The 288,358-nt window shown below is 45.5% G+C and overlaps 1 protein-coding gene across 9 annotated transcripts; it reads left to right on the forward strand.

Annotated features, from left to right (window-relative positions):
* The first annotated feature begins 9,240 nt into the window (after window positions 1–9,240).
* On the forward strand, window positions 9,241–210,939 carry LOC147433375 (uncharacterized). 9 transcript variants are annotated; one of them, XM_086492959.1, is made up of 7 exons: window positions 9,242–9,528; window positions 9,763–9,886; window positions 64,309–64,429; window positions 99,564–100,752; window positions 156,322–156,690; window positions 184,600–184,859; window positions 210,139–210,939. In XM_086492959.1, the coding sequence occupies exons 2-7, from the start codon at window positions 9,877–9,879 to the stop codon at window positions 210,374–210,376; spliced, it is 2,187 nt and encodes a 728-aa protein (XP_086349085.1). In that variant the 5' UTR covers window positions 9,242–9,528; window positions 9,763–9,876; the 3' UTR covers window positions 210,377–210,939. The 9 variants fall into 9 exon arrangements, with proteins under 9 accessions (XP_086349091.1, XP_086349090.1, XP_086349089.1 ...); XM_086492961.1 differs by lacking the exon at window positions 9,763–9,886 and adding an exon at window positions 50,557–50,590; XM_086492965.1 differs by lacking the exon at window positions 9,763–9,886 and having other exon boundaries at window positions 9,241–9,528; window positions 210,195–210,331.
* The last annotated feature ends 77,419 nt before the right edge of the window (window positions 210,940–288,358 follow it).

A 288,358-nucleotide genomic window follows, 5' to 3' on the forward strand; every position in this document is an offset into this window, starting at 1 on the left:
AGGAGTTATAATGACTCAACAACAATTATGCTTAGTTAAGTGACTCTCTCTCTCTCTCTCTCTCTCTCTCTCTCTCTCTCTCTCTCTCTCTCTCTCTCTCTCTCTCTCTCTATTGTTCATTAGTTTTTACCATTACTATTCAATTCTCTAACAAAAAGAAGGAAGACCTTCTGAAAAGATAAAGGTCTTGGGCACCCAAATGTGGGTGCAAAAGGACTCTCTACTAGCACCAAAGAACTCTACCAAACTAAGACAATCAAAGATATGAGCTCATCTACGTAAATTCAAAAATATAGCCCCAAAATTCATTACAACTAAGGATAAAGCACGACCAAAGCAATTATAATGAAAAACTCAGATTGGTGCCAAAGAACACTCTCAAGGCACAAGGATACTTTGATGGCCAATAAGAAATTTGGCTTCCAAATTTGCATATCAAATGTCAAAGCAAGCACATGCCAAAGCTGTAAGAACGTAATAAACAATGAAGAAGACCCAAAGAAAGACAAATACTGCAAGTTACCAAGACAAAGAAGTTCTAAGCAAAAGAGTGCGTGTCTCAATGCAAGGTTTGCAATCAAAGCAATCCTCACAAGATGAATACCCAAGACAATGCTTCAAGTTCAAAGTCACTACTACTAGGGCAATAGGTAGATTTGGATCCTCAAGAAAAAATTTAAAGCACAAAGGTTGGCAACCCCAAAGGCACTTGTCAAAGCATCAATAATCTACCTTGGTATGGAGACCCAGCTTGCCCAAAGACCGTCAAAGATCTCACATACCTGCAAAATCAAGGTGGTAGCCTAAATTCAATCTCATCAAAAGCTTGTAGCTTAGGAAATAGATACTAAGGGGAAGACAAAGGGAACTAAAGGAGCTAGTCTCAAGGAGAAAAATTCTCAAAAACAAATCAAAATTTCCATAATGAAGGGGACAACTTAATGTGAGTTTTTACCCAATGAAGCAGCCTTCTATAAGAAATCCTGCCCTTGGGTTCTATACAAGAATTACGTATTTACAACTATCAACAAAAGAGATCACCTTCAAATGACACTTCCCATATCATGTGAATCTATCAACTAGAGGAGGATCTTGGCACCCTCTTAATGCTAGTTAGATTTCTAACCTTGAGTAGAGGGACTCAAAAATGCCTAGCATCTGGTGTTATCCTCAAGTAGAGATATCAAGGAGAGGGTGAGGAAGAAGAGAATATGATGAGAAGATGACTCACTATATGAGTCATGTAGTCTTTTTATTACATCCCAATAATAAATAAATAAAAGAAAATCTAAAGAATAAGAATCCTAAGCGTACAAAAGTGCATCTACCTCCGTAGTAGAGCACTAGAAGTCTCTTCATCAAGAGAAGGAGGCCTCATTAAGAAAGGGCATGGATTCCTTCTTTCACCCCCAAGGTTCACACTCGACATCATGCAAATAGAATGACTCAATTCAGATCAAAACCAAAACATTTTATGATCAAAATAGAATTTTTGAAACTCGCCTACTGTGTAGATTCTTGTGATATCTGAAATAATTTTATGTTTCCATAACCATTAATTTTTCTTGTCACTGTTTTCAAGACACATGAATGTTGGAATTAGGGTTGCAGAGAAACACACACAGCTTGGAGAAGACGAAGGAAGCTCAAGGCACACAATAGAGAGTGTATTCCTTAGTGTGCAATGGAAAGATAGATAGCCCTAGAGTGATGGGCGTATATACAATGCAAGGGGGAAAAAACCTCCTAAAGAGGGAAAAAATGCCCCGGCGGTCCTAGTGTGTTCACACACATCACTACCACATGTATATGGTAACAAATCCCCCCTGGAGTGATGCGGTGAACGAGAGCTGGCACATGAGTAAAGGGAAGTGCCATGCCCTGAGGACAGGATCAGTCCACAAAGGGGAGTAAGCCCAAAGCTTTGCGGAAAGCTTCAAGCTTCTCACGAGACAATGCCTTTGTGAAAAGATCTGCAAGGTTGTCTTGTGTTGGCACATAAGCCAAGCTGATCTCTCCTGCTGAGAGCCTCTCCCTGACATAGTGGTAATGCACCTCAATGTGCTTTGTGCGAGCATGAAAAACTGGGTTCCTCGCAACTGCCAATGCGCTCTGACTGTCAGTGTAGATAGTGTTGGCAGTGTCCTGTCCAACACCCAAGTCAGCCATAAGGCGTCTGAGCCATACACACTCAACCGTAGCTGTGAAGACTGCCCTGTACTCAGCCTCACAACTCGAAGTGGCCACAGTAGGTTGCTTCTTGCTCAACCATGATATACATGAACTGCCAAGCATGAAACAAAAACCACTTGTGGACACTCGCGTGTCAAAACAACCAGCCCAATCTGAGTCCGAAAAAGCATGTAAGTCTGGCGGCAATGATCCCCCCTTGGGATAAAACAAGCCAAGATGTAAAGTGCCACTAAGGTAGCGGAAAATCCTCTTGACAGCCTGCCAATGCTTAGACCCTGGGCTATGCATAAATCTGCTGACCTGCGAGACTGCAAACTGAATATCTGGCCTCGTGTTGCATACATAAATGAGGCAGCCAACAGCAATTTGGTAAAGAGTGACATCAGCAGGATCGCCAGCATCATGTAGACTCAACTTCAAACCTGTTTCCATGGGAGTGGCAATAGGTTTGCAATCCTCAAGTCCAAACTTACATAGCAATGTCTCTATGTAACTTTTCTGACACAAGGCAATACCACCATCACACTGCTTAAACTGTATACCCAAGTAATGATGCAACAGCCCCAAATCTTTCATCTTGAAAGTAGCATTCAAATCAGCCTTAAATTCAGCAATATGTCTCTCATTTGGTCCAGTGATCAGCAAATCATCAACATAAAGAACCACAATGAGAAATACATCATCCTCACGCTTTACATACAATGTGCTTTCTGTTGGACTGTTACGAAAGCCTCGTTTAACCAAATGAGTGTCAGCTTTCTCATACCAAGCACGAGGAGATTGCTTCAACCCATACAAAGCCTTCTTACATTTGCACACTTTGTCCTCTTGTCCTTTTATGACAAAACCGTGAGGCTGCGTTACATAAACTTCCTCAAATATGTCACCATTCAAGAAAGCAGTAACAATGTCTGATTGATGTACATCCCAACCAAAATGAGCTGCCAATGCACATAGAAAACGCACAGTAGTCATACGACAAGTGGGAGCAAAAGTCTCTTCATAATCTATGCCTTTTTGTTGTGCATAACCCTTTGCAACAAGTCGAGCCTTATGGCGATCGATCTCACCATCCGGCTTGCGTTTCAACTTGTAAACCCACTTGGTACCAATGGCCTTTTTGCCAGGAGGCAAATCACATAAAGTCCATGTGTCATTCTCTATAAGTGCATCATATTCTGATTTCATGGCAGCAATCCAATTTTCTGAATTCTGTGCTTCATCAAAAGACAGAGGCTCCTCAACATCATGTAAACTAGACACAGCCAAAGCATAACAATCTGATGCATAAGATGCATGGCGAGAGCCTGAACGAGTACGACTAGATAAAGGTGCATCCAATTTACTGTCACGCAAAGTGTGCACTAGCCATTTTGGCATACCTCTAGCCTGCTCATTTTCAGCCCTTTCCTCATCAAGTACATCATGTACATCTGCATCAGTAATAGGCTGTTCTAAAACATTTTCAGAAACCCCCATGGCTGTACATTTGCCTCATTGGAACTTACATTCGTATTTCCACCACTGAAAAGAGGCAACAAAGTGTCATAAATGTCCTGTGAGCTTACATTACTGTCTCTAGTACATGACAGCAAGGGCTGAACAGAATCTTCCACAAACACTACATCTCGTGAAACCAAAATACGTTTTGTTTGCGGATGATACAACCTGTAACCTTTGCTTTCAGCACTATAACCAACAAAAATACATTTGACAGCCTTATCATCCAATTTTCTGCGCTGCACTTGTGGCACTAAAGCATATGCCAAACAGCCAAAAACACGCATGTGCTCAATAGAAGGTTTTCTATCATGCCATGCTTCATATGGAGTAATAGACTGCAAAGCTTTCGTAGGACACCTGTTAAGTACATAAGTGGCACACATGATGGCCTCAAGCCAAAAAGAATGCGGCAAAGCTTGACTTTTGACCATACATCGTGCCATTTCCGTTAGTGACCTGTTTTTCCTCTCAGCAACACCATTTTGCTGAGGTGTATAAGGCACTGTACATTGGTGTTTTATCCCACGACTAGCCAGAAATGCATTAAATTCATGAGACATATACTCCCCCCCTCGATCGGAACGGAGGGTGCCCATAGTACATTTTGAGACATTTTCAGCCATAGCCAAAAATTGTTTGAAGCACATAAAAACTTCGGACTTCGCTTTAAGCGGAAATACCCACGCATGCCTGGAGTAATCATCAATGAAAGTCACGAAGTACAGGTAATTGCCCAAGGACGGAGTTTGCATGGGCCCACAAACGTCACTATGCACAAGCTGCAACCTGCATGTGGCCCTAACTGAATCATCCTTTGGAAACTTAGAACGCTGCATTTTACCTAGAATACAGCCTTCACAAACATGTTTGATAGGTGCTTCAAGAGGCGGCAAAGAAGCAACCATATCAGATTTCTGCAAACGCAGCAAACTGGCAAAATTCAGATGACCAAAACGTGCATGCCAAAGTTTTGCATCTGAAATAGCCCTTGAATCTACAACAGCATTTGCAAAATTTTGTCCACACTTGTCATACAAGGTGAGCTTATACAGCCCACGGCACAAAAGCCCAGATGCAACAATTTCATCACCAAAACTGAGATCATGAACTGTACATCTGTCATCCACAAATTTGACTACAAGTCCAAGTCTAGCAAGTGCGGATACAGACAAGAGATTCTTCTTGATCCCAGGTACATAAAGTGCATCAACAAGTGTGAAGGAACTGCCATTAGCAGCAGTGAGCACAATCTTTCCAACTCCCTGAACTGGATAAGAGGCGTTGTTGGCACAAGTGACTGAATTCCCATGAGGGACAGACTCGAGAGAGGTAAACAATTCACGATGTGAGGTAATGTGCTTTGTAGCACCACTGTCGAAATACCACACATGTGAATCTGCAGCAACTGACAAGCATGCATCATGGACAGCAGGATTGTAAGTGCACTCTGCGCTAAAAGCCCATTCTGCATCAACATCAGCATCACAATCTCCTTTCACAGAAGACTCAACAATGGCTGCATTTGTAGTGGAACCAGCATTTGTAGTGGAACCACCCTCTTTCTTCTTAGCCTCTTTGGCCTTCAACTTAGGACACGACTTGATCAAGTGATCATTGGCTTTACAATAATGGCAACGCATCTTCTTTTTGCCCTTATCACCAGAATTGCCAGACGAAGTGCTGCCAGCAGAAGCATTAGGAACAGAATTTTTGCCACTCGCAGCAGAACCATAAGAAGTGGCTGCATTATTGTTACCACCCTTTCTTTGAGAAGCAATAAAAGCCTGTTCAACTGCACGCTGCCTAGTCCTGTTTTTTCTAGAAAGTGACTCTTGCAACAGCAATGTGCATAATGCATCAAACTTGACAACTTCAGGATTTCCTTGGGTCATCAGTCTCCAAGTACTAGCAAAAGTCTGGTAGGAATCTGGTAAGGCATCAAGAACAGTCTGCACAAGGGAACTGTCCGAAATGACTTCACCTGCAGAAATGAGTTGCTCATTGATATCCTTGACACTAGCAAGGAAAGTGTCCATATCATCTTCCTCATGCATAATCTTCGACTCTAGCTCTTTATGCAGCAAAGCAATTTTAGCCTCATTGCGGCTTGCATAAAGACCTGCTAGAATATCCCAAGCCTGTTTTGCAGATTTTGCTGAACGGATGTGAGGAATAATGGTGCGCTTCACAGACAACGCAATCAATGCATGAGCCTGCGCATCCTTAACATCCCAACGAGCTTGTTTTGCTGTAGGCAAAACAACTCTAACAGCTGCAATCCTTGCAGCAAGACCTGCAACATCCTCAATATCGCCTACATCTTCAGAACCAGGACGTACATCAATGCCCTGCACAATGTTCCAGACACCTTTTGACACAAGAACGTGTTGCATCATATAAGCCCACATAGGGTAGTTGTCCCCATCCAACCTGTCCTCAGCAGCAAACATCTTGAACACATCTGTGTTGTTGTTGTCAGCCATGGTAAATGCTGCACCTGATGTGAAAACTGCCCGAAAATAGGAGAAATGGAGCGGGAGCAACTTGTGCTATATAGCACAAACCGTAGAAGACTATAAGGCACCTGTTATGCAGAAAACGGCACTGACAGAAAATCTGCACAAAATGACGAAATAACCTGTGCAGTACTGCCCGTAGTGGAAACGGAGGCCGAAATGAGCCCAAATCAAAATTCTGAGCAGACCGAGCTCTTTGAGCCCTCCCAAAATATTTGTCGACCTGCGAACGCTTGCCAAAGCTCACTGAAATCGGAGAAAGTGAGCAGGCGTGTGCTGGAGCAGCTGGCGACTAAGCCCGGGAGGACGTGACCTGCTCTGATACCAATTGTTGGAATTAGGGTTGCAGAGAAACACACACAGCTTGGAGAAGACGAAGGAAGCTCAAGGCACACAATAGAGAGTGTATTCCTTAGTGTGCAATGGAAAGATAGATAGCCCTAGAGTGATGGGCGTATATACAATGCACGGGGGAAAAAACCTCCTAAAGAGGGAAAAAATGCCCCGGCGGTCCTAGTGTGTTCACACACATCACTACCACATGTATATGGTAACAATGAATTATGATTTTAAAGTTGTACCTATTACAGTTTTTGCCTTCCGATCATTTTTGTGTCTTACATAGAGAACGTTTGGATAAATATGATAGCCAACATAAAAATCATAATAACTTATGAACTCATGGTTTTGTGTGAAATCAACATGTTTTTTTCACTTTTTGGTCACAAATTTGCATTAATACAGATAGCTTTTGAAACATATACCATTATCTATACATCGATGGACATTTGATCATTAAAAAGCACAAAAATCATAAAAACCAATAAGAAAAGCAAAAAGAAAATTATAAAACTAAACTCAAACTTTTATTAAAATAATTGGTTGCTTATTTGTAAATACCCATAATATTAAGGGTCTTACATACTATGGTTGCACACACTCGAATGACTTGCCTTATTGATCATTGGTTTTGCACCAACCTTGACACTAACTTCTTCCTTTTTCTTACAACATTGATTTCATCTACACTATGGCTTGAAAAATATCAATATTAGGTATCAATATTAACCCTACAAAAAAAGGAAAAACACTTTCTCATGGGCACCACGACGTGTCCAAGGACAAACACACATTAGACATGGGGCATTTGTTTAATATCTATTCCAACATCACTTGCCACATGTGGAGCATCATAAATGACTCCAACTATGACCACGTGAGAGCGCAATCTACTTGCATGAGGACCCAGCTTGGATTTGGAGTGTTGGTGCATATCACTTCTATCGATTTGTCACCTATTTTTGCTTACATTGTTATATACGGGGAATGCAATACATTGAGAAGACAATCAAGTGGCAATGTGGGTGAGCTTGGATATTCTAATGTTAGTGCAACCTCAATCCAATTGTAATTTCACATCTCCTAGAATTTACCTAGAGCTAGTTTTGTTAGTGTATGATCGCACAATGCATAAGAAAGCCCTAGGGATATATGCTATTTTTGGAAATATGAAAGGAATATTTGGCCTACCTCTAATTTAGAGCTCTCAAGCTGAAGCTTTCTATAGCTAGTGTGCATGTGTACTTGTGCAACGATTGAGCTATGGTTGTATTGGTCATGGGTTTTCTATTGATAGACATTTTCTTTGTTCTTTATTGATTTTAAGCTCTCCTTCTTTTTGTTTTCTAGAGTAAGTGCTTGTGTGTGTGTGTAATCTAAAGTGCATGTCCTTCTTTGCAATGAGCAAGATGATGTCTTTGTTGTGTGTCGGTGTACAACCGAGTGCATTCTATGCTTGATCAATCAGTGTGTGCACATGCTACGGAAGGGATTGTGTATATTGTAGCTTAAGACTGAGTGTGTGCATAGGTAGATCTCCCACTTTTTTATGTGTTTTGGTAGTTTGATTGAGCTTCGTTGCAAACATCAAGTGTGTGTATAAATTCCGATACTTGTTGTATGGTACCTCTATGCCCTAGTGGGGTTATGAGCTCACTAGATTGATATTTATTTGTGTTTGTCTTGTGTATGTAGCTCACCGCTATACTATGACTGGTTACACAATCACAATATATTTTCTCATAATAAAATGGGTGGAGGTGCTCTCAAACATGGCTAGGTGGGCAACTACATTTTCATCTCTTTGGTGTATAGTGTGTTCATTTTAGCACATATATACTTTTGAGATTTTACACAAATCTGTGCAAGCTGGTCACAAATTGGCAAAAATTAGGATTGCTTCTAGTCATTGAAGAAAATGTGGCCTATAAGAGACTAGAAAGGATGTGTTTTGGCATTTCTCTAGAGTTTACAATTGGGACACAAGGGTAGAGAACTAATAACACTTGACAATGGTAGTAACCTAACCCAAATTTTCACAGCTATTGGTACCTAGCATATAGACAACCTTGCCATTTTTGTTCTTATTTAGTATGGCTGCAATGATTATTTAGTCTAGTAAAAAATCATATACTTTTGAGGGCCATAAATTGTACATTAATTGTGTGCTAGCACTTGAAAATTGTTTTGTTCTTTCCATTAATGTTTGCTTCACTGCAACAATGTTAGTCTACATAGAGACATTTCAACTAAACGAGAAATTCTTGTTTTGCCCTGTCAAGAGAATAATATGAGTTTTACTTTAGTGCAATTTTTGCAAACATTGCAATTCTTTGGTACAAACATTCAAATAAATAATTGAGAGAGAGAGAGAGAGAGAGAGAGAGAGAGAGAGAGAGAGAGAGAGAGATCATGATATTCATAATGAGAAATTTAAATGTCACAAGAAGAATCCCAAGAGACCTCTTAGATGTATCCAATAGATCTTGAACTGAAGACACTATCACAAGAGACCCCCTAGATCTATTTGACCTAGAATGGGATAAAGTTTGTGATAGAAAGATTATTGAGAGAGAGAGAGAGAGAGAGAGAGAGAGAGAGAGAGAGAGAGAGCGAGCACTGTGAGTGTGATTGTGTAGTAAGTAAGGTTTAATCTTGTGAGTGAGATTGTGCAAAGCCTCACGGAAACTAGTGATAAAAGCGTCTGCGGCCCTAGGATCTGGTTTGGTGTATGAGTGCCCAACCCGACTGCTAGCCTAAAACAAAACAAAACAAAACAAAAATTGTGTAGTAAGTAGGCCTAAGGTTTAAGGCTTAAACCCACGAGAGGACCTGCACGTAGCGGCGAGTCTGCCTAGCCTATCGATGACGAGGAGAGCGTGGAGGTCAGCAACGACCTTCTTGCAATCCTGCCAAGCTGGAAGGAGTAGCTGGGGACTTGCAGAACCATATATCAGCAGACCTGCGCTTCAACGAGGTATGAGTCGCTAAATTAACAGTGGAACTGTTTCATAGACAACATGGCGTAGAGTTCAAGATTATTTTACCCAAAGAGAGTTAAGGGAGCCCCATTCACCTCCGCTTACACAAAGATTTTGGACCACTAAACCTTACTTAGCGAGCAGTATTAAACCATATTCTTTAATACACTCGTCTCTAAGCTCCACCTCTCCAAGAAGCTACTCTGATCCAGGGACGTTAGTTTTTTTAGGTAGCACACAAGGCAGAATGAGGTTATTATACTTACTCAACCAATGAGTACATGCATGAGGTCGAGGGAGTGTCATAGTTTTTTCCATCCATTTGCCGTACGTTTCCACGGCAAATGCAACCAGGTATGGAAGATTTGTGTATGCTTTAACCCTTGAACTTGAAACATATGGGGCCCTACTTTTATTTGGAAAATCACAAACAATAGACATAATAAGTACTCTTAGTCCCATAGTAATATGGAACTTACTTTAGTCTTGAAACTTATATGAATTTCAACCATCAATTATGCCCGCATCAACCTCACTAGCTTGAAGTTTTTTGCCTCTTTTGGCCAAGTAGGATATCATTTTTCACACGAATATGAAAACAATTGTCCATATGGTTATGGTTCACCTAACCTAACCATACGAGTATGATTCCAACCATCTAGGTATCTACCGAAATTGGTAGAGAGTAGATGCGCTCTCCTTTGTGGGACATTTTCTTCAAGGGCAGACATACAACACATGAGAGGATATGGGCTTATGCGAGGCATTTTGGACCTCAATGAGTAGAGCTACTTACTTGGTAGATGTCTAAATCGCCAGCAAAAGATGCGATGAAGCCATGGACTTGACTCCGACTCCGATTTGGTTGGACTCCGTTAGGATCCTCTGACACATGAGAACACCTGCAATGCCCACATACATATACATAACAATGTGGAGTCTATGTTTCTATTCGGATTCGGGACTCCATCATTGGTTTTATGTCAGTCTATGCACCCACTACTCCTCGGGAGAGGGCTACTTTTTGGTCCTCCTTGGTTGCTGTTCTACCTACTGTAGACTCTTGGGTTGTTGGAGGCGACTTCAACAACGTCGAGAGCGACTCTGATTGGCGATCCATCACACCTCCAGTTCTATCATCCATTTCTCCCGATGAGCAGCCAGCTTGGGATCGATTTCTTCTAGCTATTCAAGGTGTTGACGCCTGGCACATACCCTCTTTTGGTCACCACTCTGCTACACTTCATTGCTCGTGGGGGTTTCAGAGACAGCAGGGGGGATTATTAGAGCGACTTGATCGTTTTTACATTGGCCCTTGGGCAGCAGCTCTAGGTGGATTTACTACTATTTGGAGAGGGACCAGCCTCTTTGATCATTTACCCATCTCATTGTTTATCTCCTTCACTAGATCCTCTGCACAAGGACGAGGCTGTCGCATCCCTGACAGTGTTCTCACCACTGAAGTTTTACAGCAATAGATTCGTGACTTATGGTCCACGGGTGCTTCTTATTGTGGTCCCCCTGGAGAGTTCCTTGCTCATTGCATTACTCAGTCTAGTATTTACTGCCGTGATCAGACTGCTATTATTCATCGTCAGTTGAGAGTACGCGAGTTTGATCTTCACATTCCTCTTGGTTCCACTCAGCGCTTGCTTGAGGAGTGGCACTCAGCGCTTGCTTGAGGAGTGGCCTTAGGATGCTGATCTCGCTGCTAGACAGACAGAGCTCATAGAGGAGATTCGTCGCGTACAGGAGGCTAGGTCCGGGTTCACTCATCATGCTTCAGTATCTCATTGGATAGCTAAAGCTGATCGCATGAATAAAGACTTCTTCGCTGCGCATAAAGAGCGGCCTCCTGGCACCACCCTTCGGACTTTGTGCGATGCTCAGGGGACACTACATATGCATCTTGATGTTATTCTTGATATGTCTGCAGATTATTTTGAGACATTGTTCACTGCTGATGTATGCACTACTGAGGTTTTACTTGCCCGTGAACAGATCTGGCATCACACCCGACACCGTTGTACAGACACTATGGCAGAGATCTTGTTGGCATCCTTCACACTTGCAGAGCTCCATGCTGCTATCGAGAGTCTTGATCCATCCTCCTGTCCAGGAGAGGATGGCCTCACGAGAGCTTTCTTTTCGACTTATTGGGATGTATTGCATATACCACTACTTCGCGGTTGTTAGGACATCTTTGCATCAGGATATATGCATCCAGATCTTTGTTCAGGTCTCATATCTCTTATTCCGAAAGGGGGTGACACTACTCAGCTCCGCCAGTGGAGACCAATTACCCTACTCAATTCGGTCTATAAGATATTAGCGTTACTGATCAGCCAACGCTTGCGACCGTTCTTACCAGATATTATTCATACTTCTCAGACAGGCTTTGTCATGGATCGACAGGCTTTGTCATGGATCGCTGCATACTGGATAATATCTTCACTTTTTATGAGGCAGTAGAGTGGGCCAGATCATCTTCTAAACCTCTCGCTTTTTTCATCCTTGACTTCGAGAAAGCATACGATCGTGTTGAGTGGGACTTTCTCGAAGGATCATTAGCCAGGATGGGTTTCCCTTCGAGATGGATCTCAGGCATTTCCGCTCTCTTTAGGACTGCCAGCAGTGCTATTACTATTGGTGGCCGTGTCAGTCGCAGTTTTGAGCTTTCTCGATCTGTCCGTCAGGGATGTCCTTTAGAAGCATATCTGTATTTGTTTGTAGAAGAGACTATGCCCGACTTTCTTCGTGCTCAGAGTCATGCATTTCGTGGCTTGACCATGCCAGTACCTTCAGCTCCGGACCTTATCGATCAGGAGTTTACTGATGACACCATGTTGATGTTGCGCTATTTGCTACCTGCTCTTGATGCCATGCGGGAGGCCCTAGAGGTTTTTTGCATTGCCAGTGGTGCTCGCATTAATTGGCATAAATCCTATGGGTTACTGGTTGGCAGTGATGACATACCTACTTGGGGGGTAGCTGATGGTTTCACATGGCTGCAGTCGGGTCAGACATGCAGATATCTGGGCTTTTAGATTGGATTTGACGTTTCCTCACAGCAGCAGTTTGCACCCGTACTACAGTCTATTCGCAGGAAGCTATGTCATTGGTCTTCATGTCATCTGTCGTTGGCTGGCCGTGCATTGGTCGCCAACCAGGTCATTCCGGCCACAGTATGGTATACGGCCTCTTGTTGGATGCTTTATTCTGGTGTGATAGCTCAGCTCTGCCGACTAGTGCGGAACTTTTTATGGAGTGGCACAGATGGGGCTACTGATACTCGTGCTCGAGTTCGCTGGTCCACGATTATTCGTCCTAGGTCAGAGGGAGGCCTTGGCATTATTGATCCAGAATTACAGAGCCGCTCCCTTCTTACCAAGCTTATTGTTCGGGGTCTTTTTCCCGGCCAAGAACCTTGGAAGATGCTTCTTCAGGCCTTTGTTTGCAGCGCGACTCCACGCCTCGGCACTAGAGATGGCCATACTTGGCATACAGGGTATCGTTTTCTCTTTACAGATACCCCCTTGTTCACCAACACTCTCTCACCCTTCATCCGATCGCTCCTTCAGATTTGGGTTTCCATGCGACGGGCTATCATCCGCTCACCTCCCTCATGTCGTGAGCAGATTGAGCGCCAGCCTCTCATTTGGAATGATGCAATTCTTGATTCTTCGGTTACTCCACCTCGTCAGCTTGGAGAGAGGACTCACATTGATTGGGCTGCTTGGGACTTTGGCCCTGCTGCCTCTATGCGGTTGTTTCATGAGACACGTATGCTGGATGCAGATTTTGTGGCAGAACATAATGACATTGGTCGCGGGGTGACAGACAGACTGCTTGAGATTGACTCCGCCGTTCCTTCACAGTGGGATGCAGTCATGCGAGGCACGGTTCAGATGCCTCCACATTGTGGCTGGGAAGGCCTCTTTGCTCAGAGCACTCTCTTATTAGTTCGTTTAGACACCATGCTGTTCACAGTTGATACTGATTACTCTTAGGGGATTCATGCTAGATTGACATATGATACCACCTCTTCGCACCTTCTCTACCCCGGCGTGCGATGGGAGGCCATACGAGTTGTTGGCTCCCGCGGGAAGCGTCGTTGTGTTGATCCCCGTTTCGCTTCCGCTGATGCCGCACTTTGGAGGCTTTGGGTGTGGGAGGGTCGTGCCTTGTCTCAGCTTTATTGGGACCCATGAGAGTGGCATTGGCCTCACTCTAACCCCACCGGTGCACCTGTATCATTCTTTGAGTACAATGTCAGAATTGGAAGATTAGCATTGATGAGACAACACCCAGGTCACCCCACTCGTATGCGTTTCTGGTTACATTCAGGTCTCTCCCATGCCTATCTACAACAGTCTTGGTCAGCCATCTGGGATTTACATGCGGCTCGTCGTATTTCTTTTTTCATGTGGATGATTGTACATGCAGGACTTCCAGTTGGGACTTGGCTAGCTACTATGGGTCATGATCCGTTATGTACTCGCTGTCCTTTGCGACTACTTGAGTCACCTGCACACTGTCTTTGGTCATGCTCAACTTCTCACGTAGTGTGGCTACCAGTTTGCTTTTTACTTAGCAGAGCGGGTGTTCAACATGGATGTCTCACTTGGGGCTCTGTCTCATGGTTGATGCCGATGCCCAGACCGGATCTTTTCTACGAGGGCTCAGACACAGATCCAGCTCTTATGCTTACCTCAAATGGTTATCGGCGAGGGACTTTGGCTATGTTACCACAGATTGCTTGGCAGGGGGATCCTCAGACACGTGATGAAGTTTTCTCAATAATCACTAGCATTACACTATGGAGTGTTTGGAGAGCTCGTTGTCTTCACATTCTCAGTGCGGCTCCACAACTCCTTCAGGATACCCTCACTGCCATTTGGCTGGACATCATTCACACCCTGATTTGGTAGTGGGATTCTTCCTCAGGTACATCTCGAGCAGCCGAGGCTCGTCGCTTTGCCTTTCTTCGGCGTTGGGCCCGATCCCCACTCTTCTTCACACTCACAGGTGGCCAGATTACATGGCATTATGCCCCCCCTCGGTGGTTTCTCCTCCACTCATCACACAGATCACCATGAGATTGTTCTAGTCGAGTTGTCACTATAGTGGCTCTCACCCTTACATTCAGCTTGTACACCCCACGTGATAGGCTATTTTGGCATTCGCTAGGGATTATATTGTGCTCAGTAATATACAGCCCTGACTTTTCCAAAAAAAAAAAAAGAAGAGAGAGAGAGAGAGAGAGAGAGAGAGAGAGAGAGAGAGAGAGAGAGAGAGAGAGAGAGAGAGAGCTTTATTTACGTCTTCTAAAGGTTGAAGTCGGCCTATGAGACAAATCAATGTACATCTAGTGGTAGTCTGGGTGTCCGGAAAAGAAAATACTGAAAATAAAATGTTGAAATGAAAGCTAATCTAGAACCGGGATGTGCAGTGTGGTGGTATGATGGTAATGTGTGGTGGTATGGGTATATATGGCTCTGGCACCGCAGATATTGACCATATGAATATATGGTTGTGGATGTAGCTCTGTCACAACAGAAAATGACTACCTCGTGCTGAGTGAAAGTAAAAGTGTGAAGGCATACCCGTATCAGAGCTGGCTAGTAGTGTAATGGGTGATGGGTATAAAAAGTGGTACATGGGGGGGAGGGGCTGGAAAACCCGATTTAAGTGGGTGCTCGGAGAGAGAGTGCATTGGTCGGATGCTTGGCTGGTGTAGAGGTCATTCGTGCTACCCATGGGATCTGTAGAGGGGTTGTTGCCTGTATGAGAGATTGATGAGGCTATTCCTGTTGATTGGCATGCCTACAGTGAAAAGAACTGTTTTACCTTCTCATATGTTGGTGAGCGATTTTCGATCTTAACTTTGGAGACCTGATTGTTATGCAACAGGGGACTGTGGTGTTTGGCATTGCACGGACTGGCCATCATGGCTATCATATCAGATTGGTTTCTTAGGGTGGGGTGCCTCTTTATCAACGGTTGGATGCTCATTGGCAGCCTGTTTGAGTGGTGGGCTCTTTGGAGAGGCGTTTTTGTGTTGACTCTCTTTTCACTACTGTTTGCTCAAGCAGCGAAGTTGAGGTCACATATTGTCAAGTTTGGATCTTTGTATTTCTGGCAATACTGAGGCTTTCAAAACGTTGGATGGGGCTGATGATGGAAACACTGGGATGCTGCTAAAAACGCTAGGTGCTGCTGTACTGATGCTGATACTTGTTCTTCTTCTTGCCCTAGGAGTTGACCCCCCAAGCCACTTATATAGGAGATTCTTGCTAGGTCGAGCAGCCATAAATCCAGCCTCCACAATGATGGAAAATATAAACTAAAATGTCACTTATTATTAAGTAACCCTAAGGGACTGTTCCGATGTCTATATGCTGAACTGATTGTACTGTGCAAGAGAGGGTATGCAACTACGACTTGCGTGAACATGCATGTCTTGCTAGAGGCTTAGCTAGGTCTGTCACGTGACACATCCAACCGTATGTGTCCGTGGACAAGCTACAGCATGATCAGGGTTCAGTTCAGTCAAGTCAGTTTAGAATAGGAAGTGATTTAGCACTTTTGTGAGTTTGTTCGCAGACCGTGCATGTCCAGACACTTAGATTAGATGCATATCCTCTGGTTGCACACAACATGATCATCAGATTCCCATCAGAACCCATCAGGAGCATTTTTACAGTGCATAGACCTATTTTCCCTATTTTTGACATTTTTCACTTATTATTTTTAAGTGACTTTTGTTGGAAAGTAGGTAGGGCAAATTTACTAAGTTTGTATAAATAGAAACCTAGCGCTAGCACTATTTGGCAGAAGAGGTAGAAGGAGCATCGCTCAAGAGGCACCTTCTCAACAGGACCTCCAACAGCATGGCCTAGCGTTTTTGCAACTCAGCATCAAGCTAGCGTTTTTGCAAGACAGATAAGCCATGGCGATTTTGCATTGCAGAGGAGCTTCGACATTAGCAGACACAGCAGAACCACTTCACGACAGCAGATCTGCCCTAGCGTTAGTGGATTATCCCCCACTAGCAGAATTCAGCCCTAGCGTTTTTGGAGTAGTAGGCGACCTAGCGTTTTGCACTTTCTTCACGACGGAATCCACAGTAGCACCAGCGTTTTCAATTTTCAGCAGTCAGACTCCTCAGTAGAACCCCCGAACCTCGCAGATCTCACCTTCCCGCAACAGTTCGTCACCGTACGGTGGGATCCATCGAAGTTTGCAGTTTCAGCCCGGAAAACACAGATTTCAGCATCTGCGTTTTCAGCGCGTCATCGTTGCATCATCGCCATCGACATCGTCATCAACATAGAGTCAGAATTCAACAGATAAAGATTTGCAGATTTCAGCCCTTAGCATTATCAGATTTCAGCCCGTCTCGTCGTCGTCCTTATCGTTGTCGACATCGTCGGCAAGTCCAAGCATTGTAGAGATTTGTGCAATCATAAGTAGACTGCTCTCGCCATAGAGAGTGGGGCCTTCGGAGGAGGGTTTGACAACATCTCTGGTGTCGTATTCTCATTCTCTCTATCTCTCAGTCTCATGCACCTTCACGCACAGTGTCTTTCACTTTGTTCGTGTTCACTGCACTCTCTCATTAAAACGAAAGGCTCTCCCTTCCATAAGAAAAAGGAACCTTGAGCACAGTTCGGAGCACTCATCTTGAGCAAAGTTCAACATTCACTTCCGCTGCACCTTACAAGGTCCAAAGCTAAACTAGGACCGACGCTAGATTGTAGTAGAAGCATGTCCACGTGGCTCAAGTGCAATGCGCAGGTGACATGAAGCAAGTTGCTCTCCTATTGACATGTGTCCATTATGCCCCTTAAGGGTGAGTTTCCTAACCCCTCCCAGCTTATAAAGTTCAGTGACTTACTACGTGGCCTAGGTTCCATTTAGGTGCGCACACTTCCATACTCATCAAAATTTAGTGTTAACTGGTCCAGCGAGTCATCGATTGACTGACTTAGATTCTTGATGTATGAAACCTGTTTGGCTACAACCGTTTCACACTGGCCATGCGGGATCTTTGGGAAAACAAGTAAAAACACAATAAATAGAAATATGTATTAAATATTGACATGTGTCCATTATGCCCCTTATGGTTGAGTTTCCTAACCCCTCCCAACTATAAAGTTCAGTGACTTACTACGTGGCCTAGGTTCCACTTAGGTGTGCACACTTCCATACTCATCAAAATTTAGTGTTAACTGGTCTAGCGAGTCATCGATTGACTGACTTAGATTCTTGATGTATGAAACCTGTTTGGCTACAGCCGTTTCACACTGGCTATGCAATGTCCACTTGCACCTTTTCAAGGATCTTGGGGAAAACAAGCAAAAACACAATAAATAAAAATATGTATTAAATATATAGAGAAGGCAACATGAAAAATATACATCCTGGTAACAGGGATGTCCATTGGCTGAGTTGGATTAGGATCCGAGGGGGCCCCTCTTTCATTTTTTGAGTACACTATCTCCCTTGGAGGAGCATTATCTTGCAGACACGATGCTCGGCTCACCTTCCACGTCTGTCAGAGTTATGGGAGGATCAATACATTTACCTTGCTTTTCAGCAACAATTTTGATCATGCATTTGGACCCTCAGGATTAGTCGCAAGATATGTTATTTAATGTGGAGGATTGCACATGTAAGATTGCCTATTAGCACTTGGGTTGCAATTATTGCTCATGATCCGACTTGCCAGAGATGTACTGTACTGTAGATAATCGATGGTGGGTGCAAATGAGTTCAACGGAATTTGAAGCTCAAGGTAGCCATAGCCACACACACTGTCACGTGACACATCCCAACCCTATGTGTCGGTTGACAAGCTACACCACAGCAGGGTTCAGTAAGTCTAGTCAAGTCTAGATTAGCAATGATCTGGCACTTTTGTGAGTCTATTCGTAGACAGTGCATGCCCAGTCACTTAGCATAGATGCATATCCTTCGGTTGCACACAGCAGCGGAATTCCCATCAGAATCCATCAGCATCAGTTAGGGGAATTTTCCAGTGCATTTAGCCTATTTTCCTATTTATTGGGATTTTCACTTATTATTTTTAAGTGACTTTCCAACAAAAGTAGGTAGGGCAATTTTGCTAAGTTAATATATAAGCAAACCCAAGTTAGCACTTTCTGGCAGAAGAGGCAGGAGGAGCTTCCCGCTCAACAGGCAACTTCTCAGCAATACCCCCTCAAGCACCTTGGCGTTTTTGGAGATCCCATCCTCGCCGACCCGCAAGATCTGGCGCTTTCAGCCTAGCCTGGATCGTCAACACCACCAGAACCCTAGCGCTAGCAGATTACTGCCATCGCCAGCAATTTCACCAGCTTTGCTAGCGTTTTTCCACAGCAGCCTATTAGCGTTTTTGGTCTCCACAGCCAGCGTTTTTGGCAAGAGAAAAGGCAGCCCAGCGTTTTTCAGTTTCATCCCTTATCGCATCAGATCCATAGCATTTCCAGCCCTACGACACAGTAGCAGATCAGCCCCAAGTTGGTTGCAAATGTTCCCCCATTTTCAGCCACCAAAATAGTCCCCGAATTCAGCGGTTAGAAGCCTACAGATTTCAGCCATCGAGTCGTCGTCGTCATCACCGTCGTCGTCCTCGGCATAGTCCAACTTGCATCAGTCCATTGCATACGCATTGTACGCCTTTGTGCAATCAAAGTAGACCACTCTCGCCGACGAGAGTGGGGCCTTCGGAGGAGGGTTTTACAACCTCTCGGTGTCGTATCTCTTCTCTCTCCTTCTCTCAGTCTCATTCACTTGCACGCACAATATCCACTCACTTTGTTCGTGATCATAGCACTCTCTATAAGACGGAAAGCTCTCTCTTTCCCTAAGAACTAAAAGGAACCTTGAGCAATAAAGATCACTAATCTTGAGAAAAAACAACATTCATTCCGCTGCACCTTACATTGGTTTTAGAGCTTTGGAAGTGTTCTGCATTACTCAAGGAAAGGACCACAAGAATTTTTTTTGCTTGTTGCGATCGCACGAACCCAAGTTTACTTGGGCGTGGCGATTCCTAATCGTGTTTTGTTGAAGAGTGACAGGAATCCCAAGAAAGAAGGGCTTGTCCAGCCTCCCCTTGTGTCTCTTTTCACTCATCGAGAGCGGACCGTGCACTTAGCGGCCGGCCAATCGACGTGAGGTGGGAAAAAGCAACCTTGGTGTGAGCGCAAGGCCGCCAAGGGGTGCGCCCGCAAAAAAGGGTAGAACTCGGGTGAAGAGAAGATCCTTCTCCAACGCGATTTGCAAGCGAAAGAAAACCTCAAGAACCTCAAGATCCTTATGATGATGATTTGAATGACAAGTATGATGATTTGGATGACAAAGATAAGCATGATGATTTGAATGATGTTGCTGAGTATGATGATTGGATGCCAATGACAAGCATGATGATTTGCATGATGAAGATGTGATTTCTCACAAGCATGATGAATTACACGAAGATGATGTGATTGTTCACAAGGATGATGTGTTAGTTGATGCTTTTTCTAGCGAAGCTAACCTCGTTGTAGAATCGATCAATCACCAAGAATCGATCTTGGCTTTCAAGTTGAGGTCCACAGATCCCCCACAAGAAGATTCGATAGATCCCGAAGAAGCGATCTTGGCTCTCGAGCCTTGGCCCAAAGAACCATCACAGGAAGTATTGTGTGTTCGCATGATTGCTACGCACGCATTGTTCGAGTGTTTCATTCGTGAAGGTTTCCTGTATTTTAGTCAGCATCGTTATGTGATCCCTTTTCCTAGGCATGACATATTGTATGTTGAGCACGTTTCTATCATGGATGAGCATGAGTGTATGTGGATTGTTCATGAAAAGTTGAAAAGTTTGTATGTAAGGAAGTCACATTACATGTCTCTTTCTTGGCATGACACAGTTTCCGAAAGAGCACATGGTAGTATGAGCACCAAGCATGGGCATTTCCATTGTGATTTGCCACAGTTGATTGATTTCGATCAAACAGAAAAGATTTGTTTGCATGTGTTTGATGAACGGGTTGTCACTCCGTCTCTATGTTCATCTACATTGCATACACAGTCTTTAGAGAAGACATGATTTTTTTCCTTCACTCTACATGGAATGGGTATGTTCATGGTTTTGTGTTGGAGATGGTTTCAGGAATTTTCAGCCATGGAGATTCTTGAAGACGAAAGAAGCAGGACTCTAGACGAAGTTGAAGCATCAAAGGAGCCACAGAAGACTTTGTGTCGCTTTCGGCGCGGCCCAAAGAAGCAAGCGTTGTAGACCTTTATGAAGTTCCAGTACCGCACGACCCACACATCAAAGTGGGCCGGCGAAGAGTCCCTTCCAGGATTCCGGATGGTGTTGGCGATCTCCCTCGACGCCATACAGTTCGGTACCAGTACCTCACTTTGAAAAGGAGGGGATGTCATGTGACATCCCAACCCTATGTGTCCGTGGACAAGCTACACCACAGGAGGGTTCAGTCAGTCTAGTCAAGTCTAGATTAGCAGTGATCTGGCACTTTTGTGAGTCTATTCGTAGACCGTGCATGCCCAGTCACTTAGCATAGATGCATATCCTCCGGTTGCACACAGCATGATCATCCGAATTCCCATCAGAATCCATCAGCATCAGTTAGGAGAATTTTCCAGTGCATTTAGCCTATTTTCCTATTTATTGGGATTTTCACTTATTATTTTTAAGTGACTTTCCAACAAAAGTAGGTAGGGCAATTTTGCTAAGTTAATATATAAGCAAACCCAAGTTAGCACTTTCTGGCAGAAGAGGCAGCAGGAGCTTCCCGCTCAACAGGCAACTTCTCAGCAATACCCCCTCAAGCACCTTGGCGTTTTTGGAGATCCCATCCTCGCCGACCCGCAAGATCTGGCGTTTTCACGCGCCCACTTTCGATAGTGGCGACATGGTTTTGACCCGACTTCGGATGTGCTAGTAGAGGAGGCAGACATCCCTATCTCAGTCTGCTTTCCGGGTTTACGGAGGGAGTACCTACCACTTCTCTCCAGGATTGGCTCCACCATCGGGACTGTTCTGGAGACACCTCGTACGGCAGCATCAGTAGCTGCCAAGGCGGCTGGCATCTCCTCAGTTCGAGTTTTGGTCAGAGATACCCACACGCTCCCGAAGGTAATCCTTCTGCCTCGGGTGAGTGGGGGTTGGTTTAGACAGAGTGTGGAGTACTCGGATCTTCCGAACCAGTGCTTCATTTGCAGACAGATGGGCCACCTAGCGAAGGCCTGTCCACGAAGGAGGCCACGACCTGCACCTCAGCCTCAGCCCCAGGCTGCCAAGGCTGGGCCGTGGCCACAGCGAGCGGCACAGCGCACAAATTCAGAGTCACCCTCCGAGCCTGGGGCTCCAGCGGAGGAAGGGTGGCAGCAGGCCCGTGGTCGTCGACGCCAGGGGCAACAGCGACAGCCTGACACTCAGAGTGGCCCTCAGGTGCCTACTCAGCAGCAGTGGGTTCCCACGGGGAACCGCTTTGGTCCTCTTGAGCAAGAGGAGCCCCCTATGCCAGCCTCCACCTCCGCTTCATCCTCGCCAGCCGCCCCCCCTTCAGAGTTCCCCTCCTCCTCCTCATCCCCCCCCCCGCCCTCTGCTCCCGTCCACTCCCCACCTCGCCCCTCTACCTCTTTTGCCCCACCCCGCTTTTCCTCCTCCCTGCCCCCTCCAGCTCCTTCTTCCCCCCCTCCTGCTCCAGTTCCACAGTCGACTCAGGAGACTGGTCCCTCGCCGGCGGCTAGGAGATCTCTTGGCAGTGTCTTTGCCACGAGTCGCCTAGCGAGAGAGGGTCAGCCCTTCTTGCGGCCCCCTCTGCAGATTCAGACATCTTCCCTTGCAGCTATCCCTCGTGGTCTGACGAGCATTGACCTCCGACGTTGTTGGGATTTTTTCGACTATGGGTTCACTCGCTTTCTCGGCGATTCCGCAGCAGACCACGAGGTAGCCTGCTTCAGGGTCCATGCTTTGTTCCTCGCCGCTAGGGGGACAGAGGCCTTGGACTCAGCAGTTGCTTTCTCCTTCCCTCTCTGTGGTAGGACCGAGACAGAGTGGTCCCTCGACTCAGTGGTGGGATGGTTGCATACACAGGTTCTCGAGTTCTCTCACCATATGGGAGAACTTGGAGTTACAGATTTACTGCAGACGTTGTGGTCACTGGCCAAGTTTGCGGTGACACCCCCAGACTAAGCAGGATGTAGGCACATTGTGGTGTACTTTTTTGCTGATACGTAGTGTTTGCCTTGCTATGTATACATTCATGAGGACTCCTGGACAGAGGAGGTTGCTTTACGCACGGCTCGCTCTGCTTGGGCTTGGACTAGGCACTCACTACAGTCTCGCCTATCTAGAGGACGCTCGGATGCGGATTACTCCCCATCCAAGCCAGCCTCGAAGATAGCCCGTCTTGCTGCTGCGGCAACATGTGTTCTCTCTCGCTCCCCATGAGGATCGTTTCGTGGAACGTGCAGGGAGTAGGTGGGCCCCAGTTTCAACGACAGCGGGGCCGATTGCGGCAGGAGCTTCAGCGTTGCCTTGTGGGAGGAGAGATTGATCTCCTTATGTTATAGGAGCACCATCTGTCTGAGAGCCGCATTCGGCGATGTGGTCAGATTTTGCGTGGACGATATGATACCTTTTGGTCAGCTGCTTTTGGACCTGGAGGCATCCAGGGTGGGGTATGTATGACTATTGCGGACTCATTGCAACAGGCCATTGTGGGCAGAGGGATTATTGTGCCAGGCAGGGCTTAGTGGATTACTATGCAGGTTCAGGGTGGCCTTGTGGGCTTCCTGAACATCTATGCGCCCAATGTGGCGAGTGCTCGTGCAGAGTTTTGGTCACAGATTGTTGAGTCTTTGCCACAGGCTGACCATTGGTGTGTAGGGGGGGACTTCAACATGTTGGAGGACCCTTCTGACAGGATTGGAGGCAGCCATGCTACTGTGCATGGAGTTGAGTTAGCAGCTTGGGAGAGGTTGTGTATGACTTTGAGGGTCTCGGATACATGGCAGCACTCTGGCTTTGTGAGGCCTCCAGAGAGTCTTGCCTTCTCTAGGTCGGACCGCAGAGTGGGTGGAGTGAATCTATCGCGGATAGATCGCTTCTACACTAGTGACCACTTCAGTGACTTGGGGGGAATAGTGGGCATCCTGGCAGGGACATCCTTCTCGGACCAAGCACCAGTGATCCTCACAGTGGCAGACAGGCAGAGGAGTGGGAGCACGATGCTTCGCATCCCAGAGCGGGTCTTGTTGGACTCAGCACTGCGAGAGAGGGTAGAGGCTCTTTGGACAGAGGGCATGGACAGCCAGTCTCTACCTGCAGACAGATTGGCCTTAGGCCTACCTCAGCTTAGCCACTTTTTTCTCCAGGAGTCTCTGGCTCGACGGGCTGCAGCGAGAGAGGAGCAGCAGCGTCTCAGACGAGGCATTGCTTCACTACAGAGGATGCAGGAGCAGCATCCAGACAGTCCATGGTTGGAGGAGCAGTTACAGTAGGCTCGACAGGAGCTTGCTTGCACATAGGAGAGGCGTCATGAGTTTGCCTTTCACCGACAGGCATCTCAGTGGACTCACGTGGGTGACAGAGTGACAGGTGCTTTTTTTGAGACAGTGGGACCTCGGCACTCGCATGCCAAGGTCAATCAGTTGAGGAGACCCGATGGGTCAGTTGTTTGTGAGCCCGAGGATATGCGTGCAATTGCTACTGACTTTTACCGTGAGTTACTGTTGGCTGAGCCCCAGTCAGAGCGGCAGGATGCATGCAGAGAGCAGGTTTGGGCACAGATGCCTTGTCTTGTGACTGAGGAGATGCGCCAGAGGCTAGAGATGTCTCTTTAGCTTGAGGAGCTTCACGCGGCTCTTAGGGCCCTACCTCGTGGTAGCTGTCCAGGTGAGGATGGGTTGACTCCCAGTTTCTTCTTGGAGTACTGGGACCTGCTTGGCCCAGATCTTTGTAGTGCCTTTCAGTACATTCTGCACACAGGAGTGATGCCGGATAGCATGAGTGAGGGCCTGATTTGCCTCATTCCAAAAGAGGTTGGCTCCTTGGATGAGATTTGACAGTGGCGCCCCATCACCATTCTCAACTTAGCCTACAAAATTCTTGCCAAGTCTCTGAGTTTGAGGATTCAACCACTTTTGGAGAGCCTTATACATGGGACTCAGACAGGTTTTGTCAAGGCACACAGTATCCTTGACAACATCTTCACTTTCTGGGAGGGTTCTGCCCTGGCACGGCTCCGTGGGGAGGACCTTGTGATTCTTCTCGATTTTGAGAAGGCATACGACAGAGTTGACTGGGACTTTCTAGAGGGCACTCTACGCAGGATGGGCTTCTCAGATGCTTGGATCCGAGGGGTGTCAGCTTTGTACAGACAGGCTCACAGTCAGGTGCTTTTGGCATGAGGTAGAGGTGAGCACTTCATGCTCACACGATCGGTCAGACAGGGTTGTACTCTTGCCCCCTTTCTCTTTGTGTTCTATGCGGAGGCAATGAGCAGATTTTTGGTGTCACAGCAGGTTGGTCTGAGGGGCTTAGCACTCCCTATACGGGGAGATGAGCTTCTGGACGCTGAGTTTGCCGACGACTCAGCCTTGTACTTAGAGGGCCAGGAGGCCAATCTACACGGATGTGATCAGGCTTTGGAGACCTTCTGCTGTGCATCGGGCGCACTGATCAACTGGAGAAAGACAGTGGCTTTCTCGGTTGGCAGTGCTCCTGTGCCAGATTGGATGCCACGAGAGGGTTTCAGGTGGATTCCTCCAGGGACTGCAGTTCGGTACTTGGGTTGTCAGGTGGGCTTTGACTTGTCCCCCGAGCAGCAGATTACTTCTCTTCTCCTGTCCATCAGGAGAAAGCTGTTACATTGGAGCTCAACACGACTTTCGCTGGCAGGTATAGTAGTAGTTGCCAACCAGGTGTTGTTGGCGACTATGTGGTACATCACTTCTTGCTGGATTTTCTCGAGTTCTTGTATCAGCCAGGTAGAGAGGTTGATCAGGAACTTCCTTTGGTCAGGTCGTGACACTCAGATTGCCCGAGCCAAGGTGGCTTGGTCGGTCATCACACTTCCTTGTTCTCAGGGAGGGCTTGGAATCATTGATCCAGCACAGCAGAGCAGAGCCCTTCTTGGGAAGTTCGTCGTCAGAGGACTTCTTCCAGGCGAGGAGCCCTGGAAAGAGTTCTTGCTGCAGAGGCTTCGTGCCAGGGCGCCTCAGTCAGGAGGCCCTTGGCAACCTTCGACCAGATGGATCTTTACAGAGTTGCGTCGAGTTGGTTTGAGCAGGAGACCGGAGGACCGATTCGCTGTGAGTCTGCTTCGATCTTGGGAGCTCTTACGGTGTGGCCTAGAGCAGAGACAGCCGACGTGCAAGGAGGAGCGCCTATGGCAGCCCCTCGTCTGGAACCCCATGGTTAGCACTCAGAGAGGCCACTTGGTTGGGAGTCGGCCTCATGTTTCTTGGGGTCCCATGGCAGCAGGTCCAGCGCGCTTTCTAGGTGACTGGCTTGAGTTCACAGGTTTGTCAAAGGAGGTGCAGGGTGTCCAGCTACAGGGCATGAGAGGGTTCAGAGCATGTGTCAGGACATCTCAGAGGCAGTTCCAGCTGAGTGGCTCACGCCTCTCGAGCCAGTAGCACCCTGGTGGATGGGAGCCTTCACACGACTGGAGGTTCTCATTTCAGTCAGGGCCTGCTCAGAGACTGTCCCAACCCTGTTCTTCGAGCTTCAGGGTGGGGGACGATTACAGCGAGTTGCAGTAGAGGCCCCGCAGGTAGCAGAGTGCTGTTTCGAGAGGATCCGAGTTGTGGGCATATGTGGGAGGACTTGCGTCATAGACCCTGACCTAGCAGCTCTTGAGACTGGACACTGGAGGCTATGGGCTTGGGAGTGTTGTCCATTGGCACGAGTATAGTGGGATCCTGGTGAGTGGCTATGGAGGGACCCTTTCTCTTCTGCAGGCCGCTAAGGAGTCCCCTTCTTTCAGTACACTGTTCGGCTTGGACGTCACATACTTGCAGCACAGAGAGAGACCCGCCCCGCTGCAGCACGTCATTGGCAGGAGGAGGGCCTCACAGTCGAGTTCTTGGTAGCCTTTTGGCAGAGGCTGTGGGACTCCAGACAGCCGAGGCGCGTCACTTTGTTCCAGTGGCTGGTTGCACACAGAGCCACAGCAGAAGGGAGCTGGCTTGCGCATAGTGGTCTCTCGGCCGCATGTGCAGCCTGTGACCAGTTGGTGGAGAGTCAGCGTCACTATCTTTGGGACTGTCCCTCGGCCCAGCACGTGTGGCTACGAGTTCTTGGGTTGATGCCTGCCCTCTCCACAGCTCGGACAGTACACTTGGGGGACAGCGGCTTGGTCCACCCTCACGGGCCCGGCACTTCAGTTTGAGCTATCTTCCACCAGCAGGATGATAGTGATGCAGGGGGGCGACCTACACTCCAGCCTGCTACAGAGCTTACTCCACAGGAGTGGTGCAGTGAGAGAGAGGAGTGTTGGGAGCTCATCAGTGGCCTAGCTCTGTGGTTCATCTGGCGGGCCCGTTGTTTCTGCATCTTTGAGGCTTGCCCTGTGCCACCAGTAGAGACTGTTCGTGACTTTTGGCTAGAGCTGATCCATACTCTCAGAGGACAGCTTGAGGGACTACAGGGCAGCTCCGACTTCATGTGGGAGCGCCGCGAGGCTTTCTTTCGACTCTGGTGCCTTGGGCCTTTCTACACCATAGTCCAAGGGGTGCTCAGATGGCACTATTGTCCACCTGTGTGGCTCTTCCCTCCTCCCATCTCTTGATCTAGCCTCATTGTATATATGCTGTTTTTTCATTGGGATAGTCTCCCCATCATGCTTGTTGTAGCCCTCTCTTGCAGAGGTGGATGTAGCCCTATGGGCAGTTTTCAGTAACTAATAGAAGGATCTTTTTCTCGGAAAAAAAAAAAAAAGATCTGGCGTTTTCAACCTAGCCTGGATCGTCAACACCACCAGAACCCTAGCGCTAGCAGATTACTGCCATCGCCAGCAATTTCACCAGCATTGCTAGCGTTTTTCCACAGCAGCCTATTAGCATTTTTGGTCTCCACAACCAGCGTTTTTGACAAGAGAAAAGGCAGCCCAGCGTTTTTCAGTTTCAGCCCTTATTGCATCAGATCCACAGCATTTCCAGCCCTACGACACAGTAGTAGATCAGCCCGAAGTTGGTTGCAAATGTTCCCCCATTTTCAGCCATAAAAATGCAGCCAAAAACAGTCATTTTCAGCCACCGAAACAGTCCCCGAATTCAGCGATTAGAAGCCTACAGATTTCAGCCATCGAGTCGTCGTCGTCATCACCGTCGTCGTCCTCGGCATAGTCCAACTTGCATCAGTCCATTGCATACGCATTGTACACCTTTGTGCAATCAAAGTAGACAACTCTCGCCGACGAGAGTGGGGCCTTCGGAGGAGGGTTTTACAACCTCTCGGTGTCGTATCTCTTCTCTCTCCTTCTCTCAGTCTCATTCACTTGCACGCACAATATCCACTCACTTTGTTCGTGATCATAGCACTCTCCATAAGACGGAAAGCTCTCTCTTTCCCTAAGAACTAAAAGGAACCTTGAGCAATAAAGATCACTAATCTTGAGAAAAAACAACATTCATTCCGCTGCACCTAACACTCACACGCGTGCGAGCGCGCACACACACACACAGAGAGAAAAGAAAGAAAGAAAGAAAGATTTTTAACGTCTATGTCAGGCCGAAATCGGCCTATGAGACAAATCAAATGTACATGGTGTGTATGTCATCCGTCTATCGGAAAGACAAATGAAACAAAACTGATACAAAACTGAATTGAATGTAGGTAATGGAATAACTGAGGAGGGATGGAGCTCTATCTCTAGGGGTATATGCATGTCTATATGCTCAAGGTAGTACAATCATGAGAATGCATCAAGCTATCTAGCTCCATCCTGTACAAATGGGGGGATGTAAGATGTGGTACATGGGCGGGGCTGGTGCCAAGGCTACCCGGATGAAAGCTGTCGGGTCGGCCCTCATCTGAGCTACTCGCTCCTCAGTGGCACGGCGCTCCCGGGCTCGGATCTCCTCGATCTGTCGGTGGTGGGAGCTCGCGCCCCTGTAGCCTGTGACTCGTGGTCGTCGTCTAGCTCGGCTCACCTCCGCCTGTGGGAGTGTCACTCCTCTCTGAGTATCTGGTGAGGTAGGGGTGGCAATCCTCTGAAAGAAGTCTGTGAGCTGCGACTGTCTCCCCTCTGTCTGTGTAGCTGTGCGTGGCTGTAGTAGTGTGTCCCGATGGCTCTGTATCTCTAGTAAGAAACGTCCGAGCTGTCTCTGATCTCGAGAGTCCATGATCTCTCGGAGAGTGGGCTGTCCTCTGAATAAGGCCTCATACCTGCCTCTGATCTTAGTGTATGCTCTGCATCTACATACAAAGTGCTCCTCACTCTCCACCTCCTCTATGCAGGCTCTGCAGATTCGCTCCTCCCTGGGAACACCAGTATGTCTCTCGATCTCAATCTCTAACCTGTGTGAAGCCACTCTCAGCTGACCAATCGCCACCCGTGAGCTATGTGGCATATATGTGTCCATATAGCGTGGTCTCTGTATGAACCCCCCAAACAATATGGTGAGAAACTGGTCCCTGTAATCTGACATCCTCGTCCCCAAGCCAGGTGACTCCCAGACTCTCCTAGTGTATAGCTGCCACAGATCCTGTCTCAATACCAAGTTTCTCTCACTGCGAAGGAGGTGAACAGATGGTGAGTGGGGGTCGTACTGAAATGGTGGTAGGCTCTCCATGTCAAGACCGTGTCCCTCAAACCATGCTCTGACCTGTGAGTACCAAGCTCTCTCATGCCCACTCTCTGATAGCTGTATAGCTGCCTCAAATGCTCTACGAGTAAGTCTGTCAGGAGGTAGCTCTCTCATCCTCTGGATGAAGCAGACTGTCTGGAATAATGCCTCTACAACCATAGGTGGTGTGGCGAGCTCGGCTCTAATAATGTCATGTGGCACTGTCTTCTTGCTGCGGAGCAAGCGTGAGATCATACATACCTGTGGCCTCTCAAGCTGTGTCCACTGGTCAGCTGTCAATCTTGGTGCCCATACTGCCGCCGAGTACATCAGGGCCGGGGTGACTAAGGTGTCGAAAAGCCACCCCTTCGTGCGGGGCTCCTGAAAGTGTGCCTGGTGGCATCTCCGCTCTAGCATGGTCAGAGCTGCATATCCTCGGGTGAGCCTGTCAGCAGCAGCCTGCCTCATAGTGAAGGGTCCTGGTAGGCTGGTGAATGTGATGCCAAGGTAGACATAGGAGGTGACTACATCAACCTGTCCTCCTACTGCTGTGAAGGTGGCAGCGCTCCTCACTGCACTGGATGTGTGAAAGATCATGACCTTGGTTTTGCCAAGGTTCACAGTCAACCCCTTGTGTGTGCTGAATTCGTCCAAGCCCTCAAGATGGCGTTGCAAGCCCTCGGGTGACTCTGAAATCAACACAATATCATCAGCATATAACATGATGTGGACCGGAGTACCTGCCAAGTCGCTCCCCTCTCCCCCTGTTCGTAGTATGTAGTGGGAGATCTCGTCGATGTAGAGCCCAAAGAGTGTCGGGGAGAGTGGGCATCCTTGCTTAACACCAATGGTGCTAGCAATGGTCTCTGAAAAGCCGCCTGGGCAACGAACTCGACCCGTCACCCTCTCGTAGAGAGTATATATGGCCCAAATCATCTCTGTCGGTACCCCAATGCTGTGAAGGCGCTGGAAGAGTCTCTCGCGTGGGACTGTGTCAAAGGCCTTGCGGAAATCCACAAAGCAGCAGTAAAGCCTCTTCTTCCGCGCCTTTGCCCCATCAATGAGGCAGCGCAGAACGAAGATGTGGTCAGTGGTGGAGAAAGCTCGTCTGAAACCTGCCTGGCCTGGAGCTCGTAAACCCTCGGTCTCTGCGTAGCAGCTGAGCTGTGCCTCAAGTACTGCTCCATATAGCTTGGCCATCGTGTGGCCAACCATGATAGTCCTGTAGTTCCCTGGGTCCAAGGTGTCGCCAGATTTGTGGATAGGCACTATGGTGTGCTGTGTCCACTCCTCTGGGAAGCCCTCCCCTATAGCCCGGTTGAAGACATGTGCAATCAACGGGGCTATAGTGGAGGCCGCATAAATGATGTGCTCACTCTGTAATCCAGTGTGGTCAGCTGATCGTCTGTGCTGCATGCGGCGTATGGCCCTCTCTACCATCTCTGTTGTAAAGGAGGAGGAGCACGTGGGGCGTGGCTCATGTGGCTGTGGGATAGGAGGCTGCCCTGGCACCTCATAGAGGCGCTCTGCATAATCATGCCATATCTGTGGATCCTCAATAGCTATGGTCGGACGTGGCTCGCACAGGGTGCGCCATGCCGTCGCGTATCTATGCTCATGAATAGGCGGTATAGCTCAAGCTCCTGTGCCTCTTCGAATGCTCGCCGCTTTTGGCGTGTCAGCGTCTTCATATCTCGTCTGGCCTCTCTCTCTGTGATCTCTCCTAAGGCTCGCCGTGCACGGAGGCGTCAGTATAACTCTCTGCACTCATCATCATACCAGCGGTTCTGAGGCATAGTCCCGGGGGGGGGGAGTGCGTCCTGTGTGAGTGGTGTGTGGAAAAGAGCTAATAGCTGAGGTGTGGAGAACGGAAGAGATATGTGATGTGAGAACTGAGAGTGGTGTGGATGGGTGGAGGAGGCATAGGCCATGCTCGACCTCGGCTGAGTAAAGAGAGGCTAGCTCATGTGTGAAATGGATGGTGGTGTGTGGAGTGTGTGCTGTGGAGCTGTGTGGGATGGTATCTCCGGTGATGGAGAAAGAGAGGTATGTGTGGTCGGCTCCGATGGGTATGGGTGGAATGGTGAAGGATGTGATAAGGTGTGTAGCCTCCCTGGGTCCCAGAATATAGTCGACTGTACTCCCCCCTCCTTCTGTAACTCCATGTGGCATACAAGTCAAGCCCCCTGAGGTGGGCCACTGGGCCATCCCGTTATAAATAACGAGACGGTGCTGGGAGCCAAGTCGAAGTAGGTGTCGTCCGTAGGCTGTGACTGGAGCTCTGTCTGCTGTATCTCTCATAGTAGCCTCCTCATCTAGAGTGTGTAGTGCCTCTGGGTCCTCGTGGTCATATGCCTCACACTGCTCACTGCGCGTACGAGCATTGAAGTCTCCCATAAGGAAGACTTCACCCAGTGTGGAGTACTCCATAATCTCCTCCGTGAGGCATGCATACGGTGACTCCTGCTCAATAGGGGCGAATCTGGAGCCTGTGGGAGCAAAGTAGCAAAGGGCAATGTAGACGATCCTGTCTCGTGAGAGCTCGAGGCGAATCCACATGTATCGGGCTTGTGGGTCCCGGGCAACAATCTGTAGTCTGCTGTGAAGCCCCTGTCTAAAGAGTATGGCCACTCCTCCTGAACCGCGAGTGGTGTGCTGGCGCATACATCCCCGATGTAGAGACTCCCATTGGAAACCATGTATCCGTGGTAACCCTCTCTCTGGGCTCTCGTGTGTCTCTGTAAGTAGAATCATGTCTCGACCTCTCATCACCTCCTCAAGTCTCTCTGGGTGTGTCCATAGGTCTCCATTGCAATTCCAAACCGTGACATGAATCTCCTCGTGTGTCCCACAGGCCGCGAGTCCCTATGCGATGGTCCTGCCATCAATGATAACCCTACCATCTCGATATACTGCCTTCTTCCCTTCTTTGCGGGCTTGGTGGACTCTAGGCATGCACGTGCGGCGGTGATCTTGTTGCATCTTTGTGAGGTCATCATCAAGATAAATCGGGGGGCCTTCTAGCCCTCTCAAGATGACCGTCTTTCGGAGGAAAGAAGTTCGAGACTCCTCGGAGGCGAATTGGAGGATGCGAGCTCTCTTCTTTGGATCTTTGCCGGCTCTCCAAACTTTGGAGAAAGGGATCTCTTCTTCCTTGTATCCCACTTTCTTGCATAAGGCTTTCCCATCGCTCTCGGGTGTGGACCCTTCTTCTTCTTTGATGCCGGTCACTCGCACATTGAGACGGCGAGCTTGTCGCATCTTCTCCTCCTCGATGGTTGTGTGTACGATGAGTACCTCATCTTTTTGGGCTTCCTCTCTTGCTACCTTCTTGATATTCTTTTTGACCACTTCGACCCATCCTTCTTTGGTGGCTTCTAATTTGTCCTCAATGCTTGCGGTGAGGGCTTTGGTGATCTCCTCCTTGAGGGCTTCCTTAGCCTCCTCTTTAATCTCTCCTTCCTCGGGGGTGAGGGATGTGATGGAAGCATGAAGGAGGTCGATTTGTGCCTTCATCTCTTCTTGCTCTTTCCTCCATCTCTCCCTCTCCTTCTCGTTCTCCCGTGCCCTTCTCTCCTTCTCCTCTTTGAGGTTTTGGATTTCCGCTCTCATGTCCTCTTTTTCTCGTTCCATAGCTTGATGAAGGTGGCTTTCTCCTCCCTCCATATCTCTCTCTCCATCCACCATTCTTTCATGTCCTTCTCTAATTGTGCAAGCCTCTTGTTCGTGAGCATGAAGGTTGTCTTCATTGTCGATTTCGGCGTCTTGATGATGGGGGAAGACATGGTTGTATTCGGAGCTACCCTCTCTTCATATTGTGAAGAAGAGGGGAGAAGGGGAGTACGTGTGTGTATGCGTGTATGTGTGTAGTGTGTGTGTGGGTATGTATCCGTGTGTGTGTGTGTGTGTGTGTGAGAGAGAGAGAGAGAGAGAGAGAGAGAGAGAGAGAGAGAGAGAGAGAGAGAGAGAGAGAGAGAGAGAGAGAGAGAGAGAGAGAGAGAGAGAGAGAGAGAGATGGCTGTGTGATCGGGAGCGAGGAGGGGCTGCGTGAGGGGGAGGCTGGAGGGGGGCAGTTCAGCAGCAGCAGCAGGTTGGTATAACAGCGGTAGCAACAGGCGGGTACTGGGGGTGCTGTGCAGGTGGGGTGGGCGCGCTAAGCAGCTGGGGTGACACAGCAGCGCGCTGTACAGCAGTAATGTGCCTGGAGCAGGAGGAGGGCGCTGGTGCAGCAGGTCCGCGTGCTGGTGCAGCACAGCAGCAGGTCCGCGAGAGATGCAGCACAGCAGCAGGTCCGCGCGCTGGTGCAGCACAGTAGCACAGCAGCAGGTCCGCGCGCGCGAGAGAGAGAGAGAGAGAGAGAGAGAGAGAGAGAGAGAGAGAGAGAGAGAGAGAGAGAGAGAGAGAGAGAGAGAGAGAGAGAGAGAGAGAGAGAGATTTTTAACGTCTATGTCAGGCCGAAATCGGCCTATGAGACAAATCAAATGTACATGGTGTGTATGTCATCCGTCTATCGGAAAGACAAATAAAACAAAACTGATACAAAACTGAACTGAATGTAGGTAGTGGAGTATCTGAGGAGGGATGGAGCTCTATCTCTAGGGGTATATGCATGTCTATATGCTCAAGGTAGTACAATCATGAGAATGCATCAAGCTATCTAGCTCCATCCTGTACTAATGGGGGGATGTAATATGTGGTACATGGGCGGGTCTGGTGCCAAGGCTACCCGGATGAAAGCTGTCGGGTCGGCCCTCATCTGGGCCACTCGCTCCTCAGTGGCACGGCGCTCCCGGGCTCGGATCTCCTCGATCTATCGGAGAGAGAGAGAGAGAGAGAGAGAGAGAGAGAGAGAGAGAGAGAGAGAGAGAGAGAGAGAAGCACACACTCTCAAAAGGTACATTATATACAAAATGTACAATAATAGTTCTAGCATAGGATAGAATATGTACATTAAAGCCTCTACTTATAAGGTTGGAATTCTCTTCGGCTCAACCTTTGACTTTCATAAAGGCATAAAAAGATATTGCCTAATATCGTACCACGCAAGCACTTATCCTCCACATAAGCCTTTACAAGTAGGAGATGTTTCTCACCAAAGACTCAGACTAAGCTTAGGATGTGCCCACCCAACAATCCTATCCTAGGGCATGGCCTCTACTGAAGAGAGGTAGATCGAGACTCAATGCCACATAGGCTAATAGTCACTCCGACTAGGGTAGTCACACAGACTAGAAATAGGTCTCATCTGACATGGTGTCACAAAGACTTAAAGATTCCTCCCTTAAACAAATACGGCGGAGGACCATCCATACCTACAATATAGCTGCTAGTGTATACTCGTAGTTGCACCTCACCTTGCTCCTAGTCGTCTTCTCCTACGGTTTGCTGCTGCTGCCGCTGCCGCCGCTGCAGCTGCCGCCGCTGCAGCTCGGTCCATGCTTTGTCGCGATGATAGATCCTGCCTATGGATTTCTTCTTTGAAGAAGATATTTGGCATACATACCATGGTGTGAATGATGTCAGCACAAAGACCTCTCGAGGAAGGTCTTACTGTCACGTGACACATCCCAACCCTATGTGTTCGTGGACAAGCTACACCACAGTAGGGTTCAGTCAGTTCTAGATTAGCAGTGATTTGGCACTTTTGTGAGTCTATTCGTAGACCATGCATGCCTAGTCACTTAGCATAGATGCATATCCTCCGGTTGCACACAGCATGATCATCGGAATTCCCATCAGAATCCATTAGCATCAGTTAGGGGAATTTTCCAGTGCATTTAGCCTATTTTCCTATTTATTGGTATTTTCACTTATTATTTTTAAGTGACTTTCCAAAAAAAGTAGGTAGGGCAATTTTGCTAAGTTAATATATAAGCAAACCCAAGTTAGCACTTTATGGTAGAAGAGGCAGCAGGAGCACCTTGCTCAACAGGCAACTTCTCAGCAAGACCAGTCACCAACCCCCCGCGAGTATCTGGCGTTTTCTCCACAGAAGACCTAGCGTTTTTGCATCAGATCAGCCTTGGCGATTTGTGCACAGCAAATCAGCCCCGGCGTTATCACGACACAGCAGATCAGCCTAGCGTTTTTGCATTTGCAGAACCCCGACGACAGAAGGACCAATTTCAGCCCTTGGCGTTTTTGGATTTCAGCAGCAAATTAAGACCGGCATCATTCACCTAAAGTGTAGCAGATTCAGCCCGTAAAGACCATCAGTTTTCAGCCCTAAGAAACCTCATTTTTCAGCCAAGAAAATGCAGCCGAAACAGTCATTTTCAGCCACTGAAACAGTCCCGAAATTCAGCGATTAGAAGATCTCAGATTTCAGCCATCAAGTCGTCGTCGTCACCACCGTCGTCGTCATCGGCATAGCCCAAGTTGCATCAGTCCATTGCATTCGCATTGTACACCTTTGTGCAATCAAAGTAGACCACTCTCGCTGACGAGAGTGGGGCCTTCGGAGGAGGGTTTTACAACCTCTCGGGTGTCGTATCTCTTCTATCTCCTTCTCTCAGTCTCATTCACTTGCACGCACAATCCACTCACTTTGTTCGTGACCACAACACTCTACAAGACGGAAAACTCTCTCTTTCCCTAAGAACTAAAAGGAACCTTGAGCAATAAAGATCACTAATCTTGAGAAAATACAACATTCATTCCGCTGCACCTAACACTTACCGCCAGATATAATTGGGGTAGTGTCTAGTCCTCTCATATAGAGCACCATTATAAGTGTCAAACCCATAAATGGCGGATAATACATACATTTCCTTGTGATTTTGTGCATGATCGTCACCTCTATACATTGTTTTTAAAAGTGTGTATAAAAGCTCCACAATATATGTTCCATACATTGTCATAAATTGGTGTGTCATGCTTTGTGGCTTTGGCATAAAGCCTCCTCTTCAAGAAGAATGCTTGTGTGTGAACATACTTCTAAACGAGAAAAATACATATGTTTTCAAAAGTTCATTGTTAAGAACGACTCCGTGTAGGTGGGAAGACACTTATAATCATAGCATTAGTGCACCTTTGGTAAGGCGGAGACTCTGCTGCGAAGTCACCACTTGAAAACAAGCTTTTTGTGTAAATAGCTGCTTGCCGAGAAAGTAATTTTCAAAACTAATGAACAATAAAACTCTGTCGAGTCTGGACTTTGGCATTGAGCGTGCAGTTTATAGAAGGTAGATCGAATAGGAGATGCCGTTTGAGATCGTGCATTGGACTGGGTGGGCCATGATGTTGGAGCCTCTCTTGTGCTTGAAGCCCTAGACAATGGCGCCCATCGATGAGAATAGTAAGGTTGGAGAGGTTTGAGCTTCGTGCTCGGACGGCCAAGGCAATGATAGAGCAACATGTCGGTAGGTGGAGGGCTTCTCAGCACTGTGAGCGGCACTTCGCTACTGGACGCAGCAAGTAGGGCTGGGCGTGGTGAGTCGTGACTCGTGGATGAGTAGGCATTCACAAGTGCCGTCGCGTTGCAGCCAATGAGCTTGCTGGTCTGTTTACAGGGCCTGGCTGGACACCCTCGAGCCTCAAGAGCCAATTTGTTGAATTTGCTCACCGCTTTGATGATGCAGGTTGGGATTCGTTGGGCTGTAGTGCAATTTGGCGTGTAGTGAGACTGTCAGTGGGCTCGCAGAGCTTTGGCAGCGCTTCTTTTGAAAGCTTTTATTTATTTATTTATTTGCCTTATATATAGATTTACTTCTCTCTCTCTCTCTCTCTCTCTCTCTCTCACACACACACACACACACACACACACACACACACACACACACACACTCTTTGAAGCAAGGCTTCTACATTTGCTACAGTAGATACAAATGCGCACACACCTAAATCGGGAAAGTTAATTAATTGAGCTGATGGTGTGTAAATGAAGGGATTACGGGCTCAACATGAAGAGCTTGGACTATATTATGCACACACGCGATTGAATTGAGCTCTTGGTTTGAGCATGAGCCGAATCGTCAAGCATCGGATGAGGGGTTTCTTGAGCTCAAAGCCTAATTTGGTCAACTCAATGTTCAAGCAATCAACTGCATGATTCTAGGCTTAATGAACATGATTAATTGCGGTCGCAAAATATGCAAAGCAACACTTAAATGCAAATGCAATAATTAAAAAACACACACGTTAGATTGCTACTAATTCTTAATAGAAAACACCCAATTAATGAGCTTATTAGAGAGAGGTGTTCTATAATGAAAGATCAAAGCTCCTACACACGCACTAAACACACTTGCTTGCTAAAAAATATTTATAAAAAAAAACAAGAAATTAAATTTTACATTAAACTTAGAGATCACTTTCTTAATCAACAAACTTGATTAGTGAGAGTAGTGGTCCATGGGACTTAGACCCATGAGCTTGCTTATGACTAATTAGATTGATAATCAACGAGTAATGATAATTAGGAAGAGGACTAAGTAGAGACAAGAAATTAAACTCAATTGCACCTTAATATCCATCGCCCTGATACCACTTGCAAATGAGTTTTAAGGGGGACTTAAAGCTCAAGGTAGCCATAGCAGAGAGAGAGAGAGAGAGAGAGAGAGAGAGAGAGAGAGAGAGAGAGAGAGAGAGAGAGATTTTTAACATCTATGTCAGGCCGAAATCGGCCTATGAGACAAATCAAATGTACATGGGGTGTATGTCATCCGTCTATCGGAAAGACAAATGAAACAAAACTGATACAAAACTGAACTGAATGTAGGTAGTGGAGTATCTGAGGAGGGATGGAGCTCTATCTCTAGGGGTATATGCATGTCTATATGCTCAAGGTAGTACAATCATGAGAATGCATCAAGCTATCTAGCTCCATCCTGTACTAATGGGGGGATGTAATATGTGATACATGGGCGGGTTTGGTGCCAAGGCTACCCGGATGAAAGCTGTCGGGTCGGCCCTCATCTGAGCCACTCGCTCCTCCGTGGCACGGCGCTCCCGGGCTCGGATCTCCTCGATCTGTCGGTGGTGGGAGCTCGCGCCCCTGTAGTCTGTGACTCGTGGTCGTCGTCTAGCTCGGTTCACCTCCGCCTGTGGGAGTGTCACTCCCCTCTGAGTGTCTGGTGAGGGAGGGGCGGAAATCCTCTGAAAGAAGTCTGTGAGCTGCGACTGTCTCCCCTCTGTCTGTGTACCTGTGTGTGGCTGTAGTAGTGTGTCCCGATGGCTCTGTATCTCTAGTAAGAAACGTCCGAGCTGTCTCTGATCTCGAGATTCCATGATCTCTCGGAGAGTGGGCTGTCCTCTGAATAAGGCCTCATACCTGCCTCTGATCTCAGTGTATGCTCTGCATCTACATACAAAGTGCTCCTCACTCTCCACCTCCTCTGTGCAGGCTCTGCAGATTCGCTCCTCCCTGGGAACACCAGTATGTCTCCCGATCTCAATCTCTAACCTGTGTGAAGCCACTCTCAGCTCACCAATCGCCACCCGTGAGCTATGTGGCATATATGTGTCCATGTAGCGTGGTCTCTGTATGAAACCCCCAGACAATATGGTGAGAAACTGGTCTCTGTAATCTGACATCCTCGTCCCAAAGCCAGGTGCCTCCCAGACTCTCCTAGTGTATAGCTGCCACAGATCCTGTCTCAATACCAAGTTCAGATCCTGTCTCAATACCAAGTTCCTCTCACTGCGAGAGAGGTGAACATATGGTGAGTGGGGGTCGTACTGGAATGGTGGTAGGCTCTCCATGTCAAGACCGTGTCCCTCAAACCATGCTCTGACCTGTGAGTACCATGCTCTCTCATGCCCATTCTCTGATAGCTGTATAGCTGCCTCAAATGCTCTACGGGTAAGTCTGTCAGGAGGTAGCTCTCTCATCCTCTGGATGAAGCAAACTGTCTGGAATAGTGCCTCTACAACCATAGGTGGTGTGGCGAGCTCGGCTCTAATAATGTCATGTGGCACTGTCTTCTTGTTGCGGAGCAAGCGTGAGATCATACATACTTGTGGTCTCTCAAGCTGTGTCCACTGGTCAGCTGTCAATCCTGGTGCCCATACTGCCGCCGAGTACATCAAGGCCGGGGTGACTCAGGTGTCGAAAAGCCACCCCGCTCCTGAAAGTGTGCCTGGTGGCATCTCCGCTCTAGCATGGCCAGAGCTGCATATCCTCGGGTGAGCCTGTCAACAGCAGCCTGCCTCATAGTGAAGGGTCCTGGTAGGCTGGTGAATGTGATGCCAAGGTAGACATAGGAGGTGACTACATCAACCTGTCCTCCTGCTGCTGTGAAGGTGGCGGCGCTCCTCACTGCACTGGATGTGTGAAAGATCATAACCTTGGTTTTGCCAAGGTTCACAGTCAACCCCCTGTGTGTGCTGAATTCGTCCAAGGCCTCAAGATGGCGTTGCAAGCCCTCGGGTGACTCTGAAATCAACACAATATCATCGGCATATAACATGATGTGGACCGGAGTACCTGCCAAGTCGCTCCCCTCTCCCCCTGCTCGCAGTATGTAGTGGGAGATCTCGTCGATGTAGAGCCCAAAGAGTGTCGGGGAGAGTGGGCATCCTTGCTTAACACCAATGGTACACACTCTCAAAAGGTAGACACAATAGGCAAAATGTAAACATATATTTCTAGCATAGGATAGCATATGTACATCAAAGCCTTTACTTAAAAGGTTGGAAAGCTCTCCGGCTCAGCCTGACTTTCATAAGAGAGAGAGAGAGAGAGAGAGAGAGAGAGAGAGAGAGAGAGAGAGAGAGAGAGAGAGAGAGAGAGAGAGAGGTACACACTCTCAAAAGGTAGACACAATAGGCAAAATGTAAACATATATTTCTAGCATAGGATAGCATATGTACATCAAAGCCTTTACTTAAAAGGCTGGAAAGCTCTCCGGCTCAGCCTGACTTTCATAAAGGCATAAAAAGATATAGCATAATATCTTGCGACACAAGCACTTATCCTCCACATAAGCCTTTACAAGTAAGAGATGTTTCTCACCAAAGACTCAGACTAAGCTTAGGACGTGCCCACCCAACATTTGTAGCCTGAGTTTTTGAGGCATTGTTTCTAGGTTTGCCCATATGCTCAACGAGTGTAGAGGGCATTTTGTTGTTTGTTGATCAAAGTGGGCATTCATGATGGGTAGGTGACGTGGGGGGTAGTTGCATGGCTTTCACAATTTTAGGGATCAGACTCCTTTTTTTCAAGGTTCATCGACAAATCCGGTCTTCATGCTTACTTCCTTCGGTGTCAGGGGCAGCGGAATTGAAATGGTGAAGATCTAGTTTTACACTTTTACAAAATTCTTTTTTTCTTCCTTGTGTTAGTGATTCCTTTTTGCTTGAATGATGGTTCCTTTTAGTTTCACCGAAGAGAGGGAATGAGAGAATGCAATAGAGGTGTGTAGAGGGAGAGCGAAAGAGAGAGAAGAAGAGAATGATACCTGATGGACTCCCAACCAACCCTCTCAATGGCCCCCCACACCGTTGCTGATGTGGTATTTGCTTTAGATTGAGTAAATGGAATGTACACACAATGCAATACCTCAAGTGCAGACTCAAGTGACTCGAGTGACGACAATCACCACGGTAACTCCTCAAGACGAGGCACCTCTGGGGCTGATTTGATGCACCTTTGGATCCTTCTTGATGTGGGATTGCGGATGGCCACCAAGGGGCTGATTTGCACTTATGATGTGAGAGGAATGAATGGTTAAAAATGCAGATCTCGACGAGGCCGATGATGGACAACAATGGAGCACTTGATGCCGGCGAGGGAATGGCGGAGGGGAGGCTCGATGGGCTGCCAAAGTACCGGACCGCAACGGAAATGATCGCGAAGTCAGATCTGAGCCGCTTTCCGGCGAGGGAGTCGGTTGAAATCTGAAAACGTTGGCCTCTGGGCTGAAAACTGCTAACGGTAGGCTGATTTGCTTGTGGGATGATCGCCGGGCTGCAATGATGCAAAACGCTAGGGCTGGTTTTGCATTAACGTTGGCTCTGCTTTGCTGCTGTTGAAAACGCTAGGGCTGGTTTCTCCAAGCTAGCGCTAGGGCTGATCTGCAACTTGCTTCAAGTGATGCTCCATTGCTCCCTTTATAGGGTTGAAAGTGCACTCATGAATAAGTGTAGGCTTAGGTAGGGTAAACTGTCTTCTAGACCTAGAAAATTAAATCAATAAATTGATTTATTGAAAATTGAGCCAGGGGGGTTCACTTTGGGTGAAGCTGTTGCACATTTGCCCACCGGAGAATCTGATCGAGGTGAGAAATGGTTTGCTGGATTCTTCTAACCTAAAACTACATGCTCGTCATGCCAGATGCCCATCGTAGTGTAATAACATCTGTCAAAATGCATATGCAAACCATTTATGCAAGAGGGTTTCAAAACTTGGAAAACCTAATCTAATGGACTTGTCCGGACATGCAAGTCCTGCGAATAGGCTTACAAAATTGACAGTACTAATCCTCCTAGGATTCTAGACACTCCTATCTAGGAAGAAGGAAAAAATTTGCTCTCAAAGTCAATCAAGCATGTCCATGCGGCACATAGAGCCGTGTGCAAGTGACATCCCTTCTGCTTAAGGTGAGATACGGACACCAATCTACATAGCCTCCTTATATGAGGCTAGCAAATTTGGGTAGTCCATGAAGAACTCCTTGTCCACCCTTGTAGCTTCATGGGTTCTTCGATTGTCACATGCACATCTAACCCTATGTGTACGTGGACAAGTTACTTCATGACATGGGTTCAGTTCAGTTAGATTAGGAAGTGATCTGACACTTTTGTGAGTATGTTCGCAGACCGTGCATGTCCAGACACTTAGATTAGATGCATATCCTCTGGTTGCACACATCATGACCATCAGATTTCCATCAAAACCCATCAAGAGCTTTTTTACTGTGCATAGACCTATTTTCCCTATTTTAGCCATTTTTCACTTATTTTTTTTAAGTGACTTTTGTTGGGAACTAGGTAGGGCAAATTTACCAAGCATGTATATAAGAAAGCTAGTGCTAGCACAATTTGGGAGAAGAGGCAGCAGGAACCTTGTGTTCATCAGGCACCTTCTCAGCAAGACCCCCCCGACGGAACTCCTAGCGTTTTTAGCCACCAGAACAACCAGTGTAAGGTGCAGCGGAAGTGAATGTTAAACTGTGCTCAAGATGAGTGCTCCGAACTGTGCTCAAGGGTTCCTTTTACTTACGGAAGGGAGAGCCTTCCGTTCCTTTAGTGAGAGAGTGCAATGGACACAAACAAGTGGATAAACACTGTGAATGAAGGTGTTGAGACTGAGAGATAGAGAGAGAAGAATACGACACCAGAAAGTTGTCAAACCCTCTTCTAAGGGCCCCTCGAGAGAGGTCTATGCTATTGATTGCACAATCTGGTACAAGTGCTGCTGATGCAAATCTAAGTGATGCTATGTTGAGGTCGATGATGCTAAAGCTGAAATCTGAATGCTGTGAGTCGGATCCTGTCGCACCAAATTGGGGCTGTCCCGTGTACTTGATGCCTTGCTGAAAAACGCTGCTTTAGGGCTGAGACAAACGCTGATGTAGATGGCCTAATCTGCTGCAAGTCTTGGCTGAAAAACGCTGTTGTGCTGGATACAAAAACACTGAGTTGCAGGGTACAAAACACTGGTTCTGCTGCCTCTAAAAACGTTGGATTTAGGGGGCTGAAAAACGTCGAGATGTTGCTGTCCTATGCTGCTGAAACGCTGGTGTAGACGCGTGGATCTGCTGCTGAACGGGGCTGAAAACGCTACGTCTTCAAGGTTGAAAACGCGAGGTCTTCAAGGTTCTTGCTTGAGAGAGCGGGAGAGATGCCTGTTGCAAGTTTTTTGCCTGTGCACTTCCTCCACTTCTGCCAGATAATGCTAGCTCTGGTTTTCTTATATATTGTCTTATGCAGATTGCCCTACCCAATTTCCCAACAAAAGTCACTTAAAAATAATAAGTGAAAAATGGCTAAAATAGGGAAAATAGGTTGAATGCACTTGAAAATGCTCCTGATGGGTTCTGATTGAAATCTGATGGTCATGCTGTGTGCATTTAGAGGATATGCATCTAATCTAAGTGTCTGGACTTGCACGGTCTGCGAACACTCACAAAAGTGCCAGATCACTTCCTAAGCTAACTGAACTGAACCCATGTCCTGAAGTAGCTTGTCCACTGTAAGGTGCGGCGGAAGTGAATGTTGAACTTTGCTCAAGATGAGTGCTCCAAACTGTGCTCAAGGGTTCCATTTACTTTTGGAAGGGAGAGCTTTCCGTTCCTTTAATGAGAGAGTGCAAGTGATCACAAACAAAGTGGATAAACACTGTGAATGAAGGTGCTGAGATTGAGAGAGAGAGAGAGAGAGAAGAATACGACACCAGAAGTTGTCAAACCCTCCTCCGAAGGCCCCACTCTCTATGGCGAGAACGGTCTACTTATGATTGCACAAATCTCTACAATGCTTGGACTTGCCGACGATGTCAACGACGACGAGACTGGCTGACTTCGGAAAGGCTAATGGCTAAAATCTGCAAATCTTTATATGCGGAATTCTGACTCTATGCCAATGACGATGTCGATGACAACGGTATGAGGATGACGCGCTGAAAACGCAGATGCTGAAATCTGCATTTTCCGGGCTGAAACTGCGAACTTTGCGGGATCTGACTGTGCGGCGAGGATCTGCTACAGGAAGGTGAGATCTGCGAGGTTCAGGACTTATTCTGCGGAGTCTGACTGCTGAAAACTGAAAATGCTGATGCTTCTTGGCGTTCCGTCGCGGTGAATCTGCAAAACGCCGGGGCTGATCTGCAAACCAAAAACGCTAGGGCTGAAAACTGTTCTACTACTGTTGAATCTGCTAACGCTAGGGCTGGTCTGCTGTCTGCTATTGCCGTGAATGTGCAAGTGCGAAAATGCTGGCTGATCTGATGCAAAAACGCTAGGCCTTCTGCAATGCTGAAAATGCTAGAGTTGTCGCGGGGGTCGGTCTTACTGAGAAGTTGTCTTTTGAGCAAGGTGCTCCTGTTGCCTCTTCTGCCAGAAAATGCTAGCGCTAGGTTTCTATTTATACAAACTTAGTAAATTTGCCCTACCTACTTTCCAACAAAAGTCACTTAAAAATAATAAGTGAAAAATGTCAAAAATAGGGAAAATAGGTTCAATGCACTGGAAACTGATCGTGATGGAATCTGATGGGAATACTGATGATCATGCTGTGTGCAACCAGAGGATATGCATCTAATCTAAGTGTCTGGACATACACGGCCTGCGAACAGACTCACAACAGTGCCGGATCACTTCCTATTCTAGACTGACTTGACTGAACTGAACCCTTGTCATGCTGTAGCTTGTCTACGGACAACGGACACATAGGGTTGGACGTGTCACGTGACATCCCCTCCTTTTCAAAGTGAGGTACTGATACCGAACAGTATGGCGTCGACGGAGATCGCCAATAGCATCCGGAATCATGGAAGGGACTCTTCGCCGTCCCACTCTGATGTGTGGATTGTGCGGTACTTGAACTTCATAAAGGGCCGCGTCGAAAGCGACACCAAATCATCTATAGCTCCTTCAATGCTTCAACTTCGTCTAGAGTCATGCGGCTACCATCTTCAAGAATCTCCGAAGCTGAAAATTCCTGAAACCACTTCCATTACAAAAACATGAACATACCTATTCCATCTAAAGTGACTGGAAAAAATCTTGTCTTCCTCAAAGACTGTGCATGCAATGTAGATGAATAAAGAGACGGAGTGCCAAACCATTCACCACACATACGCAAACAATGAGATCGAATCTTGTCGTGCTGATCGAAAGCAATCAACTGTGGCAAAACACAATGGAAATGCTCATGCTTGGTGCTCATACTTTCTTGTGCTCTTTCTACTAATGTGTCATGCCAAGGAAAAGACATGGTATGTGACTTCCTTGAATGCATTCCTTTCAGCTTTTCATGAGAAATCCGCATACATCCGTGCTCATTCATGAGTGAGACATGCTCAACGTACAATATGTCATGCCTAGGAAAAGAGATCACATAAGGACGGTGATTAAAATACAGGAAAGCATCACGAATGAAACACTCGAACAATGCGTGCTGACTAATCATTCGTACACATAATACTTCCTATGGGGGTTCTTTGGACCTAGGCTCGAGAGCCAAGATCGGTTCTTCCTGAGGGGTTTCTTTGGACCTCAACTTGAGAGCCAAGATCGGTGCTTCGTGATTGATCGTCTCTGCAATGAGGTTAGCTTCACTAGAGAAAGTATCAACTAACACATCATCCTTGTGAACAATCACAGCATCTTCATGCAAATCATTATGTATGTCATTATCATGCAATTCATCATACTTGTGAGAAATCACATCGTGATCATGCAAATCATCATGCTTATCATTATCATGCAAATCATTATGCTTGTCATTATCATTCAAATCATCATGCTTGTCATCATGCAAATCATGTGTGTCATGCTTTGGAGAAGAAGAGACTGAGAGAGTCTCCTTTTCCCGAATCTCTTGCATCTGTGCCTGAACTTGAGAAAAGAGTCGACACATCTCTCGCATTATTGCTTTGTTCTCGCGATCGAATTGTGCTTCTCTTTCGTCACGCTCACGCGCTATGGTTGCCATTCTGTCTTGGTACCGACGATCAATTTCTGCCATTCTTTCTGCTGTTCTTGCTTCGCATTCTAACTTCTTGTCCATCATCATCTTGTCGAAAACTGCCATAGGATCTGGTGCAACCTTTGGCGTAGATGGGGAAGGGTCGGAAAAACTTCCTGGTGAGGAAAAATCTTCTTCGCCACTCCCATGCTCACCACCTCCAAGCGAAGTATCCATTCCGCTTTGAGTGATGACCATCCACTGAAGTCGTGGGTTCTTGTGGTCTTTGTTCTTAAGTTCACGAGGAACTTGGGTTCTTGTGGGTCTTGTGTTCTTGGATTCTTGGGGGTCTTGAGGTTTTTGAGGGTCTTGGGTGTCACTTGACACATCCAACCCTATGTGTCCGTGGACAAGCTACACCATAGTAGGGTTCCCGTCAGTCAAGTCAGTTTAGATTAGGAGTGATCTGACACTTTTGTGAGTCTATTCGTAGACAGTGCATGCCAAGTCACTTAGAGTAGATGCAAATCCTCTGGTTGCATAAGCATAAGCATAAGCATTTCCATCAGATTCCATCAGAGACAGTTTGGGGATTTTTTCAAGTGACTTTAGCCTATTTTTCCCTATATTTAACATTTTTCACATATGTATTAAGTGACTTTTGTTGGGTACTCAGTAGGGCAAATTGGGTAAGTTAATATATAAGCAAACCCAAGTTAGCACAAATTGGCAGATGAGCAAAGGCACAGTAGGCTTCCCCAAGCAACAGGTGTCCCTCCCTCTCTCAGCAAGACCCTCCCCAATATCCTTGGCGAGGCTACTCCATCCATTGGCGTTTTCCTCATCGCATGCATCTCCATCCATTGGCGTTTTCAGAACCAGGCATCGCCATCCCAAGTTCTCACTTGCCCTGGTGTTTTTACCTTCACTTGCAGCAGCTCCAAAGTCCTACTAACGCTAGCCAACAGTTGCAGATCCTCATCGATTTTAGCATCAAAACGCAGCAAGATTCAGCCCTTCAATCTGTATAGAAACCAGCGTTTATCCTCAGCGATTCAGCCATTAAAAATGCAGCAGACACAGCGTTTCAGCCGGCAGCAGTTCCTTAAAAAACGCAGCAGTACCCTAGACACATCAGCGTTTTTTTATCACCATTTGAGCCATACAAGAATAGTCAATTTCAGCCACAAGTCAACAGGGTAAAGCAGTCAATTCAGCCCCAAAGTAGCACCGATTCTCAGCCTTGCCCCTTTGTGGACAGCAGATACAAGAAGATCCAGATCAGCCCTAAAGTCATCAAAATCGTCGTCATCGGCATAGTCCAAATTGCATCAGTCCATTGCATTCGCATTGTACACCTTTGTGCAATCAAAGTTAGACCACTCTCGCCGACAAGAGTGGGGCCTTCGGAGGAGGGTTTTACAACCTCTCGGGTGTCGTATCTCTTCTCTCTCCTTCTCTCAGTCTCATTCACTTGTACGCACAATATCCACTCACTTTGTTCGTGATCACATCACTCTACAAGACGGAAGGCTCTCTCCTTCCCTAAGAACTAAAAGGAACCTTGAGCAGTAAAGATCACTAATCTTGAGAAAATACTATATTCATTCCGTTCCACCTAACATTGGTATCAAAGCTTTGCAAGTGTTTTGCATTACTCAAGGAAAGAACCACAAGAATCACAAGAATTTCTTTGCTTGTTGCGGTCGCAGGAACCCAAGTTTACTTGGGCGTGTCGATTCCTAATCGTGTTTTGTTGAAGAGTGACAGGGATCCCAAGAAAGAAGGGCTTGTCCAACCTCCCCTTGTGTCTCTTTTCACTCATTGAGAGCGGACCGTGCACTTAGCGGCCGGCCAATCGACGTGAGGTGGGAAAAAGCAACCTTGGTGTGAGCGCAAGGCCGCCAAGGGGTGCGCTCGCAGAAAGGAGTAGAACTCGGGTGAAGAGAAGATCCTTCTCCAACGCGATTAGCAAGCGAAAGAACACCTCAAGAACCTCAAGATCCTCAAGAACCCAAGATTCTCCCGAATCAAGGACCTCAAGAACTTGAAGACCCTCAAGAACCCAAGTTCCTCGCGAGCTTAAGACCCCAAGATTATAGTGCATGGTCATCACCCGAAGCGGAATGGATACTTCGCATACAGGGGATGAGCATGAGAGTGGCGACGACGACTCGTCCCCACCCGGAGATGAGTTCTTCAACCCTCCCCCTTCGCCATCTACGCCAAATCCTATGGAGGCAGTGGTCAAGCAGATGATGGCCATGATGGATAGACAAGAAGCAAATCTCCTTGCTTAGGACTGTGAGCGCATTGCTCTTGCCGCAAAACAAGAAGAAAATCGACTTTCTTTCGAACGCGAGCGCGATGAACGAGAAGCTCAAAGGGAGATTCGTCATCAAGAATTCATTTCCCACATGCTAGCCTCGAAGACCGAACCACCCAAAGATCGTGGAAGTTCGTCAAGTGGCGCAAGCCACGACGCGCATGCCAACCATCCAATCACAGAAAAGTTGACTTGCAGTAAGTATGACGGTAAGATGGATGCTACGGTGATTCATTCTTGGTTGCATCAATTTAATGCTTATTTTGCGACAACTAAGAAAACAGGAAATAGCAAAGTGTTGACGGCAGCTGTGTACCTTGCCGGTGATCCCATGAATTGGTACCATGCATGGCAAGAGGCACAGCTAGCCGCGCACCTAGAGACAACCGACGATTTCACGCCCCTCTCTTTTAGTTGGGCTGATTTCCAAGACAAGCTCAAGGCGCGGTTTATGCCACCTCAGTACCTCGCACGCTTGAAAGAGGATTGGCGTAATCTCAAGCAACATGGTATGCTAGTCATGTCTTTTTCTAACCGTGTTTTGCAGCTAGGCACTCAATTACGCAAGTCGGATGATGAGCGCAAAGAGGCTTTTCTCTTTGGGTTAGACGAATACATCAAGTTTGATGTTGAAGTCTGACCCCACGGATCTCAACAAGGTGGTAGCAATCGCTCTCGCCCAAGAGATGAAGCACAACAAGGGAAAGCCTAAGGAGAACAAGTCTTCTCAAGGGACATCTCAGAATTCTCAGAACACACAGAATGGTAAGAATGGTAATTGTTCTAGCCCTTCTTCCTCTAATTCCTCGGAAAAGAACTCTTAACAATGAATCTAAGGGTAAAGCTAAAGCACATGCAAAACCTAAGCTAACCCCTGATGAAAAAGCTTCACAAGGAATTATAGGAGGATACATCATGGCTGAAGAACAAGCGATTTATGCTAAAGAAGGTAGATGTTTTCAATGTCACGTTAAGGGTCACAATAAGAAGAACTGTCCTAAGACAGTCCCACCAAAAGAACCAAAGGCACCGGCAACTACCACAAACTCTGTCACAACACAACCTGCATCTTCTCATGACTCTGACACACACATTGATGAATCTCTCATGAAGTGTTATGGTCATGTAAAAGGACAACGTTTTGTCATATTGTTTGATTCATGCAGTATGCATGATGTGATTAGTCTCCCTCTTGTTGAGAGAGCCCGCCTAGAGGTTAGTCAGAAATCTCCTCTTGAGGTTTCTGGCTTCGCTCCTGGTATGGACTCTCTTATCACGAAGGAGTGCTTTGAGCAAGCTTCTTTTCGTAGAAAATTTCTTGTGTCTCCTCTTTCAGGATGTGATATGATTTTAGGCATTAAATGGTTTCGTGAACTTGATCCTGACATTAAATTTAGTGCTAATACGATCACTTTACATTCCGATACTGATTCCCCCCTCATGATTCGTGTTGAGGAGGGCTTGCATTCTTTGCCTTTCATCTCGCATGTGCAGGTAAAGCGTGAATTACGACGAGGAGCACAAGCGGCATTCATCTATGTTGTCCCAGTTTCCCAGAGCATTCAGGCTCCAGGTAGGTATTTGGAGTTGTTTACGAAATTTAAACATCTCTTTTTGCAGGATGATCTTCCACCTCGTCTCCCACCGGAGCGGCCGGAGGACCATCGCATCGAGCTTATGGAGGGAGCGCAGCCTGTCAGTAAGGCTCCCTACTGTTTGAACAAGTCACAGGAGGAAGAGTTAGAGCGACAACTCACGGAGTTGGTGGCTAGAGGATTCATACGTCCGAGTGTAAGTCCTTTTGCTGCCCCTATTTTGTTCGTTCGCAAGAAGGATGGTTCGTCTCGTTTGTGTGTAGATTACAGGGCATTAAACAAGATGACCGTCAAGAACAAGTTTCCGATGTCTCGCATTGAGTATATCCTCGATAGGCTCAATGGGGTAAAGGTTTTCAGCAAGGTTGATCTCAAAAGTGGATACCATCAGGTACGGGTATTCGAAGGCGACATTTTCAAGACCGCCTTTCGTACCGAGCGAGGGCAATGTGAGTATATTGTTATGCCTTTTGGATTGACAGGAGCCGTGGGTACGTTCAATCGTCTCATGGTAGGTCGTTTCGACGATATGGTAGGTGTATGTGTGTTCATCTTTTTAGATGATATTCTCATTTTTTCTGCATCGTGGGAGCAACATGAATTAGATGTTGAAAGGGTACCAACTCGCTTGGATGAGTGTCAGTTATACATTGTAGCTAAGAAGCCTGAATTTTTTCTTACTGAAGTCACTTATCTGGGTTATATCATTTCTGCAGAAGGCGTCAAGCTAGACCCGCGAAGGTGGAACAGGTTCGTAATTGGGATTTGTCCAAAACTGTATATGATGTGCGTTCTTTTCTTGGGTTATGTCAAGCATATAGTTTGCATATAGAGAATTTTGCACGCATTGTTGCACCTATGACTGATGTTTTGAAAGGGGTAAAGACTCGGTGTCGGCGCATAGACTTGCCCGAGGCAGCCATTGAGGCTTTCACAGCTCTCAAGGTTGCGGTGACAGATGCACCGTGTCTTATCCTTGCCTCTTGGGATGACCCCTTTGAGGTATGGACGGATGCGAGCAATGTGGCCATCGGCGCTGTGCTCCTGCAGCATGGTCGCCCAGTAGCTTTCCTTAGCCGGAAGCTCAATAGTGCGGAAAAGAATTATTCAGTTTATGATAAAGAACTTTTGTCCGTCATTCACTCTCTTAAGCATTGGAAGCATTTTTTGTATCGTAGAGAGTTTACAGTGCGCAAAGATCATCAAGCCCTCAAGTGGCTACAGTCTATGCCTAGTATACATTGGAGTGATCGCCAAGTGTGGTGGTCACAATTTTTTGAGCAATTTGGAGGTTTGATTGAGTATGTGCTTGGAAAAGCTAACCCTTTGCAGATGCGTTGAGTTGCAAAGGACAGATTTTGGCTCTTGAGTCAAGAACCACATTTTCTATACAGGGCGAGTCTTTTGATAGCATGAAGAATCAGTATGCAGATTCGGAGTTTGGTAAGTATTGGTTGCAGGCTCTTGCTTCCCAAGGGCCCAACAACTATCTCATTTGTGATGGATTGTTATTTTTTCGTCAGCGTCTATGTGTGTTGCTCTCTCTCAGGCCAACCATATTGCATGATGCACATGATTCTCTCACGGGTGGGCACAGGGGTATGAACACCACATTGGAAAAGATTGAACGATTTTTCTATTGGCCTAAAATACGAAAAGATGTGTTTAGTTATGTCACACATTGTACTATACGTCAAAAAGTAAAAGCTCCTCGGGATAAGCAGTAAGGCCTCTTGCTTCCGCTGCCTATTCCTGAGGGACCTTTTCAGGATATCTCTTTGGATTTTGTGACTAACTTACCACCAAGTCAGCATTCAAGGAACACTCAATGTTTTAACTATTGTTGATCGTTTCAGCAAATTTTGCATGTTGATTCCTTGTAAGGTCACAGTTACTGCACAAGATGTTACACGATTGTTCATAAAGCATTGGTATCCCCTCTATGGTTTGCCAAAGTCCATTGTTTCAAATAGGGATGTTTTGTTTACGTCCAACTTTTGGCGTGCACTCTTTGAAAATTTTGGCACAAAGTTGAATTTTTCATCTGCTTTTCATCTACAGTCAGATGGTCAAACGGAAATTTATAATCAGTTGGCTTTTGATGTGTTGAAGTCTTATGTTCATGATCAGCAGTCTCAATGGGAGCTCTATCTCCCATAGGTCCCGGCTATTCTCAATGATTCCTTCTCTTCTGCTATTGGTCGAACTCCGTATGAGGCAGCTTTTGGCCGCCGATTCCAATCACTGTTGACTAGATTGGTTAGTCAAATGCGTAATGCCAATGCTGAGAGTTAGTCATTGGATGAGATTTCTGAGAGTGTGAAGCTTCGGCTAAGCAAAGCTCAGGAATCTTATTCTAGACAGGCTAACAAGCATCGTCAGGAGGTCTCGATCAAGGAAGGAGATTGGGTGTATCTACGAATTATGAAACAGCGTCTTAAGCAAGTTGGAAAGAAATATCCTAAGTTATCTTTTCGTATGTATGGTCCATTTCCAGTCATCAAAAAGATTAATGAGGTTTCAATGAAATTAAAGTTGTCTAACTCATGGTCAATGCACAACGTTTTTCATGTTTCTTGGTTGAAAGTGTTTCAGGGAACACCTCCAAAGGACGTTTCGGAAGAAGAAGAACCGGAGATCATCGATGAAGCTGAAGTCATGAAGCCGGAGCAAGTTTTGTTGCATCGGTTTCGCCATGGTTCGAAGAAACAAGTACAACAATATTTTTTGAAGTTTAAAGATTGAGGAACCCACGAAGCGGTGTGGGTAGACGAAGAGTTCTTCACAGATTATCGAGAGTTATTGGCAGACTACAAGGAAGCCATGCAGCTCGGTACCAGTACCTCACTTCAAAAAAGAGGGGATGTCACGTGACACATCCAACCCTATGTGTCCGTGGACAAGCTACACCATAGCAAGGTTCCCGTCAGTCAAGTCAGTTTAGATTAGCAGTGATCTGTCACTTTTGTGAGTCTATTCGTAGACCGTGCATGCCCAGTCACTTAGAGTAGATGCACATCCTTTGGTTGCATAAGCATAAGCATAAGCATTTCCATCAGATTCCATCAGAGACAGTTTGGGGATTTTTTCAAGTGACTTTAGCCTATTTTTCCCTATATTTAACATTTTTCACTTATTTATTAAGTGACTTTTGTTGGGTACTCAGTAGGGCAAATTGGGTAAGTTAATATATAAGCAAACCCAAGTTAGCACAAATTGGCAGATGAGCAAAGGCACAGCAGGCTGTGTCCCTAAATCTCTCAGCAAGACCCTCCCCAATATCCTTGGCGAGGCTACTCATGCATCTCCATCCATTGGCGTTTTCAGAACCAGCCATCGCCATCCCAAGTTCTCACTTGCCCTGGCGTTTTTACCTTCACTGGTAGCAGCTCCAAAGTCCTACTAACGCTAGCCAACAGTTGCAGATCCTCATCGATTTTAGCATCAAAGCGCAGCAAGATTCAGCCCTTCAATCTGTATAGAAACCAGTGTTTATCCTCAGCGATTCAGCCATTAAAAACGCAGCAGACACTCGGTGTTTCAGCCGGCAGCAGTTCCTTAAAAAACGCAGCAGTACAGTAGACACATCAGCGTTTTTTTATCATCATTTCAGCCCTACAAGAACTGTCACAAGGCGGGCACCACGTGCCAATAGAAAAGAACAGACTGAACAGACTTTTAGCACTTCAATAACAACTGAACTGAGAGAGAGAGAGAGAGAGACGACACGCGACACGGAGTGACGGAATTCCACCCCAGAGAGTATTGGCCCCAAACCTTGGCGCCCCTTTCGGTATTTCTTTATATTGCATCATCAAAGTACAAGCCGGTACCCCAGACTCTGCACCTTCTCCAGGAAGCATGCCAGAGAATGAGCCCTAGCCTCATATTTAAAGGCCCTTGGCCTGAAAAGCAGTTTACATGAAAAGCTTTCAAACTCAAAAGCTTCTGGTCCAAAAAGCAGTTTACATGAAAAACTTTCAAACTCAAAAGCTTCTGGTCCAAAAAGCAATGCCAAAGCTGCCAACGTAAATCACGGAAATCTGTACAGCCTGCCACGTCATCAGCCAGTGCAAAACGTAGAAATCTGTCCTTAGGGTTAGGGTTAGGTTTTCTGCAGTTTTAGGGTTTCTGGCAACAGAATTAGGGTTTCAGTAGTTAGGGTTTTTGGCACAAATTAGGGTTTGCAGGTTTTAGGGTTAGGGTTTTCAGAATTAGGGTTTCAGCAGTTAGGGTTTTTGGCAAAAATTAGGGTTTAGGCTCCTCGGCCGACATCTGCAAGTTGGCTCCCTTCTTCAGGGCTTTGACACGTCAACAATTTGTTACATCTTCCCTTCTTGAAAGAGAGTAATTGTCCGCGATTACAGCATATCTGCAAAACAACTCAAGTTAGCTCAAAAATTTCCGAGGGTCATTCCGAGGGACAATCAATTTGCTCTTTTTATTAAGGAGTTAGCTTCTCCTTTCTGCTCTTTTGATCAAGGAGTTAGCTGCTCCTATCGGCTGTTTTGATCAAGGAGTTAGCTTCTCTTTTCGTCCATATCGGAACTCTTGATATTCCGGCGTAGTAAAATTAGCCATCTCACCCAGACCGTACTGATCTTCCTCGGGTGTCTTGATGCACTAAAATTACATACCTAGGCAATCTCATCCAATTAGGAATATTCAGTGTTTGGCACATCACAATGCAACACAAATGCTCACATATGCATGCTACAAGACATAGAAACATAAAGCCGCCGATGAACACTCCTCCCGCATAACCTAACAAGGTCCGGGCCGGGAGATATTCAACGACTCCCTCATCACTCCTCCCGCATAACCTAAAAAGGTCCGGGCCGGGAGATATAGAGGCCTTTTACAACCAAACGCCCCCCAGACCGCAGCCTGCGTCGTTTGGAGGTGCTGAGAGTAACCACTGCTCAGACTTCTTAATACTCCTCCCGCATAACCATCCAGGTCCGGGTCGGGAGTCACACCAACAATTATTTTACAAGTATACAACCAAACGCTCCCCAGGCATCGGCCTGCGTCGTTCGGAGGTTTTCAAACATATAACGAAACGCTCCCCAGGCATCGGCCTGCGTCGTTCCGAGGTTCAAACAATACCAAAACAGTATTTCTCACTTCTCCACCCAGGAGTAAAATCACCAATCATTGAAACCAGTATCAAACCAGAGTCAAACAATTCAAATCGGCACCAAAACAGGTTCAAAACAGATACCATCCATTTCAAACAAATTCCAAACAGGATCACCAAACAAGCTCAAACAGAACTCAAACTTAAAAAGCAATCTCGACATCAATCGACCTCGAAAAGTCGACTGACTTTCCATCCTGAAACCTGCACCAAAAATTAGGGTTAGGTTTCTTCCATAAGGTCGTAGCCGAGCACAGCATGGTCCATCAGCTCATGGACAAACAGTGTTTCTTTGGCGGCGATGGTAGTCCCAAGATAGCAATGGCACTCGGTCTCCAAGTTCATCTGCTCGTGAAGAGACATCTACTGGGAGATGTCGAGAAACTTCAAGTTATAATCTGCTAGGGTTTCCATGGCAAGCATTTCAGGATACCCCACTCTGCCAGAAGTTGCACTCTGAAGGAAGATGTCAGAAACCATATGTCAGAAACCATATAACTTCAGGCAAAAAATTTTCTTGAAAGCTTGCCAAGTACTTGGAGTATGCTGCTTGGTAGCTGTAGAAATCAACATCTGCATAGCACTGCTTCTGAGAAAAACAGTGACTTGAAACAAATCTGGATCCTTCTCTTGCAAGTGATCTTAAGTGGCTTATGCCCTGTAAGACACTGCGGTGAAGACGGGAGCGCGCTCGATGCGCGATGAAGTAAGGGTGGGAGTGGCTAATAAGTCTGGATTGGAGGGCGAAGATACCTCGAATCAAATTCCAATAGCTCTGTCTGCTCTTTTGTAGGACCGGCATGCTTTTAGAAAAGCACACGCCTGATGCTCTGATACCACTGTCACAAGGCGGGCACCACGTGCCAATAGAAAAGAACAGACTGAACAGACTTTTAGCACTTCAATAACAACTGAACTGAGAGAGAGAGAGAGAGAGAGAGAGAGAGAGAGAGAGAGAGAGAGAGAGAGAGAGAGAGAGAGAGAGAGACGACACGCGACACGGAGTGGCGGAATTCCACCCCAGAGAGTATTGGCCCCAAACCTTGGCGCCCCTTTCGGTATTTCTTTATATTGCATCATCAAAGTACAAGCCGGTACTCCAGACTCTGCACCTTCTCCAGGAAGCATGCCAGAGAATGAGCCCTAGCCTCATATTTAAAGGCCCTTGGCCTGAAAAGCAGTTTACATGAAAAGCTTTCAAACTTAAAAGCTTTTGGTCCAAAAAGCAGTTTACATGAAAAACTTTCAAACTCAAAAGCTTCTGGTCCAAAAAGCAATGCCAAAAGCTGCCAGCGTAAATCACGGAAATCCGTACAGCCTGCCACGTCATCAGCCAGCACAAAACGCAGAAATCTGTCCTTAGGGTTAGGGTTAGGTTTTCTGCAGTTTTAGGGTTTCTGGCAGAAATTAGGGTTTGCAGGTTTTAGGGTTAGGGTTTCCAGAATTAGGGTTTCAACAGTTAGGGTTTTTGGCAAAAATTAGGGTTTAGGCCCCTCAGCCGACATCTGCAAGTTGGCTCCCTTCTTCAGGGCTTTGACACGTCAACAATTTGTTACAAGAACAGTCAATTTCAGCCACAAGTCAACAGAGTAAAGCAGTCAATTCAGCCCCCAAAGTAGCACCGATTCTCAGCCTTGCCCCTTTGTGGACAGGAGATACAAGAAGATCCAGATCAGCCCTAAAGTCATCAACATCGTCGTCATCGGCATAGTCCAAATTGCATTCGCATTGTACACCTTTGTGCAATCAAAGTTAGACCACTCTCGCCGACGAGAGTGGGGCCTTCGGAGGAGGGTTTTACAACCTCTTGGGTGTCGTATCTCTTCTCTCTCCTTCTCTCAGTCTCATTCACTTGCACGCACAATATCCACTCACTTTGTTCGTGATCACAGCACTCTACAAGACGGAAGGCTCTCTCCTTCCCTAAGAACTAAAAGGAACCTTGAGCAGTAAAGATCACTAATCTTGAGAAAATACAACATTCATTCCGCTGCACCTAACATTGGGGTTCTTGAGGTTCTTCTTTCGCTTGCAATCTGTGTTAGAGAAGGATCTTCTCTTCACCGGAGTTCTGCTCTTTTCCGCGGGCGCACCCCTTGGCGGCCTTGCGCTCACACCAAGGTTTCTTTTTCTCACCTCACGTCGATTGGCCGGCTGCTAAGTGCATGGTCCGCTCTCAATGAGTGAAAAGAGGCACAAGGGGAGGCTGGACAAGCCCTTCTTTCTTTGGTTTCTTGTCACTCTTTAAAAACAAGATTAGGAATCGACACGCCCAAGTGGACTTGGGTTACGTGCGACCATAGTTGACACGTACGGTCACGGACGATGGTAACACGTACGAAGACGTGCGGTACTAATCGAACTAAAAGAAATTAGACGTACGTTGAAGTAACGTACGATGCAAAAAAATAAATCATATATCTTGTAGAGCCTATAGTTTTTTATGAGTCGTGACATAGACCTTAGTAATGTAACTACTTAGTATTAAGTACTTACAACTTAAAGGAGATGTCTTACAAGTAAGAACATTAAAGATTTGGCCATGGACATTGGAAACGGCAATGTTCGAAAAAAGAAGATCATGATTGCATTCGATTTCATTACATAAGTAGAGAGTCGAGGCTCGAGAGATACAAGTGACAAAAAGTAGTGACACAACTCATAGTCTCATGGCCCATGGGTGCAAATTTTAAAGCATAAAGAGAGAGTTCTAAGTGGTCATATCGCTCTCATCACCGGAGTTGTGGTCCGAGCTTGAGCTAGAGCTTGAGCTTGCGGTAGCTGCATCATCCTCATCACTACTTGCATCAGATACACTAGATGCAAGACCATAATCTCCCTCACCAAGGATGTTGCCCTCATCATCAAACTCTGGCTCTCTAGGATCCGCAGGCCTAGAAATGGACACATTCTCCAAAGTGGTGTCCGCCATAGTAGATCCGCTACCCGAGGCTCGCGGCACATAGGTCCTGGGTGTCTGTGCCGACTCTCTTCCACTCCCACGAGCAACCGGAGTGGAAGCTCCTCTACCTGTAGTAGTTGCCAAAGCTCGCACAACCACCTTCTTGCGGGACTGTGTGCGAGAGACACGGCGATTAGTCTCCTCCAACTCCAAGTAGAGGTCTCGAAATATTTGCTCCTCCTCTGGATCGCGATCTTTGTTGAGACTCTTAAGAGTCTCAATGGAGAGCTTGCATTTATCTACATTCACCTATTTTTCATTTACAACATGCAGGAAGATTAATGGAGTTAGCAATTTGGCAGGCCAAAAATATGAGTACATGATACATCATACATGTGAAAGCATAAATAAAGAGTATGATGTAGCCAACTCAATTACCTGCCTAGCCATTGGGATCTCATGCATGGACCGCAACATGCGTAAATTGGAGCGACAATAGATAAGCCGCTCCAATTGCTTCGTAGAAAGCTTGTTGCGGATCTTGGTGTGTATAAGAGAATACGCCGACCAATTCCGCTCACATGCACCCGATGAGCAATCCTAGAGCACATAGATGATAGAAGAGAGGCATGAGATTTGAATTGTGGGAATTGAGAGGTGATTCATGTCACATGAATGTCAAATGATGACATGATTGAGATTATAAATTTATAATTTATGGTATAATATATATGATATACCTGTCCAAGAACCCTCAATGCCACCCTTTGAAGGTGAGGCAATTGATAGCCAAAACATTCCCACCAAAAAAGAGGCTTCACTAACGAATCCCTCTTCCAACACACCGAGGAAGGGAATGCCGTGCCTCATTGGTCTCCATAGTTGATGAGCTCTTGGAGAAACTCTGCATGGTGTTCTTCATTGAGCATCTTTGGAAGGTACTTGTCGCGCTTCTCTTGAAGTGCTATTTCCGCAAAGATGGATGGCTTTTTGAAAGCCGGATGCAAGAGGGCGGCAAAGCCATGGATTGGTCGCCTCATCCAATCCCACCGCTTTTTAACAAGGAAGAGAATGTCATCTCTCTTTGGAGAGTCCTCCAACACATCACTACAAAGAGAGAGAGAGATAGTCAAGCATGGAAGGGGTAGAACCGTAGATGGAAAAAGACAACTTACAATGTAGATAAATCATAAGGTGAATTATTTACCGTGAACCATCGGGTGCTCTATGAAGAATGGTGGATCTCTCAATCTCCTTGTAAGCCTCCTCCATGAAGTGGTAAAGGAGACCTATGGTAGACCCTTCCATGTCGGTCATCCGAAGCACCTTATACAATGGCAATACCACCATGACAAGACCCTTGACCTCTTGCTAAAACTCCTCCTTCAAGCAAAGCCATTGGATGGCCTTTGCATCTTGTTGGGATGATTGGGTCTCTTCTTTCATCCATGCTTTGAACTCATCCAAGACCATTGTCTTTTGCAAGTTGGTTTGCACATCATAGAGGCGCTCAAGGAGGAGCCACATAGCGGCAAAGCGTGTTGCGGAAGGCTTCTTCAACTCCAAGCCGGAGTAAGTGCGATATATCGCAAGTACTCTCACCTTTTTGTTGATGAAGTTGACGATGGAGAGGGCTTGGGATAGAATGTCCTTCACCCAAGGTAGGTCGCCAATGTCCTCCAAGAGGAAGGTCAATGCAATGAGATGCACATGGAGTCCATACTATATGTGGATACTCCGCCTTTAGCTTTTTGGCCATGGAAGCACAATTGGAGGCATTGTCAGTGATTACTTGAATGACGTTGCTTGGACCGATCTACATATGGAGAAAAAGGGAAAGTGAGAAGAGCCAAGGCAAAAGACAAAATTGAAAATAATAGATACTTGAGAGTGGAATAAAATTTTTTACCTCTTTTATGGCTTGACGGATGTGGCGGAAGGCACCTGTGACCTTTTTTCCCCTTGCTCCTGCATCAACCGCTCGCAAGAAGTAGGTGCCAAGAGGGCATGCGACAAGGATATTAATAATTCCCCTCTTCCTACGGTCACTCCATCCATCGGTGAGAATAGAGCAACCATACTTTTCCCATCCGGCACGCACGGGGTCAAGAGACTTGTCGATTTGTGCCCTCTCTTCATCAAGCTTCTTGGTGCGCATGTCATGGTATGACACTCCCGTCCACCCCTCACATGGACCAACCGCGGCAATAGCCTTCACCATGCGTTTCCAACGGTCCGTGCAAAGAATATGAAAAGAGAGATTGCACTCAATGATGGTGCGTGCAATCTCTATCTCCGCTTGTCGTTGCCTATCTTTGAGGAAAGACAATGGACCGGAAGTTCCACCCACCGCTTGTGCAAGAGTAGTTAGGTGCAACGGAATGATTGCTTGCGCTTTGCTCAAGATGAGTGCTCCGAACTGTGCTCAAGGTTCCTTTTAGTTCTTATGGAAGGGAGAGCCTTCCGTTCTTAATGGGAAGTGCTATGATCACAAACAAAGTGAATGGACACTGTGCGTGCAAGTGTATGAGATTGAGAGATAGAGAAAGAAGAGAGATACGACACCAGAGACGTAAAACCTTCCTCCGAAGACCCCACTCTCGTCGGCGAGAGTGGTCTACTTATTGATTGCACAAAGTGGTACAATGCGGATGCAAGGGACTGATGCAACTTGGGACTATGCCGATGACGACGTCGGGGATGATGACGACAACTTTAGGGTTGAAATCTTTGGTCTTCTATCTGCTGAATTTCGGGACTGTTTCAATGGCTGAAAATGACTGTTTGGCTGCGTTTTTATGGCTGAAAATTGGGGTCTTCTGCAACCAACTAGGGCTGAATCTGTTGCTGTCCAATAGGGCTGAAAACGCTGACCATCTGATGCGATTGAGGCTGAAAACAAAAAACGCTGGGGCTGCCTTGTAACGCTAGCAAAAAAACACTAGGCTGTCTGGAACCTGGCGTTTTTCAGCCCTTGCATGGCGCTATGCAAAACGCTAGGGATCTGGTGTTGAGGGCGAGGACGGCAATGCTGAAAACGCTAGAAATGGGAAGGTACTGCTGGAGACCAAAAACGCTAGGGTTGACGGGTTCTTGTTGAGAAGGTGCCTGTTGAGCAGGGAGCCCCTGTTGCCTCTTCTGCCAGAAAGTGCTAACTTGGGTTTGCTTATATATTAACTTAGCAAAATTGCCCTACCTACTTTTGTTGGGAAGTCACTTAAAAATAATAAGTGAAAAATACCAAAAATAGAACTAAATGCAGTGGAAAATTCCCCTGACTGAATCTGATGGATTCTGAAGGAAATACTGATGATCATGCTGTGTGCAACCAGAGGATATGCATCTATGCTAAGTGACTGGGCATGCACGGTCTACGAATAGACTCACAAAAGTGCTAGATCACTGCTAATCTAGACTTAACTGGGCTGACTGAACCCTGATCATGCTGTAGCTTGTCCACGGACACATAGGGTTGGATGTGTCACGTGACATCCCTTCCTTTTCAAAGTGAGGTATTGGTACCGAAATGTATGGCGTCGAGGGAGATCGCCAATAGCATCCGGAATCTTGGAAGGGACTCTTTGCCGCCCACTCTGATGTGTGGGTCGTGCAGTACTTGAACGCCATAAAGGTCTGCAACGCTTGCTTCTTTGGGCCGCGCCGAAAGCGACAAAGTTTTCTGTGGCTCCTTCGATGTGTCAACTTCGTCGAGAGTCATGCTTCTTTCTTCTTCAAGAATCTCCATGGCTGAAAATTCATGAAACCATTTCCAACACAAAACCATGAACATACCTATTCCATGTAAAGTGAAGGGGAAAAATATTGTCTTCTCTAAAGACTCTGTATGCAATGTAGATGAACATAGAGACGGAGTGACAACCCGTTCATCAAACACATGCAAACAATGAGATCGAATCTTTCTCTTATAATCTAGAGCAATCAATTGTGGCAAAACACAACGGAAATGCCCACGCTTGGTGCTCATACTTTCATGTGCTCGTTCGGAAACTGTGTCATGCCAAGGAAGAGACATGGAACGTGACTTCCTTACATGCATACTTTTCAGAAATCCGCATACATTCGTGCTCATCCATGAGAGAAACGTGCTCAACACACAATACGTCATGCCAAGGAAAAGGGATCACATAACGATGCTAATAAATTAAAATATAGGAAACGATCACGAATGAAACACTCGAACAATATGTGCGTATCAATCATGCGAACACATAATACTTCCTGTGAGGGTTCTTTGGACCTAGGCTCGAGAGCCAAGATCGATCCTTCGTGATCGATCGAATTTGCAACGAGGTTAGCATCCACTAACACATCATCCTGGTGAACAATCACATCTTCTTCATGCAACTCATCATGCTTGTGAGAAATCACATCTTGATCATGCAAATCATCATGCTTGTGAGTGTCATTCAAATCATCATGCTCATCATTATCATGCTTATCATTGTCAATCAAATCATCATCATGCTTCTCATAATTATCCAAAACATCATGCTTATCATCATGCAAATCATTGTCATTCAAATCCTGTGTGGTATGCTTTGGAGAAGAAGAGACTGAGAGAGTCTCCTTTTCCCGAATCTCTTGCATCTGTGCCTGAGCTTGAGAAAAGAGTCGCAAGAACTCTTCCTTGCTTGCTTTGATCTCGCGATCAAATTTTGCTTGTCTTGCTTTGTTCTCTGCTTGTCTTTCTGCTTCGTCTTCTGCGTGTATGCGCTCCATTTCTGCTTTTCTTTTTTTGCATTCACGATCAAAGTTGGCTTGTCGTTCTTTGGCTTGGACGTCTGCACCTGTAGAGGGGGCGGCAAGAAAGGCTGTCCCTCTCTCGCCTAGCGACTCGTGGCAAAGGCGCTGCCAAGAGATCTCCTAGCAGCCGGAGAAGGCCCTGCCCCCTGGGACGACTGTGGAATTAAAGCGGGAGGGGGGGGAGAAGGAGTAGGGGGGAGCGGTGGAGAAGAGGGGCGAGGGGGAGCGGTAGAGGTAGAGGGGCGGGAGGAAGAGGCGGCGGGAGCAGGAGGCGGGGGGGAGGATGAGGAAGACGGGGGGAACTTTGAAGGGGGAGGGGTTGTCGAGGGTGAAGCTGGGGTGGGGGCTGGAGCAGGGACCTCATCCTGCTCAAGAGGACCAAACCGGTTCCCCGTGGGAACCCACTGCTGCTGAGTAGGCGCGTGAGGACCACTTTGAGTGCCAGGCTGTCGCTGTGGCCCCTAGTGTCGTTGACCACAGACCTACTGCCATCCCTCCTCCGCTGGAGCCCCAGGCTCAGAGAGTGGCTCTGCATGTGTGCAGTTACCGAGGTCTCACCTTACTTTTGAAGGGGAAGGACAAGATCTGGTTTTTTCGTTGACGGATCTTGGCTATTGACGGTGCACATTAAATATGTTTCTAGCTACTATACATGCTCTTGAGTCTCACCTCCACAAGCTGATTTTTGCTACTTTAGTTGGGGTCACCTTGTGGATGATTTGAAAGGCTAGATGCTTTCAGGTTATTGGTGGTCAGCGTGCCACTTCCGTAGATACACATTGGTATCTAGATTGAGCTATTTCACACTCTTCACACTTAGTGGGATTCTTCAATTGGTTGCTCTAGGTCAGCGGAAGAGCGCCACCATACTCTTTTCAGACAAAAGGCATGCACCACTACGTTCCTTACCTTGTCCCAGCACCATTTTACTTGGCATTGTTCTCTACCACCATGGTTCATTCTCTACAACTCGTACATACCACCTTGAGCTTTGAGTCCTTGTACACATGTTTTGATCTGTTCGTCTCCTTGAGGATAGGTTGACCTGAGCATTGTCAAGGACCCACAGTACTTAGAAATATAGACTTATCGACGGAGATAAAGAGAGTTGGGGAGGGGGGGGGAAGGGAAGCAGGTTTGGGAGACCACACAAAAAGTAAGGGGCAAGCATAGGGTGGAAGGGGGAGTGGAAGCACAGAGGGAGGGGGGCTAGCGGGCAGCAAAGGGGGGACTCAGGGGGTAGGGCGCAAATTGCAATGCAGCAACAATAGCTACACCGCGTTATGATGACGTAGAAGTCTTTTTTTTTCACTAACAATCGTTTCATGGACTTATTTTTTGACGTTGAGAATTTTGTAAACATTAAGTAGCTTTTTGCCTTGTCTCTGTTGTGTACAGTTTAGAGAGTTGCACCTTTATTATTGCAGGCAGCTCTCTATGGATCTTTGCCCCTAGATGTGTGCCCTCGAGGAGTCTGATTGCGTTCTTCGTTCCCTTTTGTCTGTTTTGTCTAGTGTAGTTGCATGTGTGTGGTCTGTTCCGCATGCTTATCTCTGCTTGCACATCTGTGTCTAATGTGTGGGTATGAGCCTTGTTGAGATGTGTGTATGTACTCAGGAGAAGCATGAACTATTATGAGGATCCCTTTTTTCATGATTGCAGCTCAGTGGGGATGCATGTTTGGCACTCTTGAAGGTAGCGCAGAGCAAGTTGGTGTGAGAAGAAGGAGAGAACACCAAGTCTATACTAAAGATACAGACTCAATCACCTCATTTATACAAAGGTTAGAAGCTATTCAGAGTTTAATACTTCAATGAGTCTTACGTTTGTATTGTTCTATGAGTTTGAACTGCAGGAATTATGTTTTTGTACTGTTTTGTCCTTTTCACGAGTGACTGTTAAAATTGAATTCCTGCGAGTTTCATTCACGTAAGCTTCTCTTACATATTTTGCCTATTTTTTGTCCAAGTCATTGCTAAGTATCTAACGTTTTGTGTTTATTTACATACTTGCTTTGCAACAAATAAGATGAATTGAGTTAGTGTTGCTTCATATCCTCTTTGTTTGAGTATCTTGCTGTTGTGTTTTGTGCAAGTTTTTAAGTGCCTTGTAGTTTTTAAGTTCAGAATTTTCTATATATGTAAAATCTCTTCCTTCTAATGTGCATATAAGTGATTACATACAAAGGAATGCGTAGAATTGTGTGACAAACTACAACAGACCAAAAGGCATTTTTCACTAGCAGTATGTCATGTGTATCCCAATCTAGTTGATACTTATCTTTAGATGAGGCACATTTTATGTGCAATATAACTTCACAAGTATGATATGATAGAAAGACCCTAATTTTCTTTTTTTTTTTGCAGCTGAGATTGTTTTGGAGCTCCCTTATCATAATTGCACTTTGACACCCCTCCTAGGGGAAAATGGGCCTGCTCAATATGTTGGCATAGTTAGAGTTCCCAAATTTTGCCTTGAACTCCCTCTATAGGCTTTTAGATTGTTTTGGAGCCCCTTGGTTTTTTTTTTGTACCAAAGTGTCCCCAAAATTACTTACCTTTTGAACACCTTGGATGTGAATTTTGAGTTGATTTGGGGTTTGGAATCCTCCTCTGTTGCTTAGATCGTTTTGGAGCCCCTTGGTCTTTCGTGTTTCACTGCTTTGAGATGTGTTTGGGAGGAAAGTGATGTGCTTGGCATGGTTTTTTTTACTCTTCATTCGGCAAAGATAATTTTGGAGCCCCTGGTGGCAAGATTTTGCACTCGGTGACTTTTTTGCTACAATTTGGTCTTTCTAGAACTTCATCTGGACTTCTCTCATCAAAAAGCTCTAGAATTTTGTGTTATTTCTAAAAAGCTTTAATTTCTCCACAAAAGTTATGTATAAAAGCTCCCTTTTTTATATTCCTCATCCTCACCTACCTTGGGCAATTTACCTATTCAAGATGGATACACTTAGAGAACTTCACAGGTGTGGAAATAGATGCACACTCAGTATTCATATCTCTCACATAAGTAAGCACTTTTCAAGGATTTTAAAGAGATTATTTAGTCAAACAAGCCTTGGGGCTCAATTTATACTTTGCTTTGCTTCTATGAGTAAATGCAGTTGGAGTCTTCACCAAAACGTTGCTTACCGTTTAAAGGAGAATTAAGTCCATGGAGGAGCTCACCAACTCATGATGCGGTTTCATGGTGAGTCTATTGGCTTGTTGAATGTCTATGCTTCCAAACAGTCCAATGCGACACGGAAGTGTTGGACTCAAATAGTGGATGGCTTACTTGCAGTTCAATATTGTTGTGGTGGGGGAGACCTCAACTTGCTCTGGGACCCTTTTGACAGGATTGGCGGTAACTATAACCGGCTTGGCACTGACAAGATGGTACTTTCATAGCAACACACGAACAAAATTGGAAAACTTTGACACTTCTAAGAGTTGCGATACAAAGCAGTGGAATTCCGCTTCCAAATGCATTGGCCCAAAGTTTGGCGCCCTTTACGGTACTTCTTATATTAGCAATCACAGAGTACACCTATGGGGGAGTTGCTTTGCAACTTTGCAACCATGCAAAAATAACCCCTAGGCTCACTTATAAAGGCCCTTGGCCCAAAGCACTGGCTACAAAAAGCTAGCACTAGGTCCAAAAGAAATTGTTTAATTAAACTGGCACCTCAAAAACAATTTCACTTTGTCCTCCCTTGGAAGGAGGATTATCTTGAGGACACAATGCCAACTCACAATCCAAGTCAGTCAAAGGTATGGTGAGATTAGCGCATCTATACGGCCTTTTAGCGACAAATTTGGTTATGCATTTTAGAGTATTAGGATAAGCGTTGGATATGCTATTTCATGTGGATGATTGCGCATGTAGGATCGCTTGTTGCCACTTGGGCTGAGATTTATGGTCATGATCCGACTTGCCAGAGATGTACTTTGCAATGAGTCCTTGAGGCACAATTTTTAAATTTGTCCGTATGCTTAGCCCGTGTGCTGATCAGAGTGGGAGTTCATGATGGTTTTGTGACGTGGGGGTAGCTACATTGCTTTTGCAATTTCTGGGGTCTCACATCTTTTCTAAGGGCTCTTCAAGTTTCCAACTCACCCGTTCTTCATGCTTACTTCATGGGAATATAGACCAAGCACTCTACAGATGATTCGAGATATAGGTATCAGTTGGAGAGGGATGATGTCTTTACTACAATCTGTAGTATCACTCTCTACACCATGTGGAAGGCTCGTTGTGTTCACATTTTGGGCATATTGTCTTTCCCTACATCTACCACTTTGACAACTGTTTGGAGTGAGTTGCTGCATACTCTTGGTAGCTAGTGGAATACTTCAACGGGCTCCTCCATGGCACTTTTTTCTTGGAACATGGGCGAGATCTTGAGTCCTTCTTAGTACGACAGGTACTGGCTACTGATGGGTCTATGTTGACGACGAGGTACTGTTGGGGTCTATGTCAACGACGACGATGACAACGATGTCCACGATGATGATGGTGTCGACGACGACGACGATGTCAAGGCTGAAAGCTGGAAACGCTGATCTGATCTGAATCTGAAAACACTGATCTGATCCAGTGTGACATTAAACGTTTCGTGGTTTTGGTCGTTTCGGGGTTTTGAGGTTTTGAAACGTTTCGTTTCATAGCATCAAAAACATGAAATAGGTTTCATAAACGACATTAAATTATATATTAATAAAATATGATAAATATGTATACAATGTAGCACACATGACTCTAGACTTTAATGTCCACAAGAGAGAGAGAGAGAGAGAGAGAGAGAGAGAGAGAGAGAGAGAGAGAGAGAGAGAGAGAGAGAGAGACATGCTCACTGCTTAGTGCTCGTTACTTAGAAGGGACTTCAAGCAAGCACGATCAAAGAGATGCTCAGTATTGATGAAAGTTAAAACACAGCCACTGGTTTCATGAATCGTAACTGATGCATCATTGATTCATTTAGCAAAGTACTTCTATTGAACAAAGTTCAAACTTAATTCAATGTCACAAACCATAAGTTTTAGGGACCACAATTATGTGTTAACTACAACGTTGGGTTTCTGGAAAAAAAGCCCCAATTTTAAACGTTTCATAAAAAATGCATGTCTGTTTCATGCGTTTCGGCAAAACTTTTCATAGGTTTTGGAATTTCGGGGTTTCATCTGCATGAAACGCGTTTTTATGTCACACTGATCTGATCTGAATCGGAAAACGTTGGTCGAATCTGAATCTGAAACGGTGTTCTGATTTGAATTTGAAACGTTGAACTGATCTGCGGCTGAATCTGGAAACGGTGATCTGATCTGAATATGAAAACACTGATCTGATTTGAATCGAAAAACGTTGGTCTAATCTGAATCTGAAACATTGATCTGATTTGAAACTGAAACGTTGAACTCATCTGCGGCTGAATCAAAAAACGTTGGTCTGATATGAAATGCTGGCTATCCCAGCTGAAACCGCTGATCTTGTCGTGAGAAAACGCTAGGGCTCCTAAGGTGCTGCATGCTGCTTCTTCTGCTTCTACTGAGCGCCCCATGATTTCTTTTATAGTTTCTTTAGCCATTTGCCCTACCTACATTCCAACAAGCAGTCATTTGTTAATAAATGACCTATAAGAGATGGTTTGCGCGGTAAAATGCCTGCATGATGAAATGTTGTCCTGTGCAAGAGAGGGTATGCAACTATGATCAGCCGGGACATGCACGTCTTACTAGAGGCTCACAAAAGTTCCAAGCTTAGTCCTAAGCTATTGGATCATACTAGACTGTGGCAGAACATGTCTACGTAGCGCAACTGAAGTGCGCATGTGACATCCCCCCGTGTTGAAGGTGAGGCACAACTGTCGAACTTCTATCTGTGTATTCTTGTTGTACTTCTGATGCTGACTTCTGATGCATGCGGATGCATAACCAATGAAAATTCCTCCAAACGGGTGGATACTGCGGATGTAGATCTGGTGCGATGTAAACACCTATCATACGAGTTGCTAGGTAGCCTTACTACTACTGTAGAATACCTGCCTTTGTACTGACTCTGCCTTGCAAGCAAATATGACCACTTGAATGGTCTTGTCGTGAAAATATTGTGGGTGAAGCTAAAAGATAAGGGTGCTCGTAGGTATTTCCAAGGGTTTCTTGTCGACGGAAGTGGATGCACGCTACATGCGAATGCGAATGCAGAAGAGGGTAAGGGATCCTGTTTCCAACTCCTTTCATACCCGCATAAGAGGCTAGTAGGTCTTGGTACTCAAGATCTAGGTTCTCGTGTATCCGATGTGGATCTTCCTTCAAAGACATGGCAATGAAGATTGGATCTGGTAAGTCCATGGTCGGGACTCAAAGACTCTCGGAGCAAAAAACATTGGGAGAGGTTTTTCGGGTTCTTGGTTCTGCTTGGGTTCTTGAGGTTCTTCCCTCGAGTTCGCGAAGCCGAAGCACTCACAGCGCTCTGATACTAATGTTAGGTGCAATGCACATAGAGCTCTGATACCAATGTTAGGTGCAACGGAAGTGTTTATGGATCTAGCTTGGATCTAATACTCCACACAAACACAAGGGACACTTTACTTCACTTGAAAGATTGAATTGAACTAAAAGAAAGAGAGAGATAAGAGAGAGAAAAGAGACGACACAGGGATGTCGGGTCCCAACCCTCAAGGGCCCCCTTGCTCTGTTGCCAGAGCAAGTACTTTCTTTATTCTTGCACAAATGCTCATACAATGATTGGATGTTGAGTTACTAATGCTAATGGGTACTGATGCTATTGATGTTGGGTACTAGCTACTGATGGGTCTACGTTGACGACGATGAGGTCGACGACGAGGTACTGCTAGGGTCTATGTCGACGACGGCGACGACGATGAGGATTGACGACGACGACGACGATGTCAAGGCTGAAAGCTGAAAATGCTGATTTGGTTTGAATCTAGAAACGCTGATCTAATCTGAATCTGAAAACGTTGACCTGATCAGAGACTGAATCAAAAAACGCTGGTCTGATCTGAATTTGAAACGCTGATCTGATTTGAATCTGAAATGTTGAATTGATCTGAGGATGAATCAGAAAACGTTGTTCTGATCTGAAATGTTGGCGATGCTAGCTGAAAACGCTGATCTTGTCTTGAGAAAACGCTAGGGCTTCTAAGGTGCTGCGTGGCTGCCTCCTTGTGTCCCTACTTCTTCTGCCTCTACTGAGCACCCCATGCTTTCTTTTATAGTTCTCTTAGCCATTTGCCCTACCTACATTCCAATAAGCATAAATGAAAAGTCACTTATTAATAAATGACCTATAAGAGGTGGTTCATGTAGTAAAATGCTTGCATGATGAAATGTTCTCTTGTGCAAGAGATGGTATGCAACTATGACCGGCCTGAACATGCACGTCCTGCTAGAGGCTCACAAAAGTGCCAGGCTCAGTCCTAAGCTATTGGATCATACTAGATTGTGGCAAAACATGTCCAGGTAGTGCAAGTGAAGTTGCACGTGACAACAAGAAACAACGAAAGGACCGTACATTTTATTAAAAAAGAAAGTACTTTTACAAAGCCAATTAGTATGATTTTCTTGACGACAAGGACAAAAAGGCCAAGGAATTGAAAGAGGGAGGACAAACAGTAAAGTTTGCGTACTTTTCAGGGTTTCGAGATGCTTCCAAGGCTTTAGCTTTTATCCAACAGTTTGATATAGCATTTTTTGGGGGCCGCTATACCAAGCACTCCGAGACTAGATGGGCCGCATCCTTTGTGAAAGGCAATGCACGGACATGGTGGTCCACTCTTTTGTTACGAAAAGAAGCACTGACAAAGTGGTTGAATTTAAGAAACTCTTTATTTCTTCATAGCTCTCTCAAGAATACGAATAAGACGTGATTAATGACTGGAATCATATTTGGATGGTCAAGGTCGAAACTTTGGATACTTATTGTGAAAGATTTTGGGATACCTTTCTACCTGCTTCATCCTCTAAGAAGATCAATTTTAAGGAGGTGATTGAGAGATTTTGCTGTGGACTTCCTAAAGAAATTCGAGACTACTGTCTTCAGAAGAAGTTAGAGTCCATACAACATTTGATGGGACATTCTAAGCGGAGATTCACTATGCATTCGAGTAACTTGACTTACCCACAATGAACCTTCAACAAGTCAGAGCAAAAACAGACGACAGAGAGATACATGATCCCGACTGACAGAAGAACAGAGAGATGAATATTTCAAAGCAAGAAAATGTTTTGAATGTGGAGAACAAGGACATATCTCTGCACGGTGCCCCAAAAAGGCACAAGAATAAAAATGATTGACAAATTGAAAATAGAACGGGGTGAGGAGATACTTGTTTCAGAACAGATATTAGATAAAAAATTGTGGATGAACTTAGCATTATTTTGCTTTATGAATAAAATAGGACTTTTGAAGATGATTTTTTGATTTAAGTATGAAACTAATGTTTTATGGAAGAACCTGCTATTTGTGAACTAATAACAGGATTAAGAATGGGATGATGATGATTTTGGAGCAGGGACAACTCCCGAATGAACCAGATATCGAATTATGAATTTTGAATCATCAATGATTCAATGGAACTATCATGTGCACATCAAGAGTTCCTGTGGGATGAGATGGCCACACAACTTAAACTAACGATTGGACAACTCTGTTCAGTATGAACTTAGTGATGGATTGGGATCCTTGGAAATGATTACTAGCACATGACAATGCTTGAGTGCAGATGGAATGATCACTCGCACACGACAATGCTTGAGTGCAAAAATCTATGCACATGATTGCAATATGGGATTAGTCAATTTGACATCAGTGAGATCTAGGATAGGTCTAGATGTGATTGCTAAATATGTTGCCAGGAATCATGCTCCTAGATTAGAATAGAATCCATGGACGTGATTGCGATATGGGATTAGTCAAATTGACATCATTGAGGTCCGGTGTGGATCTAGATGCGATTGCTAAATACGTCGCAAGGAATCACAGTCCTATATTCAATGTGATGTGATTTGAATGTGATTGTCGTCTTTGTACAAGTGCTGGATTTGTGTCGTCTAGTGCGTCGCTACTGAGAGTTAGTGTCTATTGAACTGGTCTATGGCTTATGTCTGATTTTGTAGGCGTAATCGAGGGCGATTACAATTCCTTCAAGAGGGGGGTATGTCACAAAATAATGACATGACATGACCACCAGCAGGCAGAGATGACGCGGCAAATTTACGACAGATGATGACGTGGCCGTAATCGTACGGATGTTGACTGTACGGACTGTCCACATATCAGGCTGACCGGTTGCTGATGTGGCAGTACGGACCTCCGCATAATGCGCTGCCAGGTTGCTGACATGGTAGATTGTAAGGAATTCCGCAAATTGCGTTGATGCTTTTTGGGGCTAGCTTTTTGGACCAGATGCTTTTGGGACTCCTTGCATTTGAGTTTAACTGCTTTTTGGGGCGTTGCTTTTGGCTTTGGGGCCTCACTCTTCAGAGCATCTGGACGCATAGGTTGAGAGCAGAGGACCCCTTCGGGAGTTGTACTATGCTCAAGGGTTAATATAATAAAGAAATACCGAAAGGGGTGCCAGGTTTTGGGGCCAATACCTTTGGGCACGGAACTACGCTGGGCCATGTCGATCAGATTGAACTGTGATTTTAAAGTTGTGAAGTATTGTAAGTGATTTTCTTGTGTGTCGTGTCAGATTCTTTGCTTGGGGTGCCCAAGGATGTGACAATATTTCTTTAGTCAATTGAAATAGATGATACAAACACTTTATCAAACTCTCACAAAGCTGTCCAAACTTGGCAAGGGCTGAAATTGCAGGTTTTTGACCTAATTTCGGCAACATAGCAACGCCAAAACCCTTGTAGGTAAAAAATGCACGTCTAGGATGAATTGCCTCGCAATTTAGAACCTTTTTGGTGAGCTGTGTAACAGAGTTTCAGCGTGCTGTAATTCCCTGTTTTGTCATTGCGAGGTGTCCAAAGCCTAGTCTAAGCATCTTGCGGCCTTCTCGAGGCCCCCCTCGTATTCTCTTGCAGATTAGGTGCGAAAGCCTAAACCTGCGTTATGCATTTTCAGCCCTTAGCCTTGCAGATACAAGCACCTACAGCAAGATCCCATCAGCATCTCAACATCTAGGACCATTGTATCAACATTTGTGCAATCTAAAGCAAGTACCTCTCTAGTGATAGAGAGGGGGGCCCTTGGAGGGGGGTTCGGGACACCATATGATGTTAGTCTCTCTCTCTCTCTCTCTCTCTCTCTCTCTCTCTCTCTCTAATCTTTGCACATCTCGTGAAGTAGAAGTAACTTTGAGTACGCACCGAGCATTCATCCTGAGCATTCGCCATCAATCACGTCTGCTGCTCATTACATTGGTATCAAAGCTCTTTGATTGTGTTTGGTATCATCGCTCAAGAAAAGAATCTCTCTAAGATTTGTTTCCTCAAAGAATCTTCGGGTCCTTGTCCTAGAATTATCAGCCACTCTCACACGCATCGGGCACGCTCCCGTCCTCATCGTTTTGTCCGAAGGGCCATTAAGCCATAAAGAACCAGAGGGATTTTTTTTGTGTGCTTGAGATTGTACGTAACCCAAGACCACTTGGGCGTGTTGATCTCTCTAATCTGTGTGTTTGAAGAGTGACAGGTAACCTCGTAAAGAAGGGGCTTGTCTAGCCTCCCCTCGTTCCTCTTTCAACTCATTGACAACGGACCTTGCAAATTGTGGTAAAAAGAACCTAAGTACCCTAGTACTCAGTGCATGGTCATTACCAAAAGCGGGATAGATACTTGCATGAAGGTGATGAAAGTGGAATTGGAGAAGAAGAGACCAATGGGACGATTTCCAGATCTCCCTTGTCCCCATCTTCGCCACATATTGCACCAAATTCTATGGAGGCTTTGATAAAGTCTATGTTGGAGATGATGCCACAATAGGGTACTCAGCGGGTTGCAGTTGAAAGGAAAAGAATGGCTCTGACACATGAAGCCCAACGTATAGCGGGTGAAGAAAAGAGGGCAGCTATGGAGCTAGAGTGTGAGGCGCTGCGAGACAAACGTATGCAACACTTGGTCTTGCAAGTGCTATCCTCGAAGAGCGACCCATTCAAGGAGGCCGGTAAGTCATCTTGTTGCCCAGATAGAGACGACGACTCCAACAATACAATCAGTGAAAAGTTTGATTTTTAGTACGTATGGTTGTAAGATGGATGCTTTTGTGATATATTCTTGGTTGCATCAATTTAAAGCTTCCTTTGCGACTAACAAGAAAAAACAGTAACAAGAAAGTTTTGACTGCTACCATCTATCTGTCAGGTGATGCCATTATTTGCTATCAGGTCTGGCAAGAGGCACAAATTGCCAAACATCTTGAGCGTGCCACGGATTGCGTACCCCTATCTTTCAGTTTGGTCCACTTTCAAGACAAACTTAAAGCTCGTTTTATGCCACTGTAGTACCTTGATCAGTTGAAAGAGGATTGGAGAGGCCTTAAGCAAAATGGAACTCCCATTATGTCTTTTTCTAACCGGGTGTTCAATTGCGTAAGTCGGATGAGGATTACAAAGAGGCTTTCCTCTTTGGTTTGGATGAGTACATCAAATACGATGTCCAAGTTTTTGACCGGAAGGACCACAATGACGTCATCAGAATCGCACAGGAAATGAAGCACACAAAGGTGTAAGGTGCAGCGGAAGTGAATGTTGAACTTTGCTCAAGATAAACTTTGCTCAAGATAATACTCCGAACTGTGTTCAAGGGTTCCTTTTACTTACGGAAGGGAGAGCCTTCCGTTCCTTTAGTGAGAGAGTGCAAATGATCACAAAACAAAATGGAAAAACACTGTGAATGAAGGTGCTGAGACTGAGAGATAGAGAGAGAAGAATATGACACCAGAATGTTGTCAAACCCTTCTGCAAGGGCCCCACTCTCTATGGCGAGAGAGGTCTATGCTTTTAATTGCACAATCCTCATACAATGGTCTTGCTGATGATGTCGACGACGATGATGGCGACGACGAGACGGGTTGAAAATTGAAAACGCTAAGGGCTGAAATCTGCAAATCTTATATCTGCTGAATTTTGACTCTATGTCGGTGACGACGGTGATGAGGACAACGCGACGACGATGCGCTGAAAATGCAGATGCTGAAATCTGCGAATAGCGGGCTGAATCTACAAACACTGGCTGATCTGACCGTGCGGCGAGGATTTGCTGCGGGAAGGTGAGATCTGCGAGGTTTGGGGTTTGCGGTGCGGAAATTAACTGTTGAAAACTGAAAATGCTATTGCAATCATGGGTTCTGTCGCCGGGAATCTGCAAACGCTAGAGGTAGTACGCAATTGCAAAAACGTTGGGTTGATCTGTTGTTTGATGCAAAAACTCTAGGGAGTCTTTTGTGATCTGTTGTCGCCAGGCATCATCTGCAACTGCAAAATGCTGGGTTGGTCTGCAAATGCTGAAAACGCTGGCTGGTATTCGGTGGCTGAAAACGCTAGGTTGCCTGCCAGGGGATCTTGTTGAGAAGGTGCACTGTCGAACACTTGGTCCCTGCTGCCTCTCTGCCAGAAAGTGCTAGCGCTAGCTTTCTTATATATTAGCTTGCCAAAGTTGCCCTACCCAGTTTCCCAACAAAGTCACTTAAAATAATAAGTGAAAAATGACTAAAATAGGGAAAATGGGTTCTATGCACTATAAAATGCTCCTGATGGGTATCGATTGTAATCTGATGATTATGCTGTGTGCAACCATAGAAAATGAAACTACTTTAAGTGTCTGGACATGCGCGGTCTGCGAACAGACTGACAAATGTGCCATAACACTTCCTAAGCTGACCTGAACCCTAGTCATGAAGTAGCTTGTCCACATGTACAGAGGGTTAGATGTGCAGGTGACATCCGCTCCATTTTAAAGTGAGGTATTGGTACCAAACTGTAGGGCGTCGAGGGAGATCGCCAACAGCGTTTGGATGAATCCTGGGAAGGACTCTTCGCCGGCCCACTCTGATGTGTCGGTCGTGCGATACTTGAACTTCATAAGGGTCTGTAATGCTTGCTTCTTTGGGCCGTGCGGAAAGCGACTCAAAGTCATCTATAGCTCGTCAAAGCTACAACTTCGGCTATAGTCGTGGATCTATCTTCTTGAAGAATCTTCGAGGAGGAAAATTCCTGAAACCACTATAAACACAAAAACATGAACATACCCATTCCATGTAAAGTGACTGGAAAAATTCTAGTCTTCTTTAAAGATTGTGCATGCAATGTAGATGAACAAAGAGACGAAGTGTCAAACCGTTTATCAAACACACGCAAACAATGGAATCGAAACTTGTCTTTCTGATCTAAATCTATCAACTGTGGCAAATCACAATGGAAATGGTGATGCTTGATGCTCAATCCTTCTTGTGCTCTTACATATACTGTGCTGCCAAAAAAGAGACATGGAATGTGAATTCCTTGAATGTAAACATTTCATTATTTCATGAGTAATTCGCATACATCCGTGCTCATTCATGAGTGGATCGTGTTCATCGTACAATATGGCATGCCTATGAAAAGGGATGACATAAGGATGGTGACGAAAATAAAGGAAACCACCACGAATGAAACACTCGAACAATGCGTACTGACTAATCATGCGTACACAAAATACTTCCTGTGGGGGTTCTTGGGACCTCGACTCGAGAGCCAAGATCAGTTCTTCGTGATTGATCGAATCTGCAATGAGGTTAGCTTCACTAGACAAAGTATCAACTAAACCATCATCCTTGTGAACAATCACATCTTTATCCTGCAAATCATCATGCTTGTGAATAATCACATCATTATCATGCAAATGATATGTGTCGTGCTTTGGAGAAGACAAGACTGAGAAAGTCTCCTTCTCTTGATTCTTTTCAATCTTCGCCTGCACATTAGAAATGAGAGATGAAGAATGAACAACTTGCTCTCCACAAATGGCAATGGGAGAGTCACTCTTGGCATTGAGAGTGAAAGTATTAGCTGCCCAATCAATGAGAGGGTTATGCTCACGAAATTATCGAATGCCTAAAAGCATATCACATCTTGAAAGAGGAGAGACTTCAAATTTTCTGTGGAAGGACGCTTGCTGAACAATGAATAAAATATTAAGGCACTCTTGCGTGATGAGAGAGTCCATAACGGGAGTGAAGCTCGACACCTCGAAATCGGATGTCTTACTGACCTCCAAGCGGGCTCTTTCGACAAGAGAGTCACTAATCACATCATGCATACTGCCTGGGTCAAACAATATGACAAAACATTGACCCTTCACATAACCATAACACTTAATGAGAGACTCATCAATGGGAGGATCATGAGAAACTTGGGTCACACTCGTGTTCTCATTTATTGCATTGACAGAAGATGTGGGTTCTGTGGGTTCTTTAGATTCGTCAGATTCAATCTTAGGACATGTTCTTTTTATGTGACCCTTGATGTGACCATGATAACATTGACCTTTCTTAGAATAAATGCTTTGTTCTTTTGACGTGATGTATCCTCCTAAAATTCCTTTTGTTGCTTTTTCATCTGGGGTGAGCTTAGGTTTAGTAATTGTGTTAGCTTTACCATTAGATTCATTTGGAGAGTTTCTTTCTGAGAGACTAGAAAAAGAGTGGTTAGAAGAGTTACCATTCTTACCATTCTGAGGGTTCTGAGAAGTCTGAGTGGTACTTTGAGAAGTCTTGTTCTCCTAAGGCTTTTCCTTATTGTGCTTCATCTCTTGTGTGAGAGCAATCGCTACCGGGTTGTTGAGATTGACGGGATTGAAGACTTCCACATTAAACCTGATATAGTTGTCCAACCCGAAAATGGAAGCCTCTTTGCGCTTTGCATCCGATTTGCGTAATTAACCGCACTAGGTACTGAGGTGGCAAGAACCGCGCCTTGAGCTTGTCTTGGAAGTCGGTCCAACTGAAAGAGAGGGGCATGCCTACCTTGGCTTCCTCTAAGTGCGCGGCCAATTGCTCCTCTTGCCACGCTTGATACCAATTAATGGCATCACCGGCAAGATACATGGCTGCCGTCAAAACTTTGCTATTCCTTGTCTTCTTAGTTGTCGCCAAATAAGCATTAAATTGATGCAACCAAGCATGGATAACGTTAGCATCCATCTTACCGTCATACTTACTGAATGTCAACTTCTCGGTGACGGGGTTGTTTGAGTCCGAATCTTGGCTTGCACCATTGGATGAACCACCAACATCTTTGATTGGCTCGGGTTTCGAGGTGAGTACGTATAGTGCGGATAGTGTGTCGTGCTCTCTGCAGTGGGTGCTCCTCAGTGCAATGTGCGTGACAATCTCACTCGAAACAGACTGAAAACAAAGGAACAATAGATAACAATTGAGCTCACAGAGACACAACAGCAGACGAGAACATATGACTCGACTATCTCAAAGAACCAGTACAAACTCTGGCGGGCCAGCACACTCAGCTCTAGCCCAGGACTCACAAGTACAATGGGGGTGTCGAGGCTCAGAAATGTTAGCCACCTAAGCCAATCTCCAAACTGAGTGGTGGTGGTGACCTGGCCACGATGTCCACTAGACCACCGTCCGTATCCTGCCACGTGTCACTGCCCAGCCCAGAGAGTCCGTCCAGTGTGGACCAGACCAGACCAACTGTACTAATTGTGTGTCTTGTGAAAGTGACACTGTAGCCTGCTACAGGTTGCCCGCCACAAGATGGCTCATCGTCTCGGTGAGAGGAAATACTAAAAAACCGAGAAACCACTAGGTACCGCATCTGTACGTCTTTCTTGAAGGAGGTGCTAGGCCCAACCATGACCTTACATGCCTCAAAAGTGGGGTTAAAAACACTGCATTGCTTGCAAACGCCTTAAGCCTTTGAATAGGCGGAACCCAATATGATTGCATAGTCCAAGAATCCCAAATTGGCAAAAACGAATAAGGCTCCACAACAAAGAGATATGCTCGGTTTGGATCCAGCTATGTATAACCTGGTCCATGATTGCATATGAATTTTGCAACACTTTCTGCAACAACACTCTTCTTGAAAAGAGGGATGACCATAAGCTGAGTAACACCGCAAATAAGGTTGAGCTCCATCCTGATGGCAGAACGAAAAGCATTAACAACGGGATGGCAACCAGGTGAATGCTTGTAAGCCACAAGGAAACAACCAAAAAGGCTCTTAAGCTTGCTCGTTTGCTGCGATCGGATTACAAAAAACTTGCTCTCCCTCTTTGTGTCTCTAGCCATCTCCCGTGAACAAGGAAACAAAGCTAGAGGGCCGCTTGATTATTAAATTGAAGGAGGTCTCCATTTCCTGAGGATAGACAGTGTGAGTGTGTGTGTGTGTGTGAGAGAGAGAGAGAGAGAGAGAGAGAGAGAGAGAGAGAGACGCACAAGCTTGACCCAAATTAAATAGTTGCTGTAGACAAGGTGGGGTGAGGGTTGTTAGGGAATAAAGGCCTAAGTGCCTTGTACTTACTAACTTATAAGTTAAAAGACTTATAAGTGAGGGGGCCCAAGTGTGAATGGCCCCCTAGTCACTTACTCATATATTCAAAGGTGAAGCCCAAATAATATACTAGCGTGGCTTTTTCCTAGATATCAACGAGCTCTCTCTCTCTCACGTTCATCTCTGCGTGAGCTTCTTCTCCACCTCTCTTCTCTTCTCCTTCACTCTCATTGCATAGGACAGCAAGTGGGCTCTCTCTCCTGCTCCCCCACACATGGTATCAGAGCTTTAGGGTTTCCAAGAGATCCATCTTCGCAACACAGATCAGAATTCTGTTTTTGCTCGCTGCGGGAAGGATATTCAACCGTTTTTGATCAACTCTGTCGCGAAGGGATCCTCTCACCGTGTAGAATCGACCTCCGGTGACAGTTTCCCCAAAATTAGGGTTTCAAAAACTGGCGAACAGCAGCCTATTTCTGCTGAAATTGACCAAGTTCGGGGTCAATTTGATGCAATTTCATTAGGGCAAGTCTCACAGGTCAATCTTACAGGTGTTTCCACCAACGAGGTTCTGAAAATTCAGCAAAACAGGTGTTTACAGGTCCGATTTTTGCCCTAAAACAGGGAATTTCAGCAAGCAAATGATGTATACACCTTGTGGAAACCTTTGGTAAGGGTTTGGCAGTGAATGTACGCCGTTTTGGGGTGATTTCGCGTGAAATTTGCTCGCTGTTTTTCTGTAACAGCAAGCTGTTTTTTGCCCGATTGCGCACATTTGGGCGTGTTTAGGTCGGCAAAACAGGGTTTCAGTGTTTGCAATCACTCAGAATGGCTTCTAGCAGTGAAAGTGGCAATTTGTTGCACATTCGCAAGCTTGAAGGTGCCCATAACTTTGCTATATGGAAGAAGCAATGTTATAATGTGATGTTGCAGAAGAAACAAGCGAAACCTATTAAGTTACAGGGTGTGAAACCGGTTGATATGGAGGTTGAAGAATGGGAAGAAGTGGACGAGTTGGCTCGCTCCACGATCATGCTTTCGGTGTCTGACAATTTACTCTTCAATGTAGAGAATGAGCAGACAGCATGGGGCATGTGGAAGCGTTTAGACGAGTTGTATGCACAACAGAGTGCTGCCAGTAAAGTGTATTGGCTTAAGAAGCTTATGGATCTCCGCATGAAGGAGGGCACGCACATGTCAGTGCACCTCAATGAATTCAATTCTATTTTCAGCCAACTGACAGAGCTGAAATTCACGATTGATGAGGAGTTCAAAGCTACTTTTCTGCTATGCACATTGCCCGAGAGTTGGGATGTATTCCGGACAGCTCTTAGTAACTCAAGTGCATCACTTAAGTATGCAGATGTAGAGAGTTCTCTCTTGATGGAAGAGATGAACAGGAAGAACACCACAGGTGGGTCTTCTAATGCATTGCACTTGAAAGGCAGGTCTCAACAGAGGGAGAAATCTGACAGTAAGGACAGGGCATGTAGCAATCTCGTAGGAAAGATGTTGTGTGTCATCATTGTGGAAAGAAAGGGCATTATAAACGGGAATGCTATGAGTGGAAGAAAGAGAAGAACAAGGGTGCTGAAACTGATGCAAAGGACAAGGGAAATGCCAAGAAGAGCACTGTGTTGATTGAGGAAATCAATGTTTCTAGTAGTTGTGACAGTGACAGCAGCACTGATGTACTCAATGCCTCTTCTGTGGATGCACATACCCTTGCTATGGGTTCTGATGTGGACATGCATACTTGGATTCTTGATTCAGGTGCCTCTTTTCATGTAACACCTCATAGGGATTGGTTTACACAGTACTCAGGTGAGGTGCAGGGCACTGTTTATTTGGGAGACAACGATGCAAGTGACAATGTAGGTATTGGCAGTGTCCAGTTTTCCTTTGCTGATGGTATGACTTTTGTTTTGCACAAAGTGCGTCATGTGCCACAACTCAAGAAGAGTTTGATTAGTACAGGGCAGCTAGATGATGCAGGCTATCACATCACTTTTGGTGATAGCAAGTGGAAAATTTGTAAAGGGCCCCGGATTGTAGCCAAGGGTTGTAAATCGGACACTTTGTATCCTTTGCATGTATCTAGTGTGCGTGACCATGTTGTCGCCGTAACCGAGCAGCCAAGTGTTTCTTTGTGGCATGGCCGGTTGGGACACATGAGTAAAAGAGGAATGGAAACTCTGTCTCGTTGTGGTTATTTGCCGTGTTTGAGGTATGCTGATTTTTCTCATTGTGAGCATTGTATTTATGGTAAGCACAGTCAAACACCGCACAAAAGGTTTATTTCTTTGAAGTCTGACAGGTTAGACTTAGTGCATTCCGATATATGTGAAATGCCACAGTTGTCCTTAGGGGGAAAGAAATATTTTGTCTCGTTTATCGATGATGCTACACGTAAGGTGTGGGTGTATCCAATACGTGCTAAGAGCGATGTTTTGGATACTTTCAAGAAGTTTCTTGCGTTTGTTGAGAATCAAACTGACAAGAAGCTTAGGTCTTTGCGCTCAGACAATGGGGGGGAGTATGTATCAAAAGCATTTATTGACTTTTGTGCTACTAAAGGTATTAAAAGAGAGCTCACGGCTCCTTTTAATCCCTCTCAGAATGGAGTTGCAGAGAGGTTGAACCGGACTATCCAAGAGAAAGTTCGGAGTATGCTGTCACATGCTGCATTACCTCATGGTTTTTGGGCAGAAGCTGTGCAAACAGCTATTCACTTGATTAATCGCTCACCTAGCAAGGCTTTGGGTGGAAAGGTGCCTGAGGAGGTGTGGTCTGGCAAGCCACCCTCATATGCACATTTAAGAGTGTTTGGTTGTGAGGCCTATGTTCTCATCCGGAGTGAACTGCGCACCAAACTAGAACCAAAGTCTCATAAATGCATTTTCCTAGGATATGGTGAGGATGGTGAAATGGGGTATAGATTATGGGATCCCGCATTACGGAAAATCATACGCAGCAATGATGTCATCTTCAATGAGAATTGCATGCACAAACAACCCACAAAGGTCGAGGAAGTGCGCCGGGTTGTTTTTCGTGAAGATGTTACATATGGACAGCCAAGAAGGCCCAATGTTCAGCAGCCTTTACATGCTGAAAATGGTGCTGAAAATCAGCCATTAGCTGCTGAAAATCAGCCCCAACAAGTTGCCATTGATGCACCACAGGTATAGGAACAGGTTGATGCTCCTAGACCGCCCGTTGTTGCGATGCAACCGGCTGAACAGTCTGCTGTTTTTGATGGTTTACAGGCTGAAAATCCACCTGTTATGGATCATTGGGTGCGTAGGTCTACTCGGGTGACAAGGCCCCCCGATAGATATGAACCGTCTTTGGACTATGTCATGCTTACTGATTGTGGTGAGCCGTCTTGCTATAAAGAGGCTATGCAACGGGAAGACAGTAAGAAATGGTTCAAAGCAATGGTTTCGGAAATGCAGTCTTTGGAGAAAAACCATACATGGGACTTGATTGATTTGCCTAAAGGGCATAAGGCTCTGCCATGTAAATGGGTTTACAAGACCAAGGTCACATCTGATGCTTCTTCTAAGTACAAAGCACGTTTGGTTGCTAAAGGGTACAAGCAAAAGCATGGTGTGGACTTTGATGAGATTTTTTCTCCTGTTGTAAAGCTTGCCACATTACGCCTTGTTTTAGGCTTGGTTGCTTCTGAAGATATGGAGTTAAAGCAAATGGATGTCAAAACAGCGTTTTTGCATGGCGATTTGCTTGAGATGATCTATATGATGCAGCCAGAAGGTTTTGTGTCAAAGGGGCAAGAGAAGAAAGTATGTAGACTCTTGAAGAGCTTGTATGGTTTGAAACAGTCTCCCCGTGCATGGTATCACAAGTTTGATACGTTCATGAGGTCTCAAGGATACAAAAGAAGTAATTCTGATCACTGTTTGTATATCAAAACGGCAAGTGATGGATCTCTTCTATTGCTGATTTTGTATGTTGATGACATGCTTATTGCGGGTAAAAATGTCACGGAGTTGGATGCATTACAGCAAAGCTTAAAGAATCGCTTTGACATGAAGGATCTTGGTAATGCTAATCATATTTTAGGCATGCGTATCTCTCGAGATAGACTCAACAGGCGTCTGTATCTATCTCAACGAGATTATGTTAATAAGGTGCTACATCGTTTTCATATGGATGGGGAAAGGCACTTGGTACTCGGGAATGCACTTGGTAACTGACGGCAATGATATGGCACAAACTACAATGAGATGCGGAGCTATTGGGATGTGGTCAAGATTCCTTGCATAGCCGTTGGCATTTGATGTATGCTATGGTTGCTACAACGTCCGGACATTGCATTTGCGGTGGGAGTGGTAAGCAGGTACATGAGCAATCCTGGCAAAAAGCATTGGGAAGCAGTGAAGTGTATCTTGAGATACTTGAAAGGCACTAAAGACTTGTGCATTTGTTTTGGGAAGAGTGAGACATCTGTGCATGGCTTTACAGATGCAGATTTTGCTGGACATCCAGATTGCAGGAAGTCTACCTCTGGATATGTGTTTACATTCACAGGAGGTGCAGTTTCTTGGATTTTCTAGACTGCAAAAATGTGTTGCTTTGTCTACCACTGAGGCTGAGTATGTGGCTGCCACTGAGGCATGCAAAGAAGCTTTGTGGCTCATGCGTTTGGTAGAAGAGCTTGGCATTAAGTCACCGTTCTGTGCTACACTGTGATAGTCAGAGTGCTATTATGCTTGCAAGGAATCCTGTTTTTCATGCCAAGACAAAGCACATAGAGGTGAAGTATCATTTTATCAGGAGTGTGCTTGATGACAAGAGCATTACACTTGTCAAGGTGCACACAGATGACAACCCTGCAGATCTTTTGACCAAGAGTCTTCCAGCAGAGCGGTTTGCATATTGCCGACAGATGATGGGTGTTGGATGAGTAAGTGCATGATCAGCTGATGTATTATAGTTAGTTGATTCTTTGATCTCCCAAGGTACATTGCCTTTAGGTGGGAGGTTGTTAGGGAATAAAGGCCTAAGTGCCTTGTACTTACTAACTTATAAGTTAAAAGACTTATAAGTGAGGGGGCCCAAGTGTGAATGGCCCCCTAATCACTTACTCATATATTCAAAGGTGAAGCCCAAATAATATACTAGCGTGGCTTTTTCCTAGATATCAACGAGCTCTCTCTCTCTCACGTTCATCTCTGCGTGAGCTTCTTCTCCACCTCTCTTCTCTTCTCCTTCACTCTCATTGCATAGGACAGCAAGTGGGCTCTCTCTCCTGCTCCCCCACAAGGGTGAGGGGAGTGGGCGAATTGGCACTAGATAGGGACAAGGGGTGAGTAGGCAGGGGCGAGAGGGTGCGAGGGGGTGGGTAGGGGCAAGGGGAAAAGGGTAGGGCGAGAGCAAGGGAGGGGGTGGGGCAAGAGGGTGTGAGGATGGTTAGGGGCGAGAGCAAATTGAGGGGGTGGGTAGGGCGAGTTGGGAGTGGCGGGGGGGGGGCGAGTTGGGAGGGACGAATTGGGGAGGGGGAAAGGGGACAAGTTGGGATTAAGGGGGTGAGGGGTGAGGGGTGAGTAGGAAGACTAAGGGCGAGGGGAAAAGGGTAGGGGCGAGGGCTGTTGGGGAGAGTGTAGGGGCGAGGAGGGATAGGTAGGGGGCGAGAGCTGTTGAGGGGGACTAGGGGCGAGGGCGAGTGGGTAGGGGGCGAGGGCTGGTTAGGAGGACGAGGAGAGAGTGCAGGGGCAAGGAGGGTGGTGAGTAGGGGGGAAGGGGGACGAGGGGGGGAGGGGGAGGGGAACGAATTGGGGAGGGGGAGGGGCGAGTTGAGAGGGGGTAGGGACGAGTTGGGAGAGAGGGGGGAGAGGCAAGTTGGAAAGGGGGGCGAGAGGTGAGTAGGGGGGAATGGGTGTGAGGGAAAGAGACTGGGGGGCGTGGGGAGGGTAGGGGCGGTATAGGGCCGAGAGGGTGTGAGAGGGTGGTAGATAGAAAATATACATCTTCAATGCCAAGAAAAGCCGGATGAATTCGAGTTTCACTGTAGATGAATTCCATGGTCCACTGGCTGAAAGAGGAGATGCTACAGAGAGCAGCAATCATGACCAAGACAACTATCATGAGCAGGGAATTCATCAAACACGACGGGCTTTGTGAAGGGAGCTATGTTCTGGTCGGAGAAGCAGACACCAATGGGGCTGATGTGTGAGGGTGGGTGAACTCCTGTCGAGGAGAATTCTTATCGTTTCTATGATCCTCCATAGGCTCATGAAATTCAAAGACCTCCACCAAGGGTGCATCCGGAGTACCTTCTATGACCGTCAACCTTTGAGCTGGCTCATGTGGCTCATTGGGTTTAGTTACTGTGGAAACATTGGAAGAGGGTGTACCTTTAGGCAAAGAGTGAATAGAGACTCCATAACAGGGCATAGATTTGGTAGCATCCAACCACTCCAATAGATCCTCGTTTGACCCGTCAGGTGGAGTAGGCTGTTCCAATTCAAGGTTGGTGCTAGGGACAAAGAACTATGTTGTACGACGGAATCCACGTCTCCTTCTAGGCGAATGGGTTGCACTTGGGAGCTAGGAGTATGTATCCACATGGCATCGTTTCCCCAATCTTGAAGTGCTTTAGTGTGTCGCAACCATGGTCTAGCGATGAGCAAGGGAAATCCGCCCTCCACTTGTGGAAGACGAATCACAACAAATGTCACGTGACACATCCCAACCCTATGTGTCCGTGGACAAGCTACACCACAGCAGGGTTCAGTCAGTCCAGTCAGTTTAGATTAGCAGTGATCTGACACTTTTGTCAGTCTATTCGTAGACCGTGCATGCCCAGTCACTTAGGATAGATGCATATCCTCTGGTTGCACACCGCATAAGCATAAGCATTTCCATCAGATTCCATCAGAGTCAATTTGGGGATTTTTCAAGTGACTTTATCCCATTTTCCCTATTTTTGACATTTTTCACTTATTTATTAAGTGACTTTTGTTGGGTAGTCAGTAGGGCAAATTGGGTAAGTTAATATATAAGCAAACCCAAGTTAGCATAATTTGGTAGATAAGCAAAGAGCACAACAGGCTTCCCCAAACAGCACGTGCTCCCTCCCTCTCTCAGCAAGACCCCCCCAAGTCACCCCCTTGGTGAGCCACCCCCAGCAGATACCATCGCCACCCTCACCCCATCCTTGGCGTTTCCTCCCACAGCAAAGCATCGCCATCAAGTCCCATTTGCCTGGCGTTTTTCCCCTCTACCACAGGCTGCCATGCATCGTTTTTGACTCAGCAACCTCAGCAAATTACTAACGCTAGGATGCTGCCCATTCAGCGTTTTTCAGCATTGGGATAAACTTGCAACTGCAGTGTTTTTTCAGCATTGAATAGACCTGCAAGACCAGCGTTTTCAGCCAACGATAATGACCTGAAAACGCACTTAGAAAGTGCAGATCTTCAGTGTTTTCATCTTCAGCATGAACCCCGACAAAGCCGTTCATTTTCAGCCATAAGGACAGCACTAAACAGTCATTATTCAGCCACCGAAACAGCCATGAAATTCAGCGATTCGAAGATCCCAGATTGCAGCCATCAAGTCGTCGTCGTCATCACCGTCGTCGTCATCGGCATAGTCCCATTGCATCAGTCCATTGCATACGCATTGTACACCTTTGTGCAATCAAAGTAGACCACTCTCGCCGACGAGAGTGGGGCCTTCGGAGGAGGGTTTTACAACCTCTCGGGTGTCGTATCTCTTCTCTCTCCTTCTCTCAGTCTCATTCACTTGCACGCACAATATCCACTCACTTTGTTCGTGATCATAGCACTCTCCCTAAAGACGGAAGGCTCTCTCCTTCCCTAAGAACTAAAAGGAACCTTGAGCAAATATAGATCACTAATCTTGAGAAAAAACAACATTCATTCCGCTGCTCCTTACATTGGTATCAGAGCTTTGGAAGTGTTCTGTACTACTCAAGGGAAGAAGCACAAGATTTTTTTTTTTTGCTTGTTGCGGTCGCACGAACCCAAGTTTACTTGGGCGTGTCGATTCCTAATCGTGTTTTGTTGAAGAGTGACAGGGATCCCAAGAAAGAAGGGCTTGTCCAGCCTCCCCTTGTGTCTCTTTTCACTCATTGAGAGCGGACCGTGCACTTAGCGGCCGGCCAATCGACGTGAGGTGGGAAAAAACAACCTTGGTGTAAGTGGAACGCCGCCAAGGGGTGCGTCCGCAGAAAAGGGTAGAACTCGGGTGAAGAGAAGATCCTTCTCCAACGCGATTTGCAAGCGAAAGAAAACCTCAAGAACCTCAAGAAAACCTCAAATTCCCTCAAGAAACTCAAGACCCCAAGAACCCAAGAACCAAGACCCTCAAGAACCCAAGTTCCTCGTGAACTTAAGAACCCAAGATCATAGTGCATGGTCGTTACCGGAAGCGGAATGGATACTTCGCATACAGGTGATGAGCATGAGAGAGGCGACGAAGACTCTTCCCCACCCAGAGATGATTTCTTCAACCCTCCACCTTCGCCATCTACGCCACCAAGTGCACCAAACTCTATGGAGGCAATGGTCAAGCAGATGATGGCCATGATGGATAGACAAGAAGCAAATCGCCTTGGTCAGGAACGTGAGCGCCTTGCTGAGGAACGTGAGCGCGATGAAAGAAACGCAAAACTTGCCGCAAAACAAGAAGACAATCGCCTTGCTTTAGAACGCGAGCGCAATGAACGCAAAGAACGGAAGCAAAGAACGGAAGCAACATAGAAAGGCGGACGAGGCGGCAAGACACGCGACCTTGGAGGCCAATCGTGTCGCTCATAGATTGGCCTTGGAGATCGAGCGTGAAGCTCAACGCGAGCTACGTACTCAAGAATTGCTTCGACAAGCACTAGCCTCGAAAACCGAACCACCCAAAGATCGTAGGAGTTTATCCAATGGCGCAAGCCACGATGCGGATTCCAACCATCCAGTCACCACAGAGAAGTTGACTTTCAGTAAGTATGACGATAAGATGGATGCTACGGTGATTCATTCTTGGTTGCATTAATTTAATGCTTATTTTGCGACAACTAAGAAAACAGGAAATAGCAAAGTTTTGACGGCAGCTATGTACCTTGCCGGTGATGCCATCAATTGGTACCACGCATGGCAAGAGGCACAGCTAGCTGTGCACCTAGAGGCAGCCGACGATTTCACGCCCCTCTCTTTTAGTTGGGTTGATTTCCAAGACAAGCTCAAGGCGCGGTTTATGCCACCTCAGTACCTTGCACGATTGAAGGACGATTGGCGCGCTCTCAAGCAAAATGGTATGCGAGTCATGTCTTTTCCTAATCGTGTTTTGTAGCTAGGCACTCAATTACGAAAATCGGATGATGAGCGCAAAGAATGATAACTCTTCTAACCAATCTTCCAACAGTATCTCATCAATAAATTCTTCCAATGAATCTAAGGGTAAGGCTAACATAATTGCTAAACCTAAGCTTACTCCAGATGAAAAGGTAGCATAAGGAATTGTAGGAGGATACATCACGTCGGAAGAACAAAGCACTTATTCTAAGGAAGGTCGTTGTTTGCATTGTCACATTAAGGGTCACATAAAAAGAACACGTCCTAAGCTTGAATCGAATGAATTTAAAGAACCCACAGCACCCACTACATTTGTCAATGCAATGAATGATAACACGAGTGTGCCCCAAGTTTCTCAGGACCCTCTCATTGATGATTCTCTCATTAAATGTTATGGTCGTACGTCGGGGCACCCTTTTGTCATATTGTTTGATCCAGGTAGTATGCATGATGTGATCAGTTCCTCTCTTGTTGAGAGAGCCCGCCTCGAAGTTAGTCGGAGATCTCTTATCGAGGTCTCTGGTTTTCGTCCCCGTATGGAGGCTCTCATCACGGAGGAGTGCCTTGATGTGTTGTATGCAATTCAACAGACTGCCTTCACTAGAAGATTTGTTGTTTCTCCTCTCTCAGGATGTGATATGATTTTGGGCATTCGATGGTTTCGTGATAATGACGCTCTCATGAAATTTGCGGCTAACACTATAACTCTCAATGCCGACAGTGATTCTCCTATTGTCATTCATGGAGAGGACATTGCTCCTTCTCCATCTCTCATTGCTAATATGCAAGACAAGGTTCAAAGGATTCGGGATAAGTAGATTCTCTCAATCTCTTTTTCTCCACAACATGACACACAGGATTTGCATGATTATGAGAAGCATGATGATTTGACGGATAATGATTTGCATGATGATTTGGATGACAATGACAAGCAGGATGATTTGCAGGATCAAGATGTGATTTCTCACAAGCATGATGAGTTGCATGAAGAAGATGTGATTGTTCACAAGGATGATGTGTTAGTTGATGCTTTTTCTAGCGAAGCTAACCTCCTTGTAGATTCTATCAATCACCAAGAATCGATCTTGGCTTTCGAGTCGAGGTCCACAGATCCCTCACAAGAAGATTCGATAGATCCCGAAGGAGCGATCTTGGCTCTCGAGCCTTGGTCCAAAGAACCCTCACAGGAAGTATTGTGTGTTCGCATGATTGATACGCATGCATTGTTCGAGTGTTTCATTCGTGACGGTTTCCTGTATTTCCTTTTTGTAGCCATGACATATTGTATGTTGAGCACGTTTCTCTCATGGATGAGCACGAATGTATGCGGATTGTTCATGAAAAGCTGAAAAGTGTGTATGTAAGGAATTCGCATTCCATGTCTCTTCCTTGGTGTGACATAGTTTCCGAAAGAGCAGATGACAGTATGAGCACCAAGCATGGGCATTTCCATTGTGATTTGCCACAGTTGATTGATTTCGATCAAACAGAAAAGATTCGACCTCATTGTTTGCATGTGTTTGATGAACGGGTTGTCACTCTGTCTCTATGTTCATCTACATTGCATACACAGTCTTTAGAGAAGACAAGATATTTTTCCTTCACTTTACGTGGAATGGGTATGTTCATGGTTTTGTGGTGGAGATGGTTTTAGGAAATTTTCAGCCCTAGAGATTCTTGAAGACGAAAGAAGCACGTCTATAGACGAAGTGGAAGCATCGAAGGAACCACAGAAGACTTAGTGTCGCTTTCGGCGCGGCCCAAAGAAGCAAGCGTTGCATACCTTTATGAAGTTCAAGTACCGCACGACCCACACATCAGAGTGGGCCGGCGAAGAGTCCCTTCCAAGATTCAGGGTGCTGTTGGTGATCTCCCTCGACGCCATACAGTTCGGTACCAGTACCTCACTTTGAAAAGGAGGGGATGTCACGTGACACATCCCAACCCTATGTGTCCGTGGACAAGCTACACCACAGCACGGTTCAGTCAGTCCGTTCAGTTTAGATTAGCAGTGATCTGGCACTTTTGTGAGCCTATTCGTAGACCGTGCATGCCCAGTCACTTAGGATAGATGCATATCCTCGGGTTGCACACTGCATAAGCATAAGCATTTCCATTAGATTCCATCAGAGTCAGTTTGGGGATTTTTCAAGCGACTTTATCCCATTTTCCCTATTTTTGACATTTTTCACTTATTTATTAAGTGACTTTTGTTGGGTAGTTAGTAGGGCAAATTGGGTAAGTTAATATATAAGCAAACCCAAGTTAGCATAATTTGGCAGATAAGCAAAGAGCACAACAGGCTTCCCCAAGGAGCAGGTGCTCTCTCCCTCTCTCAGCAAGACCTCCCCAAGTCACCCCTTAGTGAGCCACCCCCAGCACATACCATCGCCACCCTCACCCCATCCTTGGCGTTTCCTCCCACAACAAAGCATTGCCATCAAGTCCCATTTGCCTGGCGGTTTTCCCCTCTACCACAGGCTGCCATGTAGCGTTTTTGACTCAGCAACCTCAGCAAATTACTAACGCTAGGACTGCTGCCCATTCGAGCGATTTTCAGCATTGGGATAAACTTGCAGCTGCAGCGTTTTTTCAGCATTGAATAGACCTGCAAGACCAGCGTTTTCAGCCAACCATAATGACCTAAAAACACAGTTAGAAAGTGCAGATCTTCAGCTTTTTCATCTTCAGCATGAACCCCGACAAAGCCGTTCATTTTCAGCCATAAGGACAGCAGTAAACAGTCATTATTCAGCCGCCGAAACAGCCATGAAATTCAGCGATTAGAAGATCCCAGATTTCAGCCATCAAGTCGTCGTCGTCATCACCGTCGTCGTCATCGGCATAGTCCCATTGCATCAGTCCATTGCTTACGCATTGTACACCTTTGTGCAATCAAAGTAGACCACTCTCGCCGACGAGGGTGGGGCCTTCGGAGGAGGGTTTTACAACCTCTCGGGTGTCGTATCTCTTCTCTCTTCTTCTCTCAGTCTCATTCACTTGCACGCACAATATCCACTCACTTTGTTCGTGATCATAGCACTCTCCATAAAGATGGAAGGCTCTCTCATTCCCTAAGAACTAAAAGAAACCTTGAGCAAATATAGATCACTAATCTTGAGAAAAAACAACATTCATTCCGCTGCACCTTACAACAAAATCCAAACTAAAAGTGAAATCACGTACCTGTAGAGGCACCTTTTCCACTATGCCCACAGGGTATACTGTCCTTTGGTCGGCCAATGTTACTGTGAAAGGGGCAGGTTGAGTAGGCTGCATGCCTAAAGCCATCATAGTGAACTCAGACATCACATTGATGCCAGATCTACCATCCATAATTACTCCTGAAAATTGTTGCCCCAAGACGGACACTGTCGGGCCAGGGATTTTATAGCAGGGGATTGGATATCATATAGGATTTGATGGTCGCACTGGGAGGTGCCCGCCGCTAGGACTTGCTCCGGCGTAAAGTGACTGAATAACAGCAAGGGTGTCACTTCTAAAACTCGCATCTAGTCGCAACATGTCATAGAGGGACTCTTGTTGGAAGGTGTTGTTCAAGACTGTCTCTGCTGTAAACTTTTCCTGTTCTACCAGTGGTTTCTCTGGTACCTTGATCTTTTGTAGACCGGAAATTGCTTCCATGAAAGCTTCATCAATATCGGAGAGCAAAGATTTGGATTCTTTCATGGCACTGGGGGATAGCTTGTTAACAGGTGAAGCTGAAGGCAGGGTATTTATGGGTGTGAGAATGTGTGGGGGAGTTGAACTTGTTGGAATGCTAAGACCAAGAGCGGCTCTCTGGGCCCGGGTGAGGACGCCCGCTGGCTCCTCTACCAACTGCAACTTCTCTTGAGTGTTAACCACATGGGCGGAAGGGGGTGGTTGAGGAGTGGGGCTCACTGCTATCAAATTTAGCTTGGGAAAGGTAAAACTTATTTTGGCTTTGACTTGGGTTAGCAGCCGCTAATGCACGAAGTTTAGGGCAATCTTTACTGTAGTGATCCTTCGTTTCAGGGCAATGACGGCAGGGAGGGGACCCTTCTGGCAAGGGGCATTTCCTTTGGTAATGCCCATATTCCCCGCGTCTGTAGCACAAAATGGGCCGATGCAAAGGGCGAGGTGGTCCTTGCTCCTGGTGCATGGAGTTGGAGTTGGAGGCATAGAAGCTTTGAGGTGATGAGGGAGCATGGGTATGATAAAAGCTCTGAGAGGGAAAAGTACTTTGCATACCTTGCATAGGAGGGGCTGTCAGCAAACGTGGCATATGGTGTGGATGGCCACAGGGAGAAACCATGTTGGATGCAGGTGCTGGCCCTTGTTGAAGAGTAGGACCAAGAATTTGTTATATTTGTCGCAATCCCTTGAGGTAGTAGCAGTCCTTGTCCTCATGCCCAGACTTTTCACAGAAGTGGCAATAAGCCCGAAGGGGTCAGTCGTGTGGAGGGTGTCCTGGAGAGCGACACGAGCTGCACCATACCATAGCCTTAGTCTCTTGCTGAGACCGAAGCTCTTCTAGCTCCCTCTTGATTTGATCCAAAGCCTCGTGATGTGGAGCCTTCTTCTGTCTGAGAGAGATTGATTTCTCCTCTTGAAGAGCTCGCTGTAACTTAAGGGCTTCCAATTCCCTGCGTAAAGAAGTTAACGGATTAGAAGGACTTTTCGAAAACACTTAGGTGGTCTCTACCTGAGGGGAGTTTGTGAACAGCTTCCTAGCTCCCTCTATCCTAGTAGCACCCGCGACAAACTCCTCCAGAGTTGCGTCAGGTCGGAGACTCTCTTGGAGTTTTTGCTGGGAAGTTTTGGGAAGAACCTTCTCCACCCACTTCTTAACCATAAATTCCCCTGGTTCTTGAGGAAACTTGGCAACCAGAGACTTGGTTTTAGTCATGAGTTCTGCAAAAGTCTCCTTTGGCTTGAGCACCATGTTGGCCAACTCATCCAAAACCTTTTCCTGCGGAGAACTGTTGTCTTAAAGATGCACAAGTTGCAAAATGATTCTCTGCAAATTGATTGTACCATTTGTGTGCTAAGCCATCCAAGGTAGATGGAAAGAGTACCAAATAAGCATCTTCTCTATTAAGACCACGACCCCTACAGAGAGATACAAAGCTTCTTGCATGTTCGTCTGCATCTTTTGAAGAGAGTACCTTGAAGGTAGGAAACTTGATGTTTACCTTGGCCAATGCCTCCATGGCCTATTGCTCAGGAGCCCGTTGCTCAATAGCCTGCTGTAACAAAATAGGAGAAGGCTTTACTGGGGAAGGTGACCTGGAAGATGTGGAACCGGATGGAGGAATGGGTGATGTGGTATGTATGGGCGATGAGGTTGATTGACTTCTACTAGGTACCAAGGGTCATCTTTTGTTGTAGTAACTTCAGAGGACTCAGTAGTGCGCTTTGACGCTCTAATGGCCGCCTTGTATGTGTCATGCAGCGACCACAAATCCAACCAAAGCGCAACCAAGCTTTGGGAAAGAAGACCTTTAACTGCTTTATCTGGCTGAAGAACTCTAGTAGACCACGCAATTGACTAGACCCAGGCTGGACCAGGGACGAGGAGGATTGGGAGGACTAGACCAGGGACGAGGGCTGGTTGGACCAGTTGGACCAAGGCGAGAGAGGACCAGACCAGCAGACTATACAGTGCAAGGCAAAGTAGGCGAAGCTAGGTAAAAACCAACTAGCTTCACGGTTGGTATCTCACCAGAGAGTGAGACTTCAGATGAGGTCCCACCGTGATCGCCAAAATGAGAGCACCTGTAGCACGGATAGTGTGTCGTGCTCTCTACAGTAGGTGCTCCTCAGTGCAATGTGCGTGACAATCTCACTTGAAACAGATTGAAAAAAAGGAACAATAGATAACAACTGAGCTCACAGAGAGACAACAATAGACCAAAACATATGACACGACTATCTCAAAGAACCGACGTGGCAGCACACTCAGCTCCAGCCCAAGACTCACAGGTACAATGGGGGTGTCGAGGCTCAGATGTGCAGGGATGGTGAAGACGTGCTGTGTGTATAGACTCGCTACCCAAAACGACGACGTTGGACCATATATCTAGAAGATGATCCACCAACAGCTCATATGGTAGCCACCTAAGCCAATCTCCAAACTGAGTGGTGGTGGTGACCTGGCCATGATGTCCACTAGGCCACCGTCCGTATCTTGCCACGTGTCACTGCCCAGCCCAGAGAGTCCGTCCAATGTGGACTAGACCAGACCAACTGTACTAACTGTGTGTCCTGTGAAAGCGACTTTGTAGCCTACTACAGTACGTGTAGGACCAACTCTTGCATGCGTTGGTCTCTCTACGCCTCACGCTCTAACTCCAAGGCCGCTCATCTCTCTTCAGTAACCAAGTGCGCTTGCTCGCTCTCACACTCCAAGGCTAACCGTCTTTCTTCGGCCACCAAGCGCGCTTTCTCACGCTCACGGTCACGCTCCAAGGCTAACCGTCGTTCTTCGCGCTCGCGCTCTCGCTCCAAGGTAGCGCATTGCGTCTCTTGTTGTAGCATCATGTCCATCATCGACTTGACCAAAGCCTCCATCGGATTTGGTGCAAACCGTGGCGTAGATGGGGAAGGGGGAGGGTCGGGAAAACCTCCATTCTTCTTCACCTCCTTCATGCTCATCACCTTCATGCAAAGTATCCATTCTGCTTCCTGTGATGACCATACACTGCGATCTTGGGTTATTAAGTTCACGAGAAACTTGGGTTCTTTTGATTCTTGGGTTCTTGAGTCCTTGAGTTCTTGAGGTTCTTCTTTAGCTTGCAATCTGTGTTAGAGAAGGATCTTCTCTTACCCGAGCTCTTCTCTTTCCGCGTGCACCCCCTTGGCGGCCTTGCGCTCACACCAAGGTTGCTTTTTCCCACCTCACGTCGATTGGCCGGCCGCCAAGTGCACGGTCCGCTCTCAATGAGTGAAAGGAGGAACAAGAAGAGGCTGGACAAGCCCTTCTTTCTTGGGTTTCCTGTCACTCTTCAAAACACGATTAGGAATCGACATGCCCAAGAGGACTCGGGTTACATGCGACCGCGACAAGCAAAAAAAATTCTTGTGGTTCTTTCCTTGAGTGATACAGAACACTGCCAAAGCTCTGATACCAATGAAAGAATGTTGAACTTTGCTCAAGATGAGTGCTCCGAACCATGCTCAAGGGTTCCTTTTACTTACGGAAGGGAGAGCCTTCCGTTCCTTTAGTGAGAGAGTGCAAATGATCAAAAACAAAATGGAAAAACACTGTGAATGAAGCTGCTGAGACTGAGAGATAGAGAGAGAAGAATACGACACCAGAATGTTGTCAAACCCTTCTCCAATGGTCCCACTCTCTATGGTGAGAGAGGTCTATGCTTTTGATTGCACAATCCTCATACAGTGGTCAAAATGCAATGGTCTTGCCGACGATGTGGATGACGACGAGACGGGCTGAAAATTGAAAACGCTAAGGGCTGAAATCTGCAAATCTTATATCTGCTGAATTCTGACTCTATGTCGGTGACGACGGTGATGACGACGACGAGACGACGATGTGCTGAAAACGTAGATGCTGAAATCTGCGAATAGCGGGCTGATTCTGCAAATGCTGGCTGATCTGAGCGTGTGGCGAGGATCTGTTGAGGGAAGGTGAGATCTGCGAGGTTTGGGGGTTGCGGTATGGAATCTAACTGCTGAAATTGAAAACGCTGATGCAATCATGGGATCCGTCATCGGGAATCTGCAAACGCTAGAGGTAGTCTGCTATTGCAAAAACACTGGGCTGATCTGTTGTTTGATGCAAAAACGCTAGGGAGAATGCTGTGATTTACTAGCATCATCTGCAACTGCAAAATTCTGGGCTGATCTGCAAATGTTGAAAACGCTGGCTCGTATTTGGTGGCTGAAAACACTAGGTTGCCTGTCGGGGGGTCTTGTTGAGAAGGTGCACTGTCGAACACTTGGTCCCTGTTGCCTCTTCTGCCAGAAAGTGCTATGGCTAGCTTTCTTATATATTAACTTGTCAAAGCTGCCCTACCCAGTTTTCCAAGGAAGTCACTTATTAATAATAAGTGAAAAATGGCTAAAATAGGGAAATTGGGTTCTATGCACTATAAAATGCTCTAGATGGGTACTGACTGTAATTTGATGATCATGCTGTGTACAACAAGAGGAAATGCAACTACTCTTAAGTGTTTGGACATGCACGGTTTGCGAACAGACTCACAAAGGTGCGAGAACACTTCCAAAGCTGACTTGAACCCTAGTCATGAAGTAGCTTGTCCACATGCACATAGGGTTAGATGTGCAGGTGACAAAAGGTAAGCCGAAGGAGAAAAAGTCAAGTACCCCTCTGAACCAACAAAATCAGCAGAATGGAGAGAACAATGGTAAGAACCATATCATGTCTCCTCTCAATCTTCCACTACACGTAGAGCACAACATTCTTCACCTAACAATGATTGTAAAGGAAAGACTAAAACTCAAAAAACCCCTAAATTGACACCTGATGAAAAATCTGTATAGTTGAGGTAATGTGTCGTGCTCTCTATAGTGGGTGCTCCTCAGTGCAATGTGTGTGACATCTCAATCCAACAGAATAACAACGCTTGAAGCAGGAAACAACAGAGCAACAACACAGAGACATCAACAATAGAACGTGAACATATGGGACTCGACTAACTCAAAGAAACCCGTACAGACTCTGGCATGGCAGCACACTCAGCTCTAGCAAAGAACTCATAGGTACAATGGGGTGTCGAGGCTCATATGTGCGGGGATGGTACAGGCGTGCTGTGTAAAACTCAAGATGATAGACTCTAGACGATTGACCACACAAAGTAGATGATACCGCGTACCCCCGCCCGAAACCAACTAGTTAGCCCAACTGCAACTAATTGCTTGTCCCGTGCCAGTGACACTGTAGCCCTGCTACAATCTGCTAAAGGAAGAGTAGGAGGTTGGTTAAGTCTTGAAGAACGAATTGAGTATGGCAAGGAAGGAAGATGTTTTCAGTGTCACACTAAAGGTCACATGAAGAGAGATTTTCCCAAGAAAGAACCCGCAAAAGAACCCACAGAACCCACATTGTTTGCTAGTGTCATAAATGAGAAAATTACTGTTCCCCAAGTTTCACGTGATCATCTAGATAAGTCTCTCATGAAGTGTTATGGTCATGTGAATAGTGAGCGCATTGTGATCTTGTGTGATCCTAGCAATACATGATGTGATTAGCGTGATCATCTAGATGAGTCTCTCATGAAGTGTTATGGTCATGTGAATAGTGAGCGCATTGTGACCTTGTGTGATCCTGGCAATACATGATGTGATTCGCGATTCTCTTGCGAAGAGCGCATGTTTCAAAGCTATTCCAGTGGACCTGATAGTTGTTTTCGGATTTGCTCATGGCATGAACTCTTCAATCATGCATGATTGTGCTAAAGTAAGTCTCAGTTCAAGACATCTTGTTTCTCCTCTCTCTTGATGTGATATGATTTTCGAAAGTATTTTTGCGCGCTTCCCCAAGTTGATTGGGAAGAAAACATGCTCACTCTCTCTAGTGAAGGTGCCTCTCCCGTGGTTATTCGTTGTGAGCCAGGGTAGTTTTCGTACGACGTACAGAACGTCTTGTTCCGTACTGCAGGTCACGTACCGTCCCGTTTGTTTAGTACGTTCTTTACGTTTTTTTTTTTTTCTTGGTAAAAGCAAAACTCACAATTGTGAGTGGATTATATTGAGCAGCCAAGGCCGTTTTGGAGCGCCAATTCAAGCCCTAGCCACATTCAAACATTGGATTCTATGTGCTAGGGCTCCACTTCTCTTATGCTCTCCCTCTCCCCCACGCTCCCCCTCTCTCATCAAGAGTCATCCTCCATGCTCTCTCTCGAGTCTCTCTCATGCTCTAGCCTCTTCCTATTTAAGCAATGCCTCTCCATCTTGTTCTCCAACACTCCAAGCTCTCAATGCTCATTGCTCTCAAGCTCTCAATGCTCTCAGCCTCTCACTGCTCAATGCTTCCATGTTCTAGCTCTTAAGTGACAAGCTCTAGAGACTAGAGTCTTGCCTCGCCATCTTCTCTCCATTGGGTCTCTCCCTCTCAAGCTCCCATTGAAGATCTCATAAGGTCAAGTTTCTTTAAGTGTAAAGTTTAAACCCAAGGGCCTAAGCCTTAGATGTGAGAATTCTTTGTTTTCTTATTTTGAACGTACGTAACGTCATCGTACATCTTAATATTTTTTAGTTCGTTTAGTACCGCACATCATCGTACGTGTACAAAACGTACAAGACCACTATGTTGTGAGCATAGTATGCCCTCTTTGTTATTAATTTCTCACTGTCATGCTTTGAACGAGGATAGAACACGTAGTCCAATAGCAGCACTCAAGACACACTTCAAAAATGAATGAGTCATTGCATGAAAAGGAACCTCTTTCTGTCGTTCATTCTCCTAAGCATGAGAAGCATTTTTTGCATGATAGAGATTTAATTGTTCGTAAGGATCATCAAGCCCTCAAATGGTTCCAGTTTGTACCGAGTACACCTTGGAGTGATTGTCAAGCTAGATGGTTCCAATCTTGTAAACAATTTGGTGGTTTGATTGATTATGTTCCTAGTAAAGCTAACCTAATTGCAGATACGATCAGTCACGAAGGACAGATCTTGGCTCTTGAGTCGAGGTCCACAACACCGATTCAAGAAGTTTTTAAAAAAACTTTTGATAGTCAGGACCTTCCAAGTGAAATGTGTCGCCTTAAGTCTTGCCTCCACCCTCTCAAATGGTTTAAAGTTATCCCCTGTTAATCAGACCCTGCCTTTGTGATAGATGTGGTGCACAGAAGACGGAATCATGTAGTGAATGGTATGGATTTTACTTGGCTGAGGATTAGATCTTTCTGCAAAGTTGAAGACGATGATGTTAGAAACCACAATTTTAGTAATGGAAAGTAATGTTGTTTTAGTCCAGTGTGTTTTTGAGCTTCTATGCTGCTTTCGTTTGGCATGAGCTCCTCACAGTCTCTCAACAATCTTGGAATACTTTAACCCTTCTTCCTATGCAATTTCTAAGTGATGGTTGGTAAAAGCAATGGTATTGCTACTTTAAAGTCTTTTTCAATTGATATCTTAATTTGCTTATACTGGATTTCTGAAACCAGCTACTTTGCAGCCAATCAAAAATATCCTACAATCTCTTTGGTTGTTCATGAAACAAACGGAGCCAGAAAGACAGTAAAGAAATTACTCGATGATGTGAAACGTGGCCAATCATCATCAGTGGTTGGAAGTGATGCAGCTGAGACCTTGTTTCATTTCATGGATTCAGAAGACATCATATCGCTTGATAAGTTGAGAAGTGGCCAATCGGCACCATTGACTGAAAGGGATGCAGATGAAGCCTCGCTTGATTGCATGGATACCGGTGACATGAAATCATTTGATGATTTGAAAAGTGACCAATGGGCGCCAGTGGCTGAAAGTGAATCAGTGATCGGAAGGGATGCAGATGAAGCCTGGCTTGATTGCATGGATACTTGTGACATGAAATCATTTGATGCTTTGAAAAGTGACCAATGGGTTCCAGAGGCTGAGAGTGATGCAGCTGAGCTTGGTTGCATGGATGCCGAAGACAGTAAATCAGTTGAGGACTTGAATCCTGGTCCCTTGGCATCAATAATTGGAAATGATGCAGGTGAGGCTTATTGCATAGCTAATGAGGACATCTTTAATTTGACAGATACTCTCAGGAAGAAAGGCAAGCAAGATGCTTCGGACCAAGAATTCTTAGAGTTGCTGGAGCAGACCAACAGCAAGGAAACTGCCATGAAGAAAACTGCTCCTCTGATAGAATTGCTCCAGCAGACAGCAAGTGGCAGCAGACGAGTGCATCTGTCAGCTTGGAAAGGAGTCGAGAAAGACGTATCCTGGGCCAATACTCTTCTTTCTATCAGGCCATCCTCACTCAACAACAAGCAGGAAGTTATTAATGATGATATGCAAAGTTGTACCAATTCAAATTCTTCAGAGATTGGAAAAGCTCTTTCAACTTCTTTAGAGATTGGAAGTACTCTTTCAATATCTCCGAAGATGGAAGCAAATTCAAGTACTACTTTGACTTCTTTATCTTTAACATCAACAGAGGTCATGCAAGATGTCCATGGTGCTCATAAACTACAGTATGGTGTCAAATTGGTGGCCAAAATACGTGGGACAGTATTAACCCGCTTCTCATCATCAAAGTTAAGAGCAGAACTGAAGCGTACCTCCATAGTGTTTTCAGATTTGCAGGATAAGGTTGACCGGATTCAAGCCAAGGATGCTCCAATTCATGCAATTCTTTACTTCAAGGTGTGTACTTCTTCCTCAGATTGTGAGGAGCATCAAGCATACTCATGGATGTGGCTCAGGGCTTGGTTCCATGCGCGATTATTACATTCTTTCACAGGTCTGGTGTAGCGTGGATAGTGTGTCGTGCTCTCTACAGTGGGTGCTCCTCAGTGCAATGTGCGTGACAATCTCATTCAAAACAAACTGAAAAAAAAGGAACAATAGACAACAATTGAGCTCACAGAGACACAACAGCAACAGACCACAATGTATGACTCGACTATCTCAAGAACTGATACAGACTTTGGCGTGGTAGCACACTCAGCTCCAGCCCAAGACTCACAGGTACAATGGGGTGTCGAGGCTCAGATGTGTAGGGATGGTGAAGACATGCTGTGTATAGACTCGCTCCTCTAGACGACGATGCTGGACCATATATGAAGAAGATGATTTCTATGACCCAACAACTACTACTCATGTCCCACCATAAAGAGCCACCAACTGCTCATAAATGTCAGCCATGTAAGTCTATCTCCAGACTGAGTGGTGGTGGTGACTTGGCCACGATGTCCACTAGAACCACCGTCGTATCCGTGCCACGTGTCGTTGCCCAGCCCGGGTAGCCCAGAGAGTCCGTCTAGTGTGAACCAGACCATACCAACTATACTAACTGTGTGTCCTGTGAAAGTGACACTGTAGCCTGCTACAGGTTGCCCGCCACAAGACCGCTCATCGCCCCGGTGAGAGGAAATACTAAAAAAACCCAGTAGGTGCCGCATCTGTACGTCTTTCGTGAAGCAGGTGTGAGGCCCAACCATGACCTTACATGTCCCAAAAGTGGGGTTAAAAACACTGCACTGCTTCAAACGCCTTAAGCCTTTGAATAGGTTGGAACCCAGTATGATTGCATAGTCCAAGAATCCCAATTGGCAAAATAGAATGAGGCTCCACTACAAAGAGATATACTCGGTTTGGATCCGGCGCATCTTTATCTTTGATAACCATAGTGAGAGGAAAATGACCTGGTCCATGCTTGCAGATAACCTTGCAACACTTCCTTCACAACACTGAGGGCGAGGGGTAGGTAGGGGGCGAGGCCTAGGTAGGGGGAGGAGGGGTAGGTAGGGGGTGGGTAGGGGCGAGGGCTAGGTAGGGGGACGAGGGTTGGTGAGGGGGAACTAGGGGCGAGGGTAGGGAGGGAGAGAGGGCTAGTGAGAGGTGAGGCTGGAGATGACACTTCAAGGGTAATGGGTTCTTGTACGTGAATAGGTTGGAATGACGTTGAGCAGAGATATATCATGAGCATGAGCATGAGCAGGGAATATATCACGCTTGAAATGAACATCTTTTTGGTTGTATCCCATCTTGCGGAAGCTCTTTGAAGGGAGTTCGCTAGACACAAAGGAGAGCTTTGTTCTGGTCGGAGAAGTAGACACCGATGGGGCTGATGTTGAAGATTGTTGAACTTCTCTTTCTTTTCGCTTCTGTGATTCTTCATAGGCTCTTCAGATCCAAAGGCTACCACCAAGGGCACAATGGGACTAGCTTCTGTGACCTTCAACCTTTGTGCTGGCTCAGGTGGCCTATTAAGTTTAGTTACTGTGGAAACATTGGAAGAGGGTGTACCTTTAGGTAAAGAGTGAATAGAGACTCCATAACAAGGCATAGATTTGGTAGCGTCCAACCACTCCAACAGATCCTTGTTTGACTCGTCAGGTGGAGTAGGCTGTTCCAATTCAAGGCTGTTTGCTAGGGACAAAGAACTATATTGCACGACGGGATCCATGTCTCCTTCTAGGCGAATGGGTTGCATCAGAGAGCCAGGAGTATATATCCACATGGCATCGTTTCCCCAATCATGAAGTGCTTTAGTGTGTCGCAGCCATGGTCTACCGATGAGCAAGGGAAATCCCCCCTCCACCTGTGGAAGACGAATCACAACAAAATCCAAACTAAAAGTGAAATCTTGTACCTGCAGAGGCACCTTTTTCACTATGCCCACAGGGTATACTGTCCTCTGGTCGGCCAATGTTACCGTGAAGGGGGCAGGTTGAGTAGGGTGCAGGCCTAAAGCCAACTCAGGCATCATATTGATGCGAGATCCACCATCCACAATTAATCCTGAAAATTGCTGCCCCAAGACGGACACTGTCAGGCAAGGGCTTCTATAATTAGTGAGGGGAGCAGCGGGATTGGATATCATATAGGATTCTGATGGTTGCACTGGGAGGTGCTCGCCACTAGGACCTGCTCCGGGTTAAAGGGATTGAATATCTGCAAGGGTGTCACTTCTGAAACTCGCATCTAGCCGCAACATGTCATAGACGGACAATTGTTGGAAAGTGTTCTTCAAGACTCTCTCTGCTGTAAGCTTCTCTTGTTCTACCAGTGGTTTCTTTGGTACCTTGATCTTTTGTAGATCTGAAACTGCTTCCAAGAAAGCTTCATTAATATTGGAGAGCAAAGATTTGGATTTCTTCATGGCACTGGGGGATGGCTTGTTAATTGCTGAAGGCAGGGTATCCACTAGTGTGAGAATGTGTGGGTGAGTTGAACTTCCTCGAATGCTGAGACCGAGAGCGGCTCTTTGGGCCCGGGTGAGGATGCCTGATGGCTGCTCTACCAACTGCGGTGGCTTATTTTGAGGGGTAACCACGTGGGTAGAAGGGGGTGGTTCAGGAGTGGTGCTAACTGCTATCAAATTGAGCTTGGGAAAGGTCAACTCATTCTGGCTTTGACTTGGGTTCGAAGCCGTGGATGCTCGAAGTTTAGGGCAATCCTCACTGTAGTGATCCTTCATTTCAAGGCTATGACGACTGGAAGGGGACCCTTCAGGCAGAGGGCATTTGCTTTGGTAATGACCATATTCCTCGATCTGTAGCATAAAATGGGCGGATTCAATGGGCGAGTCGAAGGGCGAGGTGGTCCTTGCTCCTGGTGCATGGAGTTGGAGGTGGAGGCATAGAAGTTTTGAGGTGATGAGGGAGCATGGGTATGATAAAAGCTCTGAGACGGAAAAGTACTTTGCATACCTTGCATAGCAGGGGCTGTCAGCAAAGGTGGCATATGGTGTGGATGGCCACATGGAGAAACCGTGTTGGATGTCGGTGCTGGCCCTTGTTGAAGAGTAGGACCAAGACTTTGCTGTATTTGTCGCAATCCCTTGAGGTAGTAGCAGTCCTTGTCCTCGTGTCCAAACTTTTCACAGAAGTGGCAGTAAACCCGAAGGGGGCATTCCTGTGGAGGGTGCCCTGGAGAGCGACATGAGCTACACCAAACCATAGCCTTAGTCTCTTGTTGAGACTTGAGCTCTTCTAGCTCGCGCTTGATCTGTTCCAATGCCTCGTGATGTGGAGCTTCTCCTGTCTAAGAGAGAAGGACCTCTCCTCTTGAAGAGCTCGCTGTAACTCTAGGGCTTCCAATTTCGTGCGTAAAGAAGTTAAAGGATCAGAAGGACTTTCCAAAAACACTGAAGGGGTCTCTACCGGAGAGGAGTTGGTGAACAGCTTCCTAGCTCCCTCTACCCTGGTAGCAGCCGCGAAAAACTCCTCCAGAGTGGCAACATGTCGGAGACTCTCTTGGAGTTTTTGCTGGGAAGTTTTGGGAAGAGCCTTCTCCACCCACTCTTAACCATAAATTCCTCTGGATGTTGAGGAAGCTTCGTAACCAGAGACTTGGTTTTAGTCATAAGTTCTGCAAAAGTCTCCTCTGGTTGGAGCACCATGTTGGCCAACTCATCCAAAACCTTTTCTTGGTAGTCACCTGGCCTGAATGCTGCACAGAACTGTTGTCTTAAAGCTGCTCAAGTTGCAAAATGGTTCTCTGCAAACGGACTGTACCATTTGTCTGTTAAGCCATCTAAGGTAGATGGAAAGAGTACCAAATAAGCATCTTCTCTATTAAGACCACGACACCTACAGAGAGATACAAACCTCCTTGCATGGTCATTTGCATCTTTTGAAGAGAGTCCCTTGAAAGTAGGAAACTTGATGTTTACCTTGGCCAAAACACTAGCCAATGTCTCCATGGCCTGTTGCTCAGGAGCTCGTTGCTCAATAGCCTGCTGTAACAAAATAGGAGAGAGCTTTATTGGGGAAGGTGACTTGGAAGATGTGGAACCGGATGGAGGAATGGGTGATGCCGTATGTGGAGGTATGGGTGATGAGGTTGATTGACTTCTACTAGGTACCAAGGGTCGTCTTTTGTTGTAGTAACTTGAGAGGACTCAATAGTGCGCTGACGCTCGAATGACCGCCTTGTAAGTGTCATGCAGCGACCACAAATTCAACCAAGCTCTAGGCGAGAAGACCTGTATAACTGCTTTAACTGGATGAAGATAGGTCTAGACTCTACTAGACCAGCATTTACTAGACGAGCAAGTGACTAGACCCCGGTTGGACCAGGGACGAGGACGGGTGGACCAGGGACGAGGAGGGGCTAGACCAAGGACGAGGAAGGACTAACCTTGGGACGAGGAAGGACTAGACCAGGGACGAGGACGAGAGAGGACCAGACCAGTAGGATACACAGTGCAAGGCAAAGTAGGCGAAACCAACTAGCTTCATGCTTTGTATCTCAACAGAGAGTGAGACTTCAGTTGAGGTCCCACTGTGATCGCCAAAAATGAGAGCACCTGTAGCGTGGATAGTGTGTGTGCTCTCTACAGTGGGAGCTCCTCAGTGCAATGTGCATGACAATCTTATTCAAAACAGACTGAAAACAAAGGAACAATAGACAACAACTGAGCTCACAGAGACACAACAGTAGCACACCACAACATATGACTCGACTATCTCAGCTCCAGCCCAGGACTCACAGGTACAATGGGGTGTCGAGGCTCAGATGTGCAGGGATGGTGAGGACGTGCTGTGTGTATAGACTCGCTTCTCTAGACGACGATGCTGGACCATATATGAAGAAGATGATCTCTATGACCCAACAGCTACTGCTTATGTCCCACCAGAAAGAGCCACCAACGGCTCATAAATGTCAGCCATCTAAGTCTATCTCTAGACTGAGTGGTGGTGGTGACCTGGCTACGATATCCACTAGAACCACTGTCGTATGTATCCCTGCCATGTGTCGCTACACAGCCCGTGCAGCTGAGAGAGTCCGTCCAGTGTGAACCAGACCAGACCAACTATACTAACTGTGTGTCGTGTGAAAGTGACACTATAGCCTGCTACATTTGGTCACAGCTTATTGTGGCATCTCCTATTGCTCGGGGTTGGTGGCTTATGCTGGTTTGCTTGTGAATCTTGATCCATGATCCCACATGCTTGTGATGCCATTGGCATGTTCTAGAGTCATAGATTTGTTGTTTGTGGGTATGCCTATAGGCTCACATGGTATGATGAGCAGTATGCACACTTGATTCATGCTGGCCTTCATGATGACTTTGCTACCTGGGCAGCATTTTGTTGGGTTTTGCGGTTTCCGGGTCCTCATCTCACTTTTGAGGAGGATAGATGATGTTTATCTTAGTCTTATACGTTCCTTGGGTTGACACCCATTGTAGAGCATATCTAGGGGCTGTTCCGAAATCATAGCATAGCAGTATCTTTCTTGCAAAAGAAAAAGAGAAACAGAGAAAACAAAGCAAAGCATATCTAGGGGCTGTTCCGAAATCATAGCGTAGCAGTATCTTTCTTGCAAAAGAAAAAGAGAAACAAGAAGGCTTGTATTAACGTTTTGGGAGAGAGAGGAAGAAAAAGGTTGTCCTAGTGTTCCTTAAGAAGCCCTACAACACAATTGTTAACGAGAATTACTTGAACAAACTTTAAACAAGAAATGGAATAGAAATTGAAACCTCAAACTTGAACACTTGAGACTTGGAGATGACATGGAAGAGGGGTAGTTCTTGTATTGAGAGTGTTGGCTCCTCAACTAGGCGCCCTTGGAGTACTTTTTAATTTATTGACAGACTATCAAGTCACAATGGCTTGAGCGCGCGCGCACACACACACACATTTTTTTTTTCCTGTAAATCTCTTGGATTAGTTACAAGTGGGAAGCCTCAGCAGGAGGAAAACCCACCAGAAAGATCATATATAACATGAACTCGAAAGTTGTTCTAACGTAGAAGCAAATTTCCAAACTAAAAGCAGTTAACACACACACACACACACACACACACACACACACACACACACACACACACACACACACACACACACACACACACACCCCCCTATCGCTACAGGCCTTGTTTAGCAAAACTCTGCCCTCTGTTACCCTAAATAAACAACCCCTGATCTTGCTTATGGTTTCTTTACACTCAGATCTCCCTTATAGAGTCTTGCCCTCATTTAATAACACCTCACCTTTTTTTTTTTTTAATCGCTGATGGCTAGTTGCTGGCAGTATTTACTCCCCGTGGGAACTTTCCCTTAGGTGGGCACAAGTAAAACCCCTATGTGCTAATAAACTCGCATGGGACATGGCACTACAAATGGGTTGCGACTCCTTCCTGTAAAAATAAAGGGTTAATTCACCCCATAAGGGTGCCTGTCTCATCTTGATTACTGTGATACTTCATTAGGGGGTGGACATCATAGTTACCGGGGAACGCGTTCCGCAGGCCCTAGAAGGCCGGAACGCTGTTCCCTCCCCCTCTGCCAAGCTGGAACACCCCGGAACGTTTTGCCGTTCCGGGTGACCACCTGATACCGGAACGGCTCGGAACGGCCCGGAACGGCCAACTCTCAAAAATGGGAAGAAATAGGCAGTTTTTTGCAAATTTGCAATGAACATTAGGTGTTTTTTTAGTGTGCAAGGACTCAAAAATTAAAATGCACCCCCTCACACCCATTCCCTTCTCAAGCATTATTTGGGTGTTTTTTATGCCTCCCGTTCTGCGCCGTTCCCGTTCCGGACCCCTGGCCGTTCCCCCGTTCCACGAGGGTCCCTGTCGCCGTTCCCGTTCCGCGTTCCAGGTAACTCTGGTGGACATGAACCATTCACGTCCCGTTGCCTCCCTCTTGGCCCATTTTCCAAGTTGCGCTCTATTTGCCTTACCTATATGTCCTCTGCGTATTTGGTTCCACCGCTCCCCTGTCTTCTTCTCTGTGATAATCAACACGGCGGCTGCCACCTATGTGCCTTGAGACTCGATGAGCAGATTTGGGAAGGATTTACCTTGCAAACACTCAATACAACATTGATGGTCGTCTTTCACTATAAATATAAGGTGAGGGTTGCTCTATGCCCCTCACTTATTCTTGTCTTGAGCGTTTTGTGTGTGTATTTGCAAGAGAGTGTGAGGGCTTTCAGATCGTTTGCTTACTGTGTTGATATGGATTTGATGCAACACAAAGGGGCTTCTCAGGTACATAAGGTCAATGATACATAGCTTCATTGTTTGGCCGGTTCTATGATATGGTACATTAGGTCAGTACATATTTGTTGGTTTGTCAAAAAAGGGTAGCAATGAGTCCACACCCATATATATTTTTTTGTGTCATAAGGAATTTTGGTAGTTTGATGAACATAACTGTGTTCATACCGAAACCAAACTAAAGGTTGAGATATTTTATGACTGTGTGATTTTGGAAAGAGGAATAATGATACCCCTTACATTTGCTTGGTCTTGGAGGATTTCTTAGACTAATTGTCTTGCATTCTGGAAAGTTCATAATAAACATTTACTTTGTAAAACCTAAAAGTGTGGAATACCGTATAGAAGGACTGGTATAAAAGTACAAGATGATTCGGATCTTAAATGGGGAATAAGACACTTAGATTGGAAAGGGTGGTGGCCTTCCGATCAGCATGATAGTATATAAATAGCTAAACCTGCGAACATATCCTCTCAAGTCTCCCCAATGCTGCGTAGGCTCTGGTCAATTGCGTATCTGCTTCACGCCTCAGGGAAAATACTGGACCACTGAAAACTGCCCCGAGATAAGTGTATGTATCTGTATACTCCACAGTGTCTGGACCATATGTAAAAGTGGGGGCGGACTTCCTTGCCCACTGTGCCGTGGTGTTAAACACCATTACCTTGGTCTTACCAAGGTTCACAGACAATCCACTGTCTCGTGCAAATACATGCAGTGCATCCAAATCACGCTGCATTCCCTCTAAGGAATAGGAGATCAACACAATATCTTCAGCATATGATAGCAATGGAATCCATGTCCCTGCAAGCTGAGCACCTCTGTCACCCTCTGTATGCACGTAATCTGAAAACTCATCTACATATATCCCAAAGAGAGTCAGAGATAGGGGACAACCCTGGTTCACCCCAATGGTGGAGTGAACCATGTCGGACATGCCCTGAGTAGTGCGTACCTATCCTACCACTGTCTTGTATAAAGCTAAGATCCCCAGATCAGCTCTGTGGGCACACCCATGTCTTGGAATCTGCGTATGAGTCTGGCTCGTGGCACTGTATCAAAGACTTTGCGGAAATCCACAAAGCTACAATATATCCTCCTGCCATGGTGTCTACCCTCCTCAATAATGGCTCTGAGTGTCAAAATCTGGTTAAGAGAGGAGAAATCTCTCTTGAACCTTGCCTGTCCTGCTACCCGTATGGCCTCTCTCTTTGCCCATCCACTGAACTCTTGCTCGAGAATTGATGCATATAGCTAGCCAGACCGTGACAAACCATGATGGTTTGGTAATTTCCGTGAAGTATAGGATCTCCCTACTTGAGGATAGGCACAATAGTGGACATACTCCAAGTCTCAGAGGGAAACCCTCGTACATGGCTCTATTAAACATTATAGCAAGAGGCTCTGTAAGCATATTTGTGGCATGCATAAAGTGCTCTGCTACCAGACCATCATGTTCCTATGCTCTTCGTGTCTTCATCTTGTCAATGGCTTTCCTATCCTCTCAACACTAAAGAAAGTACATGTTTCCGGGCATGCCTCTGGAGGGTCAGGCAAAGGTGGCTGCCCCCATGCTATAGAGAGAGATGTAGCATAATCCTCCAATGTCTCCGTGGAAGTGATGGCTGGCAGTGGAGAGTGCTCATTGAAAAGCGTCCATGCCTCACTAGAGTCCTGACTCATAAACAACCGATACAGATCACGCTCTAATTGAGATAGGTAAGCCCTCATCTTTCGTCTCACTAAGCGGCGGAAGATAATACGTGACTGTCTATGTGTAGTAGTACCCATGAGCACCTCTGTTTGTAATCTGATCCTCGTCTCTCTACACTCCTCATCATACCAACTGTTTTGAGGCATGCTCTCAGATCGTCTGCAAGTAGGCTGGCTGTGGGGATATGCCTCTGATGTGTAGCAGGCTACAGTGTCACTTTCACAGGACATAGTTACAGTTAGTACAGTTGGTCTGGTTTGTTCACACTGGACGGACACTCTGGGCAGTGACACGTGGCAGGGATACGGATGGTGGCCTAGTGGACATGTGGCCAGGTCACACTTAGCTGGCTGACATTTATGAGCCGTTGGTGGCTCTTTATGATTGTATCTATGAGTAGTAGCCGTTGGGTCATTATCATTATCTTTCATGGATGGTCTGGTCGTCGTCTTGATAGCGAGTCTTACACAGAGCACCTCGGCACTCACCCTGCACATCTGAGCCTCGACACCCCCATTTGTACCTGTAAGTCCTGGGTTGGAGCTGAGTGTTGTGCCACGCCTGAGTCCGTACATGGTTCTTTGAGATAGTCAAGTCTACATGTTCTGGTCCACTGTTGTGTCTCTGTTGTTCTGTTGTTATCCATTGTTTCTGTGTTTCATTCTGTTTGAGTGAGATTTCCACGTACATTGCACTGAGGGGCACCCACACTGTAGAGAGCACGACACATTATCCGCGCTACATGATGCTGCCATTTTGTTTGAGTGAGATTGCCATAATGTAGAGAGCACGCTACATTATCCGCGCTACATCATTTTGTTTGAGTGAGTTTCCATTTGTTTGAGTGAGATTGCCACGCACATTGCACTGAGGGGATCCCACACTGTAGAGAGCACGACACATTATCCGCACTACAGGTGCTCTCATTTTGGCGATCACGATGGGACCTCAACTGAAGTCTCACTCTGTTGAGTAGCTGGTTTTCTTTGCGTCGCTTGTGCAGCCTGTTGGTCTGGTCCAGTTTCACCCTTGACAACTTAATCTAGCTGGTTTAGTCTCTCGCTTTGCTGGTCTGGTCCTCTCTCGCCCTGGTCCACTTAGTCCTCGTCTTGGTCTAGTCCTCCTCGTCCCTGGTCTAGTCCTTCCTCGTCCTGGTCCAGGCCAGGTGGTCTAGTCACTCGCCCTGGTCTAGTAAAGTCTAGACCAATGTTCAGCCAAGTGAAGGTCGTCTTGCCCAAGTGAAGGTCTTCTTGCCCAAAGCTTGGTGGGGTTGGCGGTTACTGCATGACACATACAAGGAGGTCATTGGAGTGTCGAAGTGAACTACTGAGTCCTCTGAAGTACTACCACAGACGGTGTCAACCCTTGGTGCCCAGTAGAAGCATATTAACCCCATCACCCATACCTACTCATACGGCTACCTCCATTCCTTCGACCGGTTCTACATCCTCCAGGTCACCTTCTCCGGTAAGGCTCCCCCCCATTTTGTTACAGCAAGCTAGTGAGCAACAAACTCAAGAGCAAGAGGCCATGGAGGAGCTCACAAGTGTTCTGGCAAAGGTGAACATCAAGTTCCCTACCTTTAAGGGTCTCTCCACAGAGGATGCAGACGACCATGCTCGGAGATTTGTCTCTCTTTGCAGAGGTCGTGGCCTCAATAGAGAAGACGCATACCTGGTGCTCTCCCGTCCACCTTGGATGGTCTTGCAGATAAATGGTACAGTCAGTTTGCTGAAAACCACTTTACTACTTGGACCATGTTAAGTCAGCAGTTCTGTGAAGCTTTCCGACCAAGGGATTATCAAGAGAAGATTCAAGATGAGTTGGCCAACCTGTTGCTCCAGCCCAAGGAGACATTTGCAGAGCTCATGACTAGAACAAAGTCCCTGGTCGCCAAGCTGCCTTAGCAACCAGGGGAATTCATGGTGAAGAAGTGGATAGAGAAGGCTCTGCCTAAGACTTCTCAACAAAAGCTCAGAGAAAGTCTCCGTCCTGAAGCCAGTCTGCAGGAGTTTGTTGCTGCTGCTACTAGAATAGAGGGAGCAAGAATGCAGTTCACTGACTCTCCTCAGTTAGATACTGCCCCTGTACACGTGGACAATCCATCAGACCCCTTGAATTCTTTACGAAGGGAATTGGAAGCCCTAAAGTTACAGCGGGCCCTTCAAGAAGAGAGATCCTTCTCTCTCACACAGGAGAAGCCTCAACATCAAGAGGCTTATGATCAACTTAAAAGAGAGTTAGAAGAGCTCAGGTCTCAGCAGGAGACTAAGGCTATGGTATGGTGTAGTTCATGCCGCTCTCCAGGACACCCTCCACAGGACTGTCCCCTTCGCTCTTATTGCCACTTCTGCGAAAAATCGGGTCATGAAGATAAGGATTGCTACTATATAAAGGGATTGCACAAAATACAGCAAAGTCTTGGTCCTACTCTCCTACAGGGGTTAGCACCAGCATCCAACATGGTTTCCCACTACGGCCATCCCAACTACATGCCACCTTTGCTCAATACCCCTGCTGTCCAAGGTATGTCAAGTACTTTCCCGACTCACAGTTTTTATAATGCTAATGCCACCTCAACCCCTCAGAGCTTCTACACTTAAGTCTCCAACTCCATGCAGCGACCACCTCGTCCCCCGTTTCGTACTTCCAATCGGCCCATACTCTGCTACAGATGCGGAGAATATGGGCATTATCAGAGCAAGTGTCCTTTACCTGAGGGGTCCCCTCCTTGTCATCATTGCCCTGATTTGAAGGATCACTACAGTAAGGATTGTCCCACGCAAAGGGCATCCACGTCTTCAGGCTTGACTCAGAACCAGCAAGAATTCACCTTCTTGAAGATAAACTTGATAACTGTGAAAACCGTGTCTCAACCATAACCTGCTACTCATGTGGTTAAGCCACTGCAAGTGGAGGAGCCTACTAGTGTCCTTACACGGGCACAAAGAGCAGCTGTTGGTCTCAGTCTGCCCACAGGTCCACCTCGCCAGTCCCCACTTCCTCAGTCTGGTCTACCTGACCCAAAGGACGAGTCCTTCAAAATTGCTCAGAGCAAACCAACTTCCCTGTTATCTGACATTGATGGAGCCTTCTTGGAAGCAGTGGTTGTCTTGGAACAGATTAAGGTCCCAAAGGGAGGCAAGTTCGAAGGCGCCAAGCCCACAGCAGAAGCCATCTTGAAAAATACTTTTCAGCAGGTGTCACTATACGACATGCTAAGGCTCGACGCAACACTCAGAAGTGACACCCTGTCAGTCATTCAGTCTGTGTACCCGGGGGTTGGGCCTAGTGGCAGGCGCCTCCCTGTACAGCCCTTAGAGTCTTATTTGATTTCCTATCCAACTGCTCCCCTCACCGATTATAAAAGTCCTCGTCTCACTGTATCAATTCTTGGGCGCCAGCTATCCGGCGTCATCGTTGATGGTGGATCTGCAATCAATGTGATGCCCGAATTCACTATGATGGCCTTAGGAATACAGCCTACCCGACCTGCTCCTTTCACTGTTACATTGGCCGATCAGAGAAGAGTCTACCCAGTGGGCATATTCGACAAGGTGCCTCTTCAACCCTTGCCAACAGATTCACCATCTCCCCTTGATCCTACACCTGAAGCTACACCTGAAGCCAGTAATCCCAGTCAGCCAAGTGCGCTAGAACCAAGTGGACCGGTTTCTGATAACCATCCTTCAGAGGGTCCTTTGATGGAAACCGTCGGCCTAGGTGAGCCTATAACCCACCATAGAAGGGGAAAAAAGTCTCCCTTGCAATAGTTGGCCAACACCCCAGCTCCTTCCTTAGCCTCCACTCCATCTGACTCTCCACCCATGCCGGAGCACTTTGAGGTATCTGAGGATTTACCATTCGTAGAGCTTCCATTAGGATGGTTGCAGGAAGAGTATGCTGATTTCAACATTGATCAGACGCCAGCTCATAATGTCCAGAAGCTCACAGAGGTGGCACGGTCTTCTCTCCCTGACGCAGCCTCGCCCACTGCACCGCTTGACCCAGTCAGAGAGGCCAACCTAGGCGGCCTTGACAACCATCAACCCATCTTGTTAGCCGCTTGGTTATGGGATCACCCCGCTCTACTCGACCAGGTAATCTCTTTTATGCGCTCTTTCAAGGATGTGTTTGCTTGGTCTTACCGCGATTTGGAAGGAATTCCAGCAGAGCTAGGAGTCCACACAATTCCTCTAGTTGAGGGGGTAAGCCGGTCAGAGGACGGGCTTACAAACTGAATCCCAAGTATGCAGAAGCACTCAAAATCGAGTTGGAAAAAATGCCAGAGGCAGGTATTATTGTACCAGTAGAGCAGTCAGAATGGTTGTCCCCTATGGTTATTGCCCCAAAGAAGCAGTCCAACAAAATTCGAGTTTGCGTCGACTACCGGGCTCTGAATAGGGTCACAATCCCGGATGGATTTTCGACCCCTTTCACTGAGAGAGTCCTCGAAGATGTCGCTGGCCATGTACTGTATAGTTTTATGGACGGGTTCAGCGGCTATAATCAGTTAGGAATACATCCTGATGACCAAGTCAAAACAACTTTTGTGACTCCCTTGGGTATTTTCATCTACACTACAATGTCTTTTGGGCTTAAAAATGCACCGCCTTCTTTCAATCGCACAATATATCTCATCTTTTGTCCTTTGCTTACTGATCACCTTCGCATACTTATGGACGACTTTTCCACCTTCTCGGGTGCTCAATGTTCGACCCCATTAGAAAATCTAAAGGAGCATCTTGCTCAGCTCTCTGCAGTCTTCCTCAGGTGCAGAGAGGCACGTTTGAAGCTCAATCCGAACAAGTGTCATTTTTTCGTCACAGAGGGCACATTGTTGGGCCATGTGGTGTCTGCTCAAGGTTTAGCACCTGACCCAGAGAAGATAGTGGCCATCTTAAGATTACCTCCTCCCATAAATCCCAAAGGTGTTCAGAGCTTTGTGGGCCACACCGGCTATTATCGCAGGTTTATACGTATGTATGCACAGGTGGCTCAACCATTGACCCGGCTCACCAGTGCTGCTATTCCCTTCCAGTGGTCAACACCTGAGGCCGAAGCATTTGCATACCTCAAAAAACGCCTCACTGAAGCGCCTATTCTAGTTGCCCCGGATTGGGCACTACCTTTTCATGTGCATACAGATGCCAGTCTGCTGGCTGTGGGTGTTGTGCTTACTCAGCCTAGCAAAGAGTTCAACTTGGATCGCCCTGTACATTACGCAAGTCGCCTGCTCACCAAAGCAGAGCGCAACTATAGCACCACAGAGAGGGAGGGTTTGGCTATAGTGTATGCTCTACAAAAATTTCGTCACTATTTGCTAGGGGCCACTTCACAATTATTACTGATCACCATGCCTTGCGCTATCTGCTTAATAAGCCACACGTCGCAGGTTGAGTATGGCGATGGCTTCTCCTATTCCAAGAGTTTGATTTTGAAGTGGTACTCCGTCCTGGTAAGCATCATGTAATGGCTGACCACCTCTCTCGCATTCACACAGGTGAAGAAGCTATCGGGATTGATGATGACTTTCCAGATAGCAATCTTTTTAAAATCGATACAACACCGGAATGGTACGGCGAGGTCTTACATTTTCTATCTACTGGGCTGTACCCAAAGAAGGCATCTCCACTACAGAAGAGAAGATTGCTGTTAAAGTCCACGCCTTTCACTCTGATTGGGGGCCACCTCTACAAATCGGGACCAGATGGTGTTCTGAAGCGTTGTGTCTCGCCTCATGAGGTGGAGCATATTCTGGAGGATGCCCACAATGGTCCCACTCGTGGCCATTACCCTGGTCACATCACTGCCCAAGAGATTCTACAGAGTGGTCTATGGTGGCCCTACGTTTTTAAGAATGCAATAGCATATTCTAAGGTTTGTGAGGTGTGCCAGCGCTGTGGGCCGAAGCCAAGTAAGCAATCCAACCATCCTCTGCAAGTTTCGATGGCGTGGCTACCTTTTGAGAGATGGGGCTTGGACTTTGTGGGTCCAATATATCCCCCGGCTCAACCAGGTAATCGCAAATATCTGCTAGTGGCTACAGACTATGCAACAAAGTGGGCAGAGGTACTGGCGACAGTAGATTGCACTGGCAATACAGTAGGCAAAGTTTTATATGAAAATATTTTATGCAGATTTGGATGTCCCTTAGAGATCACCAGTGATAGGGGCAGTCATTTTGTCAATGACATTATCTCAACTTTGCTGGCTAATTACAAGATTTTTCCTCACAAGTCGTGCTCTTATTGCCCTAGAGCCAATGGGCAGGCCGAGAGCACCAACAAGGTTCTGATCGCCCTCTTGTGGAAAGCATGTCATCTCCATCCAGCATCGTGGGCTCAGGTTGTGCACGAGACTCTTTGGGCATACCGCACATCTCTCAAAGCAACAACGAATCACACGTGTTTTCAACTCGCTTTTGGTTTGGAAGGCATAGCTCCATTTGAGTTCAACTCCGTATCCCCTAGGGTGGGCAGTCTGTGTGCAAGTTGGGGCATGGAATCTGCTTCTATATCTCGTCTCACCTTATTGGATGAAAGCCGTCGTTTAGCTTCACATGCTCTGCAAGCGGAGCAACTTCGTGGGAAAGCGTGGCATGATCGCCACCTCAGAAAGCCGAAAATAACGCAAGGCACACTGGTTCTACTCTATCAAGCAAAATATTTGAAAAAAGCAAAGAAGCTGGTTCCAGCTTGGCAAGGGCCCTTCGTGGTGGAAGAGATTTTACCACAGGGGGTAGTCCAGTTAGTCACTCTAGAAGGTGTCTCCCTACTGCTGGTAAATTGATCCAGACTCAAGATTTACCATCACTAGAGCTGACTTGCCATCATCACTGGCCCGGGTGATAGTATACTTCATTGAATCTGGTGGTATTATCCCTTCATCAGTAGCCTTATTATTGTTCCTCTTCATGATTCCCGTTTTTCTACTATTTTCCAACTGTCACCGAGTCTTCTCCATCCCATCTAAGTTGTAAGCCAAAATCAATCCTCTCTCTGATCTTCTAATTCCCTTTTTCTCATCTTGACTGTACTCCTAGTAAGGATCTCGGATCTGCTCTCATTTCATTCAACATGTCACTTGATTTTGCCCTAGGATTTAGCGTGTCTTTTGATTTATTTTAACTCGGAAACATCTCCACTCTTTCCAATCCACGGTTATCCAACTGTCTCATCTCCACTCTCAGCATCTTTGCTTCTCTGTATCAGTCTCTCTCTTCCCTTGGAGTTCTTCAAACGAGGCAATCCCATCTCTACTCTTTTCTTTGATAAGGCTGTTCTTTTGGAATATTATCAGCTCTGTTCTGAGTAGGAACATTCACTTTTCGTAAGTTCAACAATCGGTTAGACCAATCTTTGAGTTCTATTGGGCTGATTTTTAAGTAAAACTCCTTAAATCTATGGAAGCATATGATTTTTGAGTTCTCTTGGCTAACTCTCTAACTCTCTAACTCTTTGAGAGAGTTCTATACGTAAGAGTGCATCTGATAAACTTAACGTCCCTCGCCTCCACCCACTTTTGCCTGAGTTTCTGCCCTAGCCCCTAACTTTTGCCTGAGTTTCTGCCATCGTCCCTACCTTGTAAAACTCGCCTCAGCCCACCCTGCCTAGGCACACCCATCTAACTCGCCCCTACCCACTTCAATTCGCCCAATTCAATTCGCCCCTACCTTGTTCCCTCTCAATTCGCCCCAGTCCTATTGGAATCACCCCACCCAGTTCCCTCTAAATTTGTCCCAGCCCAAGAAAATTCGCCCCAGCCTCAGACTCACTTACTCGCCCCTACCCTATTGCATTCGCCCCAGCCCTAACTTCATTCGCCTCTAACCTCTTGATTCGCCCCTACCTACCCAATCGCCCCTATACCCTAAACTCGCCCCTACCCCATTGATCCGCCCTTACCCAATGCCCCTAGACCCTAACCAATCTGCCTAGCCTCAGTCGAATCCTCTTGCCCAGTCCCACCCTAATTCGCCCCAGCTCACCTTCTGTCCAGCCCCTCTGCCTAGCCCAATCCCAAATCTGACTCAATTCCAAATCGTCCCTACCACTGGCTTTTCTAGTATCCTCGCCCCCTACCTGAGCAGCTCCCTACCATCACCACTACTAGTGTTTTTCGTCCCAGAGTTTCTATACTCCGCCTTGGTCTGCATCTGACTGATCCTTGGTGCTTTTCCATCACGTGGTCTACGAATTTGCTCATTGTTTTTTCATCCACCCGGATCTCACCATGGCAGGAGGTAGCAAGAAACAGGAGAAACAGCGAGAAGGAAGTAGCAAGAGAAAGGTAGAGTTGAAGAAGAGGAAAGCTTTGGTTGCAGAATCAGAGAGCGAAGCAGAGGAAGTATCTGCAAGCAGCAGCCATGGCATAGATGACTTTACCTCCAGTGACCCAAGTGATGAGAGCTACAAAGCAGACTCAGCAGCATCTTATGATTCAGAGGTAAATTCCGAGTTAGGTGCTTCCAGTGATCAGGAGGAACATTCAAAAGTGGCTCTGAAGAAAGGAAAGCAGCCGATCATCACTCATGAAATCAAGAGGCCTGCTTCTTCGAAAAATCGCACAGCATTCTCATTAAATTGTTATATGCAGCAACCTCGACCATCTCTCAGTGAGGTGCTTTCGACTGGTCAGCTACGGACTTTGGGTCTCATAGCATTGGCTGATGCAGATTTACCTGATACGGTTTCAGCAGAGATGATACATCAACTGTTGAAAGAATTTCCAAAGATCCGGGGCCACAAGCTAACAGCTACAAGGCTTGGCCATGCCATGGGTATGACTAACTTTCCAGTTGTGAAGCCTACTACTCACACTTTCTCTTTGCTGTCCAAGGATGCGACAATTCAAGCATGTCAAGAGCTACTGAGTTCGGATCACCCGGATTATCAGCGAAACAGACGGCTTCTCGCAATCTTCAGGTATTACTTTCTGGCTCGAGATGCCAAAGAAGACAAGGAAAAAACTGATCTTCTCACTACCTTCTCCCACTGCGACGGGCTCTACTGTTTAATCCACACTATCCCTTGTGGATTCCACCAGATTCTCTTCAGCTCTTTGCAGACTAGGGCTAAAAGATTTCGGGCCCAAGTGCAGTTTGTGCAGTTAAGTTTAAATGTTTTGCGGCACCTCTCTTGGCATGGGTCATAAACATACCTATTAACCCAGATGAAGTGGATGAGGAGCAGGGAACCTCGAAAGGGAAAAGGAAATTAGTGAGCATGCAGGTTGACCCCACAGTCACCAAGAAAAAGAAGATCAAGGCGAAAGTGGTGAAGGATACAGTGAAGTCTCTACTCTCCTTGCCAGTTTCTGAGAGCCAGCAGACTAGGGTACATCTTCAGCGTCACACGTCTACTTCTATCCCTGGTTCTGCTGTGCCGGCGCGAGTGTCTACTGTCGCGCCTCAAGATAGGATGGTCACTTCACCCATACAGGATCCTCTTCCTTCTTCTCCCATCTTCACTCATACACCGGTCAACATATCTCTCTCCACCTACAACAACAATCTGAGAGGCAACTACTACACCAGCTGTACCTACTTCTAGCTCGCCGGTTGTGCCACATGTGCGCCCTCCAGCATCACATGCATCTGAGGGATCTTCAGGTAGGACCGACTCCACTTCTCTCTTTCAGCTTTCAGAGAAGTTACTTCAGGACTCCAGAGCTGCTATTGCCACCATCGAGCTAGGCGCAGAGCAGCTAGCTGCAATGCACCAGCGTCACTCCGCCGCATACGCAGCTATGGAGGGATCTCTGCGAGGTTCCGAGAGTGCCATCGCAGATCGAGATGCAACGATTTTTGCACTACAGCAAGCATTGAAGATAAAGTCAAGGATTATTGATGACCTAAAAGCATAGGTGCAGGGATTTCAAGAAATGCTTATGTATGGTAACAGGCCTACCCAGGCTCCTGTGGGATATGGATGGACTGGGCTAGGAATATTGGTCCAGAATCTAGCAGGCTTTGCAGCACCAACAGGTCCCTCTCAGCCCTCTCAGCAGTTCATGGAACAATACCCACAACCCCAGTTCTAGTACTTTACTCAGCAGGGGTCTCAGGTCCAGATGCCACACATGCAGAGCCAGAGTGTTTCTTGCTGTGACGGTGTTGCTGGTGCACACCGCCATGGTTGTGTTACTAGGCGTCCGGAGTTCACTTCAGGGCAGGTGCTTCCATCCGCTGTGCAGTAGATGGCTGCTCCAACCACGGGAAGCCAGGTTATGCAGAGCACAATCCAGCAACCGCATCGTTACACAATCGATCTGATGGCTCCTCCCGATTCGGATACTTATGGAGCAGCAGTGGCGACGACACTTTCCCTTGGGTGACAGGACTGTGCTCTTGCCCCACCTTTCATTGTACATATAGTTACTTTTGCAGTTTCATTCAGTGTTTGGCTCACCGAGACGGTGACTAGTCTTGTGGCGGGCAACCTGTAGCAGGCTATAGTGTCACTTTCACAGGACATAGTTACAGTTAGTACAGTTGGTCTGGTCTGTTCACACTGGACGGACACTTTGGGCAGTGACGTGGCAGGGATATGGATGGTGGCCTAGTGGACATGTGGCCAGGTCACACTTAGCTGGCTGACATTTATGAGCCGTTGGTGGCTCTTTATGATTGTATCTATGAGTAGTAGCCGTTGGGTCATTATCATTATCTTTCATGGATGGTCTGGTCGTCGTCTTGGTAGCGAGTCTTACACAGAGCACCTCGGCACTCACCCTGCATATCTGAGCCTCGACACCCCCATTTGTACCTGTGAGTCCTGGGTTGGAGCTGAGTGTTGTGCCACGCCTGAGTCCGTACATGGTTCTTTGAGATAGTCAAGTCTACATGTTCTGGTCCACTGTTGTGTCTCTGTTGTTCTGTTGTTATCCATTGTTTCTGTGTTTCATTCTGTTTGAGTGAGATTTCCACGTACATTGCACTGAGGGGCACCCACACTGTAGAAAGCACGACACATTATCCGCGCTACATGATGCTGCATCATGCAGCGTCTCTGTCAGAATCTGGGTGAGCTCACCTAGTGGTCGTCCTGGCTCCTAGTGCATTGTTGCGTGTATATCTCATCAGTGTACACGTGATCCGCCTCCCTCGTGAATGTATATACACGTGATCCGCCTCCCTAATTGCATTGTTGCTTGTATATCTCATTAGTGTACACGTGATCCGCCTCCCTCGTGAAGGTATACTGAGTATGTGTGGAGGCCTCTCCCAATGGAGCTGTGTTGAACTGGAACGATAGAGTAAAAGACAAGATAGCATGATCGACTGCTACCCCAACCGGTCTAGTTCCCACTAGGAAATCCTGAAAGAAAGGTATGAGTCTTGGCGGAGCCATAACATAATTCACTGTACTAGCGCCATGCTGATTTGGAAAGCATGTAAAACCACCAGCTGCTGCAGGGAATCTATGTAGGCCATTCAAAATGGCCAATCCATGTGTAGTCCCCATATCAATCAAGTATCTGCCATACTCGGTGTCCTCCTCATCCTGTGATAATCTAGACAGGCCCATTTCTGTAATATTAAGCTCCTGCATCAACTCCTCTGAGGTATTATAGAATACTGTCTGGTGGTGGGCAATCCTAGCATTGAAATCCCCCAAGATAATAATGTCTCCATCTTTGGAAAACTCCCATATATCATCATCTAAAATAGAGAAGGGGGACTGTCCTCTAGGTGATTGCATGTACTGACGCTATAGGAGGAAAATAGCAAATAGCGATGTAGAGATATCTGCGTGTCTCTGCCTTTAGTCTCACGCACATGTACCTTGCATGCTATTCCTCTGAGCTATATGTATCAGAGACTGTAGCTCCTTCCTGAATAAGACTGCCACTCCTCCTGAACCTCGTCTTCTGCCCTATGATCGATTCTCCTGTTTGGAAGTTGTCTCCCATCTATATCCGCTCACATGGGGCATGGACTGCCCCGGGGCTTGATGCGTCTCAGAGTAGAAATTGATGTCTCTCCCTATGAAACTATCCTCAAAGGCCCCTACATCAAGGCGCGAAGATCCATTACAATTCCATGTAGCCACTCTCTGTGAGGTCCCACAGGTCTCGCGCCGTCATGCGGGGTGCTTCTCCAGAATAACCACTCGTCCATCGCTGTAGAAGGCCACTTTCCCCTTCTCTCCAGCTGTCATTATCTCGCGCATAACTTCTTTCATTTGAGCAAGCTGTGTGAGTGTGAGGTCATCTCCAAGGAATATGCCCGTTTCTTTAGTGTAGGACGCTTCTTCAAGAAGTCCTTCTTTGCCTCCATGGATGGGAAGCACATGATTAGAGCCCTTTCTTATGAAGTCTCCCCATTTCCTTGTGTCTTCTTCCCTACCCTCCATGCCTTTGTATGAGTAGCCTCACTACCCATCATGCAGAGAAGTTCTTTGACTTCCCCTTCCACATCATCTTGGTCTTTTAGACCGGTTATTCGTATGTGCAAAGCTCTAGTCTTCCTTCGCTGCTCTTCTCCTAAAGTCATGTTGATGATTATAGTAGTGGGGATAGATGTGGTTTCTTTCCCTTTTCCTTTCTTAGCGACTTCTATCCATTTCTCGGCCTCATCCGCCTTCTTCTATGTCTTCGTGATTACATCCACCCACGAAGACGTCTTCGCCCCATTCTGTTTTTTTTCCTCTTTGATCATCCGTACCTGTTCCTTGATGACCTTGATTTTCTCTATCACCCAGGGCTGGAACTTACTTTCCTCTAGTCCATTGCTTGTTTAATCAGCAAGCTCTCGCTTGAGGGCGGAGACCTCTTCTTTGAGTGTTTGTGAATCGGCCTTAAGTGCTTGTATCACTATGTGCAAGTCCTCTTTCTCCTTCTTCCATTGCGTGCCTTTGTTGAGGAACATTTGAAGAAGGTTGGCCTTCTCCTTCCACCATCCTTCCATCTCTGCTTTCCATTCCTTCATCTCCCTTTCTACTTGTGTTATCCACTTGTTTGTAAGCATGAAGGTCGCCTTTGTACGGGACTTGCAAACTGGTGAAGCGCTCATGACCTCCATCGTAACGGCCCAGCAAGGCTGCGCGAACCAGCAAGTCTGCTGTTGTTTGCTGCCTTATTACTGCCAATTGTCAAAGCAACGACAATCCCATCTACGAGTCTCCAATCTGGTGATGGTCCCAAAGTATCACAAATACAAAGGAGTAACAAACTTGTGCAACTGATGGAGATGATGTCCTAAAGAGATGTGCTGCGACCCATTTTGTGTAATGGAGCCAAAAAGGGACTGAACTCGCCCCGTCCTTGCCAATTTTGCAGCTTTAATAGAGACTCGTAGAGAGAGAGAGAGAGAGAGAGAGAGAGAGAGAGAGAGAGAGAGAGAGAGAGAGAGAGAGAGAGAGAGAAGGGGCGGGGGGGCGCTTTACATTTTGTGATACAAGCTGTAGTCTATTCTCTTGCTTGTTCCAGCCAAACAGCCCCTAAGCAAGCAGCCCCTTAGTGTAATATTTTGAGAATGTCGTGTGAGCAGTTCCTTGCTGCACCAACTACGCGAAGGTCTAATGACTTGCTGCACACACCCTAAGTGATGCGCTGTCTCATTACGAATCCCTCTACGACCTGATGTCTGCCCCATCGTGCAGTCCAACACGCATACGTGGCCCACTGTATGGGGGTGAGGGATCGCGAGGGGAGTGGCTGTGCTGGGTGGGGTGGGCTAAAAGGGGGGGACGTGAGGGGACGGGCTGTGGCGGGGGGAGTGGCCCGGGGGGGGGGGGGGGTGCAGGGTTGAGAGAGAGAGAGAGAGAGAGAGAGAGAGAGAGAGAGAGAGAGAGAGAGAGAGAGAGAGAGAGATGAATGAAATGAAATGTAATATTAACGTCTTCAAAAGGCCAAAATGACCTATGACACCAAAAGGTTACATGTGGTGAATCTAATACCAGGTCTGGGTACAAAAAGTAGAAAGAACTGAAAAGAAAATAGTGGGTAGGGGTGGGGTGAAAGCTGATACAAGGGGAATACAAAGGGACTAGGGTGAGCTGATACAATGGAGCTCTCTGACAATCGAGGCATCATATACATATACATCAATGTCCAAAAGGCTATAGATATTCAATGTCCTCCAAGGTAGGCACTTTGTCGGGATGGCTCCTATGTCCCGCCAGTATGGTATGGATCCTCTATCGCAATCTGCGTTGAAGACGAGAGGGCCCCCTTATCCGTGGGCGACGGGATCGCCCCAAGTCTATCGCCCGATCAAGCAGTATGCCTCTGGTGTTGTTATGCTGTTGGGGTTGCTCGGACTCCTCTGTCTGTGACTGAAAGTAATCTGTAATCTTCTGCTGTTGCTGGATCTCTCTCATTGTGCCCCTCTTCAAGAGGTCATCTCCGTGTTTGCGAATCTCCAGTAAGTATAATCCGAGGCATCTCTGATCCTGGTATCTCATGACTCTAGAAAGAGGCCCAAAACCCTCTCTGAATAGACAGTGAAAGCGGCCTTGTATCTCATAGTATACTGGGCAGTGACATATCTAATGTAGTTCTGTCTCTGGCTCTATGTGGCACACCTGACAAATCCTGAACTCAGCGGGTACTCCTCTAAATTTGCTTGTGTCGATCTCTAGCTGATATGAGGGTGTGCGTATCTGACCAATAGCACATCGGATCCCGTGGGATAGATGAGTGTCCATGTATCCTAGTTTGATCACAAAACCATCCTCCGTGAGTTGTAGAAGATGCTCTCTATAGAAAGTTATCTTCGTACCTAGCTCATGTGTAGGTTGTATCCATGTCCTCTTTGTATCTAGGTGAATCAAGTCTTGTCTGATGAGCCAGGTAATCTCTGCCCTAGTGAGGGAGATGGAGGGTGCATCTAGAGAGTTATGAAATGGGGGTAGCCGATCCATACTAAGGCCATGTAACTGAAACCAAGATGCCATCTCTATATAGCATCATGATCTATCTCTGCAATGCTAGCTGTCGCGAAGACTCTAGTGCTAATTGAGCCTATCTATCTCTAGGGAGAGCCCAACTGCTATGAATAAATGAAACTGATCGAGTGAGTGGCTCCACTCAGAGTTACCGGGGAACGCCCCCTAGCCTCCGTTCCGGCGTTCCAGGGGGCAGTTCCCTTCCCGAACGTTCCGAAACGTCCCGGAACGTCTTACGTTCCGGATGGCCAGTGCAAACCGGAACGGCCGTTCCGGAACGCCCCCGGAACGTTCCGGAATGCCCCTGGAACGGCCAACGGCTACAAACAAATTTGGCAAAAATTGAAGTAAATGTTTGGGCTTCTGTTTGAAGTGTGCAAGGCCTCAAGGACTCATAAAATGCACCCCCCGCCCCCTTTCTCTCCACAAGCTAATCCTCAAGGCTCAAGCTCTCTCCCTCTCACTCTCTCAAGATCTCTCCCTCTCAAGACTCACTCTCTCAAGGCTCAAGGCTTCAAGCCTTCAAGCTCTCTTCCTCTCCCTCCCACTCTCTCAAATCTCTCCCTCTCCCTCTCACTCTCTCGAGTCTCTCCCTCTTCACTCTCTCTCTCTCTCTCTCTCTCTCTCTCTCTCTCTCTCTCTCTCTCTCATCATCTAGTCATAGCAAGGTTGAATGGTCTTCAAAACGAGTTTTTTGTGAGTATTAGAGTCAAAGCACTCTAATACTCCTTGTATGTAAACACAAGGAGCTAAAAAATGCACTATTTGGGTGTTTTTTATACCTCCCGTTCTGCGCCGTTCCCGTTCCGGACCCCTAGCCGTTCCCCCGTTCCGCGGGGATCGCGTCGCCATTCCCGTTCCGTGTTGCGGGTAACTATGGCTCCACTACCAATGGAGGAGCAACGAGCTCCGCCCTAATAATGTCATGTGGAACTGAGGCCTTGGCCTTAATCATCCGAGAAATCATAGACACCAAGGGCTTCTCCATACATCTCCATCCATCAGTACTGCCAGTCCCATATCTCCACTCCGTGTAGCATGGCCGAAGTGACCAAAGTGTCAAAGAGCCAAAGCTTTGTCCAAGGTTCCTGGAACTAAACTGCGAACATATCCTCTCAAGTTTCCCCAATGCTGCGCAAGCTATGGTCAATTGCGTATCTGCTTCACGCCTCAGGGAAAATACTGGACCACTGAAAACTGCCCCAAGAAAAGTGCATGTATCTGTATATTCCACAGTGTCTGGACCATATGTAAAAGTGGTCTCACCAAGGTTCACAAACAATCCACTGTCCGGTGCAAATACATCCAGTGCATCCAAATGATGCTGCATTTCTTCTGGAGAATAGGAGAACATCACAATATCATCAGCATATAATAGCAACGGAATCCATGTCCCTGCAAGCTGAGGACGTCTATCACCCTCTGTATATACATAATCTGAAAACTCATCTACATATATCCCAAAGAGAGCCGGAGATAGGGGACAACCCTGCTTCACCCCAATGGTGGAGTGAACCATGTCGGACATGCCCTGATTAGTGCGTACTTGTCCTACCATTGTCCTGTATAACTTGCTAAGATCCCTCATATCATCTTTGTGGGCACCCCCATGTCTTGCAATCTGCGTATGGTATTGGCTCGTAGCACTGTATCAAAGGCTTTGCGGAAATCCACAAAGCTCCTCTTACCATGGTGTCTACCCTCATCAATAATGGTTCTGAGTGTCAAAATCTGGTCATGAGTGGAGAAACCTCTCTTGAACCTTGCCGTCTCTCTCTGATCATCCACTCAACTCATGCTTAAGAATTGATGCGTATAGCCTAGCTAGAGTGTGACCAACCATGATGGTTTGGTAATTCCCCAGAAGCATAGGATCTCCCAACGAACGAGAGAGAGAGAGAGAGAGAGAGAGAGAGAGAGAGAGAGAGAGAGGGAGAGAGGGAGGAATGGGAGAATGAAAGATCTAAGTCGGCCTATGAGACAAATCAGAGTACATGAGGTAGGTGTCCGATGTGTATTCGTAAAGGATAAAAGGTACAAAAGTAAAGGTGACTATCCTGTATGATGACTGGGGGAGGAAAGCTATACAAGGGTGGGGATGGAGCTTTAAAACTGAGGAAAAGATGCAATCCTTTATGCTGGGGTAGAATGTAGAATCATAAGATGGATTGCTATGCTATCTCTAGCTCGATCCAGTAACATAATCATGGTGTAGTACATGATGCATGGGTGGGTAGGGTGTGAACAGTCCTTGTAAGATGGCTGCTGGATTTGCAAAAGCCCGGAGGCATCTGGTTTCCAAACATCTATAGTAGGCTCCTGGATCTCCCTCTGATGTAGGCGAGGCGCCGTGCGTCCATGGGTACGTGGGCGTCTGCGATTTCGGGCCTCCTCAGCCTGCTGTAGAGTCACTCTTCTCTGGATGGTCGGAGGTGGTGGTGTTGCTATGGTCCTCTGAAAAAAATTTGTGAGCTGTGTCTGGTGCTCATCTATCACATTTGATGCTACTTGGAGGAGGGAGTCCCAATGCTGTTATATCTCGACTCAAATGAGGTAGGTGTCCGATGTGTATTCGTAAAGGATAAAAGGTACAAAAGTAAAGGTGACTATCCTGTATGATGACTGGGGGAGGAAAGCTATACAAGGGTGGGGATGGAGCTTTAAAACTGAGGAAAAGATGCAATCCTTTATGCTGGGGTAGAATGTAGAATCATAAGATGGATTGCTATGCTATCTCTAGCTCGATCCAGTAACATAATCATGGTGTAGTACATGATGCATGGGTGGGTAGGGTGTGAACAGTCCTTGTAAGATGGCTGCTGGATTTGCAAAAGCCCGGAGGCATCTGGTTTCCAAACATCTATAGTAGGCTCCTGGATCTCCCTCTGATGTAGGCGAGGCGCCGTGCGTCCATGGGTACGTGGGCGTCTGCGATTTCGGGCCTCCTCAGCCTGCTGTAGAGTCACTCTTCTCTGGATGGTCGGAGGTGGTGGTGTTGCTATGGTCCTCTGAAAAAAATTTGTGAGCTGTGTCTGGTGCTCATCTATCACATTTGATGCTACTTGGAGGAGGGAGTCCCAATGCTGTTATATCTCGACTCAAAAATTGCTGGTGTCTGGACTCAATAATCTTATGTAGAGTGGGTTGATCTGCAAAGCGGGTCGGGTATCTGCCTTTGATCTCTTCATATGCTCCTACATCTGGAAACATAGTGCTCCTCGCCTCAATCTCTGTTGTGCAAAGTCTGCATATCCTCTCTGCTCTGGGGACGTGTAGCTCGCCTTGCCTTAATCTCTAGCTGGTGTGATAATACTCTGAGCTGTCCGACGACGACCCGTGCTCTATGTGGCATGTAGATATTCATGTATCTCGATCTCTGGATAAACCCATCTGCTAGGATGGTCAGGAAGTGATCTCTGTAGTACTGCCTCTTTGTGGGAGAGGCTCTCTGGGTGTGATCCATGTCTCCCTAATGTAGAGCTGCCAGAGGTCTTGTCTGAGAACACGATTCCTCTCAGTGTGTGAGAGGTGTATATGAGGAGAGTCAGGATCAGATTGAAAAAGAGGTAGGTCTGTGATGTCCAAACCATGGGATGTAAACCACCCTATGACCTGTGAGTACCATGCTCTCGTATCACCCTCGTGATGCAGATGTATTGATGCCTCAAAGCTCTACGGGTGAGTGTGTCTGGTGGGAGCTCTCGCATGCGCTGAATGAAACAGATCGTCTGAAAAAGGGCCTCTAGTAGCATCGGTGGTGTTGCTAGCTCTGCTCTGTCGTGTGGTATTGAGGGTTTGCTATGGAGCAAACGAGAGATCATAATGATCTGTGGGTGCTCTATCTGTGTCCATGGAGGCACTGAGAGTCCTGGTGCCCATAATGCCGCTGCATACATCATGGCAGGTGTGACTAGAGTGTCAAAGAGCCATCCGTTTGTGCGGGGCTCTTGGAAGTGGGCCTGATGGGATTTGCACTCTAAGGTGGCCAACGCTGCATATCCTCGTGTAATCTGGTCTCGGGCTGCTTGGTCCATGGAAAATCTGCCAGTGGTGCTAGTAAAAGTCACCCCCAAGTACACATATGAATCAACCACCTCGACCTGTCCGCCTGCTGCTGTAAGTACTCCTCTACTACGAATTGTCCTGGAGGTATGGGAGATCATGACCTTGGTCTTGCCAAGGTTCACTGTGAGCCTTGTGTGTGTGCAGAAATCATCTAAGGCTCATAGGTGACTTTGTAATTTCTCTTGTGTCTCAGAAACAAGGATGATATCATCAGCATAGAACATGATGTGGAGTGGTATACCTGCCAAGTCTGAGCCCGCACCACTTGCTCGTAAGATGTAATGTGAAGTTTCGTCGATGTAGAGACCAAATAGAGTTGGGGAGAGAGGGCATCCTTGCTTCACACCGATGGTGCTAGCAATGGGATCCGATAGTTCACCAGGGCATCGCACTCTATCTGTGACCTGTGCATACAAAGAATGAATGGCCCATATCATGTCAGAGGATATCTGTAGCTCCTGAAGGCGCTGAAAGAGTCTGTCATTGGGGATAGTGTCAAATGTCTTGCGGAAGTCCACAAAGCAGCAGTAGAGTCTCCTCTTCCGTGCCTTTGCTTCGTCTATGAGACAGCGAAGCACGAAAATGTGATTGATAGTCGAGAAAGTGTGTCTGAAACCTACCTGTCCTGGTGCCCCTATCCCTGATGCCTCTGCATGTGTGCTAAACTCTGCCTCAAGAACTGCCCCGTATAGTTTGGCCAGTGTGTGGCCAATCATGATATTCTTATAGTTCCTTGGATCCAGGGTGTCGCCAGATCTGGCCAGAGTGTGGCCAATCATGATAGTCTTGTAGTTCCCTGGATCCAGGGTGTCGCCAGATTTGTGGATAGGCACAATGGCGTGCATAGTCCACTCCTCTGGTAGTCCCTCAACCAATGCGTGGTTGAAGAGACGTGCTATCAGGGTGGAGAGAGTGTCTGTCGCATGGATCAGGTGCTCGCTCTGTAGGCTGGTGTGATATGTTGAGCGGCCGTGTTGTAGGCGCCAAATGGCCCTCTCCACCATAGTAGATGTAAAGAAAGTCGAGGTGGTAGGGATAAGTGGCTGCCCAGGTATCTGGTTTAGGCGCTCGGCATTTGCTTTGGTAATGACCATATTCCCCGCACTTGTAGCACAAAATGGGCCGATTCAATGGGCGAGTCAAAGGACGAGGTGGTCCTTGCTCCTGTGCATGGAGTAAGAGGTGGAGGCATAAAAGCTGTGAGGTGGAGAGGGAGCATGGGTGTGATAAAATCTCTCAGAGGGAAAAGTGCTTTGCATTCCTTGCATAGGAGGGGCTGACAATAAAGGTGGCATGTGGTGTGGATAGCCACAGGGAGAAACCATGTTGGATGCACGTGCTGGCCCTTGTTGAAGAGTAGGACCAAGACTTTGTTGTATTTGTCGCAATCCCTTGAGGTAGTAGGAGTCCTTGTCCTCATGCGCAGACTTTTCGCCGAAGTGACAATAAGCCTGAAGGGGATAGTCCTGTGGAGGGTGTCCTGGAGAGCAACACAAGTTGCACCATACCATAGCCTTAGTCGCATGCTGAGATCGAAGCTCTTCTAGCTCTCTCTTGATTTGATCCAAAGCCTCGTGATGTGGGGGCTTCTCTTGTCTAAGAAAGAGTGATTTCTCCTCTTGAAGAGCGCGTTGTAGTTTTAGGGCTTCAAGTTCCCTATGTAAGGAAGTCAACGGATCAGAAAGACTTTCCGAAAACACTGAAGGGGGTCTCTACCTACAGGGAGTTGGTGAATGGCTTCCTCGCTCCCTCTATCCTAGTAGCAATTGCGACAAACTCCTCCAGAGTGGCGTCAGGTCGAAGACTCTCGGAGTTTTTGCTGAGAAGTTTTGGGAAGAGCCTTCTCCACCCACTTCTTAACCATAAATTCCTCTGATTGTTGAGGAAGCTTTGCGACCGGAGACTTGGTTTTAGTCATGAGTTCCGCAAAAGTCTCCTCAGGCTGGAGCACCATGTTGGCCAACTCATCCAAAACCTTTTCATGGTAGTCACCTGGCCTAAATGTTGCACATAACTGTTGTCTTAAGGCTGCCCAAGTTGCAAAATGGTTCTTTGCAAACTGACTATACCACTTGTCTGCTAAGCCATCCAAGGTAGATGGAAAGAGTACCAAATAAGCATCTCCTCTATCAAGGCTATGACCTCTACAAAGAGATACAAACCTCCTTGGATGGTCGTCTGCATCTTCTGAGGAGAGTCTCTTGAAAGTAAGAAACTTGATGTTTACCTTTGCCCAAACACTCGTCAATGCCTCCATGGCCGCTTGCTCAGGAGCCCGTTGCTCAATAGCTTGCTGTAACAAAATGGGAGAGAGCTTTACTGGGGAAGATGACCTAGAAGATGTAGAATTGGATAGAGGAATGGGTGATGCCGTATGTGGAGGTATGGGTGATGAGGTTGGTAGGTACCAAGGGTCATCTTCTACTGTAGTACTTCAGAGGACTCAGTAGTGCGCTTTGACGCTATCAGGACCGCCTTGTATGTGTCACGCAGCGACCACAAACCCAACCAAGCTTTGGGCAAGAAGACCTTTAACCGGCAAAACACAGATCTAGACTCTACTAGACCAGGGAAAGTGAGTAGACAACCAGGCTGGACAAGGGACGAGGAAGGACTAGACCAGGGGCGAGAAAGGACTAGACCAGGGACGAGGAAGGCCTAGACCAGGACGAGAGCTGGTTGGACCAGGGCGAGAGAGGACCAGATCAACAGGGCGAGAGGGAACTAGACCAACAGGCTCACTGGGCAAGGCGAAGGAGGCGAAGCTAGTTAAAAACCAGCTAGCTCCTCGATTTGTACCTCAACAGAGTGAGACTTCAGTTGAAGTCCCACCGGGCGTGCCAAAAATGAGAGCACTTGTAGCACGGATAATGTGTCGTGCTCTCTACAGTGGGTGCTCCTCAGTGCAATGTGCGTGACAATCTCACTCAAAACGGACTGAAAACAAAGGAAACAATAGATAACAACTGATCACACAGAGACACAACAATACACCAGAACATATGACTCGACTATCTCAAAGAACCGATACAGACTTTGGCGTGGCAACACACTTAGCTCCGCCCAAAACTCACGGGTACAATGGGGTGTCGAGGCTCAGATGTGCAGGGATGGTGCAGACGTGCTGTGTATAGACTCGCTACCCTAGACGACGACCTTGGACCGTATATCAAGAAGATCCAATAACGGCTCATAAATGTCAGCCACCTAAGTCTATCTCCAAACTGAGTGGTGGTGGTGACCTAGCCACGATGTCCACTAGACCACCGTCGTATCCCTGCCACGTGTCACTACCAGCACAAAGAGTCCGACCAATGTGAACTAGACTTGACCAACTGTACTAACTGTGTGTCCTGTGAAAGTGACACTGTAGCCCTGCTACACAATTCTATGGAAACACACCCCAATGCCTACGCTTAGCAGGCACTGGCTATGCTCATGTGCAATCAGAGGGTATGCAACTATTTTAGAGTGTCTAGACATGCACGTCCTGAGTACAGGTTCACAAGGGTGCCAACACACTACCTAGGCTGTGCTAAACCTAGCAATAGGAGTTACACCTTACCCACATGCACATAGGGTTAGATGTACACGTGAGATCCCCCCTTTTATAGGGGAGGTACGGGTACCGAGCTGCATGGCTTCCATGTACTCTACCAACAACTATGGGGAATCTATGAATAGAAATCTTCATCGGCTGATACTTGAACTTCAAAAAGGACTCCAATGCTTGTTTCTTTCGGCTACGTAGAAAGCGATTCAAAATTTGGTCCGACTTTATGTCTTCAACTTTGTCTGCGATCTCGGGTTATAAAAGACTGTGAATGGAATGCAAAGGAAAAGTGTGATGGAGTGTCAAACCTTTCAACAAGTATATGCCAAAAATGTGATCTAAACTCGACTTTTCTACCTAAAACTATCGGCATTGGCAAACGATAAAGGGAATACTAATGCTTGATGGACAATTGAGCTAATGCTTTTGTTGTGAATGTGTCTTGCTAAGGAATGAGCTTGCAAAATTTATTGACATGACCTACAATGAGGAAACATTGTGTATTCCTTAAATGCAAACTTACTATCTTTTCTAAAGTGATCTTCATGCTTTTGTAATCATCTGTCAGTGAATCATGTGCTTTGTGCAATATGGCATTCCTATGAGAAGGTAACACACAAGGACGGTGACGAAAATACATGAGACCGTCACGAATTGGCAATGAGAGACTCAAAAAATGCATACCGACTCTTCATGCTATCGAGAGATTCTTCTTGAATGGGTCCTGTGAACCTCCACTTGAGAGCCAAGATTTGTCCTCTGTGATTGATCATATCTACAATTGGGTTGGCTTTACTAGAAACATAATCAATCAAACCACCAAATTGCTCACAAGACTAGAACCATCTACCATGACGGTCACTCCAAGGTGTACTCGGTACAGATTGAAGGTCGCCATGGGCCTCCAGCCTGAGGCATTCTAGCACTAAGCCACTGAAGCAAAAACTCCTTCCAGGGCTCCTCCCGTAGAAGAAGTCCTCCGACGACAAACTTCCCTAGAAGGGCTCTGCTTTGCTGTGCTGGGTCTATGATCCCCAACCCTCCCTGAGAACAAGGAAGAATGATGACCTGCCATGCCACTTTGGCCTGGGCTATCTGAGTGTCACGCCTTGACGAAAGGAAGTTCCTGATCAGCCTCCCTACCTTGCTAATGCAGGAACTCGAAAAGATCCAACAAGAAGTGATGTACCACAGACTAGCCAACAACACCTGGTTGGCCACTATAACTCTGCTTGCCAGAGAGTATGCGGAGCTCCAATGTAACAACTTTCTCCTGATGGACATAAGGAGTGGAGCAATCTGCTGCTCAGAAGACAAGTCCATGTTGGCCCAAGTATCGAACTGTAGTCCCTGGGGAAATCCATCTTGAACCCTTACCTAGCAAACAATCAGGCGTAGGAGCACTACCAACGGAGAAAGCCATTGTCTTTCTCCAGTTGACCAGTGTGCCTAATACACAACAAAAGGTCTCAAGAGCCTGCTCACACCTATGAAGGTTGACCTCCAAGGCTGAATCGTCTGCAAACTGAGTATCCAGTAGCTCATCTCCTCGAATAGGAAACGCTAAGCCACGTAGACCAACCTGCTGTGAGACCAAAAACTTGCTCATCACCTTAGCATAGAACAGAAAGAGGAAGGGGACAAGAGGGCAGCCCTATCTGATCGAAAGTGTGAGCATGAAACGACAAAAGTATCTAACTCCTGACAAAAGTACTTGACTGTGTGCCCGTTTGTAAGAGCTGACACACCTTTGATCCAAGCATCTGAGAAGCCCATCCTGCGTAGAGTGCCCTCCAAAAAGTCCCAGTCAACTCTATCGTAGGATTTCTCAAAATCGACAAGAAGTATCACCAGATGCTCACCACAAAGGCACCCAAGGGTAGATGCCTCCCAAAAAGTAAAGATGTTGTCAAGGATACTACGCTCCTTGACAAAACCTATCTGTGTCCTATGTATAATGCTCTCTAGAAGTGGCTCAATCTTAAAACTCAAGAGCCTTGGCAGAATTTTGTAGGATGAGTTGAGGATGGTGATGGGCCGCCATTGTTGAATCTCATCCAAGGAGCCTCCCTCCTTGAAAATGAGGTAAAGCAGGCCCTCACTCATGCTGTCAGGCATCTCTCCTGTGCACAGGATGTACTGAAAAGCGCTACAAAGATATGAGCCAAGCAAGTCCCAGTACTCCAAGAAAAAGCTGGCAGTCAAACCATCCTCACCTAGACAGCTACCATGGGGAAGTGCTCTAAGGGCCACGTGTAGCTCCTCTAGCTGAAGAGGCAACTCAAGCCTCTGGCGAATCTCCTCAATCACAAGACAAGGCATCTGTGCCCCAACCTGCTCTCTGCATGCATCCTGATGCTCTGACTAAGGCTCTGCAGACAGTAGGTCATAATAAAAGTCAATAGTAACTGCACGCATGTCCTCTGGCTCTGAAGCAACTCACCCGTCAGGCCTCCTCAACTGGCTGACCCTGGCATGCGCATGACGAGGCCCCACTGTCTCAAAGAAAGCCACTATCACTCTGTCACCCACCTGGGTCCACTGCGATGCCTGTCCATGAAAAGCAAACTCATGGCGCCTCTTCTCTGTGCTGGGAAGCTACTGGTGAGCCTACTGTAACTACTACTCCAACCAGGGACTGTCTGGATGCTGCTCTTGCATCCTCTGCTAGGAAGCAACCCCTCGTTCGAGGCGCTACTCCTCCTCTCTGGCTGCAGCCAGGCGGGCCGTAGACTCCTGGAGAAATAGCTGGCTAAGCTGAGCAAGTCAAGAAGCCACTCGGTCAGCAGGAGAGTCCTGCATGTCTAAGCCCTCTTTCAAAGAGCCACCACTCGCTCTCTGAGCGCAAAGTCCAGCAAGATCCTCTCTGGGATGGGTAGCATTGTGCTCCTCCTCCTCTGTCTATCTATCACTGTGAAAATCACTGATTCATGGTCCGAAAAAGAAGTTCCGGCGTCAGAATGCAAACTGTCCCACCCAAATCACAACAATGGTCGCTAGTGTAGAAGCGATCTATCCGAGATAGATTCGCTCCTTCCACTCTGCGGTCCGAGCGAGAGAAGGCCAGGTTGTCTAGGGGCCTTACAAAGCTAGAATACTGCCACACATCTGAAGCCTGCAGAGTCAAACATAACGTCTCCCAAGCTGCCGATTCAATTCCATGCACTGTAGTGTGGCTACCTCCAATCCTGTCAGAGGGGTCCTCCAACATGTTGAAGTCACCCCCAATGCACCATTGCTCTGCCTGCGGCAGAGACTCTACAATGTGAGACCAAAACTCTGCACGTGCACTCGCCACATTGGACGCCTGGATGCCACCAGGTCCAAATGCAGCTGACCAAAAAGTCTCATATCTTCCACGCAAAAGCTGACCACAACCTCTAATGCAAATTGGACCCTGCCGCATAGGGGAAAAGAGAAGCCAACCGCTGAGTCCAAGGCCTCTATCCCCCTAGCTGCAAGAAACTATATATGAACTCTGAAGCAAGCTGCCTCAAGGTCTGGTGAGGGGTTGCCAAGAAACTGTGTAAAGTCATAGGCAAAGAAATCCCAACGACGACGAATGTCGAAGCTCGTCAATCCACGAGAAACTGCTACAAAGGGGGACGTCTGCACGAGAAGAGGGGGTCGCAAGAAAGGTTGTCCCTCTCTCGCCAAGGCAAAAGCGCTGCTAGGAGATCTCTTAGCAGCCGAGGAAGGTCCTGGCCCCTGGGACGGCTGCGGGGATGGAGCTAGAAGAGATGTGCGAGCAGGGGGCTCGAGGGAGAAGGGGGAGAGGGGGGGCTTGGGGGAGCGACAGAGAGAGGAGGGCGAGATGGACAGGCAGAGGAAGGAGATGGAGGGGGAGGGGGAGGGGAGGAAGAGGGGAACTCGGGGGTGGGAGGGGCTGTCAAGAGTGAGGCTGAGGTGGAGGCTAGAGCAGGGACCTCGGAATCGGTTCCATGTGGGAACCCATTGCTGCTTGGCAGGAGCCTAGGGACCACTCTGAGTGCAAGGTTGGCACGGTGGCCCCTGTCGACGTCGACCACGAACCTGCTGCCAACCCTCCCTCGCTTGAGTCCCAGGCTCAGGGAGTGGCTCTGCCTGCGTACACTATGCCTCTGTCTGCTGTTGTTGGCAAGCCCTTGAAGACTGGGGCTGGGCCTGTGGTGTAGGTCGGGGTCTCCTCCGTGGACAGGCCTTCGCAACATGGCCCATCTGTCGACAAATGAAAGAATGGTTCGGGAGGCCCGAATACTCCATACTCAGTCGGAACCAACCACGGCTCACCCGAGGTAGTAGGATGACCTTCGGGAGAGTGTGGATGTCCTGAACCAGAATACGTACTGTGGGGATGCCGACCGCCTTGGTAGCTACAGAGGCTGCCGTGCAAGGTGTCCCCAAGACAGTCCCAATCGATAAGCCTATCCGGGAAAGTAGCGGAAGGTACTCCCTCCTCAGGCCGAGGAAGCCGACGGAGATGGGCAGGTCTGCCTCCTCGACAAGAACGTCGGTGGCTGGGTAGAAACCGTGGCGCCACTGTCAAAAGAGTGCTTGAACTGCACGGATGGCCAGGGCAATCATCGCAATGACCTTGGACGCCATCTCGGGAGTCTCAAACTCTATCTAGTAGTAGCCACGTCCGAGAAGCTGAACATCGAGAATCTTACCTACCTCTGCGAGAACGCGGGCCTGAAGAAGATCGCGCACTTCCTCTCTGCCGGGTCTGGTGCCGAGAATCTTGCAAATAACAGAGGTGACCGAAAGGCGCTCCACCTTTGCCTCTAAGCTCGCTTGCTTTGTTGGCAAGAGAGCAAGTCAGATGGCGGGTTCTGCGGGGTCGGGCAAGGGGGCTGCAGTGGAGTCCCTCTGTGGCGGAGCAGAATCCTCCATCTGTGTCTGCTGCTGCAAAGGCGAACGGTGGGGAGTCGGAAGGCGACGAGAGTCGAAGCCGCTGTGAAACCGGTTTTGACAGCGACAGAGACTCGAGGTGGGGAGGATGGCACAAGCAGGAGAAGCAGGGGGGAAGGAGCGAGATGACCAGTAGGGGTAGCGCGAATAGGGCGGGAGGGGGCAGTGAGGGATAGTGGGAGGGGCAGCCGGAGAGGGTGGGAGGGGGTAGCAGGACAGAGGGGGAGGAGGCAGCGAGGCGGGGCGATAGAGGAGGGCAGCGAGGGGGGAGCGTTGTGAGGGGGGGGGAGGGCTGGGCTGGGCTGGGCTGGCGATGGCGATGGGGGGCAAAGCAGGCGAGGCACGGGAGCAGCAACAGCGAGCGATCCTCGAAAGTCCACAATGTGTTCGTTTAGGTAATCACACAACAGGGAGTTACCCTCCAGAGAGCAGAAACACTCATAGCTAGCACAAGTCAATACCTCGATTCCGACACCTCTTCTCTACAAGCAAGAGATGGCAGAGATCCAAAACCAATTCTAGTGCGAGACTGCAAAGCGCCAGAGACTCGAGGTGGGGAGGATGGCACAAGCAGGAGAAGCAGGGGGGAAGGAGCGAGATGACCAGCAGGGGCAGCGCGAATAGGGCGGGAGGGGGCAGTGAGGGATAGCGTGGAAGGGGCAGCCGGAGAGGGTGGGAGGGGGTAGCAGGACAGTGGGGGAGGAGGCAGCGAGGCGAGGCGATAGAGGAGGGCAGCGAGGGGCAACAAGGCGATGGGGGAGTGTTGTGAGGGGGGGGGAGGGCTGGGCTGGGTTGGCGATGGCGATGGGGGGCAAAGCAGGCGAGGCACGGGAGCAGCAGCAGCGAGCGATCCTCGAAAGTCCACAATGTGTTCGTTTAGGTAATCACACAATAGGGAGTTACCCTCCAGAGAGCAGAAACACTCATAGCTAGCACAAGTCAATACATCGATTCCGACACCTCTTCTCTACAAGCAAGAGATGGCAGAGATCAAAAACCAATTCCAGTGCGAGACTGCAAAGCGCCAGGCAGACTCAGATCAAACCCACGCATATTCTTGAGCAAGGTGTCCATACCATCATCTTTGATGCATACCATACTACACCCACACCAAGGACAAGCAATTCACCATCATAGTCACCATGCCTTATATTGCCGAGATTACCAGTCGATCAATTAGCGTTAGCTATCCTCTTTACTTTAAATTCATTTTTTTCTTTTCTGACATGAGAGAATGTATAATGACATTTATATGTTGATTTTCCTCATAGACTCGACCTTTCAAAGACATTACTAAACAACCACCCCCCCCCCCCCCCCCCCCCCCCCCCACCCCACCACCACCTCACTCTTTTGACCATAACTTGCTCATCCGAACTCCGATTTAGGTGATCTATAGCCTCAATTGAAGAGCACGAAGCCCTCTACGCATTGATGTAAAGACATAATTTTTCTGTGTAATGGAAGGCTTTGCTGTAACAGCATCTCAGAACTGAAAAAACTGTCAAAACTTTGCGTTTTTGTTGCCGACTTGAAGGCAATGTCAGACAAAACTCGCAAGGGTGGAAAAGCCACACTCGCCATGGAGAATGATGCAAAATCTCCAAGGAATTTGGATGCTAATCCAACCACATCATCTACAACAACGGAAGCAATGATCATGGCTTACTTGATCTCGTTACAAGAAACCGTCAACAAACAAGGTGAAGAGTTGCGCGCACTTGCAATGGAGAATGGTACATTAAGAGTTCTCGTTGTGGAGAATGAGCACCTCAAGAAGGTTCTTGAAATGCAAACAACACGCTTGATGCATCTTGAGAATGAAGTTCAAGAATGTAAACGCTCTCTTGTTGACATGAATGTATTAAAAGAGCGCTTGAGCAAAGTTGAGAGTGATCATGTATTGAAAGAGGAAACAATAGATACAATACGACATGATGTGTGTGAGATGAGAAATGCATCCAAATCATGGATTGATATATGTAAGGATAATGTGGTTTCTACATCTCCTATCACGCAAGCCGTTGTCCAAGCAAAGAATGTAGAGAATGTGGACACTCAAGAATTGCACGAACGACAAAAACGCTCAAAGAACATCGTCATTCGTGGAATCAAGGAGGAAAGCATGGAAACATCCCAATCTCTTGCAGTTGCTATTGAAGAGTTTTTTGCTACACACTTTGGCATGTCAGGAATCATGGCTTATGGTGCACATCGAGTTGGAAAACAAGGAGTCCCTCGCTCGGGAGAAAGACCTATTGTATGTACCATGGCTGATGAGATAAAGAGAAAGATCATCCTTGACAATGGTTGGATCTACCTCAAAGGAACAGGTTGTAATGTATATGAGGATTGTACTCTTATGCAACAAAATGTACGTCGTAAAGCATATGAGGAAAGAAGCAAGAAGGTTAAGGTATCACCTCAAGAAGAAAAGCCACTCAAGGAGGATGCAAGTCCACCCAAAAAATAGGGACACATGATCTATGAGACCAACTCACGCTTGCGAATAAGCTTTTGGAATTGTAATGGGTATCCATGGAATGCAGGAATTGGCATTGATGAGCTTACCAATGACTCCGATGTGATACTTCTTGTCGAAACATGGGAGCATGATGCGCAACGAATTCTTGGATTTGACAAATACGATGTGCATTCTTTGACGTGGGCCAAAAATGCAAAGCAACGAAGAGGCCAAGGAGGCGTAGCATGTATGACCAAAAAGCGTTTGAAAGATGTTTCCATTGTCAAACAAGATAAGTATAAACGCTTCTTATGGCTGAAAATCAGCCCACCAAATGGTCAAGTCATGTTTGTGGCCGGTTGCTACATTCCTCACTATGACTCCAACTTTTATGCTTGCTTGAATATGGATAGAGATCAGCCCTTTGTTGAACTAGAGGAAGACATTGCTCATTACAAGGATCAAGGTGAAGTCATTGTATTTGGAGACATGAATGCTCGCACAAATATGTTACAACACGACACACAACAAGTAGACATGCCGCATGTCTCAAGAAGAATGGATGATTCATACATGTATAATCGAAGTTCTAATGATGCAAAAGAAGTGGATCACTATGGAAAGTCACTTCTACATATGTGCAATAGTACCGGAATGCTCATTGCAAATGGTGTATCTCTATGGCAAGGCACCAATGACTTTACATGTAGAAAGCACAACGGTGCTAGCGTGATTGACTATATGTTGTTCTCAGAAGCCACTCTAGAATGCATACAAAGCTTTACACTTGGTGAATGGAATCCGGAATCGGATCATAGGATGTTATGTATTGACCTCAAGTGTGGTAAACGGCCCGAGCATGTAGGCTCCAATCATGATGTAAATCATTTGTACCTACATCTAGACTTCAAACGAGTACTTATATATACTGATATGGTGGACCAAATGTTAAGCATGATAGAGCATCAAGAGAGCCTAACATTAGAATGCAAGTGGAAAGTTTTCAAAGAAGTAATTTTCTCTTGTGCGAAGGAATGCTTTTCGGTGAAACACATGTCTTGCAAAAGGTCTAAGAAGGGTAGCACCAAGAAGAAATGGTTTGACATGGAATGTAGTCAAGCCCGAAAACACTTGCTAAGATTGGATGCAATCAAAAACAAGGAAGTTTACTTAGAATGTTCACACACATACAAAGCACTTGTTTAAAAGAAGAGGAGAAGGTGGGAAGTCGAAAAACAACTTCTTTTAGCACAAGAGAAAGCACATGCATGTGGCAAGTTTTTGCAAAATCTAAAAGGCAAGCGCGTTGAGAGCTTTGGTGACTTGACTCTTGAGGATATGTATATGCATTGTAAGAACCTCTATGAGCAACGCAATGTTGATAAGATGGAGTGTTGTAGCTCCCTTCCGTTTATGTCTCCCTTCTTTACCATTGAAGATGTATGCTGCGCGCTTGAGAAACTTGCTACTCGCAAGGCAGGTGACCTTCAAGGTGTCAAGGCTGAAATGATTAAATGGACAAGCAAGAAAACACGATATTGGATATGCGATATGTTTAACCTTGCACTTCAGTATGGCATGCCTTATGATTGGAGTGCAAATTGGATCAAACCTTTGCACAAAGGAGGAGATGTAAACAATGTGAACAACTATCGCACTATAATGGTTGGTTCTTTAATGGCAAAGTTATTTGGATGTATCATGGAGATGAAGATAAGTGAATGGGCTGAAAAGAATGGCAAACGTGCACTTGGCCAAGCAGGTTTTCGAAAGCATCATAGCACTATTGATCACCTTGTCACTCTTCGAGTTCTTATGGAAGCGTCTCGATTGAAAGGAAAAAAGTTGTATTGTTGCTTTGTGGATTTCAAGAAAGCTTTTGACATGGTACCACGAGGAAATCTTTGGAGACGTATGCAAAGCCTTCAAGTGCCGAGAGAATTTATGCATGCAGTCTTTCGCATCTACCAAAAAGTGATATGTCGATTACGTATGGGAGATGGAATTTCAGAATTTTTTGCAAGCACTATTGGTGTCAAACAAGGATGCCCACTTTCCCCAACCCTCTTTGGGCTACTCATTGATGAATTGGAATGCATGGTTCTTGACTTTATGCAGCAAGAAGGCATAGAAGAGGTTAAGATTGGAAATGCGGTGATCATGCTTTTGCTTTATGCCGATGATGTGGTGCTCTTGGCACATACCTTAGAAGATGCACAAAAGCTTATGAGTGTCTTGGAACGCTTTTGCCTACATAGCGGGCTGATCGTGAATGGATCCAAAACCAAGGTTATGCTTGTAAAGATCCTCAATGATGAAAATCCATGCATTGTATATAACAATGAGAAACTTGAAGTGGTAGATCACTTCAAGTACCTTGGCCTTGAGGTTCCATCCAATCATAAATGGAAGGATTGTGCAATGCGTCGCTTGAAAGCCGGAAAGAGGGCCTATTATGCATTTGAGAATATGTGCAATGCAGGAGAGATCAAGTGTTGGGCTCTCAAAAAGTACCTCTTTGACACATTGGTGACACCGGTGCTTCTTTATGGAGTGGAGGTGTAGGGTGGAAGCATCGGGAAGTCTACTTGGAAAGAGTTTGAGAATGTCCAAAAGCATTTTCTCACCAACTTTCTCCAAGTCAAGACACAAACACCCTACATGCTCTTACTTCTTGACTCCGGATTGCTTCCCATTGAGGTCTTGGGCATGCAAAGGGTTGTGGAGTACATGCGTAAGACACAACGTAGCCCTTTGCATCGACTTCCTAGAATCGCATATGAAGCAAGTCAAATGGTTCAAAAGACATGCAAGAGCAAAATACTAAGTTCGGGGTGGATGCTTGATATCAAGAAATGGTTTGGAAGATGGGATGCATGTCACTTGGTCAAGGATGCGTCGATCGACTCTCAAGTTAATGAGGCCTTCTTACAACGCCAATGTATCACGGCTTGGGAGAAATCCGGAGGTTCTCGCTTCAGCCATTACACCACACACGTTGCCCCAAACTACAAATCTCTCTTCTTCTCGGAACGAGGTAACCGAACCCATTCCTACATCCTTGAGCCCATCCCGTTGAGTGCGATCCGCACCATTGCCTTCATTCGTCTTAGCTCCCATTCTCTACGATGCGAGACAGGACGTTGGGGCACTGGCGAGGAGTGTCATCGACTTTGCACCTTATGCCCTCGTCAAGTGCGAGAGAGTGAGTACCACACACTACTTGAGTGCTCAGCTTTTGACCACATTAGGTCCTCGTTTGCCCATATATTCAGCCATGATCTCTCCCTACATACCTTCCTCTCCCAACCACGATGTGGACTCTCTATTGCGACGCTCATTTCAACCATTTTTGAGCATCGAGAGTCACTTATGAACTCCACTCACACCACGTGACATGTTCATTTGGTCCCATAGGTCATATTTGACCTCCCAGGACGATAATAGAACTATCTATCTATCTATCTCTCTCGTGGGTGATCCCTTTCATCAAGTTGGGAGAACCAATGCATGTGGAAGTCAAAGGAAAACAGGCAAAGGTCTTATATTATGATATGAAAGAAAAGATAGCAGTCATGAAGTAGACAAGGTCCTTAAAAGGTACATCAGTTTGGATACCAGACGAGCTAACACCTACCCAACTAAAGAACAAATCAGTAGAATTAAAGAAGGTACAAGAAAGAAGGGAAAGTAGGCATTCTAGAGAGGAGGGAAAGTCATCATTAGAGACTTTGTCGACAAATCGCCCCCAAAACATGATACATGATCAAAGAAACATGGTTGTACATCTTTTTTCTTTTCATGGAAAGCAGGAGTGATACATGTTTGTAACGGTAAGCTCATGAAGATGGAGCTTTGAGCTACTGAGGTTGTCTTAGTTTATTTTCTTCTTTGTTGAGCTGAAAGACAATGTAAAAGGTCTACTTTGATCTGTTCCATAGGTCAGTTTCGGCCTCTAGTGGATTTTACTCTCTCTCTCTCTCTCTCTCTCTCTCTCTCTCTCTCTCTCTCTCTCTCTGTGCACAATGTATGGGGCGCTTCCACTATTTATTCACAGAGGGCTTCGGACCCTTCTCCATAGTCATGAGCTATTAGGACTACTTGAGTTACACAGACACAGAGATAGTTTACTGAGGAGATCAGCAGAGAGACATCTTAGAGACAGATTATTGATTTCTTCATACCAGACACTAGACAAATAGAGGAGCAGCCACCATACCCGAAGTACTCTCATTGACCATACATTTCACAGAGCTTGACAGAGTCTATTCATCACATGTATATGAGAGTATCTATGCTCTCGATCCAAATACACCACTCTCTACACTCACTAACCAGCTCTTTGCAGTTCTTCACACTTCAGCCCTCAGCTGATTCGCACACACTACTCACAGTGGCCGACCCCCACCCTCTCGGACGATGCCCCACAACAGATGGTATGACCGGGAGTGCAGAGACTTATACAGACAGCTACAGGCTCGACGAGCCTTAGAGGAGATCCCGGAGAGCGAGGTCAGGAGACAGATGAAGGCTATTACACGCTGTAAAAGGCGGGCCTTCGAGGAAGAGCAGGAGCTTGAGCTATACCACCTTCTCATGAGTACAGACTTCCCAGCAAAAACTCCAAGAGAGTCTCCGACATGATGCCACTCTGGAGGAGTTTGTCGCGGCTGCTACCAGGATAGAGGGAGCTAGGAAGCTGTTCACCAACTCCTCTCAGGTAGAGACCCCTTCAGTGTTTTTGGAAAGTCCTTCTGATCCTTTAAATTCTTTATGCACGGAATTGGAAGCCCTAGAGTTACAACGAGCTCTTCAAGAGGAGAGGTCCTTCTCTCTTAGACAGGAGAAGCTCCACATCACAACGCATTGGAGCAGATCAAGCACGAGCTAGAAGAGCTCAAGTCTCAACAAGAGACTAAGGCTATGGTTTGGTGTAGCTCATGTCGCTCTCCAGGGCACCCTCCACAGGAATGCCCCCTTCGGGTTTACTGCCACTTCTGTGAAAAGTTTGGACACGAGGACAAGGACTGCTACTACCTCAAGGGATTGCGACAAATACAGCAAAGTCTTGGTCCTACTCTTCAACAAGGGCCAGCACCGAGGACAAGGACTGCTACTACCTCAAGGGATTGCGACAAATACAGCAAAGTCTTGGTCCTACTCTTCAACAAGGGCCAGCACCGACGTCCAACATGGTTTCTCCATGTGGCCATCCACACCATATGCCACCTTTGCTGACAACCCCTGCTATGCAAGGTATGCAAAGTACTTTTCCGTCTCAGAGCTTTTATCATACCCATGCTCCCTCATCACCTCAAAACATCTATGCCTCCACCTCCAACTCCATGCACTAGGAGCAAGGACCACCTCGCCCTTCGACTCGCCCATTGAATCCGCCTATTTTGTGCTACAGATCGGGGAATATGGTCATTACCAAAGCAAATGCCCTCTGCCTGAAGGGTCCCCTTCCTGTCGTCATTGCCTTGAAATGAAGGATCACTATAGTAAGGATTGCCCTAAACTTCGAGCATCCACGGCTTCGAACCCATGTCAAAGCCAGAATGAGTTGACCTTTCCCAAGCTCAATTTGATAGAAGTTAGCACCACTCCTGAACCACCCCCTTCCACCCATGTGGTTACCACTCAAGAGAAGTTGCAGGTGGTAGAGGAGCCAGCAGGTGTCCTCACACGGGCCCAGAGAGCCGCGCTCGGTCTTAGTATTCCAACACGTTCAACTCCCCCACACATTCTCCCAACAATGGATACTCTGCCTTCAGCTGGCACCAAGTCCTCACTCAGTAACAAACAAGAATCCAAATCTTTGCTCTCCGATATTGATGAAGTCTTCTTGGAAGTAGTTGCTGATCTATAGCAGATCAAGGTACCAGAGAAACCACCTAAAGAAAAAGAAAAGCCTACCGCAGAGACAATCTTGAAGAACATCTTTCAACAAGAACATCTTTCAACAAGAACATCTTTCAACATCTCTCAATCACCTCTACAAGAGTTTAACCCCCCTCAAACATCAGCCCCAGTGGTGTCTGCTTCTCCGACCAGAACAAAGCTCTCCTCTGTGTCTAGCGAACTCCCTTCATAGAGCCCGTCCTGCTTGATGAATTCCTTGCTCATGATAGTTGTCTTGCTGATGGTACCTCCTCATGCTCTCCATCAACTGCTACGCTCCGTAGCATCTCCTCTTTTGGCCAGTGGACCATGGAATTCATCTACATTGGAACACAAATTCTTCCGGCTATACTTTGCATTGGAGATGAATATTTGCTATCTGCCACCCCCTCACACCCTCTCGCTCCCATCTACCCCCTATCCCCTACACCCTACCAACCCCTCTCTCTCACTTGCTCCTACCTCCTTAGTCTCGCCCCTACCCACCCCCTCCCTTGCCCTCGCCCCTACCCTCACTCCCCCTCGCCCCTACCCACCTCCTCACTCTCCCTATTCGCCCCTACCCACCCCCTTAGTACCCCTCGCACCTACCCTCCCCCTACTCGCCCCTACCCACCCCTTCACTCCCCCTCGCCCCTACCCACCCCCTCCCACTCACTCGTCCCTACCCACCTCCTCCCAGTGACCCAATGCAACCACCTCCCCATCTCGTGCATATCTACTCCCTCGGCCCGGCCTACCCCCTCTTCCCTAGCACTCACCTACGTCGGCGTTCCAGATAGATTTTGAGCATCGCCTTGAGGAAATTAGGCATTGCTTCATTGGTACCTCCTCCTTAGGAACTCGAAATCTTTTCCAACATCACCTTCTTTAGTCCGAATGTACTGCGCTTTTTCCCGGTTTTTCCTGGTGTTTCAATGTTCTCTCTAGTCTCACTGTTTTGTCTCACCGAGACGGTGAGTGGTTTTGTGGCGGGCAACCTTTAGTAGGGCTATAGTGTCACTTTTACAGGACACACAGTTAGTATAGTTGGTCTGGTCTGGTTGACACTGGACGGACTCTCTGGGTTGGCAGTGACATGTGGCAGGGATACGACGGTGGTCTAGTGGACATCGTGGCCAGGTCACCGCCACCACTCAATTTGGAGATAGACTTAGGTGGGTGACATTTATGAGCCGTTGGTGGATCTTCTTGATATATGGTCCAACGTCGTCGTCTAGGGTAGCGAGTCTATACACACAGCACGTCTGCACCATCCCTGCACATCTGAGCCTCGACACCCCATTGTACCCGTGAGTTCTGGGCTGGAGCTAAGTGTGCTCCCATGCTAGTGTTTGTATCGGTTCTTTGAGATAGTCGAGTCATATGTTCTGGTCTACTGTTGTGTCTCTGTGTGATCAGTTGTTATCTATTATTTCCTTTGTTTTCAGTCTGTTTTGATTGAGATTGTCACGCACATTGCACTGAGGAGCACCCACTGTAGAGAGCAAGACAGATTATCCGCGCTACAAATTGCAGTAGTACCAAGCCTAGGTAATAACTGCATGTGAAGCACCTCTTATTAGTAGTTCATTAACTTATTAATAAGTGACATTTTAGCATCATTTAAAGAAGTCGTGGGTTCAATCTGACACTGCTCGACTCAGCTTTAATTATCTATATAAGTGACCCTACTACCTAGGGGTCACTTCTCCAACATAAGCGAGTACCCTCAGTACCATCACTCAGTACCCGCAATACCATCAACATCCATGAGGTTTTTGCATCAGCGTTTTCAGCCATGACCAGCAGCATTTTCAGCCATCGGTAGCAGATAACATCACCATTGGTTTTCAGCCCTGGCATTTTTCAGAAGTTGCAGATTTCAGCTATATTCCCAGCATTTCCAGATTCAGCCTCAGATCAGCAAGAATTTTCAGATTTTAGCCCTAGCCTTATCGCCAAATTGTAGTTCCATGTCAGATCAGCCCTAGTGTTTTCAGTTTCCAGCCCTTAGCCTCGCAGATCCAAGTATCTACAGCAAGATCCCATCAACATCTAGGACCCTTGTATCAGCATTTTGTGCAATCTAAAGCAAATACCTCTTGAGCGATAGAGAAGCGGGGGGGGGGGGGGGTGTTGGGAATCCATCTGATGATAGTCTCCAGTGTCTCTCTCTTTTCAACAGAACCTTCATTCACAGTATCATTCCCTCTCTCTCTCTCTCTCTCTCTCTCTCTCTCTCTCTCTCTCTCGCACAGGATCATGAGGGTTTGGTAGCAGAGCACATTATACATGCTGAGGATCTGTTGGCAGAGATGCTTGCACGGTTATTCAACCGTGTCACGTGTGAGGGCTTTCATGAGTCTTAGAGATTATCTACTATTGTACCTATCTTCAAGACAGGAGACCCCACAGTGCCGGGGAATTACCGTACTATCATGGTAGGACACATTGGCACGGTTGTATGCATCCATCCTTGAGCATAGGCTGAGCAGTTGGGCAGAGATTATGGGCATACAAGCACCTGAGCAGGCTAGTTTCAGGAGGGGTTTCTCCACACTAGATCATGTCTTTACACTTAGAGCTATCATTGAGGAGGGTCGAGCACATGGTAGACGGATATATTGCAGCTTTGTGGACTTCCGCAAAGCTTTTGACACAGTACCGAGGGTCAGATTGATGCGCCGACTTATGGAATTGGGGGTACCCACAGAGCTGATATGGGCGATTATGGCATTGTACAGTTCAGTGATTGGTCATGTACGCACATCAGAGGGGATATCTGACATAGTTCACTCCACTATCGGAGTGAAACAGGGATGCCCATTGTCCTCTACTTTATTTGGTATGTATGTTGATGAGGTCTTTGATTATATTGAGAGAGGAGGAGATAGAGGTGCTCAGCTTGCGGGGACATGGATCCCTCTTTTATTGTATGATGACGATATCGTGTTGATATCAGACTGACCAGAGTGTATGCAGAGACGATTGGACGCATTGCATAGTTTTGCAGGGGATAGTGGATTGTCTGTCAACCTTGGTAAAACCAAGGTCATGGTATTTAATACCACGCCACAGTGGGTTAGGAGATCAGCACCTACATTCACATATGGGCAGGACAATATGGAGTACACTGATGCATACACATATCTTGGGGTGGTCTTTAGTGGACCGAGGTTCACACTGAAAGTGGCAGCAGACACTAGATTGACTCGTGCCTATGCAGCCCTAGGCGGTTTATAGAGGATTTGTTCGTAGGTTCAGTTCCAAGAACCTCGAACAAAGCTCTGGCTTTTCGACACTTTGGTCGCTTTAGTTATGCACTACGGGGTTCAGGTTTGGGGACCGTCTGTTGACAGTGCTGGATGGAGTAATAAGGAGAGACCCTTGATATCTATGATTTCTAGGCTGATTAGAGCCAAGGCCTGAGTTCCACATGACATCATACGTGCGGAGTTGGCTGCCCCACCCATGGAGGTTGAGGCACTCACCAGATCAGTATCATTTGTACACAGCTTATGGGACACCACCAGGGACAGGTATGCTAGGCTTGCTTTTGAGTCATCCAGATAGCTGGCATTATAGGGAGATACATCATGTTGGTATGCACAGATGAGCTCATGGTTTCAGAGGCATGGTTTCCGCATGGACAGGCTGCCCCCTTTACAGTATTCCCTCCTACACGCTGCTCCCTCCTATGCGCTGCCCCCCTGTGCGCTGCTCCCTCCTGCGCGCTGCTCCCTCCTGCGCGCTTCCCCCCCCCCCTGTGCGCTGCTCCCTGCACGCCAAGACGGCCAGCGCACTACCTCCAACCCATCCACTGAACACACACACCCCATCCCCATCCCCTGCCCGCTGGCCCCTGCTCTCTGACCGTCTTGCTTATTGGCGTACCCGCAGCCATCTCTCTCTCTCTCTCTCACACACACACGGATACATACCCACACACACACTACACATATACACACGTACACACACGTTGAGTGCTCTCTTCCCCTTCTCCCCTCTTCTTCACAATATGAAGAGAGGGTAGCTACGAAGACAACCATGTCTTCCCCCATCATCAAGACGCCGACGCCGACAACGAAGACAACCTTCATACTCATGAACAAGAGGCTTGCACAACTGGAGAAGGACATGAAAGAATGGCGGATGGAGAGAGAGATATGGAAGGAGGAGAAAACCACCTTCATCAAGCTATGGAACGAAGAGAAGGAGGACATGAGAGCGGAAATCCAAAATCTCAAAGAGGAGAAGGAGAGAAGGGAACGGGAGAACGAGAAGGAGAGGGAGAGATGGAGGAAAGAGCAAGAAGAGATGAAGGCACAAATCGATCTCCTTCATGCTTCCATCACATCCCTCACCCCCGAGGAAGGAGAGATTAAAGAGGAGGCTAAGGAAGCCCTCAAGGAGGAGATCACCAAAGCCCTCACCGCAAGCATTGAGGACAAATTAGAGGCCACCAAAGAAGGATGGGTCGAAGTGGTCAAAAAGAACATCAAGAAGGTAGCAAGAGACAAAGCCCAAAAAGATGAGGTACTCATCGTACACACAACCATCGAAGAGGAGAAGATGCGACAAGCTCGCCGTCTCAATGTGCGAGTGACCGGCATCAAAGAAGAAGAAGGGTCTACACCCGAGAGCGATGGGAAAGCTTTATGCAAGAAAGTGGGATACAAGGAAGAAGAGATCCCTTTCTCCAAAGTTTGGAGAGCCGGCAAAGATCCAAAGAAGAGAGCTCTCATCCTCCAATTCGCCTCCGAGGAGTCTCGAACTTCCTTCCTCCGAAAGAGGGTCATCTTGAGAGGGATAGAAGGCCCCCCGATTTATCTTGATGATGACCTCACAAAGATGCAACAAGATCACCGTCGCGCGTGCATGCCTCGAGTCCACCAAGCCCGCAAAGAAGGGAAGAAGGCATTATACCGAGATGGTAGGGTTATCATTGATGGCAAGACCATCGCATAGGGACTCGCGGCCTGTGGGACACACGAGGAGATTCATGTCACGGTTTGGAATTGCAATGGAGACCTATGGACACACCCAAAGAGACTTGAGGAGGTGATGAGAGGTCGAGACATCATTCTACTTACAGAGACACACGAGAGCCCGGAGAGAGGGTTACCACGGATACATGGATTCCAGTGGGAGTCTCTACATTGGGGATGTATGCGCCAGCACACCACTCGCGGCTCAGGAGGAGTGGCCATACTCTTTAGACAGGGGCTTCACAGCAGACTACAGATTGTTGCCCGTGACCCACAGGCCCGATACATGTGGATTCGCCTCGAGCTCTCACGAGACAGGATCGTCTACATTGCCCTTTGCTACTTTGCTCCCACAGGCTCGAGATTCGCCCCTATTGAGCAGGAGTCACCATACGCATGCCTCACGGAAGAGATTATGGAGTACTCCACACTGGGTGAAGTCTTCCTTATGGGAGACTTCAATGCTCGTACGCGCAGTGAGCAATGTGAGGCATATGACCATGAGGCCCCAGAGGCACTACACACTCTAGATGAGGAGGCTACTATGAGAGATACAGCAGACAGAGCTCCAGTCACAGCCTACGGACGACATCTACTTCGACTTGGCTCCCAGCACCGTCTCGTTATTTATAACGGGATGGTCCAGTGGCCCACCTCAGGGGGCCTGACTTGTATGCCACATGGAGTTGCAGAGGGAGAGGGGAGTACAGTCGACTATATTCTGGGACCCAGGGAGGCTACACACCTTATCACATCCTTCACCATTCCACCCATACCCATCGGAGCCGACCACACATACCTCTCTTTCTCCATCACCGGAGATACCATCCCACACAGCTCCACAGCACACACTCCACACACCACCATCCATTTCACACATGAGCTAGCATCTCTTTACTCGGCCAAGGTCGAACATGGCCTATGCCTCCTCCACCCATCCACACCACTCTCAGTTCTCACATCACATATCTCTTCCGTTCTCCACACTTCAGCTATTAGCTCTTTTCCACACACCACTCACACAGGACGCACTCCCCCCCCCCCGGGACTATGCCTCAGAACCGCTGGTATGATGATGAGTGTAGAGAGCTATACCGACGCCTCCGTGCACGGCGAGCCTTAGGAGAGATCACAGAGAGAGAGGCCAGACGGCATATGAAGACGCTGACACGCCAAAAGCGGCGAGCATTCGAAGAGGCACAGGAGCTTGAGCTATACCGCCTATGCATGAGCATGGATAGCGCGACGGCATGGCGCACCCTACGCGAGCCACGTCCGCCTACAGCTATTGAGGATCCACAGATATAGCATGATTATGCAGAGCGACTTTATGAGGTGCCAGGGCAGCCTCCTATCCCACAGCCACACGGGCCACGCCCCACGTGCTCCTCCTTCTTTACAGCAGAGATGGTAGAGAGGGCCATACGCCGCATGCAGCACAGACGATCAGCTGACCATACTGGATTACAGAGTGAGCACATCATTTATGCGGCCTCCACTATAGCCTCGTTGATTGCACATGTCTTCAACCGGGCTATAGGGGAGGGCTTCCCAGAGGAGTGGACACAACACACCATAGTGCCTATCCACAAATCTGGCGACACCCTGGACCCAGGGAACTACACTACTATCATGATTGGCCACACGATGGCCAAGCTATATGGAGCAGTACTTGAGGCACAGCTCAGCTGCTACGCAGAGATCCGAGCCCGGGTCACAGGCTACAGGGGTGCGAGCTCCCACCACCGACAGATCGAGGAGATCCGAGCCCGGGAGTGCCGTGCCACTGAGGAGCGAGTGGCTCAGATGAGGGCCGACCCGACAGCTTTCATCCGGGTAGCCTTGGCACCAGACCCGCCCATGTACCACATCCTACATCCCCCCATTAGTACAGGATGGAGCTAGATAGCTTGATGCATTCTCATGATTGTACTACCTTGAGCATATAGACATGCATATACCCCCAGAGATAGAGCTCCATCCCTCCTCAGATACTCCACTACCTACATTCAGTTCAGTTTTGTATCAGTTTTGTTTCATTTGTCTTTCCGATAGACGGATGACATACACACCATGTACATTTGATTTGTCTCATAGGCCGATTTTGGCCTGACATAGATGTTAAAAATCTTTCTTTCTTTCTTTCTTTCTTGATGCACCATCTTTGGCTCTCACACGGCTGGAGACTACTAGACTCATTTGGCAGGATTAGGTCACATGTCTTAGTATGTTTTACATCAACTCACACATCGCAAACTTACACTCAGTGTGCCCAAGGATCTTACTCACATTACCGTCTATGAATAGGCATCCATAGCCTCACATACATCTGTTACTGGCTCGAACTAAGTTTGGTTGCACCACCGGCCACTGGCCAAAAGAGCTGTAGGTATAAAGTTCAAAGGTTTAAGCTTGAACACAACCTTTTTGTATCATCATCTAAAGTTCGGAGAGTTGTTGGGCGTACGATTGATAGCAAGAGGACGTGGATAGAGCCATCACGGGAGTTGGGTACGAAGAGGGCTTTCTATAGAGAGCATCTTGTCCAACTCATGATAGACGGATTTGTTACACGGCCCAACTACATGGACACACATTTGTCTCATGGGCTACGATGTGCCATAGGCCAGATTTGTACATCTTCACACCAGCTTGGGATTGAGACAAGTAGATTCAGAGGCATACCAGCAGACAGTAGGATATGTCAGTTATGCCATGCAGAGCCAGAGACAGAGTTTCACTACATATGTCACTGCACAGTCTACTATGAGATACGGGGACGCTTTCATTGTTTATTCAGAGATGGTTTTGACTCATTAGATAGAGTCATGAGATATCAGGATCAAAGATGTCTCAGATTATTTCTACTTGAGATACTGAGACATAGAGACACTCTATTGAGAGGGCAAAGACAGAGACAACCCCAGAGACGCATCTCAGATTTGTTCAGTTTGAGTACCACAGAGGTAGAGGGGCCACCACCATCGCACCCATACACACACCAGCGGTACTCTCATTGACCGAGCTATAGAGTTGGGGAGATCGAGACGACCGCGACTGAGGAGGGGAGCCACGCAGCACCGATGGAGATTGCGGTAGAGGATCCACAGGATTCTAGCACGACACCCAGAGTGTCGATCAGGATAGGCCTCATGCTACTGCTATATTATATCATTGTGACACTTATCCCCACTTTGTACCTTTGTGGCATGATACCATTGCTCAGCCTACCAGACACCCATAGGAGTCGGTAGCACTCCTATCTCAGTTCTTTGTTTGTATCCAGACTTGGTACTCATCATTGTAATCAGTTGGTCTCATAGGTCATTTTGGCCTTTTGTAGACGTTAAAATATCATTTCATTTGATTTCTCTCTCTCTCTCTCTCTCTCTCTCTCTCTCTCTCTCTCTCTCTCTCTCTCTCTCTCGTCTTTGCACATCTCTCATGAAGTAATAGAAACTGTCTCAAATAAAAGGAACCTGAGTACGCACTGAGCACTCATCCTACGCATCCATCCTCAATCACTTCCGCTGCACATTACAACAATGAAAGGGGCATGTGTATCCACAGCATAGATAAGACGCTCCCCCAGTAAGTCTCAATGGTCTATTGCTCGTCCGTGTTGAAGGCGGCATGTAACTTCCTTTCCTACCGAGTGGGTAAAGAAGCTCGTGGAAGTGGGCTTAGGCCATTGTGGTTGTGGTATGGGTGGTTGCTCGGGAAGATTGTACAATCCCCGAGCATATGTGTGCCAAGTATGTGAGTTAGTGATGGTGTCGGGGTTTGTGCTCTTGAAGTTCCGCCATGAGATGAAGCTATCTTTGCTCTAAAAGTGGTACTTTTGGAGCTCCTTTGTCTCTGTGAAAGTCTGCCTTTTACAACAGTTGAGTCCTCACCTATCCCCACCTTTTGTGTGTGATTTGTCTCCAAAGCTCTCAGTATCTCGAGGGGTTCTTGTAGGTCTCGAGAGTCATTGTCCGCCATGAGATGAAGCTATGTTTACTCAAGAAGTGGTACTTTTGGAGCTCCTGTGTCTCTGTGAAAGTCCGCCTTTTACAACAGTTGAGTGCTCACCTCTTCTTGCCTGTGTGTGTGTGTGTGTGTGTGTGTGTGTGTGTGTGTGTGTGTGTGTGTTTGTGTGCGTGTCTCCAAAGCTCTGAGTATGCCGAGGCGTGCTTTCTGGTCTCGATAGTCATTGCCAAAATGGGCTCGATGGTGGAAGCTCTGCATTGTGGCTGTATGTAGCAATATGGCCAACCATGTGGTGATAGTGTTCATAGGTACTAATGGGTCCAGGAGTAGTAGTCCATCATGTTTTCTGCTAGTGTATATGTTAACCATGTCATGTGTGAATTAGATGGGGTTGGTATATGAGGTGTTGGTGTCACTCGTGCCCTAACTAGTGAGAAAGCCAAGTATGTATGATCGGTGCTGAGAGGACGTGTTGGAACAGAGAATGAGGTCATTAGATGTGATGCCACTAATGGCCCCATAATGTTATCCACCAGCGTGCGTACTGTGAAAAACATGTCACCCTCCCCGAAGCACGCCTCTGTGTGAAACCGTTATAAATAGCAAGACTGTGCCATGGTCCCAACTCTAGTAGATGTTCTCCATAGTGGCCTCTTTTTGCCCCAAGTCCTTGGATGTGCGGGCTGTCCCCACCTCTGCTGGATTAAAGGTTAGTGTCTTTGTATCCTCATAATCATATATATCACCCTTGCAACTTTGTGTATGGGCGTTGAAGCTTACTGCAAAGAAGACCTCTCCCCGTTGAAAATAATAATACATAATCTTCTCCGGTAGGCGTGCATGTGGTGATGCCTCCCATCTCTTCGTCTGGCATAAGAGCAGCTTGTCAGGCGTAAGTAACTTAAGGCAATGGAAATGGCCCTATTTTGCATGAGCTGTATACTTATCAGTGATCCATATGTATAGAGCCTTTGGGTTTTGAGTGATCACTCTAAGACTTCCCGGGAGCTCTTGCGGAAAGAGTGCCACACACCAGATCCTCTCGAAGTGCCCTTAGGCGTAGTCCTCTTGTATGCTAACTCCCATTAATAGCCTTGCCCTCGGCTGTGGTCTCTCTATGGTGTGCCTTTTCTCGGCTTGTGTGGTTGGTCTATTTTAGGCATAGATGCCTCCTATGCTCAATTGGCATCCTGGTAAGGGCAACATCAAGATAGATAGGGGGGACCATGCGCCCTCGCAGAACCACACACTTGCGGATGAAGGTGGTTTGAGTCTCTTTGGTGGCAAATTGTTTTATTAGAGCCCTCTATCTAGTGAGGTCTTTGATGGCTCTCCAAAGCTTTGGCAAAGGGGAGAGGCTCTTCCTCTTTGTATCCAAGCTGTAGGAAGAATGGGAAGTTGAAAGTCTTGTGACAATGGGGCTGGCATTACCATCCATGAGCTTCTTGTTGTGGTTGATGGTGGACATATGGAGCTGGTCAACGTGGATGGTAGGACAAGACCCCGTGGCTTGTGTGTGTGTGTACGGGTTTAGGTATGTGTGTACATGTGTGGAAGTTAAATGTGTGTGCATGTACTGTGTTGTATGTGTATGTGTGCTTGTGGTCTGTGTGGGTGGTATGGAGAGCTAGGGGTTCATCTGACTCACAAAGCCCCAAGTGCTTACTCCTTGTGCAATCACCACCCGTGCTTAAGCTGCCCCTTTCTTCTGTTATTACACATCTTAGCTTAAGAAGATGATGGAGAGGAGTACCACTTTGTAGACAATTTTTCGTTGGTGTAGTTTATTACAAGCTACAACAGAGCTCATTTTTTAAAATTATGCAGACAGAGAAAGGCAAGATGGACGCTTTGAACCTAAAGACTTTGGTGATCCAGGACGAGACACTATTTTTGGAGGGTCTAACAGGGGTAGCAGTGGAAGAGAAGTCACGGGCGGACCTCGGTTCTGCTAGTCTTTCGAAGGAAACATCTATTCCAGATCTTCCTGCTCTGGAGAATAGCACAAGTGATGTTACTGCTGAATGCTTTGATTTTTCCAAACAACGACACTTTTGGAATTTAAGTGTTCAAAATTCTATCATAATTGAGGATTACCCAATGAAGGTTCCTTTGAAAAGCATTTATGATTTCTTTTCTGTCTTTGGAGAATTGCAGATGTTTTATGGCAAAGGGACGATCTTCATAAAGTTCAAGGTCTGTTGTTTTATTTGTTTAAGTTCCATCCTTCTATGTGAGTCTGCTGGTTGAAGTTATTCTTCGTTGCATTGCATCTAAAACACACACTAGTATACGTTTTTGTCCGAGTCTAAGGGGGCAAGTTATCACACTTCTGTCCTGAAAAGTTGTTTATTGTCTGGTCCCCTGCAATGTCAGTATCATATGCAATGTTGTGCCATTTCTGTGTTACGTATGTGCACAGTTTCAAGGGAAAAGTGCATGGTTGCAGGGGAAATGTATCTGTTGATTGTTACTGCTTGGTTGTGTTAAATAGATGTTATGTATGGGTATTTCAGGACTCATTTTGTAGTATGTAAGGTTGGCACAGAAAAGGAATAGACAGTAAGCATCTCTGGAAATCTGATTAACTGGTCGGCTTTCTTAACTGTATAGATTTGGCTGTGTAATGGCTTTTATTTTCTAACTTATGCCATCCCCTTCTCCTGGGTCCTGACATCAGTTTGCATCAATGTTGCACAGTAGGGGACTCTTCAAGGCCCAAAATAACAAGGTGTCTGGAGACAGACGTTGGCATTGCCTTTCACTGTGATTGAAGAAAGAGAGAGAGAGAAAGAGAGCCCACGCATGAGAGAAGGAAACGAAGAAGAAGAGAGACTATAGATTAAAGAGAGAAATGAAATGAGAGAGAGAGAGAGAGAGAGAGAGAGAGAGAGAGAGAGAGAGAGAGAGAGAGAGAGAAAGAAAGAAAGAAAGAAAGAAAGAAAGATTTTTAACGTCTATGTCAGGCCGAAATCGGCCTATGAGACAAATCAAATGTACATTGTGTGTATGTCATCCGTCTATCGGAAAGACAAATGAAACAAAATTGATACAAAACTGAGCTGAAAGTAGGTAGTGGAGTATCTGAGGAGGGATGGAGCTCTATCTCTAGGGGTATATGCATGTCTGTATGCTCAAGGTAGTACAATCATGAGAATGCATCAAGCTATCTAGCTCCATCCTGTACTAATGGGGGGGTGTAAGATGTGGTACATGGGCGGGGCTGGTGCCAAGGCTACCCGGATGAAAGCTGTCGGGTCAGCCCTCATCTGAGCCACTCGCTCCTCAGTGGCACGGCGCTCCCGGGCTCGGATCTCCTCGATCTGTCGGTGGTGGGAGCTCGCGCCCCTGTAGCCTGTGACTCGTGGTCGTCGTCTAGCTCGGTTCACCTCCGCCTGTGGGAGTGTCACTCCCCTCTGAGTGTCTGGTGAGGGGGGGGCGGAAATCCTCTGAAAGAAGTCTGTGAGCTGCGACTGTCTCCCCTCTGTCTGTGTAGCTGTGTGTGGCTGTAGTAGTGTGGCCCGATGGCTCTGTATCTCTAGTAAGAAACGTCCGAGCTGTCTCTGATCTCGAGATTCCATGATCTCTCGGAGAGTGGGCTGTCCTCTAAATAGGGCCTCATACCTGCCTCTGATCTCAGTGTATGCTCTGCATCTACATACAAAGTGCTCCTCACTCTCCACCTCCTCTGTGCAGGCTCTGCAGATTCGCTCCCCCCTCGGAACACCAGTATGTCTCCCGATCTCAATCTCTAACCTGTGTGAAGCCACTCTCAGCTGACCAATCGCCACCCGTGAGCTATGTGGCATATATGTGTCCATGTAGCGTGGTCTCTGTATGAACCCCCTAGACAATATGGTGAGAAACTGGTCTCTGTAATCTGACATCCTCGTCCCCAAGCTAGGTGCCTCCCAGACTCTCCTAGTGTATAGCTGCCACAGATCCTGTCTCAATACCAAGTTCCTCTCACTGCGAGAGAGGTGAACATATGGTGAATGGGGGTCGTACTGGAATGGTGGTAGGCTCTCCATGTCAAGACCGTGTCCCTCAAACCATGCTCTGACCTGTGAGTACCATGCTCTCTCATGCCCACTCTCTGATAGCTGTATAGCTGCCTCAAATGCTCTACGGGTAAGTCTGTCAGGAGGTAGCTCTCTCATCCTCTAGATGAAGCAAACTGTCTGGAATAGTGCCTCTACAACCATAGGTGGTGTGGCGAGCTCGGCTCTAATAATGTCGTGTGGCACTGTCTTCTTGCTGCGGAGCAAGCGTGAGATCATATATACCTGTGGTCTCTCTAGTTGTGTCCATTGGTCAGCTGTCAATCCTGGTGCCCATACTGCCGCCGAGTACATCAAGGCCGGGGTGACTAAGGTGTCGAAAAGCCACCCCTTCGTGCGGGGCTCCTGAAAGTGTGCCTGGTGGCACCTCCGCTCCAGCATGGCCAGAGCTGCATATCCTCGGGTGAGCCTGTCAACAGCAGCCTGCCTCATAGTGAAGGGTCCTGGTAGGCTGGTGAATGTGGTGCCAAGGTAGACATAGGAGGTGACTACATCAACCTGTCCTCCTGCTGCTGTGAAGGTGGCGGCGCTCCTCACTGCACTGGATGTGTGAAAGATCATAACCTTGGTTTTGCCAAGGTTCACAGTCAACCCCCTGTGTGTGCTGAATTCGTCCAAGGCCTCAAGATGGCGTTGCAAGCCCTCGGGTGACTCTGAAATCAACACAATATCATCAGCATATAACATGATGTGGACCGGAGTACCTGCCAAGTCGCTCCCCTCTCCCCCTGCTCGCAGTATATAGTCGGAGATCTCGTCGATGTATAGCCCAAAGAGTGTCGGGGAGAGTGGGCATCCTTGCTTAACACCAATGGTGCTAGCAATGGTCTCTGAAAAACCGCCTGGGCAACGAACCCGACCCGTCACCCTCTCATATAGAGCATATATGGCCCAAATCATCTCTGTTGGTACCCCAATGCTGTGAAGGCGCTGGAAGAGTCTCTCGCGTGGGACTGTGTCAAAGGCCTTGCGGAAGTCCACAAAGCAGCAGTAAAGCCTCTTCTCCCGCGCCTTTGCCCCATCAATGAGGCAGCGCAGAACGAAGATGTGGTCAATGGTGGAAAAAGCTCGTCTGAAACCTGCTTGGCCTGGAGCTCGTAAACCCTCCATCTCTGCGTAGCAGCTGAGCTGTGCCTCAAGTACTGCTCCATATAGCTTGGCCATCGTGTGGCCAATCATGATAGTCCTGTAGTTCCCTGGGTCCAGGGTGTCGCCAGATTTGTGGATAGGCACTATGGTGTGCTGTGTCCACTCCTCTGGGAAGCCCTCCCCTATAGCCCGGTTGAAGACATGTGCAATCAACGGGGCTATAGTGGAGGCCGCATAAATGATGTGCTCACTCTGTAATCCAGTATGGTCAGCTGATCGTCTGTGCTGCATGCGGCGTATGGTCCTCTCTACCATCTCTGCTGTAAAGAAGGAGGAGCACGTGGGGCGAGGCTCGTGTGGTTGTGGAATAGGAGGCTGCCCTGGCACTTCATAAAGTCGCTCTGCATAATCATGCCATATCTGTGGATCCTCAATAGCTGTAGTCGGACGTGGCTCGCGCAGGGTGCGCCATGCCGTCGCGCTATCCATGCTCATGAATAGGCGGTATAGCTCAAGCTCCTGTGCCTCTTCGAATGCTCGCCGCTTTTGGCGTGTCAGCGTCTTCATATGCCGTCTGGCCTCTCTCTCTGTGATCTCTCCTAAGGCTCGCCGTGCATGGAGGCGTCGGTATAGCTCTCTGCACTCATCATCATACCAGCGGTTCTGAGGCATAGCCCCGGGGGGGGGAGTGCGTCCTGTGTGAGTGGTGTGTGGAAAAGAGCTAATAGCTGAAGTGTGGAGAACGGAAGAGATATGTGATGTGAGAACTGAGAGTGGTGTGGATGGGTGGAGGAGACATAGGCCATGTTCGACCTTGGCCGAGTAAATAGAGGCTAACTCATGTGTGAAATGGATGGTGGTGTGTGGAGTGCGTGTTGTGGAGCTGTGTGTGATGGTATCTCCGGTGATAGAGAAAGAGAGGTATGTGTGGTCGGCTCCGATGGGTATGGGTGGAATGGTGAAGGATGTGATAAGGTGTGTAGCCTCCCTGGGTCCCAGAATATAGTCGACTGTACTCCCCCCTCCTTCTGCAACTCCATGTGGCATACAAGTCAGGCCCCCTGAGGTGGGCCACTGGACCATCCCGTTATAAATAACGAGACGGTGCTGGGAGCCAAGTCGAAGTAGATGTCGTCCATAAGCTGTGACTGGAGCTCTGTCTGCTGTGTCTCTCATAGTAGCCTCCTCATCTAGAGTGTGTAGTGTCTCTGGGTCCTCATGGTCATATGTCTCACACTGCTCACTGCGTGTACGAGCATTGAAGTCTCCCATAAGGAAGACTTCACCCAGTGTGGAGATCTCGTCGATGTATAGCCCAAAGAGTGTCGGGGAGAGTGGGCATCCTTGCTTAACACCAATGGTGCTAGCAATGGTCTCTGAAAAACCGCCTGGGCAACGAACCCGACCCGTCACCCTCTCATATAGAGCATATATGGCCCAAATCATCTCTGTTGGTACCCCAATGCTGTGAAGGCGCTGGAAGAGTCTCTCGCGTGGGACTGTGTCAAAGGCCTTGCGGAAGTCCACAAAGCAGCAGTAAAGCCTCTTCTCCCGCGCCTTTGCCCCATCAATGAGGCAGCGCAGAACGAAGATGTGGTCAATGGTGGAAAAAGCTCGTCTGAAACCTGCTTGGCCTGGAGCTCGTAAACCCTCCATCTCTGCGTAGCAGCTGAGCTGTGCCTCAAGTACTGCTCCATATAGCTTGGCCATCGTGTGGCCAATCATGATAGTCCTGTAGTTCCCTGGGTCCAGGGTGTCGCCAGATTTGTGGATAGGCACTATGGTGTGCTGTGTCCACTCCTCTGGGAAGCCCTCCCCTATAGCCCGGTTGAAGACATGTGCAATCAACGGGGCTATAGTGGAGGCCGCATAAATGATGTGCTCACTCTGTAATCCAGTATGGTCAGCTGATCGTCTGTGCTGCATGCGGCGTATGGTCCTCTCTACCATCTCTGCTGTAAAGAAGGAGGAGCACGTGGGGCGAGGCTCGTGTGGTTGTGGAATAGGAGGCTGCCCTGGCACTTCATAAAGTCGCTCTGCATAATCATGCCATATCTGTGGATCCTCAATAGCTGTAGTCGGACGTGGCTCGCGCAGGGTGCGCCATGCCGTCGCGCTATCCATGCTCATGAATAGGCGGTATAGCTCAAGCTCCTGTGCCTCTTCGAATGCTCGCCGCTTTTGGCGTGTCAGCGTCTTCATATGCCGTCTGGCCTCTCTCTCTGTGATCTCTCCTAAGGCTCGCCGTGCATGGAGGCGTCGGTATAGCTCTCTGCACTCATCATCATACCAGCGGTTCTGAGGCATAGCCCCGGGGGGGGGAGTGCGTCCTGTGTGAGTGGTGTGTGGAAAAGAGCTAATAGCTGAAGTGTGGAGAACGGAAGAGATATGTGATGTGAGAACTGAGAGTGGTGTGGATGGGTGGAGGAGACATAGGCCATGTTCGACCTTGGCCGAGTAAATAGAGGCTAACTCATGTGTGAAATGGATGGTGGTGTGTGGAGTGCGTGTTGTGGAGCTGTGTGTGATGGTATCTCCGGTGATAGAGAAAGAGAGGTATGTGTGGTCGGATCCGATGGGTATGGGTGGAATGGTGAAGGATGTGATAAGGTGTGTAGCCTCCCTGGGTCCCAGAATATAGTCGACTGTACTCCCCCCTCCTTCTGCAACTCCATGTGGCATACAAGTCAGGCCCCCTGAGGTGGGCCACTGGACCATCCCGTTATAAATAACGAGACGGTGCTGGGAGCCAAGTCGAAGTAGATGTCGTCCATAAGCTGTGACTGGAGCTCTGTCTGCTGTGTCTCTCATAGTAGCCTCCTCATCTAGAGTGTGTAGTGTCTCTGGGTCCTCATGGTCATATGTCTCACACTGCTCACTGCGTGTACGAGCATTGAAGTCTCCCATAAGGAAGACTTCACCCAGTGTGGAGTACTCCATAATCTCGTCCGTGAGGCATGCGTACGGTGACTCCTGCTCAATAGGGGCGAATCTGGAGCCTGTGGGAGCAAAATAGCAAAGGGCAATGTAGACGATCCTGTCTCGTGAGAGCTCGAGGCGAATCCACATGTAGCGGGCCTGTGGGTCCCGGGCAACAATCTGTAGTCTGCTGTGAAGCCCCTGTCTAAAGAGTATGGCCACTCCTCCTGAGCCGCGAGTGGTGTGCTGGCGCATACATCCTCGATGTAGAGACTCCCAGTGAAATCCATGTATCCGTGGTAACCCTCTCTCCGGGCTCTCGTGTGTCTCTGTAAGTAGAATGATGTCTCGACCTCTCATCACCTCCTCAAGTCTCTCTGGGTGTGTCCATAAGTCTCCATTGCAATTCCAAACCGTGACATGAATCTCCTCGTGTGTCCCACAGGCCGCGAGTCCCTATGCGATGGTCTTGCCATCAATGATAACCCTACCATCCCGATATACTGCCTTCTTCCCTTCTTTGCGGGCTTGGTGGACTCGAGGCATGCACGCGCGACGGTGATCTTGTTGCATCTTTGTGAGGTCATCATCTAGATAAATCGGTGGGCCGTCGATCCCTCTCAAGATGACCCTCTTTCGGAGGAAGGAAGTTCGAGACTCCTCGGAGGCGAATTGGAGGATGAGAGCTCTTTTCTTTGGATCTTTGCCGGCTCTCCAAACTTTGGAGAAAGGGATCTCTTCTTCCTTGTATCCCACTTTCTTGCATAAAGCTTTCCCATCGCTTTCGGGTGTAGACCCTTCTTCTTCTTTGATGCCGGTCACTCGCACATTGAGACGGCGAGCTTGTCGCATCTTCTCCTCTTCGATGGTTGTGTGTACGATGAGTACCTCATCTTTTTGGGCTTCCTCTCTTGCTACCTTCTTGATGTTCTTTTTGACTACTTCGACCCATCCTTCTTTGGTGGCCTCTAATTTGTCCTCAATGCTTGCGGTGAGGGCTTTGGTGATCTCCTCCTTGAGGGCTTCCTTAGCCTCCCCTTTAATCTCTCCTTCCTCGGGGGTGAGGGATGTGAGGGAAGCATGAAGGAGATCGATTTGTGCCTTCATCTCTTCTTGCTCTTTCCTCCATCTCTCCCTCTCCTTCTCGTTCTCCCGTTCGCTTCTCTCCTTCTCCTCTTTGAGATTTTGGATTTCCGCTCTCATGTCCTCCTCCTCTTCGTTCCATAGCTTGATGAAGTTGGCTTTCTCCTCCTTCCATATTTCTCTCTCCATCCGCCATTCCTTCATGTCCTTCTCCAATTGTGCAAGCCTCTTATTCGTGAGCATGAAGGACGTTGTCTTCTTTGTCGGTGTCGGCGTCTTGATGATGGGGAAAGACATGGTTGGCTTCGTAGCTACCCTCTCTTCATATTGTGAAGAAGAGGGGAAGAGAACACTCAGCTTGTGTGTATGCAGGGGGCAGCGGGCAGGGGATGGGGATGGGGTGTGTGAGAGATTTTTTAACGTCTATAAAAGGCCGAAGTCTGCCTATAAGACAAATCAAAGTACATGAGGTGGGTGTCCTCTGTGTATCCGTAAAGGATAAAAGGTACAAAAGTAAAAGTGACTATCTTGTATGATGACTGGGGAGGAAAGTGATACAAGTGTGGGGATGGAGCTCCAAAACTGGGGAAAAGATGTAATCCTATATGGTGGGGTAGAATGTACTATCATAAGGTAAAATGCTATCCTATCTCTAGCTCCATCCAGTACCATAATCTCGGTGTAGTACAGGATGCATGGGCGGGTAGGGTGTGAGCAGTCCTCATAAGATGGCTGCTGCATCTGCAAAAGCCCGGAGGCATCTCTCCTCCAAAGATCTATAGTAGTGCTCCTGGATCCCCTGGATCTCGCTCTGGTGTAGGCAAGGCGCCTTGCGTCCATGGGTACGTGGGCATCTACGAGCTCGGACCTCCTCAGCGTGCTGTTGAGTCACGCCTCTCTGGATGGTTGAAGGTGGTGGGGCTACTATGGTCTTCTGAAAAAAGTCTGTGAGCTGTGTCTGGCACTCATCTCTCCCTACTGGAGGAAAGAGTCCCGATGCTGCTGTATCTCGAGGAGAAAGCGATCGAACTGTCGCTGGTCTCTGGACTCAAAAATCTGATGTAGAGTGGGCTGATCTGCAAACAAGGTCGGGTATCTGCCTCTGATCTCCTCATGTGCTCCACATCTGCAAACATAGTCCTCGCTCTCAATCTCAACTGTGCAAAGTCAGAGAGAGAGAGAGAGAGAGAGAGAGAGAGAGAGAGAGAGAGAGAGAGAGAGAGAGAGAGAGAGAGAGAGAGAGAGAGAGAGAGAGAGAGAAATGAAATGAAATGAAATGATATATTAACGTCTTCAAAAGGCCAAAATGACCTATGAGACCATCAGATACAAAGTGGTGAATCTAATACAATGTCTGAAGTACAAGTACAAAAAGTACTGAAAGTAAAAATGAAAACTGAAATGAAGTGTGAAATGTGAAATGTGAAAATGTAGAATAGGCCCTCAATGACAATCAGGGTGTCGTGCTAGAATGCCTCTGATCCTCTGTTGGAGTCTCCGTCGATGTAGTGTGCTCCTGTGTGTCGGTCGTGGTCGTCTCGATCTCCCGAGCTCAATTGCCCTGTCAATGAGGGTGCCTCTGGTATGAATGCGGGTACAACCCTGTGCTGGTGGTTGGTCTCTTGGCTCCCTCGATCCAAAGAAGTCTGTGATCTGTCTCTGCGATTGTCGTACTCCATGTGTCCCCAACAGAGTGTCTCTATGTCGGTGTAGCTCAAGTAGATAAAAGCCAAGGCATCTCTGGTCCTGATACCTCATGACTCTATCTAGGGGTCCAAAACCCTCCCTGAATAAGCAATGGAAGCGCCCTCGTATCTCATAGTACACAGTGCAGTGGCATATGTAGTGTAGCTCTGTCTCTGGCTCTCTACCGCATAGTTGACATATCCTAGACTCTGGTGGTATCCCTCTGAATCTACCTGTCTCAATCTCCAGCTGGTGTGAGGATGTGCGAATCTGACCAATAGCACATCGCAGACCATGAGATAAATGAGTGTCCATGTAGTTCGGACGAGTCACAAACCCATCCCCTGAAAGTTGGAGAAGGTGCTCTTTGTAGAAAGCCATCTTTGTGTCCAACTCCTGTATCGGCTCTACCCATGTCCTCCTGGTGTCCAATTGTATAAGATCCTGACGAATGAGTCTAGTGATCTCCGTCCGTGTGACTGGCAGGGAGGGTGCATCCAGGGAATACTGAAAGGGAGGCAATCGATCCATGTTGAGACCATGCCTCTGAAACCATGAGGCCATCTGTGCATACCAACATGATGCATCTCCCTGCATCGCTAACTGTCTAGAGGACTCAAGAGCTAGTCTAGTATATCTTCCTCTATGTGTATCCCATAGACTGCGCATAAAGGACACCGATCTGGTAAGAGCCTCAATCTCTATAGGAGGGGCGGCTACCTCCGCTCGAATAATCGCATGTGGTACAGAGGCCTTGGATCTAATCATCTGGGATATCATAAATACCAAGGGTCTCTCCATGTTCCTCCAATTGTCATGATTCACAGATGGTCCCCAAACTTGGACCCCATAAAGCATAGCTGAAGCAACCAAAGTATCAAAGAGCCATAGTTTTGTTCGTGGTTTTTGAAACTGAACCTGCGAACACATCCTCTCTAGCCCTCCTAATGCAGCAAAGGTTGTGGATAGAATAGTCTCAGCTGCTCTCCTCAGGGTAAACCTCGGTCCCATGAAAACCACCCCCAGATATGTATACTGAACAGTGTACTCCACAGTGTCCTGGCCATATACGAGTGTAGGTGCCGATCTCTTGACCCACTGCGGTGTGGTGTTCACAGACAGTCCACTATCCTCTGCAAATTTGTGCAATGCATCCAACTGTCTTTGCATGCCCTCTGGCGACTCTGACATTAACACAATATCATCAGCATATAATAATAAAGGGATCCATGTCCCTGCCAGCTGAGCGCCTCTGTCACCCTCTCTGTCAATGTAGTCAGAGACCTCATCTATATACATACCAAAAAGTGTAGGGGACAAAGGACACCCCTGTTTCACTCCAATAGTGGAATGAACAATGTCAGAAATCCCCTCAGGAGTGTGTACCTGGCCAGTCAATGAGCCATATAAAGCCATGATCCCCCATATGATCTTTGTGGGTACTCCCAACTTCAGTAGCCTGTGCATCAATCTGGCCCTCGGCACCGTGTCAAATGCCTTGCGGAAGTCCACAAAGCAACAATACATCCGTCTCCCATGTGCCCGACCCTCCTCAATAATGGCTCTGAGTGTAAGAATATGGTCCAAAGTGGAGAAACCCCTCCTGAATCCAGCCTGTCCTGCTGCTCCTATGCCCTCATTTTCTGCCCATTTACTCAATTGCTGTTCAAAAATGGATGCATACAACTGTGCCAATGTGTGCCCTATCATAATAGTACGGTAGTTCCCTGGTTCCGTGGGGTCCCCTGCCTTGAAAAGAGGTACAATAGTAGATAATCTCCAAGACTCGGGTAGTCCCTCACACATGACACGGTTAAACAACCGCGCAAGAACCTCTGACAGTAAATCTCTAGCATGTATCAAGTGCTCTGCCACCAAACCATCATGATCATATGCTCTCCTAGTCCTCATCCTGTCAATGGCGTTCTTCACCATCTCAGTGGTAAAGAAGGTACTAGTGGCTGGACATGGCTCTAGAGGGTCTGGTAATGGTGGTTGCCCAGGTACTGTATATAATGATGCTGTATATTGACCCCAAATCTCGGGAGAGGTAATCACTGGAGGAGGTGAGTGCTCATGGAAGAGACGCCAGGCCTCACCTGAATCTCGGCTCAAAAAGAGCTGATACAAATCACGTTCCATCTAGGCTAAAAAGGCCCGCTTCTTCTGTCGCACTAAACGCCGAAGGGCAATCCGAGACTGTCTATATGTAATGACTCCAAGTATAAGCTCGCTCTGAATCTCAACTCTCATCTCTCTTCACTCCTCATCATACCAACTATTTCTAAGATATCTAAGAGAGAGAGAGATATGAAATGATCTATTCATATCTCTATTAACGTCTACAAAAGGCCAAAATGAGCTATGAGACCAAACTGATTACAATGGTGAGTCTAGTACCAAGTCTGGTTACAAACAAAGAAAACTACAAAGTAGAAACTGAGATAGGAGTGGTACCGACTCCTATGGGTGGCTGATAAGCTGAGCAATGGTATAATGCCACAAAGGTACAAAATGGCAATACGTGTCACCATGATACAATATAGCAGTAGCATGAAGTCTATCCTGATCGACACTCTGGGTGTCGTGCTAGAATCCTGTGGATCCTCTGCCGCAATCTCAGTGCTACGTGGCTCCCCTCCTCAGTCGTGGTCGTCTCGATCTCCCCAACTCTATAGCTCGGTCAATGAGAGTACCACTGGTGTGTGTATGGGTGGGAATCGAGCTCTGTGGTGGTGGTGGCTCCTCTGCCTTTGTGGTACTCGGACTGAAGAAATCTGGGACTGTCTCTGTCTATGCCCTCTGAATAGAGAGTCTCTATGTCTCTGTATCTGAAGTAGAAATAATCCGAGACATCTCTGATCCTGATATCTTATGAATCTATCTAATCCTGATATCTTATGACTCTATCTAACGAGTCAAAACCATCTCTAAATAAACAGTGAAAGGGTCCCCGTATCTCATCGTAGACTGTGCAGTGACATATGTAGTGAAACTCTGTCTCTGGCTCTGCATGGCATAACTGACATATCCTACTGTCTACTGATATTCCTCTGAATCTACCTGTCTTAATCCCAAGCTGGCGTGAAGATGTGCGTATCTGGCCTATGGCTCATCGTAACCCATGAGATAGATGTGTGTCCATGTAGCTGGGTTGTGTGACAAATCCGTCTGTTGTGAGTTTGAGAAGATGCTCTCTATAGAAAGCCCTCTTCGTACCCAACTCCCGTGATGGCTCTATCCATGTCCTCCTGGTATCAACCTGGATAAGATCCTACCGAATGAGTCTAGTAATCTCCATCCGTGTAAGAGCCAAAGATGGTGCATCAAGAGAATATTGGAAAGGAGGCAGCCTGTCCATGCCTCTGAAACCATGAGCTCATCTGTGCATACCAACATGATGTATCTTCCTGTAATGCCAACTGTTTGGATGACTCAAGAGCAAACCTAGCATATCTGTCCCTGGTGGTGTCCCATACGTTGTGTACAAATGATACTGATATGGTAAGTGCCTCAATCTCCATAGGTGGGGCAGCCAACTCCACTCGTATGATGTCATGTGGAAGTGAGGGCTTGGCTCTAATTAGCCTAGAAATCTTAGATACCAAGGGCCTCTCCATATTACTCCATCCAGCACTGCCAACAGAGCTTTGTTCGAGGTTCTTGGAATTGAATATGCGAACAAATCCTCTCTAAAAAAGAAGTTTTTGATCGCTCGCTACTGCTGCTCGCCCCTCTGCACCATCGCTCTTCCCCCCCCCCCCCCCCCTGCCTCCCGTCCCCTGCCTGCCCCTCGCATTGCCGCCCTGCCTGCCCACCCGCTTGTGCGCTCTAGCCACTCCAGCCCGCCCCTCCTGCCTCTGCTTGCAGCCGCCTGCTGCCCTGCCTCCCGCTGCCTCCCTGCCAGCCCGCAGCGCCCCCCCTTCTCACGCCCCCCCCCCCCCCCCCCCCCCCCCCCCCCCCCGCCCCTTTTTTCCTTACTTTGCTGCCTTTTTTCTCCCCCCCCCCCCGTTTTCGACAATCCTGAAGGACCTGCACTTGGCTCTGCATCTTTGTTACTTTAAGCAGTGCTCGGAGTGCTCGGTTGCAGAGTGCCTTCATCGACCGCTTCTTCGCCACAGCAGTAGACACAGATGGAGGCTCCAGCTCCGCCACAGAGGGACTCATCCGAAGCCCCCTCGCCCGACCCCGCTGAGCCCACCATTCGACTTGCTCTTTCGTCGACATAGCAAGCGAGCCTTGCCGCAGAGGTAGAGCACTTGTAGGCGACTTCTGTCATCTGCAAGGTTCTCGACACCCGTCCTAGCAGAGGAGAGCTGCGAGACCTTCTCCAGGCCCGCCTTCTCGCAGAGGTGGGCAAGTTTGTGGATGTCCAGATCCTCGGACGAGGGTACTACCAGATCGAGTTCGAGATTTCCGAGATGGCTATGAGTCCACTGGCCATCCGAGCATCACGCGCCCACTTTCGACAGTGGCGACATGGTTTTGACCCGCCTTCGGATGTGCTAGTAGAGGAGGCAGACATCCCCATCTGAGTCTGCTTTCCGGGTTTACGGAGGGAGTACCTTCCACTTCTCTCCAGGATTGCTCCGCCATCGGGACTGTCCTGGAGACACCTCGTACGGCAGCATCAGTAGCTGCCAAGGCGGCTGGCATCCCTTCAGTTCGAGTTTTGGTCAGAGATACCCACACGCTCCCGAAGGTCATCCTTCTGCCTCGGGTGAGTGGGGGTTGGTTTAGACAGAGTGTGGAGTACTCGGGTCTCCCGAACCAGTGCTTCATTTGCAGACAGATGGGCCATCTAGCGAAGGCCTGTCCACGGAGGAGGCCACGACCTGCACCTCAGCCTCAGCCCCAGCCTGCCAAGGCTGGGCCGCAGCCACAGCCAGCGGCACAGCGCACAGATTTTGAGCCACCCTCCGAGCCTGGGGCTCCAGCGGAGGAGGGATGGCAGCAGGCCCGTGGCCGTCGACGCCAGGGGCCACAACGGTAGCCTGGCACTCAGAGTGGCCCTCAGGTGCCTACTCAGCAGCAGTGGGTTCCGACGGGGAACCGCTTTGGTCCTCTTGAGTAGGAGGAGCCCCCTACGCCAGCCTCCACTTCCGCTTCACCCTCGCCAGCCACCCCACCTTCAGATCTCCCCTCTTCCTCCTCCTCCCCTCCCCCGCGCTTTGCTCCCGCCCACTCCCCACCTCGCCCCCCTGTCTTTGTCGCCCCACCCCGCTTCGTTTCTCCTCCGCCTCCCCCAGCTCCTTCTCCCCCCCTCCTCCTTCAGTGCCACAGTCGACTCAGGAGACTGGTCCCTCACCGGCGGCTAGGAGATCTCTTGGCAGCGCCTTTGCCACGAGTCACCTAGCGAGAGAGGTCAGCCCTTCTTGCGGCCCCCTCTGCAGATTCAGACATCTTCCCTTGCAGCTATCCCTCGCGGTCTGACGAGCATTGACCTCCGACGCCGCTGGGATTTCTTCGATTACGGATTCACTCGCTTTCTCGGCGATTCCGCATCAGACCACGAGGCAGACTGCTTGAGGGTCCACGCTCTGTTCCTCGCCGCTAGGGGGACAGAGGCCTTGGACTCAGTAGTTGGTTTCTCTTTTCCTCTCTGCGGTCGAACCGAGACAGAGTGGTCCCTAGACTCAGTGGTGGGATGGTTGCATACATAGGTTCTCGAGTTCTCTCACCACATAGGAGAGCTTGGAGTTACAGATTTGCTGCAGACTTTGTGGCCACTGGCCAAGTTTGCGGTGACACTTCCAGACTCAGCAGGATGTAGGCACATTGTGGTGTACTTTTTTGCTGATACGCAGTGTTTGCCTTGCTATGTATACATTCATGAGGACTCCTGGACAGTGGAGGTTGCTTTACGCATGGCTCGCTCTGCATGGGCTTGGGCCAGGCACTCACTACAGGCTCGCCTATCTAGAGGACGCTCGGATGCAGATTACTCCCCATCCAAGCCTGCCTCGAAGATAGCCCGTCTTGCTGTTGCGGCAGCATCTGTTGTCTCTCGCTCCCCATGAGGATTGTCTCGTGGAACGTGCAGGGATTAGGTGGGCCTCAGTTTCAGCGACAGCGGGGCCGATTGCATCAGGAGCTTCAGTGTTGCCTTGTGGGAGGAGAGATTGATCTCCTTATGCTTCAGGATCACCATTTGTCTGAGAGCCGCATTCGGCGATGTGGTCAGATTTTGCGGGGACGTTATGATACCTTTTGGTCAGCTGCTTTTGGACCTGGAGGCATCCAGGGTGGGGTATGTATGACTATTGCGGACTCTTTGCAGCAGGCCATTGTGGGCAAGAGGATTATTGTGCTAGGCAGGGCTTAGTGGATTACTTTGCAGGTTCAGGGTGGCCTTGTGGGCTTTCTGAACATCTATGCGCCCAATGTGGCGAGTGCTCGTGCAGAGTTTTGGTCACAGATTGTTGAGTCTTTGCCACAGGTTGACCATTGGTGTGTAGGAGGGGACTTCAACATGTTGGAGGACCCCTCTGCCAGGATCGGAGGCAGCCATGCTACTGTACATGGAGTCGAGTTAGCAGCTTGGGAGAGGTTGTGTATGACTTTGAGGGTCTCGGATACATGGCAGCATTCTGGCTTTGTGAGGCCTCCAGAGAGTCTTGCCTTCTCTAGATCGGACCGCAGAGTGGGAGGAGTGAATCTATCGCGGATAGATCGCTTCTACACTAGTGACCACTTCAGTGACTTGGGGGGAATCAGTGGGCATCCTGGCAGGGACATCCTTCTCGGACCATGCACCAGTGATCCTCACAGTGGCAGACAGGCAGAGGAGTGGGAGCACGATGCTTCGCATCCCAGAGCGGGTCTTGTTGGCCTCAGCACTCAGAGAGAGAGGGTAGAGGCTCTCTGGACAGAGGGCATGGACAGCCAGGCTCTACCTGCAGACAGAGTGGCCTTTAGGCCTGGCTCAGCTTAGCCACTTTTTTCTCCAGGAGTCTTTGGCTCGACGGGCTGCAGCGAGAGAGAAGGAGGAGCGTCTCAGACGAGGCATTGCTTCACTACAGAGGATGCAGGAGCAACATCCAGACAGTCCATGGTTGGAGGAGTAGTTACAGCAGGCTCGATAGGAGCTTGCTTGCACAGAGGAGAGGCATCTCAGTGGACTCAGGTGGGTGACAGAGTGACAGGTGCTTTTTTTGAGAAAGTGGGACATCGGCACTCGCATGCCAAGGTCAATCAACTGAGGAGACCCGATGGGTTAGTTGTTTGTGAGCCCGAGGATATGCGTGCATTTGCTACTGACTTTTACCGTGAGCTACTATCGGCTGAGCCCCAGTCAGAGAGACAGGATGCATGCAGGGAGCAGGTTTGGGCGCAAATGCCTTGCCTTGTGACTGAGGAGATGCGCCAGAGGCTAGAGCTACCTCTTCAGGTTGAGGAGCTGCACACGGCTCTTAGGGCCCTCCCTCGTGGTAGCTGTCCAGGTGAGCATGGGCTGACTCCCAGCTTCTTCTTGGAGTACTGGGACCTGCGTGGCCCAGATCTTTGTAGTGCCTTTGAGTACATCCTGCACACAGGAGTGATGCCGGATAGCATGAGTGAGGGCCTGATTTACCTCATTCCGAAGGAGGGTGGCTCCTTGGATGAGATTCGACAGTGGCGCCCCATCACCATTCTCAACTCAGCCTACAAAATTCTTGCCAAGGCTCTGAGTTTTAGGATTCAGGCACTCTTGGAGAGCCTTATACATGGGACTCAGACAGGTTTTGTCAAGGAACGCAGTATCCTTGACAACATGTTTACTTTCTGGGAGGCTTCTGCCTTGGCATGGCTCCATGGGGAGGACCTTGTGATTCTTCTTCTCGATTTTGAGAAGGCATACGACAGAGTTGATTGGATCTTTCTAGAGTGCACTCTACGTAGGATGGGCCTCTCAGATGCTTGGATCAGAGGGGTGTCAGCTTTGTACAGACAGGCTCACAGTCAGGTGCTTTTGGCAGGAGGTAGAGGTGAGCGCGACAGGCTCAGACGATCGTTCAGACAGGGTTGTCCTCTTGCCCCCTTTCTCTTTCTATTCTATGCGGAGGCGATGAGCAGATTTTTGGTGTCTCAGCAGGTTGGTCTGAGGGGCCTTGCACTCCCTATAGGGGGAGATGAGCTGCTGGACGCTGAGTTTGCCGACGACTCAGCCTTGTACTTAGAGGGCCAGGAGGCCAATCTACACAGATGTGAGCAGGCTTTGGCGACCTTCTGCTGTGCATCTGGCGCACTGATCAACTGGAGAAAGACAATAGCTTTCTCGGTTGGCAGTGCTCCTGTGCCAGATTGGATGCCAGGAGAGGGTTTCATGTGGATTCCTCCAGAAAATGCAGTTCGGTACTTGGGTTGTCAGGTTGGTTTGGATTTGTCCCCCGAGCAGCAGATTGCTCCTCTTCTCCTGTCCATCAGGAGAAAGTTGTTACATTGGAGCTCAGCACGACTATCGCTGGCTGGTAGAGTAGTAGTTGCCAACCAGGTGTTGTTGGCGACTATGTGGTACATCACTTCTTGCTAGATCTTCTCGAGTTCTTGCATCAGCCAGGTAGAGAGGCTGATCAGGAACTTCCTTTGGTCAGGTCGCGACACTCAGATTGCGCGAGCCAAGGTGGCTTGGTCGGTCATCACACTTCCTTGTTCTCAGGGAGGGCTTGGGATCATTGATCCAGCACAGCAGAGCAGAGCCCTTCTTGGGAAGTTCGTCGTCAGAGGACTTCTTCCAGGCGAGGAGCCCTGGAAGGAGTTCTTGCTGCAGAGGCTTCGTCCTAGGGTGCCTGAGTCAGGAGGCCCTTGGCAACCTTCGACCAGATGGATCTTTACAGAGTTGCGCCGAGTTGGTTTGAGCAGGAGACTGGAGGACCGATTCGCTGTGAGTTTGCTTTGTTCTTGGGAGCTATTACGGCGTGGCCTAGAGCAGAGACAACCGACGTGCATGAAGGAGCGCCTACGGCAGCCCCTCGTCTGGAACCCCATGGTTAGCACTCAGAGAGGCCACTTGGTTGGGAGTAGGCCTCATGTTTCTTAGGGTCCCATGGCAACAGGTCCAGTGCGCTCTCTAGGTAACTGGCTAGAGTTCACAGGTTTGTCAGAGGAGGGGCAGGCTGTCCAGCTACAGGGCATGAGAGGGGTTCAGAGCATGTGTAAGGACATCTCAGAGTCAAATCTAGCTGAGTGGCTCACGCCTCTCGAGCCAGTAGCACCCCGGTGGATGGGAGCCTTCACACGTCTGAAGGTTCTCATTTCAGTCAGGGCTTGCCCAGAGATTGTCCCAACCGTGTTCTTTGAGCTTCAAGGTGGGGGATGATTACAGCCAGTAAAAGTCGAGGCCCCGCAGGGAGTAGAGTGCTGTTTCGAGAGGATCCGAGTTGTGGGCATCTGTGGGAGGACTTGCGTTAAAGACCCTGACCCAACAGCTCTTGAGACTGGACACTGGAGGCTATGGGCTTGGGAGTGCTGTCCACTGGCACGAGTACAGTGGGATCCTGGTGAGTGGCTATGGAGGGACCCCCTCTCTTCTGCAGGCCGCTAAGGAGTCCCCTTCTTTCAGTACACTGTTCGGCTTGGACGTCACATACTTGCAGCACAGAGAGAGACCCGCCCCGCTGCAGCACGTCATTGGCAGGAGGAGGGCCTCACAGTCGAGTTCTTGGTAGCCTTTTGGCAGAGGCTGTGGGACTCCAGACAGCCGAGGCGCGTCACTTTGTTCCAGTGGCTGGTTGCACACAGAGCCACAGCAGCAGGGAGCTGGCTTGTGCATAGTGGTCTCTCGGCCGCATGTACAGCCTGTGACCAGTTGGTGGAGAGTCAGCGACATTGTCTTTGGGACTGTCCCTCGGCCCAGCAGGTGTGGGTACGAGTTCTTCGGCTGATGCCTGCCCTCTCCACGGCTGGACAGTACACTTGGGGGACAGCGGCTTGGTCCACCCTCATGGACCCGGCACTTCAGTTTGAGCTATCTTCCACCAGCAGGCTGATAGTGATACAGGGGGGACCTTACTCCACAGGAGTGGTGCAGTGAGAGATGAGTGTTGGGAGCTCATCAGCGGCCTAGCTCTCTGGTTCATCTGGCGGACCTGTTGTTTCCGCATCTTTGAGGCTCGCCCTTTGCCACCAGCAGAGACTGTTCGTGATTTTTGGCTGGAGCTGATCCATACTCTCAGAGGACAGTTTGAGGGACTACAAGGCAGCTCCGACCGCATGCGGGAGCGCCGCGAGGCTTCCTTTCGACTCTGGCGCCCTGGGCCTTTCTACACCATGGTCCAGGGGGTGCTCAGATGGCACTACTGTCCACCTGTGTGGCTTTTCCCTCCTCCCATTTCTTGATTTAGCCCCATTGTATATATGCCGTTCTTTTATTGGGAGAGTCTCCCCATCATGCTTGTTGTAGCCCTCTCTTGCAGAGGTGGATGTAGCCCTATGGGCAGTTTTCATTAACTAATAGAAGGATCTTTTTCTCGAAAAAAAAAAAAAAAAACAAATCCTCTTCAAACCGCCTAGAGCTGCATAGGCACGAGTCAATCTAATTTCTGCTGCCACTTTCAGTGTGAACCTCGGTCCACTAAAGACCACTCCTAGATATGTGTATGCATCAGTGTACTCCATACTGTCGTGCCCATATGTGAATGTAGGTGCTCATCTCCTAACCCATTGTGGCGTGGTATTAAATACCATGACCTTGGTTTTACCAAGGTTGACAAACATTCCACTATCCCCTGCAAAACTATGCAATGCGTCCAAATGTCTCTGCATACCCTCTGGTGAGTCTAATATCAACACGATATCGTGAGCATACAATAAAAGAGGGATCCATGTCCCTTCAAGCTGAGCACCTCTATCTCCTCCTTTGTCAATATAATCAGAGACCTCATCAACATACATACCAAATAAAGTAGAGGACAATGGGCATCCCTGTTTCACTCCGATAGTAGAGTGAACTATGTCATATATCCCCTCTAGGGTGCGTACATGACCCATCACTGAACTGTACAATGCCATAATCCCCCACATCAGCTTTGTGGGTACCCCCAATTCCATAACTCGGCGCATCAATCTGGCCCTTGGTATTGTGTGAAAAGCTTTGCGGAAGTCCACAAAGCTGCAATATATCCGTCTACCAATTGCTCGACCTCGTCAATGATAGCTCTGAGTGTAAAGACATGATCCAGTGAAACCCCTCTTGAAACCACCCTGTCCAGGTGCCCGTATGCCCATAGTCTTTGTTCATCTGTTCAGCCTATGCTTAAGGATGGACGCATACAACCGTGCCAATGTTTGTCCTACCATGATAGTACGGTAATTCCCCGGTACTGTGGGGTCTCCTGTCTTGAAGATAGGGACAATAGTAGACAATCTCCAAGACTCACGAAAGCCCTCACACATGACACAGTTGAACAACCGTGCAAGCATCTCTGCCAACAAGTCCCCAGCATGTATAATGTGCTTTGCTACCAAACCCTCATGATCCTGTGCCCGTCTGGTCTTCATCCTGTCAATCGCCTCCTTTACCATCTTAGTGGTAAAGAAGGTGTTCTTAGCCGGACATGGCTGTGGTAGATCTGGTAGTGGTGGCTGTCCAGGTACAATGTATAATGATGCTGCATACTGCCCCCATATCTCCGTGAAGTAATCACTGGTGGGTGAGACTGCTCATGGAATACACGCCAAGCCTCTCCTGAAACTCTGCTAAGTAAGAGCTGATATAGATCCTTCTCAATCTGGACCAAGAAAGCTCGCTTCTTCCGTCGTACTAGTCGTTGTGTAGCAATTTGAGACTGTCTATAGGTGATCACTCCCAATGCAAGCTCCCGTTGGATCTGAGCTCTTCTTTGTCGACACTTCTCATCATACTTCTTGTTCTGAGGAATGTGCCCAGAACGACATCTCTGACTAGGCTGAGTGTGTGGGTATGCCTCTGTCGTTGCTCCATTTAGTGTCACTGTCAGCATAGATGTGATCTCCTCCACTGTGTATATTGGCTCTGATGTGCATAAAAGTCTACGTATCTCCTTTGCATAGACTGAGTCAGTCTGTGGTGTAAAAGTATAGCGTGGATGTCTACCACCCCGTGAGGCCTGAGATGTATTGTACTCAAAGGAGACTGATAATGTTGAAAGTGCATGAGTCTACTACTATCCCAACAGGCCTGGGCCCCATTGTAAAATCCTGAATGTGAGAGATAAAGCTTGGGTGTGTCAGAACATAGTCTACAATATTGGCCCCATGTCTATGTGGAAAGCAAGTAAAACCTGTAGATGATGGGAAGGTCGGTAAGCCATTCACTATGGCTAAACTGTGAGTAGTCGTCATCTCCTTGAGGTATCTTCCATACTCTGTATGCTCTCTGTCGTGTGAGCATCTCTGAAGCCCCATCTCCTCTGGCTTTAGCTCTCTGAGCATCTCCTCTGAGGTGTCATAGAAAACTGTCTGTGAACTGCCTGTACGGGCATTGAAATTCCCCAATAGTATGATGTCTCCATCCCTGGAGAACTCCCAAATATCATCATCAAGTACAGAGTAAGGAGACTGTGCTCTAGGGGAAGCATATACTGAAGTGTTGTGGGGCTCTACTGAGACTCTACATAATTGACCATCACCCTGTAGGTCGAAAAACATGGAGGGTACAGTCTCTGAGCAAGCCCGAACTGTGTTGAGGACCTCTAGTTGCGTGAAGGCCCCCATCTATCTGGGCGTTGCTGATTCGAGAGGTGTAAGCCACTCAGCTGGTACTACCTCTGTGATGTCCTGGCAAATGCTCTGCACCCCTCTCATGCCCTGTAGAGCTGGATGCTTTGAAGCTCCTTTGACAAACGTTAGAATTGTAGCAAGTCACCTAAAGTGTGTGTTGGATCATTTGCCATGGGACCCTAAGAGACATGAGACCTACTACCAACCAAGTGGCCTCTCTGAGTGGTGACCATGGGGTTCCAAACAAGGGGTTGTCTTAGGCACGCCTCCGTGCAAGTAGGCTGGTGCTGCTCCACGCCTCTCCGTAGGTGCTCCTAGGTCGAAGAAGGTTCACAACAAAACGGTCCTCCAGTCTCCTGCTCAGGCCAACTCTGCGCATCTCTGTGAAAATCCATCTGGTGGAAGGTCTCGAAGGGCCTCCAGCTTGAGGCACTCTAGCTCTAAGCCGCTGAAGCAAAAACTCCTTCCAGGGCTCTTCTCGCGGAAGCAGTCCCATGACAACAAACTTCCCAAGAAGGGCTCCGCTCTACTGGGTCTATGATCCCCAACCCCCCCTGAGAACAAGGTAGAGTGATGACCTGCCAGGCCACTCTGGCGCGGCTGTTTGAGTATCGCGCCCTGACCAAAGGATCATAGGCCTTCTCAAAATTGAGAAGAAGAATCACTAGCGAAGGTGTCACAAATTGGTGACGTGGCATTGCGCCAAATACACACACAGACATGGACAAGGCTGATACGTGGCACCGTATGGAAAACCCCCGCAAAACGTATTGACATGCTGACGTGGTAGGCCGTACGGACAGCTGTACGGATTTCCGTTTTTCACGCTGACTGCCGTACGGATTTTCGGAAATTATGCTTAGGTGATTTTTGGGGTTTGAATGGTTTAATTCCTAAAATCTTTTGGTTCCAATGCTTTATGTCTAGAAGCTTTTCACTTAGGGAAGGTCATCACTCTTTCTTGCTCTCAGGGAAGGTTGGGGATCATAGACCCTGCACAAGAGAGCAGAGCCCTTCTTGGGAAGCTCATCGTCAGAGGACTTCTTCCAGGTGAGGAGCTCTGGAAGGAGTTCTTGCTTCAGCGGCTTAGTGCCAGGGTGCCTCAGGTTGGAGGCCCTTGGCGACCCTTGACGTGATGGATTTTCACAGAGATGCGCAGAGTTGTCTTGAGCAGGAGACTGGAGGACCGCTTCGCTGTGAATCTGCTCCCGTCTTGGGAGCAACTGCGGCGAGGCCTGGATTAATGTCAGCCTACTTGCACGGAGGAGCGCGTGAGACAGCCCCTTGTTTGGAACCCCATGGTTAGCACTTAGAGAGGCCACTTTGTTGGTAGTTGGTCTCATGTTTCCTGGGGTCCCATGGCGGAGGGTCCAACACGCTCTTTAGGTGACTGGTTGCAGTTTTCAGGCTTGTCAGAGCCTAGAGGAGCTTCAAGGCATTCAACTATAGGGCATGAGAGGGGTGCGGAGCATGTGTCGGGACATCTTAGAGGCAGTACCAGCTGAGTGGCTCACACCTCTCGAGTCAGCAGCGCCTAGATGGATGGGAGCCTTCATGTGAGTGGAGGTTCTCATCTGAGTTCGAGCTTTCTCAGAGACTATACCCTCCCTGTTTTTCGAGCTACAAGGTGAGGGACGTTCACACAGAGTTGCAGTAGAGGCTCCACAGGTGGCAGAGTGCTGTTTTCAGAGGATCCGAGTGGTGGGTATCTGTGGGAGGACTTGTGTCATAGATCCCGACCCAGCAGCTCTTGAGACTGGCCACTGGAGACTGTGGGTTTGGGAGAGCTATCCATTGGCACGAGTACAGTGGGATCTTGGAGAGTGGCTTTGGAGGGACCCTTTCTATCAACAGACCATCCAGGTGTCCATTTCGACTAGAACGTCACATACTAGCAGTGCAGAGAGAGACTCGTCCTGCTACAGCACCTCATTGGCAGGAGGAGGGTCTCACAGTTGAGTTCTTCGCAGCTTTTTGGGAGAGGTTGTGGGACTCCAGACTGTGGAGGCGAGTCACTTTGTTCCAGTGGTTGGTTGCACACCGAGCTACTGCAGTTGGGAGTTGGCTTGTACATAGCGGTCTCTCGGCCGCATGCGCAGCTTGTGACCATCCTGTGGAGCGTCAGCATCAGCGTCAGCGTCTTTGGGATTGTCCTTTGACACAGTAGGTGTGGCTTCGTGTTCTTCGACTGATGCCAGCTCTTTCCACAGCTCGACAATACACATGGGGAGTATCTGCTTGGTCTACACTCACGGGCCCGGCACTTCAGTTTAAGCTATCCTCCACCAGCAAGATGATAGTGATGCAGGGAGGTCGACCTACTCTCTACCTTGCTACAGAGCTTACTCCACAAGAGTGGTGCAGTGAGAGAGAGGAGTGCTGGGAGCTCAATAGCGGCCTGACACTCTGGTTCATCTGGCAGGCCCTCTTCTTTCGCATCTTCGAGGCTCGCCCTGTACCACCAGCAAAGATTGTTTGGCTAGAGCTGGTCCATACTCTCAGAGGACAATTCGAGAAACTCGAGGGCAACTGTAACCGCACGCGGGAGGAGCGCAGAGAGGTGTTCCTTCGACTCTGGCGTCCTGGGCCTTTCTTCACCATGGTCGAGGGTGTGCTCAGATGGCACTACCGTCCACCTGTGTGGCTCTTCCCTCCTCCCATCTCTTGATTTAGCCTCATTGTACATATGCTGTTTTTCATTGGCAGAGTCTCCCCATCATGATTGATGTAGCCCTCTCTTGCAGAGGTGGTTGTAGCCCCATGGGCAGTTTTCATTAACTAATAGAAGGATCTTTTTCTCGGGAAAAAAATGTCCATAGGCCTTCTCAAAATCGAGAAGAAGAATGACCAACGAAGGTGTCACAAACTGGTGGCGTGGCATTGCCCTAGATACACACACAGAGACATGGACAAGGCTGACACGTGGCACCGCATGGAAAACCTCTGCAAAACGCGCTGACATGCTGATGTGGCAGGCCGTACGGGCAACTGTACGGATTTTCGCTTTCACACTGATTGCCGTACGGGATTTTTGGAAATGTCGGGGCTTGAATGCTTTAATTCCTAAAAGCTTTTGGCTCCGATGCTTTATTTTTAGAAGCTTTTCACTTATTGCTTTTGGGGCTTTGCTTTTGGGCATCCGTTGTACCAAAAAATAAGTGGGCTAGGCCTCACTTCTCAGAGCATCTGGACGTAGAGTCTGAGAGTGAGCACCTACCCACTCTCTGGTACTACGAACACAAATTAATACAAAAAGAAATACCGAGAGGGGCACCAATCTTTGGGGCCAATATCTCTAGGCACGGAACTACGCCTGGCCGTGTCGACTCAAGTCTGAATTTTGGGCTGTTTTGAAGTGAATCTCTGCTGTGTCGCGGTAGAATCTTGAATTGGGGTGTCCAAGTTTGTTAGAGTGGTATGAGAGCATGGTCGATTTCTCTTCTACCGGGAAATCCGATCATTTTTTCGCGACACTTATGGATTCCAATAGAGATCAGTTGACTTCTTCTGCATTTGGGAATGCGGGAGGAGATCACAAAGAAGATTCGCATGAAGAGTTCGGCCCTCCTCGACCTACTCAGGTTGAGATTGAAGAGATGGAATGTCGACAATTGGTTGACGACGCAACAAAGAAGATGATCAACATTGCAAAGGATCCAAAATTTACAAAATTTTTGACTCAGCAATCCTTTGAAGAAGTGCACACCCCGTGGCAGGCCACAGAGCCTCCCATCAAACCGGCACTCAAGAAACCTCCTGCTCCGAGGATATTCATAGAGCAAGAATTGGAAGAGGTGGTTGATACACGGATTAGTCGGCTTTTGAATGCGAACAATAAAGTCAAAAAGCACGACAAAAAGCAGAAGAAAGGAACTGACTTTTTTGGTTATTTGGGTCGCCAATCTACTTTTGCCTCGGCAAGAAAGCCGAAGAAGTGTGGACGATTTGACGGACTACCCAGTTCCTCTTCTTCTTCTTCTTCTGACAGTTCTTCTAGCTCTTCTGACTCGAGCGAAGAAGACAGAAAGGGAAAAAAGGGAAGCAAAAAGCAAAGCTTCGGAAAGGGCAATCTGACGATCGCAGGTTTTATGCAAAGAAGAAGCATTTCTATAAAGCCAACAAGTATGAGTTCCTAGAAGATAAAAGCATGAAAGTTAGAGAATTTAAAGAAGCTTCGAGGGCTTTGGCCTTCATACAGCAGTTTGACATAGCTTTCTCTGGAGGCATTACTCAGAGCACTCCAAGATTCGGAGGGCCACCTCTTTCTCCAAGGGAAATGCTCAAACATGGTGGTCCACCCTTCTATCGAACAAGGAAGTTCCGATTGAATGGTTGAAATTCAAAAGGCTTTTTATTTCTTCTTGGCTGACTCGGAAGTACGAATGAGATATACGAACTGCTTGGAATCATCTTCGGATGACCAAGGGAGATTCTTTGGACGCTTAATGCGAGAGATTTTGGAACTCTTTTCTACCAACCTCTTCATTTAAGAAGGTCTCGTTTAAAGAACAGATTGAGCGGTTTTGCTGCGAACTTCCTATAGAAATCCGAGACTACTGCTTGGAACAAAAGTCAAATTCTATTCAAGAATTGATAGGTCAAGTTAATTGGGGTTTTGCGATACATTCGGGAAATTTGACTTACCCCATTGATGAGATCTGGACTCAGAGAACCCAACAGACCTCTCACAATGAAAGAGAAAGAGTTCCCAGGACAAAGAAAAGAAAGATACACGTCCTCGACAGACTCTTAAGAGAAAGGGCTATCGATCTCAAAGAGAGGAAGTGTTTTGGTTGCGGGGAATTGGAACACATCTCTGCAAAGTGCCGCAAAAGGCACAGCAAGAACAGAGTGAAGACAGGCCAGAGAGTTCTAGAGGCAGCAAAGGCAAATGAAAGCAGAACTGATACCACATTGCATGGGGCCCGAATCAAATTAGATGAACAAAAGTACACAACTTTGCCAATCTTAGGGCAAAGTGAAAGATTAGGAAGCCCTCATTTTCTTTGATGGAGGAGCCAAGGCCAACTTCTTTTCACTTGAATTGGCGGCTCGATTAGGCCCGACAGGTTGAGGCTACAAGCAGGGGGAGTTCTATTGGCACCCAGACGGGATGTTTCCATTACACCGATCATTGGCAAACTTCGTTTGCAATGTCAGGGTGTTTTAGGGCACGAGGATTTCTACGTAATGCCCTTGGGAGGTTGTGACATCCTCCGTGTAGTCTCAATCTTGGCCGGGTCCATCTGCACTCCTGCTGTTGAGACGATGTGTCCCAAAAAGTGTATCTCTGATAAGAAAAATTCACTCTTCTTTGCATTGATCACCAACTTGTGATCTCACAATGCCTGAAAGACTTGTAGCAGATGTTCTCTATGTTTTGCCTCATCCTTGGAGAAGACTATAATATCATCAAAGAAAGTGCCAACAAAAGATCTGTACTGTTTGAAAACCCCGTTCATCATTCGGATAAAGGTCGTTGGAGCATTGGTAAGGCCAAAAGGCATCACCAAAAAATCATATAAACCGAAGCTCGTCCGAAAGACCGTCTTGTAGACATCCCCTAGCGCGATTCGGATCTCATGATATCCGCTCTTCAAATTGATCCTGCTGAAACAAGAGGACCGTTGTAGTCGGTCAAGAATATCATCGATCCTCGGAATCGGAAATCTGTCCTTGATGGTGATTGTATTGAGAGCTCTATAATCAATGCACATTCTCCAAGATCCGTCTTTCTTCAAAACCAACAACACCGGAGAGTAGTAAGGTGAAGTACTCGGTTGGATAAGAACCTTTTCCAAGAGGTCTTTCACTTGGTTCATAATCTCTTCATTCTGGGCTCGGCTCACGCGGTAAGGTGGCCGGCTCGGTGGTGTGCTTCCAGGCATCAGATCAATGGTATGATCCTCAGGACGAGCTAGTGGCAACTCGCCTGGCAAGCCCTCTGAAAAGCAATCGGCATGAGTGTGGAGAAAATCTTGGCGTTCTTTATCAAGGTCAAAACATATTTGACCTTCAATCATCATTCAGTTCTCTCCAGAAAATCGAGTAAAGAAACTGACTTTCATCAAGTACAATCTCTTTGCCCTTCATTTGTCAAATTCGCTTTCTCAGCCCGATAGTCAACCACGGCGTTGTTCTTGTGGTACCAAGGGATTTGGAGGAGACTTTGAAAGAGAAATTGGCTACGGGACCAATTTTGACTTTGCCGGATTTGCAAAGTCATTCAAAGTATATTGTGATGCTTGTGGTCGTAGTCTGGGTGGTGTCTTAATGCAAGAAGAAAGCTGCACTGTTGGATCAGCTAGAGCAACATGCATGTCTGGTATGAACTATGAATGTGTTAACAGCATTCTGCGAAGCTGCTTTCTAGTGAAGCGTGCACTGTACAGTAAGGCACATATACATGGTTCTCGGAACCCTTACGGAGACGATCCTCATGTTTTTTGTTTGTTTGTCTTTTTTAATGCGGGGCGTGCAAGCTGACCTACCAAGGATACTTTTTGTGGTGTGTGTAGACAACAGTTTTCATAATTTTGTGGCTAAACTGGCCGATTTTGAATGAAAAATGAGTGCTGGTGGTTGACAGGATGAATGTGACAAGGAAAAAGCTTTGAAGGTCCATCAGTTTGTGGTGGATGGATGCTCTTTTCGGATCAAAACAGATGTGTCGTCTGATGAACTGGTGATCCGATTATATTCTGTTAAAGTTGAAGCAGACAAGATGAAAGCTATGAATGCTTGCTCGAAGTATGGTTCCATAAAGTACATCAATCATGATAGAATAGGAGTACTATTTGCACACTACAAAGTTACTGAGAAGCAAAGGGCCAAGGAGATTTTAAACAGGTATGCATATTCAGCTATAACACAAGAGTTTTTTGTTTTTGTTTTTCTTAATTTTTTTCCAGTTCTACTAGATTTGGGAGCTTGTTTGTCCAAGTGTTAAAAGATGTTTATAGGTGGATTTTTAATTGGGTTGTAGTTCATGTTTTATTTTCAGAAAATTGCAGGGCAACTTAGCCATAAGAAGTTAGTTTTGTGTGTATGCTCGTATGACTTGCATTCTGAGCTACAAATGACCCAGAAGAAATAATTTCAACCACAACCCAACCCACCCCCCCCGCCCCCCATCTTCCCTTTTCGCACTGTTTCTACTGAATCCAATGTGAGTAGGCATCATCCTTTTGTGCGACAATTGTGAAGCAGCGCTTCTCGAGTTGTGGTTCAGTCAAGATCCAGTTTCTCCATCATTTAGGTACATCTCTCTCCCCCCTCTCAAAGGTGCTAGAGGATTGGTGTGTTTTGATACTTGTCCTCAAGGACACTGTTTGGAATATGCTTTTACAAGACACATTGGAGACATAGATGCAGATGCTTCAACGGCTCATATCATTCTCCATATTTTTGTTGTACCAACCAGGGGCGACATGGCTATTGACTCACCCATTGGTTTCTAATAACAATTGCGAGGGGTGAGCCAGCTGGAATGGATTATTGGGAGCAGTTGGGTGCTAAAGGCATTTGTGAAAAAAAAAACACACACACACACACACACACAGCGCTACAATTTCACCCTAGCCTCCGCCTCCTCTCCTCCTCTTATGGAGGGGAGTTTTGTGTGTGCGTGTGGTGTTTGGAGCATCACCCTCGACATCGGCACCCCTGCCTTCGGCTTCCGACCCCTCCCCCCGCTACAATTTCACCCTAGCCTCCACCTCCTCTCCTCCTCTTATGGAGGGGAGTTTTGTGTGTGCGTGTGGTGTTTGGAGCATCACCCTCGACATCGGCACCCCTGCCTTCGGCTTCATACACAAAAGGAGTCTCCTCTCCCGCCTGAGAGGGACTCAGACAACGCCTCCAAGTCGAGCTCAGACAACGCCCCCTCGCTCGACTTGGAAGAACCCACCATCCGGCTTGCTCTTTCACCGACAGAGCAAGCGAGCCTTGCAGCAGAGGTGGAGCACCTTTAGGCCATTTCTCTCATCTGCAAGATTATTGGCACATGGACCATTAGAGGCCAAGTGCGTGATCTTCTCGAGGCCGGCTTTCTCTTTGAGGTGGGAAAGATCATTGACATACAATTCCTTGGGTGTGGCTGCTACCAGATCGAGTTTGAGACTCTTGAGATCGCGACCAACGTCATTTGGATGAGCCCGCCCTCAGAAGACACATTGGAGACATAGACTCAAATGCTCCAGCGGCTTGTAGCATTCTCCATGTTTTCGTTGTACCAACGAGCGGCAACATGGCTATTAACTGAGCTGTGGGTTTCTCAGAACGATTGTGAGGGGTGATTCAGCGGGAATGGATTATTGGGAGCAATTGCTGGGTGCGAAAGGCATTTAGGACTCTAGCAGGTTTCAATTTATGAGCTGCAGGGTACTCAGTTTCTGAGAAACAACAGAACGCTTGCTGAACAGCCCCCCACCCCCCCCCAGCCCCCCGCTTGCTGAACGCTTGCTTCAGTCGCTGACAGCAGGTATGCGTACAATACACATTTTGGTTCCAGATATCCGCTCTTTAGAAGGTAATTCTTCTGCCTAGAGTGAGTGGTGGAGGGTTCCGCCAAAGCATGGACTATTCAGGATTCCCGAAACAGTGCTTCATATGCAGACAAATGGGCCATCTTGAAAAGGCCTGTCCTCGCAGGGGAACCCGACCCAAGACACAAACTCAGCCTACCAAGGCTGGTCAGGCACATTAGAGTCCAAACAAGGTGCACCGATTGGCACCTCTTAGAGACGGGTGCCTAGTTAGCCGATGGCTAGCAGCATGTGCATGACCGTCGTCGCTAGAGTACGGCATGCTAGATAGGCCTCCCTGGTCGTGAACACGTGACAGGCCAGCAACATCGGGTTCCTACAAGGAAGCGATTTGATTCCTTGTAGCAGGATGTTCCTAAGGAGACTCCTTTGATCTTAGCCTGCAGTTTGGTCTCCTGGCCCTTTCATACCCCACCACTAGCTCAGCGAGCAGGACACTCCTCTGTAGCTCGAAGATCTCTTGGCAATGCTTTTGCCACAAGCCGGCTAGCTCGGGAGGGACAACCGTACACGAGGAGGTCACTTTTGGTGCAGGCTTTCTGTTTTTAGTTAGTCCTGCGAGGCTTGACCGGTTTTTTGACATTCTTCGGTGATGGGTTTTTTCTTAATACGACTTTGCACACTTTCTTGGCGACCTATCTCTTGACCTTGAGGCAGCTTGCTTCAGACCTCTTTTCTTCGCAATGAGACATGGAGATGCCTTGCACACAACGGTTGGTTTCTCTTTTTCGTTGTGTGGCAGGGATCACACAGAGTGGACTATGCATACAATGTTGGATTGGCTCTATGTGGAGGCTCTTGAGTCCTCACCACACGGGGACTTGGGAGTGATAGACTTGATACAACCCCTATGGCCACTTAAGTTCTCAGTGATGCCACCTGATGTAGTAGGTTGTAGACACATTGTAGTATACTTCTTTGTAGACACACAAAGTGTGACTTGCTTTGTATATGTACATGAGGATTCTTGGACAAAGGATGTAGCTCCACGGACTGCATGCTCATCGTGGGCATGGGTTGGACAGACACTCAGGCACGTCTATCTCAGGGTCCCTCGGTTGTGGACTACTCCCTATCCAAGGAGGCCTCAAAGATTGCCATGTTGGCTGCTACGGCAACATCGGTTTTCTCTCATTGACCACATGAGGATTGTCTCATGGAATGTGCAGGGACTTGGTGGACCGTAGTTTATATGCAAGAGGGGTAAGACTGACATGGAGCTTCAGGGGTGCCTTGTGGGTGGTGGGGTAGATATACTTCAGGAGCATCACCTATGTGAGAGTCGTATTCAGTGTTGTGGACAAATCTTGCATGGTCGCTATGAGACATTTTGGTCAGCTGCCTTCGGGCCTTGAGGCATTAAGGGAAGTGTATGTATGACTATTGCGGACTCATGGCAGCATGCCATTGTAGGCAAAGGTATCATTGTGCTAGGTAGAGCCCAATGGGTCACTATGTAGGTCCAAGGTAGTCTTGACGCTTGTGGGCTGCTTGGACATTTTTGGACAAATCAAACTGGAAGCTTGTGGCCCCAATTCAATGACAATGGCTCGTGTATACATTCAAAATAATAAAAATTTAGAAGTGAGGATGAAAAAACTAAATGGCCAACATTATATAATATTGGAAAAGTTACAAAGTATTGTCACATGATCTTCAGTTGGCACCATTTTTTACTCAACTTATGCGCCCAACCATGTGAGTGCACAGGTCGAGTTTTGGTCACAGATTGTGGAGTCATTACCTCAGGCAGAGCAGTGGTGCATTGGGGGTGACTTCAACATGCTTGAGGACCCTACGGATAGGAAGGGGGGTAGCCATGCCATTGTACACGGAGCTAAGTTGGTTGCTTGGGAGCGCCTATGTAGACTTTGAGGATTTCGGACGTAAGGGAGCATGCAAGCTTTGTGCGGCCTTCTAACAACCTCTCCAAGGCACCCCCGCATGATAGCTACCTAGGGGAGGATGGTTTGACGCCAAGTTTCTTCTTGGAGTATTTGGAGCTTCTTGGTTGAGACTTACGTAGTGCATACCAACACATTCTGCTCATTGAGGAGATTTCAGATAGCATGAGTGAGGGCTTGATTTATCTTATCCCCAAGGAGGGGTCTCATTGGATGAGATTTGGTAGCGACGGCCCACCACTCGTGACTATTCTCAACTTAGCCTACAAAATTCTGGCAAAGGCTCTGAGTTGGAGAATCTAGCAACTACCTGAGAGCATTATACATGAGACACATAGGTGTTTTGTAAAGGAGCGTATCATCCTTGACAACAATTTCACCTCCTGGGAGACGATTGTGGCATGCGTTTGTGCCCTTCGAAACCTCGAAATGGCCGAAACAGAACGTTTCTCTGAGCTCCGAAACGAAACGTTTTAGAAACCTCGAAACGCTGAAACGCACGAAACCCTTCATGTCACACTGACTCTCCAAGGAGAGGATTTTGTGGTGCTCCTCGACCTTGAGAGGGCCTATGATAGAATTGGCTCGGGACTTGAGGGCGTATGCGCCGGATGGGCTTTCAGATGTGTGGATCAGAGGGCTATCAGGTCTCTAGAAGTGTGCGCACAATCAGGTGTTGTTGAGAGGAGGAAGAGGGGAACGTTTCATGCTAACACTTTCAGTACGACAGGATGCCCTCTTGCCCCCTTCTTGTTCCTTTTCTATGTTGAGGTGATGACTAGATTTCTGACTTCATAGGAGGTTGGTTTGTGTGGATTATAGCTATCTATTTGGAGAGATGAGCTTTTGGATGCCGAGTTCGCTGATGACTCAGGCACATTCCTAGAGGGCTTGGAGGCCAATTTACATAGGTGTGAGCAATCTCTTGAGGTATTGTGTTGTGCTTGATAAGACTTCTTTAGTGAAATTTTGTGATTTTAGTTGAGGTGCATCTTTGTCTCCGTGTTCTTTAAGAGCACTCTTCATGTTGGTGCCTCCACCTTTACCCCGACTCAGCCCGAGCTACGCCACCAGGTGCAGCTCAATCAGCCTCACTGTTGCTGGTAGGTTTCCCTCTTTATCTCAGCTTTCGTGCACACACATGCACACAAACACACTCTCTCTCTCTCTCTCTCTCTCTCTCTCTCTCTCTCTCTCTCTCTCTCTCTCTCTCTCTCTCTCTCTCTCTCTCTTTTCAAGCAGAAATTCGAGAACTCAAAGATAAAAACATGGAACTCAAGGTGTGCCTTGCGGCCTTGGAGACCCGTCTCACCCTCTTGGAATCACAAAAGCAAGTCAACACTGATCATATTCTTACCAAAGAAAAGGAAGTTGAGCAAACTCTCATCACAAGCGTGGCGAACCTTGCCACTCAAGTCAATGAAGCAACCGTCGCCGTCTCTTCCAAGGTAGAAGAACGCATACAAGAATGCCGTCGACGGGAAGGATTGGTGCTATCCCTCCGCATCGGTGTCTTTCTCTCTATGTGGTGAGGGGAGAATGATGGTTACACTTGGACCCTAACCAAGCTCAACCAAGCCATTCACCTAACTAAGTTTGATCCCAATACAATCGAGAAGGCCATCATGACAACACAATCAAGAAGGGCCATCATGACCACTGCACCAACAAAGGCACCCTTGTCTTCAAAAACAAAGAGGCGCACATAGCACTTCTACAACAAGCTCGACTACTCAAGGGCTCGAAAGTGTGGATAAGTGAGGCCTTGACCCCCGCTCAACTCAAAATCAAGAAACAAGAACTTCAAAAGGTGTAAGATGCTCGAGAAGCAGGTAAATGGGCCGTCTATTGAGGTGGCAAGACAATTATTGAGGAATTTCAAATTTCAAGAACTCCGAGACTACCCCTCCTATCCACCCTCTGATCACTCCCTAAGTGACATATGTCACAATTTTGTTGTATCCGCATGTAGTCATGTATTCAATGTACCCTCTTGATAAGAGGCACCATGTATGTTTTCTTGGTCCCATAGGACCTACGAGGACGATAATGAAATCTCTCTCTCTCTCTCTCTCTCTCTCTCTCTCTCTCACACACACACACACACACACACACACACACACACACACACTTTTTTTTTTTTACAATAAGTGCATTTGATTAATTTATAAGTGGGAAACCTCCAACGAAGGAAAACCCACAACAAGAAGTCGATACATCAGGGTGAACACCAATGTGTTCAAGTATGAAAAGGCTTTAAAAGAAAACATAAGGAAGGTGATAAAGGTCAGGCGATAAATCTTGAGCAGCGACGGCAAAGCGCAAGGATTCCCGAAGTGACATCTTGAAGTAGGGGAAAGGGTCGAGATCAATGCGGTCAAACATGCAGGTGGTGCGTTGGCACCAAGAACTCTAGAAGTTTCAATATCTGACCCATGTGAAGAAAGTAGCAAAAGGCTTTAATGCTGGTGACATGAATCCAAAAAGCCAGAATTTCTTCTGAAACGCCGTTGCGGGAAAACGGAGACGCATGAGTGTAGAAACCCGAGCAATAAAGACTCTAGTACAGCGACAACCTCAAAGCAAGCGTTGAACAGATTCTTCGGAAGTAGAGCGTAGACTTTCAAATGGCAGTAAGGCATTTCTGTCACCACCGAATGGAACGCTGTAATGACTATAGGGCATTGCAGTGGTCCGCAAGCTAGTCAATGTTATCAAACACCTCATCAACGATACCAAATAGAGTAGGAGACAATGGGCAACCCTGTTTCACCCCAATGGTGGAGTGAACTAAATCAGATATCCCCTCTGGGGTGCGTACATGTCCCATCATTGATCTGTGTAGAGCCATAATTCCCCAAATCAACACTATGGGCACCCCCATCGCATGCAGTCTACGCGCATCAATCAAGCTCTCGATACTATGTCAAATGCTTTGCGGAAATGCACAAAGCTACAATAAATCCGTCTCCCATGTGACCTGCCCTCCTCAATGATGGCTTTGAGTGGCAGAATATTATCAAGAGTGGAGAAACCCTTCTTAAAACCGGCTTGGCCCTTTGCCGTACACCCTCATCCTTTGCCCAATTACTCAACTACTGCTCAAGAATGGATGCATACAATCGTGCCAATGTGTGCCCAACCATAATAGTGCGGTAATTCTAAGGCTCTGTAGGATCACCTGCCTTGAAGATAGGCACAATAGTAGACAACCTCCGAGTCTCAGGTAACCCCTCACACATGGCACGATTGAACAACACTGCAAGAACCTCTACAAGCATATCTCTAGCATGTATAAAGTGCCATGCTACTAGACCATCATGATCATATGCCCTCCTGGTCCTCATCCTGTCAATGGCTCTCTTTACCATCTCATCTCAATGGTAAAGAAGGTGCTTGTAGGTGGACATGGCTTTGTAGGATTTGGAAGGGAGTCCTATCCAGGAACTGTATATAACGATGTCGCACACTGGCCCCACACATCAGGAGAAGTAATCATTGGGGGAGGGGAGTGCTCATGAAAGAATTGCCATGCCTCTCTTGAGTCTCTACTCAAGAACAACTAATACAAGTCTTGCTCCATCTGGGCCAAATAAGCTCGTTTCTTCCGTCGCACAATGCTCCGGGAAGCAATCCGAGACTGTCTGTAAGTGATGACTCCTAAAAGAAGATCTCTCCGGAGCTGGGCTCTCATCTCTCTGCACTTTGCTCATCATACCAACTATTCTGGGGCATGCTCCCAAAATGTCGCCTCCAATCCGGTTGAGTGTGTGGGGATGCCTCTGATGTTGCACCATGCAGTGTCTTAGTCAGTAAAGTGGTGCACTCCTCCACTGAGAGACCGGGACTAGCTGTGCATAGACGGCTATAGATCTCCTCTCTATAAACTGAGTCAGTGTCTTGTGTAAATGTATAACGGATATGTGACCTGCCTCCTGATGTTTGGGCTGTACTATTCTGAAATGAAACGGACAGTGTCAAAAGAGCGTGATCCACGGATACACCTGTAGCGCGGATAATGTGTCGTGCTCTCTACAGTGTGGGTGCCCCTCAGTGCAATGTGCGTGACAATCTCACTCAAACAAATGGAAACTCTCTCAAACAGAATGAAACACAGAAATAATGGATAACAACAGAGACACAACAGTGAACCAGAACATGTGGACGCGACTAGCTCAAAGAACCATGTACAGACTTTGGCATTGCAGCACACTCAGCTCCAGCCCAGGACTCACAGGTACAAATGGGGGTGTCGAGGCTCAGATGTGCAGGGATGGTGAAGCGGTGCTCTGTGTAAGACTCCCTCTAGACGACTACGTACAAGATAATAGAACTGGTCCAAAACGACTACTCATATGTACAACCATAAGAGCCACCAACGGCCCATAAATGTCCAGCCAGCTAAGTCTATCTCCAAACTGAGTGGTGGTGGTGACCTGGCTACGATGTCCACTAGATCACCGTAGGTACCCTGCCACGTTTCACTCCCAGCCCAAAGGGTCCGTCCAGTGTGAACCAGACCGACTGTAGCTAACTGTCCAACTGCCTGTCCTGTGAAGTGACACTGTAGCCCTGCTACAGGTTGCCCGCCACAAGACCGCTCACCGTCTCGGTGAGAGGAAGAATGAAACTGTGAAAGAAAACTACTAGTATGTACAACGATGAGTTCCTGAATCTGTCATCCAAGAGATAGAGTGGTGGCCATTGCTGCATCCGAAGTATCAGCCTCTGGAGGTTGAGCCATCAAATCGATTGTGGGGCCTTGCTGTATGCGAGCTCTCCTGTCAGTAAGTGTGTTTCCTGAGAAATGATCAGCCACCTGCTGCTGAGCAGATGGTAGCACTTGTCCTGTAGTGTATTAAGGACGTCAAGTAGCACAGCCATGGCGATGTGCTCCAGCAACTCCATCACAACAAGTCATATTTTGCATCATAGAGCTACATCCATTGTCTGCTCAATAGCTTTCCCTTTTCCCTTAGAGCTTTTACGCCGCATCGTCGCATCCACATCCATAGGACTAACAGGTATATTAATGACCCAGGCCAACATTGGAGCTACGAAGCATTGAAAGCTAGATTGCACAGATTGCACCTGAGCTCTGAATCTTTTTGCCCGCGACTGTAAAGAGGTAAATAAAATTTGATGAAAGCCACACGGGATGGTGTGGATGAGGCAGTATAGGCCTTCGCAGTGCGAGAATATAGTAGGCACGTCACATCTGGCCTTGCCTTTGCCCTGGCTGACTTTAGGATCTCTGACCAAAAAGTAATACTTGAAAATGGCCCAGAGCTTTTTATTCCTTGCATAGTCAGCATGACTCGTACTAAGTAGCTCTTTGCATGCCTCGATTCCTTACTTGTTTGCTTGTACCAGCCATCGTAAAGCTAGCTCCCTGGCTTGGTCAATGTGCAGTGTGCAGGGTGAACTCTGGAACGCCCAGATGCAGAGATGAGAGATGTAGCGCTGTAGTTGGAGTATACTATTTTCCAAAAGCTGTACCTGGAAAAGCTTGATTAAGCAAGAAGCGAGAAGCCTGTTCTTTCAAAAAGCGATGGCCTGTATTGTCTCAAGCGATGGAAAAAGCAAAGCTGACGATCAGGCAAAGCGATCCCAAAGCTGACGATGCTTTAGTTTGGGCGAGGGGATTTGGGTAGGGTAAGGGCGAGGGAAATAAGGCGGGGGTTGGGTTGGGTAGGGGCGAGGGTTGCAAGAAGGGGGGTAGGGGCGAGGGTAGAGATTGGATAGGGGCGAGGGAAGAGGGAGTGGGTAGGGGCGAGGGGTTGAGTGTGGATAGGGGCGAGGGCTTTGGGTGGATAGGGGCGAGGGGATGAGAGTGGATATGGGCGAGTGTATGTGAGAGGGTAGGTAGGGGCGAGTAGTAAGGGGAGGGTAGGTAGGGGCAAGGGGGTTGGGATAGGGTAGGGGCGAGGGGGTGTGGAGAGGGTAGGGGCGAGGGGAGTAAGTGAGGGTAGGGGCGAGGGGGTGTGAGAGGGTAGGGACGAGGGACAGGGGAGGGTAGGTAGGGGCGAGGGGGTTGGGAGAGTAGGGTAGGTAGGGGCGATGGGGTTGGGAGAGTAGGGTAGGTTAAGGGCGAGTGAGCGTGAGCAGGTACAAAGTGCGAGCAGATACAAAGAGATGACAATTTTTGAGCAGGTACAAAGTTCGAGCAGATACAAAGAGAGGACAATTTTGACTCCAGATAAAGAAGGGTATTAGTAGATTAAGGTTCGCAATAATGTTTACGTAGCAAGCTTTGGAGCACAAAAGCACAGAACTCTAATGGCCCCTTCTTACAGCAAAGCTGAAATTTTACTGGCACCAAAGGTTTTCTGCTGCTATTGGAATCAAAAGTTCTTTGACATAAACTCTGCCATATTCTTCACATAGACATTATTGCATTGGGAGTCTCATCAAGTCCTTGATTACATATTGTTCACTGTCTCAATCGCCATCTAAGCAGATTCCACTTTTTCAAACTGCACAAAACCACTCCGACTAGAAGCTTGACTGAAAGCTTAACTAGAAGGACCTTAATACTTAAAGACATAGCAGATGCTGAGACAGTAACAGAACATCCACTCTGGTGGAAAGCTAGTGGGGAGGAGAGCAGAACTGAGACAGTAGCAGAACACCCGTTCTGATGGAAAGATAGTGGGGAGGAGAGAGATGGGACATAGAACCTACAGATGGCGGAATAGTTGTAGACCCTTTACTCAGAGGAGTAATAGCACTTGATTCTGGAGCCATTTACCAGTGGCAAAGGAACGCCTTCCAAAGTGACTAACTCCACAGCCCCCTGTGGCAAAATCTCCTGTACTATGAAGGGCCCTTGCCAGGCTGGAACCAGCTTCTTTGCTTTTCTCAAATATTTTGCCTGATAGAGTAGCACTAGTGTCCCTTGCGTTATTTTCGGCTTTCTGAGGTGGCGATCATGCCACGGTTTGTGACGAAGTTGCTCCACTTGCAAAGCATGTGAAGCTAAACGGTGGCTTTCATCCAATAAGGTGAGACGGGATATAGAAGCAGATTCCATGCCCCAACTTGCACGCAGACTGCCCACCCTAGGGGATCCAGAGTTGAACTCAAATGGAGCTATGGCTTCCAAACCGAAAGTGAGTTGATAAGGCGTTTGATTCATTGTTGCTTTGAAAGATGTGCGGTATGCCCAAAGAGTGCCGTGCACAGCCTGAGCCCACGATGCTAGATGGAGATGACATGCTTTCCGCAGGAGGGCGATCAGAACCTTGTTGGTGCTCTCGGCCTGCCCATTGGCTCTAGGGTAATAAGAGCACGACTTGCGATGAAAAATCTTGTAATTAGCCAGCAAATTTGAGATCATGTCATTGACAAAATGACTGCCCCTATCACTGGTGATCTCTAAGGGACATCCAAATCTGCATAAAATATTTTCATATAAAAATTTGCCTACTGTATTGCCAGTGCAACCTACTGTCGCCAGTACCTCTGCCCACTTTGTTGCATAGTCTGTAGCCACTAGCAGATATTTGCGATTACCTGGTTGAGCCGGGGGATATATTGGACCCACAAAGTCCAAGCCCCATCTCTCAAAAGGTAGCCACGCCATCGAAACTTGCAGAGGATGGTTGGATTGCTTACTTGGCTTCGGCCCACAGCGCTGGCACACATCACAAACCTTAGAATATGCTATTGCATTCTTAAAAACGTAGGGCCACCATAGACCACTCTGTAGAATCTCTTGGGCAGTGATGTGACCAGGGTAATGGCCACGAGTGGGACCATTGTGGGCATCCTCCAGAATATGCTCCACCTCATGAGGCGAGACACAACGCTTCAGAACACCATCTGGTCCCGATTTGTAGAGGTGGCCCCCAATCAGAGTGAAAGGCGTGGACTTTAACAGCAATCTTCTCTTCTGTAGTGGAGATGCCTTCTTTGGGTACAGCCCAGTAGATAGAAAATGTAAGACCTCGCCGTACCATTCCGGTGTTGTATCGATTTTAAAAAGATTGCTATCTGGAAAGTCATCATCAATCCCGATAGCTTCTTCACCTGTGTGAATGCGAGAGAGGTGGTCAGCCATTACATGATGCTTACCAGGACGGAGTACCACTTCAAAATCAAACTCTTGGAATAGGAGAAGCCATCGCCATACTCAACCTGCGACGTGTGGCTTATTAAGCAGATAGCGCAAGGCATGGTGATCAGTAATAATTGTGAAGTGGCCCCTAGCAAATAGTGACGAAATTTTTGTAGAGCATACACTATAGCCAAACCTTCCCTCTCTGTGATGCTATAGTTGCGCTCTGCTTTGGTGAGCAGGCGACTTGCGTAATGTACAGGGCGATCCAAGTTGAACTCTTTGCTAGGCTGAGTAAGCACAACACCCACAGCCAGCAGACTGGCATCTGTATGCACATGAAAAGGTAGTGCCCAATCCGGGGCAACTAGAATAGGCGCTTCAGTGAGGCGTTTTTTGAGGTATGCAAATGCTTCGGCCTCAGGTGTTGACCACTGGAAGGGAATAGCAGCACTGGTGAGCCGGGTCAATGGTTGAGCCACCTGTGCATACATACGTATAAACCTGCGATGATAGCCGGTGTGGCCCACAAAGCTCTGAACACCTTTGGGATTTATGGGAGGAGGTAACCTTAAGATGGACACTATCTTCTCTGGGTCAGGTGCTAAACCTTGAGCAGACACCACATGGCCCAACAGTGTGCCCTCTGTGACGAAAAAATGACACTTGTTCGGATTGAGCTTCAAACGTGCCTCTCTGCACCTGAGGAAGACTGCAGAGAGCTGAGCAAGATGCTCCTTTAGATTTTCTAATGGGGTCGAACATTGAGCACGCGAGAAGGTGGAAAAGTCATCCATGAATATGCGAAGGTGATCAGTAAGCAGAGGACAAAAGATGAGATATACTATGCGATTGAAAGAAGGCGGTGCATTTTTAAGCCCAAAAGACATTCTAGTGTAGATGAAAATACCCAGGGAGTCACAAAAGCTGTTTTGATTTGGTCGTCAGGATGTATTCCTAGATGATTGTAGCCGCTGAACCCATCCATAAAACTATACAGTACATGGTCAGCGACATCTTCGAGGACTCTCTCAGTGAAAGGTATCGGAAATCCATCCGGGATTGTGACCTTATTCAGAACCCGGTAGTCGACGCAAACTCGAATTTTGTTGGACTGCTTCTTTGGGGCAATAACCATAAGGGACAACCATTCTGAGTGCTCTACTGGTACAATAATACCTGCTTCTTGCATTTTTTCCAACTCGATTTTGAGTGCTTCTGTATGCTTGGGATTCAGTTTGTAAGCCCTTCCTCTGACCGGCTTAGCCCCCTCAACCAGAGGAATTGTGTGGACTCCTAGCTCTGTTGGGATTCCTTCCAAATCGTGGTAAGACCAGCCAAACACATCCTTGAAAGAGCGCACGAAAGAGATTACCAGGTCGAGTAGAGCGGGGTGATCCCATAACCAAGTGGCTAACAAGATGGGCTGATGGTTGTTAGGGCCGCCTAGGTTGACCTCTCTGACTAGGTCAGGCGGTGTAGTGGGCGAGGCTGCGTCAGGGAGAAGTCCGTGCCGCCTCTGTTAGCTTCTGGACATTATGAGTTGGCGTCTGATCAATGTTGAAATCCGCATACTCTTCCTGCAACCATCCTGATGGAAGCTCTGCAAATGGTAAATCCTCAGATACCTCATAGTGCTCCGGCATGGGTGGAGAGTCAGATGGAGTAGAGGCTAAGGAAGGAGTTGGGGTGTTAGCCAACTCTTGCAAGGGAGACTTTTCCCCCCTTCTATGGTGGGTTATAGGCTCACCCAGGCCGATGGTTTCCATCAAGGGACCCTCTGAAGGATGGGCACCAAAGACCGGTCCACTTGGTTCTGGCTCACTTGGCTGATTGGGATTACTGGCTTCAGCTGTAGCTTCAGGTTTAGCTTCAGATGTAGGATCAGGGGGAGAGGGTGAATCTGGTTGAAGAGAGACTACATAGCATGGCATCGAAGAGGTAGCTTCTAACCACTGCAGTAAGTCTTCATCGGACCCATCACGAGGGACCGGTTGCTCCAAGTCAGGGTTGGACTCGACTGACAAAGAGCTATGTTGAACGACCGGATCCATACCTCCTTCGAGACGAATTTGTTGCATTGGAGAGCCAAGAGTATGTATCCACATGGCGTCGTTTCCCCAGTCGTGAAGTGCTTTCGTATGTCGCAACCATGGCCTACCAATCAGCAAGGGATAACCTCCCTCTACCTTGGGAAGATTAACTACCACAAAATCCAAGTTGAAAGTGAAATCTTGTACCTTCAGAGGCACCTTGTCGACTATGCCCACTGGGTAGACTGTTCTCTGATCGGCCAATGTAACAGTGAAAGGAGTAGGTCGGGTAGGCTTTAGACCTAAGGCCATCATAGTGAATTCGGGCATCAAATTGTTTCCAGATCCACCATCAACGATGACGCCGGATAGCTGGTGCCCAAGAATAGATACAGTGAGACGAGGACTTTTATAATCGGTGAGGGGAACAGATGGATAGGAAATCAAATAAGACTCTGAGGGCTGTACAGGGAGGTGCCCGCCACTAGGCCCAGCCCCCGGGTACAGAGACTAAATGACTGTCAGGGTGTCACTTCTAAGTGTTGCGTCGAGCCTTAGCATGTCGTATAGTGACACTTGCTGAAAAGTATTTTTCAAGATGGCTTCTGCCGTGGGCTTGGTGTCTTCGAACTGGGTTCCCTTTGGGATCTTAATCTGTTCCATGTCCGCCAACACTGCTTCCAAGAAGGCTCCATCAATGTCAGATAACAGGGAAGTTGGTTTGCTCTGAGCAATTTTGAAGGACTCGTCCTTTTGGTCAAATAGACTAGCTTGAGGATGTGGGGACTCGCGAGGTGGACCTGTGGGCAGACTGAGAACAAGAGCTGCTCTTTGTGCCCGAGTAAGGACACCAGCAGGCTCCTCCACTTGCAGTGGCTTAACCACATGAGTAGCAGGTTATGGTTGAGACATGGTGTTCACAGTAATCAAGTTTATCTTCGGGAAGGTGAATTCTTGCTGGTTCTGAGTCGAGCTTGAAGACGTGGATGCCCTTTGCGTGGGACAATCCTTACTGTAGTGATCCTTCGAATCAGGGCAATGACGACAAGGAGGGGACCCCTCAGGTAAAGGACACTTGCTCTGATAATGTCCATATTCTCCGCATCTGTAGCAGAGTATGGGCCGATTTGAAGGGACGAAACGGGGGACGAGATGGTTGCTGCATGGAGTTGGAGGCTGAAGGGTAGAAGCTCTGAGGGGTTGAGGTGGGATTAGCATTATAAAAACTTTGAGTCGGGAAAGTACTTGACATACCTTGGACAGCAGGGGTATTGAGCAAAGGTGGCATGTAGTTGGGATGGCCGTAGTGGGAAACCATGTTGGATGCTGGTGCTAACCCCTGTTGGAGAGTAGGACCAAGACTTTGCTGTATTTTGTGCAATCCCTTTATATAGTAGCAATCCTTATCTTCATGACTCGATTTTTCGCAGAAGTGACAATAAGAGCGAAGGGGACAGTCCTGTGGAGGGTGTCCTGGAGAGCGGCATGAACTACACCATACCATAGCCTTAGTCTCCTGTTGAGACCTGAGCTCTTCTAACTCTCTTTTAAGTTGATCATAAGCCTCTTGGTGTGGACGCTTCTCTTGTCTGAGAGAGAAGGATCTCTCTTCTTGAAGGGCCCGCTGTAACTTTAGGGCTTCCAGTTCCCTTCGTAAAGAAGTCAAGGGGTCTGATGGACTGTCCACGAGTACAGGGGCAGTATCTAATTGAGAAGAGTCAGTGAACTGCCTTTTTGCTCCCTCTATTCTAGTAGCAGTAGCAACAAAGTCCTCCAGACTGGCTTCAGGACGGAGACTTTCTCTGAGCTTTTGTTGAGAAGTCTTAGGGAGAGCCTTCTCTACCCACTTCTTCACCATGAATTCCCCTGGTTGCTGAGGCAGCTTAGCGACCAGGGACTTTGTTCTGGTCATGAGCTCTGCAGATGTCTCCTTGGGCTGGAGCAACAGGTTGGCCAACTCATCTTGAATCTTCATTTGATAATTCCCTGGTCGGAAAGCTTCACAGAACTGCTGTCTTAACATGGTCCAAGTAGTAAAGTGGTTTTCAACAAACTGACTGTATCATTTATCTGCAAGACCATCCAAGGTGGACGGAAAAAGCACCAGGTATGCGTCTTCTCTATTGAGCCCACGACCTCTGCAAAGAGAGACAAACCTCCGAGCATGGTCGTCTGCATCATCTATGGAAAGACCTTTAAAGGTAGGGAACTTGATGTTCACCTTTGCCAGAACACTTATGAGCTCCTTCATGGCCTCTTGCTCCTGCTCCTGAGTCTGTTGCTCACTAGCTTGCTGTAACAAAATGGGGGAGAGCCTTACCGAAGAAGGTGACCTGGAGGATGTAGAACCGGTCGAAGGAATGTAGGTAGCCGTATTAGTAGGTATGGGTGATGGGGTTAATATGCTTCTATTGGGCACCAAGGGTTGACGCCGTCTGTGGTAGTACTTCAGAGGACTCAGTAGTGCACTTGGACGCTCCAATGACCTCCTTGTATGTGTCATGCAGTAACCGCCAACCCCACCAAGCTTTGGGCAAGAAGAACTTCACTTGGGCAAGACAACCTTCACTTCGCTGAACCTTGGTCTAGACTCTACTAGACCAGGGCGAGTGACTAGACCACCTCGCCTGGACCAGGACGAGGAAGGACTAGACCAGGGACGAGAAGGACTAGACCAGGACGAGGATTGGGGGACCAGGGCGAGAGAAGACCAGACCAACAAGGCGAGAGACTGGACCAGCTAGATTAAGCTGTCAACGGTGAAACTGGACCAGACCAACAGGCTGCACAGGCGAAGCGAAGAAACTAGATACTCAACAGAGTGAGACTTCAGTTGAGGTCCCACCGTGATCGCCAAAATGAGAGCACCTGTAGCGCGGATAATGTGTCGTGCTCTCTACAGTGTGGGTGCCCCTCAGTGCAATGTGTGTGACAATCTCACTGAAACAAATGGAAACTCTCTCAAACAGAATGAAACACAGAAATAATGGATAACAACAGAGACACAACAGTGAACAAGAACATGTGGACGCGACTAGCTCAAAGAACCATGTACAGACTCTGGCATGGCAGCACACTCAGCTCCAGCCCAGGACTCACAGATACAAATGGGGGTGTCGAGGCTCAGATGTGCAGGGATGGTAAAGCGGTGCTCTGTGTAAGAATCCCTCTAGACGACTACATACAAGATAATAGAACTGGCCCAAAACGACTACTCATATGTACAGCCATAAGAGCCACCAACGGCCCATAAATATCCAGCCAGTTAAGTCTATCTCCAAACTGAGTGGTGGTGGTGACCTGGCCACGATGTCCACTAGACCACCGTAGGTCATAGTTACATGGGACGGCGGGTCGGGGTCGGGAACGGGGTCGGAACGGCAAAAGTCAAGAAACGGGGACGGGGTTGGAACGGCAAAAAAAAAAAGAGAGTTTTTTTGGCATTTTTTGACCTACACACATGCCACACACATAGAGCATCACTTTGACCATAAATTTACACTAAATAGACCAAAGAACACGAGTCATATAGGCTGAAATGTGCTAATAAAACACGATGATCGATGGATACAAAATGAGAAGTGCATGCCACAAGGGCTCAAGAGTCAAAAAGCCTAAAGGACTTAGGACAAGCCTGAGGCCTCAAGGATAACAAAAAGTACAAAGGACTATGTAGTAGGTAGAGTCGTAGACTCAAGAGTCTAGACTCGAGAGTCCAGTGATCAATGATCATCAAACTCAAGAAGTGCTCGCCTGCTGAATCTCCACATCGTGGTCGTAGTCGAGGTTGTCAGCGATGTATGAGGGCTCGGGAGGCTCGCATTGAGCCTTGAAATCCTCCTCTAGCTCCTCCAAAAGAGGGTCGGCCATAGATGGATTCTCTTGTGCCATCTCCCACTTAGTGAAAGGATCTGCCTTGTGTGTGACGCACTTGGCAAGCATGCGCAAGTTAGCGCTCACAAACACCAAATCATTGGCCCTCTGAACCCCAAGGCGATTCCTCTTCTTAGAGGCAATGTGGCTGTACACACTCCATAGTTGCTCCAAGCAACTAGTGGTACATGCTTGGCTAAGGACACGAACATCCAAGCGCTGCAAATGTGGGCCATCTCCTCCATAGTCCTCCCACCACAAAAGCGAGCCAATCTTGTTGCGATAAAGCTGTGCATCTACACATCCATAGGAGCCCTTCTTTTGTCTGTAGTTGAGTAGCTCGTCTCTAATCTTGCGCCTAATGTCACTGCTAGGCTCAAGGTGCTCCAATGCAAGCCGCCATCCTTTGCTCACCTCCTTGTCGGTCTCTTGACGCCTTCCTTGAAACTCAGGGTCAAGCACATAAGCTGCCGCATGAAGTGGAGAGTAGTATCGATTCCACCTCGACTCACACAAGCCATGAATCTCCGCATATTGAACAGGGTCAGGCACAAGCTTCTCAAGTGCCTCTATCATCCGATCCATGGCTTTATACACTTTGCCAATGCATGGCTGCAAGCCATCCACCACTCGAAGTAGGTGTAGAATAGGCTTGACCATGGCGTTAAGAGTCTTCACCTCCTCCCACCAAGAGGCGCCGTCGGCCCATTCTCGGCATTTCAATCTTGCTGCTGATGTAGACTCCGGCATGGCCTGGAACTCATCACTAAGAAAGAGGCCCCTTAAGGCTCTGCCACATGTAGACAAGCGGCCTAGCATAAGCCAATTAAATGCAAATCTTGTCTCTGAATATTTGAGCAAGGACAAGTGGCTCCTCTTTGAGAATTCATGGCGCACTTTTTGATGGTTGAGCACAAAGGAGACAATTCGAGAGGCGTCACCAATGGTGGGTGAAATCCATGACAAGTTCCCTATGTCCTTGAGGAGGTTATTGAGGCAATGCGCCATGCAAAATGTGACATGGATGCTGGGATACATGCCCTCAATGATAGCTCCGACTGCCCTATTTGACGCCTCTCCATCTGCAACCATACGAAGGACATTCTCCGGGCCGGTGATCTCTATGGTGCTTGTCCACTCTGCAGCAAGCATCTTGGCGGCCTTGCCACTATCGGATGCATCATGTGACTCCACAAAGTACATCTCCCCCTGAGAGTAGGCCACCACCGCGTGGATGGACCGCTTGCGGGTGTCGCTCCATCCATCTACAAGAAGAGAGACGCCATTGGTCTCCCACAAATCCTTTGTTGCTTGGGCTGCTTGCTCCACGGCAAGCTTCTCTTTGTCAAGGAGGGTGGTGCGAAGCCTCTCCGATGAAGGTGGCACATAAGAGGAGCCATATTCCCCTATTTTCGTAACCATGGTTCGAAAGTATGGAGACCTATCCACACAAAATAGAGCATTTTGTGTTAGTATGGAGAGTCGAGAGTCGAGAAGTTATAACCCATTATGAATACAAAATGGAAGATTGCAATGTGCATATGCCAAGGGAAACTCACCGCGAAGCATGGAAGGCAATGTGGTCGTGGAAGAAAAATCGGGTAACCGACCTATCCACCTCTTCCTTCAAGTTAGAATTCCAATTTTCGTTGAGAGTGGTTTGGCGATGCGGAACGGAAGAAGACGGTGTAGATGCATGGCTCTTGAAGGTTCGAGAGATGTCGTCAAGGTTGGCTTCCCTTTGCTCTCGCGGTGTTGCCGTGGCGGAGGGATCAACGGCAACAAAACGGCCCCTCTTGGCCGCTTCCGCAACCTCATACACCATGAGCTTCTCAAGAAGATCCAACCTCTTCTCGGGAGCTACATGAGGGCAAAACTTCACCTCGTGACCGGGTTCATGAAGAAGATGGGCTCGCACTTTGTTTGAACCACCCATTCTCTTGTATGGACATAGCTTGCACGTCCATGGTCTTGCACCGCCACCTTTGCCACGCGAGCTAAAGTCGACTTCATCCCACCACGACCACGTTTGCACGGCGGGCCTCCTTCGAGAAGAAGCGGCTTGAGAAGTGGAGTTGGCTTGAGATGACATGATGGTGGAGAGACTCGAGAGAGTAGAGCTTAGCAGTTAGAGGAGTTAGAGGAGAGCTTGTGTGGAGAGAGAGAGTAGAGGAGAGCTTCAAAGTGGGTAGAAGAGGGAGAGGAGAGCTTCAAAGTTCAAACTTTAAAGTGGGTAGAAGAGGGAGAGACTTGAGAGTGGAGACTAGAGTGTAGAGTAGTCAATGGTCATGCTTCAAGCTTGAGCAATGAGCATTGAGTAGAGAGGAAAGCATTGATGATTGAGTAGCTTGAGCCTTGATCTTGAGGGAAATGGAATGAGCATTGAAATTTGAGACTATGAGTATTAAGAGGCCCAAGGGAGCCTTTTATAGCCTCCCAAGGGCCAAGGCTCCCAAAATGTGGCAATTGGGGCTGCACAGATCCGTTAAAAACGGTCATAAACGGTCAAATTTTTGAATGGACTGCAGCCGTTCTCGGCCGACCCCATCCGACCCCTGCCGTTCCGGTCCGTCCCGCCCGTCCGGCCCGATTTCTGTCCGTCCCTTGGCGTTCCCTTTCGTTCCCGGCCCGGTTACGGCCGTCCCTCGGCCCTAGGGCCCGTCCCCCCCGTCCCCTGTAACTATGCCGTAGGTACCCTGCCACGTGTCACTCCGAGACCAAAGGGTCTGTCCAGTGTGAACCAGACCAACTGTAGCTAACTGTCCAATTGCTTGTCCTGTGAAGTGACACTGTAGCCCTGATACAACACCCACTGATCTAGCTCCCACTATGAAATCTTGAATACAAGGAATAAAGCTAAGATCTGCCATAATATAGTCCATTGTACTGGCCCCGTGTTTGTGTGGAAAGCATGTGAAACCGGCTGCTCTAGGAAATCGTTGTAAGCCATTGAGTATGTCTAACCCATATTTCGTCGTCATCTCTGTGAAGTATCTTCCATACTCCATCTGCTCTCTATCATGTGAGCATCTGTCAAGCCCCAAGTCACCCACATCCAGCTCTCTAAGCATCTCATCTGAAGTGTCGTAGAAGACTGTCTGAGAGTTGCCCGTTCGGGCATTGAAGTCCCCTAGGAGGATGATATCACCATCCCTAGAAAACTTCTATTTATCATCCTCTAGTATAGAGAAAGGGGAGTGTCCTCTGGATGTAGCATATAGTGACGTAGTGGGGGGAAAGTAACATATGACAATGTATAGAAACCGGCGTGTGTTAGCTCTCAAGACTCAGCCTCACCCACATGTATCTAGCATGATCTTCTCTCCGTACAATATGTAGTAGTGGTTGTAACTCCTTCCTAAATAGCACTACTCCTCCTCCTGAACCTCTACTCCCATGCTCAGAAAACGTGACTGTCCTGTGGGCTGTCTCCCATCTGTATCCCACCACGTGTGGCAGGGACCTTATGAGTCTCTGAGAAGAAAAGAATGTCTCTCTCTTTGAAATTGTCCTCAAAGGCACCAACATCCAACCTCATAGATCCATTACAATTCTAAGTAGCCGTCTTCAGTGTGGTTCCATAGGTCTGACACCGTCATGTAGAGTGCCACTCTACAATCACCACCCGACCTTCTATGTAAAAGGCCGTCTTTCCCTTCTCCCTTGCGGTCGTAATCTCTGGTATTACCTCTCTCATTTGCGCAAGCTGTGAGAGAGTGAGATCATCACCGAGGAAAAACCCTGTCTTCTTGAGAGTAGGCATCTTTTTTAGGAATTTCTTCTCCTCTTCCAAGGAGGGGAGAGAGCTCTCTCTTTTGAAGATTCTCCTGGGCCAGCACTCTTCTTGCCCACTCTCCATGCCTTTGAGTGTGAAGGCTTGTCCACCCCCATCATGGATGTGAGGATTGTGACTCTTTTTTCACATTGTTTATGTCCTTGAGGCCGGTTACCCTCACATGTAGAGCCCGCATTCTTCTCCTTTGTTCCTCTTCGGAGGTCATGTTAATAAGAGTGGGTGTACAAGGAGCTTCCTTACCTTTCCCTTCTTGGTGACCTCGATCCATTTTTCGCCTGCTTCTACTTTCTTTTGTGCTGCAGAGATGACCGCGGCCCATGACTTCTTCTCCTCATCTTCCTTGACAACCCGTATTTTTTCTCTCATGGTATTCAATTCTTCTATCATGGATGGCTGGATTTCGCCTTCTTCGATACGCCCACTTTTTGCTGCAAGAAGTTCACCTTGGAGAGTTTGGATTGTGGCTTGTTGTGAAGCCGCTTGCTCTTCGACGCGAGAATCCTTTTGCATAGGTTCTTCTTCTCTTCTTTCCATTCCTCCATCTTTTGAAGAAAGGTTGCCTCCATCTCTTTCTTCCACTCCTTCACTTCAACTTCAAGTATTGATAACTGGTTGTGGGTAATCGAGAACTTCATGTTGAGAGGGAGGCGGGCTATAGCCATTGGAGAGGCCATGTGAAAGGGGGTCAATGGGTAGCCCAATGGAGGGAGACCATGAGAGAGAGAGAGAGAGAGAGAGAGAGAGAGAGAGAGAGAGAGAGAGAGAGAGAGAGAGAGAGAGAAAGACTAAAGCAACCAAAAAAATGCAAGAAACTCCAAAAAGTAGCAAGAAATGCGTGTGAAACCCTCAAAATCAGAGAAAATCAGCTTCGATACTTTAAAAAACAGTGGCAAAACCCCAAAAACGGTAAAAAAACAGTTCTTAAACCCTAAAAAACAGCAAGAAACAGTGGCGAAACCCTAAAAAACAACAAAAAAAACAATTACGAATCCCTAAAAACAGCAAAAAAGAGGTGACGAAACCCTAAAAACATTGAGAGAGTTTTAACCCATGGGGGGGGGGGGGGGGGGGAGAGAGAGAGAGAGAGAGAGAGAGAGAGAGAGAGAGAGAGAGAGGCAAACCTTGGTTGCACGAAATAACCCAATCTCCTGTGCGAACCTTGGCTGCATATGTGACCTGCCCACCTTTATGAATTGTTGGCAATGCGCGAAACCTTTACGAAGCCTTCTATCTATGCGAAACTTGTTTGCGCTATTGATTGCGCTATTTGCGTGTTGGGTGCCCCACCCAGCTATGCGTGACAATTCCACTAACTGCATCCTACCAGACCTTCTCACCAGGGTATAATTGTACTTGCTGCCTACCTGTTGTAGCTGAGTACCTGCTTTTTGGGGGGGGGGGGGGGAGGAGAGAGAAATGATGTATGAAATGATATATTAACGTCTTCAAAAGGCCAAAATGACCTGTGAGACCAATCCGTTACAAACTTGTGAATCTGGTACTGTCTGTGAGTACTAAAATGAATCTAGAAGTGCTACTAGCTTGAACTATGTGGGGTATGTGTGATCCCTGATACAAAGGGTGCCAAATACAAGAGAAAGATACAATGGGTGATAGATCCATCCTCATATATACTCTGGATGTCAAGATAGTATGGCTCGAATCCTCTGTTGTAGTCTTTGACGATTTGTGATCCTCCTCTCCTTAGTCGTGGGCGTCTCGATATCCCTAGTTCCAATGCTCGGTCAATGAGAGTACCGCGGGTGTGAGTAGTCTCTGTCGATGTTGTGATGCTCCTCTTCTCAGTCGTGGGTGTCTCGATCTCCCTAGTTCCTATGCTCGGTCAATGAGAGTACCGCGGGTGTGAGTATGAGCTGAGCTTTGCAGTGGTGGCTGCTCCTCTATCTGTCCAGTGTTTGGTGTGAAGAAATCAATAATCTGTCTCCATGTGATGAATCTAATACCAGGTCTGGGTACAATAAGTATAAAGAACTGAAAAAAGAGAGAGAGAGAGAGAAATGAAATGAAATGAAATGTTATATTAACGTCTTCAAAAGGCCAAAATGACCTATGAGACCAATCAGTTACAAATAGTGAATCTAATACCATGTCTGGGTACAAAAGAACTAGAAAAGAACTAGAAGTGGAACAAAATACTACTACTACTACTACAATCTAAAACTACGTGGGTGTAGCAGCTGATACAATAGGTACCCGGTAAACTGGATGTAACAGTGTGTGAAACAAAGATGGAAGAAATGGTGAGGATCCATCCTCATCTGCACTCTGGATGTCGAGAGAGTATGGCTCCAATCTTCTGTTGTAGTCTCCGTCGATGCTGTGTAGCTCCTCTCCTCAGTCGCGGTCGTCTGTATCTCTGTAGCTCCAATGCTCGGTCGATGAGAGTGCCAGTAGTGGTCGAATGAGTGTGGGACGAGCTCTGCAGTGGTGGCTGCTCCTCTGGCTGTCCCATATCTAGTGAAAAGAAATCTGTAATGTGTCTCTGGGACTGCCTCTCTGTAGCTCTCCCCAATAAAGTGTCTCTATACCTGTGTAACTCAAGTAGATATAGTCCAAGACATCTCTGATCCTCATAACTCATGACCCTAGATAGAGGACCAAAACCCTCTCTGAATAAGCAGTGGAAACGCCCCCGTATCTCATAGAACACTGTGCAATGACATATGTAGTGCAACTCTGTCTCTGGCTCTCTCTGGCATAATCGGCATATCCTGCTGTCTGCTGGTATCCCTCTGAATCTACCAGTCTCAATCTCGAGCTGATGTGAGGATATGCGTATCTGACCAATGGCACAACGCAAACCATGAGACATATGTGTGTCCATGTAGCTGGGTCGAATCACAAACCCATCTCCTGTGAGGTGGAGAAGATGCTCTCTATAGAAAGCCATCTTCGTGCTCAACTCCTGAGGCGGCTCTATCCATGTCCTCCTGATGTCGAGCTGGATCAGGTCCTGACGAATGAGTCTAGTGATCTCCACCCGTGTAAGAGACAGCGAGGGTGCCTGAAGAGAATACTGGAAAGGGGGCAACCTGTCCATGGTGAAGCCATGCGTCTGAAACCATGAAGTCATCTGTGCATACCAGCATGAAGTGTCCCCCTGTAGAGCTAACTGTCTGGAAGACTCAAGGGCCAGTCTAGCATATCTGTCTCTAGTAGTATCCCATAGGCTGTGCACAAAGGACACTGATCTGGTAAGCGCCTCAATCTCCATGGGGGGGGCAGCTAGCTCTGCTCGAATGATCGCGTGAGGTACGGAGGCCTTGGCTCTAATCAATCGGGAGATCATAGATACCAAGGGCCTCTCCATACGTCTCCAACCATCCTGGCCTACAGAAGGTCCCCATACCTGTACCCCATACATCATAGCTGAGGCTACTAAAGTATCAAAGAGCCATAACTTTGTCCGAGGTTCCTGGAACTGAACCTGCGAACACATCCTCTCCAAGCCTCCCAAGGCCGCATAAGCTCTGGTCAGTCTAGTAGAGAGAGAGAGAGAGAGAGAGAGAGAGAGAGAGAGAGAGAGAGAGAAATGAAATGTTATATTAACGTCTTCAAAAGGCCAGAGTGACCTATGAGACCAGAAAGTTACAATGCGGTGTATCTGAAACGAAGTCAGATTAACAAAATAAAATACAAAATAAATTAAACTAGGATAACAAAATATAAATACTGCGGAATCCTAAACTAAGCTGATAGGTGTGAAAGGTGAAAGGCGTGAAATGTGTGAACTAAGTAGTACAATGTGTAGACAATATGGGAGGGAAGTAGAGATCCATCTTCGTCTACACTTTGGACAACGAAAAAGTATGGCTTGAAGAGAGAGAGAGAGAGAGAGAGAGAGAGAGAGAGAGAGAGAGAGAGAGAAATGCAATGAAAGAGAGAGATTCTCGCAGCCTTCGTAAAGATAAAGATCTGAAAAGGATATGGGACCCTATTCTTTGTTTGGAAGGATTTAAGCATTGTTCCAGAGAGATCGTTGCGGAGGACACTTTGGAAGGATTTCAGAGTTGTTCCAGAGACGTCGTTGCAGACGACATAAAGAGGTTACTGAATCTTTCAAGGGAATTGTTAAAGCAAGTAGAGAAGATGTATGCTGATCAAAGTAAAGATGTCAGCCACTGCGGTGACTGATAAAGGCAAGGTTAACAGAAAGTCATTGAATGGAGCTGTCTAGATGTCAAAGGGGACTAGATTCACTGCTTATTCGAGTTTAAAGGTCATTCAATTCGTTACATATTACAGCTTCCTGCTCTCCGTCTGAGTCTGCGATTCTTTACAGAGATTTCAGAACAAGAAAAAGCCTAGGTTTTTTTGAATGCAGCAGATGTGATGCTATAGGGACATGCAGCATGAACCTACGGACTTACATGAAATTTTGCCTAACTCAACGGCATGCTAACAATGGCCAATGTAGTTCTTGATGTCTGTGGTATTGCGTTGTCACAACCATTGAATGTGTTTGGTTTTCACTACCATGACTTGTCCACAGATTGGCCAGGCCTGGGAAATCCTCGGTGTGTGGGGCTGATATGAGGCCTTCTCATCCTTGGCAGGTGAGTTCAGCAGCATGAGGTTCATCACGGATATCTTTGGACAGACTGAGTTGTATCAAGAATATCTTCGGGCTAATTATTGATTGTATGAACAGATAGTGTCATTTGAAATGTTGAATGCACAAGGCTTTTGATACAAAACAGAGTAGAATATATCCATGGACTTTAATAGTGTATCTTTTTTGTGCTAAATTAAGGAGTGCAACAGTAATTTACGCTTTGGCACCTCTTTTTTCGAAAATGCAGAATCGATTAGAGATAAATGTAAAATATGTACAAGTGCCTGAAAACAATGGGAAAAAGCTTTCCCAACCGACGGGGTCAGTGATGGGTACAATGAGACTTCCACCCAGTAAGAGTGGGATAGAGATACATGACTTGACATAAAGAATGTCTTGAAAGCCAAAAATCTTCTAACATGAACTTGGATCAGGCAGCATTGACATAAGAAACTCCAAGGTAAAGAGCTCTACAAGAGCTAATCATCTGTAATCTTCTTTTTTGGTACTCGTGGAAGGCTAGTTGTACCAAGATTTCAATCTGGTGGATTGCTGCTCTATGAAGTGTTGACATTTATTTTCTTCTTTGATTGGAACTGAGCAAATGAAGCCTCTTATCCTGAAACACATGATCAATTCTGTGTACCAAGATTTATCCAAATAAGATGAGCCTTGAGGGTGAGTTTTGCCTTGGTAGGCAAGAGATTTGACTGTGAAAAGAAGAATCGTTGTACGAAAATAATGAGGAGGTTTTGTGATTTAAGACCTTGATTCCATCCTGAAGCACGTAAGCTGTTCTTTTACAAATCTTCAACTGTTCTATAAATTGAAAATAATGCTCAACTGCATGTGCTTAGGGAGATTTCACATGTAGTGGATGTGAGACCGCCATCAAGTTACTAGTTAATCCGTCGTCAATATCTTTGTTTATGGGTTGTAGGCAGTACATGTTGTAACTAAGAGGCAAGTGCAAAGACAAAGATTAAGAAAGCTGTAAGACCATCGGGCAAAGCATCCAGACCAGATTTCATAGGCAAACCATCCAATCAAGAGCTTTCCTTTCTCGAGAGCATTCATTGAATTCCTACTTTAAAAGGATAGAATTCCTTGGGAAAACCATCCAACTAGGAGTTCTTCCTTTCTTGACAATAGTTTTTGTGATCTTAAAACACTTATTAAGATTGAAAAAATTGAGCAAGAAAGGAATCTAGTCTTCTTCATGCTTTAACCTTTTTTTAGCTCTACCATTGATATTACCCTTAAGAGTAGAGAGAGAATAATGAAGAAATGTCCATGATATTTTGTCTTATTATACTTTGCAATGGTACGGTTATGACTTTTGGGGAGACGAATGCAGTCTCCCATGTTTTTGTATTTAGCATATCAGACGTATTATTGTTAGGTTTATCGGTTTTTCCAATCAAACCACTCTAGCCAAGACAAGGGCATTTTTGGCCGTATGGAGGTTATCCTCCTCGAGTTGTTCTCAAAGCTCCAATAGCTTAGGAGTACGAGAATGTGCACGACCCTAGTCACTAATCATGACCCTTACACTTCTTTTTCCTTTGGGTCTCCTTTTATAAAAACAGTCGTCGCGTTTTTGGTTCCTTAATAGAGAAGTAAGGGCAAAGTAGGATTGCGTAAAGATAGTTTTGACATCCCGAATTTGGACAAGGGATTGGTCAATGTGAGGCCAGCCAAACCTTGACATACATTTAAGACTTGGAAGAATGAAGAGTGCAAGCAAAATGAGCAAGACTCCACCCAAGTAGCAAATATGAGGAAAGCTAGATTCTATCTAAGTTTGGCGGCTCTAACCCCCTCACTTGGATAGACATTTGTCATATTGAAGTGGTCTACCATTGTTTTACAACGACTTTATCCCTTGCAAGTATAACGGGTTGAGGGAGTAAGCTCAAAGAAGAGCAACATGTTGCCATGCTTGTCTTAGAATGAGAAGATTAGACAAGTACGATTGTTAAGAGAGGTTGCAATCCATGGTCCTTGTGAGCTTATATGATAAGACTCAGGAATGCGTGCACAAGTCCGATAGTAGCATCTCCTTTCTCGTCTTTGTGTTCTATGAAGAACTACGAGACATGTAAGGTGAAAACTTTGTTTGAATATCTCTTTTTGTTAATCAGTGCTTTAAACAAATCCTTTAAGCTTAGCATAGTTTCCAATCAGTGACTTTGTGAGAAGTTTTCTTTTGTCAAGATTAAGGTGCAACAAATCCATGTCTCAATAGAAGCCTAAACTAAGAACCTTATTTTGGGCATCATAGCACTTGAAATAAATTACAAATAACATCAAATTCAGGTGGGTTCGCAATTGTGTCAAAAGTCCTTCATCTAGAATTACACTAGTAGATTGTTGCATTTAAAAAGAGTCTTGGATTGGCTAACACAACCAAGTTGCACTAATAAGTTGGGGGAACACAACAAATCTATGCTAAAAGTTGCTATTTGGCAAAATTGACATGCTTCCTTTCATGAACTTGCAACTTTTATGTCGCTTATACATTGATTATTTTCTTAGTAAATGTGACAGTCTATTGAAATCAATTTTTGTTTGGCAACAACTCTGTTCTAGCATGATCGTCTCATAGTTCATACATACATCAATTTTGGCAACCTAAAAATCTAGCCATCTTTGGGAAGATGACAACAACACTATCCACTTGTCCTTACAAAACCATCAACATAGTGAGATAAATGTTTTCTTTTTTGTATTAAAATCCCAAAGGAAAAAACTCTTGCCTACATAGTAGCATCCTAGTTTTCCAGCACAACATGACAACCAATTCAACAATAGGTGTCATCCGCACTTGCTTCTTCTCGACAATATAGCACCATCTCTTACATTCCATAATAAAACACTATGTTGGTATTTTGTTGTAGGAGGTGCCAACTAACCCGTTGCATTTTTTGTGTCAACTCACACTTATAAGACCACACAAGGATGATAAGAGGAGGAGGAGGAGAAGAAGCATTTTCATAGAGAAACATCCACTTTGTATGTTTTTTGTGGGATAATTTTTGAAGTTAATTTTTTTCTGGAGGCATGTATGCCAAAGTTCTCCATAGGAGCAATTACGCACCTATTGCATCATAACATCCAAACATAAATTTAAATCAACCATCAACTTTCTTGTTTGTCCACATCATTTGTTGAAAATTCCATTTGCCAAAACCATAATTTCTAAGAGATTAGGCATTTCCCTCGAGGCCAAAATGAGCCTCAATGGTAAGATCACCTCAATGGTCATTTCCGTAAAACTTTTTTGTGCACCTCTTATCCTTCTTGTGTGTAGGGGAGGATTGTCAGCCCCTCCCACCTTCTTGTGTTCAAGGGGAAGCTTGTGTCTATCCCTTTATTCAGGGAAGACTTTGTGTTATGTACCTCAACCTGCATGTGTGTGCAACAACAACTACAAGGGTATGATTGTTGGGATGCACGTTTGTTGCATCTCTTGGGTGAGCCCCCTCTCTATGTCATATGCCACTATGTCGGGCCATATAAGTCAACCCATGAAAAAACCCATATGTATAATGGATGCTGGCAAGACTAATAATTTTCCTATATGGCAAGATGAGCATGTTGTGCGAGATCATTCGATGTGTCATAAAGAAGCCTCTTCTAGCTCTACTTAAGAGCAACCACTAAACACTATATAATGCATTAATCTACTTTTGATTTTGCAAGAACTCTCTCTCACACTCACTTGATTAAGTTTTTGTATATAAGTAGGCTATTCTCCATTATGTGTAAGCCATGAATGGCTCACTTTTCAACCCTCTAGAATGAAAGCATGTGAAAAAGAATCGCGCTTGCGCACACACAGAAACACACACACACGTCACTTTCATATGTGGCTTACTGTTCTAAGAATGGATACTTGCTAATATTTAACACTACATGGATGGTAGGTATAAGTTAAAAAGGTTTTAAGTAGGACATGGATAACAACTGATAGGTTTGTTGACACCTATAATACATATTCAAGGCTAACAAATATGTTGTCTTGTTTATATGGATGCAGGTGAGGACTCTATCTTTACTTATGATCTTTTTGTCTAAGCTGATGTCCATCACTATCGAGCCTAGCCAAAACACTATCTTATATACAAAACACTAGAATGATACCTCATTCTCACTATGATGTACAAAAATGAATCGAAGACCGAGTTGTTTTTATGCTAATCATTGTCCTTTGTCTGAAGCTAGCTATCTTTTGAACTCTTATGTTCTTTTATGTATAAGTATAATTCTAAAAATAGCAACACACACGTCCTAAACACAAGGTTCTCCTAGAAAGCTAGAAAACCAGGACGTTGGCTTTGGAGTTTTTCTCTATAGGCTTTGATGGAACAACTATCTATAATTCCTTGCTAGGTTGATAGGTGTTAGGTGGTCTTTCCTTGTTGTTGGACGGGAGCGACTCACACACCCATGAAGTGCATGCAAACACTACCTAGATCAACATAATGTCAATCGAGGACACAGATGACACGATAGGCACACGGAGGAAATCTCTTTAGCTTGTCAGGCTGAGACCATCCTACACATACAACACTCTGGAAGGACAACTAAACCTCACTGCTCTCAACTACACACATACGGAAGGTAACTCACCTAATCATGCTAGATTCGTACGAAACTTAAGGAACACCATCCCCTCACTAGGATACACATGTCCCTACGCTTCTACACTCAAAACCCTCACTCTAAACCCGTATGCGGAAAACGCGTAGGATGACAGAACAGAATTTTGAAAGTGCCTGAAGCTGAAATTTATGAGTACCTATGCGTAGATTATGTCGCCACGATTCTATAGACTACTAGCACGCAGAAAACGGACATCGTTTGATACACTTACGGCCACAAATAGCTCGTAGATGCGTCGGCGTGTGCGCTTCGTCTCACGTGGAATGCTTGGCGTTGTTGCGTATCTCTCCTCGAGCCTACAACAATGGTTTAGTCAGATCTCCAATGTGTTGAGCGAGCCGGGCGTAGCGAGAGGAAAAAGCTCACGCTCACTCTCTTTCTCTCTCACACACAGTAGACAGCAGCGCTAAGTTTTGATTATGAAAAGTCTTCCTTTTACAAAATGACCTAGGTACCTTATATACTAAGGCTATAACCAAAAATGGGGTTGAATGGGTCAAATGGCTTTGTATTTACAATCTGGAAGTACCATTGCACCCCGGCTTCTGAAACTAGAATAACTACTCATTACAAATGACGTTTATAGCCATAATCCGCAGCATTTCATAACTCGCAAAAGATAAGACTTTGGTACGAAACTTGAGTTATGTTGTGTTGTTGACCTAGCGGTCAACATTCCCCCCTTCTGCGTTCATGTCGTCCCCGACATGACCTGATTGTTGATGGCGATGTGGTCTTTGCTGTCATTTTGTTGTTAGAAAGAAAGTATAGACTATAGCCTTTGAAGTAGCTTGTCTTGTTCGTCCAATCCGATGTACATAGTCTTCACATGATTCAGGAAAATCATAATCGATGACGAACTTTATGTCTTTCACATCCACGCTCCGAGCTGCAGCATCTGTTTCTGTCATTATAGGTCTACTGCCATATCTAAATTCAAAAAGAACCCAATGTCGTTTAACTTGACTCTTATCATCATGGATAGAGAAAGCTCCATCCATCACTTGCTCCAGCAAATCTGTCAATTCGGAGTATTTGTGATTCTCAGAAATAACTTCTACAATCTGTAGAATTGAGTGATTGGCTTTCTGATCTTGTGAGCCAATGACAACTTTGTAAGGATTTTGTAGAAATTGTATGGCTAAACCCTTAACTTCTTTAGGCCAAGTTGCACTCCAATGCAAAGTCTGTCTATCAGGCCGAATCCAGGACTTAATTATGCTAATTTGAGGTTCAAAACCCTGCCGAGCATTCGATGCGCATTATCAAGGACAAGCTTTTGAGATCCTCTGATTACCCTTATGTTTGCTCTTTGTCATTATGGACTTCTTTGTTCTTGAGTTATCATGTTGTTAGTGTTGTCTGCAGCTTTGTCATTGTAGGCCATTCTTCGACTCTCCATTGAGGAGAAGTATGCTATGATCTGAAATTGGTGCTCTAATTCATTTGTCAATTGATTTGAGTAGCATTTCGTTATTGTTGATGTAGAAGGAATATGTACAAGAGGATGGTGATAGGTGTTTGTAGATTAGGGTCTAAAACCTGGATGACCAAAGGGAAAAAACCCGGTGGGAAAAAAATGCCTTTGGTATACGCGCTTATTGGAGTTGAGCAGTTGATGTGAAGTACATGTTCATGAAAGGTGAGTGCTTGGGTGAAACACGGAAAGAGTACCTGATGCAAGTGTCAATTATGGGACACTCTATATGCATATGAGAAATTTGTCAACAAAAGAATGCAATGTGAAAGAAGGAGATGATGGGTGTTTCGAGGAATAAATGTAGCACATGTGACATCAAAAGATGTTTCAATAGCTTCCACCTTTCCAAGAAGGGTTTTCGATGTAGAAGTTTCTCCACTCGTATCTCACTGTGCATAGTACGTGAGTGTCTTTTGGACCTTCTCCTTCACTTCACCAAACATAAGTACTTAGACTTCGACTCTTTTGCTCACCTATACTAGCATGAGCGACACAACTTAAATTTGCTCAACTCTTCCAGCTTGAGCAGTACCTAGAATAGCTAAGACGCTTAGACCACAGAGAATATTACTTGAAGCTTTGGGACTAACACCTCACTCATTCTGTGGCGTAGCTACTCGACTCTGACTTGTATGACTTGTCGGTTGCATGTTGACACTGCTTTGTGACAAGTTCTTTGGCTGTTGTAGTGGCTGCTGAGACATACTTTGTGAATTTTCATCGTTTCCCTGTACCTTCTTCTCTTTGTAGTGCTCAAGCCTCTCGTCAGTCTTTTCTTCATGTGGATTATGGATTTTTTTATTTTTTCTTAATAATAAACAAAGAAAATCTTAAAACAACTCAACAAAAGAAAAATCATTCAAATAGAAATCTAAATGCTATGTACACTATACACATATCCCTAGGGGCTCATATATGGATTTTGTCCCCATACTCCTCTGTAACACTACTATGAGGGCATATACTCTAAATTTCGTCAAAAAATTATCACAATAAAACGCAAAAATTCAATGCATCTCACAAAACATTGCCCTCTAATAGTCATAATGTTAGGTTCGCATTCCGAATGCCTCCCCCCTTCCTATTTGGAGTCATCCTTTACGACAGGGTATCGCAAAGGATATGTGTTGTGCTTGGGCAATTAAAAGTTGTGCCTATGCAGGCCTTGTAATGTAGCCCTATTATGCATACACAGTCAATGCATGGAAAAGATTCATGTTGTGCAAGATATGGGTATAAGAAATTTGCTTATTGGCATTTGTTGGCGAGGCTTCCTATTCTAAGCAATGTAATGGTGTTTGAAGCTCCTGTATCGTTGTTTGATTGAAGCGACTTGCTCTCTTCTAACTGTACTGTGATCGTAGGAAGAATTGTAAGAATTTAAGCGGCAATGCACTGACAGCAGTTTTGTTGTTCTTCTTTGGGACCCATTTCTTCGTGATTATTGGTTGTTTTGTTGCTGACGCTCGTTTGGGAACCCATACTTGCCCGTGCTTCGTTTGTGCTTGAAGAGAATTCTTTGGGATCCACCTTTTTGTTGTGTGAGTCGACAGTGGTCTTTGCTTCGGCCCTTGTACGCTTGGTTGGTGACGGGATTTAGGCTTTGAAAGTTGATAGTGTGGTTGTTTTGGAATCCAAATGAATTCTTGACTTTTTCGTGCTTGAATCAACTTCATTGGAGCCCAAACCTGAGTTGTGAAAGCTTGCAATTTTGTGATATTCTTACCCTTTCGTGAACACTTTCCTTGCTTTTGTTTTGGTGTTGGATCTTGTGATTTGTCATTAGAGATCTTTGTCTTCTTGATCCATATCTGTTTTTGGCCGATCTGGCTTTTTGGTATCCAGATTTGTCGAGACTTTTGGCTTTGACTTGTTGTCCTGTTCTTTTGACCTGTCATGGTTGTTGCTGAAGGGGTTGGTGATAGTGATGGCCTGAGTTGATGATAGGGGATGTCGTAAAATTCATCACTATCGCTACTATCCTCAGCAAGGTTGACTTCTTGTACTTTCCCTTGATTTTTTGGCTGGTAGTGGAAAGTTACTGTCTGTTTGCTCGTGGGTGGTATTTTCTTGGAGGACTTTTCTAGCCCATTGATTAGAGCATTGTTAGCTCGTTGCTCTGGTCGTCTTCCTCCCAGCTGAGTCTTTGCATCCTTATTAGGAGCCATGTATGAGGATGCTTGTGGTGGCTGTGTCTTCACCGAGGACTTTGGAATCCACTTTTGATGCACTTTATTCGTGTAGTGATGACATTGATTCCCGGGTCGTTGATCTTCTTGAATCTCGAAGTGTTCTACAGAGTCATAGAACTCGTCGTCTTCTTCATCTTTTGATTCTCCACATTTCTTTGTTTGCTCCTTATGTCGAGAGCTTGCTGATGTCTGGTTCTCTTCGTTTTCCTGGATTACACTCACTGCAAAATAAGGAACGACATCATAGCCATTTTCATCACAAAACTTTGTTGTGGGAGCATCCTCCACGGCGCACACGTCCAGAGTAGCCAAGATGTGTTCCCATCCAAAAGGCTCTAACTCCTCTTCAGGAAATGGTTCTGGGATATAGTCCATATCCTCTATAACCCATTCTAGGATGCATTCCTCACGTTTCAAGCTATCACATTGTGAAGCTCCACACATCCACAGTTCTTTAGGCTTACCTAACCAAGCTGGAAGTTCTGATCTTGCTACTGTGGCGGAATCAAACTCCTCAACCGGTGTTCTCGTCACATCCCTATAGCTATGGTCCCTCAAGTTTATCTTTGTTATGGTCTCCATATGTCTCAGGTATATATGGTCATAACCCCAATCTTGGACCATTTTCAATTGTCGCATGAATGGTCTTCCCAGAATGATGTCATAGTTGTTCTTCTTGCCAAAGTCAACAACAGCAAAAGTGTGTTCATATTCAATGCCACAAGAAGTAACAAGTACTTTTTCTAGCAGTCCTAGGGGCTTTTCCTTGTGTCCGTCTGCAAGTTTTAGGGTCATTCGTGTGGATATCAAGGCAGGTTTTCCCCATTTTTTCCAAACCTCTTTGGTTGCAATGGCCACACCGGCTCCACTATCAAGGATTGCCATGGTTTTGACACCACTGAATTCCATAGGAAGGGTGGTGTTTCCATCTTCTCCCTCGTAATACTCGCCTACCTTGTTTAATGGCACTGTCCTAATATTTAGTTGAGGCATTTCAAGCTCTTTGCTGCCTTCCTCGATTTGAGTCATCGGGGTTTTTACACCAAATTTCTCTAGACATTTACCCACATGTTTGCTCTTATTCTGAGAAACTCAGCTAACATTATTGTACAGGTGACTGGGGTAGATAGAATATCTACTAGCCCCTTTGAATCAATGGCCTTGTTGGGAGACAGTCTCTGTGATGGGACGGCAACCACATCTGACTTGGTCTCGTACTGTCCCATGTAGGACGCTAGTGTTCTTAGCGAATGGGGTTGACTATCCATAGATTGTACAGATCCTTTGTCGCCCCAATACGATCTCACGTCTAGATTCATTTGAGATCTAGTCTCAAATTCCTCTATTGGTGGTAGAAACACTCCTCGTTCATCACCAGTCTTGTCTACTCGTCTTCTTAGGTCATCGGCTTCATTGGCCTCTCTAACTTGTTTCCACAATTTGTCAAGACCATCTATCTCTTTACAATCCTCAGGTATAGCTTGGTGAAATCCCTCGGAAGAGTTATCTGTGGTATTCAGTACTATCCTTGGTTCTAATGCTGGGTCTTTGAGGTTTGGTCTGTGCTCATGACTAGAATCTGGCTCTTTTAGTTCGTGGTTTGGTGGGATTACTTGTGTAGGCATGACACGGATCACATCCTTAGGTTTTGCAACAGGTGGTTCTAGTAAATCTTGGATTGTTTGAATCATTTTATGGCACATTTCAAACCTTTGCTTTTCTAGTTCCGCATAGAGATATGTCATCCACCTGTGTTCTTGGGTTTGGTTGTTTTTGAGTCTCACATCATAGGCTTTCAAGAGGGTATCTAATGTCTCATTAACCTTCTCTGCCAACACAGATCCTCCTGAACTAGCACTTCTCGGTTTCTCATCCGTGGATGGTTCTTCTAGAGGTTTAACCATCTGTGTAAGAGAAGGTGCCTCCTTTTCCTCATGTTTTTTTATCTTCTTTTCAACTTCGGTAAGCTTCTCAGCTAGGGAGTTTTGCTCTCGTTCCCTGCGTGCTTTCATCCTAGTCTTTCTAGCTTTCCAACTATTTCGTTTGCTCTTGGTTTTCTGACTAGGTGCGTCTGTCTTTGGACTCGTGTCACTTTCTGTGTTCTTTGTCTCTGGATTCTCATCAGCTTTCTTTTGAGCTTGTGCTCTCGTAACCACTTGAACTGGTACGACATTTTCATTTTCTGAGCTACTAGGTATCTGAACAATCCCTGATACATTTGTCGTGATTTTCCTGATTTGGTTTGGTTTTTTCGGGCAATCGGGGATCGAGTGAGTGATGCCACACTCAAGACAATAGGCATTTACTTCAGTGATCTCCGTATGAGGACATTGTTTGACCAAGTGGTCGTCACGACTTTTGTGACAATCTGTCTCTAGTTGAGGAGATTATTTTAGCATTTCCTCTTGGCTATAAGCAAGCTTTGACCTAGATAAGCCGCTATTTGCAATGAATCGCACCTTCTTTCTTTCGACTGAAACCCAGGAGGTGGAGGTTGTACTGGCCTCACCACTCCATGTGTTTCTCTCACATTTTGTTGCTCCGAAGGGTAGTACTCACTTTGGTTGCTATACCACATTGTAGCTGGTACTGGCGTTGGTTTATTTGATGCTTCCATCATTGGCATGTATCTCATGTCTACCTGCATTCTAGCACGTGGCAGCAACGGAGGTTGTTGTCCTAAGACAAGTTGTGGCCCTAAAACTCCTACTGGTCTTGGTGCATTCCCCATAATGTATCTAGGTGGAGTAGGTGCTTCTGGAACAGGTTGTACATACCTCTCCCTAGCATTTTTCATGCTATAATAGCACTCTTCCCTCGTATGGTTCGTCCATTTTCTCTCAATTTCACACCACTTCGGCTCTCCCGAATCAGACCTTACAAGAGGAATCAACCTCTTGACCAAGTCGTCGATAAGCTTTTCTTGATCAATAGGTGCCGTTGGCTTGGCAATGGACTCACTTATCTGTGAAACACTGTGCTGAGAGGATGTGTCATCTCCTTGACTCTTTAAGTCCTTTTCTTTGTATGCCTCACAATTATCCACTAGATAAAGAGCTTCTTTGATCAACTTGTTTAGCGTCATCCTCCTTATCATATGCAGATCCTTCTGAAGGCCCGCATGTCTCACTCCCTGGATAAAGATCAGCATCATTTGTGCTTGCGTAGGTAATTCCGCTCTCTGACAAAGCTTAACATATCTCTTGAGCCGTAATGATGCTTTGTGTACTGATTCATTCTCTTTCTGTTTGAATCTATGGATTTGCGAGACCGTGTTGTGAGCAATGCCTTTTGGCGAGAATTCTTCAATAAACTCTTCAAACAGCTCATCTAGGGTCTTAAAATCCCATTTTTCCATCGAGTCAAAACATGTAGCTGCATCATCTTCTAGAGTCAATCCAAATCCTGCAAACTCTGTCGCAAAATCTGAAACTTTCTCTTCTCTAATCACTCTTCTAAAAGCCGCTACGTGATCTCTAGGATCTTTATCTCCGGAGTATTTTCTGTTTACCCATTTTTGGACTTGGGATGGTCTTACTCGTCGATTGTCTACAAGTCTAACCAGAGACTCTCCCAATCCTTCTCTCGTTATCGCTCTTGAAGGGAATCCTGGTGGCTCTCTTCTTGGAACTCTTATAAGAATTCTCGTGTTTGGTGGAGGCATTTGTGGTCCTTCATGGACCAAATATCCACCTTTTTCTAGTACAGTCTGTGGATTTGTGCTTTCTACAACTCTGTATTCTCGTCCATACTTGTCGACAACCATAGATCTCCATTGACAGTCGACTCCGTATGTGTATACATATAAGAGCTTGTAATCCGTTATCTCTTCTAGGTATGGATCTGAGCACCTATAAAGATTGACCTCATTGTCGTCAATGTATCTATATAGTCCTTCACTCTCATGACCAATCATCCAAACTCTCTCAACAAGATGGATCTTTATTAATTGCAAGTTTGGAAGATCCATTGTCGAAGGATATTCCTCTATCGCCGGGATCTCCAAGCTTGTGTAAGGTGCGTTTGAATCTAGGGTAGACATGATTTCTGGACTTAAGAGCTTTTGCTTGGTTCAAGTAGACTTAGTCCACTGTGTTCAAGTTCTTTGGTTAGGGAAAAGTCAAAACTATGTCCAAAACCACAACCATTTCATCACAATTCTCGCAAATTGTCACTTTCAGACACCCCTAACTTGCGGATGAATTTTGAGGTCTCAAACGACATTTTTTTTTTCAAAATTGAACTAAATGGTTGCCATAGGCATACATTTAGTTCAAGTTTTGCTCTAAGATCTGTAGAGCCCCACTCAGGCTACGTTTTGATATAAAAACTTTCCCGATCCGATACCGTTTGTGAAAGTTATGGCCAAAATAGTGAAATGCAGTTTAGACTGATCAAAATGAGTCCAAATTCAATTTTGAAAAAAGATTTTGAACACTCCTGTATGGTCTAAATTTCAGTTGGGCCCTAAAACTGGCATAGAGACATCCTACGCGTAGGATGTCTCTATGCTCAGAATTTAACAAAATTTGGTCCAGAGACTCCCCTTAAGTCCAACAACACAATGGTATGCTCAGAATTTCATTTGGACCTAAAAATGGCCTTGAGACATCCTACGCGTAGGATGTCTTTTTTCTCAGAATGACTTGAAATTTTTTACCCAGCTTCTCCTTGATGTGCTGATCACATTGGTGTGCTCATAAGTTGGTTTGGAGTCCTAAATCAAGCTAGAGACATCCTACGCGTAGGATGTCTAACTGCTCAGATTTTGTCCAAACTTGATCCCAAGATTCTTCTAATACTCAGCAACACAATGGTATGCTCAAAATTGAATTTGGATGCCAATAGGTCAAGATTTAGGCTGCAAGAGCTTCTAGTGCACTCCAAGAGTAGGATGTCTGACAATTCTTGTCTTTGCTTGGTAAATAGGCCAAACAAGGTCCAAATTCACTTTTGAAAAAAAGTTATGGAATCCTTGAGACACTTAGAACCTCCCTATATAGCCAAAGTAGAATTTTGACCACTTTATGACCCTGGAGACATCCTACGCGTAGGATGTCTTTTTGCTCTTTTTCAGCTCAAACTTGCATTGTAGCTTCCCCTTGATGTGCTAATCTCACAGCTATTTTTACTTTTTGATTCTGACACCTATAGGCTGGTCAAATGATTAAGAATCTGTTCCAGAAGCCTGATGTTTGTTCTGATGAATTCCCAAGTCAAATCAACTCCAAATTGGACCAAAATTGACTAGGAGGCTTGCCTAAGGCTATACAACACCCTGCTATGTCCATAATTTGAATTTGGTCTCTAAATCATGCCTTAGACATCCTACGTGTAGTATGTCTACCTGCTCAGAATTGCCCTAAATTTGAACCACAGACTCTCCTTAGGGTGTTGATCACAGTGGTATGCTCAGATTTTGGTTTGGATTTCAAAAGACCCCAATTTTAGCTGTTCTAGTCTTTTTCAGTCAAAAGTGCTAAAGTCTTCTTAGGACCCCCGTTTCTCCCCCAAATGAGATGAAAACTCTCTCAGTCACTCAATATATCATTCAAGACATGTCCATGCAGTCATATTATAGTTTTGGTCTCAAAATAATGCTTTGGCACAAATTGGGTAGAATGTTTGGCAATTTCAATCTATCTGGCCTTATCCTGTCAAGATATGGTCAAATTTTCACTTTCCAGGTGAAAATAGGGTAAAACCTATCTTCTGAACACACTGGTCAACTCAGAATTTCAAAATTTCCACTAGATCCCCCTGTAGACATCCTACGCGTAGGATGTCTACTGCTGATTTTATGAGACTGAAGTGTCCCTGATGCTTCTTTATGCTCTCAGCAAGTGCAAGTATGCTTCACAATTGCAAAAACATGCAAAAATCACTCAATTTAAGCCTTTTCTGAAATTTTATGTTTTCTAACTCCGCCTTTTGGCTTTTGGTCAACAAAAAATAGGGAAAAACACCCAAGTCAATATGTTACTAGGGTAAAACCTACCCTCTGAACCCACTGGTGCAGTCAGAATTTTCAAATTTGGTCTCCAGAACTACCTTGAGACATCCTACGCGTAGGATGTCCATGTTTACAGAATTGCAGGTTTTCTTCACAAAAGCCTTGCAAATGCTCTTTTATATGCACAGCATCAGTCAGTCATACAAAAATATCCACAAAAGCTTGTTTAATGCATTTTTACCCTCAAAAGCACACTTTTCCGTGATTTCAAATGCAATCAAGCACTTTAGCAAATAATTCAGTGCTGAATAGCTCTAGATCAGAATCGGATCACTTACCTAAAGCTACTCCTACAAATCATATGGGGTTTTGCATTTATGAGTAGAAAAACGCTTCACTGCCACACACGGACTAGTAAACAATTTTATCACCTCACAAATCACTCAACCACCAACAACTACTCTAATCCACAGATCCTAACTAAACCTATCTAGTCGCAGACCCTCGGCAAGACACACGCTTCGTGGCTATCCACTCGATCGCGGAATATCCTCTTCCGGATCCACTTAAGAAAAGCGCTTTCTTTAGCCAAAACTAAATCAAGCAACCATCACACGAGTGTTAGCCAAAACTAAATCAAGCAACCATCACACGAGTGTTAGTAGGAAACCTACTTTCTTTAGCGCTTTCTTTAGCCAAAACTAAATCAAGCAACCATCACACGAGTGTTAGTAGGAAACCTACTTTCTTTAGCGCTTTCTTTAGCCAAAACTAAATCAAGCAACCATCACACGAGTGTTAGTAGGAAACCTACTTAGGTCCTTGTGTCCCCGACAACGGCGCCAATGTTGGACGGGAGCGACTCACACACCCATGAAGTGCATGCAAACACTACCTAGATCAACATAATGTCAATCGAGGACACAGATGATACGATAGGCACACAGAGGAAATCTCTTTAGCTTGTCAGGCTGAGACCATCCTACACATACAACACTCTGGAAGGCCAACTAAACCACAATCAAGAACCTCATTGCTCTCAACTACACCACCTAGCCACATACACACATACGGAAGGTAACTCACCTAATCATGCCAGATTCGTACGAAACTTAAGGAACACCATCCCCTCACTAGGATACACCTATCCCTACGCTTCTACACTCAAAACCCTCACTCTAAACCCGTATGCGCAAAACGCGTAGGATGACAAAACAGAATTTTGAAAGTGCCCGAAACTGAAATTTATGAGTACCTATGTGTAGCTTATGTCGCCACAATTCTATAGACTACTAACACGCAAAAAACAGACATCGTTTGATACACTTACGGCCATAAATAGATCGTAGATGCGTCGGCGTGTGCGCTTCGTCTCGCGTGGAATGCTTAGCGTTGTCGCGTAGCTCTCCTCGAGCCTACAACAATGGTGCAGTCGGATCTCCAATGTGTTGAGCGAGCCGGGCGTAGCGAGAGGATAAAGCTCACGCTCACTCTCTTTCTCTCTCACACACAGTAGACGGCAACGCTAAGTTTTGATTATGAAAAGTCTTCCTTTTACAAAATGACCTAGGTACCTTATATACTAAGGATACCTTAGGTTTAACCAAAAATGGGGTTGAATGGGTCAAATGGCTTTGTATTTACAATCTGGAAGTGCCATTGCACCCCCGCTTCTAAAACTAGAATAACTACTCATTACAAATGACGTTTATAGCCATAATCCGCAGCATTTCATAACTTGCAAAAGATAAGACTTTGGTACGAAACTTGAGTTATGTTGTGTTGTTGACCCAGTGGTTAACACTTGTCTATAGATCGGATTCCTGCTCACAGCTATTGTAGTCGTTGATTCTACTAGTTTTAGTTTGTAAGTTAATCCAAAATTACTTACCCCTGTGTAATTATTTTGATCCTTATGATCTCAAGAACATTTTACATATAAATGAACCACTCTTGGATGGACCGTTTTTTTGAGGACTATCCACAGAAACTGGTTAAAGCATGGAAAACTTCTGCGGATGACTATGTATGGCATCCATATTATTCTCTATTGGCTAACAAAGCCTTAAAACTGACTGGATTATAATCCTCATTGGTTAACATTGTCACTTATAGCTCTGATGAGACTCATGGATTTTCTGATATGATACAACTCTTTGGCTTCAGACTTGACTATTCTATTTTCATCAACTTGATGAGACAGTAGGCCCATACTTCTACATCACTATCTGCTATGATTTGTTTTTTTTCAAGCTTAAACCCTATTTACACACATATACACTCACTAATGCACAATCTCTTGACAACTTATTGGAACCTTGAATCCTTTGCCTAATCCATTCTTTGGCTACTGCTATCCCAATATGGAAACTACTTCTTGACTCAACTAAGTATTTTTCTCTCCCATTTATTGGGTGTGTGAAAACCCCTTTGGATTGGGTATTGAAAGAACTCTAAATTCTCTTACTGAGTTGGGGAACAAACTGGCATGTGTTGATTAATAACACCCCACTCTTGAACCCCTCGTGGGAACTTAGCCCTTAATGCTCTTTTGTGGTATGATGGGCTTTGTCATTGTTGGGGTTGCCAAGATATGGAGGATGTAGGCAGTGGGGAACTCTAACTGATGGTCTATAGCTGCATGTCTTGAGACTTGTTCTCACGGGCTTAGACACTATTGAATCCTGGCTTGCATACCCAACAATCATGATGGATTACACCACATTTATTCCACGTGGGCTGGGTAATTGGTCATTTTTTGTACCTTTCATTGGAAGGCTTTCTCTCTCTCTCTCTCTCTCTCTCTCTCTCTCTCTCTCTCTCTCTCTCTCTCTCTCTCTCTCTACCTCATACCCCATGTAACCTGTGTAGCTTGCGCATGGATCTCTTCTACACCACCGTATGGGATTGTCCCTATCCATACCTTTATCTCTCCTATTGATACCTCTACTTTCTATCCCTAGTATCTGTTCTCGATAATCGACTGTCTCAAATCGTGGATCAATTGAATGCGGATTGTGTGGGATTCTTTACTCAATAAACTCACTATCTTAACATTCAGGAGCTAGTATAAATACAAGTGAGGGTTTCTCTGGCCCCTCACTTAGCCATTATTGTGTTGTGTGCGTCTGATAAAGGAAGGTCGAGGGCATTCTATCTCTATCAACAACTACATTGTCTAGTGGATTGTTTAACTTGCTTGCATGGAGTTGGTCGAGTAAGGCGTGGCCTCACAGGTTGGTGATTGAGCATGCATTGATTTAATTTTTTAAAAGTTCTTCTGGGTGCTATTGTCTGATCAATTCTATTTTTCGATTAGTGACATTACTCTGTTGACTACTGGTAAAATTGATCTCCTTATGGGTTATGTTTTCTGCCGGCTAGATTAGTTGTTATTTTTCTTGATAACTTATTGTTGGTGTAAATAATGTTTTAAAAAAGAAGGGATTGTCAGACTTGAATGCTAGTTTCTTTAATGATTATTGGCTATGATTGACATCTATGGATTAATAGGGATTCACTACATCTCATTCGATTGACTAAAAAAGGCATGAGATCGATTGAGTAAGATGTTTAGCTCCTTCTTATGATGTGGTTATAGAAAAAAAGCTTTGTACTGTAACCGGATTGACATTCGAGATGATCACACTCCACTAATTGTGTATGTAAAAATGCACTATTTTTTAAGTGACCTACTAAAATCAAAGGAGTTCTTGAATGGGTTGTTGGACATTTGTCTTGTGGTTGAATGTCATGGAACACCTAATTAGTCTATAAAGCTAACTACACCTATAGTGCATCTAGTTGAATAAAGTTACATTATATGATTCTCTCTTGAAATTGAGCCGATTTTGGTGTTTTTTAAAACTGATTTTGCTAACTCTTGTACTTTTTCAAATCTCAGTTACAAGAAAGGGGGGCAGCTTGATTGCTGGATTTGAAATCCAAAAAATACTTTGTTTAATAATCCTTAGAAATTGGGGTTATTAAGAACCTTATTTACAACCTATAAATCTCCCTTGAATCTAAGAGGAGTGATGACCTTTTTGATCTCAAGTAAAAAACAAATATAAAACTAGAGTGCATCGTTAGCCGCATTTGTATTGAATTGAAGTGAGTCCGAGGATAAGAGAAAACAAGACCCTAGAAGAAAAAATTAGAGAGAGAGAGAGAGCTTGTGCTTTGTTTTCCACAAATCCTATTACCTTCAGTTGACATAATCCTATTTTGACAGCTCCATGATTTTCATGTCCCAATGTTGATATGTTTAAATATGTTCTTACCTTTTAGATTGTATTAATTCTTTGATTCAATCTCACTCTATTGTCTGCATTCTTGTCATTTGTGTGGGTATGGTTGTGTCATTTGAAGATTCAACAAGAGACTTTGTCGAAAGAGAATCCTTCACCTCACTTGTTGATATGAAATGTCTCTCATGGGCAAGAGGTCAGACAATATTCATCTTGATGGTGATACACCATTCACATAAATCTTGTTGTATCATTTTTCCATACTTTTGAGAACCTTCTCATGTCTTGTATTCTTGCCACATCCTTTTCCATGCCTACACTGGCATAGATACCAGACATTAATATATAAGCAGTTGCACAACCACCTCCCAACCGCCTTTATCGAGCACTCAATTGAAGAAACGTTCTCCTAATGTCACATTGTTATGTGTATTACAAGAGGCTTTTTTTTGCCTGCGTTAAAAAAAGCTTGCGAATGCTAGCCACGTGGACGAACGTGCTTCCAAATCTGTGATTTTGCCTTTTACGCTAACGAAGTAAAGAACAAAAAAAGACACTCCTTACTCTTAAATTATGGAGAAAAAATCTTTATATATTTGCAAAAAGACAAGTAAACAAATTCCATATACATGGGTTTTTTACATTCACAAACATTTGGATAATAGTTTAAGTAAAAAAATGATGAAATTTGGACATGGATAACACTTGATAGGGTTTGTCGACACTGTAATATGTATTCAAAGCTAACGAATGTGTTGTCTTGTTTACTTGGATGTAGGTGAAGACTCTATCTTTTCCTACGATGTTTTTTGGCTTAGCTGATGTCCTTCATTGATGTACCTGACCCTTTTTACATTATAGAGAATCATTCCAGATTACCCCATGTACAAAAACACTAGAATGATACCTCATTCTCTTATTAATGTACAAAAAGGAATCAAAGACTGAGTCATTTTTTTGCTATTCCTTGTCCCATGTCTAAAGCCAATTGGCTTTTGAAATGTTATGTTATTTTGTGTATAATTAATATGTTAAAAATAGCAACATACATGTCCTAAACACAAAGCTCTCCCAATCTTCTGGGGAATCGGGATGCAAGCTTTAGAGATGTTTTGGGCTATAGAATTGTGATGGACCCACTGTCTATAATTCTTGTTTAGGTTGACTGGTGTTAGGTGGTCCATCTTGGGCTATAGTTCTGGATTCCTGCTCATGACTATCATGGTCTTTAGACTTTGCCGGTTTTAAGATTGCAGGTTAATCCATCTTTACTCACCTTGTTTCTAAATAAAGTTTTAGGTACACACTCAAGATAAGTTGACTGCTTGCATGAGAGTCATCCATGACCCACTGAAACACGCAAGGATAATGTAACAAATTACACAATACCTAAAAGATCATCCCCCTAGAAAAGCCCATTCCCCTAGAATAAGACCTTTTCTTACTAGAAAGGCAAAAAGCAATGTTATCTCTTATCCAAAATATTCTCTTTCTAATTCTTCAAACTTTTGTTTCAAGTCTTATCCCTCTCCCAAGGTCTAGAGTTATCTTCGAAACCTCTTTCTATGGCTACCTCCCTTGTCCTTTGATGTATAAGCAACTTGGATGCATCACAACTTATCTATAATTCTGCCCTTGAATCTGACAAAAAATCATCTATCTTACATATGCCCTCCTTCAATGGCTGGGTCAAAATTTTGGCCACTTTAGATGAAGATACTGCAGATGGAGTAGCTATGATCTCTCAGTACATCACCCAGCTACTTGTATCATCACTACAACACAATTAAGAGCTTGCTCAAGTTTCTTCTTTTGGTGTTGAACTTGCTAATTTTCTTAAGAAATTACGTGGCCTCAATCCCGCTTTGGTTAGTACCTCTACTACCCCTATTGTCCCACAAACTGGTGGCCTCTTTTGCAAAGACAATGCTACGCTGGAAGCTGTCAAAGAATTCCAAAATAATCTATGCACCCCCAATGAATCTACCCTGTTATAGATGGTTCCCAAAGTCTCCAAAGTTTTCCCTTTTCTACCAGCCATACAAATTGAAGTTGAGTATGTAGACCATCAGCTATGGATTCTTCTCAACAAAGCTTTTCTAGCACCCATTCTCATTGAAACTTGGGTATATCTTGCCAACCTACATGCTTCTACAGTGGAGGATTGCAAACTCAAAGTACTTATTAAAGGTGGACAGTTTCAGGACAAAGGGGAGATCATTAAGGCCCCCCTTTTAACCTCAATTTTATTGATCACTCTAAATGCGCTTCGAATGCTGGCCTATACATTTGCACAAAAGGAAATATGGAGTTTGTTAAGAGAAATCTTGACTTCTACAACGAATCTATTTGGAATGTCTTTCAACCTTACTGAAATGTGCTTGCAAATTCCTTGACCCAAAAGACTCCTGTGATTCCATCATTATGTGGTTTGCCCGTGCTATTTGGTACATTGTAAATTATTTGGAACATTTCTTTCCTAAAAAAATTGTAGACTTTCATTTATCTCTTATTTTCTCATGGCTAGGTGGGCAAGCTAAACGCATGGTAATTGCTCAGATTGCTTTCAATACTTTTTGAAGCTTGATGCTTGACATTTTTAAAGAACTCAAATTAGATGAACCTTGTACATATCTCACCACCTTTGCCAACTACAAGGGTGTTGAAATTGCTACTAGATTACTCAAACCTTGCATTGATGATGATGATTTTCCATCTCTCAAAAGACCTAACTCACTAACCACCCCCGGTAGCTCTTTTACATATTTCCTAACACTTGGTACTTCTTCTAGTTTCACTAGAGATAGAGGAAGAAACACACCAATCCGGCACCTTCTTGACATGTAACTTACTCTCTCTCTCTCTCTCTCTCTCTCTCTCTCTCTCTCTCTCTCTCTCTCTCTCTCTCTCTCTCTCTCCACCTTGTACCCTCTGGAAGTTGTGTAGCTTGGTCATGGAGCTCTATTGTGACAATGTATGGGATTTTCCTTATCCATACCTTTCTCTTTCCTATCGATACCTCTACTTTCTATCCCTAGCATATGGTCTTGGTAATCGACTGCCTTGAACCGTGGACGAACCGTGGACCGATCGAATGCGGATCATGTGGGATTATTTACTTAATAAACTCCTTGTCTTAATATGGGAGCTACTATAAATACAGTTGAGGGTTGATCTAGCCCCTCACTTATCCATCATTGTGTTGTGTGCATCTAGAAAAGAAAGGTTGAGGGAATTCTGTCTCTATCAAGTTCATTTTCTAGTGGACCGTTTTACTTGCTTGCATGGAGCTAGTCGAGCAAGGCGTGGCCTTGCAGGTTGGTGACTGAACATGCTTTGAATCCTTTTAAAAAAGCTATTGTGGGTTGCTATTGTCTAACTGGTTCTTTTTGCCGATGAATGACATTATTGTGTTGGGGCTGCTTGTAAATTGATCTCCTTATGGATTAGGTTTTCGGTCGCTTGGATTAGTTTTTCTTTTTCTTGATAACTTATTGTTGGTGTAAATACTGTTTTAAAAAGAAGGGATTGTTTGACTTGAATGCTAGTTTTTGTATGATTACTGGCTATGATTGGCATCTATGAGTTAATAGGGATTCAATACATCTGGTTCGGTTGACTAAGAAAGACATGAGATTGATTGAGCACGATGATTAGCTCCTTCTCATGGTACGGTTATAGAAAAGAAACTTTATAATGTTACCGGCTTGATGTTTGAGATGCCACTAATTTTGTATGTAAAAATGCACTATTTTTTATGTGACCTACTAAAGTCAAAAGGAGTCTTTGAAAGGGATGTTGGCCATCAGTATTGTGGTTGAATGTCATGGAACTCCTAATTAGTCTATAAAGCTAACTACACATATTGTGCATCTAGTTGAATAAAGTTGCATTATATGATTCTCTCTCGAAGTTGAGCCGATTTTGGTTATTTTTTTTGAAAGTGCTTTTGCTAGCTCTAGTACTTTTTTCAAATCCTAGTTAAAAAAAGTGGGGCAGCTTGATTGCTTGGTTTGAAATCCAAAAAAACACTCAGTTTAAATTTATATAGAATTAGTGTGTAAAGAGATAAAACATCAATTTTGGTATTTATTGAGCACTCAGGATATCGGGCTAATTGATCTGGTTTATAAACATACAAATGTTTTGGATTTGCAAAACACTAAACTCTATGGGACCAAAAACAGGGGTGAAACACTTGGATCAAAAGGGGTGGTCTCCTTTTGATCAAAACTTAATCTAAGTAAATAAATATAAATATTCCTTAAAAATTGGGATTATTGGCAACATATAAATCTCACTTAGATCTAAGAGGAGTGACTACCTTTTGATCTCAAGTTAAAAAAAAAATCTAAAAAGAACTAAAAGAGACACTCCTTACACTTAGTTTATTGAGCAAGAAGCTTTAGTATATATTGCAAAAAGACAAGTAAACAAATTCCATATACATGGCTTTTTTAACATTCACAAACATTTGGATAATAGTTTGTGTAGAAAGGTTGTAAGTTGGACATGGATAACAATTGATAGGGTTTGTCGACACCTGTAGTATGTATTCAAGGGTTAACAAATGTGCTACTTGTCTACATGGATGTAGGTGAGAACTCTATCTTTTCTTAGGATCCTTTTTTGATGAGTTGTTGTTTGTGATTGATGTACTTGACCCTTTTCACATTATAGACCATCATTCTAAATTACCCCATGTACATAGACACTAGAATGATACCTCATTCGCATATAAATGTACAAAAAGGAATCAAATACTGAGTCATTTTTGTGCTATTTCTTGCCCCTTGTCTAAATCCAGTTGTCTTTTGAATTGTTATGTTCTTTTGTGTATAAGAATTAGTTTAAAAACAACAACAACAACACACACACACACACACACACACACACACACACACACACACTTACATGGTTTTTTCTTCTCGTGTGCATACCAAACAAATATAGGCGGATCTATCGTATCATTTCTCTCTCACTCACACATCTAGAGTGAACTTTAGTGCTTAAAGTATTCAATTTGGGCGAGCCTATGCTCGATAGTCCACTAAATTACTTCTTTGCTCACGGGCCGTTATGCATAAAAAATATGCATATCTTCTTGATTAGGGGTGCATTGACAAAAACCTCCTATTCGATAATACTTATTGACCATTATTTAGGTTTGATGGGTATACATGGAAAGCATTGAGTGAATAATTTCCTTTTAAAAAAAAGAAAAAATATTTGAAATTATACACTAGTGTCTACCTAACATGAGCTGGCAGACGTATTTCTGATGGAGAAATTCATGCACTGCATTGAGCCTTTTGGTGAGCTATTGAGAGTTGGATTGGCCCTTCTTGGCCTCTTGGTTTCTTGTGATGACCACACAAGCTCCCCTCTCCATCCTATTGGCCTCTTTTACTCTCATGATATTTATTGCACATAGTCAGATTGTGTGCCCTTATTCTCTCTCCTTACGCTATATGTTCTCTCTTCCTCTCTTCACTCGCATGAACATGCTGGAGTTTATTTGTACTAAACGTATGGATTGGCTTTGAGCCTTCCTAGCCCTGGCGATTTTTTATGATGCATACTTTGAGAATACCCTCAATGGAGTGTTGATGTACACAAGATACCACACACACACACACACAGTACATACACACACATTTGCCTACCCTTGCTGCAATTCAGCATGGCACATGCAAATCAATCTAAACAATTTCCCTTGCCCTTGCCATTGCCATGGAGTCATCCACTTAGCCACAAACAGGATCTTTTACTACACCTCTGGAGGTACCCTTCCAACAAGCATCTGCAACCCTTAAATTAATGAAATCCAATTGTTGTATAACTTAGTATAGAGAGAATTACGATGATATTTGATCCAAATATTATTTCATGTATACTAACCTGTTCGGATTAGACAATCCCATTTTACAAGATTTTTGTGTGATGCTCAATCATGTGTACCAAATGTGGTTCTCCATATGCATCTAGCCTCCTCCTTGATCTTGGTAGCACACAATGCTAGAAAGAGAAAAAAACTTGCTATTCTAGAGGAGGTGGAGACTTTACCCAAAGAAGAAACGGTGGGGGAGCTTGTCCATCATGAAGTAGCAACCCAAGTGAAAAAGCTCCTCTCTCCTTCCCCAAGGGAATCTTCTAACCATAAGCACTATCCTCGCTCGGTGCGTAATCAACCCCATCTCCCTCATCCCAAGCCTAATCATTCCCCATAAAGAAGCATCGCGGCAACCCTTCAAGAAACCCAAATCCTCTTCCTTGATGCCTTCCCCGTCACCCTCCTCTCCCTCTTTTGCTTTCCCCCTTGATAATAAGCCTAGATACCGGTTTCCTTCCTCACCCCCTTCTAAATTTACGCCCTTTCCCTCCTTGATAAAATCCCCAAAATATCCTCTTGGCACCGGTCTCCCTCCTCTTACTACCACTCTCCAGCCAACCCCAAAACCATTTTACCTTTTGGGTCCACTTGCTCTTCTCCAAAGCTCCTCCCTTCCCACATCTTTGGACCCCTCCTCCCCATGTCTCCCCCCTCCTTCCCTCCCCTCCCTTTAAAGGAAAAAAATGTTCCAAATATTGGCTCCCTCTTACCAATCCTCATTTCTTTTAAAATCCTTGCTCTACGCAAGAAAATTGCTATGCTCTTGAGAACAAGATAACCAATCTCTGTTTTCACAACCTCTCTACCTGCTCCCTCTCTCCCTCTAGAAAGAAACTTTTGGGTCTAGGGCTTAATTATATCCCTCGTTCTCCCCCACCCTCGCCTTCATCCATCCTCGGGACCTACATGTGCCTAGAAAGAAGCTTGCAACTTAAGATCTTCATCAAAAATTCTCTTTTTACTCCCTCACCCTTATCTCTTCCCAACCCTTCTTGGAATCCCCCTACACCCTCCTTGGCTCTTAGCCAAACTTTTGACCATCTCTTACCTCTCTTAAGTCCTCTTCTTTCCCACTTTTCCCCTTTTTATCCTAAATCCTTCTTTATCAACTCCCTTTCCTTTCTTAATAACGATCATAGCATCATCATTAAACTAGCAGACAAGAACCTTGGACCTGTCATTCTCTCCAAATCTTGGTACCTTAAGGAAGCCCTTTGGCATCTCTCAGACCCTTGCACTTACACGCAAGTCGTGAAACCTCCTCTTCAATCTCTCCTTCTAACCATTCTCTCAAAATTTCCCTTTCTTCCTACCGATGAAAGGAAATTTATTTTTTCCTCTAGTCACACCATACTCAAACCTTGCTCTTTCTTTTTGCTATCTAAAATTCATAAATCTACCCTTGTTGGATGTCCCATTTGTTCCTACAAAGGGTACCTCTTGGAGAATGCCTCTAAGTGGCTTCATATACAACTCTACCCTATTCTTCTATCCAAAACACAACACCTTGAGGATTCTCATTCACTTATCACGGACTTGGCTTCCCGCCCCCTCCCTCCCTCCCAACATTATTCTCTTTACCTTTGATGTTGAAACACTTTACCCGAGCATCCCAATCACTAATGGCCTAGAAGCTCTCAAATGCTCAATCCAAGGCATTTTCCTTACACCCAAAGTGTTAAGCATAGAGCCTGATTCACCCTTGTAATTTTCTGTGGTAAAAGCGCACATTTGTAAGGCCCCCATTATGAGGAGAAGCCATCGTGCGTGAAGGAAAATCACTCACCGGAAACCAAAATTTTCAGGGACAAGAATCAGGGGCAACTTTAAAGGCCTTGGGGGCGGAGGCCCCCGAGACTTTTTTTTTTTGCCGGAATATTATGGCCGGCCGGCGGTCGGAAAGTGGTCGGAAAACAACCGGTCGGTTGGCCGGTGGCCGGTAGTCAATGGTCGATGGCCGGTGGTCGGAAGTCAATGGCTGGTGGCCGATGGCCGAATTCAATGGCCGGTGGCCGAATTCAAAAGCGGACTTTGTCTTCTCAAGGGCGGCCACACATGGGCGGATTGGAGGGTCCGATTTGGACTTATTCGCACAAGGGCGGCTACACATGGCTGTCTCTCATAAGAGAGGGCAGCCCTTTTGGCCTATAAAAGGAGGCCATTTCTATACACATTTCATAGTGTGAAGTTGATGCAACAAGGTGAGTGTGAGGTGGTGAGAGTGAAGCAAGGCGGGCGCTCCATTAAGGGTATAATCCCTTTGTAAACTACTTCTTGTTTTGAAGTACTAAAGCCATTGAGTGGTTGCTTTCCCGTGGATGTAGCCCACATTGGGTGAACCACGTATATCGTGTGTACTCTCTCTCTCTCTCTCTCTCTCTCTCTCTACTCTATAATCTCGTGTATATAAATCTGTCTCTCTCCATTAAGTAATCTACTCAATTATCTATTTAGCTACGTCTTATTTCCTAACACAAAGTCCATTTCATTCTCTCGCTTGCCTCACTTATTTTAAATCATCAGTACCTCACCTTCAATGGTAAATTTTGGCACAAAGTAAAAGGAACCGCTATGGATTCCAATTTTGTAGTTGTTTACACTTGCCTTTTTCTTTTCTTCTTAGAAGATAACCTTAACCTTCTTTCCTCTCCTTCACTCCTTTACGGTGGCCTTCAATGTTTCGGAGATGAAGACCACGGAGGACTTGATGAAGTCACTTGACGACTTCTACGAGAAACCATCGGCATCCAATAAGGTATTTCTTATGAAGCGCTTGTTCAATCTAAAGATGGCAGAGAATGGTTCAGTTGCAGAACACCTAAATGACTTTAACACAAACATAAGTCAACTTCGATCAGTGAAAATCAATTTCGATGACGAAGTGAGAGCTCTCCTTATACTATCATCTCTACCGGATAGTTGGGACAGCCTTGTGATGACTGTAAGTAATTCTATCTCTGGCACAAATACTCTTAAGTTTGATGATGTTGTGGGTGTTCTCCTAAGCGATGAAATGCGAAGGAGAAGCACAGGAGAATCATCAAGTGTTGCACTATCAGTGGAAACAAGAGGAAGGCCTAAGGAGAGGTTCAAAAACCAAAAGGGTCGTGATCGCTCAAGGCGGAGCAAGTCACGCACAAAATCAGTTCTTGAATGTTGGAACTGCGGCAAGAAGGGCCACGTCAAGAAGGATTTCTGGTCCAAGAAGAAGAAGGAGACAGAGTCTCAAGACAACAAGCCAACATTGGAGGCCAATGTGGCAGGTAAAGTAGAGCAAGATGCTCTAATTCTCTCATTAGACAATGTGTCTAATTCCTGGATAGTAGATTCCGGGGCTTCATTCCATGCGACACCACACAAGCAACATTTCCAAGACTACACCAAAGGTAATTTTGGGTATGTACACTTGGGAGATGATGAAGCTTGTGAGATTGTCGGCAAAGGTACAGTTTCTGTCAAAACTGCTAACGGAAATGAATGGAAGCTTAAAGATTGTTCCTTCTCTTCGCAAAAATTTGATCTCTACAGGACAATTGGACGATGAAGGTCACAACATTGCATTCGGAAACAAACGGTGGAAGATCTCAAAGGGATCTTTGGTGGTTGCCAAGGGTGAAAAAGTCGGTACACTTTACTTGTGTACTGTTAGCACGCAACCTTCAGCTTGTGCAGCAACTACAGAAGTTGACAGTGCGGTGTGGCACTACCGACTTGGGCATATGAGTGCCAAAGGAATGCAAATCCTTCAAACAAAGAAGCTTCTACCAGGTTTGAAAGAAGTGGACTTAGAGTTCTGTGAAGATTGTGTTTATGGTAAACAAAAGAGGGTAAAATTTCAAAAATCAGGAAATGAAAGAAAAAATAAAAAACTTGAGTTGGTTCATTCTGATGTTTGGGGTCCTGCAAGTACACCATCACTTGGTGGCTCATTGTACTATGTAACATTCATAGACAATGCAAGTAGAAAAACATGGGTTTATGTCATGAAGAATAAATTCGATGTATTTTCCATATTTCAAAGGTGGAAAGCCTTTGTGGAAAATGAAACAGGTACCAAGGTTAAATGCCTCAGATCCGACAATGGAGGCAAATATTGCAGCCAAGCTTTTGAAAGCTTTTGTGCTAGCAATGGCATTCGGAGGCAAAGGACAACCCCAAGGCCACCTCAACAAAATGGGATTTCAGAAAGGATGAACAGGACAATCATGGAACGAGCACGAAGCATGCGGCTACATGCAGGCCTACCGCTTGAGCTTTGGGCAGAAGCTATAAGTACGTCTGTGTACTTGATCAATCAGTCACCCTCAACGGCATTGGATGGGGGAGTTCCAGAAGAGGCATGGACAGGTAAACCGGTGAATTATGCATTTCTCAAAGTGTTTGGGTGTGAGGCTTTCATGCACATAGATATAAGATCAAAGTTAGATGCAAAGTCCAAAAAGTGTTTCTTCATTGGCTATGGAGAAGGAGACTTTGGGTATCGCCTATGGAATCCTGAAGATGGTAAAATCTTAAGGAGTAGGGATGTAATTTTTTAACGAACAAAATATGTACAAAGATTACTTGGAAAGAAAACAAACAAAAGAAACAGGTGATGAGTACATGGAGCTTGAGGACGGTGAAGACTCAAGGACTGCAAACGGTGACAATGTGCAACAACGTCAACCAAATGAGGAGCCTCAACCTATTCCCCGAAGATCTACAAGAGCAAGTAGACCTTCAGAAAGGTTTGTTCCTTCCTTCAACCATCTCTTGATCTCAGATTCTGGAGAGACGGAATCATACGAAGAAGCTATGCAACATGAATCCAAAGAACAATGGACGAAGAGCATGCAAGTGGAGATGGACTCACTACATCGCAACCAAACATGGGATTTGGTTGAGTTGCCTAAAGGTAAGCGGGCACTTCAAAGCAAATGGGTGTACAAGCTAAAGGAAGAAGAAGGTGGGAAGAAAAGGTACAAGTCTAGGCTTGTGGTAAAAGGTTTTTCTCAAAAGAAAGGTATTGACTTCAATGAAATATTTTCTCCTGTAGTAAAAATGAACTCAATTAGGCTTTTCTTAAGCCTTGTGGCTGCTCATGATCTAAATCTCGAGCAAATGGATGTAAGTACGGCATTCCCTCACGGTGACTTAGAGGAGGAAATCTACACGCTTGAATCAAAGGGGTATGAAGTAAAAGGTAAGGAGAAAATGGTTTGCAGATTAAAGAAGAGCTTGTATGGTTTAAAGCAAGCATAAAGACAATGGTACTTGAAGTTTGATCGATGGATGTTGGATCATGGATTCACAAGATGCAACTCGGATCACTGCGTCTACACGGAGAATTTGGGAGATGGGAAATTCATCATCCTAATGTTGTATGTTGATGACATGTTGATTGCAAGTGCTAACATGCAGGACATCAAAGACCTAAAAGAGGAGCTATCCAAATCTTTTTCAATGAAAGATTTAGGTGCTGTAAAGAGGATACTTGGTATGAAAATATCAAGGGACAGGACGAATATACTTGGTATGAAAATATCAAAGACCTAAAAGAGGAGCTGTCCAAATCTTTTTCAATGAAAGATTTAGGTGCTGTAAAGAGGATACTTGGTATGAAAATATCAAGGGACAGGACGAAGAAGACAATAAAGCTATCTCAAGAAGATTACATCAAGAAGGTACTAGAAAGGTTTGCAATGCAAAATGCACAACCAGTTTCTACACCTTTGGCTGGTCATTTTAAACTAACCAAGGATAGGTGTCCAAAGACACAAGAGGAGATAGCCTATATTTCTAAAGTTCCATATGCTGCAGCGGTAGGTTCTCTAATGTATGCTATGGTCTGGACAAGGCCAGACATTGCACATGCAGTGGGAGTTGTGAGTAGGTTCATGGACAACCCAGGTAAAGAGCATTGGCAAGCTGTGAAGTGGATACTTAGGTATCTAAAAGGGACAACAACAAATGCTTTGTATTTTGGAGGAACTGATATTTTTCTAGAAGGGTATGCTGATGCAAATATGGTAGGTGACAAAGATACTCGAAGGAGCACTACTGGCTATGTGTTCACGGTTGGAGGCACAGCAGTAAGCTAGGCTTCAAAGCTGCAGAAAGTGGTTTCACTTTCTACCACGGAAGCAGAGTATGTAGCAATGACGGAGACAAGCAAAGAAATTATGTGGCTTCACAGATTCTTAGAAGAGCTTGGATTCAAACAAGACAATTGTGTTTTGTACAAAGATAGCCAAAGCGCTATCCATCTTGCGAAGAACTCAGCCTTTTATTCAAGGACAAAGCACATTGAGGTGAGATATCACTTCATACGCACTCTTTTGGAAGAGGGACAACTAAAGCTAGGAAAGGTGCATACAAGTGAAAATCCTGCAGACATGTTTACAAAGGTGGTCAACAAGGAGAAGTTGAGCTTTTGCTCATCTTTAATCGGCATTCAAGGATAAGAAGCCAGAATGGAAAGCAGTCACAGGTTTGGTTTGGAGATCAGTCTCCAAGTGGGAGATTGTTAAGTATGGAGCCTGATTCACCCTTGTAATTTTCAGTGGTAAAAGCGCACATTTGTAAGGCCCCCATTATGAGGAGAAGCCATCGTGCGTGAAGGAAAATCACTCACCGGAAACCAAAATTTTCACCGACAAGAATCAGGGGCAACTTTAAAGGCCTCAGGGGCGGAGGCCCCCGAGACTTTTTTTTTCGCCGGAATATTATGGCCGGCTGGCGGCCGGAAAGTGGTCGGAAAACAACCGGTTGGTTGGCCAGTGGCCGGTAGTCAATGGTCGATGGCCGGTGGTTGGAAGTCAATGGCCGGTGGCCGATGGCCGAATTCAATGGCCGGTGGCCGAATTCAAAAGCGGACTTGTCTTCTCAAGGGCGGCCACACATGGGCGGATTGGAGGGTCCGATTTGGAATTATTCGCACAAGGGCAACTACACATGGCTGTCTCTCATAAGAGAGGGCAGCCCTTTTGGCCTATAAAAGGAGGCCATTTCTACACACATTTCATAGTGTGAAGTTGATGCAACAAGGTGAGTGTGAGGTGGTGAGAGTGAAGCAAGGCGGGAGCTTCATTAAGGGTATAATCCCTTTGTAAACCACTTCTTGTTTTGAAGTACTAAGGACATTGAGTGGCTGCTTTCCTGTGGACGTAGCCCACATTGGGTGAACCACGTATATCGTGTGTACTCTCTCTCTCTCTCTCTCTCTACTCTATAATCTCGTGTATATAAATCTGTCTATCTCCATTAAGTAATCTACTCAATTATCTATTTAGCTACGTCTTATTTCCTAACACAAAGTCCATTTCATTCTCTCGCTTGCCTCACTTATTTTAAATCATCAGTACCTCACCTTCAATGGTAAATTTTGGCACAAAGTAAAAGGAACCGCTATGGATTCCAATTTTGTAGTTGTTTACGCTTGCCTTTTTCTTTTCTTCTTAGAAGATAACCTTAACCTTCTTTCCTCTCCTTCACTCCTTTACTTTAAAAAATTTGTTGATGATGCGTTTGGTATTTGGGACGGTCCTTCCTCTAGTTTAAGTAGGCTTCTTGAGCAATATGGGAACCCTATTAAAGAGCACATTAAAATCTCTCATTCTATTTCCACTTCTAAAGCCTTTATTCTATATGTGCATTTTTTTAAAGGGCCCATCATTTGTTGCACATGGTGTACTTGATACACACTTCCATCAAAAAAGTCTCAATTTCTATAACTACATTCCATGGAAATCTTGGCATCCCATGCATCAAAAAGTTTCTTTCTTCCTTTCTGAGCTTAAAAGATACATCATTAGAGAAAGTTCGCTTTCAGAGTTCATCTCTATTTGCAACTTTTTCTTCGCTAGGCTAAGGACTAAAGGGTATCCCTCCCCTCTCTTAAGGGCTTGCTTTCAGTACATCTCCTATGATTATAGATCCTTGCTCCTTAAAAGGAACTCTAAAAAAAAATTCCCCCCTGCCCTTATCAAAATTCCCTTTTCCCCCCACACCCACCGGCTAAACTTAGCCCGCTCCATTAATAAAAACCTCCTCAAATGGTTATCCAATAATAATGAACTTTCACGTATTTCAAAATTTATTATTTGTTGTCTAAACGCACCTAACCTTGGAAAACTCTTTTCCATCAAAAACCTCCACCCTTTCTTGCAGTACCCTTTGTACCATGGCAATCAAGCATCCTCCTCGACTTCAATCGCTTGAGATGTTACCCCCTTTACAAGGAAACTGTTGGGACAGCGGGCTAGGGAGGATGAAGCCGGAGGACTACCATGGCTTGGTGCAGCACAAAAGAACGAGAGAGAGAGAGAGAGGGAGAGAGAAACTCGACACAGTAGAAAAGAATCACACGTTATATCTTTTGATTAATAGCTTACAATGTATATAAAGCCACAAAAAAGTCCATGCAAACTTAACCTTAACTGAGTCTCTACTGCATGCCTATAAGGGGCTTTTCCCACGGGCTGACCGACAAGGGCTTGGACCCAACAATCCCCCCCTCAAACCCGAACTCGACAGACCCTCTCATGATACCTTGAGTTTTTGGTGTTCTCGTCAACCCGTGAGTTTTAGTTCTCTCACAACCAAGGATTTCTGGTGTATCCATAACATGGTGCTGTGATAAACCCCCCCTTGAACAAATAGGGTACAGGTCAAAAATTAGCTACCAAAAATGGAGTTTTTGGTTCATTGCCAAACCTTGGGTTTAAGGTGTACCCAGTAACCTCATGAGAAGTGGTAACAAAACAGGACTTTTGAACATATGTTTTGGGAGGTCTTACCACTTATGTGTGGCAGTGTCTATAGCCTGTACAAAATTTGGCATGACAGTGAAATAGCATGACAGTAACCGACTACAAGGCTTTTGACCGGAAATATATGATTGTTTTTGACAATAGGCTGTAGAAAAATTGACATAAAATAGGACAAAACAAATAATGATGATGATAATCGGTTTCGAAATAAAACCAAACATGTCAATGTAAATTCATCTCGAAGGAAATCCGTCTTGGTTGTTGTGACCATCGATGTCTCATAATTCTTGAACAATGAAAGTTTGCATACATACCAATATGTGTTGCATCTGTTGATATGCCGAGTGCTTTGAAGAAAACTGTCATGGTCTCCATCACTTGCCGCATTACTAGCTGTATCCGAACCACTAAACTGGTATACTTGGTATACGCGTTCGAGAGAGGTGCTGCATGTAAATTTAAGATGCTGAAATGTTGTAGGAAAGTGCATACTGGCTTGCCTTTCCATATGATGGCCGTTCAAAATGCTCGATGCACAGAACTCCTTTTGCCGATAGCCACTCTCTTTTGACCGATATGCCGGATTGTAGCTGTGGGGTGTGAATCAACACACTATGTGTGAATACGGCTTGGATAGAAAGTTCAAGACCAAAATGGGGTGGCCCTTTGTTTTCAGTGTGAAAATCACAATAAAATATAACAAAAAAAAGGCGAGCTGTCTGCAGTAGTCGAAACAGGACGTGAATGGAGACTTTGGCTTGCAGTAGGCTGAGAAGGCCGAAACAGGGCTTGTTGGTATGTCGAAAGTTCACCATAGGGCCAGGGAGAAATGAATGATGGCGTTTGCTTTTGATTTTTTTGCAGGTCGAAATTCGGGCTGCCCCTCCACAAGTGGTTATACCCGCGCTGTGTTGAGTGGAGAGCCGAGGTTTGAGCCAAAGCTCTGATACCAGTTGTTGGGACAACGAGCTAGGGAGGATGAAGCCGGAGGACTACCATGGCGTGGTGCAACAGAAAAGAACGAGAGAGAGAGAGAGAGAGAGAGAGAGAGAGAGAGAGAGAGAGAGAGAGAGAGGGGTAGAGAGAAACTCGACAGAGTAGAAAAGAATCACACGCTATATCTTTTGATTAATAACTTACAATGTATATAAAGCCACAAAGAAGGCCATGCAAACTTAACCTTAACTGAGTCTCTACTGCATGCCTATAAGGGACTTTTCCCATGGGCTGATCGAACAAGGGCTTGGACCCAACAGAAACTCCCTACTTTTTTCCTTTATACTTTTTTAAATATAGTCCTAGATGCTCTCCTTGAGTTGGACTAGTCCCATCTTTTATCTCTAAAATTTCCCTTCACCCTTGTTTTCTCTCCATCTTTATGGAAGGGTACATTCTTGTCTTATATCAAATTCCTCTCTTTAAGTTACCACCTACCCACCTACATTGTAAAGAATTATCCCTTCCAAAAGAGCCTCTATCCCACTTAAATTTTGTACCTTGTTTGGGAAATGGAAACACTCTTGAACTCCCCTACTTAAACCCGCTCCCTTCCCTCTATAAGGTTTACACCACTAATGAGCTTTAATGGAAGACACGTTTGGTGTAAACCTTTGGATTTATATCTTTCTTTCCCCCCCTCCCCCCAAACTCACACACGCCTTTATTTTCACCCCTCCCTCAAACTAATGAGCTTTAATGCAAGATGCGTTTGGTATAAACCTTTGGATTTTCTTGCCCCCCCTCCCCCCAAACTCACACACGCCTTTATTTTCACCTTTATTTTATTTGGCAAGACACACTCGCTAAGTTATATTTTTAGACAAATTTTTTTTTTTTACATTCACAAATATTTGGATAGTAGTTTAAGTGAAAAAAGGTTTTAAGTTGGACATGGATAAAATTGATAGGGTTTGTTGACATCTGTAATACATATTCAAGGCTAACAAATCTGCTATCTTGTTTACATGGATGTAGGTGAGGACTCTATCTTTTCTTAAGATCTTTTTTGGATTATCTCTTGTCTGTCATTGATGTACATGACCTTTTTTCACATTATAGACAATAATTTGAGATTACCCCATGTACATAAACACTAGAATGATACCTCTTTCTCATATTAATGTACAAAAAGGAATCAAAGACTGAGTCGTTTTTGTGCTATTTCTTGTCCAGTTGTCTTTTGAACTATTATGTTCTTTTGTGTATAAGTATTAGTTAAGCTTAAAGTATTTAATTTGGGCAAGCCTATGCTTGATAGTCCACTAAATTAATTCTTTGCGTACCCATGCATCAAAAAATATGCATATCTTCTTGATTAGGGGTGCATTGACAAAAACCTCCTATTCAATAATACTTATAGACCATTAATTAGGTTTGATGGGTATACATAGAGAGCACTGAGTGAATTTTAAAAAAAAAAGATATTTAAAATTATACACTAGTGTCTACCTAACATGAGCTGGCACACATATTTCTGATGGAGTAATTCACTTTGGATTGACCCTTCTTGGCCTCTTGGTTGTGATGACCACACAAGTTCCCCTCTCCATCCTATTGGCCTCCTTTACTCTCATGATATTTATTGCACAGAGTCAGATTGTGTGCCCTTATGCTATATGTTCTCTCTTCCTCTCTTCTCTCGCATGCCCATGCTGGGGTTTATTTGTACTAAACATATGGATTGGCTTTGAGCCTTCCTTGGATTGACCAATTTGTATGCTACATACTTTGAGAATACCCTCAATGGAGTGACGATGTCTACAAGGTACCATAAACACACACACACACACACACACACACACACACACACACACACACACACACACACACACACACACACACACACACACACACACACACACATTTTCCTACCCTTGCTGCAATTTGGCACGGCACATGCAAGTCAATATGAACAATTTCCCTTGCCCTTGCCATTTCCATGGAGTCATCCACTTAGCCACAAACATGATCTTTTACTACAACTCTGGAGGTACCCTTCTCCACCAACAAGCATATGAAATCCTTATATTGATCAAATCCATTTGTTGTCTAGTTTAGTAGAGAGAATATTACAATGATATTTGATCCAAATTTTGTGCCATGTATATTAAGATGTTTGGATTAGACAATCCCACTTTATAGCTTTTTTTGTGCTGCTCAATCATGTGTATCTCGTTTTGGTATAGGAGCTAAGAAATCTGTGTCTGCTTCTCCATTTAGCTACAGAGTATTATGAGGTGGCTTATTTTCACATCAATCAAAAGAACATGTATGCATCTATGGATGTTCTTTGTGAGCATACAAGAGGATACATTTGGGATTTTGCTTTTCAAGGAGTAGTCCCTTTTGTGGTTTAAATAAGATCCTATTATTCACTATGACTTGCATCTAGCAATATCATACCCTTGGTTTTTTGTATTCGACCTTGCATGGAAATGCTCTTATTCACAGGAATGTGATCTTAGACGAACACACCTCTTGAACACACACACACACATCAAGTATCTCACCTTTTTGTCTTTTGTTCATCACCACAACATCAAGCTTATTTGCCTTCATGTGGATGAAAGAGGAATGGTTTAATGATGTATGTTACTTGCAGCCCCTAATACCTCTATTCCCTTTGAAAATAGCCAATGAATATCCTATAGCTTGTAGACGTTAAAGGTCTTATCAATCTGGAAGCATACAACCAATTGGCATGGACTCATCTTATAAGAAAGATGTTGAAGTGGAGTGTTGAATTGTAGCAAGATTGAAAATCGTGGATCTTATCAAAGTCGCAAGACTCATCATGGTCATATATACACGAGAAGGGTTCTAATTGGATACAACAATTGTTGTTGTAAAGAAGCCCTGGCACATACCATGTTGTGGGAGAATAGACACAGGTTATGGCAGGCTCTAGAGAAATAGGTAATAGCTAGAACCTTCTCCTTGTAGGTTTAGTGGAGGCTCATTCCAAGGGATGGATGCATATACATACAAACAAATTTTTAAAGAGTAAAGATTGCAGTTTGAATCTAGATGGAAGAGTGTTGCATCTGTAAATAAGATAATATTCTATATACAAAATGTTTACTCACTTTTTTGATTTCTTGGTTTAAGGTATTTTTATTTAATGTATTATTTGAATGGAATTGTTTAAGTATAACTCAAATATGAAGGGATTTTCATACTGAAACACACACACACACACACACACATTCGTACTTATCTCTCTATTTATGGTTTTTTAGAAAAACTATACTACCCCCTATTGCGGTCATCCTGGCTATGTATTTCCACTTAGAATATGGCTTTATATCTTTCCTAGCTACACTAAGTTGGTATCCACCATGGGAAGGAACCCCTATAGGGTTATGATGGTTGGAAGTCTTTTAGCTGGCGGCTATTAACGTGGTTAAAAATCTTTTACTCTATAACTAGGCCTCACCTACCCTACCATGCTAAAGACACTATGGCTACTCTGCTCTACTGTGTCGGACTGCATCAAAGGGGGATATGTTTTTTGGTTTCCCCAAGAGAAACAATACCTGGCCTACTCAGTGCTTGGGTGATCAAAATTATGCATGCTACACGCCATGAGTGATCGTGATCTACCTTCTTCTATTTAAAGAGGTGATGGTGCATTCTACCTCTCACTTAGCCTTGTGTGTGTTCTACTTGCATAAAAAGTTTGAACTATGTGTGCGTGTGTGTGTGTGTGTGTGTGTGTGTGTGTGTGTGTGTGTGTGTGTTCACTTTCTGCTACACCAATCATGGAGCTTTCAGCACAACCGACACAAGTTGGCTACTGCTTATTGAGCTTGGTATTTTGGTTTTTTCTCTCCTTGTTTACATATTTAGGTTTGGATGATATATGCACCAGGGCTTATGGGTTGGTTTACCATGTCATTTAGCTTGGTAAGGCCCACTTTGTGGGTTGGTTTTTCTTGATAATATGTGGAATTACTAGTTGTATGGTATAACATTTATATGATATTTGGATTCCGCTACTCGGTTTTGAGTAACTCTGCAAAAGCAGTTCACTGGTTTTTTTTGTTTTTAAGTTGAAACTTAGAAACTAAGGTATGTTATGTTTGTTGATTGACCGGCGTGATAAAACACTAATTTGTTGATGTATTAGATGATCGGATGACGTGTTGCGTATGCATACTACTCATTAATTGTTTTTTAGATAGGGGGTATACCCCGGTTGCTTACTGTCGCTGGACTATTACTAGCTGTTGCCTCTAAACATGATAGAGGTTTTGCAGTATTTAAGTGGCTCTCCTAGAAGGGTGTACCATTTTGAGATGGTTTGGTAGCAACTCTGGTGCTTGATGTTGCTTGTTAGAAATCTATATGTTGTTTTGATGGGTTGTTACATTACACTACTTTGGCATTCACTAGTTTGGATACCATTGAAAAGAAAACAAAGCCCCACAGAGCGAATGCTCTAGGGTGTTCCATTTTGGGATGGTTTGGTAGCACCTCTGGTGCTTGATGTTGCTTGTTAGAAATGTATACGCTATTTTGATGGGTTGTTACATTACACTTTTTTGGCATTTGCTAGTTTGGATACTGTTGAAAAGAAAGAAAGCCCCAAAGAGCGACTGCTCTTTTTTGCTTCAAGGTTCAAACCTTCATTCTGGCTAAATGCCATGATGGACAAGGTGGACAATGAAAAGGGCTTGAGGTACATGGAAAACTTCTTGCCCGTGGTGGGCTAGCTTGAAGCTGGAGGAGCGATGGTGGCGAGCTTGGTAGGAAATGCAAAAGAGAGGCGGAGACTTTGGGGTGGGGAGAATTGACAAGGTATTGGAACAACTCTGCATCTCATTGGTCCCCATGACTTGCTAAGGTGGGAAGCATCTCTCTGAACCCATTTTGGAGGGAAGCTACTAGAAAGACCAATAACAAAGGCATCCAATGTTTTGACCAACTATGGGATTATAGCAGTAACCGGTGGAAAAGAACATACCAAATGGTTCTCCAGTACAACCTGGATGGAATTGAAATGCTACTAATTAGCAGAGCCTTGGAGCGGATAGATAGTTGGTGCCTACCTAGTTGTGAGTCAGTTGGATTGGAAAGCATGGCGATGGCCTAAGAATAGACACTTCTTTAAGCCTCAAACAAAAGAAATATACCACAAACTTATTGCTTCAATGGATTGGTTATCTCCATTTTACAAACAATGGAGTATGAAGTGGCCAAAGTCAAGATGGGAGAAAGTCACCAAGAACATTTGGGGCCCACAATGGCCCGTCAATATGAAGGCATTTTGCTGGAAGGTAATGTGGAAGGCATTGCCAATTGAGGTAAAGGCGGACGATGTTGGGGGGTTTTGGAGCAAGCAAGATCTGATAGGTTGACAACAGAGGTGTGAGTGGAAACTCCTTGGATAGTGCCTATGTTCGTGAGCACAAATGAAGGAACTCTCTCTCCCCTTTGGTAGTGCCTACGTTTGCGATTGCAAATGAAGGATCTCTCTCTCTCTCTCTCTCTCTCTCTCTCTCTCTCTCTCTCCACCTCTCGTGCCGTTGTACTCCGGAATCACGCATTTTTTAAATGATGGGCAGGGCAAGTCAACAAATTGGAATGTGAGTGCATATACAAAAATTCCAATATCTGTAGAGTCTCTCTCTCTCTCTCTCTCTCTCTCTCTCTCTCTCTCTCTCTCATAGTGCAAAGAGACAAGAGAATGCGTGCAAAGGGCCTGTGCCTACAAATGGCTGCATGCTATTCAAGGAAGAAACACAGATGCGAGGCGACGTAGCAAGAGGGGAGAGGCAAATGTCTACCTGTTTTTTTTTTGCGGGGGGGGGGGGGGGGGGGGGGGGGGGGGGGGGGATGGGAATGACTAGACTAAGAAACTTTTCCTTTAACCAATGCTAGGACCCGAATCTTGAGGTTTAAATAATTAATAAATTAGTGTAGAATAGACCCAATAGTTATGTTGTTTTTGGCTTGAATAATAGGGAATATTGAAAGATCCTTTGGGCTAAGAGAAAGGGAAAAGAAAATGGAAAAATTTTCCTTTAATCATTTGATAACTTAAGTTTTTTTTTGTGTGTGTGGGTGGGGGGGGGGGGGGAGGGGCATTGTATGCAGACGACCACAAGGCAAGGTGAGGAGGGATAGTTGTTGCACTAGCCAAGACACAATATAATATTTGTTTTTCTTTAAGTTACCCATTCGTGGTGTCCCAAATTTTGCTTACGGGTTGAATTAGAAGGTATCTTCTAAGATACCCTCTTTGACATTAAAAAAAAAAGTTGATGAAGGCAAGGATCTAAGCACATGGAAGAGAGAGACAAAGACAGATGACAAGTGAGAGGCGAAGGTAGGAGAGAAAAAGAAGGAGATATATATTTTTAGGAAAATTACCAAAATATCCCTCAAATTTCAAAAAATCCCAAAATACCCCCAATATTTTGTCATAAATTCCCCAAATGCCCTTCAAATTTTCCAAATTCCCAAAATACCCTTGGTTGTGAGATTAAATTTCTTGAAAGATAAAAAAATTTGTAGCCTTCAATATGCCCACACGGCTTCCCGCCTTGACATGTGCTATTGCTCTCACCAAGCTAATTGGATCCCATCGCTTTTGGAGATGAAGCTCTTACCGACTAAAACCATGTCATACCATCTATCATTACACTTGGAACTCAAGAAAGTTAATGGCAGGGGTCAGAACCCCAAGGGGAGTAAGAATATTCTTGTTACTGGGGCTCACCTGTTCAAGGAACCTCTTTTTAGAAATCTTACCAAGAAATATTTAAGTAAAATCAATAAAGATGTTAACCTTGAAAAACCTAAAGTTGGGGACTTTTTGCTCCAAGTATTTTAAAAGAGATCAAAAGTTCTGGCCCTCAGATTGAAAAGGCTTGGGAAGAGCACTGGAAGCAGCTTGAAGAGGAGGTGTCCAATCTGACTTCCAAAAAAACTTCTGGGATGTCCTCCAAAGAATAACACAAAAGATGGCTGGAAGCAAAAGCCAACCTCGTTGAGCACCAGCTTGAGGAGGTCAAGAGGGAGAGACTCTGATATCTAGAGATACCTTCCTCCAGCCAGAGGCCACCAATCAAGCACATTTTTATAGGTCCCTAAAAATCAAGAAAAGTCACGGCTCCATCCTCTCACTCACAAACAAGAATGGGAATGCTACACAAGACCAAGACGTAATGGCTACGTCGATGATTGATCACCTTAGCCAAATCATTTGCCAACTAGAAACCCGCTCTCAAGAAGTGTAAGAAGCCAGAGCAACCTTGCTCGAGAGGGTTAATAGTAAAGTTGCCCAACCTGAAGCCAATCGCCTCGAGATGGCCTTCTCTAAAGATGAATGCTCACTTGCATTGCAGGCTCTTGGGCAAGGAGAAATCCCTTGGTTGGGATGGTCTGACCACTAAATTATTTAGAGAGTTTTGGGAGGACCTCAAGGCTCTGATCATGTATATGGCCAACCGAGATCTGGTCAAGGGGTCCCTGGATAGCAATGTGAAAAGAGAACTTATCAAGCATATCCCAAAATATGTGTGCTGCTCGCAGTTCAAGTACGCACGCCCTATAACTATAATTTTGGTGGCATACAAAATCTTGCCAAGGCAATCGCTCTTAGAATGGCCCTCCTCCTTGACAGAGTCATCTCCCCTCTCTAGCATGGGTTTAAAGGAAGGTCAATATATGACAACATCTTGACAGCAATGGTTGGCATTGATTATGTGGACTTCACAAAGCAAGAGTGCATTATGCTGCAGATAGATATGCACAAGGCTTATGATAGGATTGTGTGGTCCTTCATTCAAGATGTCATGAAATCACTGGGCTTTGGGCCGTGCCTTTGTCAACTTATACACACTCTGGGTGAGGGTAGTTTATTGAAGCACTTATTCAATGATAGAATTTTGGGGTCCTTTGAAGCCAAAAGATCGATCAAGCAAGGGTGCCCCTTGGCCCCTCTTCTCTTTTCTATTGGGTTGAATCCTCTGTTACTGATGGTCAAAGCTAATGTTGAGCAAGTGGAAATACAAGGTTAACTTTGCCTGGGAACAACCAACTCCTAGCCAAGATGTTTGATGAAGACTCCCTACTCTTCTTGAAATCCCTCCCTCGGATGCTTATAAAGGACCTTAAGATTGTACAAACATTTGTTGTGGCTTTTGTTTCAAAGTGTAGTATTGAGAAGTCTAGACCGATCTCCCTGACAAAAAATGACTCATTCAACCCATCGATCTGGTCTAGGGAGATTGTGTCTAAAGGCAGGATGTTTAGACATTTGGGGACCCCCGTTGAGGTGGACCTTACACATAAGAAAAGGTTCCAATGGGTCCTTGATAAGATTCATAGAAAAATGAGAAGGTGGGAGTATGTATTGCTTCCCTTCCAAAGTCGGGTCAGAGTGATCAATTCTTTTATGCTTCCCTATGTTGCCTTCACCAGCCTGCTCCTAGAAATAGCCAAATGTAACTGGAAGGAGTTTTTAAAACGAACTAGAAGATTCTTATGGAGGAACAACACTAAAGCCTCGATGTTGTGGCAATGGTCAAAGTGGGAAGGTATCACTTGAGCATTGGTCCAAGGTGGCCTCGGAATTCTCAACCCATTTTTTCATGTTGAGGCCCTATGTACTAAGTTTGTGGTATCAATTGCAAATCAAGACTAGTCTTGGGCTATCATGACCAAATATATGATTGACAAGGCAAATATTTTCTCTGAAGGGTGTTAGTGGAAAGGGATTGAGGTGCATGACAAACTTTTAGCCCAGGAGTGGGCTAGCTTAAGACTGGGTGGTATCACGGGAGAGTTGGTGCGAAAGTGCTATAGAGAAAATGGAGCATTGGAATAGAGTGAATTAATCAAATACTTCAAGAACTCAATTTCACATTGGTCCCCTTGGTTTTCTAAATTTGTTGAGGTTACCTTGAACCCTTATTGGAGAGAAATTGCAAGAAAGATGAACAACTGTTAGGACTTCAATGATTGTGCCACTTCTAGGATAGGAATAGCAAGTGTTGGAAATACTCTGACCAGGTGGTGGACCAATTTCAACCCAGTGGCACTGAGAAGCTGCTTGCTAGAAGGGTTATAGAATGTCTAGACCATGTTCTTATGCCGACCTATGACTCTACGTTTGAGTGGAGATCTTGGAAACGGCCTATGAGTAGCCGATTCTCTAAACCCCACACTAAGGGCATTTACCAAACGTTTTTCACAAGGCTGATTGGTTCACCCCTTTAAATAAGGAGTCGAAGAAGCAATGTCCGGAGGCTCAATGGGCAGAGGTCACAAAGAACATCTAGAATCCATAGTGGCCCCAGTTTATGAAGATATTTCTATGGAAGGTACTCTGGGGGGTCTTGGCGACAGGCGTCAAGATTCAAGTGCGAGGAATCGGACCCGATAGATCTTCAGGGTGTATATTGGCTAGCAAATACATCGGCCAACTCTTCATGGAATGCCCGACGTTAGAGTCCTTGCAGGTAATATTTGAAATTGGGTACAAAGGACGTGGAAGATAGGGTTTTTCAAGAGCAATTTGTGCCTTGGTGGAAAACAATTCCGAAGCTCTGCACTATTACTTTCTACTCAAATTGTCAGATATGTTTATTTAGTAGCATTTGGAAAACCAGGAGCTCTCGGGTCTTCGATAGCAACCTCTCTGGGTCTAGCTTTCTAGAGATAATATAAGAAAGCAAGGAAATAATATATGTGGTAAGTAAAAGGCATAGCTCGGATGATTGGCTTAGGGCAACCCTCACACCAATCAACAATAATTAGACACTAGGTACTAGTAACTAAGGTCGGTTTTAACCCTCTGTCCCTCAAGGCTCTACCTGAGTTTGAGACTGATTTGTATTGTTGTGGTGACTTAATAACATAATCACTCATAATTGTGAGTTTTACACAAAAAAAGAACAAAAAAGAAGGAATATTGTCTGTCACATAGTTAATAGATGCTAAGACTAGAATTTGAGTTGGTTATGTAGACTTTGAAGATGAATTGCTTCATTATTTTTAGACATAATTGCCTTTTTGCGAGGGTAATTTGTGATAAATGCTAAAACGGATCTCAAAAGTCTTGACAATCCCTATTTTTTCACGTTAACTAATGAAATTGTGTTGCATTGGGACTTCTTGATGTCCTGGAGTAGAGATAAAGTGGGAGATGTGAAGGCGCACACACACACACACACACACACACACACACACACACACACACACACAGATTTTCATAGGCATGAGGCGACAAAAGGGAGCAAGGGAGTGTGTGGAGAGAGAGAGAGAGAGAGAGAGAGAGTGTTAGCGGACTGACCGAATGCACCTAGCCGAACACGTAGCTGAACACCACATTTATACTCTATTATTTTTTTTGAGCTAGTGTAGTGATACTCTGTGTAAATCTTGATTCTAGAGTAGCAGGTTGAGGAGATTTGAAAAACGTACGCTCAAGCTGCGAAGCTACTCAAACTTGTAATCAACTTTTCTAAAATAATTGATAAATCCGTTTTCAATTCTGAAACTTGCATTGTTTTCCTCTCTCTTTGCTCTTTTAATTAGGTGTAAGTATTGCAAGTCTTGAGGAGGTTCACGACTACGTGCTAGTGAGCCTAATATTCAAATTTGATTATTTTTTGACGTTTTGACCATGGGAGAGTATTCTTAGACCATAGGGCGACATTTCTAATATGTTTTGTTGCAATTTTTAGGACCTTTTTCATAATGGATCATGATTTTGGTACCTTGTTGGATTGCAACTAGGCTTGGTAGGATAGTGTCCCTAAGTGTCCTAGACCTACTCCTAAAGTTTCATTGTATTTCGAGTTTGTTCAAGTGCCGAAATGGCGTGATGACCTAGAGCGGTGAGAAAAGACATAAACAAATTTCCCTGATTATAGAGTGGTGATGTTTGTTGAGTTGGTGTATTTGTTTGTGAGGTTCACTTATTGAGATTGACAACCTCAAATATTCTATGTGCCCCACTCGAGTCACTTCCCTGAGTATTGACATTATGTTATTCCAAATAGCTATGCCCTAGACGTGCGTCCGCTGCCCCCGGTGACTTACTAACATTGGCATCGTTGGCGAGGATATTGATCCTTATATGGTGAGTGACCTAGTACATATTTAGAGCGCTCTTTTTTGAAGATTTGTCTCTCCATTCCATTTACACTGTAGCGGAAATTCAAATCCAAAAAGATTTGGGAAAGAGTGTGACCATAACATGGACTAGAAGTCGATCAAGTTTCACGATCCATGTACCTCATAATGATCTTTGGTTGGAAATTAATAAGTGGATAATTGATACAAGTTGAAACACATTTCCCAAAAGAACCATTGCTAGAAAAATTTTCAAAAGAGGTGAAAAAGGCCAAAAACAAAAACTAGTCAAAAATTGCAGGATAGAGAGAAAAACTTGCTTTTGACTGATAGAAAGTTGTCTAAATCCAAAAATGTGGTGGGGTAGATTACTGATACTGCAAATAATCATCAGGCTAAATTTGGTGTTTAGATATGATGGAACATGGATAACGATCCATGTCCCCCGTCAAGATTTTTGACTGAGATTTGAGTAGCAGGAGGAAGAGACATAGACAAATACTTTCTCAAAAGAACCATTTGCAAAAGAGTTGTAAAAAGTGGTCAAAAGAGCAAAAAATAGAGCATTCTCAAAACGGACATAGAAGACTGTGGAATTCAATTTTGCTTGGGAAAAACTGGTCCAAATTATAATATTTATGGATGAGTAGGCTACAAACATCACAAGCTATCATCACACCAAACTTCAAATCCAAAAGTGGTGGAACATGGATCACGATCCATGATCCCCATGAGAATTTTTGGTCAAAAACTATACCAGCATGTAGCAGAGACCATTGTGAACAAAAGTCCCCAAAGAAGCATTGTCAAAAAAGTCCAAAACACTCCTCAAAAGTGCCAAAAACAACTCAAGGTGAAAACCCTAAAATAGATATGTGGATTGACTTTTGCCTGACCTAAACAAGTCAAAATCACACAAAACCATATAATAGGGATCAATGGACCGAGGACAAGCTGTGTGCCAAGTTTCAGAGCAATCTGACACAAGGGTACATGGATCATGATCCATGTCATCCTGTCTCACAGACTAAGACCAAACTTGTACCACAGCTAGAGCCCATCACAAGGAGTCTACTGGTTTTTTCTAAAGTGAATTTGGATATCAAAAACCAAACCAAAAGCCCAGAACTGACAAGCATACTGATAAAGTGCAAGAACTAACCTAAATTTCAATTCAAAGGTCCATTTTCAAAAAATTATGATGTCATAGGACCTACTAGTCAACTGATTTTAATGTTACTAAGAATAGTCAATTTGTCCTCCAAACATGGATCACAATCCATGACCCCATAGTGATAGCTTGACTTGAAACTTTCCAGATGAGTAGTGCACAAATAAGAAAACATATGCTTAAATCCATTTTTGAAAAAAAATCAGCAAATTTGGGCAAAAAAGAAGCAAAAGAAGTGATAGACTGAAAACCACAGTGCAGACCAAGTATTGAGCATTTGACTTGTCAAAACAAGTCCAAATCCAAAAAGATTTGAGGTTTATCTTGTGGACATAGAGTGCAAAAAGCTTCCAAGAGATCAATTATAGATGTGGTTGAACATGGAATGTGATCCATATCCCTCATCCTCAAAATTTTATGATAATTGGTACAAAGCCTGTATATGACCTTGTCTACATACTGTCAAAGTTTCAAGTGAAATTTTGACAGGAGGTCATGGATTGCAATCCATGTACCTCAGCATAGTGGGGTATCTGACTTGATGATCTTGTAGGCATATTCAAGGACATCCCAAAACTCAAGTTTGAGCTAAAAATACCTTTGGGAGACCAAGATACAAGCCAAAATTCCTCTATCCTAGTCCTGAGACCGTTTTGAGTGTTGTTTCAAGTGCAGTTCACCGAGAGTTCACCAAAATTTCTCTAACTTTTGATAGACAACTGCAAATTGAGTCAGGTATAGCCAAGAAGAAAGCTTGTGGGCAATAGGACACAGGTTTAGGGTACCCAGAACTAGTTTTTAGAGACAAAAAAAGTCACAAGTTCTTGACTTTTGAGAAACCTGATCAGGGGCAAAAAGGGATAAGTTGCACTAAGCCAAAGTGGTCTTATAAGAGACTACCTTGAGGTTTTTGAGTGAGCCTTACCCATGAAAATCATCTACCACCAGGGTTTTGTACTCCATTTAGAGACATGAAAAACCCAAGAAACACTACAATGCCTTTGAGAGTGAGAATTGACGAATATCTAGAGGAGAGGCATTCTTTGATCAACAAACCGAATGTGAGATTCATCAAAACCATCAAAGCCATGAGAGTTGTAATGGATTATTCTCATGAGGGCTTATACAGGTTCATCAATGGGGATCCATGTATCATCTACAAGCGTGTAGAATCGAATGCTAGAGAGTTGACCACCCATAAGAACCTCTATGCAATCACGTATATAGATGCCCATGGAGTGCAAGTTTTGATGGTAGATAAGTATGAAAGAGAGTACAATCTTGTCAATCTAATTGACCTAGAGACATATACATACAAGGGTACTTCAATATCTACTTACTTTCAGACAAAAACGATGTCAGATGATATATCAAAGAGGATTCCACCGGGATTTTCTCCAAGATGAGAGAGGAGAATGAGAGATGTCTTTTCACAAGAACACAAACTGGTTATATTGGTGAATGAACCACAACAATTAAGACCATATATAGTGGCCCAATGTGTCAAAACAAAGTAAATGGGTCAAAGGATCCATATACTCATGTCTCACTCTTCAAACAATTTTTGAGAGCAGAAGAGATTGCAGATTTCCATACTTAGTATGAGGAATTTGGGTTGGCATTGGAAGGAACTACCTTGACTTTGTTTCAACCACTAAATAGAGATGATTTTTCTAGAATAGCACAACTCTTGCAAGAATTCACAGAGAGGTTCTCAAAAAGGGAAATCAAACAAAACATAGTGTCCCAGATCTATGCTTTTAAACAAAAAAAGAACAAGAGAGTGAAGAAAGCTCTGCTTCGCTTCAAACAATACATAGATAGATTTTTTGAGAGAGAGATACCACAAGATGAGAGGCTATCAGTTCTCTTCATAGAGGGCTTGGTGAACAAAACTTAAAAAAGAACCTACATTTGAAAGGATGCACAATGTTTGAGCAAGTCACTGGAGAAGCTCTTATTTAGTTGACAATATTAAGGCCTATGGAGCCTGGTGGCAGACAATGTAGAAAGTGTGACTAGTAGTACCTCTTCTCCAAAGAGTGAATCCATAGCAAGGTGAGATGTTCAAATTTCTACAGGACCGAGCACTGATCAAGTGGTTGATGAGGTGATTAGAAGAATAAACCAAGGATACAAATAGAACCTAAATGAATGACAACAACCTTAATTGAGGAGATGTGAGACTTGTGGAGGGGTTCATCCCACTCCATGGTGTAGCACTCAATCTAAGATGCAATGTGTGCTAGGTAAAGAACCACCTCTTTTGAACGATGGTAGAGCAGTATTCAAGTACACTCAACCAACACATGTGCCACAACCTGTGAAAAACCAGTACTCCATGGATGTGAATACGCTCATGTTCATAGCCAATCAATTGTATGGTTTGAAGAACATTCTTAATATACAAGAACAACCAATGGCTAAATCACTATCTATGTAACAAGAAGGTCCATGCTATGAATGTGGAGGTAACCATTGGGAACGAGGTTTCCCAAACAAGGATCAACAAATATAAATCTTTGGATTCTATGATGGTTGTGGGAGAGACCATCTACTCTAAGATTGTGCTAAGAATCTAGACTACAAAGGGAAAGAAATCATGAATGTTGTAAGAGTGATGCCTTCTTCAAGCGGATCCAAGGTAGAACCCACAATTCCTTTAAAGGTGATGACTCAATCTCAAGCTCAAAAAGCTACCAAAATGCATATGTTGAGGAGGAACCCACGTTGCTACAACTTTGAACAAAAATTGAGAATATATCAGTGAGAATTGTAAGAAAATCATAAAGATCCAAATGGATAAGATGAAAGCGAAGAGACTGCAAGAGAAAGTTGCTTTGGAAAAAACTGAACTAAACCAAACAAAAGAGTTGCTTAATCATGAGCAAGAAAGTAAGAAAAATGCAAAGGGATGTGAAGAGTTAAAGACTAACTCAGGCGGTTCAGTCATGGTCAAGAAAGTGAATGATCACTTAGACACAATTTTGAAGGCCTATGGAGCTAAGCAAAATCCCAATCAAACCCAAGAGCATAGATGTCTGATGTATCCTCATCCAGGGCATGAAAAAGAGAGGTTGAAAATGTGCAAGCAGCTCATCTAGGCAGCCCAAGCTCTTACGGAACCACATGCTCCAAATATAGAGGTTCTAAGCCGTAAAAGAATCCAAGAAATAGAGAACCAAGGTTTTGTAAGAAAATACCAAGAAGAGAGAGAAGTTGAGGCACCTTAAGATACAAGGGAGTTAGCCAATACCACAGATGGGTGGTCTCACAAATAGTGATGTCAATTTCGGAGGTAGAAGAATCGTTGCCAATTGATTAGAAACCAAAAAGATGGTAGTGCTACTTTACAGTCAACACCTATCCCTGAGATAAACATGGATCATGAATTTTTCCTAGGAGATATACAATTTCTATATGGGGATGTCGAGTATGTCACATCTGAAGAGAGAAAGCCACACTCTCTACAAACTTTTCCATCTTTCATAGGAGAACTTGAAACAAATTATGAGGTTATAGTGGTACCTTCTCAATGGAAAGACACACTAAAGGTGATGTGGATACCAAAAGCTTACACACAGTGATGTCATCCCCTATACAATGTACTACTACTCTTGCAAAGTTGCTAAAAATTAGATCGCATCTATGGGATCAAATGAGCAAAAACCTAGAAAAGATGGAGTTGAAAATCCCTTCACACGTCAAACTCACAAATGAAAACATGGATAAAACTTCACCTAAGAAAACATAGATGTTAGCCTTGCATATCCTTTCAGTGAAATGTTCTTGAACCTTAGTAGTTTTACTTTCAATTTGTAATTAGGGAAGAGCTTTGTGCCTCTTCATTCTTCCTAAGTAGTTAGCCTCGCACCTGATGGTAGCGTGTTGTATGAGAGAAGGGTGATGAATGCAAAGCTATGGCTATTAAGATCTATGTTTCTCTGTGTATTCAATCTTCATTTTTTCTTCAATTCCCTAATTCTGTTCTAAACCTGTTCAAGTACTGAAACTGTTTTGATTCTACGGGATAATGATGTAATGCTTTAATAATTAATTTAGTTGTTATTCCCACTCCCCTATGCCTCAATAACATTTGGCGATGCTGCTGATTGTGGAGCAAACTTTGATCAAAGCTTTAATGGGCAATGGGGTCTAGTTGGGGCGTATGGGGTTGTGAACCTGAAGATTTCCTGCAAGCATTCTCTAATTGGAAGTCAGAGGAGGAGGAACAAGAAGATTACAACCTAATTTTTCTTCATGAGTATTTTCCCAAATTGCCTGGTGATTTAAAGCTTCAGGTTGTTTCCAAGGTTTTTCAATTTTACAAAGCGCAGTTTTTGCCTTTTGGATTAGTGAATGGTCCAATCAGTTTGGTGAACTGCACTAGTAGACAACTCATAATTTTCCTCAAGATCACAAGTAGAAGAAGACATGTGTGAGTGATTCAGGGGATAAACCACCAAAACTCTCCTATTGCACCAAGTTCCAGAGAAGAAGATATGAATCATGGCTGGAATCTCAACTTAAGAGATCAGGGGGTCATGCAGAAGAAGAAATTCCTGAAGTAGGAGCAGTTATAGGATTGCCACCAATTCTTGAAGGAACAAGACCTGAAGAGACCAGCAACATAAGTGGAGACCAACAACATGAGGAAGGGGAAACATATTCACCTCAGCCAATAGTGCAGGGAAGCAACCCAACTCCTGAAAGAGTCATCCATGAGTTAGTTGGCATTTAGGCGTCCAACAGTTTTTGAGGGCAAGGAGGCAATTACAATTTCCTAAACCACCACTTTTACCATTGTTGAACTTCAACCCTTCGGGGGGTCCACTAATTTAACAAGTACCCATTATGGCACAACCACCAGTCAATCCCAAAGTATGGTAGCCAAATTCAATGGGAAAGACTCCCAATCATGTGGGACAGTTTGAAACAAGATTGTCTGCTAGTGGGTATGATGTCCTTTGTAATGATGCTATCAAAAAGGAGCATTTTGCAGCAACATTACAGGGAAAAGCCTTGTCTTGGTTCATGCAATATGGTACTGCTACATTCCCTAATTATGATAACTTAAAGATCATATTTCTAGCCAGGTTCAGGGTAGAGAAAACCCCTGAAGATGTTATGAGGAAAATCAGAAATATAAAGCAAAAGGATTTGTTGGTGGAAGACTATACCCAACAATTAAGGAACTTGATGAACAGGTTGCAAGCCAATCAAAGACCCTCTTGGGAACAATTGGGTGACTATTTTTGTAGAGGTTTGAGGCAACAATTGAAGAGTGCCATTGCAGGTCATGCTCCTCTTACCCAGCCTCAAGATTTTGGAAACATTGTGGATGCAGCCAAGAGAGCTGAAAGAAGATATGGCACAAGTGAACAAAAGAAGAGTAAGAAGAAGAAGTCGCAATAGGACTTTGATTCAGAAAATGAGGATTCAGATTTAGATTCAAATGATGATGAAGAAATATATTCAGATTCCGATAAGGAAACAGATTCTGAGGATGAAGAAAAGGACACATGGAGTGCCAAGAAGAAGAAGAAGTCCAAGAAGAAAGGATCAAAGTCAAAGAAACACAAAAGCAAAGGCAAAGCCAAGCATGGTAAGTATGAATCTAAGGAACCCAATGATATCAGTAAACAGATTTTGAATAAATTGAAGGAGATGAAACCACAATCATTTTCTAGCCCTACCAGATCACCATTTTGTCAGGTATGCCAAAGACCTGGACATGAGTATGATAATTGCTATTATAACCCCAATTTTAGAGGAAGAAGACCAACACACATTTTATCAAAGATGGAATTAGGTGCTAATGTGGTTGCACCACAACCCTTCAGGGGTAGATTTCAAAATTCAAATCAACAAAGGTAATTCTAGCAAGGGAGTTGGCAAAATGGGCCAAGGTTTCAGAAAACTACTAATCCAATGCAACCATGTAACTATTGTGGTACAATGTGACACATGCAAGGACTTGCATGTGAGCTCTGGTGTAAGCATAGGAATGAGAGAGGTATTCCAATTGTGAATTTTAATTCCCCAAATGCAGGTGCTATTTCTTCCAATGATGGTAGGATGAAGTCACCAGCTCAGGTAAATGCAACGTTTTTGGAAGAGATTGACACTTCAGATGAAAAACAGGGCAGTCGATCATTAGAACCTGACAATAGACTGTTTACTGAGGAAACTGGAGGAAAGTTACCCAAACAATATATTGATTCTATACACACTTCTCAATGTGATTTCTCTCATTGTGTTCAAATTGAGGAAGTGTTTGATAGACCACAAGAAGTGCAAACTTTAGTCATCACACAATCCAAGGGAAAGTTGCCACTACAGGAAAAGGAGCAAGGAAAATATGCTGAGGACCCTATTGATTGGAGAGCTCAGGAGAAGATCAGGAGAGGAGTCTTACAAGAGATCCAATCTAATAAAAAACCTGACAAAGTAACAGATTTTTGACCCACAGATTCAATTCAAAAAATTTGGGAGAAGATGGGTAGTAAGGAGTCAGATTCTGCATCACTGTCAAATTCCTTGAAGCCAGATAATTTAGTGCAATCTTCTACCAAGGGGTTATCTATTGACCTTTTTGAAGCTCTTATGGATGCCCCAATTTCAATCAAAGTGGGACAACTCTTGAAACTGGTCCCTGACTTCAGTCAGGTATTCCTCAGGAAACTGACAGATGAAGCTAAAGGAAAGACATTACCACACCAAGAAATGGGACATATCCATCTAGCACATATTGATTCTGGAGATGTAGCACCAGTGGATGTAGACTACAAAGTTCCAGTGATCAACATTTCCATTGGGAAGGTGTACTTGTCAGATGTGTTAGTGGATGGAGGTTCAGAAGTTAACATTCTTCTTGAATCAGTATGTAAGAAACTAAAATTAACCAATTGGGTACCTGCACCATTTCAACTAAAAATGGCAGATCAGAGAAGAGTGCAACCTTTGGGGATTCTTAGCAAACCATAAGTGTTGCAGGATTAATTTTCATTGTGAACTTTGTGATTCTCAGACTCGAAGAAACAACCTGTTCGTACCCAATGATCCTGGGAAGACCATGGTTAAGAGCAGCTAAAGTCAAGCAACTTTGGGGTGTAGATACCATTGTGATCAAACAGGGCAAGAAGAAGGTTAAGAAACAGATGATACCAAGGAAAACAATTCCAGCAGGTTTTAGACCTCTGTATGCAGAAGGTATTAATATGGGGGAGGCAATTGAAGAAGATGAGAAAGAAGAGTTTCTTTAAAGGAATCAGACAATTATTTCTATTTTTTAGGTTGATGTTCAAAAAATTGCAGACACAGTTCAGAATCAAGACCAGTCACCTGATCCAAAACTGATAAACATGAGAAATGTTTCAGGGATTTCAGCTTCCAACAAAAAGTCCCAAGAGGAGCAGAAATCATTAGAAGCAATTAAACATGTAGAGCAGATCTCTGATGAGCAAATGGTAAAGATCTCAAGAGTTAGGGAAGATGATTTGGAAGACATGAACCTGGGAGAGGATAGAGATCCCAGAATAGTTAAAGTGTCCACTGAGTTGGACATGAGCTTCAAAGAGTCATTAAAAACCTTGCTAAAGGAGTTTAAAGATGTTTTTTCTTGGTCTTACACTGATGTGAAGGGAGCAGACCCAGCAGTGTGTCAGCATAGGATCAATTTGAAAACTGATGCAGTTCCAGTTAAGCAACAAAGGTGTAGAATGAACCCCAATTATGCAATACAGGTGAAGTAGGAGATTGATAAACTTCTAGAAGTAGGTTTTATTTATCCAGTGGATAAAGTAACCTGGTTGTCATCCATTGTGGTGGTGCCAAAAAGAATGGCAAGATCAGAATTTGTGTGGATTACAGGAAACTGAATGCTACCACCATTACTGATCCATTCCCATTACCTTACTATGACACAATGTTGGATGCAGTTGTTGCAGGGAAGGAGATTTACAACTTCTTGGATGGATTTAGTGGATACAATCAGGTCGGTATGGATTTGGAAGATAGGGATAAAACAACATTCATAACAGAATGGGGAGTCTATGCTTCCACAATTATGAACTTTGGCCTTAAAAATGCACCACCAACATTTCAAAAATGGATGATGGAAGTTTTTGCTCCTTACTTGACAACATTTATGAAGGTTTTTCTGGATGATTTCAGTGTGTTAGGAAGTAAACCTAAACATTTGTATCATTTGAGATTATGTTTTCAGAAACGCGGGGAGGCTAGAATGTCACTCAACCCTGCAAAATGTGCATTTGCGATGAAAAGGGGTATTTTGTTGGGACACATCATCAGTAGAGAGGGCATTACCATTGATCCCATGAATGTGGAAGCTATTTTGAAAGCACATGCTCCTAAGACTATTAAGCAACCGATCAGGTTCATTGGACAGGTTAAATGGCACACTAGGTTTCTCAGATATCTGGTGTGTTTACCCTTGACATATTTAACAAAAAAGAATGTGGAGTTTGCATGGAAAGAAGAGCAGGAAAGGGATTTTACATTGTTGAAGAAAATGCTAGTAATTGCCCCTATCTTGATTCCTCCTGACTGGAAAAAAACATTCCACTTGTCTGTGGATGCCTCTCATTCAGCTATTGGTGCAGTCTTGATGCAGGAAGCTGAGAAGGGTTGGTTCAAACCAATCTTTTATGCAAGCAGGTTTTTATCTTCTGCAGAGAGGAACTATTCAGTAACTGAAAGGGAATTCCTCGGGATGATCTTTGGACTTTAGAAGTTCAGGCATTATTTCTTAGCTAATCAGGTGACAATTCATGTAGATCATCAAGCTTTGGTCTACTTGGTAAATAAACCTTATTTGTCAGGGAGACTGGCTAGATGGGTATTGTTGATGCAGGAATTTGATTATTCAGTCATTCATAAACCAAGCCAAGAACAGGTTATTGCAAATAATCTAAGCAGATTGGCTACAGGTGAAGTTCCCAATCAGGAAATTGATGAATTACCTGATGCACACCCGTTTCCAGTTCAGGTCATTCAAGACAAAGATTCATGGTATGCAGATATGTTATACTTTCTTCTTGATGGTGTTTTACCCAGACAGATGGTGGTCACCCATAGGAAGAAACTTGCATGGCAAGCAGGTCCTTCACAATAATTATGGGAGTCTTGTACAAAAAGGGAATTGATCAGATACTCAGAAGATGTGCTGAGCAGTTTGAACAACATGCATTTTTAAATGAAGCCCATTCATGTGATGTAGGTGGTCACTTTTCAGAAGAGATTACCGCAAAGAAAATATTACAAACAGGATTGTGGTGGCCATCAGTTTTTAAGGATTCCCATGAGTTTGTGAAGTCCTGATTAACTTGTCAGAGGGATGATAGACCTCTCAATGCTGATAGAATGCCTTTATAGACTATTCTACCACTTGAACCTTTTCAGAAGTGGGGATTATGCTTGAAGCCAACATCAAAATTTATTGGTAATAAGTATATTCTTGTGGCAACAGATTACTGTACCAAGTGGGTAGAAGCACATGCAAGAAGGATAACAAGGCAGAGAGTGTGGTCAAGTTCCTTTACAGAAACATAATGACCAGGTTTGGATGTCCAGTTGAATTAGTTTCAGATCAGGGTGGACATTTCATCAATAAAGTAATCAAGAAGCTTACTGAATATCACCTGATTATCCACAAGAAGTCCACAATTTACTATCCACAAGATAATGGTCAAGCAGAGTCTACCAACAAAACTCTAGTGAGGATCTTGAGAAGAATTGTTTCAGAAAACAAGAAGGATTGGGATACCAAACTAGATTCAACATCATGGGCATTCAGGACAACATTTAAAGTTAGCATAGGGATGACACCATTTAAGATGGTGTATGGTCTGGAATCCATAGTCCCTATGGAATTTGTAGTTCCAAGTTTGAGGATTGCACTTCAATATAAATTGTCGGGAGACGAGTCTTCAGTTTGCAGGAAGGAACAATTACTGAAATTAGAGGAGAGCAAAATTCAGGCAGCATATATCACTAAAGCAATTCAGAGAAGAAGACAAGCTTGGGTGGACAGGAACATTAAGTATAAATCCTTTGTAGAAGGTGATTGGGTACTTATGTACAATAGTAGACTTGGAAAAAGACCTGGTAAACTTAAGTTAAGGTACTTGGGGCCTTTTCAGATAGTAGAAGAAATAGGAGATTCAACATTTTTGCTGGCAGATGAGCAGAGCAAAATTTTCCGAAAGGCAATTAATTGCTTTAGGCTAAAACCCTTTGTGGGTGTGAATCATCTCTTAGAGAGTAAAAATAATCATGGTTTAGCACATGGAATATTTTCCGTAGAGATTGGTGATGTGGATGTTAAAATGTCATGTCGGGTGAGTTCTAGGTTTACTTTTAAACGTTACCAGGACATTTATACTTGGCAACACTTTTCTCCTACGCGCATTTTTTGCACCTCTTCTGCTGCGTTTTCTTAAACTTCCTCACCATGACGAAGAAGCCACTCACTATTGATATCTCCTCTGCTATCCCTACTCAAGAATTTGAAGAGCACACTGGTCCAGGGACACGGCGGTCATCAAGTAAAGATTTGCACAGAGCTCAGGCTATTGCGGCTGAGGATGTTGTAATTGATGAAGAACTTTCAACTCCTTTGGAAGCATCTCCATTGGCAGTGGACACTGGTCCAATTAACTACGCCTTCTTAGAGATGAGACAAGAGCTTGACTTGTGTATGTTGGCACATCAGGAGTGGTTACAGAAGATTAACCTTCTTCAGTTTGCAAGACTTCCATGGAAACACTGGAGGAACAATGATTCTCTTATGACCTTGCTCAGTCATGTACAGGACACAAAGGGAAATATCTTTGGTAATTACTGGCTGAGTCCTGAACTGATCTCTACAGTTTTCTATCTTCATTTGGAGGAAGAAAATTTAGTTGGCAGAGCTTCTGAGGCCCTGATGAACAAAGAATTTGGTTCAGCTCAGGGTGAGAGAGGATATTATCCCATCAGCAAACTTCAGAATCCTTTCAGATTTCAACAACCAAAATGGTTTTTAGAGAAGGTATCTGTTCTTGTAAAGCTGGAATATAATTCAAAGGAGAATTTTTCACTCTTGCATATACTCTTGCATGCTGCAAAGTGTGGCAGAACAATTGGTTGGGCAAATCTACATTCTCAAAGGCTTAGTTAAAAAAAAATTGAGAAGAAAAAAAGGAAGGATAGGTCTACCAAGATTGGAGCATTCTTGATTGCTTTACAAATCCATGCAATGAGTATGACAACCTTAGGTACAATTTTTCCAAAAGTTTCTGTATTTGGAGGTCATCTTGAGGGAAACAAAGACAATAAAGCAAGCAGTTCTCAGGTAGAGAACAGAAAGAAGAAGGTAGCAGATCCTCAGGAGCAGGACATGAAATCTACCCCAACAGAACAAGAGAAAGATCTATGGAGAAATTTGGGTGATCAGTTTGAAACTGATCTGGATTCTTTTATTGAAACTCCCAAGCTTGCATTGAAATCTGATGCTACTACAATGTTTTCCCCTAAGTCTTTTTTGAAACTCAAAAGAAAGAAGTTCAGTAGCCCAGTAGCAGAGGTCAAAATAGACTTGCAAGAGGGAGTATAATTTGGTGAACAAATTGCAATTTTTTATGTTTATAAAGCTCTTGATCTGGTGAGAAACTTTGCATCCCAGTCACAACTCAATAGTTCAGTACTGCACAGGGAAAAATTTCAGCAAACTCAGGTGGTTCAGTTACAAAATGTTTCAAAGAGAAGTGAACAATATAGCAGGTTGATTGAGGAATTGGAGGGAATCATTCATGAACTCAAAGATGATTTAGCTGCTGCTAAAAACTCTGTTGACTTCTACAGATCACAATTGGAGAGAAAAGAGAAATCTTCAGAACAAATTCAGATTTGGAAAGAGCAGTGGATGTCTTGTTTGAATACTCAATTGGAAGTCTTAGCTCATGACTATTCCAAATTGCAGTCAGAGAATAGTGTACTCTTGAGTAGAGTCCAAGCTTGTCAAGAGCTAGAAGCAAAGATTAGGGATATGTATGAGGAGGACCTAAAATTGAATGGCTGGTACCTCTTACCACATGATGTAGAAATTTTGAAGAATGAAGTCAAAAAGCAAGGTGATCAGCTGTGGTTAGAATTGAGAAGAAAAATGTTTTCCTGGTGAATTCTGTATAAAAGCTATGCAAAGGAGGAGCAGAATGAAGATTATGTTCTTTTGCAAAAGCAATTTGATGACTTGAAGGAGGATTTTGAGCAATTGAAGATGTAGCAAAGTTCAGACTTTACTCAGGGATGTAAAACTAAACAAGGCAATAGAGGAAAGATGGTCACAGGTCATGCAGTGATCCTGAATCCAGTACTGTTTTTCATACCTTGGTTAGTGATGTGGAAAATCATGAGGCAATGGATGTAGGAGATATTGTACCTGTAAGTAAAAATGATTCATTTCAGAATTTACAATCTGAACAAACTAGGATAGGTGCAGTGACAGAAATTGTGGAGGAGATCATGAGCACCAATGAATTCATTGAGGAATTTCCAGGTTTCAACAAAGAGGAGGCAATGCTTGATGACCAGCAAAAAGTGGAAGAAGGCATTGCAGATACAACAGGTGCAGATTTGAATCAGGAGATAGTTACCTTGGAGGAGCCCAATAGGGAGTTACCAGGGGAAACTGATGTTTAAATGATCAATAGTGTTTTTCGACACTAAGTGGGAAAGGGTAGTGTTTCATTGGGTATAGTAATACATTTTTGTACCTTGGATTTGGTTCCAAGCACTACACTTTGTTTTACTTTATCTTGTCTGCACTAGATTTTGATTAACAAGGGATTTATGGGAAACAAGTCAAAAAATAATAACTGTTTTTCAAAAACTTTTTGCCACCGGGCTATGCCAGGTGTTAGCCTTGCATATTCTTTCAATAAAGTGTTCTTGAACCTTAATAGTTTTGCTTTCATTTTGTAATTAGGCCAGAGCTTTGTGCCTCTTCATTCTTCCTAAGTAGTTAGCCTCGCACCTGATGGTAGCATGCTGTATGAGAGAAGGGTGATGAATGCAAGGCTATGGCTATTAAGATTCTATGCTTCTCTGTGTATTCAGTCTTCAGTTTTTCTTCAATTCCCTGATTCTGTTCTGAACATGTTCAAGTACTGAAATTGTTCTGATTCTGCGGGATGATGATGTAATGCTTTAATGGTTAATTTAGTTGTTATTCCCACTCCCCTATGCCTCAATAACAATAGACAAAACCGGTACCAATGAATAAGGTGGGTGACTATTACAAAGGAGAAGAAGGAAACAAGGCCTTACCTCTGGAGTACAAAGGAGTAAAGAAGGTTGAGATATTAGATAGTGGGGTAGGAATTTCCATTGAAACCAAAGAGATGTGGGAAAAATGGGGAAAGCCTGGTCTTAGGAAAACTCGAATGAAACTGGAAATTAGTGGATGCATACATGGAGAGACCGATAGAAATGTTAGAACAAATAATTGTATCCTCGTTTGGCATTGTGTATGAACACACCTTCACCATAATGAAATTTGACAAGAGCAGCAACTTTGGTATCATATTGGGTAGACCATTCACGTGTTAGCTCAAAATGGTACAAAAGTAGGGCTATGACTAAATCTACTTAAGACACAAAGAGGTCACTACAAAAATTAGTGTCAAAGATCATAGTTGTAGAGATGTAAAGCGAACCCCCGGGAAAGAATTACACTCCACAATTGAATATGGAAAGGAGGTACTTGGTTGCAAAGCAAAGTGCATATTTGGATGTGCGGAGCTTCGGAGTGAAAAAGTCTTAAAAAGGAAGATTGCATCCTAGAGCGTTCGATAGACGATGAAGCTTACATTAAGGAACCATTTCTAGAGGAGTTATTTGAATTCTTTGGATGTGATCAAATACTGGCGACTCTTGATGTCTGTGTAAATGAGGTGACCAACACCAAATTTTGTGACAAATATGGCTTATATAAAACCCTTTTCTAACGGTTTTGACGATCCATGAAACCAAAGATATTTTTGAAACAACTGAGAATAGGATTCACAGACAATTGCCTTATAGGTGAGAAAACCAGCATCCTCGAGTCTCTCTCTCTCTCTCTCTCTCTCTCTCTCTCTCTCTCTCTCTCTCTCTCTCTCTCTCTCTCTCTCTCTCTCTCTCTCTCTCTCTCTCTCTCTCTCTCTCTCTCTCTCTCTCTCTTTGCGGAAAAGAAGGTGGGCAAAAACTATAACATAAAACTACACCGTAACGGCTGAAAACCCAAACACAAGGCTGAAAATCGCCGAGGTAAAACCCTTGATATATTATATCACAGCAAAACCCCAAGCGGACAAGCCTCAGCCAGAACAGAAAAGACATAGGATTAGGATTAAGGATCCACAACAGGAGCTTTTGGTAAGTGGTAGGAAGAACGAACATCCGAGAAGAGGATTAAAGTCTTTAGCTGATGGTTCCCAGACCGAGGCACAAGGCCTCATCATCAAACTCCAACCGCGAATCAATTAAAAAATTGAAACTGTAAAACCAGCATCCTCACTCTCCCCCCCCCCTCCCTCTCTCTCTCTCTCTCTCACTCACTCTCCCTCCCTTTCATTTCTCTCTCTGTCTCTCCCATGCACACAATCTTTTATTTCAAAATTGTCATGAGTATGAATCATGAGTCAGAGGGGGTAGCTACCATAAGACAACAGGTAGCTACCATGTAGAAATAGGTTGCTACCAGAAAGAAATAGATAGATGTCACATAGAGCTACCATGCAGATAAAGCTAGCTACCATGCTAATACCAGATAACTACCAGTCATGAGCAGCTAGCTACCATGTTGAAAATAGATAGCTACCAGTAATAAGAAGCTAGCTACCATGCAAAAAATAGATAGCTACCAATCTTAAATAGGAAGCTACCATGCAAAAAATAGATAGCTACCAATCTTAAATAGGAAGCTACCATGCAAAGATAGATAGCTACCAATCAAGAATAGGCAGCTACCATGTAGAAAACAAAGCTAACATTCATAAACAGGAAGCTACCATGCATAAATAGACATCTACCATACAACAAGATTTATACTAGTGGCATTTGCAAGGAGAAGACAACAAAGTTGACTAAGCTTTAAAAATTTCAACTCAATTACAAATGACTTGAAGTACCGCGTATCATTTCCCAACAAAATCACAAATGCCAAGAAGTATGAGATATCCATTTTAGTATGAAGCCAGTTACAGATTCAAGAAGGCTAATATAAATAGGTCAATGATACAAAAAGGGGTTATCAACTCCCATTGGCTGTTTACACAAATAGTTAGGCCCAAACCTAAACTTGGTCTCTTACGACCGAGTCGCTTTTCTCTGTGACCAAATTTGATAACATATTGGGAAACCTGGTCCTTCTCATTTGATATCATGTGCATCGTGACATACTGATCAGGATCTTGCACATAGTTCCACCCCTTTAGCCACGGCAATAGAGTGTTCGTGAGGTAGCGAGGATCCTATGATTCTTCATCCGGTTGAAATGTTGGTGGACATATCATGGTTGTGTCACTATTGAGAATATTTTTGTACCATGTATCGTCCACCATAAGAATTGATGACCCCCTCCAATATGGTCTCCTTTTTAAGAGCTCCGGTAATCCCTTTACAAAAACTAGTTTTGCTTCGCCGCCTTGCAACTCTCTGATATCAGTAAGTCTGAAAGGAAATTTGACGTAGTCAGTTTGGCAGAATTGCTCTTTCCAAATTATGGGGTGCATCCCACTCAGGCAACCCTTAAGTGTAATATTCATGTTTCTGTTAGTGCAGCTGGACCAGATGCAAAGGTGAAAGATGTATGCGCATTCACGAAGAAATTGAAGCACATCTGGCCTGATTATGCAAAAGGTGCCACGGTCACTGCCTCCATTGAACACTTTTTGACAGAGAAAATCTTTGGTTCTCGGAGGGATCTCTGGATTGGGGTATCTTCTCAAGAGAACCCATTCATGTCTAATACCATGACTTTTTGAGCACAACAGGTTGGAGGTGGCTAATTGGGAAAGGCATTAGAAAATCCTTCCACCTTTTTGTACAGGAAACTACATCTTGCTGTAACTCTGGTGAATGCACTTCTTTCGGAGGCTCTGGCTGCACATCTTGCCCAAGAGGGGAATCTTTCTGAGCATCACCAACAAGGACGAAGTTTGGAGGGGCTGCTAAGTGCACATGCGTGGATGCCCTGGTAGTAGGATCCTGTGATTCATCATCAGACATTGTGCCACTCTTCATGTCAGTGCCTTCCTTGCCAGGAAAAATAGCCAAAGATTGTATCAGCAGGAGCAGCTCCTTTGGTGTTTTTGCTGTGTTGGCAAAACCTGTGCTTCATAAAGTAGACAAGATCTTCAAGACCCTTTACAATCCTTGGGGTATTACCCATTTCCACCTGTTGTAGCCCAAGGGTTTGAGTTCCTCTAAACAAACAGAACACAAGAGTCAGAAAGTTGCAATATTAATTTTTTTTATAGAGAAAATGGATCTCACCTCAATGGACAAGGCATCAAAAGACACATGCACCACATCACAAGTCACATAAAAAAACACTTTGACAATGAAAGAGGAACTCCAGCTTGATCCAAACGTTCTATTGTTACATTACGAAAGGATTGCGGTACAAAGAAGGATAGTGGTTTGATACAAAAAGGATGGTACAACCAAAAAGCCTCATAGAAGGGTTGGCTATAAAGCATCACTCATGGACACTAGGTAGAGTCTAGGCCAGGCATCATTTTTCCCGTGTGTTTGCAACACCTTTTTTGAGGTTTGCTCCACTTACTACACCGGTGTCCCCATCCACAACCACAGAATCCTTCTCTTTAGCACTCTCTAACCCTTTGGCTGGATCCAACCTTTCATTCTGGTCTCCCCTTGCCCCCCTTGCAGGAGTAGTAACTATTAAATAAACACCCTAATCAAGCCATACAGAGGAAAACATCTCAGAGACTACCCAGTTATACCTGAAGTCCCTTTGCGTTTTTTTGCATTTCTTGCCGCTGCAAAAGCCTCTGCAATATTAGGGATTTTGAAGGGAGATTTCTCTTGGTTCACCGGTATGGATGTCAAGGGTTTGCTAGGATACTGTCTCTTGAAGAGCTCCACTTCTTCCCTGACAAGTGGTGATTCCGTGAGTATTTCATGAGAAATGGGGAGCACATCACCATCCATTAATTGGGTTTTCTCTATATCAGGTACATCTGTTTCTGAAACATCCCAAAAATAAACTCTAGGTGCATTGTAAAAAAGAATGATGAGTAAACTTTGTACTAAACAAGTGCTTCGAAGGACCCAAGGAACTGTTGTTACCTTCTAGATTGCAATGTCTCTCTTCCTTATCGGAGAGAACACTGATCATAGCGCCCACTTTGACCTCTTTGGAGATCACTTCGGTGTTTAGATCACCCTTTTCAGCATCTGATCAATAGATAGGAAGCTTAGGCAACATTTATTGACAAAACCATACAAATATTGTACGAATGTCCCCGAAGAGAGGGTTACCAAAACTGTCATCTGATTTGGTTGAAAGGACCTGCACCTCACTTTTTTTCTTGGAAGTAGATTCTGCAAAAGCATTAGGCAATTTAGGTTATGACAAGTTAACCATCAATGGATATAACCTTAAAGATTATGTCCCACTATGCTAGATTCCATTTCATGAAAAAGGTAGCTATCCCCAGAATGGTAGCTACCACAATACTAGTGGGTAACAACACTGTGCTGGGTGGCTCAAACCATAGTAGCTACAATTTAGCCAGTACAACATTGGTGCCTAAAGATTGAATGTAAGACACATGATCATGGCAATAAAGTGGTAGTCACCCCCTACCATAGCTACCACCTTTGGAGTAGTTAGCACATAAGCCACTAGCCACCTAGCCACTACTATCCAACCAGCAACCAAGTCAACACTTGTGACTAGGCACGTATGACTTGGGTGGGGTGGACCACCACCTACCATAGGTACTACCACCTTTATAGAAGCTTCCACATAGTCATTAGCCACCTAGCCACATACTACCCAACCAGCTAGCAAGTCAGCATTTGTGACTAGGTACTATTGAAGGGTGGCTACCTGTGACTAGGTAGTGCTAACTAGGTAGCCACCACTCAGCAATAGCTAGTCACTAGCTAGCTTTGAGTAGCTAGTGGTAGCTAGTCAGCAGCTAGCCATCTAGCACCTTGCCAGATGCCACCTTGCCAGCTAAGACCTACCTAGCTAATATCTAGTCTAGAACACCTATACATGGTACCACCTAGCCAACCACATTGCTACCACACATACAAGAGGTACCACAGTTCTCTTGAAAGTGTCCCAGTAAGCACCACTTTGGAAGCTAGTACTTGTGGAGATGCAATTATAGGTATCCACCTTTGAGATCATGATCATATGACACCTACAAGTATGCACAGGCCTAAAGTTGTACTGGTAGTAGACTAATTCTACCACAAACACAACTACCTCTATGTTAGGTGCCTACCCATATGCTACCTAGGAAGATGGTAAAAACAATGCACATTCTCAGCCACATTCACAGATACCATATGTAAATGAGCAAAATGACCTGCTTACCAAACTTTAAGCATCTAGTAGATGTGTCGCCCCCGTTGTCTACAAACATTAATTCCTTGATATTATCTAGGATGAGACGACCAAAACTTGCAGCCAAGCATTTCCCTCTCTGCCAGCAAGGTTGGCAAAACAATATATGTGGTAAGCATGTCTACAGGGGAGTATGAATATCCCCAATGCTTCTTCGTCGTACATGAACAGGCCACATGCACTGCAGCTATCAGGCACCTGCGACATCTCAACATTAGGTGGTGGCACTTTGGGGGGTGGAACATGCAAATGAACCGGGCTTTTCCTGCGTTGCATGGCGTTTACAAAATCGACACGAGCATTCAGTATAGGGAGAATTTCTTCATTCATCTCAATTTCCCTAGTAATCTCAAGTAACTCTGCACTGCAGTCGTCATCCTCCACCTCAGCTTGCAAGGTCTCTAGCGTCATTTCGATCTTGAAGACCTGTGCCTTCTCCCTTTCCACATCAGCACTATCTGTCGTAGATGATTGCAACTCCCTCAATTGATGTTTGGCTTTAGCAAGCTGCATTGTCACACTGTTAATGATTGACATTGCCCCCTCATTTTGATGCACATTTGCTTGCATGGCATCTCGTCTTTTACACGCTTCATGGTACTACGTTAATGCCTTTGCTTGGCTGAGTGCCACAACCATTCCAACATCATCAAGTTCACCAAGAGACAAATTTCCAAGCCTTGAAAATTTGGCCGCATTGTGCAAGCCAGAACCCCTACTGGCATCCCCATCATCTACATTCGTAACCATGGTCATGCGCTGTGAGCTCTGCAGTGCACTTGCGGAGTGGAATGATGCCCATCTCTGTTTCTTCAGTTGCAGCTTGCTAGATTCCATATTGGCTACAATGCTCTTAGCAAAAGCTGCCCAATTCACAGCCGCTCTCAAATGTTCATAGAGGAAACCCCTGGCAAATGCCTTTGTTACCTCCATACCTTAGTTCCCAGGAGGCTCCTGGTACACGGAAGTGAACATGGAGTAGAATTTGCTCCAGAATTACTTCTTAACAAACTTGCATTTGACTTTGCTGCCTCTCTTTGGCACCTTAGTAAACAATTGCAGCCAGTCTTCATCTGAAAAATCCTCCTCATTGAGGAGCCTAGGATCCTGCCAGCACAATTAAGCTTGTACACCTCATGGGACTCTGCTTTTGTCATGCAAAACTGGCTCTTCCTCTCAAAGGTGACATGAGGAGGCTGCCACATAGACATCGATGTAGGAGAAGCAGGGGCTCCAACATTTTGGTCCGATCGGGAACGAAGAGCTTGCCTCTCCTCTACAGCAGGTGTTGCATGAGTAGGATTTGGCCTTCTCTTCTTCACCAATGTATAAAAGTGCGTGCAAAACCAAGTGTCAGCATGTAATTTTAACATACCTGACATGTGCATTATGTACAAGTCAAGCACTCTTTGTCGTTTCAAGATGAACTTCATAACTTTCGCGCTATGTTAGTTATTTTTACGAGCCATGTGATTTCTTCACTACTATACTAATCCTTTTAGCACCAAGTTTAAACAGTACATATTAGAACCATTGGCAAAAATGTGTGGAAAGAACTTTTTAATGATTTTCTAGCATTTTTTTCAGTTCTGTGCATTATCCATGACTACTTGAGCAACATGTTCAACATTGATTTCTCTAATTGCATTAATCAATACCTTAGTAATGTATTTTCCACTTTTAATTGCACCAAAATTGTCAACCGCCTTTATGAGTGTTTCTCCTGTTGGACAAACTAGGATTACATTGATCAATGGTCTTCTTTAAACATTAGACGAACCATCACTCGTAATTGTGCATCCTGAAAGCAATATATTCCCGAGTATTATTTATGAAACACTCTTTTGGACTTTGATGTAAACATTTTTCTAAGAGATCATTTCGTATTGTCTGATAAAAAAGGGCTGAAAATTCAGGGCCAAACTCATCGATTTTCTTCCATGCATGTTTCTATTGATTGTTGTCTACCATGACTAGAGCACTCATAGTGAAAAAAATTGTTTTGGAGAGTGCAGTTTGTGCTTTTTCTAGTGACTGTATTCACTTCGATGCAATGATTTTTGATGCATTTTCCCAAGTGCACTTTCATTGTGGCACTTAAAAGGAACACTGCTTGACATTTCCTCTCCCTTTGTTGGCTATTTTGCAGGGCTAGTTTGTGTCACCACAGGATTAGGACAGTTGATATTTGACTATGTCTGCTCTTGACATGAATCCATAACACATATATGTACCTGCTCTCTCTTGCCACCCTTTTGACGAGTTCTCTCAAACACTTTGCAATTGCACGCACCTGAAGATGATTAAATTTCTTACAATTCTTTGTAAGTAAAATGATCCCTAATACGTGGTGCATCGCCTGATTTTGTGGTGAAGATAAATTTACATTACCACTCCATATATCGGCCGCATATGTTGTGAGCATAATCTCACTCTTTCCCAAGGGATTTTTATTCTTTACCTTCTGCATATCACTTGTGCTGACATTTTGCTCCATTGTTTTCAATTTAATACTGAAGGCATAAGAAATAGATGTTCAATTCTTAAAACATTTTTCTTCTTTTCAGTATATATTAGAAAAACAATCACTAAGAAAGCAATCAAATTTACATACTATGATATTTGCAATGCACTCTAATCAATCCACATATCGACACATATGTTTGTGAGAAAACATACACATTGCAATGCACTCTCTACATGGAAATATGTGAAGGAGAGGATGCGAGAGCACAACGGAAGAGAAAGAGGAATACATACACACACTCACACAGACACCACCATAGACATACTCATAGGTTGGAGGGGGAGAGCAACATACATTGTATGCCCCCTTTCTTTCTTCTTTATCTTATGCACTTAGGCACAATACACACTCTACTTTGTGTTAGAGGCTCACACAAGTGTATAGCTGTACAGTTAGGGCGGTCGGCCAAATGGCCATTAAACCTAGCATTCTTCCACTTGATGGCCAATGTGGGAGACCATAAGAATGGAAGAGAACCATTCTTCACCCAAAGCCCATCAACTAACAACAATGCTAAAATTGATGGCTGGAGAAACTTTTATTGAGTGCATCTGCTGTGTTCTTTGACGTAGGAATCTTCACTAAATCAAGGCTTTTGTTTGCCAGACATTAACGACTGAAGTGATAACACACATCAATGTGTTTTGTTCTAGAATGAAACACTGGATTCTTAGCCATGACCAGCAATATGTTAAAGTTTAGGCATCTCAAGTGAACTACCCAATGTGATCCCATTACTTAGTTTGGCTTTTAGGAATTTATTTAATTATTTGTCAAATTCTTGGGTAGGGAAATTTATTAGGCTTGCTATATAAGCAACCCCTTGCCTCCATTGTATACACATTTAGTTATTCATTGCCAAGGTTGATTGGTTCAAGAGACTCTCTCTCTTGTTCTCTCTCTCTCTCTCTCTCTCTCTCTCTCTCTCTCTCTCTCTCTCTCTCTCCCTCCCTCGTGCTCACTCCCCTTGGTCGACTTTTCGGATCCCATAAATGATAGCCAAATTGACCATCTACACCGTAGCCAAATGAAGATGCATTTCTTGGACTTAGGATCTGGCTTAGCACGCAACTCCTTGGGTACATGTGCGGAAGCTTCACAACCAAATGTGTGGAGTTTTTCATAAGATAATTTATGTCCTGACCATAACTCCAAAGGTACATGAAACTGTAATAATGAAGCATGTGGTGATCTATTGATCAAGTACTAATGCTTTAGCCAAAAACACTTGCGGTAAATTAGCTTGTGATAGCATAGACATAATCCACTCTTGGATGGTCCTATTCATTTGTTTTGCAACACTAATTTGTGCAGGGGTATAAGGAGATGTGAACTCATTCTTAATTCGCCTACTTTAACAGAAGTCTGTAAACTCTTTGGAGACATATTCTCCACCATTGTCTGAGCACAAATCTTTCAACGTATGTGCAGACTAAGCTTCAACACTAGATAAGAATTCCTTGAAGCAAGAAAAGGTCTCATCTTTAGACTTCATGGTGTAAACCCAAACATGTCGTGTTGCATTGTCAATGAATGTAACATAATAGGACGCACCACCATGGGATTTAGAAGGCATAGGCCCACATAAATTATTGTGCATAGGCTCTAAGTGTTTTCTTTTTTTGTCAAAAGAATGTGTACGATGTGTCTATGTTTTCTTTTCATATTGACAGTTCTCACACTAGGGAAGATCAGAAAATGACAAAGACGGTAAGTAGACGAGAGAGCATCTCCATTCCCTTATTTGAAATATGTCCTAACCGGCTATGCCACAAAGCAGCGATTGGCAGCTCGATTACAGAAAGAACATTGTTTTTATCAGATACATAAAGAGGATAAAGTGAACCAACTTTAGAACCATGGGCTATAATAAGATGACCCTTCGCAAGATGCCAAGATTGCTGATGAAAAGTGACTTTGTAACCCAAGTCATCAAGACGTCCAACCGAAATCAGATTGTGTGTCGAGATGGAACATGATGCACATTATGGATGATAAACTTCATCCCATTTTCCATAACCATGGAAAAATCACCTACGCCAACAATGTCACAAGAGTAATTGTCACCAAGTGTAACAGAGCCAATGGTTTCCTCGAATGTGGTAAACCAATGCCTATGAGGTGTGACATGAAATGAAGCACCTGAATCAAGAATCCATGGGGATACTTCACCACTAGCAAGGAGTTCAGCTAGCATAGAACTCTGCAAAGATAGAGTTTCCTGTGCATCATAAAAGACATCATTAGTTTCAGTCAACATATTAATTCTTGCACACCATTATTACCCTGCACTATGTTCAGTTCTTCAATCTTACCCAAACTCTTTGGTTTCTCCTCTTTATCATCATGATCTTTGCCCTTCTCTTTGTCACGGTTCCAAGCATAACAATCCTTCTTTATGTGACCAAACTTACATTAGGAAGAGAATGGGTCTAGGAAGGCCTCTTTAATTGGAAGTTTAAGGAAGTCAAAAATTTAGTGTTAATAAAGCAATCAAAGGAAATCTTTTGAATTCAAACAGGCAAAATGGCTAGTTCATTTGAATTCAAAGTCCCCCCCAAAACGAAATTTGAAATCTAGCGGGTAAAACCTTATCATGTAGTATATCTATGGAAAGAGCTCAACGTGTAGATAGTAGAACTTTGATTTCCACTCAAATTGGATATCATATGTGGGAGTTATAGAAGGCCAAAAATCATAAAATTGTCTACCTCCTTTTTCGGGAGAAAAGTGCATCCTTTGACTACTCTTACACATCTCTTACACACCCACCAATTTTGCACACATGGCGTACACCTATTTGTCAAAATGTTAATCACCTCCATAAGCTCATGGAAAATAAAGAGGCCCTTGTACACCCCATCCTCTTCCTAATGTCACAATAATGGCATTGAACATTATGACAACCACGAAACTTTGATCTACCCTTTGATGCATCTCCATTGCCCTCTTTCGTGGACTCACGTTGCAAAGAATGGCCCTTACGTTTCTTATCATCCCTTTGCACATAATGAGCTTCGCCATAATGCAATCCATTCATGGTCTTCCAATGCATCTCCTCTGACAAAAGTGCACTAGTAACATCATCTTACTTTAGCGTACCATTAGGAGCAGAGTTACTAACAGCTTTGCAAAAGATATCCCAAGAGGGTGGCAATGAACAAAGCAAAAAGATTGCTTTCATCTCATGGGCAAAAATAGAATCAAAATCATTGATATAGCTGGCAACACTAGCTGACTCCTTCATATGAAGGTTAAAAAGTTTTTGCATCATGAAAACCTTATTGCTAGTCGTATCCTTTTCGTAAGTGTTGCATAATTTTTGCCATAAAGCATGAGCAGTCTCGCATTCTCACATTGAAAAGTAGATTGACTCACCAAGGTGCAGTCTAATCGTAGACTTGCATAGCTCATCAAGCTCCTCCCATTGAAACCGAATCATGTGAATGTTTGCAGTTCTAGCCACATAGGCAATAAGCAACTTTTGCTTCTTTTGGACAAGCACATCATGCATTTGGTTCTTTCAAAGCTGAAAATTAGTGCCATCAAAATTCTTTATGTCATACATGTCATGGTCTTTGCTAGTAGACATGGTGACAAAACTACCAAAATATTTTGGAAAAATTTCGACAGAGTCTCCTTTGTATTTGGGAATATGTCAACCAAAATACGAGATAAAATGACCAAGTATGTCACTCACAAAGCATAAAGAGGGAAATGCCTCTCAAAAGCACACTATATAGAGACTAATAGAGGCACATAAACTGTCAAACTGACCATAGACCGCCAACTCCGCATCAAAAGCACCTATATCACTCTATACATGTCCTATGGTGAGGCCTCGTAAGGGATGCTCTAGCTACCTGTATCATTGAAGGTATCTCCACATTTGAGAATACCCCAACTCAATGAAAATCTTATGCTATCGACCCTCAACAACATAGGTTATGCAACAAAATATATAGCCAAGTCTCAGAAATGACTATCATCCGGACCAAGTCTCAAAAATGGTTGGGACTATCGTACTAGCCAAAAGACGGCTCCACAAAAGCGCACAATGGTAGTATCCACAAAGACGAACAAGTCTATCATGATGCTCAAACAGGCACCAAAATCATGTGCATGCAAAGAAATATCCTTGCGTTGAGTCAAACCACTCTCAAAAGAGCTCAAACATTGTCAAAAGTGCCAACATATGCATCTATGCATAAAAAACTTCTCCCACTGGAACCAAAAAAATGCAAGCCCGTTATTGGTAATGGATAGTTATCCCTGATGGTGGCTGCATTTACCTGTTTGAGATTTACAGAGACATGCAGTTTTCCATTCTTTTTGGGTACTACCACAATAGGGGACACCCAATCCGTGTGTTCAATTAGGTAGATAAACTCGTCATCCTTCAGTTTATCTATCTCTTCCTTGATTTTCTTGGCAAAAGTCTCATTGTACGTGTAAGGACGTTGTCTGCGTGGTCTGCATCACCCTTGAGGGGAATCGTATGCTGAAAAATCTTAGGATCTATCCCCTTCAGATCAACTTAACCAAACCAGGCGTGGAGTGTAAACCGGCATACATAGCCACGGACCTTACTGACGAAGAAGAGCAACTTCTAGTCAATATGCTCCGACAATACAAAGAGTCTTTGCATGGTAATCTCATTTGGGTTTCTTCACCATGATTTTCCTATCCTGAATGGTATACTTCTTATAGTGGGAAGGTGCATTGAATTTATCATCATTCGATTCCTCGTCAGTTTACATTTCTATTGTCCAAACTTCCTTCAAGGCTTGTTTCAGTTCATTGTATTTGATTTTACGCTCCATTTTGGACAACTTCATTGATTTCGTGAAATTGCTCTCTTTTTTTGGTTTTTGTGTCTTTTCCTTTTTTGATTTTGTTTTGGTTGAGTCAGGTTTCATGTATCTCTTTGATATCCCGTCTTTGAGGTAATCTGTTGCTTCTATTAAACTTAAGTACTACGTGTTGTCGGTTAACATAGGTACTGAGTCTTTGTTGGGCTTGTTTTGGTTGTTTTTGCGTTTATCTCGATATCTACGTTGTCTTCGAGGATTTTGGTTTGGGAAATCATAGTAGATCACCCGTCGATCCTTCCGTTTGATGTTTTGACTTGAGCTACTAGACAGCTCGTCGTCTACATTATCCGCTAACAGCTTATTAGGCGAGTCCTAAAAATCATCTTCGTCCCTTTGGTCAAGGTCTCTTACTGAAATTTCATCCATTATGCGTCGGCACTCGGCAATCCCCTCCATATCAGGGACTTCCCACTCTAACTTAGGATTTAGGCTGACACCCAACATCTGGAATGGAATGATATCATATCCTTCCTCATCGCAGAATTTGGTGAGGGTCACCTCGTTTACACAAACATCAAGAGTGGCTAGTATTTGTTGCCATCCAAAAGGATAGAACATCTCTTCTGGAAAAGGCTCTAGTATATATGCCTCGTCTTGTGTAGTTGTATCAAGAATGCAGTTTTCCTTTTTAAACTTCCACATTCAAAAGCTTCTCTTGTTCACGAGTGAGCTTTATTCTGTAGCCAAACCGGTATTCCCCCTTCTTGGTCAATTGTGGAGCTTAAGTCTTCTCTTGGGGTTCATTCTACATTCATATAGCTATGATCTGTGACACTAATTTTCGTAGTGACATCCTTGTTCCTTAGATAGATATAGTTGTAACCCCAATCTTGCACCATTTTGAGCTGACGCATGAATGGTCTGCCCAATATGATATAGAAATTGCTGCTCTCATCGAAATTCATAATAGCAAAAGTGTGCTCATATGCAATTCCACAAGACGTTACCACAATCTGCTCCAAGATGCCAATGGGTCTTTCCAGATACCCATTTGCCAATTGAAGTTTCATTCTAGTCTTTTGGAGAGCAGGTTTTTCCCATTTTTCTCACATTGCTTTGGTAGCTATGACTATTCCAGCCCCACTATCCAATATTTCTATCGACTTAACCTCTTTGTACACCAGTAGGGTAGTATTTCCTTCTTCACCTTCAAAATAATCCCCTACCTTGTTCACTGGTACTGGCTCATATCTAGTTTGTTTTGAGGGTCGTGTCTTCCGTGTGTTTGGAGAAGCATTGGGTGGCAGAATTATGAGCCTTATTTTTTTTCAAAATTTTCCCGATCTCATCCCAAAGATGCTGACTGATTTGCAGTAACTCTGATTGATTTTGTGTGTAACGGATAGGGGATGACATCGGCTCGTGAAGAGTTTTAGTATCCATCATATTAGGATTGGCTTTCCATTGAGACGGTACTTTCTTCACCTCCGATCGAGTTTCATGGTTACCAATAAATGAAGGTAAAGTCTTCAACGACTGCGGTTTACTGTCTTCCGATATCACTGTTCTTGCATCACCATACAGTGATCCGATGTCACTTGGGTAAACTCATGCTCTAAGTGGATCTCTGGGATGCGAGCTGATAGAAATGTAGCACTTCCATCTTTTCTATTCCTGAACTGTTCCCATAGCTCATGAGGCCATTGTTCTTCTACTTCTGGAATTGGCAGTGGTGCTTGAGAATACATTCCATATGTCGTATTGGTTGCCACCCTCGTATCCAATGGTGTTTCGTCTATAGAATCTGGTCGATTTTTCTTTTCAATTCCCCACCCCTCTAACTCTTGAATCTTTTCTCAGATTAATACCTCAGTTTTTGGAGCAGTAGGAACTGATGGTTCCATAAGCGCTTGAGCGGCTTGGATGAGCTCCTTGCACATCTTTAGCCTCTCTTTCTCATAGCCCAGATGAGGGTACGTTAACCACCTATGCTATTGGGTTTGGTTAGGCTTTAGCCTTGCCTCTCATAAGCTTTTAAAATTGTGTCCAAAGGTTCAACCACCTTGTCTACCAAGACAGATCCTCCCGATGGTATAACCAAGGGTTTTTTTATCTCGTTGTTTCCCTTAAGGTCTCTTTCCCTTTGCAATTGTTCCTCTGTTTTCAGTAATTTGGTTTCCAATACCGTTTTTTCTTTTTCTCTTTTGGCTTTCATCTTGTCTTGTTTTGCCTTCCAGGATTTCCTAGGGGTTTGGACACACAAATTTTCTATCTCTGTTTGGTTGGCTGAGACGTTCCTTGCTACCTCATGTTCTTGAGCTCTAGTTACCGCGTTTATGGGAATTTTCTGTTCTATTTTTGATTCACTTGAGCTCGGCACAATCCCCATCTTGTTCATGGTTGTTTGCTTTCCCTTTGTTGTCAGGCTTTTTTGGATAGTATGGAATGAGATGATCAGTGGTACATCCATCACAGAATCCAAAAAGTTTTACCCGTTCTCCTTTGTTTGGACAAACTCTTGCCCAATAATCACTGCCACATTCATAGCATAGTCCTACAGGTGGTGGAGAAGCTTGTGCAGTCCCCATCAGTTGTCCTGCTCTAGGAGGATATCCCTAGGTTTGTAGCCCTGATTTGCCATGAAAATAAGCATATTTGCATCGACCAAGTAGTGGTTTTTAGTTGGTTGTGCTATGTATGAGGGCTCGGGAATCTCTTCAAGAATTATCCATGGATTGTGTCCCTATGGAGCATATGCATTCCCATCAAATCCCCTCTCGTAAGTATTGTCTGAATCTTCCCGATATGAGACTACTTGGACCATACTCTGATTATAAGGTGGTTCTATGGGTTGAGAATTCCTTACCATAGCCCTATTTTCTTGGGGTAAGGGAGGTTGATGTCCCAACACAGGTTGAGGTTTTTCTTGCCCTAGGATTGCGTCATTTGGCCCTACTTGGTACCTTGGAAGGGGCGGAATTTGTTGCCCTCCATGTGGTCCGTATTGTCTCTCTCTAACATAGCTCCGATTATAGAAGCATTCATGAGCTTCATGGTTTGTCCATTTTTTTCGGTAGCACACCACTTTAGTACTTGCTGTGCATTTACTCCTAGCCTTTGTTGAAGGTTGCACCACTGGGTTGGATGATCTCCTCCACATGTGTCACATTTTTGGATGGGTGTTTGTTGTGTGTTTGGGTTCATCCTGTTTCCTTGGTTTATCCTTCTGATCACTTCCTTGATCATTTGATCAATGTTCGGCACAGTTGGGTTTTTCCCATCCAATTTTTTTGGACTCACTAGTGGTTGAAGAGGTGCTACTCGTTCCCTGATCTGTGTCTTCATTCATCTCCCCATATGCCTTGCAGTTATCTACCAGGTACAATGCCTCTTTCATGAATTACTCAAAAGTTACACATGACTTCAAGTGCAAGTCCTTTTTTAGTGTGTCATTTTGCAATCCTTCTATGAAAAGGGCTGACAGTCTTTCATCCTGAGGTGGTTCTCGAGCAGGGCATCTTTTTATGTACTACTTGAAACAAAGCGATTCTTCCTTCACCTTCTCTTTCTCCTTTTGCTTAAATGCATAGATCTAGGAGACAATGTTATTCTTGATCCCCTTCTTTGAGAATCCCTCAGGGACCTCTCGGAGAAGTTGCTCAGTACTTGGGAACTCCAAGCTGTTCAATGGTTGGAACCAAGTCAAAGAAGTCCCTTCTAATGTCAACCCAAAACCTTCATATTGAGTATGGAAATCAGTTACCACTTCCACTCTCAACACTCGTTTAAATATCAAAACATGGGCATACGGATCTCCTAATCCATTATACTTTTTGGGCACGCATTTTGCCACCTGATATGGTCGCATACGTCTGGTCTCTGCAACCATTCTAACCACACCTGGTGCACCTGGTGTGGCTTATTTAGGTTCATAATCTCCTCTTGGTACTACGAGTGGTATCATATCCACTATACGTTCGTCAAGTTGATCTCGTGTAATAGTCGCAGGGATTCCAGTGGTGTAAGTGACATCAAGAATAGTAATGCCCCTATGTGTGTTCATGGAAACCCTAGATCCCGTTGGTCCCAAAAGCCCTATGTTTGGAACTTGTTCATGTCCAAAAGACTCCTCCACCTTGGTTCTCACTGGGCTCACATGTACAGTCTCAGTTCTTGTGTGAGTAATCGTGGTTTTTACCTCGTCCAAATTTACATAGTATTGGTGGAGTGGTCCCCCAAAATATGTATATCTCTCTAATTCCTTAATGGTGGAGTGGTCCCCCAAAATATGTATATCTCTCTAATTCCTTACGATCCATTGGAGAGTATTTTTTTCCATACTTGTCTATTATGACCACCTGAATACTTCTCCCCTCCTTGTACGTGTAAACATACAGGTTTTTTTGGTCAGTCAATTCCTTGATGAGGGGCTCGTCACATCTGTAATAGAGTGTTTGTTCTCCATTATTGAACTTATATAGCCGCACATACGTGTTGTCTGCATTAAGGTGCTCTGTCTCGTTGGTGCATCTTAGTACCGCATTTTGTTTCTCCATTTTAGGTGGTTAATCGGCCAGCTCATTATCTACCTTGTCCTTGGTGCCCGTCATTCCCCATTTATCCACAATAAAAGGGTTATGAATCACTAGATACATCATTCCCTCTCGGTCAAAATATCTATCCCCATCATTATCAACATCTACAAGATCTCTAAACTCACTCGACTTATTTTCCAACTTAACACAGTAGCGGTCCATTTCATCCTTATAGATTTTGGCCTTAAGCACATTTTCAAATTCAAACTTCAAATACAATGGTTTTACATCAGATGCAGGCTCAGAAGGACCTGCACTTATCGAAGCTGCTCCCTTAGGGTTCGACTTTTTAGAATCCTCAGTCATGAGGCTGTAAGATCTCTCTGACAAAGTGTCAAAAACGCTCTCTTCTAAAATGGGTTCTAAAGATGGCAATGGTCTTTGATTCACACTTTCTTCCGTTGAGTGGAAATTCATGAATAATTGGTAATGAAAAATCCAAACCGGGTTACCTCATTAGATAGTTTGAATCCCCTATTTCATCTTGCTTGCTGGGTAGTATCCTCTAGTACCTGCAACCTGTCAAAAA

Source organism: Adiantum capillus-veneris, chromosome 20, assembly GCF_014529385.1.
Source record: "Adiantum capillus-veneris isolate H3 chromosome 20, ASM1452938v2, whole genome shotgun sequence".
Lineage (NCBI taxonomy): Eukaryota > Viridiplantae > Streptophyta > Polypodiopsida > Polypodiales > Pteridaceae > Adiantum > Adiantum capillus-veneris.

Excerpts from the sequence above, each read along its gene's own strand:
- LOC147433375 (XM_086492957.1), top strand. The coding sequence starts at position 9,417 with ATGACGAGGAGAGCGTGGAGGTCAGCAACGACCTTCTTGCAATCCTGC. Across the intron at positions 64,430-99,563 it reads ATCACCTCATTTATACAAAG|CTACTTTGCAGCCAATCAAA; the intron begins GTTAGAAGCTAT and ends TTCTGAAACCAG. Across the intron at positions 100,753-156,321 it reads ATGCAATTCTTTACTTCAAG|ACAGAGAAAGGCAAGATGGA; the intron begins GTGTGTACTTCT and ends AAAATTATGCAG.